The following is a 288,358-nucleotide window of genomic DNA, read 5'->3' as shown; positions in this document are numbered from 1 at the left end:
ACACCAGCCTCCTTTGGCTGAGTTGGGCAGTGTTGTACAGAACAGTCTCAACACATAAACAAGGCAATTTTCTTTATGATATATTGCTTCAGTGTGCTGATAAAAATAGGACATGTCTCATTTTGCGCAATGCATTTCAATGCACTATGATGAATTGCAACATGCTGCGGTGCATAGAGTTAACTGTAGGATAACGTGATCTAACAATGAACTCCTATCGAACTGGAACATTGGAAATTTTTCATTCAATCAGCTGCTGCAGCCAATTGGTAGCAGCGCTGAAAAGTGTATTCTGACAGCAGAGGAGACTCTGCTGTCAGAATACAATAGCACAGCAGGGAGGATTCTTCAATCCACCTTGTTTGTATGGATGGGGAAATCTGTAAAAAAAATTTTTATCAGCCCACTAATCCAAGAAAATTACCCATCTATGCCCAGCCTAAATAGTATTTCTTAACATTTTCAGCTACTTCAGTCTTGACACCAGAGGGAGAGACATAGGGAGAAAATGGCACCAAAACTGTATAAAAATGTAACAACTGTTTAGCATTATTCTAGCCACAAAGCATAATGTAATTTCATGGATGAACTCAAACACTGACACAAGTTTACATTCTACATGTCTAGGGCAGCCAAGTTCTTTTTCCTGGTTCAGCCTGGCTCAGCTATGACATGCTATTTAAGAGCCCCCACACAGGTACTATTTTTTATTCTTCCATATGTGCCTGATTTTTGGAGCCATGGGAACCTCATGAGTATTGTATTTATTACACAGACTTGTAGCTTTTCTGTACACATGTTATGCGGTTGGGTTAGATAGTATAGGTTAAGTGCTATGCTTGTCAATGAGGTTACTATGCAAGAATTCTGTTGTGTGGATCGAAAAATCTCTCCTATTTCACTTAGCTGAGATGATGTTCTGAAATATTTAAAGTTGAACTCTGGGATAAGCAAATTTTGTCTCAATACAAGAGTCATTTCTATTCTTGTTTGATTCTTGGTGTGGTTTGTGTATCTCTCCAAGATCTGTACAATAATCCAGTGTGAAACTGTTCCTCCTGTGCAGGAACTTCCTGTCATAAAGACCAGTCACTGCTGCTCTCTCTCAGTGACAGGTCTTGTCTCCTCCCCTCCTTTAGTTATCTTCAGACAGCCTGTAGTGAGTGGGGCCAGCTGGGTCCCACCCAGAGTTCTGCTATCTGTATAGACCAGTGGTCGGCAAGCCGCGGCTCGCGAGCCACATGCGGCTCTTTACCCACTCTAATGCGGCTCTTCTGTGTGCCGGGCGCCTGCTCCCCTCCCTCCTCTCGGTCGGCCGCTCCCCTGCCTCCTCTCGGTTGGCAGCCCCAAAAGTCCGCGCGGACCTTTTAATCCGGCCCGCGGATGTGGCTGTCAGGATGTGTGTAGGCGGGGCAGCGTGCCGAACGTGAGGGGAGGGGAGCTAGGCTCCTCTCACAGTCCGCCCTGAAGACCCGAACGGCGCGGGAAGACAGCGAGAGGAACGCAAAAGGTAAGTGAATTGACACGGGGGACTTGGCTTACTAGAAGGGGGGGGGAATAGTACTGTGGGGGATGAAATACTATATGAGGGATGAATTACTATATGAGGGATGAAATACTATATGAGGGATGAAATACTATATGAGGGATGAAATACTATATGGGGGGATGAAATACTATATGGGGGATGAATTACTATATGAGGGATGAAATACTATATGAGGGATGAAATACTATATGAGGGATGAAATACTATATGGGGGGATGAAATACTATATGGGGGATGAAATACTATATGGGGGATGAATTACTATGGGGGATGAATTACTATATGGGGGGATGAAATACTATATGAGGGATGAATTACTATATGAGGGATGAAATACTATATGGGGGGATGAAATACTATATGAGGGATGAAATACTATATGAGGGATGAAATACTATATGAGGGATGAATTACTATATGAGGGATGAATTACTATATGGGGGGATGAAATACTATATGAGGGATGAATTACTATATGGGGGGATGAAATACTATATGAGGGGATGAAATACTATATGAGGGATGAAATACTATATGAGGGATGAATTACTATATGAGGGATGAAATACTATATGGGGGGATGAAATACTATATGAGGGATGAAATACTATACGAGGGATGAAATACTATACGGGGGATGAATTACTATACGGGGGATGAATTACTATATGGGGGATGAATTACTATATGGGGGATGAATTACTATATGGGGGATGAATTACACTATGGGGGATGAATTACTATATGGGAGATGTATTTTCAGTTTTAAAAATGTGGCTCTCAAAATAAATTTCAATCATGGTTTTGGCGAGATTTGGCTCAGTTGAAAAAAAAGGTTGCCCACCACTGGTATAGACTATGTCAGGCTGTACAGCACAGTGATGATGTCACTGATACCTTTTCATGGTAATAATTTGTGGGGATGTGCAGTGTGGTGCGGACAGTGAACACACACTCCAGTTGTAGCAAAATTTAAAAACTTGCGGACAATGAACACACACTCCAGTTGTAGCAAAATTTAAAAACTTTTATTAAGTAGATTGCCAACATAACAAACACCCTAGCAAGAGAGTGCCATTAGGAGAAAAACTCAAAGTTCAATGTAGTTACAGATGTGGTTGAGGGGAGGTACTGACAGCATCTGTTCAGAGGACAAAGTGTGGCCTGGCCAATCCAGTCCCAAGAGGGGAGACTTCTGAATATGGGCAAGTCTCTAGCCTTTCCTTCCTCATCAGGAACCTTTCCCCACTGCTAGTTGCTGTCCCTGACAAGTGTGGTCCTTCTCCCTACACTATCCACTTGCAGAAAGCGCAGCATACCTCAGGGGCAAGGGTTTAAATAGACCTTGCTGACCCAAGATGGCTGCCAAGGGTCACATGGCCCTGGCATAGCCAACCAGAACACTGCTCCATTTGACCCAGGAAACCAAAGTAAAAACAAGTTTCCTTTGGACTTCCTTACCAGGCTGTGATACCACTTGAGTCTAGTGCCACCTACAGTGGAGAAAACAGACTGCACCTGCCTACAAACTGGGTTTGCAAAGGCATTTGGTGCACACAAATTGGATTGATATTCTTTGTGGCTATTGCGGAATAATGTTAAATGAAAGTTTTTGTGCCTAGAGTTCAACTTTGAAACCTACAAATATCATTTACTGTATATCTTTTTTATATGAGAATTTGAATTGGCACTAAGAAAAGCTAGAGCTTTAGTCTCTACTGAACTTTTTCTCTCTCTTTTTCATTGTTTGTATTTGATATTAGAACCACATGTGCTTGAGGTGAAGAATCCACAGGACACACATTATCTGCAACTGAGCTGCCTGGCATTTAATTTACAAAGAGGGACTAACCAGTCTCACTTGCAAAAATACCTAGTTATCGGTGTCTTCCATCTCTCTACTAGAGAAAGATGTTGCAATCACAATATCTTAACTTCAGAGGATCAGCACACTCTGTGAGTAAACTGTGGATTATATACAAACCTGTATGGGGAAACGTTTTCATACAACGGCTGTGTCAGTTACAAATCAGGAAGTGTAGACAAAACATGACTAGGGTACCACAGATGTCTACATACCATAGGAAATTTGTTACCACAAATACCCCCCAACTTACTCTATCAACAAAAGACAAACCACACCAATGTGGAGAAAATTTGGCCATATTAGCCAGTTATTAACAAATAACCAAAAATAAAATTCCTAAAAACAGAAAACAATTGTCATAATCCAGTAACGATAACATAAGGTTGCCAATCTTGAAAGGCACAAAGAACCCTCCTCTCCACAGACACCTTCTTGCTAAAACTTCCCAGGTAATCCACCATTCACTGGGATCCAACAGAGGACGCCATAACATACAGTGAGGAAGAGAAGTATTTGAACACCCTGCGATTTTGCAAGTTCTCCCACTTAGAAATCATGGAGGGGTCTGAAATTCACATTGTAGGTGCATTCCCACTCAGAGACAGAATTGAAAAAAAAATTCAGGAAATCACATTGTATGATTTGTAAAGAATTTATTTGTCTTGCACTGCTGAACATAAGTATTTGAACACCTAAGAAACAGCAAGAATTCTGGCTCTCAAAGACCTGTTACTGTTCCTTTAAAAAGTCCACTTCTGCTCCACTCATTAATCTAACTTAGTAGCACCTGTCTGAGCTCTTTAAAGACACCTGTCCACCCCACAGTCAGTCAGACGCCAACTACTACCACGGGCAAGACCAAAGAACTGTCAAAAGACACCAGAGACAAAATTGTGGATCTCCACAAGGCTGGAAAGGGCTACGGGGCATTTGCCATGCTGCTTGGTGAAAATAGATCAACTGTTGGAGCAATTGTTAGAAAATGGAAGAGGCTAAAGACGACTGTCACCCTCCCTCGGACTGGGGCTCCATGCAAGATTTCACCTTATGGGGTATCACTGATGATAAGAAAGGTGAGGAATCAGTCCAGAACTACAAGGGAGGAGCTGGTCAATGACATAAAGAGAGCTGGGACCACAGTTTCAAAGGTAACTGTCGGTAGAACACTACGCCGTCATGGTTTCAAATCATGCATTGCACAGAAGGTTCCCCTGCTCAAGTCATCACATGTCCAGGCCCGTCTGAAGTTTGCCAGTGACCATCTGGATGATCCAAAGGAGGCATGGGAGAAAGTCATGTGGTCAGATGAGATCAAAGTAGAACTTTTTGGTCTAAACTTCACTCGTCGTGTTTGGAGGAAAAAGAAGGATGAGTTGCATCCCAAGAACACCATCCCTACTGTGAAGCATGGGGGTGGTAACATCATGCTTTGGGGGTCCTTTTCTGCGAAGGGGACAAGGCGACTGCACTCTATTAAGGAGAGGATGAATGGGGCCATTTATTGTGAGATTTTGAGTAACAACCTCCTTCCCTCAGTCAGAGCATTGAAGATGGGTCATGGCTGGGTCTTCCAACATGTCAACAACCCGAAGCACACAGCCAGGATAACCAAGTAGTGGCTCCTTAAGAAGCATATCATGGTTCTGAAGTGGCCTAGCCAGTCTCCAGACCTAAATCCAATAGAACATCTTTGGAGGGAGCTGAAACTCTGTGTTGCTCAGCAACAGCCCCGAAACCTGACAGATCTAGAGGAGATTTGTGTGGAGGAGTGGGCCAAAATCCCTGTTGCAGTGTGTGCAAACCTGGTCAAGAACTACAGGAAACGTTTGACCTCTGTAATTGCAAACAAAGGCTTCTGTACCAAATATTAACACTGATTTTCTCAGGTGTTCAAATACTTATGTTCAGCAGTGCAAGACAAATAAATTCTTTAAAAATCATACAATGTTATTTCCTGAATTTTTTTTTTAATTCTGTCTCTCAGAGTGGGAATGCCCCTACTATGTGAATTTCAGACCCCTCCATGATATCTAAGTGGGAGAACTTGCAAAATCGCAGGGTGTTCAAATACTTCTGTTCCTCACTGTAGATGGCTTCCTACTATAAACTGTTCCAAAATGTTAGTGCCTATGAAGACCCCAATCGCCAAGGCCTATGAATCCACAGTAAACTGATCCAACACAGGGCGAGAAGATTCTTTCATATCTATTGCACCAAGTGATTTGCTGCCTTTTGGATCTCCCCCCCCGTATATTGGCCCCACCTCCATTGTGGCTAATAAAGGTAGGGGACCACCTTCCCTGCTTCAGCTAGTTTTAACCCTAGCCTTCTTTGTTTTCCCTGTTCCCCTAGTCATGCAGCAATTCACGTATATATATTTTGTTTTGCAAACAGAAGCGTACCTCTCCGTATTCCAATCCTCTTAATTTCCCATTGAGATCTGCTTTTGCCCCGTTGTGATATATGCCATGCAATCTCTCCCTTCTATGATCTTCCACTGTGCTAAAACTAAATTCCAAAAAGAAAAACTAATATAGTGTAGTATTTTTATACTCAAACATAGCTTACGCAACTATGTGTAAAACACGATATGTGTACCACTCTTCTAAATACTCTTACCCTCTGCGGGTGAAAAATTGTGCATTTCACTATCAAAATGTGACCAAATCCACAACATGTGAAACCATCCTTTATCAACCACCAATGTGTCAAACCACAGCAACGCGTTTGATCCCTTCTCCTTCAGTCATGCACCTTACCCTGCATGTCTTGTAAATAGCCTTTGTACAATCCAAATATTAATGTGACCAATCACCTCCTTGCTTCTTCACAAATTCTCAGTAACCATGTGGAATAAGCATACTCCCATAGTGAGACATTGCTTAAAATCCAGTATAATGACGTCAAAATTGTGCTTACATGTGTTTTGGAATACAAGCAGTTTGGTTTTCCAATGCTCAAAATGGCCACCGCTGCACTTCTGGTTGCGTCTAACGTCACATCCGACTGACGCATTTCGTCATTAGATCGACTTCCTCATAGGCAATCAGCCCTGTCCTGCCCCAACCTGGCCACTTCTGTCTACAACAGTTCACTGTCATTCACCGTGGACACCATGGCCCCCCTCACTACACACAGCATTAGGCCCTGACCGGTACAGCCATAACAAACAGACAATACCAGATGCCTTAAAAAACGTAGCTGTGCTCTTGAGCATTTATGGCATAAAACTAAGACCCAGCAAGACTTCGACAAATATAAATCTGCCCTTCAAAAATACAATTACTGTCTCCACACTGCCAAACAGACCTATTTTATCACTCTCATTAGCACCCTCTGAAGCAGTCCCCGTCAACACTTTCCTACCTTTAACTCTGTACTTTGTCCTTCATTACCTCCACCCACTAACTCACTCACTGCCCAGGAGTTCGCTAATCACTTCTAAAATAAGATTGATGCAATTTTTGACGAGATCTCCATGATACAGATATCTCCCTCACCCTACACTCCTTGTCCACCTGCACAATCCATACTTCCCTTGTTTAACCCAGCTACTATAGAGGAGTTGGTAAACTTTTTTCTAAACCAATGATACCACAAAGCTCCTAATTCACTCCCTGGTTATCTTTCGCCTCCACTACTGCAGCTCCCTCTTCATTGGCTTACCTTTACATAGGCTATTCCCCCTCCAGTCCATCATGAATGCTGCTGCCAGTTTCATCCACCATACCAACCATTCAGTGTCTGCTACCCCTCTCTGCCAAAACTTCCACTGGCTTCCATTCACCCAACGAATAAAATTCAAAATGATAACAACAACTTACAAAGCCATCCACAACTCCCAGCCCCCAGCTACATCACCAGCCTGGTCTCAAAATATCAACCACACCACTCTCTTTGATCCTCCCAAGACCTTCTGTTCTCTATTTCCTGTGTCGCCTCCTCCCATGCTCGCCTCCAGGACTTCTCCCGAGTTTCTCCCATCCTATGGAACTCCCTACCTCAATCTGTCTGGCTATATCCTAATCTATCCACATTTAGACAATTGTCAGGGCAGGAGCTGAGGAACGGACAGGCAGGCCTAACAATGTAACGCACTGGCTGACGACAACCACCACCCACAGACCGAAGTCCCTCAGGGCGCGGAGTCTAAGTCCCAGGCTGCCCTTCACCAGGGCCCCTGATGGTGGGGATGGACTTGACGCAGCCAGGAACCAGGTCGCGGCCCCCGAGACACCTCAGCTGCGGTAATGGCCGCCGTCAATGGCGTGTAGCTGGTGGAAGAGACAAAAGAGTAGTCAGACAAGCCGGGGTCAACAACAACAGGACAAAACGGTCACAGATCACGAGCCGGGTTCAGCAACAGAGGGTCAGATCAAAGGAGAATACAAAGAATAGTCAAGTCACAAGCCGAATCAGAATACCAGGAGAGTCACAAGAGTCAGAACAGAGTAATAGCAACACAAAGACACAAGACACAAGTGCAAAGAGCATGTGCGGGCCACAGGCTTATATGTCATTAGCCACACCCCTCTGGGGGATGGACCACAGAAACCTGAAGGCATAAAAGGATTCCCATCATGCACAGCAGAATCCAAGATGGACGCCAGCACATGGAGTAACATAACCTCAGGGAAAAGGTAGGACCTTGACAACAATGCCTAAAAACCTTTCTGTTTAACCCCTTGACGCCGACGTAACACAAATATGCGGCCTCACGGACCTGGGCTTTTTTCCGTGGGGCCGCATATTTGCGTACCTGTCTTTGTGTTGGGAGCGCGCCCCTCAGCGCGCTCCCAGCACCGAGACCGCAGTGTCACTGAGAGCACCGGGTCCCGTTCTAACGATCGGGACCCGGGACTCCCGGTCCCTGGTCACATGATCGCTGTGATAGCCTCTGATTGGCTATCACAGTGATCAGTCACTGTGCAGCCCAGCCCCCTTGTTTTTTTTTTCTCTCTCTCTATGAATGGAGAAGAGAGATACATTGTATCTCTCTAACTCCTGTCAGAGAGAAGAAAAAAAAAAGTTTGTAAAAAAAAAAAAAAAGATAAATAAATATTAAAAAAATAAAAGAAAAAAGAAAAAAAAATACCTAGATCAAGGTTTGATCTAGTTCAGTGCCAGGGTTAGTGTTTAGGTCAGGGTCAAGGTCAAAGGTCAGGGTCAAAGGTCAAGATTTAAAAAAAATTGGTATCAGTGTCAGTTAGTGTTAATGTCAGTGTCAGTTAGTGTTAGTGTGTTTTAGGTAAAAAAAAAAAAAAAAACCACAAAAACAAAATGCGCACTATGGTTTCTGGGCTGTACTACGGGTACAAACAACAAATAACATACACATATATGGTATCGCTGCGATCGTCAAGAGCTGGAGAATTTATTTTGGGTTGCTCTTTGGTGGTAGGTTATGGTCATAACAAGAAACACATAGCTAAATAAAAAAAAATGATTTTTTTTTTACTATTTTGGGCCAGTTTTCCTTTGATAATAAAAAAAAAATCAGGAGATATCCATTACCATTTACCACCAAATGAAAGCCCAATTTGTCCTGAAAAAATCAAGGTATAATCCACCTGGATGTGCAAAGTAGTTGTGATGATATGTACGGTTTTGCTATCACATGTCAACGGTGCAGAATTGTGCTTAGGCCTTTAGATTTGTTTTACCCTTAGGCGTGAAGGGGTTAAAGAAGCCTATCCTGCTTCTAACTAGTAAACTGCCTTTTATTTCCTCCATCAGCTCATCCCCCACAGCTATTACCTTTTGTATCACTCAACCCTTCCTCTTAGATTGCAGGTTCTAACAAGCAGGGCCCTCTGTTTCCTCTTATACCAAATTGTATTGTAACTGCAAGGTCTGCCTTCATTTTGTAAAGCGCTGCGCAAACTTTCAGCGCTATATAAATCCTGAATAATAATATACCCGTTTTGACTAATGTCTACATAAAAATGGCATAGAACCCATTTGCTAAAGGTAAACTGTTTTTTTACATTTTACAGATATACAGTACATATGAACAAGACCACTTGTCACCATATGACAAGGTCACTTGCCATACAAGTCAATCACATAAAGTGGACGATCCGCAGTAGTCACAAATGAAAACATGTACAGCAGCTCACAGCCATCTCCCTACAGTCTCTCCTATGTCCAGGGTCATATGTACTCTCTGTAGACACCTCCTAGCTGGGTAAACCTCTCCTAGGAACCCTCCGGGGAAGCAACCTCATACACGGATCTCCAGCCTGACCTAAAAGGCCTTTTACAATCTGCCCTAGCCTCCACCTCCATAATAGACAGAATGACTACTTCCGGCTCCTTCTGCATACAGATCCACTCAACCTGGCCTCCTGCCCTGTCCAGGGCACACGTGTGTTGGTTACATTCTCACAGATGTGTGGGGGATAAGGCTCCCATGCCTCAAATCTGTCCCTTCCCCATCTAGCTTATATATGGGTGCTTACTCATCCCCATGACATCACATGTGGGAGGGCTGTACCTAAAAAAGGACTAACACCTAGTGTCACTACCTGTTGTACCAGACATTATTCTGGTACAGAGCCACTTAGTGGCGAAGTGGCTAACTGCACCTGCCTACAAATACAATAACGGTTACCTGGCAGGATTGCCCAGTTCGGTTTGAACTAGGATCTGAACATGCCTGGGCTCATCCCCAATGCTAATAAATGGCCTACTGATTTTATAGGAGAAGTCTGGGGTATTTTAAAAAAAAACTAAATCTATGCTCACTTCCATACTGCAGCATTGGTCTGATGCTGCAGCTGCCCCCGTTGGCTCTAAGCGATCACATGACCACTCATTGCTCTTCTTGGAGTGGAGAGCAGTGACTGTCAATTAGCTGGAGAGGGGATATGGGCAGCTGGCTTCAGCTCTCAGCCATGCGCTGACATCCGGAGCCACCTGTCAATCAGGCAGCTGGGGGAATTCCAACAATATGGTCAGGATCCTTCTAGAGCCTGGAGTGGCTCTGTGATGTCAGCTGACAGCAGGCTTTAGTTTGCTGCCGGGGCGGACTGACCATTTGGAAACTCGGGCACTGCCCGAGGGCCCGGGGTCAGTAGGGGGCCCCATGAGATGCCCCTTGTACCTTTTTCATAGGCTTTTTTGAGTTTGGGCAAGGACACAGGGGCCCCATGATCTCCTATTGCCCGGGGGCCCCATGAGTTCTCAGTCCACCCCTGGTGGACTGTAGTTCACGGGAGAGCAAAAACAAGTGCACTCCTGTAACCTAGAAGAGGAGTATGGCCAGAAAAGCTTTGTCCATACTTTTCTTTTAAGAGCACAGGGCTCTGCACCTTTCTCGCACATTTATGTGACAACACTCGGGCCTGGCAAATGGCCATACAGGTAGTGAGTACTTTTTTGAGTGCAACTCGATGTGTGCCACGTTTACCAAAACTAGAAGCTTTAGGTATTTCCTAGGGATACAGTGGCAATGCAGGGTATTTGGGGAATGTGGTGAAGGTAATTGCTGAATTCTGATTGTGCTTGCTTTAACATATTACTATGCATAATACAGTGGGTATAGAAATGAACCACAACCCCCCCCCCCCCTTTTAAATTATCACATTTTGTTGCTTTGCAGCCTGAAATGAAGACAGACACAGTTTTTGTTTTATCCAGCTGTATTTACTCAGTGCAACTTATAACATCCAAGTGAACTGAAGTCAGACTTCATCAGTGATGATTTATGTGTCATGTTTTGGGTTTTTTCACTGTAACTTAAATCATTTTGCAGAGATCTGTTTTCATTTTGACAAGCAAGTATATTTTTCTGTTGATCGGTGTTAAATAAATTTAAAAAAATACACTGTAATTGAAGGTTTTATAACTACATGAAAATTTCCAAGCAGGTGAATATTTGTTGTATTGTAGGGAATTACATTATTATAGTAAATCATACATCTCTATTATTATTCAGGGCCATTGCTGAGGACCAGTATTACTGTCACACTTTTGCCAATATTGGAATGTCTATAAGATGTGATGTCATTCACTACTCTCCAGTCAACATTGCAGCAACCGTAGGAGGTTCCAATAAGCAACTGTGGAAAAATTAGCTCAAGGTAATGCTTCCAAAAACTCATCCACTTGCTAAGTTTTTAGGATTTCCCCTAGTCACATTCATTAAAATAATGTTTCACAAAACAACATATGGGTTACCCTTGCAGGGGTTTTTCATAATTTTTCTACAACAAATGAGTGCTCAGCAGCCTTCTGGCTTTAATTTACAGAGCCACTGCTCTGGCCCCAATCCTCAGGCTGTCGTTTGATCCTCCAGATAGTACTTATGTAGTGTCACCCCCTTGAGAACCACTGGGTTTGGGTCCCCCTTATGTCCTGCAAAGCCAGGCAACACACATTTTCCAACTTTCATTCCGAGTTAGTAACCAATCCATGGGCTTGATTTTGTTGTTTTATTTGGGGGATGAACAACTTGGATAAGGTCTAATGGTATATGGTTAGCCCAACTTGACTAGGACAATAACTCTGAGGACAAACTTCACAAAATGTAGGATCCTGGACTTTCTACTTTCTCCAGAGTGACAACAGTCTCTTCTTGGATCAGTAATACAGTCTTTGTGAGGAGCACTTGGTACCCTCTAAATGAACCTTTTCAGACCCCAGCTAGAACTACCCACCCACTTGGCTTTCTTTTGAAGAACATACGAAAGCAAGAGATTCCAAAACAGGCTTGCAGCACTGTCCCAGGGAAAACTGGCTAAGTATAGCACCTAGCAGCCCTCTCTCCTGTAGGCCCTGTGGGTGTAGAGGTACTCACACTGTCCTTGTGTCCTGCAGATCTGGATGAACTGCTTTCAGGCTTTTGCTGGGCTGGTTCCCTTCCAGGCTATGTATGCTGCCCCTCCTTGGTGGACTGTAAGGCAGTGGAGCTCCCTCTGCTAGCTTCCTTATGATCTCCATCCTGGAGGCAGAGCTCCCCTCCTCCAGGGTCCCCTCCCAGACTGACAGCAACACTCCTAAGTACTCCATTTTCCACCTGACTCCCCTGCTGGCCAGGCTCTCTCATATATATTGGCCAGTCTGCCATACTGTCAGGCCTCCTGTCTGGTATTGGTCAGACTCCCATGAATATGCAGATTAGCTGCTCCTGGATTCCATTCACTGGCTTAGAGAAACCTCTCTAAGCTTCTAGAGCAGCGGGAGGTACCAGAGGACTAACATGTAGAGTCATCCAGACTGGCATGAAGTAAACCCTCTTACTCACACCCAGGCTTCTAGCAAGCCTCTAACTACTCTAACAAACTATGTATATTAGAGAGCACTACACTCATGATCACTGAGGCTCCTGTATACACACACAGCATTGCTCCCAGCTGTACTGACCCACATCCTGACTCCTGAGCTCCAGCCACTCTGAGCCATAGTCACTCCCAAACTGAATAGAATTGTGCTCAGCTGTACAATTAGTGGGAGCTGGTTGCTCACAAAATGTAAGTCTAGGGTTGGAGATATAATTTCTCCCAACTCTTTATGATGCCTCCAAACTCCAGTACCCAAAAAAGGATTTACCAAGCACTGAGAAAAACAGAGGTGGTTGCTGCCCCTTGGGCAAGCTGCTTCATGCTGGGTTATTGCATATCCGAAGATTTATGGATGCAGTTTTGACTGGAAATCATAGCTGCCCCATGTTGCTTTGCTGAATGGCAATGGCAGCCCATCTTTCTATATTGGAATTGTGAAATCCGTTTGTGGAGATACATCTTGCAAGATTCCTGACAAATATACTACCCTTTAAGGCTTCAGCTGAGGTTTTTTGTCTCTTCTGACAATGAGTTTGGTAACCTGATGAGTATATACCCACTCTGACTAAGTCTATTTTAGTTGGAGATTTTCCTTGTGGCTTCCTCCAGCTGGTCCTACTTGGTATTCCAGTGCCAGGGAATTACTTATGTGTTTGCTGTGCACGGATATATAAGTTACCACTGCTACCTTCTTTAGACTCCTGAAGAAGTAGAAATGAGAAACGCGTTGACCCATGATGACTGATTTCCACATTTGTGCATAAGGCAATTAGTTATGTACTTGAATCAATTCTGAACATACAGTATATGTAGTGTAGTTGGTTTCAAAGATGTGCAACAAGCACAAGATTATTTTTATTGACCTATAAAATGCTTTATTTGTAATAAAATTCATTTTTTATGTATTATACTATGTGCTCCTTGTCATGCCAGTAAAGTCTGACACAATGTTTTTCCAGATGGCCTGATAAAAACAACAACTTTGTTTTCTGTGTAATTGAAAAATGTCAAAGTCCCTCACTCTGTATGTGTGAGAACCCAAGGTGACATTTAAACCTTTTATGATCCTACGATCCAGTCTTACCTGCAAAACTTCACTCTAACTGCCATTCTGACATGGCATCTTATCATGCAGCTTACATTGTACAAAAAAGCAGGCTATAGGACTGACAATTTTTTTTACCTACTATGATAAAGATTCATTGATTTTTCTATAGTTATTTGGTTAGCTTTGCGTGAAATTTGCACCAAAAAAAATGTAGCACTCTCTATTGTGCTACTAGAATAGTGCAGTGTACCATAGGTAAAATCATTGTGTATGACTCATGGTAGTTGTTTGAGTCTGTGATTGAGGCTGGATTATTGCAAGTCAGCTGGATGATTCAACAGGTTGTGGCTCTATCGCCTTCTCTTGACTCTGGAGGACCACAGAACCTTCCAGAAGTCCGTAAGCAGGAAGGCCTAATCTGCATATTCATAGGGGCCTGGCCAATCCCAGGTTAGGAGACCCTGGTAGAGTGGTGGACTGGTTTATAAATATGGGAGAGTCAGGCTGCAGTTGGGTGGAAGATGGAATGCTGAGGGGACTGCTGGTGCCTAGGAAGGGTCCTCTAGGCCTGGCGGAGCGTGGCATCCAGGCTTGGCTCAGGCTGGCTTGGGAGGACACATTCAACGGAGAGCGTGAATGGGATCAAGGCCTGGAGCAGCAGGTAGCAAAGACAACAGAGTGAGTACAACAGCACACTCTGGGATCTACACAGGGAAAGATTGCCACATGTAGCAAGCTTTCTAAGGAAAACACTGGGCTCAATCCTTAATCCTTATCCCGGGAGATCTTCCAAGAAGCCAGGAGCACTGGTAGTGCTTGCAGGCTGTGGAGCTGGGAGCAGCTCTATAGGGGTAGAGAAGATGTCTCTGCATGTAGCTAAGTAAAGTGATTTCTGACTGGCTGCTAGTTCCTCACCCGTACAGGGCAGCTGCTACTGATCGGCAGCGACTAACAGCTTTCAGGAAAAGAACAGTCCAGGATCTGCCATTGTACATAGGAAATAAGTGTCCCCCTTTTATTGATTCAAGCCAACCGGACATCCCTAATAAAATAACAACCAAGCTCATGGACTGGTCACTGCTTTTGGATGCAAGTCTGTGTGAAAGGAATACCTGTTGCAGACTGTGCAGAGGGAGGCTTAGGGATACAGGATGGAAAATTATTCTCATCTTGTCATTAATGATAGATGTTATCAAGGTGAACAGATGCAGAAAATGGAAGAGGGGAGCGTAACGTTACTGTGACACCTGCATAAAATCGGCCTCATCACTATTACAAATGGTCAGAACACTGGACAATTTTCATGAAACCGGTTCAAATTTTGAATGGGCCCTGAGTGCATCTACAGAAGATCATTACACATTTATGATTGTTGCCAAAGGTTGAAACTGCATTGCCTCATATGAAAAAATGGCCTATCTATAGCCAGGAATAAGATTTTGTTGCTTGAAGCACAAACATAGAACCCACAGTACGTACATAGAGCTGAGTGAGCCATTATAGGAGAAACTGTGTGTGGTAGTCAAACCATTGAGGCGTTTTGTCACTTAACAATGTATTATCCATTGCAGCTGTGATGCTCATTTGTGTTTTTGTAGCTTCTCATACCCACATTCTTATTGTACACTATGAATACATGTTCTGTACCTAAATAGAATGTAGATAATTGCATATATTAGTTGAAAGCAGATACAGTATATATACCTGCAGATTTGAGAGCCAGATCAAGATAAAATGACAAAATTGAGATAATAACTAGTTGGATATTCCTGTTGTACAATGTAGACACCAGATCACAATCCCATCGACCTGGATGTTGGTCCTGTACTGTGTAACAAAGGGGTCTTTTTCTATGTAACCGCTTGTACGGAAATGACAGGCAATCTTACATTTCACCAGGTAAAAATGTAATCTAATCCCTCGGAGGATAATTTATCTAATGTCAGTGCTATTGAAATGAATCATTGCCAAGCTGCTAAATTGCCTGATATTTATGTACAGTGTTACTGCGCCATATGTTTCTATCTCCAAAGTTGGCAGTAAAAAATTAACTCGTGAGATTTCCGGGTGGCAGACTTTTACCAATGGAGAGTTATGCTGACCACATCTCTTACTGACATTGACTGCAACTTCATGAAAGGGCTTTCCTACCACATGCATCAGAAGCAGATCAGGCAAAACAGTGTAATAGTTTATCATTTTTTAACTTTTCGCTGTACTATACTGCATTGTCTTAAAAGTGTAATAAAATATCAAAACAGAGTTCACAAAGAGACTTCAAAAGACTTCAAAACCACAACCCCCACATTCCCAAAACCTGTTCCCATCCATTTATCCACAATTATGTACAAAATATTTAAAATATAGACTATGGGTATATTTTGGAAATTGTCTAGCATTAGGGCAGCATGCAAGCTCTTGAATAGGAAGCAAATTGAAAGAGCTCTGCAGTGTTTGCCTTTTTTTAACATATTTGCTGCCAACAGCAGAAGGCAGAGGAGGAATAAAAGGATGAAGAAGGTTGAGATGCTGGTGGTGAGGAGGAGGAGGGCTGGGGTGCTGGCAATCAGGAGGAGGGCTGGGGTACTGGCAGGGGTGAAGAGAAGAATTGGGGTGCTAGTGGTGAGGAGGAATAGAGTTGGGGTGCTGGCAGGAAGGAGGAAAAGTGATGAATTGCTGTTCTTGGGAAGGAGTGTTGGGATGCTGGTGGTGAAAAGGAGGGGTGTTGAGGTTTAGTTGGGAAGAAGGAAATTAGCGGAAGGTGTCGAGGGGGATGTTTCACCCCTCTCTAGTACTATGAGAAAATCTACTGCCATCACCCCAGAGGGAGCACTAATTGTCCTACTGTGGTGCAAAGATCCCCTAAACTGTAGTCATAGCTGTAGCGGGGAAACCTATGAGCAAAGACTGGCCTCCTGAGCCCAGATGGGCTTTGGCTGTGATACATGTTGCTAACATAAGCAAAGCTGCCTTTTGTTTTTAGTACATCCCCATAAACATTGTGTGCACTAAAGCACCACACATTTATCCCCCCTGCTGCCATAGCTGCCATTAAATTGAACAAATCCTGTTTAGCAGGGCTAAAGTGAAAGGCATAGGTTTTGCGTGTGGAGGTTGAAGTTTTCTTTAAACAGTATTTTGTATTTACCAATTATCAGTTATTTATTGTCATTTATTTATGTGTTTGTTTATTCACTTTGTTGAGCCGGCCATACATGAATTCAATATTGTATGATTCTGCAGGGACCGGCTGAGATTCAATTCATGTATGGGCAGGCTGATTGTACCCAAGACATTACATTGATAGATTTGGGTACAACCAGCCTATTGAATTTTTCTATATGTGATTACTGCTGGCAGCTATAGCCACTAGCAGTAATCATTGTGATCTTCCTGCCAGAAAGGCATGCTCCCCATGCCAGCAGAACACAATAGTACTACAGGAGGCATTCCCCCTTCAACACTTACTGTGTTGATGGGGGAAGGGAGCAATTTTCTTTCCTTCCACCTGTGGTTTAAGGAATGAAAATCGGATTATCTATGGACTGCCTTGGGCTGTCCCTGCCCTGCTGAAGCAAACACAGGGAGGGAAAGGCAGCAAATTAAGCATTACTGTATTTCAAAACAGGAAGTCCTAGGCCTAAATACCTCCATGTTCTTTTGAAAAAAGTTTTGAAGGGGATGGAAGTCTCACTCAACGAACCCAAAGAAAACAAGTTATAATAATTAACACATACAAGTGAAAAGGTTTCCTTTACTGAAGCCATCAAATCAAAGTATTTATCCAGTACTGGATTCACAAAGAATGTTGTAAGGTGAATCAATAAAATTCCAAATGTGGATGAAATTTGAGGAATGTGGGGCAATCAAAAAGACAAATAAAGAACCTGAAAGATCAGCTGAGGAGGAAAGTGTTAAAAAGCAGCAACATTGAAGAGTAAAATGTACCTGTCCATAGTCAGCCTTGTAGGTAAGACTAGAGAGAGGATTGTCTACAATGGGTTAAAAAAGCGAATTGTGAAGTTCAAAGAAAAGCAGATTGTCATGAATATTATGGATAGTGGATATTTCCATGTTGGAGAGGATGTGAGCATCAAAATGACACAGAGTGTAAGCACACGTCCCAGATCTTCACCAGAGCACCCTGAAAGGAGTGATGGACTTTACTGGTGGATGTATCAGGTTGCAGCCCTAAGACACACCTGTGCAGATTGCAGTTGAATAGAACCAGAGCAGGGGCGGACTGACAACTCATGGGGCCCCCGGGCAATAGGGGATCATGGGGCGCCTGTGTCCTTGCCCAAACTCAAAAAAGCCTATGAAAAAGGTACCAGGGGTATCTCATGGGGCCGCCTACTGACCCTGGGCCCTCGGGCAGTGCCCGAGTTTCCAAATGGTCAGTCCGCCCCTGAACCAGAGCATGGTCCACAGTGAACAGGAAATATCAGAAACAAGGATAGGCAAAAGTCAGGGCAGGCAGCGAACAAGTGTAGCGATACAAGCTGAAGTCAGTAAACAAACATGGAATGCAGGAACTAACATGGACCTGGGCTGGGAAATAAACAAAATCCTAAGGTAACAGCAAAAAAGATTAATAAGTTTGGCTGGGCTTCATCCTGTAGGTGCAATCAGAAATTGAATTCTGGTGATGCCCATACCTCCCAGCCCTGGAACAAAGCATGCTAGAGCAAGGAAGGGGAGATCACATGTTAGCATAACCAAAAGAAAGAAAGGGCAGTGACTTGAGATAGTGCTGGGAGCCAAACACTGGTCGAGGCCCAGTCATGTTCCCTGCACTACTATTTCTTTGTGTTTATTATAGATTAGCATTTTTTTCAATTATTAGTTTTATTTTTTTCATGTAAGGCCATCCCTGCCATGTTAACACAAACAATCAAATCTGCTAAATTGAAAGCAGGACAGCGTTTTCTGGCTGCAGCAGACATGTATACCTGTGGAATGATCTTGCTATAGTTCTGCATGATGAGCAAAAATACTGTATTCAGCTCAAACCAAATTAAACTCTTGATCAAAAGGGGATAAATGTGGAAGCCAAAGCAAAGGATCTTCTACACTGCTCAAAAAAATGAAAGGAACACTTTTTAATCAGAGTATAGCATCAAGTCAGTTAAACTCCTGGGATATTGATCTGGTCAGTTAAGTAGCAGAGGGGGTTGTTAATCAGTTTCAGCTGCTTTGGTGTTAATTAAATTAACAACAGGTGCACTAGATGGGCAACAATGAGATGACCCCCAAAACAGTAATTGTTTTACAGGTGGAGGCCACTGACATTTTTTTCCTTACTCATCTTTTCTGACTGTTTTTCACTAGTTTTGCATTTGGCTAGGGTCAGTGTCACTACTGGTAGCATGAGGCGACACCTGGACCCTACAAAGGTTGCACAGGCAGTCCAACTCCTCCAGGATGGCACATCAATACGTTCCATTGCCAGATGGTTTGCTGTGTCTCCCATCAGAGTCTCAAGAGCATGGGGGAGATTCCAGGAGACAGGCAGTTACTCTAGGAGAGCTGGACAGGCCCATAGAAGGTCCTTAACCCATCAGCAGGACCGGTATCTGCTCCTTTGTGCAAGGAGGATGAACAGGATGAGCACTGCCAGCGCCCTACAAAAAGACCTTCAGCAGGCCACTGGTGTGAATGTCTCTGACCAAACAATCAGAAACAAGAGGGGGGCCTGAAGGCCCACCGTCTTTTATTGGACCCTGTGCTCACTGCCCAGCACCATAGAGCTTGACTGGCTTTTTCCATTGAACACCAGAATTAGCAGCTGGCCGCTGGCGCCCTGTTATTTTCACATATGAGAGCAGGTTCACCCTGAGCACGTGACAAACGTTAAAGGGTCTGAAGAAGCCGTGGAGAACGTTATGCTGCCTGTAACATCCTTCCACATGTTGTGGGTCAGTGATGGTCTGGGGAAGTATATTCATGGAGGGACGCACAGACCTCAACAGGCTAGACAATGGCACCCTGATTGCCATTAGGTATCGGGATGAAATCCTTGGACTCATTGTCAGACCCTACACTGGTGCAGTGGGTCCTGGGTTCCTCTTGGTGCATGACAATGTCCGGCCTCATGTGGCGAGAGTATGCAGGCAGTTCCTGGAGGATGAAGGAATTGACACCATTGAATGGCCCCCACGCTCGCCTGACCTAAATCCAATAGAACACCTCTGAGATATGTTTCGGCCCATCCGACGCCACCAGGTTGTACCTCAGACTGTTCGGGAGCCCAGTGATACCCTGATCCAGATCTGGGAGGAAATACTCCAGGACACCATCCGTTGTCTCATTAGGCGCATACCCCAACATTATCAGGCATGCATACAAGCACGTGGGGGGCATACAAACCACTGAGTACCATTTTGAGTTGCTGCAATGAAATTTCAGCAAAATGGACTAGCCTGCTGCATAATTTTTTCACTTTGATTTTCGGGGTGTCTTTGAATTCAGTCCTCTGTAGGTTTATAATTTTCATTTCCATCAAACGATGGGGCATCCTTACGTTCCTAACACATTACCTAGTGCATATCAGTATAGATATCCAGCATGATATTTTTCCCCATTGAGATCTGATGTATTTTCAAAGTGTTACTTTAATTTTTTTGAGCAGTGTAGTTCCAGAAACACAAAGCCACTTTCCTTTCTTGTCTAATAGTTTGTACAGTTAAAGCAGAATTCCAAAGGTTCAAAGCATAGGCAGCTTTTGCCATAATGTGTAAGTAAGAACTGCCAATAAGTTCTTGCATTGATGAGCGTTGTGGTGCGTTGGGCAGCCCAAATAAGATGACTGGACTGCAAAGCATGAACAGTGGGTGCTGATGTGTTTTCAAAGTGTTCCTTTAATTGTTTTTGAGCAGTATATTTAGCTTACTTTGTTGTGACAATTGCATGGAGGCCATGCAGATCAAAGCTTGGCAATATTTTCTGATTGCCAAAGCAGGCATTGCCCCCTTGCCTGACAAAGATAAAGAGTTTGATGAGAATGCAACAGCTGACTTTGTTTAAACAATCCAGTGTTTGTGACAGAATTTTGCTGAGGAAGGGTAAAGAAAAAAAAAATTCTTCTGTTTATGCAGAACCTTGTGTAATGCCACGTGCACACTATAAGAATATTGTACGAAAAATTTCATACAAAGACCGATCGTCCGATAATCGTATCGTTAGTATACAGCTTTCGAGAGCCGATCACGCCAATTTGTGCGACAATATCCAAAGGGACAAGCGCAAACATTTTTCTTGTACCATACTAGATCGTATGATTTTCGTTTAATCGGTACAGTAGTCGTCCGAAAATACAATACAATACATGACATCACTTTCGAAATTCTTTTCTTTCATAGGAGAATTTTCATATCTTTAATAACCTTTGCACTTTTGATGTGAGACTAGCAGGTGAAAAAAAAATGGGCGATCATTCGTCCAATATTCTCATCATGTGTACGGGGCTTTAGGCTTATGGTCTCATTCACGCAGCAAAAAGTGGGAAGTTAGGCCCACATTTAGGTTCAGACCTTTTAGGTTCACACTGCCTCCTGTGTGAACCTAATCTAAGTGTGTTTAGACAGCTACAGAATAACTTACTGTTTTTTGAACCGTTTAAAAAATAGTTATATAATTTTACATCTTGTTCTGTTAAGTCACTTTTTAGGTGGTCACTGACTTTTTTTTATTTACCTATTAGTAATGGCATAAAAAGTTTCTAAATTAAAAAAAAATAAATTACAGAATTATAAAATTGCAGAGAAAACAGCAGAGTAAAATTGGCCATCAGCAGAACCATATTAACCACTTGCCTACTGAGTACGTTTACCCCCTTCCTGCCCAGGCCACTTTTCAGATTTCAGTTCCATCACACTTTGAATGACAATTGCACAGTATTGCAGTTTCACTCTAAGTTGCTGATAGCCGCCATTACTAGTATTTAAAAACAAACAAAATTCCAGTATATGTCCCATAGTTTGTAAACGCTATAACCTTTGCGCAAACTAATGAATATATGCTTATTGGGATTTTTATTTTAACAAAGAAATGTAGCAAAATACATTTTGGCCTACATTTATGAAGAAATTAGATTTTTTTATTATTTTTATTGGATATGTTTTATAGTAGAAAATAAAAATAATAAGTTTTTTTCAAAATTAACGCAAAAAATAAAAACTGCAGAGGTGATCAATTACCACCAAAATAAAGGTCTATTTGTGGGAAAAAAAAGGACATACATTTCATTTGGGTACAGTGTTGCATGACTGCTCAATTGTCAGTTAAAGTAATGCAGTGTAAAAAATGGCCTGGTCAGGAAGGGGGGTAAATCTTCCGGAGGACAAGTGGTTTTTAAAACATACATTCAGCCAGTTATAACTGCAGAGAGTGCATGTGGAGAAGCCAGAAAGAAGTTGCAGGACACACATCAACAGCAATAACATGCACAAATCTATACCTAAACCTACCCCCACATTTTTAGAAATGCACAACACTGCTGGTCCTGCATTATATGTGATGAGAGCTTGTCACCGGTTGAGCAGTGAAGAAAGTAGGCTTCGGAGTACCAGTTTTACAGTACGGAAGAAGCCTGCAGAAGTAATTAATAAGGTTAGTATTTCACCTTATTCATCAACCCCCAGATAGAACAAGCAGTACTGAAGGGGGAGAGTGAGGGTACTGTGTGGTAAATAACTAGTGTGGGTAAATTATATAGCAGCCAAGAGTGGGGCTTTAAAGTTGTGTAAAAAATATGTATAATATTTTATTGGGCCTGATGAATGAAGCTTAAATAGGATGAAAGGAAAGCTTTACTTTGAGAAATGTTGAGACCTCCACTACTCCCCGACCATGTAAGCAAGAGGGCAGGGATAGTTTAAAAACTAAAAAACAGGGTAGGGCTTCTCTCCCATAATTCATACCATACTAGGCCCTTCAGGTCTAGAATGAATTCTAGGAGGGATCCCACAAAAAAAAGAAAAAACAAATTGAGGTTCCCCCAAATTCTATCACATTTTATACCAGGGTCAAGGATTTGGATGACTTGTACAAGGAAACCCCACACAAAAAATGTGTGAGGTCCCCCCCCCCCCATGCATCTGTCCCCGAAACTTCACTCCCACACACCTGAATGACAGCTGTTATAAACAAAGGGGGGGTCTCCTGGGTGATGTAATTGACTATATATGGACATGACCCTTATATGGTCAATGATGTCACTGGCTGTCACCCACTGGACCTGTCATTTGGCAGGAGTAAAGTGATGGAAGCAGATGAGTGTCAGTGGTCAGCGGGTTTCTTTCCATTCGGTGGGACGAGAGGTGTTAGACATCGTGATTGACATGGATCTACATCTCTGGACAATGTGACAGATGTACATCATGGGACTTTTTTTGTTTTAGACAATATATATATATTTGTGAATGAGTAGGGGTTCTATGTACATCTTAGTCATTAACAAAGCAGGGCCAGTAAGCCTGCAGACCCCCACAACCACAAGGTTGTCCCTCCATGTTGAGGGCATGTGGCTTGGTATTGTCTAGATGATGTCCCCCCTTTCCTGGCCTGCCAGGCAGCATGCTCAGATATGGTTCTGGTATTTCTGGGGGGTCCTCATACTTATTTTTATTTTTTCATGGGATTCATACTTAAAATTCTGGCAGAGGGTTTGGTATATAATTTTTTGGGGGGCTCATGACATTGTCACTATGTGGGGTCCCCCTTAAAATTCATACCACACCTCTCTGCTGTCTTCCATAGATGTTTAGGCAAATATGAATCTATGGTAGAGGTACGCCAACTTTTGTAGATTTTGTTAGGATACAATATTTCTTCCCTCCGGCTCCCTCCTCTCCTTTGGACCTTCCCACCCCACTGTAACGTTTACATTGTCATCTTGATTTTCTACTTCCTTTTTCTGCATGTCGCTTGTGTTACTTGAGGTGTTGCTTTCACAGCAAGGATTAATGGGCTTCTGCAAAGAAGTCTCTTGGTGCGCTTTGCTAATAACACATTTCATGCTTTTATGAAAAAAAGTCCCTTCATTTTGCATACTCAGATGTGTCACATGCTGTATGAATTGCTGTATTGTGCAATACTATTTATACATAACTTTCTCTACTCATATTCTCCTGTTACTGTAATTGTTATATTCTCTTATAAAACCTAAATAAAGAATTTACAAAAAAAACATCATACCAGATCTGAATGGCCTAGTATGAATTAGGAAGGGAACTCTATGCCCAGGGGCGGACTGACCATTGGGGAACTCGGGCGCTGCCCGAGGGCCCGGGGTCAGTAGGGGGCCCCATGAGATGTCCCTGGCACCTTTTATAGGCTTTTTTGGGTGTGGTTTGTGTGTGGGTGAGGACACAGGGGCCCCATGATCCTGGGTGCCCCATGAGTTGTCAGTCAGCCCCTGCCTATGCCTATTTTGTTCTGTGGGGGTTCCCCATTAACATCTATGAAACCCCAATTTAGCAAAAGGGTCTGGTGTAAATAAAGGGAATCCGTGGTCGCTTTGTAAATGTCAATGTTGCTGTAGTAGGTTGTTTATATCGTACAGTTGAGCCACTTCTCAGCCAGGTTCAGATCATCTCACTAGCATGTTATTTAATTCAATTTTGCATTTTTATTGTTTCACTTTAAGCACTACTAAGGCCTCATGCACACTGGACATTTTGCTATCTCTCCTAGACGCCTTTCCTCCTGGCATTGGTGTTTTGGCAGCAATAAAATGCTTGGTGCCTGTAAACGTGTGTAACGTGCAGGGGCGGACTGACAACTCATGGGGCCCCGGGCAATAGGGGATCATGGGGCCCCTGTGTCCTTGCCCTAACTCAAAAAAGCCTATGAAAAAGGTACCTGGGGCATCTCATGGGGCCCCCTACTGACCCCGGGCCCTCGGGCAGTGCCCGAGTTTCCAAATGGTCAGTCCACCTGGTAACGTGTTCAGGCGTGTCAAGTGTTCGGGCATGAATTAATATCATTGGCCAGAATAATAATTTATTTAATTTATTAAACTTAACGAACGCTCAAGCGCTAAATGCATCTGGCGCTTAGGCACGCTTACACACGTTTAGGTGCATTTCCAGGTGTTACGTTTTTTTTCTGCCAAAATGTTGCTGCTTCTGGATTCTCTGGCAGTGGGATTTTTTTTTTTCCTTTAAACGCTCCTGACTCTAAACTCATCTAAAGGCCTATGTAAGCATGAACACATAGGCTAACATGCAGGAGTGTTTAGAGGCAGAAAAAAATGCCAGATGGAGGAGCAGCAGAAAAAATGTCAAGTGTGCATGAGGCCTTAAATTATTATTATTATACAGGATTTATATAGCTCCAACAGTTTGCACAGCGCTGTACAATTTAAAGGGAGACAGTACAATTACAATACGGTTCAGTGCAGAAGGAATAGGAGGGCCTTTCTCATGGAGCTTACATTCTAAATTGCTACTCCCTGTAAAATGGAATTAAAAAAAAAAAAAAAATAATGCTTTGGTACAGTCCCCACTACATCCTCCCTCCTATGTTTTATTTTTGACAATCCCTTGTCTATTAACCAAGAAAATGGCCAGAACTGTATTTTTTTTTTTAACATTCAGTTCCCATTAACTTCGTTGGGGTTCAGATTTGGCACCCGAACGTTAGTTTCACCCAATCTGCCCCGAACTGAACCCAGGTATGTTCAGTCAATCACTATTTATAAATATACTAATGCAAGGAATGGCTACGATGTGAAAGCCAATCACATTTCACCTTACAACAGTAAGACTAAAGAAAAATCGAATGTTGTTTGAGCTTATAGCTTCTTGGCTTATTAAAATATATATAGCGTGGCTGAGCGGAGGTATTTGAGTGTATACAGTATGTCCAGACATTAAATAAACCTACAGCTGACCTAAGTTCACTAGTGTAAAAGCTTATAAAATATTTATATGTTCTTAATGTACCTGTTAACAGTCTTCCCAGGGAAACAGAAACCTATACAAAGCATATGTCTGTAACAAAGTAAAAATATATTAATGTCGTTTTTTTTTTTAAAGCTCTGTGAAGCCGGAGGCTTATTGACAGGCGCAAATTAAAATATTTACTCTTTAACATCTTTCTGTGTTCTAGACGTGCACTTCATTAGTCGCTTTCTAGAAAAGCACGCAGTCATCTGGTGAGTTTAAAGTGTGAGTTCTCATATAAAAGGAAATATGGTCATAACTGATTGGAGTAATAAAATCCTGAAACCAAATAACATCTCATAATTCATTACACAGAATATATTACATTTCATTACATCAGTACAGGACTTAGTAGTAAATTCTCTTGATGGTCATAAAACTTAGAGGTGTTGTCATCCTGCAAAATGCTGGGGGGAGTTTTACTATCCAGGAGTGCAAAGTCCTCCTAGGTAGTCAGATACAATTTGACCCTACTGCCATCTACTGCCAAGTAATGATATTACCTAAAGTGTATTTCAAGTATGGGGAAAAGTAAGGGCTAGTTCACACCACAAAAACACACTCCTGATTTGTTCCGGATGCTTTTCTGCATGCAAGTTTTTTACGTATTTTCGATGCATTCCCGTGCATTTTTGATGTGTTTCCAGATGCGTGCCAGATGCTTTTTCTTTTCCTGTTTTTGTTTTCACTGTCCTGGGTTCTGGTGCATTTGTGATGCGTGTAGATGCACTTTTTTATCCATTTTACTGTGTTCCATGCATGCAAAATGCAGCACATTCTATGTTTTATCTGTAACTGGAATGCAATGGAACTGCAAGCAATAGTGTGAACTATGCCATTTAAAAACATGTAACCTACTTTCTATGCATTTTAGATGCAGTAAAAAAAAAGCACTGGAACGCATGTGGTGTGAACTAGCCCTAAAACCAGTTTTTCTCAACCTTTCTGTCCAAGAGGAATCCTTGAAAAAATGTTCAGTTCTCAAGGAACCCCTACTAAAACCAACTTATTGGAGGTTGGTGGAGGAATACCCCTTACATTGGTGATCAGTGGAAAGAATACCCTCCTTATAGCGGTGGTCAGAATGCAATGCTACCCACACAGACAGGTAAAATGATCTTTGGGTTCATTCAGCTAGCTCTGTCAAGTGGAGTTGGCTCTGGAGTTTTGAGGGGCACCATCAAATGGGAGGTCAATCAGTTCCAGCTCAAGGAACCCCTAGCAGCCTCTGGAGGAACCCTAAAGCACTCCTAGATTGTAAGCTCTAACGAACAGGGCCCTCTGTTTCCTCTGTAACTGTAATCTCTACCTTCATTTTGTAAAGCGCTATGCAAACTGTTGGCGCTATATAAATCCTGTATAATAATAATAATTATTATAATAAAAAAGCATATTTTTATAGCTATGTTTTTTTTAGTTTTGTGTGGCATGGGAAAGAGTTAGATCAGCATTTCTCAACCTTTCTCTTCCAGAGGAACCCTTGAAAAAATATTCAGCTCTTAGGGGATCCATACTAAACCAATTTATTGAAGGTTAGTGGAAGAATTCCCCTTACATTGGTGGCCAGTGGAAAGAACAACCTTCTTTACAGTGGTGATCAGAATGCAACCCTCACAGACAGCTAAAAAGATCATTGGGTTCATGCAGCTGGCTTTGCCAAGTGGGATTGGCCCTGGAACTATGGAGGCACCATCAAATGGGAGGTCATTCAGTCACATCTTAAGGAACCCCTAACAACCTTTGGAGGAACATAGAACCTTGGTTGAGAATGGCTGGGTTAGACTCTCACATATTCATTGCTGTCTATTTCATCATCCGAGAAATTAACCCATTTTATTTTTATACATCTATTATCACCAAGACAGAAAGTTTGCAGAAACCCAAAATGTTGTTGTTGTCACCAGAACAAAAGGTAAGTGGACATTTTTTAAAGTGGCCACCTGTTCCAGAGACAACCATCCAAGGACTCATTCATACAGGCAAATGAGGACAGAGAGGGTGCTATGTACAGATAAGGTTAACCCTGCTTCTGGATACAGCAGCATTTTGTGCTATTAGCTTGGCCAGAAACACCTGCACAAACCGTCTGCATCTAGGGTTGCTTAGAGTCCCTAATCACATGTAATTGCTCGGATGAGTGTTTACATTCAACAGTGGCAGCACTGGCCATTGATTTGTACAGGGTATAAATCTGACCAAGCCACTACTGGACACAGCTGATTTTCTTGAGAGTGTTCACACAATAATTTGTGTGAATATTCACTTCAATTATCTTATCATGTGGATGAGTCCTTAGACAGATGTTCCTTGAACAGGTGGCTTCATTAAAAGAATTCCCCTTACTATTTGTTCTGATAGAGTAATTACAAAGGACAGGGGAGCACTCATGTCTGGAGTAAAAATGATTTAACCTCTGCATATGGAAAGACTTCTTCACAGTACGAGCTGTGAATATGTGGGATAGATCCACTCAGGAACTAGTTCTAGCCAGCTCAGTTGCTTGCTTGAAAAAAAAAACTGGATGCATTCCTGAATGCGCAAAATTAGGGTTGCATGGGTACCAGTACAGGTGCCGATACTAAGCATTTGCATGAGTATTGGTACTCGTGCAAATGCTCTGATACCTGAAACCGATACCTTCAGGCTCAGTTCTGTCAGCTGTCAGCAGGATTACTCCGCTGACAGCTGAAATGTAAATTGAAAAAAAAGCTGGCAACTGCAAGTCCTTAACAAAGGATGACTCATTCAGAAGTGTAAAACAAAGGTGAAGTGTAAACAAGTCCTGGTAATTGGAGCTCTCAAAAAAAAGCAGCCTGACAATGTTTATCAACAACTTTGCTCAGAAAGATAAAAAGAAACATTTTTTTCATTTTGTATCTTTCTGTTTATTCTTCTACAGATCAAAGGGATGAACTTCATCTCAAGATGAAGTCAATTAAAGGCAACCTTTCAAGTAAATACAATTAAATTTTCTTCTGTTTAACCCCTTATTAACCCTTAATTTACTCTAATCATCCCTAATTAACTCCTTGGTCACCTCCATTTAATTATTATTTTCCTGCTGATTTTTTTTTTTGTTCATTTCTATTTTATAAACTATAAATAATAAAACATTTTTTTGTTTTTGTTTGCTTTGTTTGTTAATATTTTTACACCTTTAACATATATTTACACATTTTACATTAATTTATTTTAATTGTACATAACTTTTCAATGCTTTGTATAAGAATCATTATTTTAGTGTCAATTTAAACTGGACAAATTCCAGAATAAAATGTGCACTTTTTATGTGCAGTAACACTATTTATTTTTAAATTAACACTACTTACAAAAAAAGTGCAGTTTGTTTAGTTTTGTTACATTTAATTGTCTAGGGATTGTGAACAAAATATCATTGTTGGAAGACAATATTCATGAAAAGAAAACCTAGTTTGTCATTAAAAAACAATATGAAAAATGTTTTAGCTATACATACATTTTAAAGTGTAAATGCATTTTTTAATTAAAATAATAAACATATTTTAGTTACCTGCTTCCTCTTCTGGGAACCCCCACTGGCACTGTCCGCTCCTCCTCTTCTGTGTTTGCTCCCATAGCAAACTCTTGCTATGGGGTCAGACGTGATGGCTTGCTACCGAGCAGGGCTGTGTGCATCCATAGACACACACAGTGTGCCTCAACCCCATCCCCTTGCAGTCCCTCACAGGATTTAATAGACAGCAGCAGAAGCCAATGGCTCCCACTTCTGCTCCTGTGCCTGTAAGCGAGAGAGAGAGAGAGAAGACAAGCACTGTTGCAGATGGGAACAGCACTGGATCGATACTGGACTCAAGTATTTGGGGGGGGGGGTGCTGATTATGGGGGTATTTACCTTAATGCGGAGAATGGATTAAAGTAAGAGAAACCTTATGCCTTTAGAACACTTTAAAGCAGATGGCAAGCCTATATATGCATCATTGGGCAGTGAAAATGAACCTCCCATTGGAAACTCAATCCTTACTTACAGCCAAAAACAATTAAAAAAAAGACCAAACTGGATGGACCACTTGATCTTTTTCTGCTGTCATTCTTCTATGTTTTCAAAATAATAGCTAATAAACTTAAGGTATAAAAGGTATAGCGAGCGCTACAAAAATGTCTTCATAAGCCGCTAGAACACCAAAAAAAGGTAACCAACCAACCTTTCAATAAACAATAGAAAAAAGAGAGGGATCGGTGCAGCGCTTGAATCAGAAAAGATAAAATAAGTACTCAATAGAAATGTCCTAAGAGTATATGCAAAGGCAGAAAAAGAGAAAAAGCGAAAATGAAATACAATAGTACGCAGTGCGCTATTCAGTTAATAATGATAAAGCACACAATAGTCCAAGTTCCCATGTCAATTGCTGTGAGGGATAAATAGAGTGTTGTGCAATTCGGAGGTAAAGATCCTTGAAACAATTAGATTGTGCACTCACCAGAAGTGCGTATAAAATACGCATGTAGAGAGATATATATAATCTTCAAAACATCTCGGTCATCAAGGTTCTGGTCAGGTCGCACTCTACATCATCCTGTCTCACCGTAATCAACAGTTACCAGAGTTCATCAAACAGTATGGGCGTCAGAGTTCTCCTTGGTCCAACCAGGCACTGTGGGAGGTGGTGCTCTCAAAGAGAGCCCAATAAGGGACGCCACATAGTGTGATGTTGTTTGACACAAGTTTATTGTCAAGATAAAGTAAAATAAAAGGTGTTACTGACCATAAAATAGTTGGCCACATGGTCAGTAACACCTTTTATTTTACTTTATCATGACAATAAACTTGTGTCAAACAACATCACACTATGTGGCGTCCCTTATTGGGCTCTCTTTGAGAGCACCACCTCCCACAGTGCCTGGTTGGGCCAAGGAGAACTCTGACGCCCATACTGTTTGATGAACCCTGGTAACTGTTGATTATGGTGAGACAGAGGATGATGTAGAGTGCGACCTGACCAGAACCTTGATGACCGAGATGTTTTGAAGATTATATATATCTCTCTACATGCGTATTTTATACGCACTTCTGGTGAGTGCGCAATCTAATTGTTTCAAGGATCTTTACTCCGAATTGCACAACACTCTATTTATCCCTCACAGCAATTGACATGGGAACTTGGACTATTGTGTGCTTTATCATTATTAACTGAATTGCGCACTGCGTACTATTGTATTTCATTTTCGCTTTTTCTCTTTCTGCCTTTGCATATACGCTTAGGATATTTCTATTGAGTACTTATTTTATGTTTTCTGATTCAAGCGCTGCACCGATCCCTCTCTTTTTTCTAATAGCCAATAAACGCCATGAAAAAAATTAATGGTTCTTACAAAAAAAAAAAAAGGTGACTACCTCATCGCCTCCTTTTCCCCTCTATAGTAGGAAGCAATAGCAGTGTAACATCACATACCATAGTATGACACTGAAGTATATCCCAAACTACACTACCCAGTGAGCATTGCACTGCCTCTCAATACCTTAGGCAAAGGGAGGCTGATGTTACAAATCACTTTTTATTTGAAGTGTGGACAGGAGCTTGGGAACTATGCACTGGGAGGGAGATGATGGCAGGAGGTGCGGGACTAGATGTGAGGTGCCCACAATTCTGTGCTGTTGAGGAAAGAGGCTGTGACATCACACAGCTTAGTAGTCTAGTGGCAGCAGCTAAGTGGAGAGGGTGACAACCCTGAAGGGAACTGCAATGGCAGCATGCACAGTTGTCAACTGAAATGGGAGTCTCTCTCTCAGAAGTTATACTGGCAAGGAAAAATATACTTCCAAAGTAATGGGCAAAATGAAAAGCACTTACTTCTTCAAAATGCAGTGCTTTCTACTTAAAGTGTTACTAAACACAGGACCCTGCATTCACTCTATCTTGTCTCCCACAGTACACACAGCATGGAAGTGCAATTATATTAATAAATATAAACTGCTAAATACCTTTTCTCACCAGCAGTATATAGCATTCTTGTGACTTCTACCAGTGTTCAGCAGAGCACTGGTTAATGCTTGTAGGATGAGTTTTCTTTCTGCTCTAGGAGGATGCAGAACCCCTGACCTCTGTCTGGACAGTGCTGATTGGCCCCTGTGCTGATTCCAGGCACCCTCTCAAGAAAAAAAAAACAACCTCTCTAGCAATACACACCAAACTGAGCATGTGCAGAGTGACTCTACACGATATGTCTTAACAGGAGATAAGAGGGGGACACTGGAAGAAGGGAAGGATCAGCAAAGTCAGGATCAAACAGCCTTTTTACATAATGCAGAGGATTAAACCCTTAGGTTCCACAAGCATGCTCTACTGCTAAACTGTGGGGTCAGTAACACTTTAATGTAACTTTTTTTTAAAAATTTGCCTGTGCATACACTTTAAACTAAACCTTTTTCTGTTCCCCAAGCATATGAACAAAGTGGCACTTTAAGAAAAGTTTCCTTCACCAGAACTATGCAGATGCTTGAAAATGGACTAATCTCTAATTTCTAATGTAATTAAAATATCAGTTTTATTATTACAAAAATGTATAAAATAAAGAACACATATGTTTCCTGTTTTTTTAATTTTAAATTTTTGGATTTGTAAATATTGCTACATGCACTCTTCATCTACAGTGAAGGAAATAATTATCAAACTATCACGAAGCAGCTTGGTAAGAAGGTGACAACAGTTGGTGCAATCATTCGCAAATGGAAGAAACACAAAACAACTGTCAGTCTCCCTAGGTCTGATGCACCATGCAAGATCTCATCTTGTGGAGTGTCAATGAACATGAGAACAGTGAGGAATCATCCCAGAAATACAGGTGAGGATCTTGTCAATGATCTCCAGGCAGCTGGGACCACAGTCACCAAGAAAACAATTGGTAACACACTACGCCGACAAGGATTGAAATCCTGCAGTGCCCTCAAGGTCCCTCTGCTCAAGAAAGCACATGTCCAGGCCCGTCTGAAGTTTGCCACTGAACATCTGAATGATGCAGAGCAGGACTGGTTGAAAGTGTTGTGGTCAGATGAGACCAAAATGGAGCTTTTTGGCATCAACTCAACTTCCAGTGTTTGGAGCAGGAGGAATGCTGCCTATGACCCCAAGAACACCATCCCAACTGTCAAACATGGTGGTGGAAACATTCTGCTTTGGGGGTGTTTTCTGCTAAGGGGACAAGACAACTGCACCGCATCAAAGGGACAATGGGCGGGTAATGTACCATCAGATCTTGGGTGAGAACCTTCTTCCCTCAGCCAGGGCATTGAAAATGAATCGTGGATGGGTGTTCCCATGACAATGACCCAAAACACATGGCTAAGGCAACAAAGGAGCGGCTCAAGAAGAAGCACATTAAGGTCCTGGAGTGACCTAGCCAGTCTCCAGACCTTAATCCGATTGAAAATCTGTGGCAGGAGCTGAAAGTTTGAGTTGCCAAACGTCAGCCACCAAACCTTAATGACTTGGAGAGGATCTGCCAAGAGGAGTGGGCCAAAATCCCTCCTGAGATGTGTGCAAACCTGGTGGCCAACTACAGGAAACGTCTGACCTCTGTGATTGGCAACAAGGGATTTGCCACCAAGTACTAAGTTATGTTTTGTGAAGGGGATCAAATACTTATTTCCCCATGAACATGCAAATCAGTGCAGAATTTGTTAGACATGCATTTCTTTTGAATTTTTTGTTGCTATTCTGTCTCTCAGTGTTACACTACACCTACCATTCGATTTTTAGACTGACCATTTCTTTGTGAGTGGGCAAACGTTCAAAATTGGAAGGGGATCAAATACTTATTTCCTTCACTGTATAGTCTCCTCTGTCTAGTGGCTCTTTTATATACAAGTCCTCGTACTACTTGGGAACAGATTTGTACATTGATTATTGGACTACTCTTTTTGTCTCTTTGGAAACACTTTGTTGAGGCTTTCTTTCTTGTCATGCCTTTATTTATTTGTTTGAAAATGAATGAAGTCTTAGCTACCATTCACACCGATGTGACTTTCCATGTGATTTGACAGTTCAAATCACATGACAAGTAGCATCCAATAATCAGTTCAAATCACATGAAAAGTATCATCCAATAATTGGCAATGGAACCATTCTAATCAGTGATTTGAAAAGTAGTTCCTGCACTACTTTTGGCTGTTTTGGGTACGACTTGCATAGGGATCTGTGCATGAAGTCGCACCGACATCTGACTTTGAAAGTCGTATTCAGTGTGAATCCAGGCTAAATCTTTAAAAGAAAGAGCACAATAAAAAAGCCATGCTTGTTTAAAAACAAATCTTGCATAGAAATGTCTATAGAGTAATAAAAGTCCCTCTAAGTATGAAAAGCCCCCTTAATATCCCAGAGTGGAAAATGTCCCAATACATGTATACAATCGGTGGTAAGAATGTAGAAAAAAACATTAATTTATTTATTTCAGGTACTTATACAGCGCCGTCAATTTACACAGCGCTTTACACATATATTTTGTACATTCACATCAGTCCCTAACCCTCAAGGGGTGTACAATCTAAGGTCCCTAACTCACATTCATATATACACATACTAGGGCCAATTTAGACAGGATCCAATTAACCTACCAGCATGTCTTTGGAGTGTGGGAGGAAACCGGAGTACCCGGAGGAAACCCACGCAGACACAGGGAGAACATGCAAACTCCAGGCAGGTGGTGCTGTGGGTAGGATTCAAACCAACGACCCTAGTACTGCCAGGCGGAAGTGCTAACCATTTAGCCACTGTGCTGCCCTATTTCAAAAGGTAAGTCTAGTACACTGGGATGTTCAAGGGGCTGTAACCTCAACACATTTACTGGGCACCCTGCTTCATCAGGAGGATAAAAGGAGACTAATAGTTCTGCAATCAAATACTAAAAACATTATATACAAGTAAGGCAAAGCAAGAATACATAAGAATTTCTGCAACCCAAGACATACAGTATAAATAAGTAATATATGCTACCTGTGCTATTGAGCAAAATGTGTTGAGGTTCCAGCACCCCTGAACATCTCAGTGTACCATACTTACCTTTTGAAGTTTATTTTCTACATAGTTACACAGTTAGTCTGGTTGAAAAAAGATAAAAGTCTATCCAGTTCAACCATTAAAAAAAAAAAAAGCTATAATCCTATACCCACAGTTGATCCAGAGGAGGACAAAAAAAACCAGCAAAGCATGATCAAATTTGATCCTGCAGGGAAAAAAATTCCTTCCTAATCCCACGAGAGGCAATCAGATATTCCCTGGATCAACTTTACCTATAAATGTTAGTATTCAGTTATATTCTGTGTATCTAAGAAAGAATCCAGGCTCTTACTGTGAAGAAACCTTTCCGTGTTTGGAGATTAAATTTAGTTCAGACGTAAAGAATGCCCCCTTGTCCTCTGTGATGACCTCAGGGTGAACAGCTCTACTCCAAGTTCACTATATGAACCACTGATGTATTTATACATGTTGATCATATCCCCCCTTAATTTCCTCTTCTCAAGAGAGAATAAATTCAGTTCCTCTAATCTTTCCTCATAGCTGAGCTCCTCCATGCCTCTTATCAGTTTGGTTGCCCTTCTCTGTACTTTCTCCAGTTCCCCAATGTTCTTTTTGTGAATTGGTGCCCAAAACTGAACTGCATATTCCAGATGAGGTGTTACTAATGATTTGTACCGGGGTAATATGATATCTCTCTCTCTGAAGTCTATACCTCTTTTAATACAAGAGAGGATTTTGCTCGCTTTAGAAACCGCCAGTCTTACCAAAGATTGTATAAATGTGTTGGAAAATTTTCCACTCTGGGCCATCAAGGGGGCTTTTCATACTTGTAGGGATCTTAATTACTCTATAGATATTTCTGTGTAGGATATGTTTTTAAACATGCAAACACAAAAAAAAATGCACTACCATTAATGAAACAAAAAAAATCATAAAAAAGTAAATAAATATGTTTTGTTGCTGCTAAACCACTTTCATGTGTTCCTACATCCAAGAATTGGTATATCAAAAGTGCAGTGCAACAATTAAAATATCTGTGCAATCACAAAAATATAATTAAGACGATGAATAAATAATAATGCTTAAAAACAGCAGGAAAAAAGTGTCTGTAATTTTTTGAGTCTTTATATAACTAGCAATGTCAAAAACATGCAAAACAGATTTTTTATAAACAATATCCTAAATAGAGTCCTTATATCAACCAGAGAACAGTATTTCCTTCCTAGTATAAAGTGCAAACTTGCTTGCGCACTTCACAAAAAAGTGCCGTGTGTACTTCACCAAAGTGCACCTTTAATTCAAACCATTTACTTCAATATCTTACCCACACTCTGTTACCCTAGGTTCACACCTATGCGTTTTCGGCAGCGTTTTGCATAGACACAGTACAGTCCATTTAACATGATTTCCTATGGGACAGGTTCACATCTCTGCATTTTCACCTGGTGAGTTTTTTGGAAAGGATCAGGGACTTTTTTGAACGCAAAACATTATGTTTTTGGTTCTATAGACCTCATTGGGAATGCTGCAGAACAGCATGTATTGCATTTTTTGCCATGTTTTTGATGCATTTTGCATTCTGTGTTTAAAATCTGCCTAGCAACAAAAAAATTAAAAAAAAAAAAAAAATTGCATAATGCATCAAAAACACTGCAAAAATGCAAGTACCAAAATGCAATGAAAAACACAATACAGAACGCACAAAATGCACTCTCACTTTGCCATTTAACCCATGTAGGTATGCACTGCAGGAGTCCACCAAATTTACCAACAACTGGACAGCAATCTTCCTTCCACCTCCACTGCTGCTCAGGCAACACTCACCCAAAAAAAAATACCTTTCATGGTGTAATATTTCCACAAACATCACGTTTTGTTATGTAACTAAAATAGAATAGTACCCACAAGAAAGGTGCACTTAAATCCAGTGCACATAGTAACATTGCCTCTTTTAGTATAAAAACATTGCCTCCTTAAGGATTAGCATCAGCTCCTCAGATCTACATACAGATTGCTTAGTTTTGGTTCCAGGCATGATGATGTCATGTAGCCGCACCCTGATGTGTTTCGTCACGTGATCAATGACTTTCTCAGGGAAAAGGGATTTAAAAGGAGCATACATTCCACCATGATAATTATGCTACCAATATTAGTGTGTGCTGTAAATTGCCTCCAGCATTGTCCATGTGTCTTCTTTATGAAGGCTGCCAATTTGCTGAAGCCCAGAACCCCTGAGCAGCAGTAAATCGTTATGCTGTCAGGATATAAGCCTGTAATGCCTCTGATTTTCAGCACAATGCTTAAAAATTGAGAGCAACTGAGCATGTGCAGAGCAGGGTGAGACAGTGTATTACTGGATTTTAAACAGTATGGGCACTTTATATTTAATGTTTTACATAACTATACCTGCACAAAGGGCCAGCCTGAACTGATCTAGCAGGACTTATTTTCCTGACTAAAGCTCCACTTTAACCACTTGAAGACCACCTCATATCAGTTTTACTGCTACAGGGCGGCCCTCCTGTGCAAAATCGCGTTTATATATACGTAAATTTTGCACTTCTGCCTTACGGGGCGCGTCCACTGCTGTGAAATGTCACAGCAGAAGCCAATCTGCAAGTCCTGGCACCCACAGATCATAGGGCAGAGAGGAACAACAGAGCTCTGCCTATGTTTACAGAGCTCTGTTCTGACAGGGGGGAGTGATCGATTGTGTGTCAGAGCAGAGCTGGGAACACGATCCATCACTTCCGCTTGTACCAGCACCACCTAGTGTACATCAAGCACATAGCTAGGCCCACACTTAACCCTTTGATCAACCTAGATGTTAACCCCTTCCCAACCAGTGTCATTAGTACAGTGATCAGTATATTTTTAGCACTGATCGCTGTATTAGTGTCACTGATTCCCACAAAGTGTCATTTAGTGTAAAAATGTAAACTATACAAAAAACAACTATCCCAAAATAGTTAAAACCAGAATTGACCAATATACTAAAAACTTACCTCTGAAGCAGCCGGTGGGACTGGTGAAATCGTTCAGGATTCCAGCTTTTCTTCTATGTTGACGCCTGTTTGGATGCCTCTCCCTCCCTACTCCTCCATTTAAGATGATACCATGGGGTGCCTTTTTGACACATCCTTAAGACAGCATCATCATAGAGCATTATCTAGATATCCTGAATTCCTATTGGATGGTTAAGTATAATTTTGCTTCATTATTGGACACTCATTATTTGGGACTTTCTTGTCACTTGTGGTCTCCAAAATAGGAATTTATCCAGCCTTACTTCATATGTTGAAAAAGCTATTTTCTCTTTCCATATTTAAACTGCCTATGGAGTCTTCCAGCATTTTTTGCCAGCTGGTGGCTACCTGGACTGGTTCATTAATGATAGTGAATCTATCTATATAAGGATTTTATCACCATATGTCAAGCCTTTAAGTAAATGGAAAGATATGCCGAGCTCCTAATTTTCCCCCCAGCCTGCGCCCCCCCCCCCCTCTCCATCACGACCAACAACGCCACCATCAGTCCCACCCCGCAAGCCAAAGTCCTAGGTGTCACTCTAGATTCAAACCTGTCCTTCCAACCCCATGTTCAATCGTTAGCAAGCTCATGCAGGCTCCACTCCGTAACATCTCCAAAATACGTACGTTCCTAACCCCAGACACTACTAAACAACTCGTTCACTCCCTCATTATCTCACACCTGGACTACTGCAACTCCCTCCTCACCGGCCTACCTCATCACAGACTATCCTCGCTTCAGTCAATCCTGAACTCAGCGGCCAGACTCATCCAGCTTACCAACCGCTCCTCTTCTGCCACCCCCCTCTGTCTTTCCCTCCACTGGCTCCTGATTGCCCAACGCATCAAATTCAAACTACTAACATTGACGTACAAAGCTGTTCATAACGCTGCCCCAAACTACCTCACCGACCTGATACCCAAATACCACCCAACCCGTAATCTTCGCTCCTCACAAGACCTCCTACTTTGTAGCTCCCTGGTCTCCACCTCCCATGTCCGACTGCACGACTTCTCCAGGACTTCCCCCTTCCTCTGGAACTCACTACCCCAATCCATCAGACTGTCACCTACCCTCCTCACCTTTAGGCGCACCCTGAAAACCCATCTCTTCAGAGAAGCCTACCCCACCCTCACCTAACTGCCGATCTCCTCCACTCCTCCTACCACTCCATCCCCCACAGCCACTTCCTCCTGTGCCATTATCCCCTCCCTCCTAGATTGTAAGCTCAAACGAGCAGGGCCCTCGAACCCCTCGTGTATTGTTTTGTTACTGTACTGTCTCATTTACTGTCCCCCACTATAATGTACAGCGCTGAGCAAACCTTTTGGCGCTATATAAATACTGTATAATAATAATAATATGCAATATTACTGCTGTTGGCTCCTTTGTTTGACCATTAAACCAACTTTGGGATATTTCCATATGATCCAGTATAATGATGGTTGATATATGTCATAAATAGAAGGATTTAACACTTCATCTTAACACTTCATCCAAAGTGCAACAGAGACTCTGATTGTACATCTGATCATTGTCTGGATGGACTTAATAATATCCCCATGGAGGAGGAGGTTCACCTAAAAGATTTAGCTCCATACCATATACTACTATATATATGAATATTAGGGTTTGCTTTGTACATGTGCCCTTTACTGGGAGGTGAAGCTTCACATTTTTCCCACAGCTGCCTAGGGAATATTTTTAACATATTGGCCAATTATGGTTTTAACTATTTTGGGATAGCTGTTTTTTGTATTGTTTAGGTTTTTCAATAAAGTATTTCTATTTTGGTATTGGTGTGTGTTCAGCCACTCACTGGTATTTCATTTCTTTTCAAGGTTGTATAATAATGTTCACTTATCGAGGTTGAACTCAAGTTTGGTTTTTATGGTTTTTCTTCTGACATGTGTGCACCGACTGCTCACTCATTTCTGTTTATATTTTTTTTTGTTTAATGCCCTTGTGGGATATATACCCAAGAAATCTTGATTTATATGAGTGTACAATTATAGTATTTTGCTAAGTCAATATAATTAGCACTTCTATATAAGATTAACATCATTTTCTTTTTTATCTTGAGGGACACATTTTATTATATTTTTTTTTATTCTAGTGTGAAAATATCGCAGTATCACCTTAAGTCGCTGATCGCCATCATTGCTAGTATAAAAAAAAATAAAACAAACTCCACTATATGTCTCATAGTTTGTAGATGCTATAACTTTTGTGCAAACTAATCAATATATGCTTATTGGGATATTTTTCTACCAAAAATATGTAGCAGAACACATTTTGGCCTAAATTTATGAAGAAACTAGATTTTATACATTTTTTATTGGATATGTTTTATAGCAGAAAATAAAAAATATATTTTTTTTTTTCAAAATTGTTGATTGTTTATAACGCAAAAAGTAAAAACTGCAGAGGAGATAAAATACCACCAAAAGAAAGCTCTATTTGTGGGGAAAAAGGAACATAACCTTTATCTGGGTACAGCGTTGCATGACTGTGCAATTGTCAGTTAAAATAATGCAGCACCATATTGTAAAAAATGGCCTGGTCAGGAAGGGGGGTAAATCTTCCGAAGCTGAAGTGGTTTGCCTCTATTCTACACTTCTCATGTGAAACTGATCTTTGACAGCCTGTAGCTGCTATGGGTTCAGGCAAAAGTTGGTTTTCCCATAAAATGCAGTTCCATTTGACAGTAATTCCTTATTCACAAAATCCCTGCACTAAAAACTTCCCTCAGCTGTAGGGAATTGATTTGTAATTTGCAATGAGGTCCACAGGACATGCTATAAACAATAATTAAAAAATCATCCTACGTGTGGTTTCTACCTTTGTTTTAGTTCTCATTTAAAGAGAATATGTTACAAGAGAAAACAGTTGTGTTTAAATCCTCCAGTGTGAGAAATGAATAAACATTTGTGCCACTTCTCTGTCGGTATGGCCCCTTTCAGTACACTGTTCCAGATTCAGAAAAGCCCTACTTTCAGTTTCAGTAGCTTTACCAAAACATGCAACAGATTCAGGCAGTTCTTATTGTGGCATCACTGAATTAAAAAAGAATTACCTCCAATTTGTAATTAAGGAAACTGGAGGTTTTTAAGACCACCTCTAAATTGGCGTACAGAGACAGGAAGAGTGCCTGTCTCTGTTTGCTGTTTAGCAGAGTGGCTTATTTGCAGCTGCTACCTCCTCTCCTCCCCATCTGTCACTCATTGTTAACCCCTTCAAGCTGAGTTCACACAAATATGCGGCCTCACAGAACTGGGCTTTTTTCTGTGGGGCCACATATTTGCATACCTGTCTTTGTGCTGGGAGCGCGCCGCACAGCAAGCTCCCAGCACAAAGACCGGGGTGTCACTGAGAGCCGTGGTTCCCATTCCAATGATCAGGACCCGGGACTCCCGATTTTGGGTCACATGATCGCTCTTGATAGCCTCTGATTGGCTATCACAGTGATCAGTCACTGTGAAGCCCGCCCCCCTGTTTTTTTTGCTCTCTGAATGGAGGAGAGAGATCTCTCCTTGCAGAGAGTAACAAAAAAACAACTGTTTGTAAAAAAAAAAAGTAAATTAATAAACATTAAAAAAGCAAAAGAAAAAATAAAGAAAAAATACCTAGATCAAAGTTTGATCTAGCTTAGTGCCAGGGTTAGTGTTTGGGTCAAGGTCAGGGTCAAAGGTCAAGGTCAAATGTCAGGGTCAAAGGACAGGATTTTTTTAAAATTGGTATCAGTGTCAGTTAGTGTCAGTGTGTTTTAGGTAAAAAAAAAAAATCCGCAGTGAGTGGATTCTAGCCAATAGCAGGCTGTCTACAGGCTATGAATCCGCTCACTGTCTGCTGTTAATCACAAGGGGAGTGGACCTGATGGGGAAATAGTGTTTGTGAATTTCCATCAGCCTTTGCCCAGTCTACCTTAAAGAAATGTGCTGATCTGGAGAAATTTAGCTCATATCCATAATTACCTATATGAGGGATTGCATTCAAATGTAGGACCAAGGACCCATGGATTTTAGGACCTAGTCTAGGATTACAGATAGTACTGATAGTACAACTTCCCTTCCCTAATCCCCCCCCTTTTAATCTAACCTATCTCCCCGACCTCATTCAGGTGCATACTTGCTCCCTGCTCCCATTTACATCTAAACTCCTCGAGCGCCTCGTCTACACCCGCCTATGCTCTCACCTCAACAACCTCCTCGATCCCCTACAGTCTGGCTTCCATCCCCTACACTCCACCGAAACCACCTTACTCAATCTCTCCAATGACCTTCTAACCGCCAAAGCTAATGGCCACTATTCAGTGCTCCTGCTCCTTGACCTCTCTGCGGCCTTCGACACAGTTGACCACCCCCTCCTCCTCAAAATACTACACTCCCTCGGCCTCAGAGATTCTGCTCTCTCCTGGCTCTCATCCTACCTGTAACAACGCTCTTTCAGCGTTACCTATAATGCTACCACCTCCCCCTCACTCCCCCTCTCTGTTGGGGTCCCTCAAGGCTCTGTCCTTGGGCCCCTTCTCTTCTCCATCTACACCTCCTCCCTTGGCCAACTCATACACTCTCACGGCTTCAACTGCCACCTCTATGCCAACGACACACAAATCTATCTCTCAACCCCCCACCTCACCCCCTCGGTCTCTGCCCGAATCACACACCTACTGAGCGACATATCAGATTGGATGTCGCTCCACATCCTTAAACTGAATCTCTCCAAAACCGAGTTTCTTGTCTTTCCCCCAGCCCGGACACCACCCCCCATTGACTTCTCCATCACATCCAACAACGCCAATATCAAACCCGCCCTGCGGGCCAGAGTACTTGGTGTCATTCTGGACTCCAACCTATCCTTCCAGCCCCAAGTCCAATCTTTAACAAACTCGTGCAGACTCCACCTCTGCAACATCGCCAAAATCTGCACGTTCCTAACCCCAGAAACCACTAAACAGCTCATCCACTCCCTCATCGTATCACAACTTGACTACTGCAACTCCCTCCTCACTGGCCTGCCTCGCCGCTGGCTATCCCCGCTTCAGTCGATCCTGAATACGGCTGCCAGACTCATTCACCTTTCCAACCGCTCCGTTTCCGCCACCCCCCTCTGCCAATCCCTAAACTGGCTTCCGATTGCGCAACGGATCAAATTTAAAATCCTAACACTGACGTACAAAGCTGTCCACCATACTGCCCCGAACTACATCATCGACCTAATATCCAAGTACCACCCAGCACGCACACTCCGCTCCTCACAAGACCTCCTTCTCTCTAGTTCCCTGGTCTCCTCCTCCCATGCCCGCCTCCAGGACTTCTCCAGGGTGTCACCCATCCTCTGGAACTCCCTTCCCCAACCCATCAGATTATCACCTACTCTCCTCTCCTTTAGGCGCACCCTGAAAACCCATCTCTTCAGGGAAGCCTACCCCCTGCTAACTTGACCGACCTCCTCCACTCTTCCTACCACTCCATCCCCCACAGCTATCTCCTCCTGTACCACTATCCCGTCCCTTCTAGATTGTTAGCTCGAAAGAGCAGGGCCCTCGATCCCCTCATGTTTTGCATTGTATTGGTATTGTTCTGTCACATGTTCTGTCCCCCTTTGTAATGTACAGCGCTGAGCGAACTATTGGCGCTTTATAAATACTGTATAATAATAATAATACTTACCTTGATGACAAAAGTAACTCTTCATAGTAGAGCATTCGTACTTGTCAAAATAATCACAAAAAAAATGTTCTCAGGCTAATTATTCTACAGAGTAGAGCAGTAATAAACCCAAAAGCAAACCTTATTATACTGCAGCTTACCAATTCTTAGATGTGATGGCTGCATTAGTTTTCCTTTATTTTCAGCTGATGATCTGGCCAGTAAGTTTGTTGTTTTTCAACAGAACAAGCTGTTCTGCAGATGTAGCAGTTACAAGGATGAGACAAAGCATTTACCAGTGATAGGGTGCTTACAATGATCAGCTTTTATTTATGTAAAACATTTATCCCAAAAAGAAGAAAACCTGATTGCTGTAACTGCTTAAAAAGTGTGTACTGGGGTGCAGCTTTAGAAAAATCTGCTAGTATATCCAACACTCACTCCCCCCAGATTAACAATGCTGCTGTCTGAAAGTGCTCCCTGTGCTCCTTCATCCAGAGTGCAGGCATTCTGTTACAGGAGATATGTTACTGGACAGATCACCAGGTGAAAATAGAGGGGGAAAAGCCTAAAAAAATGAAAATGAATGCAGTCACCACATCTAATGACAGGTAAGCTGCACTATATTGCATTTATGGTTTGGGGTTTAAAGGATAAGCTCACCCTTCATAACATGTTCCATGTTACACCCATATTCAGGATGTTATGATCAGAGCGCCCCCCCCGCTTCCCCCTGATCCACATTGTGACAGTTAGCGGGGGACGTTCTCCCCGCTAGCTGTAACAATTTAAAAACAAAATTCAGTGAATGGGAAAACAACAAGTTCCGTCAGGCTTTGCGGCTCTCGGCTTGTAGTTTTCAATGAACTACCATGGCCAGGGGTGTATTTACCACAAGGCAAACAAGGCATTTGCCTAGAGCAGCATTTTTCAGGGGGGGCAGCACTGCCCCCAGAAGAAAGGACAGAAGAAGGGACACATACGGCATGGGGACCAGGTAGGATCCAAGAGAGTGGGGGGGGGGATGTGTGCTAGTGGAAGGCTCCTTCAGGTGGGGGGGCAGAGGTGTTGTTGGTCAATGTCAGGCTCTCACTGTGGGGGGTGTCTGATCTTTGTGTTGTCTAGGGCAGCACAAAACCTCAATACACCACTGACCTTGGTTCTCAATTATCTACCATAGTGCCATGATAATTAATTTAGCCTTCCTATCAGTACGTATCTGCATGCCTGTACAGGATGTACGAACAAGCAGATATGCTGACAGGTCAGGGTGAGACCTGCATGGCACCAGCTATCTGCTGATCACTGGTGCAATACAAACAAAAAATAATAAATGCACATTTTTTTACCTGCAAAAAAATGTGCATTTATTATTTTTTGTTAAAAGGTGAACTTATCCTTTAATATGCTTTAAATGTTATTTGTTATAAAAGACAAAGCAGTTTGGAGAAATACCATATTATGGCCACTAGATGGAGCCGAGGAGCACATAAAATAAGTATGTATTTCCTATGATCATTATCTCCATCTAGTGGCCATAATGTGGTATTTTTCTGAACCACTCCATTCAACCTGTAGAAGAATAGGATAACATTCTATATTAGAGTATCAGTGAGCAGGCATGAGTATCGGTGAAGGTTTTGGATGCAAGGATGTAAGTACCAGAAGATTACCTTAGATTGTACGCTCCTTGAGGGTTAGGGACTGATGTGAATGTACAATATATATGTAAAGTGCTACGTAAATTGACAGCACTATATAAGTAACTGAAATAAATAAATAAATGCCGTCACCATTAGGGGTAAGCATGCACCTGGATGGGGGTTCTAGGCTTGATTAGGTTAGGGGGTGAGGAAGGCTGGACTAGGTAGTTTGTAAAAGTGAAGTTACCCTTTAAATGTGGCAAAGGTCATACTAGTTGCACAAATCTAGCTAAAATCTGAGAAACAGTAAACATCATGTAAAGCTGTACTCTATGTTTCAGAGTATAATACTCATACTAAGAATAATTTGCTGCCCCCCGGTCGCCAACGACTAATCTTCAGGAATCAAATCCTATTAGTTTTTTAGACGTTCTCTCTTCCGTTTTCCCAGCCTGGTCAGTCCAGCGGGATGCTGTGACACATATCCCTAGGACATTTTCCCGACTTACTTGCCTGAATGTGAAAACTTTCACATTGGTTCCCACACACGGCCATATAATTTGACATTCATGGTAAGAGGTGCTGCTGATTTTCCTAATTAAGGAATAATAGCTGTGACCTATCCTCAGTTCTGACTCACAAAGAAGCCAATGCCCAGCTTCACTGTGCTGTGGATTACAGTGTGTTCACATTCAGAGGAAGCTTCTCCTATAATCTGATCAGCAGGGTTCTATTATGTGCTGGTCACCTACTGCTCTTCTCTAATATTGTCTATATTGGATTTCTCCTTCAACTGGATCAGGGGGGCTGCACCCCTCACACCGCTGGAGGAAACTGCTGCGGAATTTATTTCATGAAAACATTCCACTTCACAGGCTAATAATTCACCGCTATGATATTGGTAAGCAACACATCTGATCTGACCATCATTTGTGACAAATGAGAACTGCAGAAGCTAAGTATAGATGCAAACCTGTAGCACCCCCAGAAAACCTCCTGCCCTGTGACACTTTCTGACAGGCCTTACTCACATGGGTGTACCTAAGCGTACATTCATGTGCATCCCTATCCATTATGTAATCCCATAATTCAGGGGTCTCCAAACTTTCCAAAAAAAAGGGGCCAGTTTACTGTCCTTCAAACTTTAGGAGGGCCAGACTGTGGCCAGTGGGAGTAGAAAGTGTCTTGGTGTCAGTGGGGGTAAACAGTGCCCCATCATTGGTGTCACTGGGATGCATAGTGCCCCATCATTGGTATCAGTAGAAGGGACAGTACTCCATCATTGGTGTCAGTGGGAGGAATAGTGCTCCATCATTGGTAACAGTGGAAGGAATAGTGCCTGCCCCATTGTTTGTGTCAGTGGGAGGAATAGTGCCCCATTGTTGGTGTCAGTGGGAGGAATAGTGCCCCATCATTGGTGTCAGTGGGAGGAATAGTGCCCCATCATTGGTATCAGTGGGAGGAATAGTACCCGATCATTGGTGTCAGTGGGAGGAATAGCGCTCTATCATTGGTAACAGTGGAAGGAATAGTGCTCTATCATTGGTAACAGAGGAAGGAATAGTGCTCTATCATTGGTATCAGTGGAAGGAATAGTGCTCTATCATTGGTAACAGAGGAAGGAATAGTGCTCTATCATTGGTAACAGAGGAAGGAATAGTGCTCTATCATTGGTATCAGTGGGAGGAATAGTGCCCCATTGTTGGTGTCAGTGGGAGGAATAGTGCCCCATCATTGGTATCAGTAGAAGGAATAGTACCCCATCATTGGTGTCAGTGGGAGGAATAGCGCTCTATCATTGGTAACAGTGGAAGGAATAGTGCTCTATCATTGGTAACAGTGGAAGGAATAGTGCCTGCCCCTTTGTTCGTGTCAGTGGGAGGAACAGTGGCGTCCTGAGGCAGGTGCGGGGGTGCGCACCACACCGGGTGACACCTACCGCACGGGGTGACACTGGACCCACTCAACGAACAGGTAAGTACAGCAAGCCGACGATACCCGCAGGATGGATCGGATATGTGGATTGGGGAGCATAATGGATCGGACTCCTCTAAGGTAATAGGGTTGAGAAAGGCTGCTCTATATCCTGCCACTATTGTCCTTTGTACACCTCTACTTATGCTGACACCAGACTGCCAGTTCAAATATGTCTATTTAAAAAAGTTTCCCAAAATCTATTATCCAATGAATGTGACAGATCGGAACAATTTATGAAAACATGGGCCTCCTGGTCAATGTTTCGATGCTTACCTGAATTCAAGGCCTTGAGTAGTTTCCTCCAACTATGTGTATGCCATGATGATGGAGCATTCTGACCTTCCCCACCCATACCCTTTTCCACTCCCTCTATATCTATCAGTTCCTTCCTTCTAAAAACTTTCACCCCTTACAATTTCCCTTCCACCTATCTACCTACTGTTTTACACCTTACCAGCTTCCTTGCTTATTTACTTTGTGGACTATATATAGTGTGGCTCTCTAAACTTACACCCAAAATGAGTTTCTTAGCATTAACTTCAAGATTAGTAACTGCGATCCCTAAGGGGTCTATAAGGTGAATCAGACTGGTCTATCCCTTTATGTCAAGCAACAATGTATAACAATCTCTGATACATGCTTGTTTTTCATGTTCATGTCATTGGTGTATACCAATGGTCTCCAAGCTGTGGCCCTTTGCTTGCCTTTATCCAGTCCTTGGTGCACTTTCTCTCCTACTGATATGAGGCATCATTCCTTCCACTGACACCAATGATGAGGGAAGTTTTTCTTCCACTAACACTATTGATGGGGCACTTTTTCTTCCACTGACACCAATGATGTGGCACTATTCCTCCCACTAACATCAGCAATGAGACAATATTCATTCCACTGACACTATTGAAAGGGCACTTTTTCTTCCACTGACACCAATGATGTTGCACTATTCCTCCCACTAACATCAGCGATGAGACAATATTCATTCCATTGACATTATTGAAAGGGCACTTTTTCTTCCACTGACACCAATGATGTGGCACTATTCCTCCCACTAACATCAGCGATGAGGCAATATTCATTCCACTGACACCAACGATGGGGTAGTATGCCTCCCACTGACACTAAAGATGGGGCACTATTCCTCCCACTAATACCAGTGATGAGGCACTATTCCTCCCACTGACACCAACAATTGGGCACTATTCATTCCACTGACCACAACAATAGGGCACTTTTCCTTACACTATTAGCAATGATCGGGCACTGTTTCCCCTCTCACTGACCACACGCGATATTTAATTTTTCTACCCCCACTGATAAAGCCAAAGGCATTTTTTACTCCCACTGACGCTGCGACATTTTCTACTCCCGCTGGCCACAATCCAGCCCCCTAAAGTCTGAAGGACATTAAACTGGCCCTTAGTTTAGAAAGCTTGGAGACCCCTGGTGTATACAGAATGTTAGTGAATCATTGGTACTGCATAGTATCAAGCCCACACTCTGAATATCTTCTGTATTAATTCTTCAAGTACTGTACATTTCAAATTGCAATAAAATTAGATTGAGCTAAAAAAAATGTTCCCTTTAATTGCAGGTTAGAGAAGATTGGGTGTAAAATTTGTGCTACTTACCATAGCATTAGGGAAGGCCCACGAGGCAATCTCTTGTCACACCCTCAGAGGGCGCCACCTGAAAAAAAAATTCCCCTTTGGTAATGAAAGGCCTGGTCCTGGATGGACTGACCCTTTAAAAACCAAAACCTTCTCTTGTTCCCTGTTTTATGATGTGGAGGATTTCACACCTGTAGTGTATATGAAAGCCTCCAAGCTTATGCCTGGAACTCAATGTAATAAATTGCATTACTGAATGCTTTATGTGGAGTTTCTGGCTGCAGCTTCACAGATTTTGTTCAACAGCTTTCACCTGCATTCTGAATGCAAGAGCTTGGTTATCTTCAGAGAGACATCTATCTGAGATATTTAGACTCACCTGTCACTTTTAATAGGGCTGTTCCATGATCTAAATGAGCAAATGAGGTGCACGCTGTCAGAGCTTCTACAATGTGATCTATGATTAACACGTTTTTCTTTCTAGCCTATCTCTCCTGCTCTCCAGAGAAGTGCTTATAATTCAGTTTCTGGCTGGCTGGGTTGCAGGAACACATCATTCTCTGAAGAAATGGGTGTCTACAGCGGCCTATGAAGTAGGTGGGGATGTGAGGGGGAGACAGATGACAAGCATATGGATCTGGTGTGGGTTTAGCACTTGTAAGACTCATCCATCCCAAAGGCAACATTCAGCCACAGGAAACTATAAAGCACAGCAAATGAGGCAATCACAGATAAATATTTCTCTCTTAACAGCCATTCTATAATTTTATATTGTGATATATGATTATTATATAGCCTGGAATGACCACTTGAATGAGACAATGGCCGTCTTAACTCATGCAATCAGAATTAAAGTACTATTTTGTTGTAGTTACACTGTTTTGGCTGCCCACCTTTCATCACATCAGGGACACTTTATTCTCCAAGCGATCCAGGGCAAGACCTGAGAACTGACTTCAACTGATTTGTAGGAATACACTGCTATCCGTCAACTCAGTCTCCAAGACAAAGGGAGGGTGTGCTATTGGAGGCATACCAGGTTTATTAGCACATTCCTGCACATGTAAAATGAATATCAAAATATCACTCATAACAAACAAAAGTTTCTGATTCCTCCAGCTCCCCCCCCCCCCCCCCTCGGTACTCCATTTAAAACCAAATAAAGCTTTGGGGCTCTAAACATATTTTAAAAATCACATTTAAAAAAAAAAAACATTGCCTTCTCCTTTGACTCCAATGCAGTTTACATATGCAGCACGCTCCTAGTTAGAGTAGGCCAAATTTAGTTTAGCATCACTGTAATCAGTAGAGCCGGGTTTGATTGCACTGTGCTGTTCAGGGTCTCACAGGCTGATGTTATGCTACTTCCACCTGTCTTCTGAATATTTAAAGTACAGAGGGAGAGAGAGCAGGGCAAGCAGTCTAAATATTTATGGATCTCTGACCAATCCCTGGGGAGGTGTGCATAGAAGGTGGAGAGAAAACCCATAAATGTTCTGAGGCCTGGGAGCCCAAGGCAGAGTTCCAGGGTCCAGCCTGCTAAGAGAGACCCCTGTGCTGGGGGTTCTGTTCCTGGGGCAGAAAGAGAGAGAGATTGGAAGGAGAAGCCTCAGGAGTCCTTTGAACATTTCAAGGTCCCAGCTAGGCTTAGCTGGGGGGCCTACCAAAGAGAGGGAGAGAGCAAGTGAGAGTGTGGGTCAGAATTTGGTTAGGAGCCAGGAAGACAAGAGTGAGGAAACTTCTACCTAATGAGCTGTGCAGTACAGCCAAATGTTGTGCATTATCGCCTAATTGTTTCCATTGTATCCAGGAGCTGTGCAATACAGCCAGGAGTTCTACAAGTTCAGCTAAGAGACAGTACAGTGCAGCCCAAGGTTGTGCAATACAGCCAGCATTTTGTACAGAGCAGCGAGAAGCCTAGCAGTCCTCAATATCTACTTGTTCTAAGGTGCGGGGTATCCCATGCTCCCATCCCTATCCAAGTTCAAGTTCCTGTTCGCAATAAAAACCCAAAAAGCAACTCCTAGACTGATTTTTGAGCCATGAGAAGAATGTTGAAAATGGGCTGTGCGTGCTGTGAGTGGGGGAAATAGGCCCAATTACCAGTAGGGTAGCACCATACAAGAAAGGCAGCATTTTGCCAAATTTTTATTTTTGCCAAAATTTGTGAAAATTAAAACTTGGGCTGGATTCACACTGTTTCATGCAGAGTGTATAGTAAAACGTACGTAGGTGGTGTGAATGAGCCCATAGAGTATTAGAAAGTAAGTAATAGGTCCACCTGCGCTGCTAAGCCTACAATATATAAAGAAACAGCTGCCAACATCCAATCCTCACCTTTTAAATGGACATATGGGTATACAAGATAATCAATAGTGATGCAGCGCTGATATAATTAACAATAGAGTGGATTCTAACCGTGAGAAGAAAGTGAATTCGGTGTTATACAGCCCGCACAAACACGGCACACAGTAATTCCCTCTATAACATATAATTGCTGTTTGTAGATATAGATGCAGTCCACAGTATATATAGATGAATAAATAAGTTCTTAGAGGACACACATGCTTCTGTGCTGGTGCAAAGTGGTAGGTGACAATCCTTAAATGGCTAGCATGCCCGCTCACCTTCCCCCTGCGACCCACAGGGGCCAAAAAGCCTGCCGGGTCACACCTTGACCCTATGCGTTATCTCCAGGTGCAAACACACTCTTCACTCTCCAGTACTCTCTCCTTCACCATCTGCTATTCCCCCTGAATAGGTACCGCTGTACGTGTATTCAAAAAGCTCATGGGATGGTGATAGTCATGGAACAAAAACACAAAGATCCTCCATAGTGTAACACTGTATATCACGTTTATTCCTTAAAAAACCAAGTCACAACTCACATTTCAGCAGATGAAAAATCGCTTGTGACACCTCTCATGGGTGTACTGAGGCACTCTGGTGTAGCAAGATGGCGCCAACCCGGAAGTGCGTCACCACGTCACTACGTCACATCTACGCGTTACGCCACGCCCCTCGTAGCTTCGTCAGGATAGTGTCATGGTCATTTCCCCTGGTATTTATAGCGGGATCTTGTTGTCCATTTGTTAGTGATTATGCCAATCATCACGGCCATTTTGTCGAAGTCGCGATATTAAGAGACATTATACCGCAGCCATTTTCTTATAGTTTCCCATTTCTATACTATGATTACTTAGTTCACTGCCGTAACCCAACGTGACTGCTAAATGGAATAACCCTTAAGATGTTAATTATCGTATTCTAACCGGTAAAAGGTCCTTATTATAGTCATATATGCCCAAAATAATATCTTTATTAATAATAGATTTATTCAATCTACTCTTTGCCTTGGTATGTGATGCTGCTATTCCTTGGTGATAAACCAAATATAACTGTCGTAACTGTTTGGTCTGAAAAAATACATAAAATAACAATTTTATTACTATATTATAAAAAATGAAGTCTTTTTACTAAAAAAGCGTAAAAACGCACGACGATAAAAACCGAAATTACCAGACTGACACAGTATGCCCATGAGGGATGTTCTTATCAGAACATGACAATATAAGATAAAAACAATTAAAAATCACTGATGAAACAGTTCAGATCAAATTCCACATTCAACCCTTTAGGGGCTTGGGTTTGTAGAACATATATCCACTTTGACTCCATTTTACTCAATGTGCGGACCTTGTGGCTCCCACGCCAATGTTTTTTGTATCTTTCTATACCCCAAAATTGTAGTTCTGCTGGATCTTTATTGTGGCATATTGCAAAGTGTTTGGATACACTATGTTTGGGGAAGCCCTTTCTTATGTTCTGAACGTGTTCCCTTATCCGCTTCCAGAGAGGTCTTTTGGTGCGTCCAATGTATTGAAATCCACATTTGCACTGTAATCCATATACAACCCCCTCCGTTTTGCATGTTATGAAGTCTTTGATCTTGAACTCTTCTCCACTAATCATTGATTTAAAATTAAACCTTTTCCTATTCAGCCCTTTTACAGCTTTACATGCATAACATTTTTTGCAAGGAAAAAATCCATTTGTATCTAAAAACGTAACCTTTTTCTTTTTAACAGGGGGATTCACTATATTTTTCACTACTTTATCTCCTACATTAGGTGCCTTTCTATATACGAATCTTGGTTGCTGTGATATTATTTTGTTCAATGTATGATCCATTTTTAAAATAGGCCAATGCCTTTTAAAAATTTGCTCCACCTTTCTGTATTGGCTGTTAAAATCCAGGATCAACATAGGTTCATCTGTAAAGGTCCGGTCCTTAACCCTATCCTCCAAGAGTATATGCCTATCCATATTGGCCACCTCCCTAATCTGGGCTTTAATACGTTCCTCTTTATACCCTTTCACTGTAAATCTTTTTTCCATGATATTAGCCTGTTGTTGGTAGTCTTCTTCATGTGTGCAATTGCGTCTCAACCTAATAAACTGACCCTTAGGGATATTCAAAAGCCAGGGTGGGTAATGACAACTGTCCAAAGGTATGTATCCATTACGGTCCACTTCTTTATAAAAGTTACGTGTATAAACATTTAATTCCCTAATGGAAATGTCCAAATCCAAATATTGGATGTTTTCTACATTATGGATCCACGTAAAGCTAATGTTTTTATTATTGTTGTTGAGTGTACCTAGAAATTCCAATAAATCAGATTCATTTCCTTCCCATATCATAAAGATATCGTCTATATATCTTTTATAGACTATCAGTTGTGTAGGGCTTTGTCCATATATACTCTCTTCCTCCCACTGGGCCATAAATAAGTTAGCCACACTAGGGGCAAACCTCGCCCCCATGGCTACACCCTTAGTTTGTTTGTAGAACTTATCACCATGCCAAAAGTAATTGTGTGTAAGACAATACTGTAGGGCTTCTAGAATATATTTCCGTTGTTTCCACTTCAATTGACTATATTCTCTAAGGCCCCAGCTCACTGCTGATAGTGCCTCCTCATGGTCAATAATTGTATATAAAGATGAAACATCTCCACTTACTAATATTCTATTCTGCCCTGGTTTTAATTTATCCAAGGTTTGGATTAAATGTTTGGTGTCACGCAGATATGATTTCGTATTCTTTACCAGTGGTTGTAAGTGGATATCCAGGTACTGACCCATCCTTGCCATAATGGACTGTATTCCACTCACTATAGGTCTTCCTGGTGGATTTACCATATCCTTATGGATTTTTGGCAATGTGTATATTATTGGTATTCTACAAGCTTCCGGGATAAGGTATTTCGCTTCTTTCTTATTAAGGATACTTAATTCTTCTCCATTTTTCACTATCTTTTCTAGCTCTCTTTTATATTGGAATGTAGGATCTTTACTCAACACCATATATGTAGTAGAGTCAGCTAGCTGTTTACCAAGTTCTTCCAAATAATACTCCTTTGACAGGATGACAATACCTCCACCCTTATCGGCTGGTCTGATAATAATGTCGTCTCTTTTGGACAATCTATTCAGTCCTATTTTCAATCCCACATTATCCCGTGTTTTAGGTAAGTGTAGTTTCTCTAGGTCCGCATTGACCAATCTCTTAAACACCTCAATCTGATTATTATTGTTAATGTGAGGGTTGAATAGTGATTTATTCCTTAGCTGTGTATGCATACTAGGGCCACCAATGGTATTAGTACTCAATTTCTTTCTGGTTTGATCTAAAAAGTATTTCTTAATATTTAGCTTTCTTATAAATTTCTGTATGTCAATAAAAATACTGAATTTGTCAGCAGGTTTAGGCGGGGCAAATTTTAAACCTTTGTCCAATACTTGAAGTTCTTCTGAAGTTAGGATCTTTTCACTCAGGTTAAAAATTCCTTCCCCTAATACTCTCTTTTTCTTTTGTGTTTTGAACCCTGCTCTGCATCCCCTCCTCTTCCTGGGCTTCTCCCTCTGTCTGGTCTCGGGCTCCTCTCCATTTGGCCTCTCTCTAAAAAATCTCTCTGGTTGTACTCATCACGAATGGGATCGTATCTATTAGATAATGGTATGGGACTTCGCCTATCATCTCTAGGGGGATACCATCTCTCATATTCTTGTCTCGGGCTTCGCTGGTACTGATAATGGTCACCTCTCCCTTGATAGGGACGGAAATTTCCCCCATTTTGATGGTTCCAACCTGTATGGTGGTTGTTATATGGTTTATAGGGGGGTTTTCCTTTTCCCCTCCCTCCTTGTGGTCTAAAGTTATGTGTCCCTTTCATACCAGGTTTCCATTTCTGCTGTGGAGTGCGAAACTTAGGTGTAGAGTGATTCTGATATTTATTCTGATATGGCACCCTCGGGGGTTCCATATGTATCACTACTGGATCTTTGTTTCTCTCTGTTCTATATTCCTTTATTGGAGTGCTATTGGTAAAGCTTACTTCTACATCTTTAGATGTAATTTGCCACTTGAAGGCTTGATCATTTTTATAATCATTGAGGTCCCTCTTATACTTCTTAGATTTTCTAGTTTTAACTTCTACATCCACCATTTCTAAATCTTTATTTAATCTTTTGGTGAGATTGATTACCTCTATAGATTCTTTATGCTCTTCAAGTTGATTCTTAATTTCTCCTATTTGTGTATCCAAATGTCTCATCTTTTTTTGCTTTCTTTTTAATAAAAATCTAACTAACTCCAAACTCTTTTCTTGAAAAAAACCATACCACTCTTCTATTGATTCTGGGTCTGTCAGCCCGTCATTGATGGGAACATCCCACCTTAGACGTCTTGGTACTAAACCATCCTTAAGGTATTTTTCATGTGTTAGTATGTCCCACCACACCGAAACTTTTTTCTCCATCAAATGACCTAATTTCCTGAAAATGGAGTCAAAGCTATTTTTAGGGACATTATTGGTACTAAAAACATCCTCTATATTCACAGTTCTATTCTCCAAAAAATTAAATACTTCCATAGCTGCTGCAGGAGGGAGTAAGGTATTATAAGTAAAAGAAAGTAAGTAATAGGTCCACCTGCGCTGCTAAGCCTACAATATATAAAGAAACAGCTGCCAACATCCAATCCTCACCTTTTAAATGGACATATGGGTATACAAGATAATCAATAGTGATGCAGCGCTGATATAATTAACAATAGAGTGGATTCTAACCGTGAGAAGAAAGTGAATTCGGTGTTATACAGCCCGCACAAACACGGCACACAGTAATTCCCTCTATAACATATAATTGCTGTTTGTAGATATAGATGCAGTCCACAGTATATATAGATGAATAAATAAGTTCTTAGAGGACACACATGCTTCTGTGCTGGTGCAAAGTGGTAGGTGACAATCCTTAAATGGCTAGCATGCCCGCTCACCTTCCCCCTGCGACCCACAGGGGCCAAAAAGCCTGCCGGGTCACACCTTGACCCTATGCGTTATCTCCAGGTGCAAACACACTCTTCACTCTCCAGTACTCTCTTCTTCACCATCTGCTATTCCCCCTGAATAGGTACCGCTGTACGTGTATTCAAAAAGCTCATGGGATGGTGATAGTCATGGAACAAAAACACAAAGATCCTCCATAGTGTAACACTGTATATCACGTTTATTCCTTAAAAAACCAAGTCACAACTCACATTTCAGCAGATGAAAAATCGCTTGTGACACCTCTCATGGGTGTACTGAGGCACTCTGGTGTAGCAAGATGGCGCCAACCCGGAAGTGCGTCACCACGTCACTACGTCACATCTACGCGTTACGCCACGCCCCTCGTAGCTTCGTCAGGATAGTGTCATGGTCATTTCCCCATAGAGTATTGCTTTCATACTAAATTTCAACGCCTTGATGTGAACCAGACACTTAGGAAAGAATAGATTTTCAACTTGATAGATTGAGGGTGTGCAACTGGGAGGTATACTGGATTTATTAGAAAAGTACCATACTACATGTGAAACAAATGCCAATGTATCACCCCATACAAACAATATGTATATTTATAATTTTGTCAATGGGAAAAAAGATAACACAGAGGAAATATTTTCACAATCTGGCAATGACATGGATATAGAGGGATAGTTTAGACAATTAAAGCACACGTTAGATAGACAAATCAGAACTTGGTGGGACAGCACCACATTAGAGCAATATACCAAGGATGGCATTACACCTAGGAGCCTCAGGTGGGACAGTGCTCCCAATGATGGATTAGATGAGAAAAAAATAGAGAATGATTGGCTAGTTTTCTTTAACAAAAGTGAAGAAAAATTGCTACAACTCATAATTTCCAGAAGGAAAATAAAATTTAAAATATTAGACAATAAGATACAAGAGATAACTAGGTTTGTAGTAGAAAATACAGAATACAAGGAGAGAATACAAAATATACAAGGACATATTACTAAAGTGGACAAAGATACACAAAAGAAAAAAGTAAAAAAAGTATCACAGACATGTCAAGGATACAAACAAGGATTAAAATATAGATGGCAAGAAGAGAGAAAGGGAGAGCAGGTGAATTCCAGAAAATCCACGGAAGAGAGACAGATTATACCACATAACTATAATTCTAATCTCAAAACCCCTACACAGAGATAAGGATAATGGGGAGAGACAAAACAGAATAATTTATTGTACTCCAACTAACAATTATGAAACCCCTGAGTATAATATACCATTACAGAACAGGTATGAACTTCTGAAACAGGAGGAAGTATCTCATACACCTTACACTCTACCATGTTTCAGGAGCAACCCAGTACCAGGAAGAAGGTGCAATGGCCTCCCGCCCAGGGAATACAATCACCAAAGAGGGGGTTTTTAAATAGGAGGGTACAGAGGTCACCCATGGAGAGGCAATATGAGATCAAGGGGCAGGGGAGGTTACTATGGACCCCCACAACATTCGAGATGCGCACAGAACAGATATCCAACACAACAGGAATATACATAGGGAGATGGAAGAATAAATATAGAGAATGCAGAGGGGGCCAGAGCAAAAAGAAAGATAGAGAACTAGGTTTAGGTATATTTATAAGTTATAGGTGGGTGATGTTTACTGTAGTGGAAAAAACAGGTGTTAGAATTGGGATTAAAATATGCCCCACCCAAAAATATCAAAAGGTTTAAGGCATACATAGACCTACATAACTTTATTAGGAAGTTGAATATTAAAAAATATTTTGCCAATAAAACAAACAAGAAAGTTTGGAAACCCAATATCAACATAGTGGATTGAGAAATCAATCACTACAGTTGCAAGAAAAAGTATGTGAACCCCTTGGGATTACGTGGAGTTTTGCATGAATTGGGCATAAAATGTGCTCTGAACGTCATCTAAGTCACAACAATAGAAGAACACAGTCTGCTGAACATAATACTACACAAACATTAGATGTTGCCATGGTTTAATTGCACATAACATGTACCTCATGCAGCATTCTGCACTGTGCTCTTGCAGTCATTTTTACAGGGCGACCACACCTAGGGAGAGTAGCAACAGTGCTAAACTTTCTCCATTTGTAGACAGTCTGTCTTACCATGGACACATGAACATCAAGGCTTTTGGAGATACTTTTGTAACCCTTTCCAGCTTCATGCAAGTCAACAATTCTTGATCGTAGGTCTTCTGAGAGCTCTTTTCTGCGAGGCATGGTTCACATCAGACAGTGCTTCTTGAAACCAGTAAACCCAAAAGAGGTGTGTGTTTTTTAAGGGCAGGACAATGTCAGCAACACATCCAATATCATCACACTGATTGGAGTCAAGGTTGGCTCACTCCTGGCTCCAATTAGCTCTGGGAGAAGTCATTAAGCTAGGGCCTCACATACGTTTTCCTCCCTGCACTGTGAATGTTTACATGTTATGTGCAATTAAACCATGGCAACATCTAATGTTTGTGTAGTATTATGTTCAGCAGACTATGTTCTTCTATTGTTGTGACTTAGATGACATTCAGAGCACATTTTATGCCCAATTCATGCAAAACTCCACGTAATCCCAAGGGGTTCACATACTTTTTCTTGCAACTGTATTAAACTCCAAGTCTAGCAACAACCAATGTTTAGAGAAGAAACTGAGAATAGCAATATAGAATATCGATATAGAACCCATCAGAGGTAATAAAAAGATAAGACAGGGATTGGAGGAGTTAGAAAGAAGGAAAAATATAGTCATCAGACCCACGGACAAAGGGGGGGGAAGAGTTATCTTAAATAAACATGACTACTCAAGGGAACTCAACAGATTAATAATGGACAAGGATACATACAAGACACTTTAAGGGGATCCTGGAAATAAATTAAAAGTCAAACTAATAAAATTAGTGAAAAAGGCACAGAAGGAGGAAATCTTGGATAAAATGGAAGCAAATTACTTAATACCAGAGGTACACAAAACACCAATAATATATCAAATTCCTAAAATACAGAAACATCCCCCAATCCCCCCCGCTTCCCAGCAGACCAATTGTTAATGGAATTGATTCAGTTTTCTCTAAGATGAGAATATTTGGATCATTTCCTGCAACCCATAGCTCAGGGCTATCCATCATACAGTGAGGAACAGAAGTATTTGAACACCCTGCGATTTTGCAAGTTCTCCCACTTAGAAATCATGGAGGGGTCTGAAATTCACATTGTAGGTGCATTCCCACTCTGAGAGACAGAATTTAAAAAAAAATTCAGGAAATCACATTGTATGATTTTTAAAGAATTTATTTGTCTTGCACTGCTGAACATAAGTATTTGAACACCTAAGAAACAGCAAGAATTCTGGCTCTCAAAGACCTGTTACTGTGCCTTTAAAAAGTCCACCTCTACTCCACTCATTAATCTAACACCTGTCCGAGATCTTTAAAGACACCTGTCCACCCTACAGTCAGTCAGACGCCAACTACTACCATGGGCAAGACCAAAGAGCTGTCAAAAGACACCAGAGACAAAATTGTGGACCTCCACAAGGCTGGAAAGGGCTACGGGGCAATTGCCAAGCAGCTTGGTGAACATAGATCAACTGTTGGAGCAATTGTTAGAAAATGGAAGAGGCTAAAGACGACTGTCAGTCTCCCTCGGACTGGGGCTCCATGCAAGATCTCACCTTGAGGGGTATCACTGATGATAAGAAAGGTGAGGAATCAGCCCAGAACTACAAGGGAGGAGCTGGTCAATGACATGAAGAGAACTGGGACCACAGTTTCAAAGGTCACTGTCAGTAGAACACTACGCCATCATGGTTTCAAATCATGCATTGCACAGAAGGTTCCCCTGCTCAAGTCATCACATGTCCAGGCCCGTCTGAAGTTTGCCAATGACCATCTGGATGATCCAGAGGAGGCATGGGAGAAAGTCATGTGGTCAGATGAGACCAAAGTAGAACTTTTTGGTCTAAACTTCACTCGTCGTGTTTGGAGGAAAAAGAAGGATGAGTTGCATCCCAAGAACACCATCCCTACTGTGAAGCATGGGGGTGGTAACATCATGCTTTGGGGGTGCTTTTCTGCAAAGGGGACAGGACGACTGCACTGTATTAAGGAGAGGATGAATGGGGCCATTTATTGTGAGATTTTGAGCAACAACCTCCTTCCCTCAGTTAGAGCATTGAAGAAGGGTCGTGGCTGGGTCTTCCAACATGACAATGACCCGAAGCACACAGCCAGGATAACCAAGGAGTGGCTCCGTAAGAAGCATATCAAGGTTCTGGAGTGGCCTAGCCAGTCTCCAGACCTAAATCCAATAGAACATCTTTGGAGGGAGCTGAAACTCCGTGTTGCTCAGCAACAGCCCCAAAACCTGACAGATCTAGAGGAGATCTGTGTGGAGGAGTGGGCCAAAATCCCTGTTGCAGTGTGTGCAAACCTGGTCAAGAACTACAGGAAACGTTTGACCTCTGTAATTGCAAAAAAAGGCTTCTGTACCAAATATTAACACTGATTTTCTCAGGTGTTCAAATACTTATGTTCAGCAGTGCAAGACAAATAAATTCTTTAAAAATCATACAATGTGATTTCCTGCATTTTTTTTTAATTGTGTCTCTCAGAGTGGGAATGCCCCTACAATGTGAATTTCAGACCCCTCCATGATTTCTAAGTGGGAGAACTTGCAAAATCGCAGGGTGTTCAAATACTTCTGTTCCTCACTGTATATAAAGGACAGCAAAGAACTCCTCAATTTATTGAGAACGAAAAGGCTAACTGACAATTGTATATTAGCTAGTATTGATGTAGATTCATTATACACCAATATTAAACAGAAGGATCCTTTAAATGCTGTACAATGAGCCCTCAAAGAGAAAACCACCCTAAAAAACAAGCATATAGCATTTATGATAAACGCATTACAATTGGCAATAAAAGGTAACTATTTCTGGTTTAATCATTGTTTCTACTCGCCAAAGGGGAGAAGCTATTGGGGCTAAATATGCACCCACAGTAGCTAATATATTCATGAGCAAGTGAGAGGCTGAAAGAATATATAAAGCGCCAAGAAATGAACTATTAATCTATAAGAGATATATTGATGACATATTCTTATTATGGGAGGGGTCAAAATAATCACTGATAAAGTTTCTAACCGAAATGAACATAATTAGGTATGGAATCACATTTTCAGCTACTCATGATAACAAAAATGTCAACTATTTGGACTTAGAGATATTCACCCAGGGAGAATATATTAATACACGTGCATCGTACATATTTCTAGGAGCCAGATAGGAATGGCTACATCCCTATTAATAGTGGACATCATCCAAAATGGTTGGGGGGGGGGGGGCATACCAAAAGGCCAAATTATTAAAAGGAACTGTGACCAAGAACAGAATTTTGAGGAACAAGCAAATACATTAGTAGAAACATTTTTGGAAAAAGGCTACAAAAGAAACATGTTGGAAAGAATTAAAGGGGAAGTAAGAAATATGAATAGAAAAGACTTATTCAAAACAAAACAAAAGAAAGAAAGATGATAATGGGATCACATTCTGTACGGAATACAACAGACAGTAGAAACAGATGGATGGAAAAAGCGATAAAAAAAACACTGGCCAATTCTTAAAAAAAGATAAGGTTTTATCTAGAATATTGCCTAAACAACCTAAATTTGTCTACAGTAGACCTCCAAATTTGAAAAACAAACTAGCTAAAAATATACCTGACCCTCCTATGAAGAAGATAACCTTTTTCGACTGAGTTATTTTTTTTAGATGTGGAAAATGTTTAACACGCAGAACCTGTAAAAGACATTCAAGGAAAACTACACAATTTCAGTCTAATGCCACTGGGAAAAGATATGAGATTAATATTTTCGTAACATGCAGCAGTATGAATGTCACTTACTTACTGGAGTGTGAGTGCAGGCTGCAGTACGTAGAAAGAACTATGAGAGAACGTAGAACAAGGCTAAGGGAACATGTCAATAACATCAAGAAGGGGTTCTGCCAGCATAGCTTGTCAAATCATTGTAGGATCCATCACAATAGGGACCCAAATAAATTAAAATTTTGTGGCATAGATAAAGATGAAAAACATTTGAGAGAGACAAATATGAAACGGGCTATTTCTCAAAATGAATCCCAACGGATTCCTCAGCTCGGAACTTAAATGTAGATATTGGTGTTAACTGTTTTATTTCTCATTTTTAATGTGAATCAATCATTTAAATGATTTTGATATTTGATAGTAAGACATGTATGCCAGATGTAGGGAGAGTGACAGTAAAAGTAGGTTTAATTGTATAGCTTACTCACAATATGCAATTTCACCACAAGGGAGAACAAGTAAGCAGAGGGAAAGGATAATAATATGCTGTTTAAATGTGTATTTTATTTAGGTTTTTATGTAAATTTATAATTGGATGTAATCTATATGCTATTTATTTTGTATAACTTGTTATTTACATTATTCTGTGTTTAACTTGATTTAAGTGTTGGAGATGCAAGATGGGCATAGGATAGAGATGTCTATGGCAATATATACACCCCTTTTGTGGTATTCAAGCTAGTGGAGTAAGGAAGGGGAAAGTACATCATACGGTGTAGTGGGTGGAGTAGGAGGAGATCTTGCATATAATGAACCACCAGCTACCATGGACTCTAGCCTTAGAGAATGCCCAGTGGGAGGGGCAAAACGTGTCAGTTGGGAGTCATTGGTGGCATTGTATCTGGTCGGTGGAACGCATGCCGGTGCGCTACTTCTGGTCCGGCGTTTGCATGCTTGAAAATCTGTCATTACATGTGAGTGGAACACAATTTTGTTTTTAATTACAATAAACGGTATTTCACTATGTGGGCCCCCTTTTCTCTCTATCACACAACCATATGAGTAGTTTATAACTGTGAATGTGAATTTGGCAACAGGGGATCGGAAAAAAGGACTGGACCCCAAGGAGGACTACAAATCCGAGATGAACCTATTTAAGCACACAAGCGCGATACTCTTGTATATAATAAGAGTCCACGTGAGTTGGTGAGTAAGTGGGACCACCGGAGGAGAGCACCAAGGATTTTTGCACTGTATGAAGAAATATTGTACGTTGGCACACAAAGAGACTGTATTAATTTAAACTAATGTATTATTTATTCAAACAATATTTATTATCATGGTGCACTTTTAACCTCTTGCCGTCCGCCTGCTGTTTATAAACGGCAGGGCGGTGGCAGTCCAAGGTCGGGTTGCCGTTCCTAAACGGCACCCGCCTTTTCTAGCTGTGCGCGCTCCCTAGGAGCGCGCACCACCGCGATTCGGTGTCCGCTGTGTCCTTCGGACACAGTGAAACACCGATCGTCGGACGGGACCTCTGTACGAGGTCCCGGTCATGTGATCACTGATTGGCGAATCAGTGATCACATGCAAAGTAGTAAGCAAGATGTCACTTGTGACATCATTGCTTACTACGTGTGAAATCTGTGAATGATCACAGAGGTCACATGGTACAAGGCTATTCACAACAGCCTTGTACCATGTGACAAGCTGTGACCAATCACAGCTCACTCAGTAGTTATCAATGACTGCAAGAATGCAGACAGAGAGAAAGAGAAATGATTGCTTTTACATCCTATATGGGTGTAAAAGCAATCAGTGTAAAAAAAAAAAAAAAAAATCTTCATCACCCCCCACAAGTAGTACAGTGTCACCATGGTGACACTGTACTGCTAGGGTGACAGTATGTAAAAATAAAAAATAAAAATAAAAAATAATATAAAAAAAAATAAAATAAAAATGTAAAAAAAAATGTTTAAAAATTATAATGTTTGGTTATAAACTAATTTGGATTTTTTTTTTTTACTAAAAAAATAACGGAATAAATTTTGGCCAAGATTTAGGATGAAATATTATTTATTTGCAAAATTTTATTAAAAAAAACACTTTTTTTCAAAATTTTTGGACTTTTTCATTTACATAGTAAAAAAAATAAAAATCCCAGCGGTGAATAAATACCACCAAAATAAAGCTTTATCTGTCTCAAAAAAATGGTAAAAAATTCATATGGGTACAGTATTGCATGACCGCGCAATTGTCATTCAAAGTGTGATAGCGCTGAAAGCTGAAAATTGCCCTGGACAGGAAGGGGGTAAAAGTGTCCGGACAGGAAGTGGTTAAGAATATTGTGATATAGAACACATTGCATGAATTTATTGATATGTATATTATGAGGTATTAACACGTTTAATTGGGCAGCGCTGCTTTTCTGTAACATTAGATCTAAAGGTCAGTACCTTCACAGAAGCAGCAGCTACATATATTAGCACATTTTGTGGTGTAGTTATTATTTATGAGGTTACATCACATACAAGGAGTATCCAAGTGCGGGTTTATAAGTCATTTTATTTTCCATACAAGCAAACGTTTATAAAATCTCACCACACCATCCAAAATCAAATAAATCTTTATGGCCCTAAAAATATTTTAAAAACCAAAACACATATGGTGACAGCGCAAATAATAAAGAATAAAATGTAAAACTATTATATATATGTCCCAAATTAAAGTCCAGTGTTACAAAAAATGTGAAAAAATGTGAAAAAATGAAAAAAATAAAACAATTTCATACATTTTCCAACGTGCTTACATCATCAGTGGTGAATTAGTTCCCCCACATTCACCAGATAAAGTGGATTCTCAAGCTGATAAGGCTTTGAGAATCAAAACAGGCTTAAAGGTGGCGTGTAGTTTCCTCAGATGTTTATCCCTTTATCGATTTCTTACTGAATCTCCTTCCAAAAACGATTCCACATAGGGTGATATAAAATATAAAAGAAAATGCCGATAGTGTAATACTGTATGAGGCTCAGAAAAAAAATGATGTGAGCACGCTGGAACATTTGTGAAATCACATTTTTTGGGACACTGGATTTTAATTTGGGACTTTTTTTGGACTTATATAATTTTACATTTTATTCTTTATTATATGCGCTGTGTCACCTTATGAGTCTTGTTTGATGTTTTGTCATTTTTTGAACAGCAGCATTTATTTTGATTGATTGTTATTTCTTTGGCACAAGGTTTCAATTTAATATTTTAAAAACCACCTTATCATTGTCTTCTCCATATTTCACTAAAAAAGGCAACAGTTCACTGAAATATGAATTTTGCTAAAATTCTGGGGAAATTAAAACACGTAGGCAGGACTACTGTGTATGCAACATATGGTAACACGCACATGCAGGTGTGAATGAGCCCATAGAGCTTCCTTCACATTAAACTGCAGTGCATTGATGTGAAACAGAAACAGGCAAGAATGGGATTCCAGCTTAATAGATGGATGTTTACTACTGGAGACATAACAGATTTTTTGCAAAGTGCCACAAGTGAAATAAAGTCCAGGGTATCACCCCATACAAACAAACAAATGTTTTTAACACCTCACCATTCCTTCCAAAACTAATCAAAATGTTATGCTCTTAAAAAAAAGAAAAAACTATAAACCACCTTAATGTTACATTCTGCATCTACTTTAATGCATTTTCACACAAAAAAAAATATTTTTACCAAAATTTTTTTCCATGCAAACCTTCAGGGGACATCAGAGGACACTTACCAAATGTACAAACTGATAATTTGTTTCATTCTTTTGGTCATTTCTGGACATTTGTTGCTGAATTTAGTAAGGGAACCCAACGGGGGAAGCATGACTCTTTTCAACAGGAGATGTTGAGAAGAGTCAGAGGACTTTAAAGTGGAACTTCACCTGAAAAGAGATCAGAAGCTCATTAAACATTTGTTACCCAGGATAAGACACTATGTTTCTTTTTTCCCTTCTCTGTATGTATCGGTTATGGAGGAATAAGCCAAGCAACTAGAGGAGAAAGTCCTTATTGAGAAAAGCTGTGTTGAGGAGAAAAGAGAGGAGGAAGGAGAGAGAGGTTCATGTCATGAACATTGACTTACTACGCAGATTAGATTGAACTACATTACTATCTCAATTCGTATGAACTGAACTATTATTCACTTATATAAATTTTCTTTCAGTTTATTTTTTATTTTTTATATATTTTATATATTTTTTATATTTTTTTATATTTTTTCATTTTTTCACTTTTTATTAGTTTTGTATGCACGCAGTTTTTTATGCACTGATTTACAAATATTATTAGAATTTTTTGATTCACTTTAATCATGGATTTAAGTATTATGCAATTATGGATTCAAGCATTATGGTTATAGATTATTATTGAATTATTGGTGATACACAATATTTATTCATAATTTATTTAGAGCACTTATATAGTTTGGAGCGCGGTACAATATAGATATAGGTAATTAACATCCATACACCTAGAGAGGGTGTAAACAGTACCTGGCGATCTAAAAATCTAATAAGCACGTTAATTGATTTATTGGTTCACTTCATTCAATATCTAATATTATTTTTAAACACGGAATTAATTGCTGTATTAGTTAGAAAACTTCTAGTGGCTCACAAGTATTTAATTAATTTGAAGTTTTCGCTTTTCCTCCTCACTTTTGGATGTTTTTTTTTTCTTGGAGCAGGTAACTATCTCTGATGGGTACCCACTCCACCTCTGCGCAGATTGCCTACGTGATCAAGGCAGAAGTTCAGACCCCCACCTTGCCTGCAAACCTCCTGGGACATGTCCGAGGTCCCAGGAGGCTGCAGGTCCTTTAAGAAAGTGCAGTTCTATGCAGTGGGATGCCGGCTGTGAAGCACGAATGAGTCACAGCTGGCTTCTCACATCCAAAATGGCAGTTTATTTGTAGCTGTTGACTTTTAATTTTTTTTCATGATGGAGTGCCTCTTCAATATACACTGCTCAAAAAAATTAAAGGAACACTTTTTAATCAGAGTATAGCATCAAGTCAATTAAACTTCTTGGATATTTGGTGTTAATGAAATTAACAACAGGTGCACTAGATGGGCAACAATGAGACAACACCCAAAACAGGAATGGTTTTACAGGTGGAGGCCACTGACATTTTTTTCCCTACTCATCTTTTCTGACTGTTTTTCATTGGTTTTGCATTTGTCTAGGGTCAGTGTCTTTACTGGTAGCATGAGGCAATACCTAAAGGTTGCACAGCCAGTCCAACTCCTCCAGGATGGCAGATCAATACGTGCCATTGACAGAAGGTCAGCACAGTCTCAAGAGCATGGAGGAGATTCCAGGAGACAGGCAGTTACTCTAGGAGAGCTGGACAGGCCCGTAGAAGGTCCTTAACATATCAGCAGGACCAGTATCTGCTCCTTTGTGCAAGGAGAAACTGGAGGATCACTGCCAGAGCCCTACAAAATGATCTCCAGCAGGCCACTGGTGTGAATGTCTCTGACCAAACAATCAGAAACAGACTTCATGAGGGTGGCCTGAGGGCCCAACGTCCTCTAGTGGGCCCTGTGATCACTGCCCGCCACCATAGAGCTTGATTGGCCATTGAACACCAGAATTGGCAGGTCAGCCACTGGTAGCTTTGTGCTTTTCACAGATGAGAGCAGGTTCACCCTGAGCACAAGGGTCTGGAGAAGTCGTGGAGAACATTATGCTGCCTGTAACATCATTCAGCATGACCGTTTTGATGGTGGGTCAGTGATGGTCTGGGGAGGCTTATCCATGGAGGGATGCACAGACCTCTACAGGCTAGACAATGGCACCCTGACTACCATTAGGTATCGGGATGAAATCCTTGGAGCCATTGTCAGACCCTACGCTGGTGCAGTGGGTCCTGGGTTCCTCCTGGTGCATGACAATGCCAGGCCTCATGTGGCAAGAGTATGTAGGCAGTTCCTGGAAGATGAAGGAATTGATACTATTGAATGGCCCCCACGCTCGCCTGACCTAAATCCAATAGAACACCTCTGGGATATCATGTTTCGGTCCATCTGATGCCGCCAGGTTGCATCTCAGACTGTCCAGGAGCTCAGTTCCAGATCTGGGAAGAAATACCTCAGGACACCATCATTCTGCTCATTAAGAGCATGCCACGACATTGTCAGGCATGCATACAAGCAGGTGGGGGCCATACAAACTACTGAGTACCATTTTGAGTTGCTGCAATGAAATTTCAGCAAAATGGACTAGCCTGCTGCATCATTTTTTCACTTTGATTTTCGGGGGAATTCAGTCCTCTGTAAGTTGATCATTTTCATTTCCATCAAAGGATGGGGCATTCTTAGGTTCCTAACACATTACCCGGTCCATATCAGTATAGATATCCCACATGATATTTTTCCCCATTGAGATCTGATGTATTTTCAAAGTGTTACTTTAATTTTTTTGAGCAGTGTAGTTCCAGAAACACAAAGCCACTTTCCTTTCTTTTCTAATAGTTTGTACAGTTAAAGCAGAATTCCAAAGGTTCAAAGCATAGGCAGCTTTTGCAATAATGTGTAAGTAAGAACTGCCAATAAGTTCTTGCATTGATGAGCGTTGTGGTGCGTTGGGCAGCCCAAATAAGATGACTGGACTGCAAAGCATGAACAGTGGGTGCTGTTTGCATTGTGTTGTAAAACTTAAGAATCATTGTCAGGTCAGTATATATACTGTAAACCTTTTCTAGAGTAGGATTTATGGATTGATACAATACAACTAGACACCTTATGATGGGGTATAGGGTAAAGGGAACCAAACAAGTTGCTGTTTAATTAGTGAGAAACACAATGTAAAACACAATGAGAAAAAACGGGTTTGTTTGCCATATAAGGAATGATATGTTCGGCTTTCCTCACTATCCTAAAGTGAGGAATTTTAGGGCTTGCTTCCTTACTTCACAGCCCATGGTGTCAAGGTTCTGCTACACCCTCTCTCCCTCCCTTTGGACTCAGAGGAGAATGTTGTAGAGAGCAATGTAGAAGAGTGAATAGAACTACTGTCATCACCATATCAAGGATACCTGGGAATGTAATGGGTATGTACAGTCATGGCCGAAATTGTTGGCACCCTTGATATTTTTCCTGAAAATCAAGTATTTCACACAAAAAAGGTATTGCATTAACACATGTTTTGCTATACACATGTTTATTCCCTTTGTATGTATTGGAACAAATATAAAACAGAGGCAGAAAAGCAAATATGACATAATGTCACACAAAACCCCAAAAATGGGCTGGACAAAAGTATTGGCACCCTTAACTTAATATTTGGTTGCACACCCTTTGGAAAACATAACTGAAATCAGTCGCTTCCTATAACCATCAATAAGCTTCTGACACCTCTCACCCGGAATTTTGGACCACTCTTCCTTTGCAAACAGCTCCAGGTCTCTCTTATTGGAAGGACACCTTTTCCCAACAGCAATTTTAAGATCTCTCCACAGGTGTTCAATGGGATTTAGATCTGGGCTCATTGCTGGCCACTTCAGAACTCTCCAGCGCTTCTTTGCCATCCATTTCTGAGTGCTTTTTGACGTATGTTTGGGGTCATTGTCCTGCTGGAAGACCCAGGATCTTGGACGCAAACCCAGCTTTCTGACACTGGGCCCTACAGTGCGACCCAAAATCCTTTGGTAATCCTCAGATTTCATGATGCCTTGCACACAGTCAAGGCACCCAGTGCCAGAGGCAGCAAAACAACCCCAAAACATCATTGAACCTCCACCATATTTTACCGTAGGTACTGTGTTTTGTTCTTTGTAGGCCTCATTCCGTTTTCGGTAAACAGTAGAATGATGTGCTTTACCGAAAAGCTCTATCTTGGTCTCATCTGTCCACAAGACGTTTTCCCAGAAGGCTTTTGGCTTACTCAAGTACATTTTGGCAAACTGTAGTCTTGCTTTTTTATGTCTCTGTGTCAGCAGTGGGGTCCTCCTGGGTCTCCTGCCATAGCGTTTCATTTCATTTAAATGTCGACGGATAGTTCGCGCTGACACTGATGCTCCCTGAGCCTGCAGGACAGCTTGAATGTCTTTGGAACATGTTTGGGGCTGCTTATCCACCATCCGGACTATTCTGCGTTGCAATCTTTCATCAATTTTCCTCATCCGTCCACGACCAGGGAGATTAGCTACAGTGCCATGGGTTGCAAACTTCTTGATAATGTTGCGCACTGTGGACAAAGGCAAATCTAGTTCTCTGGAGATGGACTTGTAACCTTGAGATTGTTGATATTTTGCCACAATTTTGGTTCTCAGGTCCTCAGACAGTTCTCGTCTCCTCTTTCTGTTGTCCATGCTTAGTGTGGCACAGACAGACACACAATGCAAAGGTTAAGTGAACGTCTCTCCTTTTTATCTGCTTTCAGGTGTGATTTCTATATTGCCCACACCTGTTACTTGCCCCAGGTGAGTTTACAGGAGCATCACATGCTTGTAACATTCTTATTTATCCGCAGTTGTGAAAGGGTGCCAATACTTTTGTCCAGCCCATTTTTGGAGGTTTGTGTGACATTATGTCGAATTTGCTTTCTTTCCTCCCTTTTTTTGTTTTGTCCCAATACACACAAAGGGAATAAACATGTGTATAGCAAAACATGTGTTAATGCAATACGTTTCGTGAGAAATACATGATTTCCTGGAGAAATATCAAGGGTGCCAACAATTTCGGCCATGACTGTATATACCAGCCCTGTCTGGTAGGGGAGGAGACCTGATTTTTTTCTGCTGTGGTTAAGTAACACATACAGGTCTTGTTCCCCCCTTCAGCCTGGGACTGGGCAGTGAAAAGAGAACCAGTAGGCTGATGAGTCCATTTCTCTATTACTCTGCTCTTTCCAATCAGCATGCTCAATGTACTGCAGTGCTAATTAGATTCCCTCTGCAGCTTCTTCCTCTCCCAGTCTAAGCTCTGCTGTACAGGAACTGTAAGTGGTTGATGCCAAGCTAAATTCAGAATTTGATCAGATTTTATTTAAATACATTTAAAGAAGCATTAATTTTTGTTTGGAATTCAGCCTTAATATCATATTGTAAATTTTTTAAATATGTTAAACTGGTTTATTGCAACATTATAACAGTACTAGACATGATTTCAACTCTCTCCGTCTGTAACAGTTCACCAATTTTCCCCCACATTTAGCACTTTATTTCGCAAATTCCCCAAGCTTCTTTACTACTATTTAGATTTCTGCATTTTCTATACCCACCAAAGGCCCTACAATTCTCATACAGATATACTGTATATATACAAGAGTTCTTCAAAAAGCTTCCGTGTATATATATATATATATATATATATATATATATATATATGTAGCCAAAAGCATTGGGACACCCTTCCAAATCATTGGATTCTGGTGTTCTAATCATCTCCATGGCCACAGGTGTATAAAATCAAGCACATAGGCATGCAGACTGCTTCTACAAACATTTGTGAAAGAATGGGTCGCTCTCAGGAGCTCAGTGAATTAAACTGTGGTACCGTGGTAGGTTGCCACCTGTGCAATATGTCCATCTACGAAATTTCCTTGATAATAAATATTCCACGGTCAAATGTGATGGCCTTGGACCTTTTGTCTCTTGGGTAATTTTACAATAAAGCATTGCAGGAGCATGAGAAATGACTGATGTAATTTCACTAAGCTAAAGGAACAGAGTCACAAGATATTAGACTACTTATAGCAAGATAAAAACTTGTTTGTGGGATTGAACGTGTTTATGACATCTAGTAATGTCACATTAGAAGATAAGAACCTGTTTAAAGATGTCTACTTGCTTGAGAACTCAGAAATTTTTAAGTTTAGGGTAGATGAGAATACATTTAGGGTAGATAAGAAGCTGATCTGAAGTAAAAGTGTTACTTTTTAGATAACTATGTTGATTCAATATGGTGGCTGGGCGTGACGCTGTTATCCTCATGGAACCTTTCTGCTAACTCCTCCTAGAGTGGGTGTGGTGCCCGCCCACTTCAGGAAAGCTGCCAGGAAAATGGTGTAAAAGCTGGGAGTTTAAATGGGATTGATTGGGACCCTCCTAGTGACAGAGGATGCTCTGACACTGGGACTCTTGCCAAGGCTATATGGGCTCATTGATTGGTCGAGTTTAAGGCTTCCCTGTGACCTCCTGTGCAGTATTGTTCTGATGGAATCTGTTCCTTCCCACCTTCACATAGTATTGGTAATGTATTAATTCTATGTTGTGATGCTGTCAAATGATGCGTCTATTTCATGCTGTAATGCTCACATTATTATTGGAGTGTGTTATTGTGCAGATTGTGATGACTATAAGAAATATCCTCCTGTGTGTCATGTGATAATAAAAGTGGAGATTTTGGCAGTGAAAGAATATTGCAGTTGGATTCAGTTATTTCTTGGAGCGCCGGGTGAATGCTATGATGTGCCAGAGCAGGTGTTCATTTGGCCTTCGGATTAGCACAACATCAATACATAGAGAGCTTCATGGAATGGGTTTCCATGGCAGAGCATCTGCATCCAAGCCTTACATCACCAAGCGCAATGCAAAGCATCGGATGTAGTGGTGTAAAGCACGCCGCCACTGAACGCTAGAGTAGTAGAGACGTGTTCTCTGGAGTGACGAATCATGCTTCTCTGTCTTGCAATCCGATGGACGTGTCTGGGATTGGATGGTACTTGCCTGACTGCATTGTGCCAAATTTAAAGTTTGGTGGAGGGGGAATTATGGTGTGAGGTTGTTTTTCAGGGGTTGGGCTGAAGGAAACTCTGAAGGTTCAGCATATCAAGACATTTTGGACAATTTTATGCTCCTGACTTTGCGGGAACAGTTTGGGGATGGCCCTTTCCGGTCCCAACATGATTGCACACCAGTGCACAAAGCAAGGTCCAAAAAGACATGGATGAGTGAGTTTGGGGTGGAGGAACTCATTCCATGAAGCTTTCTACGTACTCAAAGTTTGGAAGTCTTTAGCTATGGACTCTGCAGACAGTTGGCAACTTCTGCGCACTATGCGCTGACCCTGCTTTGTCATTTTATGTGGTCTACCACCTCGTGGCTGAGTTGCTCTTGTTCCCAGTTGCTTCCACTTTGTTATAATACCACTAACAGTGGACCATGGAATACTTAGCAGCAAGGAAATTTCACGGATGGACTTATTGCACAGGTGGCAACCTATCATGATACCACGCTTGAATTCACTGAGCTCCTGAGAGCGACCCATTTTCTCACAAATGTTTGTAGAAGCAGTCTGCATGCCTAGGTGCTTGATTTTATGCGTTCAAAGGAGTTGTCCATACAAGTGAAACAGGCCTTTGTAAGTCTTCAAAAACTAAACAAATCCATAAGACAGATAGAATAAAGTATTGACCAAGTCACCATTTTTCTCAGTAAATATATTTCTAAAGGTGATATTGACATATTAACATGAAATGTTCACCACATGTTGATAACAACCCATGCAATCCATACATACAAAGAAATCAAAACAAATAAGTTCAGAAATTAAGTTGTGTGTAATAAAATGGAATAACACAGTGAAAAAGTATTGAACATGCTAAATGAAATTAATTTAACATGATACGTCATACAAAATCCTTTGTTGATAATGACAGCTTCAAGATGCCTCCTGTATGGAGAAACTAGTCTCATGCATTGCTCAGGTGTGATTTTGGTCAGTCCTTCCACACAGTCTTCAAATCTTGAAGGTTCCGTGGGCCTCTTCTATGAACTCTGATCTTTAGTTCTTTGCATAGATTTTCTATTGGATTCAAGTCAGGTGATTGGCTGGGCCATTCTAGCAGCTTTATTTTCTTTCTGTGAAACCAATTAAAGAGTTTATTTGGCTTGGTGTTTGGGATCATTGTCTTACTGAAATGTCCACCCTCATTTTATCTTCCATTTCATTTCATTTCATCCTGGTAGATGGCAGCAGATTTTTATCAAGAATGTCTTGGTACATTTTTCCATTCATCTTTCCTTCAACGAAATGAAGTTTGCCAGTACCGTAAGCTGATAAACAGCCCCACACCCTGATGTTCCCACCTCCAAACTTCACTGTTGGTATGGTGTTTTTGGGGTGATGTGCAGTGCCATGTGACCTCCAAACATCATGTGTATTATGGCATTCAAAGAGTTCAATTTTGGTCTCATCTGACCAGACTATGTTCTCCCAGTATTTCACAGGCTTATCTAAATGTTGTGCAGCAAATTTTAAACAAGCTTCACCATGCTTTTTCTTCAGCAACAGAGTCTTGCATGGTGAGCGTGCATACAGGCCATGGCAGTTGAGTGCATTGCTTATTGTTGTCTTTGACACAATTGTACTTGCTAATTCCAGCTCTTTCTGAAGCTCTCTATAAGTGGTCCTTGGCTCTTGGGCAACTCTTCTGATAATTCTTTTCACTCCTCTTGACAGAAATCTTCTGAGAAGCACCTGGTCGTGGCCTGTTTATAGTGAAATTATGTTCTTTCCACTTGTGGATTATGGCCCCAACAGTGCTCACTGGAACATTCAGAAGTTTAGAAATCCTTCTGTAAACAATGCTATCAGTATGTTTTGCAACAATAAGGTTGCAAAGGTCTTGAGAGAGCCCTTTGCTTTTATCCATCATGAGATGTTTTCTGTGTGACACCTTGGTAATGAGACACATTTTTATAGGCCATCAGTTGAGACTGAATCAAGTTGATATTAATTTGCACTGACAAGGGGCAGGACTACTTTCTAAATACTGATATATTTCAGCTTATGTCTTGGCTTTCCATGCCTTTTTGCACCTCCCTTTCTTCATGTGTTCCATAATTCTTTCCTGTGTCATTCTATTTTATTACACATAACTTAATTTCTGAACTTATTTGTTTTGGTTTCTCTGTATGTACAGATTGAATAGGTTGTTACTGACACGTTGTGAGAATTTCATGTCAGTAGCACATTTAGAAATATATTTACCGAAAAAAATGGTGACGTATTCAATACTTATTTTACCAACTGTATATATACACATATAAAGTGGATATAGAAAAGAATCACCCACCCCCTTTTAAAATAGTCACATTTTGTTGCTTTGCAGCCTGAAATGAAGACAGAAACAGTTTGTTTTATCCAGCTGTATTTATTTAGTGCAACTTATAACATCCAAGTGAAAGATAGAACACCGACATGTCAGATAAAAAAAAAATCAAAAGCAGAATCACAGAGTTGGAAAAAGGATCACCCCCCTCCTAAAAATGACTTGTAAACTCAATCAGGTGTAGCTAATCACCTTCTCAATGGTATACAAAGCCAATTGACTTTTAACTGTCATCGGCTGTGGGCTTTTTGATTAGCTCAGCATAAAAAGAGCTTTCCTGGAGCATTTCAGTCCCTGGTAGTGCAACTGAAGGAATCAATCAACTGTGGGTGGCAGGGCACTGTCACAGATCTCTGGGATAAAGTTGTGAACAGGCACAAGTCAAATGATGGATACAAAAAAATTTAAAAGGCTTTATCAATGCCTAGAAGCACAGTGAAGTCGGTTGTTGATAAGTGGAAGGTATTTGGTACAACACAGACCCTCCATGGATCAGGATGTCGCTCCAAACTGGATGAAAGAGGCAGGAGGAAACTGTTCAAAGAAGCTATCGAGAGGCCTGAAGCAGTTGCAGGAATTTATAACAAAGGGTGATCATTGCGTGCATGTTACGATATTACAAATTTCTCCAATTGCAAGAAAAAAAGCCCTCAAGAAAGGCCACATGCAGTCATGACTGAGCTTTGCCAAAACGCACCTTGAAGATTCTGAGGCCACATAGAAAAAGGTGTTCTGATCAGATGAGACTAAAATTTAATTATTTGTCTTCAACATTAAACGATATGTATGATGGAAATCCAAATTAGCTCATCATCCAAATAATTCCATTCCTACAGTAAAGCATGGAGGTGGTTATACCGTTATGGGATGTTTCTCTGCAGCAGGGACTGGAGCACTTGTCCAGATAGAAGGAAAACTGGATGGGGAAAAATACTGTCAAATTCTTCAGGAACATCTGCTGCCCTCTGCCACAAAGTTGTCAATGGGAAGAAGGTTTTCCTTCCAATATGACAATAACCAAAAGCACACAGCAAAAATGACCTCAGTGGTTGGAGGAAAAAAAGGTGAATGTCCTTGCATGGCCTAGTCAGAGCCCAGACTTAAACCCCATTGAAAATTTGTGGAAGGACTTGAAGACTGAAGTCCATAAACAGTCACCATAAAATTTAATTGAACTTGAGCAGTTCTGCAAAAAGTGTGCAAATATTGCAAAGTCTAGATGTGCAGAATTATTAGAGACATATCCCAACAAACTAAAGGCTGGAATTAAAGCAAAAGGTGGTTCAACAAAATACTGACAAAAGGGGGTGATCCTTTTTCCAACTCACTGATTCCATTTTTGAATTTAGGTTTATTTTTTTCTGACATGTTGGTGTTATATCTTTCACTTGGAAGTTGCACTGAGTAAATACAGCTGGATAAAACAAAAACGTGTCTTCATTTCAGGCTACAAAGCAACAAAATGTAATTATTTTAAAAGGGGTTCTTTTCTATTCCCGCTGTGTGAATTATACAGTTGTGGCCAAAATTATTCAACCCCCACTGAAATTGAGTGTTTTGGCCAGTTTGACATTGCTTTTGATCATTCAGTCATCTTGCTTACATTTACATTAAAGAGGCACTTGTAGGTCAGACAAATATAACATAACAGTTATAATGAAATAACCACAAATGTCTTTTCTGTGCTCACAGCATTATCAGTTTTATTCAACCCCCAAGTGACATTCAATCTTAGTACTTAGTACAGCATCCTTTTACAGTTATAACAGCTTTTAAACGTGAAGCATAGCTTGACACAAGTGTCTTGCAGCGATCTACGGGTATCTTCGCCCATTCTTCATGGGCAAAGGCCTCCAGTTCAGTCACATTCTTAGGCTTGCGCACTGCAACTGCTTTCTTTAAGTCCCACCAGAGGTTCTCAATCGGATTTAAGTCTGGTGACTGCGATGGCCACTCCAAAATGTTCCAGCCTTTCCTCTGCAACCATGCTCTAGTGGACTTGGAGGTATGCTTGGGATCATTGTCCTGTTGAAAGGTCCAACGTCTCCCAAGCCTCAGGTGTGTGACGGACTGCATCACGTTTCCATCCAATATCTCCTGGTACTGAAGAGAATTCATGGTACCTTGCACACGCTGAAGCTTCCCTGTACCTGCAGAAGCAAAACAGCCCCAAAGCATGATTGACCCTCCACCATGCTTCACAGTAGGCAAGGTGTTCTTTTCATCATAGGCCTTGTTCTTCCTCCTCCAAACATAGCGTTGATCCATGGGCCCAAACAGTTCTAATTTTGTTTCATCAGTCCACAGAACACTATCCCACAACTTTTGTGGTTTGTCCACATGGCTTTTGGCATACTGCAGTCGACTCTTCTTATTCTTTGGAGACAGCAAGGGGGTACGCCTGGGAGTTCTGGCACGGAGGCCTTCATTACGCAGTGTGCGTCTTATTGTCTGGGCTGAAACTTCTGTACCCACATCTGACAAATCTTTTCTCAGTTCCTCAGCAGTCACACGGGGACTTCTCTCCACTCTACGCTTCAGGTAGCGCACAGCAGTCGAAGTCAGCATCTTCTTTCTGCCACGACCAGGTAGCGTTTCAACAGTGCCCTTTGCCTTGAATTTGCGAATGATGCTTCCTAAGGTGTCTCTTGGTATGTTTAACATCTTTGCAATCTTCTTATAGCCATTGCCCTTCCTGTGAAGAGAAATCACCTCTTCTCTTGTCTTCCTGGACCATTCTCTTGCCTTCACCATGTTTGTAACCACACCAGTAAATGTCTAGAAGGAGCTGAGTATCACAGTCATTTTAAAGCTGCCTAATTGGTGCTTATTATGCTTGATTGCTGCTCGGTGACATCCACAGGTGTTTTCAATACCTGATGGAAAGCACCTGTATGAACCTCTGTTCTTCAGAGTGGTAGTCTTTAAGGGGTTGAATAATTGTGGCAATGAAGAAACCACATAAGAACCATTTACTACTGTATTACATAAACAATTGATGTCATTTTAGTTGCATTTGGGTAGTTACAACGTCCTTGTAGGATTTGATTCTGAATACAATTCCAAATGTACACTATAGTCCCTAAACCCCTTTACAGCATTGGGGGTTGAATAATTTTGGCCACAACTGTATATTATACATACACACATACATACACGCACACCAGCCATAATTTTATGACCACCCACCTAATATTGAGTAGGTCCCCTTTTTGCCGCTAAAACAATCCTAACCCCTAAAGACATGGACTCCACTAGACCTCTGAAGGTATGTTGTGGTATCTGGCAAGCCTTCAGTAGCAGATACTTTAAGTCATGTAAGTTGCAAGGTAGGGCCTCAATGGATCAGACTTGTTTTTCCAACACATCCCACAAAAGCTTGATTGGATTGAGATCTGGAGAATTTGGAGGAGGCCAAGTCAAACCCCAAAAACTCGTTGTTTTGTTCAAACTATTCTTGAATTCATCAGACCAGGCCACCTTCTTCCATTTCTCAGTGGTTCTGATGCTCAAATGAGGCTGCGGCTACACAGCTCCGTATGTAACAAACTGTGACGCACTGTGTGTTTTGGCACCTTTCTATAGGAAGCACTAACTTTTTCAGCAATTTGAGCTACAGTAGCTATTCTAATGGATTGGACTATATGAGCCAGCCTTAGCTCCCCACATGCATCAATGAGCCTTACCCACGCATGACACTGTCGCCAGTTTTCTTTCCTTGAACCACTTTTTTTTTTTTATCCTGACCACTGCAGCCTGGGAACAACCCACAAGAGCTGCGGTTTTAGAGTTGCTCTGACCCAGCCATCTAGCCATTACAATTTGGCTCTTGTCAAAGTCACTCAAATCCTTACGCTTGCCCATTTTTTCTGCTTTTCACATATCAACTCCAGGAACAACATGTACACTTGCTGCCATTATATCCCACCCCATCCCAAACTGTACTAGCAGATTCTTTCAGTTATGTAAGCAGTGAGGTTGGATCTCCATGGATCAGGCTCATTTTTTCCAACAAATCCCTAAGAAGTCAACACCGCAGACTCGATGTGTTTCTCAAACCATTTTTGTAGTGTGGCAGGGTGTATTATTCTGCCGAAAAGGCCACTGCCATCAGGGAATACTGTTTCCATGAAGTGTTGTACTTGGTCAGCAACAATTTTTTAGGTAGGCAGTACATGTCAAGTGAAATCTGTATGAATGGCAGGACGAGAGGTTTCCCAGCAGAACAATTCCCAAAGCATCAAAACTACTTCCACTGGCTTGCCTTCTTCCCATACTGCATTCTGGTGCCATCTCTTCCCTAGGAAGTGGTGCACATGCACTCCACATGATATAAAAGAAAATGTGATTCATCAGAGCAGGCCACCTTCAACTGCTCCATTCTGATGCTCCCATGCCCATTGTATGTGCTTTTGGCTGTGAACACGAGTCAGCATGGGCACCCTGACCAGTCTTCAGCTATGCTGGTCAGTAAAAATCTAGTGCCAGACTGTCCACATCTGTGCGCCAAGGTCCCATAGACTTTATTTGGTTGTACCCATACTGCAGGAGTAGTGTTCCATTCAAATCGGTGGGGTGTTTGTACACAAGTGATGGCAGCCTGCCACTAGATTTTGTTATTGACAGGACAGGTGTAGAACTACAGCGGATGAGATAAACAGTTGTGCTTTATTGAGGGAGTATGGGGGACATGTTCTTGTGGATGTGTGGGTAATAAGACATTTGTTCACCTGCTCCACTCCACTCCACAAAAGCCTTTTCATTTATCAACCAGAGAAAAAAACAAACAAACAAAAAAAAAACAACACAACAAAAAAACTTACAAACAAATTTCAAATTCTCATTTGAAACATTTATTGTTGGTCAGCTCTAGAAATAAAGATCAGTAAGTAAGATCAAAAATTGATCCAGAAGATTGGTGAAAGCCACACATTTTTACATAAATACAAACAAAATGTCTGTAAAAGAATGAAGAGTGGTAGTCTCCTCATTTCTTGTTCCATTCTTCCTTCTCTTTTCTTTCACGAATCACTTCATTTAGGTATGGCTCCAAGTAGCGGACATCCTGAAAAAACAAAATTATAGTCATGCAATGTTTTAATTATTAAATAGCTGTCAAAACTAACATTCCTCGTCAGAACTGGTGGTTATTAGGCTAAAAGTATCCATACGAAGCCGGCTTGTTGTATACATCAGGCAGATAAATGGGCTCATATGTTGTACATTGTGCACACAACTGTCACTCTTAGAAATCAATCAGGCTTAAAAAAAAAGAAAAAGAAAAAAAGCTGATGCAATTGGGCCTTAATTATTAGCAGTGAAGCAAAAGAAGAGTTGTTGCAAACGGCAACCAGCAAGGCTTGATCTCTCAAATGCTATCATGGCTAACGGGTAAAAGCTGAACTGAGGGCCCATGCAGATGGTTGCAATCCAAGCAGACATGTGGAGGCATTCAGTGTGAAAGACACCAATGCACTTTACAGTAGCAAACGCACAGCAAGATAACGTACGTGTGTTGCATTAAAAAAAGTGCAGGTTTGATTTTTTGTACATTAAGATGCGCTACGAAGCTCAGTCAAAAAGAATGAGCTGAATTAAAGCAGAACACCTTAATGTGCAGCAACGTGTTGAGTTAAGGGAATGCATAATATGAAGGGGGCCTTAGGCTAGATTCACACTATAGCGACTCTACGAGCTGCGGTCTGCATGGACACAGTAGCCCATTCATTTAAATGGGCTGCTGTGCCTCCTGAAATGCATGAATTCCAGCGCCATTCTAGAAATCACAGCTGCATGGGAACCGCACGTGTAGTTCAGGTTCCCAGCGCAAAAGTGATTTTCAGCGCGTGCGGCATGCCATTAGGATTAATTACATCTGCACACATTTCCTGTGTTTTTCTGTGTGGGTGGTTGCGGCTGCGGGAAGAGGTGCGAGACCTGCAGCAGCAATCACCTGCACAGATGTGAACCTAGCCTTACTGCCCTTTTCAGAATTATGCCTCTAATCATACATAATTTATACAGTTTGTTTGAGGTTCCTTCCAAGGGCCCCCCACACAAGGAGCTCTCACTATAATGCATAGCATACCTTTATAATATGGCACACCGCTGCCACCATCTTCCCCAAAGCTTCTTCTGGGTCCAAAGGCTCTTCTCTTCTCAAGTGGTCACTGGCAGCCACTGACCTTGTAACTTATAAGTTACATGTCCCTAACACTCTGCCCTACCCTCAGCATGTAGAGAATTCTTCTGGGACTTACATACACAAAAATTAATTGAGAGGAGCACTGTGCACATTGCATGTCTCTTTTGCTGAAAAAGCGAAGTCTTTGTAATTTTTTTACAGAGATACTTTAGTTTTATTTTAAAGGTCTTCCTGGTTGGGCTGCATGACCTTTTACAAAGCACCTGTTATTCAGAATACAGTCATTTTTGTGGTTACATTTGTGCACAAATTCAGTATTGTATTGTTTATTTATTGTATATTTTGAAAGCCAGCATTTTCAGTCTACTGAATTTGACAGTGTATAGTATTGTCACTCCATACACTCTGCTTACAACCAATGTACAAGAAAGAAGGAATCATCTACCTGTGTTGAAAAAGAAAGTGGATATAGCTAGGAGGAGATATATTTCTAGAAACACCAATATGATATTTACACTTTAGATGGCCATGGGTCAGTGGAAAAAAAAAAAAAAAAAAGGTGGCAACGAAGCTTAACAAATATTTTTTTGTTTGATAACTTACAGGAATCTCCTAGGAACTTTTTTCAAAAATGGACATTCAATATAAAATACACAAAAAAAAAAACAAACAAAAAACCCCACACTTTACAAGAGTACAAAAACCACAACAAATTCTCCAGAATTCCTACTAAATGAAACATCTAGACTTAGTTGAACACTACTGAGTACAAAGTTGAGATACGTATGTGAACAATTCTGCCAGATTATTTAATCCAGGCCCCCCTTCCATACATTGCATGGGACAGGATTGGCACACAGCCTGAGACTGGGCACTATTATTTTATTCACCAGCATTTAAATCACTATAGGGCACAGCAGTAACATAGAGACCGAAAAAAAGCTCTATGGGGACACAAGCATCAGATACAGAAGTGCTGGATGTAAAGATTCTGCTGGTGGCTTTACTCTCCAAGGAAAGGAACTTTCCAAGAACAGAAGGTGGGACTAGTAGTGTATTAGAAAGACCCTGTCGTCAGTGCATTTCAACATAAATCTTCTCAAAAGGATAAGATTTACATTTAATATTTATGAGACTGCTGCAGAGCACTGCCATCTTACAGTAGATGTGATGTCAACAAATACACCAAACTTTCCCATTTATAAAATGTTTACGCCAGAAGAGCCAGATTCATACCTCTTCATATTTCGTCCACTGTTCTTTGGGCAAGATGACCTTTTTCAGATCAAGATCCAGAGCTCTCTTGATGCGGAACACTCTGTTGTCATACTCTGTGGGTGGTAACCTCTTAACAGCCTCTTTCACATCGTCGTTCTCATACAAAATGTCATCATGCATTAGGCCTATTGTAAGTAATAAACAAAAACATGAACCTGATTTTAAATGTAGAAGATGGCAAAGACTGCAACCCACTCTTTCAAACAAAGTCTTTAGACAGAGGCTGTGTATGTTGAACACCTGGGGGTCAGGTACAAACATGTCCTTCAGAAGAAATATATATTGGGAGGACAGAGAAGTCAAAAACGCACTGCATAAAATACTTCGGTCTACCAGACAGATCTACTACAAACTGGTATACTTTACCACTATAATTTAGAACTTTAGCCAACTTCTTATAAAAAAAAAAAAAAAGGGAAGAAGAAAGAAGAAGAAATGCTCCTTTGAACATTTTATATGATTTGACTATCCACCTTAGTCCAAAACCACAGCTGTTAATCCTGCCTGCCTCGCACTGGCCAGTAGCAGGATGAGCGCAGTTACTTTAGCATTGAAATGATACAGTTTTGGGGTGCCCTCCCTACACCACTGTGACCAATGTAACCTAAATGGTGCTTGTAGTTGCCACAGCAAAAGCTAAGGGAGCATTTTTCTGAGGTACACTCACAGCTGTATGTTTACATTAAAATGTACTCATTTATGGCAAAAAGTAATTTTTCTTTATATTTTCATTTACAACCACTTTAAGTATGGACTCAAAACCAGCATGTGTGACTCAAAGCCACTGATCAGACCCAACTGGATGGACGTCCAGCACTCTCTCCTCTTCAGATCAGAGACTCTCATATGGCCTTCCTATGGACGTCGATAACATTCATATAACGATCTCAGATGGCAAGGGCATGTATAAAAACATTTCCATTCACAGGAGAAGTTGATGGAGAGATCATGGCTCAGTCGGTGCTGTGCTTGGGGTCTGTGCTGTACTGCCCAGCACTGTTTACTACTAGGTTTCTAAAGATGAACTTAGCCTTTTGGAGTTTTCAATATAAAAAAAGAAAATACATGCTTACATCAAAACATACATTAACCGCTTCCCACCTGCCCTATAGCAGAAATACTGCTACAGGGCGGCATGGGTGCGCAACATCGCGTATATATGCCAGCTCAGGCACACTGCTGTGGATGGCTGTGCCATCCAAAGCAGTGTGCTCACAGTGAAGCACACTGACACCGCCCCCTAGTTAAGCACTCCCAGCACACTATTAACCCTTTGATTGCCCCTCATGTAACCCCTTCCTGCCCAGTGTCATTAGTACAGTGTCAGGGCTATTTTTTTTTTTTTTTAGCACTGATCACTGTAGTGGTGTCATTGGGGATGTCAGCGACACCAAGTCAGTTCCCCCGCAGTGTCAGAACGTCCGCCACAGTCCCGCTATAAGTCTCTGATCGCCACCATTCCTAGTAAAAAAAAACAAAAACCACAAAACGCAGTATATATATACCACCATTTGTAAACGCTATAACTTTCACGTAAACCACTTAATTTACATGTATTGTGATTTTTTTTTAGCAAAGACATGTAGCACAATACATTTTGGCCTAAATTTATGACTAAATTTGATCTTTAAAATTTTGTTACTGGATATGTTTAATAGCAAAAAGTCAAAAATAGTTTTTTTTCTCAAAATTGTCGTTTTTTTTAAATAGCGCAAAAAACAAAAAAAAAACAAAAAACCGCACAGGCGATCAAATACCACCAAGAGAAAGCTCAATTTGTGGGGAAAAAAAAAGGATGTAAATTTAATTTGGGTGCAGCGTTGCATGACCGTGCAATTGTCGTTAAAGTAAATCAGCACCGTAATGCAAAAAATGAACTGGTCAGGAAGGGGGGTAAATCCGAGGGCAAGTGGTTAACCAGTGTTGTAAAGTAGAAAAAGGGAAGCTGGCTGAAGAAAATGCAGACCGTTTTCATACAAAGCACCCTATCTCTGTCTAATAGAAATAGATTACACAGGTGCTTAGACAAACTTGGAAGGTGCATGAAAAGCCCCACAACATTAATGACACTTAAAAACATATGATATTACCTAGTTTATTAAATCCAGCAAGATTGTAGTACCACTTGCTTATGGTGCTCATCATTCGACGCGAGACTAAAACTGAGGAAAAAGCACAAACAGATTAATATCAGTTGCTCCACACATCTCTTGAGAATTATGTGTAAATATGGTTTACAACAGAGTTGCCGAGCAGCAGTCCTCAACCCAAGTGTGGTCTGTAGAATCACCTAAAGATTCAGCAACAATTATGTGGTGCAAGAATCTTCATCACTGGATATAAATTGAATGTATACATTGAAAGAGACAGTCAGTCACTTTTTACATTTCCCACAACAGGTCCAGTATACAAAGTAGAGAGTTTATATTTTCCCTTTGAGCAGCCAATACTCGCTGTCTGCAGGAGCTCTGCTGGCTCAACTATCTTCAGCATTCGGAACATCCAGGTATATCAGATGCCTGGTCCACTGCTGGGCACTGTGGTTCCCTCTTCAGACGCCTACATCACAAGACATAGTAGGGGCAAAAGGAAGGAACCACAACACGTCAGAATAGCAGGAATGCGCTACATTCAGAAGTATTAGACACCAACAGCAGCGCGAGATCGGCAATTCAGCAAAGCTTTAACAAAGCTGTAAAACGAATGGCCAGCTGTTACCATTTACCTCATTATATTACTTTGAAATTTACTGAAATGCCAGAAAATGACAATTCATTCTTTTTAATGCACTGCAGTGCATTGTAATGTATCATCATGCTGTGCCATGCAAAAATGCAGCAGGTTCTAATTTTTTCAGCACATCTCTTTGCAGCGTGGTGGTGTGGGCTAAACTAATAGAATATGAGGCCAACTGCCTTGTCTATACACTTGGCAAAGCTGCTCAATATAGGACCCTTAAAGCCTAACCACATTTAATGTCACTGTAAACTAGTGGTGCACTGAAATGAAAATTCAGAATGCACGTGGCTAAAAACCGAAATGTCTGCGTATGTGGGGGTGGAGAGGCTCAAATGTTTTTTTTTCGTATTTTTTTTTTTTTTTTAACTTTAATGTGTAGTTTTATCTATTTTTTAACTTTCAATTTTATTGCTATCACATAGGGGACCGATAGACCCCTCTGTGATAGCATATGAGCAACAGATCCTTTTAGTAGGGGGGAGGCAATTTGTGCAAGTAGGGGGCAGAAGAGGAGAAGGGTATATAGTGAGGGAGCAGTGTATACACTCAGGCTCCCCCTATATGTCACTGCTGGTTTTTAAATGTAATTACCAACTTTTTTTCCCTTCACATAGCTCCAAGAATGAGCTGCCATTCTCTTCTCCGCTAAAAGAAACTAAGCGGTGGAGTCACTGAGTGACCCCGCCCCTTAGTTTTCCTTAGTGGCAGAGAGAATGACAGCTCATTTTTGGAGCTATAGTGAAGGGAAAAAAAGCTGGTTCTCACTCCAGACAGACACACAGTGTAAATCAGACAGAGCTGTTCCCTTTATGATGTGCCTTTTATTTATTGATCATTTATGAGTATAATATTATTTACATTCGTTAAACATTTTTTAAGGTAATGCACTAGGCCAGTGCGCCCTCTGTTTGTTTTTCTCTATTCAGTACTTTGGACTCCCCCGGTCCTTTGAGGGCAGCAAGGTGTGCATATCCCAAGAATATCGATATGTGGTTCTAATGACATTGAGTCCATCCCCAAGCGCAGGAGTTACTGGGTTTTCCACTTCTACACTGCTATAAGAAAAAAAAAAAACAAAACAAAAAAACAGTAATTGCATTTAAAAACAATCCAGGTAGGGCAGACTTCATCCAGGTTAACTATTTCTCATTGGAACAATCCAGGTTTTTAAATGTAATTACGGGCTTTTTTTCCCCTTCACTATAACTCTGAGAAGGAGCTGTCATTCTCTCGTCCGCTAAAGGAAACTAATGGACGGGGTCACCCAGTGACTATGTGGGATGTCCTAAATCAATAAAAATCTGAGGGGTAGGTAACACCATAATAACCACCATTATCAATCCCAAAGGACCTACTCAGCAGTTTGTAATACGCTGTGGCCAAAGGCAGAAACCTTCATGGCACTGACATCCACCTGGCAGAACCTGGTGAATGTATGAACCGAGGACCATGTAGCGACCTTCCACACCTGAGCAACTGATGACAGGTAGGCCAAAATACCCCCACACTCCTGGTGGGCTCTTATCCTTCAAACCATAGGCTTCAATAATTAACTGGCAAATCCAATGAGAAATAGTTAACCTGGATGAAGTCTGCCCTTCCTGGGCCCTTCTGCCAGCACAACCATGATTCTTGACCTGTGACAACAAACTCAAGTAAATCCTGGCCACCCGAACTACGAGTATGCAGCGATCTTTCCTCTGCTGACTGTGGACTAGGGAAAAAAAAAAAAAATGCAAGACACTGTCCTGATTCAATGAAAACTAGAAACCACTCAAGGCAAGAAGATGAAGAAGATGGATGAGGATGCAACATCACCTTATCATGATGCAAGACCAAGAACAAATCCTTACATGAAAGAGGCCAGCTCTGACACTCTTTTTCCCCAAAAGTGACAGCATCCAAAGAAGCTACCTTGCAAGTCAAAAGACTGAGTTTCTTAAATTGGTTCAAACAGTGGCTTCTGCAAGGACAACCAAGACAAAGTCTCAAGGACAGCCTGACAGACGGGACCGTCCATGTTACACTTGCACTAAGTACGAATCAAGGAGTGAGAAACAACAGTCTCCGGAAAAATGGACAGAGCCGAAATCTGACCCTTAAATGGCATTTAGGGCAATTTCATTTCCCTTCCCGATTGGAAAAAGGATAAAAAAATCTTCCAATCCCACAGGTGCAAATTCCTGGCTTTACAGCAGGCATATAAGATTTCCAGGTCCTGTAATGGAAACTCCTTGAAGCCGGCTTGCTGGCGGTCAACATTTCAGAGAACTCTGAACTCAAGACCCCCCCAATCCTTCCAGACCTGGGCTTCAATAGTCAAGCCTTCAGTCCTAGCAATGGTAAAGCAGGATACATTATTGGACCCAAGACAATAGGTCTGGGTGGACTGGAAGATTCCAAGGAGCATCTACTGTCAGATTCACTATGTTGGTGTTCCAAGCCCTTCCTGGGCTAGGCCAGACTACCACTATTACCTCCTCCCAGATCGTGGAAAAAAGATACGGCAATAATTGAATTGAGGGAAGGTATAGAGTAATAAGAATTGGTCCCTAAGGTGTTAGCAGTGCATCAACCCCTAATACCAGTGGGCTGCACATCCTGGACACAACCTGTCAAACTTGTTGTAGAACCTGAAAGTCTGTAGATCCACATCAAATGCCGGCAAATTGCCGAGAACATCTCGGGATGCAGGGGCCACCCTCCTGGTAATAGCCACTGTCAACTGGGGAAAAACTGTCTGCCAGTTTTCTGTACCTGGAACATGTATTGCAAAGACGGAAAATGCTATTCTACCCCGGACAGAATGTGGTTCACCTTTTCCCAATCCCGACTCTTGGGGGGTTTATTTACTAAAGCTGGAGAGTCCAAAATCAGACTCCCTTCTGCATAGAAACCAATCAGCTTCTAACCTAAGCTTGTTCAATGAAGCTTTGGCAATGAAACCTGGAAGCTGATTGGTTTCTATGCAGAAGTGAGTCTGATTTTGGACTCTCCAGCTTTAGTAAATAAACCCCATGGTGTCATCCTGGTGGTTGATGTTTGCCACTGCTGTGGTATTGTCAATCCGAACCCTGACCACAAACCTGTGCAACTGGTTCATCAAATAATCCAGAGCAAGGCTTACTGCCCGAAGCGCCAAGATATTGATTGGCAGTATTTTCTCCTGTGGAGAGCAAGTCCCCTGAAATGTAACCACCTCCAGACTGGCATCAATGGTTACTATCTTCCAGATCCCTGGAAGGAAAATTACCCTCTCTCCAGATTCCAAACAACCACCAATTGGGACCCTGAAATACCCTGGGGACAAAGCCCTCTGGCAATCCAAAGCAAGAACCTGCATGAACCAGGCAGACAGAATGTTCTTCTACAAAAGATTTGGAGTGCAAGCACACGTAGGAAACTGCTTCAATGTAGATACCATTTCCTCATGCAGAGACGTACCGAAGGATACCTTCTGCTTCTTAACTGCCGCCCACCATATAGTTAAATGACGGACTTAAGGCGGGTCTCTCGTTCTGGGAGGACGTCATATGACGTCCTCCCATTCTAACAGCGCATGCGCAGCTCCGGGAGCGTGCAGCGTGGCGATCTGCGGATCACCGATCAACGGAAAGAGCCGAAGATGTCGGCTCAGTCATGTGATCAGCTGTGTCCAATCACAGCTGATCACATGTAAATAGCGAAATGCTGCCGGTTATCAGCATTTCTCTCCTCACGAGCTGTCATGCTGACACCTCGAGTGAGAGCCGTTAATCGGCATCCCTCAGAGGTGACATGTACACTGATCATCAGGGCACTGATGATCTGTGTAGCCCCAGCAGTGCTACCTGTCATTGTCCATCAGTGCCAGCTGTCAGTGCTCATCCATGCCACCTGCCCGTGCCCATCAATGCCACATTTCAGTGCCTACCAGTGCACATCAATGCCACATATCAGTGCCCATCTGAGCTGCCTTTGTGTCACCCATCAGTGCCAGTCAGTGCCGCCTAACAGTGCCATATATAAGTGCTGCCTTTCAGTGCCCATCAGTGATGCCTGTCAATGCTTACCAGTGCCACCTATCAGTAGCCAACAGTGCAGCCTATCAGTGCCCATCAGTGCAGCCTCATTAGCGCACATCAGTGAAGGAGAAAATTAACTTATTTACAAAATTGTATAACAAAAACTAAGAAAAAACTTTTTCTTCAAAATTTTCAGTGGTTTTTGGTTTGTTTAAGAAAAAATAAAAAACCCTGAGGTGATTAAATACCACCAAAAAAAAGCTCTGTCTGTCACACAAAAATGATACAAATTTCATATGGGTACAGTGTTGCATGACCGCGCAATTGTCATTCAAAGTGCAACAGCACTGAAAGCTGGAAATTGGCCTGGGCAGGAAGGGGGTATACGTGCCTGGTAGGCTAGTGGTTAAATTCTGCTTTAAACTTGGAACTGACTGCTCTCGGAGCAAAGAGATCATTGATGTATCCTGGAATTGACACCCCGTGTCCTCAGCAAGCCCAGCACCAGGGTTAGGAGCTTTGTGAACACTCGGGAGGCTGTGGCCAGGTTATGGGACAGGAAGTGACGGGAAATCTCCCCAATGGGACACAGGTGGCAAAAATAAACCAACAGGGATTACAATCCTCCTTTACTCCATCCAAAATGAAAACGTTTTGCCTGTAGGTCAATTTAATAGATTATCTGGATTTAGGATGGATAGAACTTTTGATGGATAATTTCCATTGATGGCAACACTACAGTGTGTGTCACATTGACTGAGAATTGCAGTCGCTGGTGTGCCATTCCTCCTATAACAAGTCACTTCAGGCCTGGCCACCCCTGGGGTGCTGACTACATATTCTATACACACAGCTAGGGGCAGGCCATCCCCTGCAGGGGCTCCAGGCACACCACCCCTCTCCAATGTACAGACAGTAGGGGGCAGAGGGCTGACTGTCCCCGGGTCACCTGGAGGACACAGCTCTCCCCGCCTCTCTATGGAGCTCACAGCCCCCCGCATCGTCCTCACCATGTGCCCCCCACTACACTGAACCCCGTCCCCCGTCTGTCACCCACACCAGCCACCCCGTACTCCCGATACACCACATGACATATCCTATGTCCTTACCCGGTGCCGTGGCCGCCATCTTTCCAAGCCTTCAGCTGCAAACTGACGTCATCAGCCGCAGCCGGGCGCAAGGAGATAGGGCAGTGTGGGCGGAAGTAAAGCCTGCTGCTTGTCATGTCACTTTTGACCTTCCTCATTCTGTTACTGTGCACACTCCACCTGACAGAGTTCTGTAGTGTACAGGAATGGCATGGCTGGTGCTGAGGAGGAAAGCAGTGATAGAATATGCAGAGACCAGAATGTGAGCTAAAAAAGGAGGAAGAGGAAAAGAAAGGAAAAAAACCCTACATTTTCCAATTTTATGTTTCTGTCTGTACATTCAATTTATAGTTGCTTATAAAATATATTTTTTGTATGATTACTTCTTTTTTTGGTTTACAAAATCCATATACTTTATTGTAAAACGGATCCCAGATTGTCTATTTCAAACAGAACTTCGCTACATCTGAGCACCACAAATTAAAAACACAATTTAATTCATTTTTAATACTCAGCGCAAACTCCCCCGTCCATCCATGTCTCCATGCTTTATTTTGCTGAGAAACCGCTTTGAAAAAAAAACTCTCCCTAGCATGTCCAGCTGCAGTCATCTTGAGGAAGGGCAGATGATTCATGTCACATTTACTTCCTGTAATCCATCTACCCTTAGCTCAGGCATGCAGGCAGGAGGACATGCTTAGCTGGGAAAACACACCCTCCCCTCCTGAAGACTCCTGGGATGTATGACATCATTTGCCTAGGCCAGAAACCAGGAAGTAACTGAAGAAATATAAAAAATATAGTTTAAAACAAGTACATTTAATATACCTTCCTATGTATTTATTAATGCTAGTGAGGATTAACCGCTTCCTGTCTGCCCTATAGCAGAAATGCTGCTACAGAGAGGCACGGGTATGCAAAATCACACACATATATATATGTGTGTGATTTTGTGTTTCTGGGCAGGGGGAGCACGAGAGCTGCACGCACACCCTACCTGCACCGCCGCTTGGGGTCACGGCTGTCAATCACCAGGTCCTGGTCAGTGATTACTTGCCAGTGCCCGGTGATTTCCAAGGATCTCCAACAGGGAGTAGAACTGTTTTGTTTACTAACAGTTCTCCCTGTCAGCTCAGGCGCACTACAGTCCATTTAACATGGTTCCCTATGGGGCATGTTCACATCTATGCTTTATTGAGCTGTTGCATTTTTGGAAAGGGTCAGAGACTTTTTTAAAAGCAAAAAGCAGCATCTTTGCTACAATAAAGTAGCTGCTGAAATGCATGGTAGAGCATTTGTGCTGCGTTTTGCATTTTTATTAGTGGTGCACCAAAATGAAAATTCTGGTGCCGAAACCGAAAATTCAGCATGCACTTGGCCGAAAGCCAAAACCGAAACTGAAATGGACAGTTTTTAAAAATTAAAATATTTTTCAAACGCAATTTTTTTGGAAAAAATACACTTAAATGATTAAAAAAAAACCCACAATATATATGCCAATTTGTTTGTAAAATATGAAAGATGATGTTATGCCGAGTAAATAGATACCCAACATGTCATGCTTTAAAATTGTACACACTCGTGGAATGGTGTCAAACTACGGTACTTAAAAATCTACATGGGTGATGTTTTTTAAAATGTCTACAGGTTACCAGTTTAAAGTTACAGAGGAGTTCTAGTGCGAGAATTATTGCTCTTGCTCTGACGTCCATGGCGATATCTCACGTGTGTGATTTGAATACCATTTACATATGTGGGTGTGGCCTACGTATGCGTTCACCACTATGTGTGAGCACGGGAGGGACGGGGGCATTTTAAACTTTTTTTTTTTATTATTTCATTTTTTTTTCCTTTAAAAAAAAAAATTTTAATCACTTTTATTCCTATCACAAGGAATGCATGCATCCCTTGTGATAGAAATATGTAGTAACAGGTCCTCTTTATAGAGATATGGGATCAATAACCCCACATCCCTCCTCTACAATGTAAAGCATTAGATCAAAAAAGCATTGATCTAGTGCTTTAAAAAGAAAAAAAGGCCTTGTTTACAAGGCGCCGGAACCGGAAGTGACGTCGCTCCGGTCCTCCAAGGACATAGAGATGAGTGGAGGCCATCTTTCCTTCACTTATCTCTATGCCCAGTGCCGGATAGTTCGATGGTTTCTCAGATAAGGTTGAGAACCACCGAGCAGCGGCTAGCAGAGGGGGGTGGCGACGGCGGCGGAGGGAGGCAAGGGGAGGGGTTATTTTCAGCACCTCTATTGGTGCTTATTTTCATATCGGCCAAAATGTTTCAGCCACCAAAATGTCGGTGCATCCCTAATTTTTATTTTTCCCAGCAATAAAAAAAATTCCACTTTAACAAAAAAAAAAAAAAAGCTGAACAAAACGCAAAATGTGGTAAAACTGTTTCAAAAACACATGTACTAGATTGTAAGCTCGAAAGAGCAGTGCCCTCGAACCCCTCGTGTATTGTGTATCTATTTTTTTGAACAGTCTAATATTCACTTTTCTTCAATTTTTTTAGAGGAACAACCCAAATTTGATATATTTTTCTTCATGTTTGATTTGGAATAGAATGTGTAGTGTTTCCAATGCATTTGTGTGTATGTAAATAAAAGCTATTAGAAGGATTTTGAGCTTTATTCACTTTTTTCAACACACTGCTATTATTTTGAACACAACTGTATGTGAACCAAGCCTAAACCACATCCATACTGCATGCACAGTCTTTGCCATGTACTCTTTTGATTTGTATTGTAGTTGTACTGTCTGCCCTTATGTTGTACAGCGCCGTGTAAATTGTTGGCACTATATAAATCCTATATTATAATAATGGATAGTTGTGCTCAAGAGTTTGCATACCCTGGCAGAAATGTGACACTTTGGCATTGATACTGAAAATATGACTGATCATGCCAAAGAACTGTCTTTTATTTAAGAATATTGATCATATGAAGCCATTTATTATCACAAAGATGTTTGGTTCCTTTTTAACCACTTGCCTACTGGGCACTTTCACCCCCTTCCTGCCCAGGCCAATTTTCAGCTTTTAGCACTGTTGCACTTTGAATGACAATTGTGTGGTCATGCAACACTATACCCATTTGAAATTTTTATCATTTTTTCACACACATAGAGCTTTCTTTTGGTGGTATTTAATCACCACTTGGGTTTTATTTTTTGCACTATAAAGAAAATAAAAAGCAAAGCATTTGAAAAAAAAATGTTTTCTTTGTTTCTATTATAAAATTTAGCAAACTGATGTGTATTGATGAGGCTGCATGGATAGGCAGCACTGATGGGCACTGATGAGGTGGGACTGATATGTAGCACTGATGAGGCAGCTCTGATGAGGAGGCACTGATGATGCATTGATATGCAGCAATGATGGGCACTGATAGGTGGTACTGATGGGCACTAATGAGGCAGCTCTGATGAGGAGGCACTGATGATGCATTGATATGCAGTAATGATGGCACTGACTGATAGCAATAACTGGAGGCACTGACTGGCGGCACTGCTGGGACGCCCTCCCAGAACTGGGCAACTGTGCTGTAGCCGTTTTTTGGCTATAGCACGGTTGGGAAGCAGTTAAATAATTATACAGAAATCGCCCAAATGGCCCTGATCAAAAGTTTCCATACCCTGGAATGTTTGGTCTTTGTACAGACATGCAAGGTGACACACACAGGTTAAAGGAGAAGTTCACCTTTCACACCCATATTCATATAACATGTTATTAATAAACCGACCTCCACTCCTTCGCTATGACAGCTAGGGGAGGTCTTCTCCACCCACTAGCTGTCAAAATTTAAAAAAAAAATCGTTTATGAATGAGAAACTACAAGTCCCATCAGCCTTAGTGGCTGTCAGCATGTAGTTCTCAATGAACTACCATAGCACTGTGGAGCACCATGGTAGTTCATTGATCCTTCCTGTCAGTATAACTGCTTGCTCATACATCCCATATGGCAAGCAGAGAACTGCTGATCATTGGTGCAATGCTTTCCATGCTCCTGCAACAAAAAATAATAAATGTACATTTTTTTACCTGCAAAAAAATTAGCACTTATTATTTTTCAGCAAAAGGTGAACTTATCCTTTAAAATGGCAATTAAAGGTTAATTTCCCACATCTGTGGCTTTTTAAATTGCAATTAGTGTCTGTGTAAATAGTCAATGAGTTTGTTAGCTCTCACCTGAGCAAGCTAGATACTGAGCCATGGGGATCAGAAAAGAACTGTCAAAAGACCTGCATAACAAAGTAATGGAACTTTATAAAGATGGACAAGGATATAAAAAGGTATCCAAAGCCTTGAACATGCCAGTCAGTACTGTTCAATCACTTATTAAGAAGTGGAAAATTCGGGGATCTCTTGATAGCAAGTCAATCAGGCTATCACAGCGATCAGGTGACCTGGAATTGGGAGTTCCGGATCCCGATCATTAGAACGGTACACAGGGCTCTCAGTGACACCCCGGTCTTTGTGCTGGGAGTGTGCTGCACTGTGCGCTCCCAGCAAAAAGACATGTATGAAAAATAGCGGCCCCACGGAAAAAAGCCCAGTGAGGCCTCTAATTTGCATGTGGTCGGCGTCAAGGGGTTAATTGTGCTCAAACTGTTAAACGGAATGCATATTTTACATCTGTTTTCATGCACGTTTCATGAGATTTACATGTTGCAGATTCCTGCGCAGAACAAATCTGTATGTGCTCCTAGTGTTGTGGTGTGAACAGGGCACATACAGAACAATTGTTTTCGTTTTGTCCTTGCAGAATGCGTGCAGAAAAACTAATGTCTCTGCACCATGAGCCCCCAAGTGCTATTGGCCATAATGTGCTCGTGTGCATACCATATTAGCTCATTATGGCAGACTTATGAAGGCCAGATTGGTCGAATTCTGAACAAATTTTCTTTAGAAAATCATAAATTTCATGCATTTTATAATCTGATGGTGCCACCATTGATATCGAAATTGGACCAAACAAGCCTTTAATTCCATCTCATGTTGCTACAGAAAAGAATTTCCGTGGCCAAGAATTGTCTTTTCTTTCCAGGTCACTGTTCATGCTCATTTCTTTTTCAAAATACATTCCTTGCACGATTCTCCCATCATTGATTAGAAATTTGTTCATTTTTCAAAACATTTTGTGTGGTGATAACAGCCTGTCTATGGGAGAGCATACAGTAGCTAGCCACTGCCGACCGCCATGCTCACTGTACACATTGTCCCAGACAGACAGGTATAATGCTTGGACATGTATGCCAGCACACTAAAGATCTCCTCATCCAGTTTCCCCGTGCATGGGTGTAGCTCAGCTTCGTCATGTCCTGTAGTTTGCCCTGATGTGTTTTATCCCTCAGACCTTTCACCATTTTTGTTGACTGTTTCTGGACTTGTTCTTATATCTTTTTCTAAATCAGATCTCCAGAACTGCACACAGTTTTCTATATGAGGTCCAACTAAAGATCTCTATAGTGGAATCAGGACCTGCTGGTGATCCCTCTAGTGAGAAGTTCTTTATTGTGGAATCAAGACCTCATTCCTCATGTTGGTGATCCTTCTAATGAGAAGATCTCTATAGTGGAATCAGGTCCTTCTTCCTGCTGGTGATCCCTTTAGTGCTAAGGTCTACACTATATTGCCAAAAGTATTTGGACGTCTGCCTTTACACACACATGAACTTTAATGGCATCCCAGTCTTAGTCTGTAGGGTTCAATATTGAGTTGGCCCACCCTTTGGAGCTATAACAGCTTCAACTCTTCTGGGAAGGCTGTCCACAAGGTTTAGGAATGTGTCTATGGAAATGATTGACCATTCTTCCATAAGTGCATCTATGAGGTCAGGCACTGATGTCGGACGAGAAGGCCTGGCTTGCAGTCTCCCACTCTAATTCATCCCAAAGGTGTTCTGTCGGGTTGAGGTCAGGACTCCGCGCAGCCCACTCAAAGTTCCTCCACCCCAAACTTGCTCATCCATGTCTTTATGGACCTTGCTTTGTGCACTGGTGTGCAGTCATGTTGGGACAGGAAGGGGTCATCCCCAAACTGTTCCCACAAAGTTGGGAGCATGAAATTGTCCAAAATATCTTGGTATGCTGATTCCTTAAGAGTTCCCTTCCCTGGAACTAAGGGACCAAGTCCAACCCCTGCAAAACAACCCCACCCCACAATCCCCCCTCCACCAAACTTTACACTTAGATTAGCACAACAACAGTACGTAAAGAGATTCATTGAATGGCCGAGCAGTTGCACCAAGTCTTACATCACCAAGTGCAATGCAAAGTGTTGGATGCAGTGGTGTAAAGCAGGCCACCACTGGACTCTGTCTGGCAATCCGATGGACGTGTCTGGGTTTGACGGTTGCCAGGAGAATGGTACTTGCCTGACTGCATTGTGCAAAGTGTTAAATTTGGTTCTTTTTTCTTTCCCCATTGCCTGGCCACACTAAGTGAGAATCTTTCTTTTAAGGTTTCCATGTACCTGCTAAGTTGATTTCCCCTCCATCCCAAAGACATGATAGGAAGTTAGAGGGTAACACCTTTGACTGCTTTCACTGGATTAGGTTCCCTCACAAGGACATTTCCTCCATGCCCCGGATTCCAGTGACAGTCGACAAATTCTGAATTTTCCCTTTCTGTCTTGGAGACATCTGTAACTTCCCAGCAGATACATTTACAGCTGTAATAAACAAACAGAAGCTCCAACCCTTCCCCGCTCCTTACAAAACTAGAAAGACACACATTAACACCCTTCTGTCCGTTTCCATGCAATTTATTATACAGTATGTAACATAAATATTACCTATTTACAAAGTATAGACTTATGTAAGTGAAATCAAACATGTTTATTCTAAAAAAAAAAAAAATACAGAATCCTGTGTCAGTATCACAGTATACATAAATGATAATAAATTCACATAAAACATTTTATGACATATCTTTCTGTACATCTACATAGATTTACGGAACCTATCAAAGTCCTGTATAGAGGCCTTGGCAACTTCTCCACAGAAAATATCATCAGGCACGACTGCCACTTTATCTAAGGAGACATAGTTGGGTTGTGCTGAGTCATAAATTGCTCTTCCCAGAAAAGAGAGAAACATGTGTCTTTCCTTTATTTTCAACAGGCTGGAATTGAAAATCTGAAAAGAAGAAAGGGAGAAAGTCAACGTATTTCAATTCATTATTTTTTTTTAAACATTTGATTTTATCATGGTTTTAGTATTGCAGATTTACAGAAAATAAAACAAAAACCATAAAAAGACAACATAAATTTGCTTCCGTTATCCAAACGTGTGGTGCTCCACTTATAAAGCCTAACTCCACAAACAATGTCCCTTTAAACCAGCAGTTCTCAACCTGTGGGTCGCAACCCCTTTGGGGGTCGAATGATCCTTTCACAGGGGTCGCCTAACACTATCGGAAAAAACACATTTCTGATGGTCTTAGGAATCGAGACACCGCTCCTCTATCCGTCTCCAGGTGGGTCCGCCCACATGCAGATACGCCCACATACGAGTACCCGGCATGATGATATCATCGCGCCAACCCCGTCACATACACCCCGTACAAATACAGGTGTATGTGACAGGGTTGGTGCCATAATGTACTTATGTGGACCAGTCACACGTGTAAAGAGCATCTACAGTGTAGAAAGCAGCTGCTGTGTTGAAAGCAGCTACTCTGTTAAAAGCAGCTACAGTGTTGAAAGCAGCAGTATTGGAGGTAAAACGACACTTCATTAATTATTACTAGGTAAATGTAAAATCATGTAACATATTGTTTTTGTGATTAATTACTGTGATTAATTACTATGTTCAATTTGTAACAATGAAAATGCATCCTGCATATCAGATATTTACATTACGATTCATAATAGTAGCAAAATTACAGTTATGAAGTAGCAATGAAAATAATTTTATGGTTGGGGGTCACCACAACATGAGGAACTGTATTAAAGGGTTGCGGCATTAGGAAGGTTGAGAACCATTGCTCTAGAGGAGTAAAATCATGTAACATATTGTTTTTGTGATTAATTACTATGCTTTAATTACCGTATTTGCCGGCGTATAAGACGACTGGGCGTATAAGACGACCCCCCTACTTTTCCTGCTAAAATGTAGTGTTTGGGCTATACTCGCCGTATAAGACTACCCCTCTTCCAATGCACACCAGTGGGAGGAATAGTGCCCCATCATTGATGTCAGTGGGAGGAATAGTGCCCCATTATTGGTGTCAGTGGGAGGAATAGTGCCCCATCATTGGTATCAGTGGAAGGAATAGTGCCCCATCATTGGTATCAGTGGGAGGAATAGTGCCCCATCATTGGTATCAGTGGGAGGAATAGTGCCCCGTCATTGGTATCAGTGGGAGGAATAGTGCCCCATCATTGGTATCAGTGGGGGGAATAGGTGCCCCATCATTGGTATCAGTGGCAGGAATGGTGCCCCATCATTGGTATCAGTGGCAGGAATAGTGCCCCATCATTGGTGTCAGTGGGAGGAATAGTGCCCCATCATTAATGTCAGTGGGAGGAATGGTGTCCCATCATTGGTGTCAGTGAGGGGTGGAATAGTGCCCCATCATTGGTGTCAATGGGGGGTGGAATAGTGCCCCATCATTGGTGTCAGTGGGGGGGAGGAATAGTGCCCCATCGTTGGTGTCAGTGGGAGGAATAGTGCCCCATCGTTGGTATCAGTGGGAGGAATAGTGCCCCATCATTGGTATCAGTGACACCAATGATGGGGCACTATTCCTCCCACTGAGACTTGCTGACCCTGTTCTCGTATGGTGCTGCTGCAGCCAGCATATGTGGTTGCAGCAGCACCTCTACACAGCACACTTACCTGCTGCTCCGGCACTCAATTTTCGCGGGGCCGCTCGGCTCCGCCCCCTCGCCGGTGATTGGCCGCCTGTGTGCCTTTCCTGAGCTACAGTTCTGGCGGCCAATCACCGGTGAGGAGGCGGAGCCGAGCAGCCGCACGAACATCCAGTGGCCGAACTGAAGGAGACGCCGCGCTTCCTGGACCGGATCGTCGTGGGACTGGATCCAGGTAAGAGACATCAGCCCCTGCAAACCCCTGTACTTAATGCCGCAGCCCCCCTAACATGTGTACCGGCGTATAAGACGACCCCGACTTTTGAGAAGATTTTCAAGGGTCAAAAAGTCGTCTTATACGCCGGCAAATACGGTATGTTCAATTTGTAACAATGAAAATACATCCTGCATATCAGATATTTACATTGCAATTCATAATAGTAGCAAAATTACAGTTATGAAGTAGCAACGAAAATAATTTTATGGTTGGGGGTCACCACAACATGAGGAACTGTATTAAAGAGTCGTGGCATTAGGAAGGTTGAGAACCACTGCTTTAAACAGTTCATCTCTTTAAACAGCTTCCTTTGATTGACTGAGGCAGAGATCATGATGTCATCCCTCAGCCAATCAGAAAAAGCCGTGCATTCATTCATAGAATACAAAGATTCCTGTGAATGGCTATGTATCGCTCAGCCCAACTCGGTTTTGCTCTGGGAGTCTCATCAGACTGCCAAAAACAGTGCTGTATACTGTAGCTGAGGCTACATACAGGTAATACAGCGTGTCCAGCAAATGCACAAATTAGTGCAGTAATTTGGGTCAGCTTGGTCCAAATAAACTTTAGAGGGACATTAAACATGGAGTTAGGCTTTAAATTATCCCAAGAGATTTTTGAGAACATTTTCACCTTTCACTGGGTGCACAGTTCCCCAAGAGCATTAGGCCCCATTCACTATGATGTGCATTGCAAATATGTGACGCTATGCACATAGGGCGGCCCATTAATTTTACACAAAAAAACCCGGCAAACAAAACTCGTGCAACTTTTTGAGCGTTGCACATTTTTTTGTACTGCATGTTTTGCATTTGCTGCATCAAAAAACTTTAGGGGTGCAATTAAAAATGAATGTCACCACAACCCAGACACATGGTTTTTGTGTGTTACAAATTTTGTGCACATTCACAAGATTCTTTACTGTGAATGCAGCCTAAAGCCTAGTACACATGATCAGAAAAGTGGACCAAAAATACCGCTTTCGAAGCAATCGTACAATAAGCTGATCATTAGTACACAGCTTTCGTCTGAAATTATTGGAAGGGACAAGCATGAAAGTTTTTCTTGTACGATACAAGACTGTACAATTTTCATTTAAACAGTACAGTTTTAGCTCGAAAATACAATACAAATACAGTGCCTTGAAAAAGTATTCATACCCCTTGAAATTTTCCACATTTTGTCATGTTACAACCAAAAATGTAAATGTATTTTATTGGGATTTTATGTGATAGACCAACACAAAGTGGCACATAATTGTGAAGTGGAAGGAAAATTATAAACTGTTTTCAAAATTTTTTACAAATAAATGTGAAAAGTGTGACGTGCATTTGCATTCAGCCCCCCTGGAGTCAATACTTTGTAGAACCACCTTTTTCTGCATTTACAGCTACAAGTCTTTTTGGGGATGTCTCTACCAGCTTTGCACCTCTAGAGAGTGAAATTTTTGCCCATTATTCTTTGCAAAATAGCTCAAGCTCCATCAGATTGGATGGAGACAGACTGTGAACAGCAATTTTCAAGTCTTGCCACAGATTCTCAATTGGATTTAGGTTTGGACTTTGACTGGGCCATTCTAACACATGAATATGCTTTGATCTAAACCATTCCATTGTAGCTCTGGCTGTATGTTTCGGGTCGTTGTCCTGCTGAAAGGTGAACCTCCGTCCCAGTCTCAGTCTTTTGCAGACTCTAACAGATTTTCTTCTAAGAAAGCCCTGTATTTGATTTGGTTCCATCCATCCTTTCCATCGACTCTGACAAGCTTCCCTGTCCCTGCTGAAGAAAAGCATCCCTACAACATGATGCTGCCACCACCACGGTTCACGGTGGGGATGGTGTGTTCAGGGTAATGTGCAGTGTTAGTTTTCTGTCACTCATAGCGTTTTGCTTTTAGGCCAAAAAGTTCAATCTTGGTTTCATCTGACCAGAGCACCTTCTTTTACGTTTGCTGTGTCCCCCACATGCCTTCTCACAAACTGCAAATGAGATTTCTTATGGCTTTCTTTCAACAATGGGTTTCTTCTTGCCATTCTTCCATAAAGGCCAGATTTGTGGAGTGCACGACTAATAGTTGTCCTGTAGACAGATTCTCCCACCTGAGCAGTGGATCTCTGCAGCTCCTACAGAGTTACCATGGGCCTTTTGGCTGCTTCTCTGATTTAATGCTCTCCTTGCCCGGCCTGTCAGTTTAGGTGGACGGCCATGTCTTGGTAGGTTTGCAGTTGTGCCATACTCTTTCCATTTTCGGATGATGGATTGAACAGTACTCCCTGAGATGTTCAAAGCTTGGGATATTGTGTTATAACCTAACCCTGTGTTAAACTTTTCCACAACTTTATCTCTGACCTGTCTGGTGTGTTCCTTGGCCTTCATGATGCTGTTTGTTCACTAATGTTCTCTAACAAACCATTGAGGGCTTCACAGAACAGCTGTATTTATACTGAGATTAAATTACACACAGGTGGACTCTATTTACTAATTAGGTGACTTCTGAAGGCAATTGATTTCACTAGATTTTAATTATAGGTAGCAGAGTAAAGGGGGCTGAATACAAATGCACACTTTTTAGATATTTATTTGTAAAAAATTTTGAAAACAGTTTATCATTTTCCTTCCACTTCACAATTATGTGCCACTTTGTTTTGGTCTACCACATAAAATCCCAATAAAATACATTTACTTTTTTGGTCGTAACATGACAAAATGTGGAAAATTTCAAGGGGTATGAATACTTTTTCAAGGCACTGTACATTACAATACCTGACATCGCTTCCGAATTTTTATTCTGTCCTACGGGCATTTACGTAACTTTAGTAACCTTTTCATTATCGATGAGACTAGCATGCAAAAAAAACAAACAAACAAACAAACAAAAAAAACGGACGATCATTCGCTCGATATTCTCATCGTGTGTGTCTGAAAACGTCTTACAGGACACCATGGTTACTTCAAATGTCACAATCTAAGCTAAAGTTAAATGAAGTACATTGCAATTCTCATTTGTTAAAAAAATATATTGCTATAAAAAAACTTGCAAAGAGAAGAGTATACATTTAGGAAACATGCTGGAAAAAGCTCTTTATATAGTGACTGCTGAGCTATAATAATGTCAAAAACATAGGAGGGGGACAGTTATCTTTTCTGCTACACAACAAGGCTAAACAACACAGGGAGACAGATTGTGAGACTTATTTGCTACAAGGTTACAGCTTGGAGTCATGAAAAAAAACAAAACTGGCATTCAGGAAGCAGCACGATTGCTTCTGAAATGCCTGATAGCGGCTGCTTAGCCACACACTGAAATGCGATCAGAGAATGAACAAGTGCAGACGTAGCCGAACATAATTTTTGTTTTTATGAGCCTCCCATTTAACATAGGGGAATGGTTACTAAAAATGGTGCACACAGAATCTGGTGCAGATGTGCAGAGAAACCAATCAGCTTCCAGGTTTTATTGCCAAAGCTTAACTGAACAACCCAAGTCAGATGCTGAATGGTACTATTCAGAATGCACCAGTTTTAGTACATCTCCCCCATAGTTTTACTAGCTTATGACCCTGCCAGCAGATCTGTTATTTTTCCACTTCCTGTAATACGGTGACATTGTTCTGCAGTGAAATGGCATTGTCATGCCATGAGTAGAGTAGTCTCAGATGAACATTTTGTTTTCAATGGACTTTAAAGCAGAACTCAACCACTCCCAAATTACCTCCATGCCCTGTTCCGTATTGCCTTTTTAAAAAAAAGGGCTGCGAACGTGTGCCACCGGTCTCTTCCAGGCATTTGGGAGCTGACAGAGATTGGTGGTGCATTTCCACATGTGCACACACTGCAGCAACTGTACCTATGCACAGACATCAGCTAGGCATGTGCACAAATTGCGGCTTACAAACACACTGCCACCTGGGATAGACGTGATGTAGCAATCCCAGGAGGCAGTGGGGTCCAGGCTGGAAACCTGTAAGTGAAGAAAATTTCACCAAAAAATAGGAAGAATGCTAAAAAAAAACATTTTGTAGCATTTGTGGAAGGTGGTGGGGGGCTGGCAAGTAAAACAATGTTTTTTAGGTGAATTTAGTTTCGCTTTAAAGCAGAATTATGGCCAAAGCTCTTTTGGCCATACTTCTCCTATGAATCACAGGTGTGCATTTAGTTCTGCACTCCAGTGATCCATATTCAACCAACAGCAGGCTAAAGTCCACTGTCGGCTGACTATACTGAGCCAGTTCAGACTTTGGAAAGATCCCAGGTTTAAAGTCAGAATTCACCCAGATGCCAGGACCGGCAGCTGCCTCAGCCTCTCTGCACACTGAAGACTGAGAAAGTAGCGATCAGTGGTCTTTGATCACTCAGTTCTCAGTCTTAGAGGCGGCAGGGGACAGATGTGACACTGAACTGATGCTGTATCCTCCTAGATGAGTATGTAGGTTTAGTTTTCTTTATATGTTTTTTTTTTTTAAATCCAAATAAAATGCACACATTAAAGCTCAATTCCAGGTAAAATTTTTATTTTTTAACAGGTCATAAAATCTTCAATAAACTATTGATTTATTTTTTGATCAGTCTTTCCTAGTAGGAATAATCGATCTATAGTCAACAGAACAATAGATCGATATGCTACATATGGGGAAGTGGAATTCAAATAGATAGTTGGAAGATATGATTGTAGATTATCCAGCAAATATCTGTTTCTACCAGGCAGCCTCATAATCCTATCAATCAAAATACACTTCTCAAAAAATTTAAAGGAACACTTTTTAATCTGAGTATTGCATCAAGTCAAATAAACTCCTGGGATATTGATCTGGTCAGTTAAGTAGCAGAGGGGGTTGTTAATCAATTTCAGCTGGTTTGGTGTCGATGAAATTAACAAGAGGTGCACTAGATGGGCAACAATGAGATGACCCCCAAAACAGGAATGGTTTTACAGGTGCAAAACCTTCAGGAAGATGCCGCCGGACAAAACGTACGTCGAAACGTGATTCCGTCACTTCCGGGTTCCGGGGACATGACGTCTGGCCCTGCAAGAGTGAGGCTTGGAATGCACGTTGGTCATTTTTGAAATTTCTCAGACTGTACATACTGGTGCCGATTTACTAGGCACTGCCACATGTGAGTGCATACCTGTTTTATATACGTATCACATTAATAAATGCTACACTTAGAACGCTTACATTTCTTTGGTTTAGTTGAGTGGCTTGGCGATATTCCTCATAAGGCAATGAAAACCTGATACAGAGTACCCAGTCCTTTGGAGAGTTTACTGGTAACTCTAAATACCATGTCCCTGGGCTTGTCCTATGGAGAGCCGGTGAAGGAGAGGAACACCCTAGGATAGCCAGAGGTGGACGTTCCAGCATATATAAAAAATGCGCTTTTGACCGCCTGTCACTTGAGCCTGAGCTCCCGATCCCCAGCTGCACTGTACGTCGGCACTGGGACCCGTCACACCGCTCAGCAAAGTGAAAGCAAAGGGAAGGAAAGTGTCTTCTGCGCTTTCTGCTTCCCCCTAGAGTGCAATACTCAGGTGTGTGATGGAAGCTAAGGTACTGTAACTGTTCATAGGGCTGTATACATGTACCTGTGTGTGTGTACGTGTGTATATGTGTCTGTACGTGTGTGTGTGTGTACATACGTGTGTGTCTGTGTTTGTTTTTATATGTGTGTATATGTATTTTACTTTTTATCTCGACCCCTGTCCTATCAGAACTGCTTTTTTAGGACTTGTTCGTAACGGCAGCAAGGACTGCTGCTCCTCTGAAAAGCAACCCATGCTCAGATCGTTTTTCAGAGGCATTTGACAGGTGGTAAAGAGGCAATATGTTGCATCCTCACCACCTGGTTTAACCCCCTAAAAAGCAGCATCAATCACCACACCACAACTGTGTTGCAGGGTGGTTGTAGTTCAACTCCATTCACCTGGAAGTATACTTCCAGCTGTGGCAACAGCATGTGTATACCCCCAGCTGCTGTTTCTGCAGGTAAAGGGGGGAGCAGTTGGGGGTGGTAAAAGCAGCTCAATTGCATGGTTTTACCACCCTCCAACCCCACAAGTGAACAGGCCCTTGGTTCACACCTGTGTGGCTGTGTGTAGGGCAACCCATTCAATTCAATGTGCTGCCTTACCCGCAGAAATGCAGGGAAAGTCATCTCAGACCTTAGTTTTAAAATTGCACCACACCAAAAACACCCCGCGTTTGCCAATGTATGGGGGTACCCCTAAAGAGCAGAGCATTAGTCTGCGTGTCAGGAATGAGCGCGATTTTGCGTGTGTTCCGCGACACACAGTAACATGAAACAAGTCCTGGACAGGGGCGCCTCGCGACTGAAAATACTTTTCAATGGCACCCCGACTGGAAAAAGGTTGAGAAACACTGATCTACAGTACTGACAGGTCCAACAGGCAATGAAAGGATCTTACATGGAGGATCTCATACATTAAAAAACTGCTGTGTTGAAGTTAGTGATAGACTGCATGATATTTAATTTGGAATTCTGCCCACAGTTACACCATAAAAGGAATGCTATTTGGAAGAAGCTGATAAAGTTCTAAAACATGAATATTACAAAAATAAAAGTGAATATACCTGTGGGAACTTTGTGATCATGTTGTGGGGAATCCCCATAGTGTTGTGCACATAATCAAATGTTTCTGTAAGTCTTTTCTTGTTTGCTGTAAGCACTTTGGGAACTCTCAAAACAACATGCTGGATTTCATTTTTGCGGAACCCGAATTCTATTTCGAACACCTACTGAGTAAAAACAGAGTAAGACGGTTTTTCAAACAATTTAATACAATTCCCAAGTAAAACCTTTGTAACTCAAAGAAAAATGCAGTGATGAAGAACCGTGCACACTGCACAGGAACAGGGGGTCTTGGATTGCCAAAACAAAGTACTTTTGTCATCCCACCACTAGAGGACAGCTTAACTATCAAAAAGGAGAAGTTCACCTTTTTACCAAAAATAATAAAATGCACATTTTTTTGCATGAGCATTTTATTTTATTTTTTTTTTGCAGTAGCCTGAAAACTATTGTACCGGCTATCAGCAGATTGCTGTTCCTATGCAGATCTTTCAGTATATTTTATTTATTACAGGTACTTATATAGCGCAGTCAATTTATGCAGCGCTTTACATTTATATTGTACATTTACATCAGTCCCTAACCCTCAAGGGGTGTACAATCTGAGGTCCCTAACTCACATTCATACATACACATACTGGGGCCAATTTAGACAGGAGCCAATTAACCTACCAGCATGTCTTTGGAGCGTGGGAGGAAGCCGGAGTACCCAGAGGAAACCCACACAGGCACAGGGAGAACATGCAAACTCCAGGCAGGTGGTGCCATGGTTGGGATTCAAACCAACAACCCTAGTACTGCCAGGCAGAGATGCTAACCATTTAGCCACTGTGCTACACCCAATATCTGCTTGCCTGTATGGGATGTGGAGCACCCTGGTAGTGCACTGAGAGCTACTAGCCAACAGCCACTAAGGCTGTTGGGACTTGTAGTTTATCATTCAGAAAGTAAAGTGAATGAGTGATGCAGCTGGAGCCCCACACGACCACGTTTTTTTTAAATACGACAGCTAATGGGGGGAAGACAAGATCCCCCGCTAGCTGGAAAAGCTAGGGAGCGTGGGCCAGTGCATTCATAACATGTTAAATTACAGCCTGAATATGGGTGTAACATGTAACATATCATGAAAGGTGAACGTATCCATTAACGTGGTAGTAAACTCTCCTATGGTTCGTTTCCACATCCAAAACACACTGCATGGTGTTACTGCTACCTGTTTTTTGTTTTTTGTAACATTAACTTAACGTTGGACAGAAATTTTACATTGTGGGACTGCAACGCAACTGTGAACCAAGTGTTTGCTTCACAGCTGCACTACAACCCCTTTGATCTCAATGGGTGATGCTGACTATCAATCTTTGCAGCTTGAGTCAAAAATACTGCAGGCGCAAAGCAAGTACATTTTTGTTACTTAACCACTTGCCTACCAGGCACTTATACCCCCTTATTTACCAGGCCAATTTTCAGCTTTCAGCGCTGCCGCACTTTGATTGACAATTGCGTGGTCATGCAACATTGTACCCATATGACATTTTGATCATTTTTTTCTCACAAATAGAGCTTTCTTTTGGTGGTATTTAATCGCCACTGAGCATTTTACTTTTTGCGCTATAAATAAAAAAAGTGCAAAAAATTTGAAAAAAAAAAAGTTTCTTTGTTTCTATTATAAAATTTTTCAAACAGGTAATTTTTCTCCTTCACTGATGTGCGTTGATGAGGCAGCACTGATGGGCACTGATAGGCAGCACTGATGGGCACTGATAGGCAGCACTAAAGGGCACTGATAGGCAGCACTAATGAGGTGGCACGGATAGGCGGCACTGATAGACAGCACTAATAAGGTGTCACGGATAGGCGGCACTAATATGCAGCACTGATAGGTGACACTGATGATGGGTACTGATAGACGGCACTGACTGGCATCACTGCTGGGCACTGACTGACGGCACTGAGTGGCACAACCGCTGGGCACTGACTGGTGGCACTGACTGGCAGCACTGCTGGGCTGCACTGGTGGGTGGCACTGGTGGGCGGCACTGGTGGGTGGGCACAGGTGGGCAGGCACAGGTGGATGGCACTGCTGGGCACAGGTAGGTGGCACTTCTGGGCACAGGTGTGTGACACTGCAGAGTGGCACAGGTGGGTGCACTGCTGGGCACAGGTGGGTGATCTGCTGGGCACAGGTGGGCGGAGCTAGTGGGCGCACTGCTGGGCACAGGTGGGCAGAACTTGCGGGTGGCACTGCTGGGCACCGATCATCAGGGCACTGATCATCAGTGCCCTGATGATCGGTGCCGATCCCCGCTCTGACAACTGCCGGTTCTCGGCAGTACTTTCCTCACGATCTGACAGCGTGAGGAAAGTGCAGCCGAGAACCGGCACTTGCATTTCCCTCTGATCAGCGTGTCATTGGACACCGCTGATCACGTGGTAAAAGGCCGCTGTGATTGGCCTTTTACCACATCACGTGAGCAGCTGTGTCCGTAGAACACAGCGATCACGGAGATCGCCGGGTGCGCGCCCCCTGGGGCGCGCAGGAGAGCGCGTTCTGGGAGGATGTCATATGACGTCCACCCCGAACTGGCCGGCCGCAGTGCAGCCGTCATTCGGCTATCTGCGGTCGGCAACTAGTTAAATTTAAGGGAAAACTATAACGGCATTTTACTTTCATTGTTAATATTGTTATAGTATTCTTGGATGTTTTCTAAAACTGACATAAAATAGGTATTTTACATATAAACATGTATTACCTTACAGCGGAGCTCCAGCTGAAAAAATAAATAAATAAAAGTCAGCAGCTACAAAAACTGTAGCTGCTGACTCTTAAAATACAGACACTTACCTGTCCGTCGGTCCAGCGGTGTACTCACCACGGCTGGTTTCACTGGCCGTCTTCTCTCCATGGCGCCGGCATCTTTAGTGTGGGCACCCGGCCGTGACAGCTTGCAGCTTCACAGCCGGGTGCCCACTGCGCATGCGTGAGAAGTGCTGCACTTTGTGAATGGCCCCGTAGTCTTCCGGAACCTGTCACGCGTCCCAGAAGACTACAGGGAGGGAGGGAGGACACAACTTCCGCTTCTGATCACATAGGCGATCGCAGAGGAAGTGGGAGCGGGTACCTGTCAAATCCTTAATCGGAAGCGGGGGACAAAGCATTAAAGCGGAACTTCCCTTTTTGGGTGCAGCTCAGTTTTAAGCATCTCCCCTTAAACTTACATCATAGTTTCTTTCTCAGAAAATAGGTGCAGGAACCCAACCATGACCCCCCCAAATCATATTAAATAGTAGGTGTGGTCAAATTTCACTAAAAGTGGGAGGGTCTTAAAGGGGCATTAAATTCCAGGAGTGCCTCCCATCTTCTCCCCCCTTCTTAAAAGCTCCACCATTGTCCACGTCTTACTTTTGTTGCTGTATTAAGCTGAAGCACCCAGTCGGCTCTAGTACCTCCCTGCCCACTGTAGGTGGCTCCTCCTCTCTCACTTGCAGGGAGATCCTCCAGTGGGGGTTTCGGCACCTGCACTGCACCCTGGGCACCTGCCTCTCCCTTGTCGTCATCCTGCACTCAGTGGGAGAGGCTCAGGAGATCAAATAAATGGGAGCCATTGGGAGACAAGCTGTCACTTGTAAACACAGAAGTCGTACTTCTTTGTATACTAGTGGCAGTGGTGAGCATGGAGCAGAGAGTTTCAGCTGAAAAAAAACATGTCTTACACTATAAAAATTATATAAAGAAACACTATACATTCCCTTTTAAAGTATACTTTTGTTTCAGGTACCCTACTTGAAAGCACTGCCAATACTGTTACTATACAGGGTGGTCATTACCAGCAATTGATTAAGTGGATAAAAAGATAGTCACACAGGTACCATCATCCAACAAGAACATTGTATGCCCAGACCAAACTAAAACAGGTGTACCAGAAATGAAAAAACAAAAAAACAAAACATCAACCTTCAAATTCTCCTTAATTGGCTCGAGACTTCCTGTGAGCATTCTGGGGAGGCGTGTTACCATATCGCGGGTCTATAATAAAAAAATGAAAATAGATTAAAAATGAAGGGAAAAAAAAAACCCACACACATTTATATCTAACTAAATAGACAGTTATTAGTGCAACAATGTAGATCTAAAGCCAAACTTTTTGTTTTAGGTTTTTTAAATAAAATGTATTCCTATTTAACCTCCTATTAACCCTTAGTTAACACCCAACTCTGGGCCCCACTGCAAGGGTTAACAGCTTGTTTTGTCCAGGGGAGAAGAGAAACAGCTTTACTTACCTGATCCTCCACTCCTCCAGCAGCCGGCGCTGCCCAATGATCTGGCAGTGGACTGCCTTTTAGTGTCCTTATGTCCAGAGCAGGGTTATGGGCCCTGCTCTGGTCTTGAATATGGACTGCGGGGGTGAGAAGCTGTGGGGACTGGTCTAGCTGTGGTGAGAGCAGCAGAGGATCGGGTATGTTTATTTCCTTAAAATTTTCCCTAAATATAAATGAGAAATTAACCCTTGCTGGCCGGGCACAGCCCCACTACAAGGGATATTCCCCCCCAAAATTGGGCATTAACCCTAGCCAGCCCTAATTAACTCCTTCCTCCCTTAAGCTATATTTTTTATTTCTATTTTTTACAATTTTCCACCTTCATTCTCTTTGTTTTAAATGACAGATTAATAGATTTATGGAATTTATAAATTACAGAATAAAAACGTATACTTATAGTTCTTTTTAAACGAACAGTGGTCAAAATAAAAAAATAAAACTCCTTTTATCCTCTTTTTGTTTAAAGATTCCAAAGGTATTAAAATCATTTTTGCCAAAAGAGTGTCTAGCTCATAAAAAAGGTACATTTTAATACGTTATCTTAGGCACTAACAAAGTTATCCCTAAAAAAAACAGGAGTGTACAAGAGCTGAAGTGGTTAACATTCAGAATAGTGATGACTACACGGCCTGATGTTTTTTTGGGCAGAATATCTCCTGAGAACTAGCACACGGTGGCGCTCCATGCCTGAAGTGCATAACAAGGGGAGGAAAATCAAATATCAGGAGTGTGTTAAGCTGACCCATGCTTACGTTCTCTGCGCTGAGCCCCAGCTGATTTTGGAAGAAGCCAAGCCGATTGTCCAACCTATCCACCGAAAAGTTCAGCAGATAAGGGGCTCTGGAGACCATCTGAGCTATGGCTTGCTGGCTGAATTTTCTTGAGCGCAGGTAAGCCACCCTATAGGAAAAAGATCAGATATAATGAGGACTTGTCCCACCTACGGAGACAGACACACGTGCGAAATGTGCAGCATGTCCTATCTGTCAGCGAGGAACCAAAAAAGTTATTTTTAAACAGTATGATTCAGCACAGCCAACTTGTCCACACGGTGAAAATTAACCCAATGTCTACAGTAAGAGAGGACAAAGCAGAACACCATCAGATTGGCTCTATGCCAAACACTTGTATCTCTTCATTGAAACATTTCAAGGTCTCATTCACACAGGTGTAATCAAATACAGTAATACCTTGGTTTACAAACGCCTCGGTTAACGTAATTTTTGGTTTATGATTGAAAATCCATTGAAAATAATGCCTCGGTTTAGTACGAAGTGTATGTTAGTGCTGATTTTTAAATGCAATTGCCGTCTTTTTTTTTTCCTTCACTATAACTCACAGGATTAGCTGTCACTTTCCCTGGAGTTAACAGAAACTTTGTTTCTTTTAAGAAACTAAAAGGACACATTGTTTCTTTTAACTCCAGGAAATAAACTAAAAGAAAACTTTCTTTCTTTTAGCTGGAGAGAAGTGACAGCTGAATTTCTGAGTTATAGTGAAGAAAAACAAAACAGCGGTATCTACATTTAACAAACCGGCACCATAATAAAAAAAAATGGCGTGGGGTCCCCCCTCCCATCCATACCAAGCCCTTCGGGTCTGGTATGGATTTTGAGGGGAACTCCCCCCCAAAAATAGCGTGGGGGTCCCCACCAAAAATCAATACCAGACCCTTATCAGAGCATGCAGCCCAGCAGATCGAGAAAGGGGGGGGCGTGTGCCCCCCCGAACCACAACAGGCCACATGCCCTCAACATGGCGGGGTCAATGATGTCACATGGGGTGGGGTCACTCAGGTGATGTCCCAGGCTGGCCCCGCCCGTTACATATATAATGTAACTGTCAAATCACCGGAGCAGGCAGACAGCTGGAAGCCATCTTCGGAAGCAGAGCCTTTTTTTTTTTTCTTTTTTCGGGTTGGCGACGGGCATCATGATTGATGTTGGATCTACTGCGGGGGACATTCTTTTAGTTTTTTTTTTAATAAGGGACTTGCCAAAGACTGTGTCCTGTCTTTTTTCACATTACACTTTTTGTTTTTTGTGAATGTGTAGGGGTACCATGTACCCCATACTCATTCACATGGGGAGGGATCTGGGGGGCTTCCAGATTCCGGTAAGCCCCCTGCCCGCAGATGAGGCCTTTGTCCCCATTAAAATGGGGACAAGGTGCTTTGGGGTGAGGAGCCCCCCCCTGCTCCATAGCACCCCCCATGTTGAGGGCATGTGACCTGCCATGGTTCAGGAGGGGGGGGGCGCTTGCTCATCATCCCCCCCCCCCCCCTTTTTTGACCTGCCGGGCTGCATTCCATCATAAAGGTCTGGTATGGGTTTTGGGGGGGACCCCCTCACCATTTTTTTTTTAATTTTGGAGTGGGAGTTCCCCTCAAAATCCATACCAGACCCGAAGGGCTTGGTATGGATGGGAGGGTGGACCCCACGCCATTTTTCAAAATTATTTTTTTAATTGCTGGCAATTTTTTTTACATTCAGCTGTCAGTGGGGAACCCGATGACAGCTGAAACATTAACACAATGTTGTCACTACTAAGATACCGCATGACTTGATAAAATAACTCATGCAGTATTTTAGTAGCGTTTACTTTTTTCTGACCTCCGAAACGGATTAATTGGTTTTCAATGCATTCCTATGGGAAACAGTGTTTCGGTTTACAAATGTTTTGCTATAAGAAAAGTCCTGCAGAACAAATTAAATTCATAAACCAAGGTATTACTGTACTCATATAAACACTGGATCATGCTGCCAGAAATATCCAGTGTAAAATGGCATGTAAGGTGCACACCTTTATGCACATACAGCAATTGGAATTATGTCAATCCATTTTATTACACATAACTAAATTTCTGAACTTATTTGTTTTAGTTTCTTTGTATGTTAGGATTGCATGGGTTGTTACCGATATGTGGTGAAAATTGCATGTCAATAGCACCTTTAGAAATATATTTACCTAGAAAAATGGTGACATGTTAAATGCTTATTTTACGCGCTGTATACTCCGTAAAGTAACTGGCCTAAGGTGATATACGGAGATGAAACAAATCCAACTATATGAGTTGTACCCGTTTATCTGCAGGTTATCTTTGCTACATCTGTTCAAAGTGCTGAATTAATAACCTTGTCTGAGCTGTGGCACTCATTTTTGCACTCAGGTGTATCTCCAAAAATGGACTGCTAGCACAAATAAAGCCTGTGATACTAAGCTTCAAAAGACAAATTGATAGTGCAGTGCTAAACTATAAATAATGATAATCATATGACAAACAATAAAAAGTGCCCAAAAAAAATATAATACATCCAAAAGAAATATGAGAGAGTCCCCACAACAATCCAATTTAATGATAAATAAAGTCCTGTGCAAGTGCAAAAAAAAAATGTCAAATTCAAAGTATATAAAATCTTCCCAACAATCCCACAAAAGGCTCAGGACCCAGAACATGAATCTGCTCCAATCCACCCGTGGTACAACCAGAGAAATCAGCTGCTTACCAGAAAAGACATGACCATTACCTATCCAGCAAATGGGCAATCTGCACTTGTGGACCCAACTATGGCCACCCTCTGGCCAATGGATCACTTCTGCTCCAAACACTTAGGCTGCAAAATCACTCAAAAGACAAATGGAAGCACCTCCATAGTGTTAATCCCAGTAAACATTCATTTATAAAAACAGCTTAAAACACTTACAATGTGACCAAGCTGAGATTGGCCATACAGCATATACTGTATACAGAGTTTACTTTGGTGTTCCTATGGGTATAGTTCGGTCCCACTCCTCTAATCATTCTCAGTGCATGATGACGTCACTCCCTTAGGCCCCTTGATTTGAATAATGACACTAACTACTCTATCTGGAGTTTGCATGATCTCCCTGTGCCTACATGGGTTTCCTCCAGGTACTCCAGTTTCCTCCCACACTCCAAAGACATGCTGGCAGGCTAAAGTGGTACTACAGACAGAAGGTTTTTTTGCCTTCATGCATCCTATGTAAGGAAGTGAAAAAACTTCTGTATGCAGCACCCCCTCACACTTATCTGAGCCTGATCTTGATCAAGCGATGTGCATGAGAGCTAAGGCTCTCTCCCTCCTCATTAGCTCAGAGACAGCAGCAGGAGAGTTGGCTCTTGCTTCTGTCAATCACAGCTAGGGAGAAGGAAGCGAGGGGCGGGGCAAACAACCCTCTGTGTGTTTATGGACACACAGAGCCAGCTAGGGAGCGAGCAAGCACACACGAGTGCCCCCATAGCAAGCAGGTTGCTATGAGGACACTCGGCAGAGGTGAGGAGCTAGGAGCGCCGGTGGGAGACCCAAGAAGAGGAGGAAAGGGGCTGCTCTATATAAAACCATTACATAGAGCAGGTAAGTATAATATTTAAAATAAAAAATGTTCCTTTACAATCACTTTAATTGGCTCCTGTCTAAATTATCTCTAGTATGTGTATTGACAAGACAAAGCACAACAGGGTGCACTCTCCTCATGCACTACCGTGGTATCAACCGCTTTGTTATAAAAAAAAAAAGTGACAATACTCACAAAAAAATGACATGCTCACAAAAGGACCATGAAAACAGACATGGTGAATCAGTCCTAGGTAGCAGGGTCCTGTAGAACAGGTTACCAGTTGTAAGAGCTGACACGTTTCTGGAGACGCACTCCCTTCCTCAGAGCCAAGTCATTACAACTGGTAACCTGTTCTACAGGACCCCCGCTACCTAGGACTGATTCACTTGGTTACATGTCTGTTTTCATGGTCCTCTTGTGAGTATGCACTTGTCATTTTTTTTTCATTATAATAAAGCAGTTGATACCACGGTAATGCATGAGGAGAGTGCGTCCTGTTGTGATTTTTCTTGTCAGTGCTAAGATTTCCCCATCTTCAGAGAGCTGCACCTCAACTAGTGACAGTTACCATGAGATTCTGCGAAGCATGAAGAATTGAGCGCTGGTGGTCTTTTGACTTTTACTTAGATTCTAGTATGTGTATGTGAGTTAAGAACCTTAGCCTGAAAGCTCCTTGAGGGCAGGAACTGATGTGAGTGTACAGTACAATATAAAAATGTGAAGCGCTGCGTAAATTGCCGGCACTTTATAAATACCTGTAATAAATAAATCAACATTTGGAGGATGCAATTGTATCTCACCTCGAAATCTCATAATCTGATCAATCAAAATATGATCAATATAATGAACAAAGCACCTTAGTCCTGCCAAGTGATTCAACGATGAAACCAAATCTAAATCTAGTCTAAATCGATCAGAAGGGAAGTTATGCCTGTTTGATTGTTTGCCGATTGGATCATTTTGATTGACTCATACATCGATCGGATAATAATATCAAAGCATAAGGGATGTTGTCTTGTGATTGTACAATCGTATCTGAATGCGTGACAAAAATATTTCAAAAACTATTCAAGAACTATTGCTTCAGTTTGGTTTCAGTGCATCTCATCTACTCTCTGATGCTTATGTCAGTTCCCCTGTACAGTTCCCCATTCAGTATCCTCTGTACAAGACGCACCCGTCTCTGTACAGCAATGAAGACACTCCATTATCAATGTCGTACTTTATCATGAGAACTCCCCTAAGGGGAAGCAGGTATACCTGTGTTTTCATGGCCTACACACCCTGTGATAACACTGTTATGCAACACCTGTGTGGAATCTGTGTACAACAAGGCCTTGTGTGTAAAATTTGGCAGCGGCATCTCTGTATTGAATGGGGAACTACATGGGAAAAGCACCAGCTGTGCTGAGTCGGGTGGAGACCTTTTACAAGAGCTGGCAGAAAGGAGACAAGTTAGACGAATAGAAACTGGAGACGACGAACAATGCCAGCTCCACATTTTCCACAGGTATGTTTACCGACTTTCGTTGTCTACGTACTACTAAAGGTGAGAGAAATACAAAGGCTGCTGCTGCAGAGATCGCTTCCTGAAAATGCTAGTTTGCCTGACAGCCATGCTGGTTTCGGTTTTCACTATTATGAGTCCTGGAACATGTACAAGCAGATACCGACCCCTGACTTTCACCCAGAACAAGGATGGAGGTCAGGAAAGTCAAAGTACTGAAGCCAGAGGACCAGAATAACTGCACGTTTACAGGGTAGTCACTGGTGGCAGCCCCCATAATCCTCTGATGAAATGTTTCCCATGAAAATGAACCTGTACTCCAGTAAACCCAGCTTAAAGTGTATGCATACCGTAACAAACAACTTGTCTACAGTTGTGCTCACATGTTTGCATACCCTGGCAGAAAACATTACATTTTGGCATTGATATTGAAAATATGGCTGATCATGCCAAAAAAAAAAATGTCTTTTATTTAAGGATAGTGATCATATGAAGCCATTTCTTATAGTTGTTTGGCTCCTTTTTAAATCATAATAACAGGAATCACCCAAATGGCCATGATCAAAAGTTTCCATATCCTGGAATGTTTTGCCTTGGTACAGACACACAAGGTGACACACACGGGTTAAAATGGCAATTAAAGGTTAATTTCCCACATCTGTGGCTTTTTAATTGCAATTTAATTTAATTGTGTATATAATCAATGAGTTTGTTAACTCCCATGTAGATGCGCTGAGCAGGCTTGATACTGAGCCATAGGGAGCAGAAAAGAACTGCCAAAAGACCGGAGTAACAAGGTAATGAAACTTGAGACAGATGGAAAAGGATATAAAAAGATATCCAAAACCTTTAATATGCCAGTCAGTACTGTTCAATCACTTATTACAGGGGTGGGCAACGGTGGCCCTCCAGCTGTTGTAGAACTACAAGTTCGATGAGGCATTGCAAAACTGGCAGTTACAAGCATGACTCCCAAAGGCAGAGGCATGATGGGACTTGTAATTCACCAACAGCTGGAGGGCCAAAGTTGCCCACCCCTGACTTATTACATAGTACAAAGTTTGGGTATCTCTTGAAACTAGGGATGCACCAAAATGCCGGTGGCCGAAACGTTTCGGCTGAAAACACCACTTTCGGCTGTCGGCCGAAATTAAAAAAAAAAACACTGATACGGGTGCCGAAAAAACCCCGCCGCCACACATCTCTATGCCCTTGGAGGACCGGAGCGATGTCACTTCTGGTTCCAGGTCATTTTTTTTTTTTTTTTTATTTAAAGCGCTAGATCAATGCTTTTTTTGATGTAATGCTTTACATTGCAGAGGAGAGATATGGGGTCTTACTGACCCCATGTCTCTCCATAAAGAGGACCTGTCACTAATTATTTCTATCACAAAAGATGCATGCATTTGTGATCAGAATAAAAGTATTTAAATTTTTTTTTTTAAAAGGAACAATGCAAAAAAAAAACAAAAAAAAAAAAACTTTAAATACATTTTTTAAAAAAAGTTTAAAGTGTCCCTGTGCCCCCGTGCGCACGTAGTGGTGAACACATACGCAGGCCATGCATATGTAAATGGTGTTCAAAGCACACGCGTGAGGTATCACCTCGAACATCAGAGCAACAGCAATAATTCTCGCACTAGACCTCCTCTGTAACTTTCCACTGCTAACCTGTAGATATTTTTAAAGCATCACCCATGGTGATTTTTAAGTACCGCAGTTTCACGCCATTCCCCAAGCGTGCACAATTTTAAAGAGTGACATGTTGGGTATCTATTTACTCGCCGTAACATCCTCTTACATATTTTACCAAACAATTGGGGTATTTATTGTTTTTTTTAATCAGTGTATTTTTTTCCAAAAAATGTATATTCATTTTTAAAAACTGTACATTTCGGTTTCGGGTTTCGGCCAAGTGCATTTTGAATTTTTGTTTTCGGCACCAGAATTTTCATTTTGGTGCACCACTACTTGAAACCAAGCAAAGATCAGGTAGACCAAGAAAGATTGCAGCCACAACTGCCAGAAGAATTGTTCATAATACAAAGAAAAATCCACAGTTAACCTTTTTTTTTTTTCCAAGAGAAAAACAGGCTGCTCTGGAAAAAGACAGTGTGGTTGTTTCAAGCAGCATAATATGACAATACTTGAAGATACAATACTTGTGGCATTGGCGCAGTAAAGGCTTCTGACGACTCAACCATGCAGCTCATTTTTGTTCAAGTATCAAAACTCAGTAAGCTCTGACATGACTCTTACTAGCAGCGCATGTAGTGAATGATGAAAGTGAGGCTTCCCACCAGTTGGTGTCTTATTACACAGCAGAAGCAAAAGAATCTTACATCACTTCTGCTTTCAATGCGAAACATGTCACTTTTACACCTGCAAATCATGCAGTGTTTCCATAGTTTTGTCCAATCCCTGTAAATAAAGCCTGAAAAACTAAACTTATGCAGCAACCAACTAAGAACTGGTAAGCTGCGATATATTATTATTTTTTTATTTATATATACTTTAACGTGAACCTGTGCTCATTTTAAAAGCTTAGAAGTAAAAGCCTTGCCTAGAGGTAGACACTACATGATGTCCGCTATTACCAGAAAAGCAGCTTTTGTGTCCCTCTCCAACTTACTTTTACAGGAAGCCTACTGCGGCCTGGCTGCCGCTGACTTTGTGGCCCGACAACTGTTATTCTCCATTGTGCAGTGAGAAATCAAAATTGGCCATCAAAAGCACTTTCAGTGGACAGGAGAAAGGCGTTTGGTAGAACTCAGCCATTAATTCAGGGGTATCTATATGCACTATATTGCCAAAAGCATTGGGACACCCCTCCTAATCATTGGATTCAGGTGTTCAATCACTTCCGTAGCCACAGGTGTATAAAATCAAGCACCTAGGCATGCACACTGCTTCTACAAACATTTGTGAAAGAATGGGTCGCTCTCAGAAGCACAGTGAATTCAAGTATGGTACTGTGATAGGAGGCCAACTGTGCAATAAGTCCATCCATGAAATTTCCTTGCTACTAAATATTCCACGGTCAACTGTTAGTGGCATTATAACAAAGTGGAAGCAACTGGGAAGAACAGCAACTCAGCCACGAAGTGGTAAGCCATGTAAAATGACAGAGCGGGGTCAGTGCATGCTCAAGTGCACAATGCGCAGAAGTCGCCAACTGTCTGTCAATAGCGAAAGACCTCCATATTTCGTATGGACTTTAGATTAGCAAAACAACAGTGCGTAGAGAGCTTCATGGAATGGGTTTTCATGGTCAAGCATCTGCATCCAAGCCTTACATCACCAAGTGCAATGCAAAGCGTCGGATGCAGTGGTGTAAAGCACGCTGCCACTGGACTCTACAGCAGTGGAGACATTTTCTCTGGAGTGATGAATCACGCTTCTCTGTCTGGCAATCTGATTGATGTGTCTGGGTTTGGCGGTTGCCAGGAGAACGGTACTTGCCTGACTGCATTGTGCCAAATGTAAAGTTTGGTGGAGGGGGGATTATGGTGTGGGGTTGTTATTTAGGGGTTGGGCTTGGCCCCTTAGTTCCAGTAAAGGGAACTCTAAAGGCGGCAGCATACCAAGACATTTTGGACAATTTCATGCTCCCAACTTTGTGGGAACAGTTTGGGGATGGCCCCTTCCTGTTCCAACATGACTGCGCACCAGTGCACAAAAGCAAGGTGCACAAAAGCAAGGTACACAAAGATATGGATGAGTGAGTTTGGGTTGGAGAAACTTGATTGGCATGTACATATTCCTGACCTCAACCTGATAGAACACCTTTTGGGATGAATTAGAGCAGAGACTGCGAGCCAGGCCTTCTCGTCTGAGATCAGTGCCTGACCTGACCTCACAAATGAGCTTCTGGAAGAATGGTCAAACATTCCCATAGACACACTCCTAAACCTTGTGGACAGCCTTCCAAGAAGATTTAAGCTGTTATAGCTCCAAAGGGTGGACCAACTCAATATTGAACCCTACGGACTAAGACTGGGATGTCATTAAAGTTCATGTGCGTGTAAAGGCAGGCGTTCCAATACTTTCGGCAATTTAGTGTACATACGATCCTAGGAGGGAACGAAACATCCAAGAGCAGCCCAACTGTCACCTGCCACTCACCGATATGGCCTCCGTAGGATCCTCCATGCAGCCAAACCTCTCCCCACCTGTGTGATCTGTGGGTTGGGGACTTCTGCCCTGGACAGTTCTTTAGTAAACTAAAAGCCATCTATATAGGGTTCAAGTCTGGTTTAAGCCCAGATGAGGTTTACTTTAACATAGAGCAGAGAGAAAAGTTTTGTTGACACTTAAAGAATAAATCAGTCAATGCCCTCAAGTGCAAACTGTTACTCATCTGTGGCCCACCTTGCCTTTTGCATCCTACTTGTTCTGCTGGCTGGCACTGCAGGTTATCTGCTAAAGGTTGGAACTACAGTCTGCAGTATGCATCAAAGACATTATCAGCTCGTGATGAAAGAAGAAGGCTAACAATGATGATGCAAGAGTCACCTGGATCTTTTTTTTTTAGATCTAAATTGTCACCTGCCAACCCAGACCACCACATGGAAAGAACAACCCAGTTCCCCTGCAGCCCACAGCACAGCCCCCGCCACTGACCCAACAAGAGACAGAGACCAGGTTACAACACGAGCAAACTCAAATACAGATCATGCCTCGCTCGCTCACCCACTGCCCTATCACCCACCGCACAAGACCGGCCCCCAACTGGCCAAGGACTGGCACCATGAAAAACCATTGCACACAGCAGGTGACTGACATGTTTGTAAAGGTTGCAATTTTTATTTCTAATAACAATCACTTTAAGGTAAAACATGTCTTGTCTTTAGAATCACCCCACAGGACCGGACACTAACATGATCATTTGTCTTTGAAGAGCAATGAGGGAGCTGTGAGATTTCTAAATATAATGGTGTAGCAATTATTTTGGGGTTTCCATCTCTGGTAGAGCAGACAATATGGAAATGAGGATCTCCTGACACCTGACAGTGTATGTACTTTTGCTGGACTGTGTGTGTCAGGATGGCTGGCAGCTGCTTGGAGAAACATGACAGTGCGCATAGAAGCCTGGCTTCTGTAAAATTTGGCATCACAGTTTTCCTGTACTCATAACACACATGCCAATATCTGCTCCACATTTGGACAGTTATTAAGATAAGACAGATCTAAACCCTACAATACAATTTAGTTGCTGCTGTTCCTAAACGAATGAAAGAAAAACCTCCCCTAGGCCACCACGTACTGCAACACACTGTTTTCATACATTGAGGTGCGTTGTGTTAGGCAATCCATTTACACTGAATGCACCAAGATTTACAGCACCTTTGAAACATTGTGGCTGGTTCACACATCTAAGAGACCTCCACAATCCAGCAACATGAGTGTTAATGCCCACCAGGATCAGTGCTGGAATAAACTCTGCGGATGCCCCCCTAGGCAGTCAAAACTTTGGGGCCCCCCCCTCACAGGTTTCTGTAGGTTTCTCGTGTGTGCACTCTAGTTGTCATGCACTGCCCGGCGGGATCTCTAGTGACCCACTTAACAGGGATTCCCCAGGACGCGGAGTCTAAGCCCCAGTCTGCCTTTTCACCAGAGCCCCTGATGGTGGGGATGGACTTGGCGCAAGACTGAGACCAGGTCGTGGTCCCTGAGTGCACCCAACTGTGGTAGAGGGGTCCCGCTGAGGGTATGTGCCAGGGGTGAGCCTGACGTGAAGAGGCTGACAGGTCCTGGACCCGTGCGGGATGGATGACAATCAGGAGTATGCGTGGTCAGGCAAGCCGGGTCGGTAACGGTGGAGGCAGATCGGTACAGAGCAGTAGGCGAAGAGTAAACGGGTCACGAGCCAAGGTTCAGCAACAGGAGGTCCAACAACATAGGGGTAGGCAGAGGAGTAGTCAGGGACAAGCCAGGGATCAGAGCAGGAGACTGTCAACAGGAATCAGGACAGGAAGGGCGGGCAACTAGGAACTTCACTTCAGAAACAGATACACAGGAACTAGACCTTGTGGCAATCTGATCACCGCCTGGCTAGTTTAAATAGCACACCCTGCACCGTCATTGGTGCCAGGTGCGCGAGTGCGCATGCGCGGCCGCAATTGCCGCCGCAGGCGCCCAGGTCCTAGTGCCTGCACATTGGTGCGCCTAGACAATCTGCGCACGCGCAGAATCGTGCGCCGCGGCGAGCCCTGCAATCCTTGACACTAGTGGACTAATATTGAGCTAAGTAGTGTGCAAGTTGGCTGCTAGATGGAGATGACCAGCACTACTGTACATTACACATAACATAGGCAGCACACAAACTGACATTTGAAAGGAGATGAGCTTTTAAGAGACAAACTGTAATGTGAACCTGATGTCTATGCTTTATGTATTTTAAGTTATTACACTAATACAGTATTTTTTCTATAGAGTCTTTAATGTAAAGTTTTCCTTTCTTTGAGTTGAATGTTTTTTCTATCTTTTGTAAAGAATTTAATAAAGCTTTACCGTAGCTTGTTTAAACATAAAATCGTAGTATTTTGTTCAGTTGTTGCGGGGCCCTTAAACAGTGTGGGGCCTATAAGCCGGTGCCTACTCTTCCTATTTGGTAATCCAGCACTAACCAAGATACTCCACACTAACTGTTCTGTGAAGGATCCAGTTAAAGCTGTATTAAAAAAAAAAAAGTCGAGCATTTCTGGTGCGAGTCCTTGGAGATCGGGAAGACAGTTCTGAAAAGCTATTATCTACGACAGTGGTCTCCAAACTGCAGCACTTTGCTTGCCTTTATCCGGCCCTCGGGGCACATTTCCTCTCACTGATGCAAGACACTATTCCTCCCGCTGACACCAACAATGGGGCATATTTCCTGTTACTGACATTAACAGCGGGGCACTATTTCTCCCACTGACACCAACGATGGGGTCCTACTCCTTCCACTGACACCAACAATGGTGCACTATTCCTCCACCTAATGCCAAAAGATGCACCATTTACTCCCACTGACCCCAGGACAATTTCTGCTCTCAATGGCCACAGTCCAGCCCCCCTAAATTCTCAAGAACAGTAAACTGGCCCTTTGTTTAGAAAATTTGGAGAACCCTGATCTATGACATACCAGAGTTCTATTCGGTTGAGATGTTCCTATACAAGGTTACCCATTCTTTGGCAAGTGTGAAATTTTTAAAGACAGGGGTGAATACTTTAAGTGGTAAAATGAAACCTGAAATTCAGCAGGACCTCATTAGTCAACAGAGATCTTTGAATTGCTTTTTTTTTTTTTTTTTTTTTTTTTATAGATAACAACCTGGATGAGATAGACAACAAACAACTAAAGATAATGACCTAATGACTCCTTCCTTTCATCATATGACAACAATGTCCAAAATGGAATCAGAGAGAAGGCAAGTTATATCTATATTATTATTATTATTGAAAACAACTTTTTTTTAGTTTTGGACAGTTTTTATTGCAGTCTGCGTCACTGCTGGGGAGATTCACCCCTCTGTTTGTGTTGGTGATCACTGCCACTAAGATGGCAAACTGATCCTAAGTCCAAAAATTGTCACCACAGCAGAGCTGAGGGGAAATCCTCCAACACCTGCTACAGTGATTACTCTAATTCTGTTCACTTTGTAGAGATTTCTAAATTTCCTGTTTCATTTCAATGATAGGAAGTAAACGCTCACTAGCACAACACAGGCAGCAAATAAACAAATAAACAGTTGCAAAGCTTCTGAGATATGAATACAAAAAAAAGAAAGACTTGTTTTTTTATTATTGTGCCTTTTTTTTCCCCCAAAAGGTGGACTCTGCCCTTAAAAAGAAAACGAATACAAGCATCTCAAGCAAGGATTAGTCAGCTACAATATAATATATCCTCTCCACAGTCTGAGAATTAGAAAGGATTATTAAGTGGACTAAAGCCGGTCATATACAGATCAAAATTTGGCTGCTTCTGCAGGGACCAGCTGCATTTTGATCCATGTATGGTCAGGGTGGTTGGACACAAGTCAGGCTCCATGCACACTAGCATTTTTCTTTTGCTCAAAAAACACTGGATAAAAAACACTGGTAATAGTGTTTTTTAGTAGCGTTTAGGAGTGTTAGCGGTTTATTTGCATTTTTACAGTACCTGTAGGAAGAAAAAATTAAAAAGCTGTTAGGAGCATTTTAGTAGCGTTTTTTTTTTCTGCCAGAAAATTGCTCCCATAAACTCTACAAAAACAATTTTTTTCTGCTCCTAAATGCTGAAGCTTGAAAAACGGTACGAGCCTAAAATAGTGTGCATGGACACAGGATAGCACTAGTTAGCTTCTAGGAGCAGAAAACAAAAAATTCTGATAACAGCTTCTAGGAGCTTAAAAAATGGAGCCTGAATCTATCGATCAATTTCTGTAAAAGCAGCCTGTTGGAAAAATTTCCCTTGATCAGTACTGCTGGCTTCAGCTGGCGGTGCTGATCAGTGCAGTCTGACAGCGGAGAAGTCTCCATATGGTCAGAATACAATAGCACGGCGCATTGAGTGTATAGATGGGGGAATCGAGTCATTTTCTTTCATTCAACCCACTGGTTAATTGAAAAAAAAAAAAAGGCTCAGGTATAGCCTGCTTAATTCTCTTTTAAATGCAAAAACAGTAATTTCTCCTACATCATGGAAAATGCCAGCAGCAGGAATTCACATTAGGCAAGTACATGTGTAAACAACAAGCAGATGCAGCCTACCTTTATAAATGGCTGGGATTGGCAATTAGAGCCATAGTACAAATACACCATAAGGCTCCATACACACTGGGAGTTTTAATAACACTGGTAACATTAGCTGTGTAAAGTCACGTTGAAAACATGTATATCAGTGTTTTTTTAACGTTTTTGTATTAGCGTTTAGTGGCGTTTTTTAGTTTTTTTTTTTTACCAAAAAAAACAAAACAAAAAAAAAACAACCAAAAACGCTGGTTTGCCGCGATTTACCGCTTTTTTGCAGCTAAAAAACTGCTCTAGAAACCCACTAGCTCTGGGTTTTTTCCAGCCAAAAAATGCCCCTGCCAAAAAATTACTATTATTATACAGTATTTATATAGCGCCAGACGGTTTGCTCAGCGCTGTACATTATAGTGGGGGACAGAACATGAGACAGTACAATACACAAGGGGATCGAGGGCCCTGCTCTTCGAGCTTACAATCTAGGAGGGAGGGGCTAGTGGTACAGGAGGAAATGGCTGTGGGGGATGGAGTGGTAGGAGTGGAGGAGGAGATCGGCTGTTAAGTGAGGGTGCGGTAGGTTTCCCTGAAAAGATGGGTTTTCAAGGTGCGCCTAAAGGTTAGGAGGGTAGGTGACAGTCTGATGGATTAGGGTAGTGAGTTCCAGAGGATGGGGGAAGTCCTGGAGAAGTCCTGCAGTCGGGCATGGGAGGAGGAGACCAGGGAGCTAGAAAGTAGGAGGTCTTGTGAGCAGCGAAGATTACGGGTTGGGTGGTATTTGGGTATCAGGTCGGTGAGGTAGTTTGGGGCAGCGTTATGGATGGCTTTGTATGTCAGTGTTAGTATTTTGAATTTAATGCGCTGGGCAATCGGAAGCCAGTGGAGGGAATGACAGAGGGGCGTGGAAGAAGCAGAGCATGGACACATAGGATAACACGCTGGAGGGTTTACTGGCTGTAGAAAAAAAACCTGTCAAAACCAAAAACAGCAGCTGTAAAAATGAAATCAGAGTCCTCAGGCAGAGGGGAATAATGGAACACTGCATGTCTTTAGCACCAAGGTTAACTGATAAAGCAATTCCAGAAATTTACATGGGACTTTCCATTGAATTCAATTCAAGCATCTACTAGCTGTGTGCACATGTATTTGTGTTTCACTAACTCAGCGATGAATGAATAAACTGCATGAGAATGAAAACAACACATTAACAAAATAGTTCTAATTTCGAAATAACAAGAAGGAACACAAAGATAGGTGCTCAGTATTGGTGACTAATTACATGAAAACTAGGACCCTGATGAAATTGGCAACTCTTTGTTTAAAGCCCAACTTCCTCTTCTCGTCTGGTGCTGACAATGAGCTGTCCTTACTGCTACAAAGAATGGCACTCACCTGACATTTACCCACTTGCCCTCCAGAGGATTTACCCCCCTTCCTGATCAGACCACTTTTTGCGACACAGCGCTGCATTACTTTAACTGACAATTGAACGGTCATGCAACACTGTACAAAAATGAAATTTACGTCCTTTTTTTTCTTCCACAAATAGAGCTTTCTTTCGGTGGTATTTGATCGCCTCTGCAATTTTTATTTTTTGTGCTATAAACAAAAAAAAGACTGACAAGTTTGAAAAAAAAACCCCAATATTTTTGACTTTTTGCTATAAAACATATCTAGTAAAAAAAAAAATTTAAAAATCTAATTTCGTCATAAATTTAGGCCAAAATGTATTCTGCTACAGGTCTGCTAAAAAAAAAGAAAATCCCAATACGTGTAAATTAATTGGTTTACGTGAAAGTTATAGCGTTTACAAATGGTGGTATATATACACTGGATTTTTTATATATTTTTTTTTAATACCAGTAATGGCAGTGATCAGCGACTTATAGCAGGACTGCAGCTGGCATTCTGACACTGGGTGGGAATTGGCTGCCACCCCAATGACACTAATACAGTGATCAGTGCTAATAAAAAGCACCAACACTGTACTAATGACACTGGGCAATAAGGGATTAACATCTGGGGTGATCAAAGGGTTAACTGTGTGCTGTTTTACTAGGGAAACTTGCTGTTGTGTAGAGAAATACACAGCAGCATGTTATTGCTGGCAGAAGAGAGACCTGTATTGTTTACACACAGTTCTCGCACCTGTCATTGTTTCCTGGCAGAGAATCTCTGGCAGGGACCCAGTGACTGACATCTGTAGCTGCTAATGGTGACGTGGGTAGGGCAGTGTGCGCCCCCTACTTGGAAATGCAAATCACGTATATATACGTGATTTTGCGCAGCCCTGCCACCCTGTAGCAGTACTTCTGCTATAGGGCAGAGGGGAAAGCGGTTAAAGTGATTCTAAAGGCTTAGATATTTAAAAAACAAAAACACATACTTACCTGCTGTGTGCAGTGGCTTTGTGGATTACCCTGTATGTCAGCTGCTTATTTGATCTGTTTGCGCTCACTTACCTACCTTTGATATCTGTGCCATTTATACCTCGTTATTAAGTTGAGCAGCAATATTTCTGCATATGATGGATATCTTTGAAATGAGGTCTAATAGAACAGCGATTGCTGATGATGTCTTTACTCAGGATACGGTTGATAATGATCTACATGGTATCTTTCTCCATTTGGCTAATCTCGCTACATCAGAGATTAGAACCATATGGGATATTACTCTCCTTGAGAAGTATATCAAGGAGGGATTAGTACCCAGATCCCTGAGATGGGATATTCCCCCGGAAAATGGGGATATTAATTGTGAAACCGAATGGTTCAATTTTTTTAACAAAATGGGCTTAGAATTATTAGGATTTCTGGTAGCCCGTAAGAAGAAAAAACTATCTCACTTGGATAATGAAATCAATTCAACACGCGAGAAATTGCGACCCCATATGAACAAAGAGGAATATAAAACCGAGTCAGACCGGGTTAAACAGCTTTTGGAAAAAACCGAAAGGGAACAGAAAAGTAAAAAGAGGAAAAAGTATAATAGGGACTTAATGGATTATAAAAATAATAATGTATTTGGTTGGCAGGATGCCAGTGGCACTGATAAAGACGTGGCTTCTGTTCCTAACCATGAAGTCCCTAGGGGATCTGGACTACGACCTCCTTATCCTCATAAGAATACTGGTAATACCTCTAGGCCCGCTTCCTCAATGCCCAAATCGGCTAAGCGTGGTCCTTATAGAGACGAGTATAACGTCTCGACGTACAATAGATATAATGATCTTTATGACTACGATGATGAGGAAATAGGGAATAGGGATATGAGGTTACACCCCTTGGATCAATACCCTAGGACAGGAACTCAACAATTCCCGTATTCTGGAGGGTGGGAACAACCACCCAGACAACGGAGGGTCTCATGGAGAGACTCGCAGGATGGGTATTATAATCCAAATTATGATAGATGCAACAATAGGGGGAGTAATCAGCCTTACTGGAGACCCCCTGAACCAAGGAATCAGGGGGGGCCCCCTATGAATCCGAACAGGGGAAGGAACTATGGTAATCAGTACCCATATAATCCACCGCACAATGGGAATGGGAATCAAAATATGCGAAACCCTACTCCCCAGGCTAATATGGGACCTGCTCTCCGCAACCCCCAACCCAATCATTTTTTAGGTGGAAATGCAACGCGGAAAAGAAGTACGCGTACAGAGGAAAGCGAGGAGGGAAAAGAGTCAACAGACCACAAAAAGAGGAAAATGTGATAGCTAAAGGCATTTTTAACTTAAGTAAAGTAACTCTTAATAATGATGAGCTGAATTTACTGAACAAGGGTCTAAAATTTGCACCAAAGAGAAAATTAGATAAATTTAGCACATATGTGGACATACACAAATTTACACGTCGTTTATCGATTAAAAGATATTTTTTAAATACGCCTTCTGTACACAACGCTTCCGGTAATGGGAATGATGATGTTAGACATTCCAATTTACGGAATGCTTCACTGTTTAATCCCCCAGCACAATCACATATTAATACTTTTAAAAGTATGGTTTTAAAGGATTTGGATAATATTAAAGTTAAGAATTTACGGAATCAGCATAAAATTAATGACAGCATTAAATCTCTGTTGGCTAATAAGGATTTAGTGGTCAGACCCGCTGATAAGGGGGGAGGCGTGGTCATTTTAGATAAGGCAGACTATATGAAACAGGTACATCTGTTGTTGGATGACAGGGACACATATCAAGTGTTACCTAAGAATCCAATGTTGCCTTATAAAAAAGAATTGAAAGCTATTATTAAACGAGGTTTTGAAAATAATATAATAACTAAAAAAGAAAAAGCATATTTATGCCCAGCAGCCCCGCGGCTTCCTGTAATGTACTGCCTCCCGAAAATACATAAAAATTCAAGTTGTCCCCCCGGTAGACCCATTATTAGTGGTATAGGGTCATTGAACTCCCGCATAGGGGAATATGTTGATATGTTTCTTCAACCTTTGGTTAGATCCACACCAGCATTCTTACGTGATACGAAGCAATTATTAATAGATCTTAAAGATTTTAATATCAATGAGAAAACTTATCTAGTTACTGCAGACGTTTCTGCTTTATATAGTAACATAAAGCATAGAGATGGAATGGATGCGGTCCAGTTCTATCTAGACACTGTTTCTGATATTCCCAGACGGCAAAAAGAGTTCATTCTGGAACTTCTGGACTTTGCTATGCATAAAAACTTCTTTTGGTTTAACCATACTTTTTACCTACAGGTCATGGGTGTAGCGATGGGGGCGAGGTTTGCCCCTAGCCTGGCCAATTTGTTTATGGCCAGGTGGGAGGAGGACTTAGTGTATTCACGTGACTGGCCTCCCCTTTTATTTTACCGGCGCTACATCGATGACCTGTTTCTTTTATGGCAGGGGGATGAGCTTTCTTTAAACAATTTTTTTACTACTTTGAACTATAATGACCTAAATATTAAGTTATCATATGAATATGATCTTAAAGAAATTAACTTTTTAGACCTTGTTTTAATTAATAGTGGTACTAAGGTTGTGACCAGGACGTATTTTAAAAGTACGGACAGGAATGGGTATATACCCACTGATAGCTGTCATCATCCGACCTGGCTGAATAATGTTCCTAGGGGACAATTCCTCAGGTTAAGGAGGAATTGTACCACCTTGCCAGATTATCACTATCAATCAGGGTTACTCAAAGCCAGATTTGTGGAGAAAGGTTACAACTCTCACATTTTGGATCAAACTGCCAATGAGATTGGCTTATTGGATAGGGAGGATCTGCTCACTATGGAGAAAAGAGTAAGACCGGACAAATTTTGCCCCTTTGTTACGGACTTCTCTATTCAATTTAGAGAAGTCACCAGAATCATTAAGAAGAATTGGGCTGTCCTTAGGAATGACCCTATATTGGGTGATTCTCTACCTGAATTCCCTGAGATCACTTTCAGGAAGGCACCTCCACTCAGGCTTTTGGTAGCCCCTAATGTAGTCGACCAACCAAGGAATATGACCTCACCATTCGGGCTTAAAGGGTTCTTCCCGTGTAATAAATGTATCGCCTGTAGATATAATGGGGTACATAAAACTAAAATCAAGGAGTTTGGTTCTAGCATTACCGGTAAAAGATATGCCATACATCAAACTATCACATGCAATACTACACATACAGTATATCTTTTACAATGTCCCTGTAAGCTCCAGTATGTGGGTAGAACTACCAGACGTCTGAGGGATCGACTCAGGGAGCATTACAATAAAATAAAAAAGGGCTTTGAGCACCATTCATTATCAAAGCATTATAAAGATTGTCATGCTAAAGACCCTTCATCTCTGAAATGTACAGCTATAGATGTGATAGATCAGCATTGGAGGGGGGGGCACAAGAGGAGAGCAGTGTCCCGTCTTGAGACGAAGTGGATTGTAGAGCTCAAGTCCCTTCAACCCAGAGGCCTGAACGTAGACCTAGACATCAACTGTTATATTGACAATAGTTGATTTCTGTTTGAGGAGGTTTATAGTGTTTTCCGTTTTAACGTTTTTTATGGCTTTAGACTTTTATCCTGTCCACTGTGCTATTTTTATTAGGGTTTTAATCTAATTTTAATTTTTTCACTAATATATGTGCTATTTCCGGTTTCTGCACCTTTGAGTGTTAGCTTTTGTATATCGAACAATAAGTATGTCAATATCAATAATACCGTATATTTATAATCTCTTTACATGATATTACATGATTGCCAGTAACGCTTGACCGTTTGTCAGGAATATGTGACACTTATTTCTGATAATAGCACATATAAGTGATTTTAATGTGTTATGATTATAGTGTTTCATTTAAGACTCTCCATGTTATTTCTGGGGAACAATAATTAATGGATCAGTGTAAGGACTCTAATTATATATGATCCATCAGTGTGCATGTGTATATTTAACATATGCTGTCCTTTTAAATTTTATGGTTTTAGATTCATTCCATTGATATATGTTATTGATTCCACTGATATATGTTGTTTTGTGATGACTTTGATATATTTCCCTGGTGATCTAGTGTATTTAGATCGAGTTTACATTAATAAATAGCTGCTGCTCTGGTCTCCGCTTCTATGGAGTACAAGAGCAGCCGTCCAGACCCGCCTTAACCCTGCCTATGTGTGGGCAGACTTTAACATTGGGCCTCAGTGTCCATGTTGATGATGCGCTCGCGCATGCGCAGTCGTTACAAGTTAGCGTGTGACGTCATTCGCGCATGCGCAGTATCCCGGAGCGGCGCGTGGTGCGTAATGCGCATGCGCGACCGCGGCATTTTTAAATCGGCGTCTAGGGGCAGGATTCACCCCTTTGAAAACGAGCTTTAGCTCGAAACATGTTAGGGGATCCACCCTATTGACGCCTTTGTTACTAAGAGATCCACTAGCCACCAGGGAACTACCTCACCTGACCTGGATGAGTATATTTCTGTTTATACTCACTATACTCTATGGCTATGTATTTGTGATACCACTGACCACCAGGGTTCTATTGATTGAACTTTGATCTGTATGCGCTGCATGTTGAGTGCACCACTGACCATCAGGGAGCTGATTGATGTGGGCCTGGATTTTTATTATATTATATCAATGTGAGTCCTGGCTGCTTGGTCTTTGTTTTATGTTCTTAAATAAACGTACTTTACTATTAGCGCTTTCTTGCCTCCCGGCTCGTTTTTAATGAGCTTATGCAAGGTGGCGTTTTTGGATTTGAAAGCCAGAAGGGGCCTGGATAGCGTTGTACCTGTGACCCGGATGTCCATACATGGCCAGATGGTGCCCAGGATACGGTTGACCAGACCATGATGCCCGGTTGCTGTTAATTACATACAATGCTCATATTGTGTGTACTTGTGGTAAGCGCACAACCTCACTAATTTCTCGTATTGCATCGTTTATGATCTGGAACATCATTTGGATCATTTCCATCTTTTCAGGCTGGAATATATGAACTATTATATGAACTGCTGTATTGGTACTTCATATCATAAACAGTCCCGTGTTTATTATCTGTCCTCTAGCGCTGCATACCCCATTTATAGCTTTTGCACAGAGCAGCCCGGATCTTCCTCTTCTCGGATCCCCTGCTGGCGCTCCGGGCCCCTCCCTCCTGTCGGGTGCCCCCACAGTAAGCAGCTTGCTATGCAGGCACCCGATGCTCCGTGTGTCCATTCACACGGAGCTGTAGTTCGGCCCCACCCCCCTCTCTTCTCATTGGCTGTGACTGACAGCAGTTGGAGCCAATGGCTCTCGCTGCTGCCTCAGTCAATGAGGAGAGAGAGTCCCAGGATAGCTGAGACTCCAGTGCACATCGCTGGATTGAGAGGGGGCTTAGGTGAATATTAGAGGGGGGGCTGGGGGGATGCTGCACAGAGAAAGTTTTTTAGAATGCTTGAAGGTAAAAATCTTCAGCCTTTAGAACCACTTTAAGTGCAGATATGCGCAACCGGATTATGCGCCCAGGTTGGCATGATGATGCACCCCTAGGGGCTAACAGTCATTTAACTAAAAAAAGAGCAACGTCTAGTGAACCAGCAAATTTCTGTGAAGGGGAGGGCAATGCCAAATTAAGGGTGGGTACTGCAATGAAAAGCAATTTTTTTTTGTTCCAAGCGGAGATGGGTTTTAAAGCTGAACTCCAGGATAATTAAATACTATGAAATGATTGTCATATGTTTTCTTCCTTGAATCTTGGTGTGCTCCAGATCTGTGCAATAATCCAGTAAAAAATGTGTCTGTGCAGGAGCTTCCTGTATTAAAGACCAGTCACTGGTGCTCCCTCTTCTTTTGCCTGGTCTTGTCTCCACCCCCTCCAAAAGTGGTGAGGCCTAATGGCCCACCACCCCCCAGCTCTGTTTTCTGCACAGTACACTACAGTGATGATATCACAGCTTTTTTTACAAGGTAATATCTGTTTTTGCAAAGGCATTTGGTGCACACAAACTTATCCGCTTTGTGTCAAGTGAAGAGTATATTTAAATCAGGGGTGTCCGTCCAACCTGTACCCCAGGATGGCTATGAATGTGGCCCAACACAAAATTGTAAGCTTACCTAAAATGTTGATTTTTTAAAAATTACTTAAAAAAATGTGTTTACACTTTGCAAACACATGCGGCTGAAGAAAACTTTTTCAGTGTCTCTTTACTGGACTTTAAAGCGGAGTTCCACTCAAAAGCAGAAGCTCTACTTATTTGCCTCCTCCACCCCTCTACTGCCATATTTGGCACCTTTTGTGGGGAAGGGGGAGTGGGTACCTGGTTCTGAAAGGTACCCGCTCCCACTTCCGGCTCACGGAAAGGTCCCAATCTCCTCTTTCCCGATCATGTGACCGCCGTGACGGAGTGTCACGGCGGTCACATGACCCTAAACCCTGCCCCTCCTCCTAGCTTCTAAAACCCTTAAAGGGCCAGGAGGTGCTGGCGCCAAGGGGTTAATATGTTTTATCTTCCCAAAGAAAAATCTCCCACTCCTCACAATCACACCTCATTCATGCCATCCGTTTTCAGCAGCAACTTTATTTAGGAGCAATTATTTTCAAGGATGAATTATACGAAGCAGAACCAAAATATCTGATAAGCACCTTGAGAATTCATTGAGAATTGCTACTACATCCATCCAACCAGATGTTGATGCGTAAGTTTATCAAAAACAGTGTCAAATATCGCACTAGTTTTATGTTGTCCTCTTTTACTTTCATAATAAAAAATATTTAAAGTTTTATTACTCAGGTGCATTATCTATATCAGTGATCGCTAACTTGTGATCTGCCCAACTTTTTCTGCTCAACAGCTATCTTTATTGTTAGTGTATTTTATGTGTGGCCCAAGACAATTCCTCTTCTTTCAGTGTGGCCCAGGAAAGTCAAAAGTTTGGACACCCCTGATTTAAATGAAAGATTTTTGTGCCCGGAGTGCAGCTTTAATTATTATAAAGTTCAAGGGGAATTGGATTAATCTAGAGGCAGAAAACCCCACTTAGAGAATGAAAGGCACCACAATCAAGCACACAGGTGTCTGATGATAGGGACTCACATGTCAAAAACAAATAAGTGGGTGGAAATATTCTGTAACCTGCAGATGCCTTAAAGTGGTTGTAGAGGCTGAAGGTTTTTTACCTTCATGCATTGTATGCATGAAGGTAAAACACCTTCAATGTGCAGTCCAACCCCCCTCAGCCCCCCCCCCAATATTTACCTGAGCCTGATCTCAATCCAGCGATGTACATGAGAGCCTTGGCTCTCCCGGGTCTCTCTATCCTCACTGGCTAAGACTCAGCATTGTAGAAGCCAGTGTCAATCATGGCCAGTGAGGAGGGAGCAGGGGGTGTGGTATGTCACGGTACCACACTTGAATCTACTGAGCGCCGGAGAGCGACCCATTCTTTCACAAGTGTTTGTAGAAGCAGTCTGCATGCCTAGGTGCTTGATTTTATACACATGTGGCCATGGAGGTGATTGGAACACCTGAATCCAATGATTTGGAGGGCTGGCCCAATACTTTTGGCAATATAGTGTACCTGAAGCAGCCCCCAGTCATGCTTGAATGCTGGGCTATTCTAAAAAGCAAAACGTCCAGAAAGCATCTGAGTTTGCTACTATGCCCTGCCCCTCACATATTTCTATTGGTCCTTGATTGTAATGTGAAACCTCACTGTCCAATATCAACATGCAAGAGGTGGGATAAGGGAGAAAAATATGACACTACCAACAAGTGCCAAAGTTGTGCCTGTCAAACCAGCCTGACAGTTGTGGCAGTAAGGTGGGGAAGCAGTAGTTCACCATACAAAGTCTTTCTTAATGCGAATTTCAAGTATATCTAATCCTAAAAATGAAATGTCCTTTTCACTGCTTACAGGTCCTTAATGTGGTGGCTGCATTAGCTTATGTTTTTTTTAGCCTAAGAACACCACTTTCAGCAAGTACAGAAAAAGCCTGTTGATCCTGCCAAAAATGCCATATCCTTGTCACCTCCTGCAAGCTGAAAATAAAGCACAAACAACCTTACCTTCCTTGTGTAAACTACTAATCACATCAATCCATCGTGTAATGGGGATAAACAGAGGCAGAAATGTTTGAAGTCCAGCCTGTGTTACCACCGTGGCTGCCATCATAGATACAGTGGAGAAATGAATGTAGACACAGAAGGACCATTTTTTGGGTTTAGATATGCTTTAGGATACCACATGAAGCACACAGGGTATGCTTTATTTTCAGGGGATCAGCTGACTCACAGACTTGTGATGTGGGAAGGAGCAGTAAAGCACAAGCACTGTGTAGCACTACAAAGCAGTAAGTGTTGTCCTCACGTTATTAACACACTAAGTACTGTACATGTCTCATTACAAACCTTATGGAAGGTCAAACACCAATGCACCCGGATAAAAATATTTGCAAATAAATTTAATCAAGCTCACCTCTTTACAGATTTACCAAAAAAAAAATAAAATAAATAAAAGTCTGTACATCCCCTCTAACATTGAAGGCATATTCCACCTTCAATAAATAAATGCACCTGTATTGAAAAAAAAAATGCATGTATTTATTTTTCTTCATTGCAGCCTGCAAAGCACTGCAACGGAGATCAGTGGATTGCGGGTGCAATTCACAGGCTCCTGCAGACTATTCCTCCAGCCCTAGTTCTGTACTGAGGAACGGACCTTTAAGCTAATGAGCTGGAGAAAGTATTAATGGACTACAAAGTGTGGTGACGTCACTGCGCCTGGTGCTCTATTAAGGACTACAACTCCTTCTGCTGCAGTGGCAGATGGAACTTGTAGTCTCACCATTCTCAGATCTCTGTTAATAGTTGATGCCGCTGTGTGGGCGAAGCCACATACAGCCCAATCAAATTTAAAATTACACAGAAGGCTGTGGAGGATTACCTATTATTAAGGGTCCATGTGTTAGTGATCCTGAAGGCCTTTTGACCCTGTGCGGGTCGCAAGTAGGGGGTGAGCGGGCAATTCAGCCATTTTTGGATATCTCTGCACATTTATCAGCACTTTTTTTTTTTACTTCAAGAATTGCTGTGGACTTTATATATGGTTTTTTGTATATTGTCAGGTGTTTTACACCTCACGGGACTTTATATATTTATTCATGTTTATTTGCATGATCAGTTCTTAGTTTATGTGTTTATTGGGATGCACGTGTGTTTTGTGTTATATGGTGGGAACTGATTTTTAGTTCCGGTGGGAGGTTTTTAAGCACATTGAGTCCTGTTGTGACTTACTTGTTTGATTTGGAGCACTTATTCATTTATGTGTGAAGAATTTTTATGGTAGTAGCGCTGCATCATTTGTGTCTCATTTATATTTTTTGTCTATGGGTATATGACTGTATGTAGCAGCTTTACCTTTGTTGGTAGGTATTAGTTTTTAGGTAGGAGCGCAGGAGTTTGTCACACTGTGGGGATAAGGACCCCATGATTCAGGTTAGTGTGGGGCGGGGGGGGGGGGGGGCGGGGAATGGCACCATAAATATGCATGTAACATGAAAAATGTTGTGAAAGGTGAACTTTGCCTATATGGAATGGAGACATTTGCGCTTAGATGTGGGAGACCCCCTGTGATTTGCTGCGGATAGGAAGCCCATTTAAAAACAAACAACATGGGATGACAGCTATTTAGGATACTCACATGTAACTGCTCACGAAGCGATTACCTGCGATTGATTGGCCCAGGATGCAGACTGTTTGCATCCATGGCTGACCATTCGCAGGAAATTGATTCATGAGCAATTATATGCAAGCAGATGTGAATAATTGCGGGGCTGTCAGTCCCCATGGTTTTCAATGGGGTTTCCCATCTGCAGCTAATCGCAGAGAACCCCCACTGGGCCTCCCACATCTAAACGCAAATAGCTCCATTCGCAAGTGTGAATGGAGCCTAAAGCTGAACCCTAGTGAAGGGAGCAGCAGTTGCTCTGTGCAGGTATGGCTGACCTCTCAATTTGCCTTTCTGCAGTGTGGCAGGTTCATCATCCGTATCAATTTCATCTTCTCTGCTGTTTTTTCCACGTATAATGACTTTCTGCTTCAGGCGTTGGGTGGCCAAAGATGAGTAGAAAACGAGCAAAAATTCAAACATTCTTTCAATCTAACATTCAATGGTCCAATCACTGTATCCAAAAATTTCCAGCAAACTTCAACATTTTTCCAATTGATTTCTACTACTAACCCCACTACTCATGCAAATTTCACTAAAATCTTTTTTTTTTTCCCCGAGCGGCTGATCTACAAACTATTAGAAAATTGTTCATTTGAAAAACATTTTTCAACATGTTCATTTGTTCATTTTTGATCTTGAAATGGAAATCGCCTGCCGCAGAAAGCACACTAACCATATGAAAATTGAATGTTCAGTCTATTTGTTCAATTTTCTATGCATCTATTGCCAGCTTAAGTACGTACACTGCACTACACATACATTGCAGGCAGTATACAAAAAACATTTCTAGGAGACAAGTAAAGGATTTTCTTTTTTTTGTAACTGGCAGAAGAGGCATGCAAAGTGTGTTGGCACTGGACTGATCCACAATAGCAGATATGCGCTTATCTTCAAGACATTTTTTGCCCAAAATTAGCAATTCATGGATTAAATTGTTCTTGCTGTCTATTAATATAAAACCTTTTCTCTGTTTTCCAGACATTTTCTTATGAGCTTTTGAAGTTCTTTGCTTGTCAGTCTCTTCCTATCTTAATTAGCAGAATAAAGAGATGCAGGGATGAGAGAAGCTATTATAAGACTGTCTTATACAAACCATCAGATCATATCAGATATTCTGAAAGCAGGCTGTGATGATTACTATAGTGTGTGCATAACAACCAGAGCCAGATTTCTGCATAGCCAACATAGGCTGTGGCCTAGGTCTGTAGAGCTATCAGGGGCAGTACATAGTTATCCACATATGCTGCCAATTGTCATAGCCATTTTCCCATGTATAATCCATTTCCAGACTATCAGCTGATCAGATCCTCATTGCTGCTGCCTCTGCACAACTTGTATATTTTGCTTGTAAAACATACAACATATTGTGTGCTTATACATTATATGACAAAAAGTATGTAGACACTCGATCATCACACGTATAGGAGTTTATAAGTCATCCAAACCATGGGCTTTAAGGGGTTGGCCCCCTTCCTAACAATAGTAGCCTCCACTTTTCTGATCATGTCTGTGGCAATTTGTGCCTAGCCAGCCAAAAAAGAGACTGCATAAAGTAAGCAGATGTTGAACGAGAAGACCTCAATTGGTTTTCCAGTTTATCCCAAGGTATTCAAATAGGGTTAACGTGGTTGTAGACCCTTTGTTATACCCAGTGAAGTGACTGGCCTCAGGTGATATACAGAGATGAAGCAAATCCTCCTACATAAGTTGTACCTGTTTATTTGAGGTCTTCTCTTTGCTACAGCTGTTCAATTTCCAGAATGTATACAGCTTGCCTGAGCTTTCAGAAAGCAGGGGACATGGAGCTGAAGTTACACTGTGCAGAGCTCAGTGAGGAGTACTGAGAGATGATTAGAGGAAAGGGACACGTTCCCCCCCCCCCCTTCCAAACAGCACACAGGAACAAAGCTGAGGCTGACAATCACAAGCTGTGTGCTGGAGCTTCCTCCCCCCCCCCCCACCTTATTACCTCTTGGTGTCAGGAAAATTTGTCAGAAGTGACTCATGCAGACAGCAGAATAAAGATGTAGCAAAGAGAAATAACACTTAGTGCTTCAAATTGAGATAGTGTACACTATAGAGCAAACTTTCTCAATCTTTTCATCACAGAAGAAACTTTGAAATATATTTCTGGTCTCAGGGAGCTCCTGCTAAAATTTATTACATCTACAACTCATGATGGTCAGTGGGAAGAATGCTCCTTACACTTGTGGACGTTGAGAAGAATTAGCCCCTTTACAGATAGCTAAAAAGATCAATGGTGTCAGTGGGAACTTATATGAGAGGCAGAAATTGCTGATTGCTTAAGAAGCCGCTTTGCAACCTCTGGAGGAACCCTAGAATTCCATGGAGTCTTGGTTGAGAAACTCTATCATAGGTGGATATGATTTGTTCATGTTTCGTGTCAGAGGTTCACATCCACTGCTCTGTGCAGTTTACTCATATTCTTCCACACCAAAACATGACTTTTTGGAGCTGGATTTAAATATCTATTGTAAAATGTAAAAGGACAATTTTACATCCTGAGAGAGCTGGACAAGCCTGGGTTGACAGAAGCCAGATTGGCGTCTACATTTGTTCCGTTTTTTCCTTTCTCTGTCCTTTCCTCCCTTTCTTAGAGATTTTTTCTTCTTTCCCCTCTTTCTTTGAGTTTCACTTCCATACATGGTATATGACCATGTGTGTTTGTCTGTGCTCACCTGTGGGCGTCATCTGCTATTCCCTGTGTTTTATGTCCTTCCCTTTCATCACTTCCTGGGCCGCCTCCTAGCTGGCTTGTCTATTTAAGACATGCTCAGTCTGTCCCACTTTGCCTGAGCAATGTGTTGTTGTTGGAGCTCCCTTGTGTTTCTACTGAGAATCCTTTATAGTCTGTCTGTTTACCGACCCCGGCTTCGTTCCTGACATTGCTAGTTTTCCGCCTGTCCTGACCTCAGCTCGCCTACTGGATTCCCTGTGTCTACTCCCGTTGTACTCTGCTCCCGCTAGCGGTCTCCTCTACCTCAGCTGGGTGTACCTGGGGGCAGCGACCTGGTCCCAGCCTGCTGCAAGTCCATCCCCACCATCAGGGGCTCTGGTGAAAAAGCAGGCTGGGGCTTAGACTCCGCACCCTGGGGAACCCCAAGTTGTGGATCAAAGAGCTCACTACCACAGGTGCTGACATTCCCACCCTCTCTGAGTCAGACATTGCCACTGTGCACATTCATGACCATGATGTTTCTTTACTTTTGTGATTACTGCTTTAAAATGTTGTTTCCATTATGGGCAGCTGCAGCCCTCTTATGTACAATGCTGACTGAGGATATTTCTATGCTATTTTGTGACCTCTTCTGGTTGTAAAAAATGATTCGGTAAAAAAGGGCAATTTACATACTTTTGACCATATGGTGCATCTCAATCCTTCCCTAGATAGTGGTACCTTTTCTGAAGATTATCAAGGTCTTTACTAAGTATGAATGGGTTCTTGGTCAACAGAGGCCCCAATTTACTGTCTTCTACGCCCACATCTTTCAGGAAAAAAAGGAATTTGCGGATATCCTTTTCAAAGTCTAACTTCAGAAGAAATGTTCCAACTTTGGGGCGCTCTTCAAGTTTTGATAGATCCACACCTGTTGCAAATAAAAAAGGGTTTGTCTATTAACATTGGCACACTAAATTAGAGTTTCTCAAACTTTTTTCAGGCAAGGCACCCTTTAAAATTCTGCACAATTTTGAGGCACCCCATTCTAAAATGAAAAACTAAACTAATAGTTTTACATAAAGCTGAAACATGTGGGACACCCAACATTAGAGGCGATTTATTCTTCCAAAGCAAATATACCTTTGCACACTGATACTGACTAGTGTTCCAATGTTTCACTCCTCTTCCAGTTTCTCTCTCTCACTTAGCTAATGTGACCCTAGTGCTGACTGAGAGGGGCAAGCAAGGATGATGTGCAGGCGCCCGACATCTTTAACAACTGATGACATCACTGATTGCCAAGATGCTAGGAACAAGAAGGTTGTAATGGTGCACAATGAAAACCTGTAGGCTTGTGTAACTAAAAGGCAGTCTTGACCCTCCTGCTGGCTTGTATGCACATTTTGGTAAATTTTTAGGCATTTTGCCAAGGCACCCCTGAAGACAAGTAAAGGCTCCCTGGTTGAAAAAGGCTGCACTAAATATTGCATGAAGGAATTTCTTCTGAAGCTCATCTACGAAAAGGTGAAGAACAATGCACCAAATTAGACTAATATTGAGATTCAAAGAACATGGATGGATCTTCAATTCCCAAAGGAAATCAAACAGAGGTTTTAGGGATGAAAGAAAAATCTAGCCCATACTAAATGAACCTTATACAAAAGAAATTCAGATTGATCCTCCATTGCCGAACAAATAACAAGTCCCTCATTGCAAATAAAACCTAAACATTTATATAGAAAAAGTTCACAAAAAGGGGCCTGCATTTTTAACAAAAAAATATAAACATATTGACTGCATCAAAGCACCAAAAGTTTAAAGCCTCCCTATGTTATGTAGTTTTAAAAAGATTATTGTGTGAACCTTACAAAACCAACCAGACTGAGCATTTACTTTTGTTAAAGACTAGCTCTATACAACTCTATCAAATGAGATCAAGTAAATCCAATGAAAGCTTAGGTAAAAGTGTTTCCTTGGTCTTTTGGATGCTCTTCCATGCTCATCCAGACATGAGAGTTCCTAAATCTAAGCGACCGTACCAAAATGTTAGGAGCCAGTAGCAACGTGGCTGTGTCTGCTATATCAATCTGTGCAGACTTAAAGTGGAAATAAAGCCCAATTTGTAAGTTGTACCTACAGGTAAGCCTAAATTAAGGCTTAATTGTAGGTACAGTGAATATCTCCTAAAGAGATATTTACACAGCATGCAGCCAGTGATGTCACACTGTGCCGTCCCTTCAGAGCTCCGTGCTGCAGCCGAGGGCTCCCACGTGCATGCACGGGAGTTAAGTCATTGCGGCTCTGGTCAGTCATACTGCCAGAACCTGCAAACCCAGGTGAAGATGGCGGCGCCAGGGAGCCGTGACATCGCAGCGCTGGAGTGATCCGTGTACAGGCAAGTCTGCATAATGTACTAGCATGTGGTGCATACTAGTACATTATAACCCAAACCTGCAGGGGGCCCATTATTTTGTTTCAGTTTTTCGGGAGGTTTACTACCACTTTAAAATTAAAATATAAATAGGCGCTACATTTGCCCAAACAAACTTCATATAGTGCAATAAGTTTACAAAAACCTGAGGGTTATCTCAATTTTGGTCCATGCAAAAAATTATAGCCTACAGCACCTGGTATTCACAGGCGGTCGCCCATCCAGGTACTAACCAGGTCTGACACAGCTTAGCTTCAAGATCAGACAAGATTGGGTGCATTCAGGGTGATGTGGCCGTGGGTGGCTAAGAGATATTGTAACCCCTCCATATAGCAATTCAACCAATAGTGGACATGTGAAGTAAATAATAAAAAACCATGAACATAATGACAACTCTTGTAACTGGCCCAAAATAGGGTAATAGAAAATTCTAAAGAGGGTAAAAAAAAAAAATCAAAAAATGTGAAAAAAAATAAAGTAAAAAAAATATAAAAATATATAACAAATAAAACGGACTGTGATCTTCACCATGTGTTCATAACCATGAAGTGTAGATGCCTCACTCACCAGATCCTTTGACCCCAGTTATGGTGGTCAAATGCGCCTTTGGTTATATAGGGAACCACCCTTTCTTGTTGGATTCTCCATTTTTCTTGCTCTAAAACTCCATGGGTTATAGCCAGATATAAGCCACTTTAAGCTGGGCATAGATGGCTAGCTTTTCTTTACAATGAAAGAAAAAAAAAAAACGGATTCCTCCATCAACATAACTGAGAAGGATGCCCGCTGGGACACTGTATTCCAGGGGTGTCCAAACTTTTTTGGAAGAGTGCCAGATTTGATGAAGTGAACATGTGCGAGGGCCGACCATTTTGCCCGACATTCTGATGAACCATTAACATTAAATGCAAATGAACTATTTTATGCAAAAGTTTATTGAAAACGGCATAATTTTCATTTTGTGACTTGGATGACAAATCTAAACAGGTGTTAAATCACTCTGCCAGCACAGGGAGAAGGAAAGCCCAAATCTCGCGAGATCTCGGAGGTCGCGAGATTTGGGCTTTGTTTCTCCTTGCACTGTCTGATGACATCAAGTGATCCTGAGCACCAATCCATTATAGCCCAAATTGATACCGTATTTTTCGCTCCATAAGACGCACCTGACCATAAGACGCACCTAGGTTTTAGAGGCGAAAAACAGGAAAAAAAAATTCTGAACCAATGGACTGCAGACATAGTACAGGAGATGACCAGAGACTGCGGACACAGTACAGGAGATGACCAGAGACTGCAGACATAGTACAGGAGATGACCAGAGACTGCAGACACAGTACAGGAGATGACCAGAGACTGCAGACATAGTACAGGAGATGACCAGAGACTGCAGACACAGTACAGGAGATGACCAGAGACTGCGGACACAGTACAGGAGATGACCAGAGACTGCGGACATAGTACAGGAGATGACCAGAGACTGCGGACATAGTACAGGAGATGACCAGAGACTGCGGACACAGTACAGGAGATGGCCAGAGACTGCGGACATAGTACAGGAGATGGCCAGAGACTGCAGACATAGTACAGGAGATGACCAGAGACTGCGGACACAGTACAGGAGATGACCAGAGACTGCGGACACAGTACAGGAGATGACCAGAGACTGCGGACACAGTACAGGAGATGACCAGAGACTGCGGACACAGTACAGGAGATGACCAGAGACTGCGGACACAGTACAGGAGATGGCCAGAGACTGCGGACACAGTACAGGAGATGGCCAGAGACTGCGGACACAGTACAGGAGATGACCAGAGACTGCGGACACAGTACAGGAGATGACCAGAGACTGCGGACACAGTACAGGAGATGACCAGAGACTGCGGACACAGTACAGGAGATGACCAGAGACTGCGGACACAGTACAGGAGATGACCAGAGACTGCGGACACAGTACAGGAGATGACCAGAGACTGCGGACACAGTACAGGAGATGGCCAGAGACTGCGGACACAGTACAGGAGATGACCAGAGACTGCGGACACAGTACAGGAGATGACCAGAGACTGCAGACACAGTACAGGAGATGACCAGAGACTGCGGACACAGTACAGGAGATGACCAGAGACTGCGGACACAGTACAGGAGATGACCAGAGACTGCGGACACAGTACAGGAGATGACCAGAGACTGCGGACACAGTACAGGAGATGACCAGAGACTGCGGACACAGTACAGAAGATGACCAGAGACTGCGGACACAGTACAGGAGATGACCAGAGACTGCGGACACAGTACAGGAGATGACCAGAGACTGCGGACACAGTACAGGGGATGACCAGAGTCTGCGGACACAGTACAGGAGATGACCAGAGACTGCGGACACAGTACAGGAGATGACCAGAGACTGCGGACACAGTACAGGAGATGACCAGAGACTGCGGACACAGTACAGGAGATGACCAGAGACTGCGGACACAGTACAGGGGATGACCAGAGTCTGCGGACACAGTACAGGAGATGACCAGAGACTGCGGACACAGTACAGGAGATGACCAGAGACTGCGGACACAGTACAGGAGATGACCAGAGACTGCGGACATAGTACAGGAGATGACCAGAGACTGCAGACATAGTACAAGGGATGACCAGAGTCTGCGGACACAGTACAGGGGATGACCAGAGTCTGCGGACACAGTACAGGGGATGACCAGAGACTGCGGACACAGTACAGGAGATGACCAGAGACTGCGGACACAGTACAGGAGATGACCAGAGGCTGCGGACATAGTACAGGAGATGATCAGAGACTGCGGACATAGTACAGGAGATGACCAGAGACTGCGGACACAGTGCAGGGGATGACCAGAGTCTGCGGACATAGTACAGGAGATGACCAGAGACTGCGGACACAGTACAGGGGATGACCAGAGTCTGCGGACACAGTACAGGAGATGACCAGAGACTGCGGACACAGTACAGGAGATGACCAGAGACTGCGGACACAGTACAGGAGATGACCAGAGACTGCGGACACAGTACAGGAGATGACCAGAGACTGCGGACACAGTACAGGAGATGACCAGAGACTGCGGACATAGTACAGGGGATGACCAGAGTCTGCGGACACAGTACAGGGATGACCAGAGACTGCGGACACAGTACAGGGGATGACCAGAGACTGCGGACACAGTACAGGAGATGACCAGAGTCTGCGGACATAGTACAGGAGGTGACCAGAGTCTGCGGACACAGTACAGGAGATGACCAGAGACTGCGGACACAGTACAGGAGATGACCAGAGACTGCGGACACAGTACAGGAGATGACCAGAGACTGCGGACACAGTACAGGAGATGACCAGAGACTGCGGACATAGTACAGGGGATGACCAGAGTCTGCGGACACAGTACAGGGATGACCAGAGACTGCGGACACAGTACAGGGGATGACCAGAGACTGCGGACACAGTACAGGAGATGACCAGAGTCTGCGGACATAGTACAGGAGGTGACCAGAGTCTGCGGACACAGTACAGGAGATGACCAGAGACTGCGGACACAGTACAGGAGATGACCAGAGACTGCGGACATAGTAAATAATGGTAAATGGTAGCCCCAGTAGTAATTCCCTGCGCACCACCTGGGATCACTCGGCCCACGTTCCGGACCCCACAGATGAGCTGCCCAATATATAACTTACGGCCCTCCACTAGTGATTCTGCGAACGCCACTGAGGACTCCAGGGATCTGTCGAGCGGGAATTGACGTCATCAGCCGGCACACAGAGAAGGAAAGCAGAAATCTCACGAGATCTCGGACGTCGCGAGATTTGGGCTCTCCTTCCTGCACCAGCTGATGATGTCAAGAGATCGCTGGAGTCCTCAGTAGCTTTCAGGGAATCACTACCGGGGGCCGTAAGTTATGTATTTGGGTAGCTCACCTGTGGGGCCGTTTCAGTCCGGAACGCGGGCCGCAATTGGCCCGCGGGCCGGACTTTGGACATGCCTGCTGTATTCTGACGGTGGAACTGTCTGCTGTCAGAATACAGGCATTGGCTGAATGAATGAATGAACATGAATTGCACAGAGTGACCCCAAACCTCCTATTCTGGTGTCCCCCGCTAACGCTCTTCTGTGTCTAGCCCCATAGCAAGTGCTTCCTATGGGAGATGTGCAAACTCACTCCTGAACCAGGCTCTGTGTCCATAGACACAATGAGAGAGATTTACTAAAGCAGGTTCACCTCAGGATCTCATGCACTTGTGCATGGTAGCCAATTAGCTTCTAACATCAGCTTGTTCAATTAAACTTTAGCAAAAAAACCTGGAAGATGATTGATTTCCATGCAGAAGTGCACAAGATTCTGAGTGAACCAGCTTTAGTAAATAAACCCCAATGCGTGGTTCAGCCCTGCCCCCTCTTCACAGAATATGACTGACAGCAGCAGAAGCCAATGGCTCCCACTGCTGCCTTTGTGCCTGTGAGGAGAGAAAGAGAGCAGCGATGCTGCTTTCAGGCCCAGCACTGGATTGAAAGAGGAGCAAGTAGGTATTGGGAGGTGGGAGTCAAAAAGGAGCGGACACTGGAAGGTTATTTACATTAATAATGCATTCTATGGTAAAAAAAAAGAGCTATTCTAAAAAGGTAAAAAAAAAATCTTAAAGCATATGCAAACCTGCTGTACCATGTCCTTGTAAGACAAAGTACCCTGTTGTTTTTGATTGCTTCCTTTGTGTGAAATCCCTGGTGTTCCTGCCAGTCCCTCTGCTTTTCTATTAAAAACTGACAACACTAAGCATGAGAGCACAGCGTGGTCAGTTCTCTAGCTATGCTGGGAACTCAGCTTGCTCTCCTTTAATGATCAGACTTGATTCTCCCACACCCAACAGCCTTTTACTGAGAGACTCAGTGTCCTGTTGTTTCTCCTTACCCAACTCTTATGCAGCTGAGAAAAGAGGGAAAGTGATCTCTTATAAAAAAAGAGGGAAAAAAAAAAAGGTATTTATAGTGGTTTTTTTGTTTTTACACACAAATGTTGTGCCTTTCATTTCTATTTTAAACTGAATGGGTTGTTTTACAAGATGAGGGTTTACATATACTTTAAGCCTTTAGAACCACTTTAAACTTTTCTGCAGTGATGTTGTCCAGCTGCTAGAATATGAGATTTGTGGTGAACATTCTGTAACAGGAAGCATTTATTGTGGGTAGAAAGCTGGCTGTACATTGATGAAGTCTGTAATAGCGGCTGTCTAGCTAAGCTTTGTCCTTTTCTAGGTTATATTACAATTGCAAGTTCCAGTGCCTATTATCCTGGCAGGGATAGCAGACTGTGATGTCCTAGAAGCAGCTTATGCTCTTCAATTCTCCTACAAATTTCACTGCACACACACACACACCATAGAATCTCTGTTGCTCTGACCTAAATAGACACAAAATTCACTCTGCTTGCCCATTCAACCAATTGTATAACATCATGTTCCACCCAATACTGCTACACAAAACCCAAATCAGTTACAGGTCACAGTAAAGGAACTGGATCATTTTGGCTCCAGTCTTGGACAGGAAGACCAGATGCCTTTAGAGCACTCAAGACAAAGTACAGATCTGAAAAGGGTGAGATAGTTAGGGGTTAAGTTGTGGGGAGGAAATTAAACCCTGGACCCTGCATTCACTATATCTGGTCTCCCACAGTACACACAACATGGAAATGCAATTAAGTTAGGAAATATAAACTGCTAAATACCTTTTCTCATCAGCAGTATATAGCAGTCTTGTGACTTCTATCAGTGTCCAGCCGAGCACTAACTAAAGCTTGTAGGAGGAGTTTTCTTTCTGCTCTAGGAGGATGCAAAATCCCTGACCTCTGTCTGGACAGTGCTGATTGGCCCTGTGCTGATCACATGCACTCTCCCAAGAAAAAAAAAAACCTCTCTAGCTATATGCCCCAAACTTAGCATGTGCAAAATGCCTATGGTTCAGTCTGTCTTATTAGGAGATAAAAGGTGGTCGCTTAAAAAGGGGAGGAACAAAGAGGAAAGGATCAAACTGCCTTTTTACACAATGCAGAGGATTAACCCCTTAGCTTCCACAGTGAGTATAACAAGCATGCTTTACTGCATATACAGACTGATTTTACTGTTGTGGGTTTAGTAACACTTTAAGGTATGTATCAGGATCCAAGGATGGGTTAAGGTATAAAGATGAGTTCCAGGTATGAATATTTTTACATGCATATACCATACTTGGCCAGTTCCCCTAGAAGCTGGAAAACCACTGTAGTAGGCACTGCCGCTCCAGTGACCTTCACTAGCTTCCCGGTCCTGTGCCAAGTGGCTGCCCTGCTGCTTACTGAACATAGGAGGTCGCCCACTCGGCACTCATTTTCGCAATAAATGCAAAGTGTTCTCTGACTGGACGAGGTGGAGATCATTATGTCACGGCCACACCTCTACACCTCATCCAATCAGAGAATGCTTTGCATTCATTCAGAAAATGCACACAATTATCTGAACGGCATCTACTCCGACCTCATGTATTTATAATACAGCAAAGCAGCTGCTCAGCAAGGGACCTGGGAGCTAGAAGAGATCACTATAGTAGAGGGGTCTACCACAGTAATTTCCAGCTTCCAAGGGGGGATGATCAAGCAGGTATGGCATATACATAGTTACATTGGCCCCAGCTGGAAAAATAACCATGCTTAGAGTTAATCTTCAATCTGAACACTGAAATCATTAATACAGCCTTACATGAATTTCTTACATGCAAGCAAGGTAAGTCATTTAAAGCAGTAGTAAACCCCAAACCAAAAATGTAAAACTTTGCATCTTAACAGTCATTAAATGTGGTGGCAGCATTAGTTTTCTTCTTTAGGCTTTTTCCTTCTGTTTTCCTCTGGTGATCTGGCCAGTAAAACACCTCCTGTACTAGGGTGCCCTCACTCTGGATGAAGGACACCTTTGGACAGCAGCATTGTCAGTCTGGGGGAGGGGAGTGTTAAATGCAGTAACAGACTTAGATACACTAACAAATTGAAGACAAATTCCAATAACATTTGATAAGCAGTTACAGCAAACAGTTTTGTACCTTTTGGGATAAGAGACTCATGTACACTGATGTTCAGGAGCTGGTCAGCGTTTTTTACAGCAGCCCCTGAATAATTTTTTCCTATATGTCCATGTACACATAGTCATTTACAGGCAGTTCAGTTTACAGTCTTTTTTTTGAACTTGCGTTCAGGAGTAGATTATACCACCATTTCAAACGCCAAATGCTTGTAAACGTGGTTAACCGCGCTTATAAGCGTTTGTGTTTAGAAGCGTTTTTTAACTGTTCCATATCCAGATGCTGTCCAGAGCCTTTTTTCATAATCAGAATGGCATGCAAAGCGTTTTCCATGTATTCAAATGGACCCGGTACACCACCGCAGTCAGTTCCAATGAAGTCATGACGCACGTGACGCAACGCGTCGGAACGCCATTCCCAGTACGAGATTACGTCACTTCCGGTCACGTGGGGACGTTTTGTCCGGACGTAGCGGCCATATTGGTTTCCCTCCCTGTATGAGAATACACCCATGATGTGAGGTGGAAAAGCGTTGTATTCAAAGATTACATGTGAGTGGGAAAGTTTGTTATGCCATATTACTTTTAATAAACGGTGTTACACTATGGGAAGTTTTTGTTTGTGTCCTATATGACGTGGTGAGAGGAGGTGGAGTGGAAGTCCTGAGGTTCCTGGCTGAGTTGTCTGGAGAAAGGATTGCCTTTAAGGAGAGTCTTTTGCCCTTTGGCCCTGTGTGGGTCGAGGAGGGGAGGTGAGCAGGCATTGCTGCCGTTGGAGGATTCCTTTCTTGAGCACTAGAAGTGAAGATCACAGAGTGTTTCACATTTTTGCATGGACTATTTGAGTTTATTCTGAAACACTGAGTTTATTTATATATTTTTTCTTCACTGATTTAAGAAGCGATTTATTTTATTTTATTCTATTTTTATTTTTGTTATAGGGTTTATCACAAGCCATATGTATTATAGAATTTATTGCAGAATCACTATATATTTTTTTGATTTTTTAGGTTTGTCACAAGTATCACGATTTGTCACATTTTTCATGAATTAGTATTATTATGATAATCGTTTCCATCACTGTTATTTGAGTATTTATTATGAATTTTATATTTGTTATTTTTTATCACAGATCTATTAAGAGGTAATAATATATTGGTATATATGAGAAGTGTTTATGAATTTTTGCCACTAATTGATTTAGTTTATAATGTTTTTTATCACTTATAATATCAATTAGTTTAAGTTCAGTGGGTATTTATGGTATGAGGGTATATTAGTTTTTTAGATAATTTGGGAGCGCTTCACTATTTAATGCACGGTATTTATTACTTATTGGTTGAGGTTGAGTGATTGCAGCTAGTAGATAGGGACTTACCCATACTAAGCGCAGGAGGATATTCCCCCTTATCATCTCAACACATACTACTCTCTCTATTCCTGTCAAAATGTCTGAAATAGTTAATTTTTTACTGTTTTTCAGTGCATCCTGGACATTTGGGAGTGTCTCCTGATGTTATCTTTAAAAATGCTTCTAAGCGCAAGCGCTCATAAACGCGGTATTCAAACACGGCTAAACGTCCTTTTTTAACCTACGTTTTCCAGCAGTCAATTTCCATCGTTCAGAAGTGTTTTCCAAACGCCCCGTGTACATGGAGCCTATAAGTTTGACAAATAAATAAAAGCTGAGCATTGTAAGCACGTTTGTCTCAACCTAACTGCTACATCTGCAGGACAGCTTATTCTGTTATTGGCTGGATCACCAGGTGGAAAAAAAAAAGAAAACCTAATAAAGAAAACTAATGTAGCCATCACATCAGAAATGATGAGCCACGATGTAATAAATGTTTGCTTTTTGATTTTATACCACTTTAATTTGGATTGCTATTAGCCTAGTCCCTGAAGAACAGAGCTCAAAGAAGGGAAGGGAAAAGCAGCACAAGGAGCCAATCAGGCATCCTGCAGTGCAAACGGTATGCTGATAAGAGGAGAGAGCAGAGTGACAGAGACCTGAAATGATGTCCATACCATAGTGTCTCCTCTCCTTCCTGCAGTGCTGCTCCTGACCATCTGCCCCTCCTCACTACAATAATAATATCACTGTGGCAATGGTGTACACTTTAGAACAATTTAGAACTTAGGTGCAAGTGCTTAGACATTTTACAGCATGCTACTAGACATTAATAGATCACATATCACTTTTAACCACTTGCCTACCGGGCACTTATACCCCCAGGCCAATTTTCAGCTTTCAGCGCTGTCGCACTTTGATTGACAATTGCGCGGTTATGCAAGATTGTACCCATATGAAATTTTATCATTTTTTTCTCACAAATAGAGCTTTCTTTTGGTGGCATTTACTCATCGCTGGGTGTTTTACTTTTTGCGCTATAAACAAAAAAAATGCAAAAATGTGAAAAAAAACAAAGTTTCTTTGTTTCTATTATAAAATTTTGCAAACAGGTAATTTTTCTCCTTCACTGATGTGCGTTGATGAGGCAGCACTGATAGGCAGCACTGAAGGGCACTGATAGGCAGCACTGATGGGAAGCACTAATGAGGTGGCACGGATAGGCGGCACTGATAGGTGGCACTGATGATGGGTACTGATAGACAGCACTGATAGGTGGCACTGACTGGCATCACTGCTGGGCACTGACTGGCGGCACTGCTAGGTATTGACTGGTGGCACGGTTAGGCATTGACTGGCGCAACTGCTGGGCACTGACTGGCAGCACTGACTGGCAGCACTGCTGGGCTGCACTGGTGGGTGGCACTGGTGGGTGGCACTGGTGGGCACACGTAGGTGGCACTTCTGGGTGGCACTGCTGGGCACAGGTGTGTGGCACTACTGGGTGGCACTGTTGGGAACAGGTGGTTGCACTGCTGGGCACAAGTGGGAGGAACTGGTGGGTGGCACTGCTGGGCACCGATCATCAGTGCCCTGATGATCGGTGCCGATCCCTGCTCCAACAACTGCCGGTTCTCTGCAGTACTTTCCTCACGATCTGACAGCGTAAGGAAAGTGCAGCCGAGAACCGGCAATTGCATTTCCCTGTGATCAGCATGTCATTGGACAAGGCTGATCACATGGTAAAAGGCCGCTGTGATTGGCCTTTTACCACATCACGTGATCAGCTGTGTCCGTAGGACACAGTGACCACTGAGTTCGCCGGGGGCGCGCAGGAGAGCGCGTTCTGGGAGGACGTCATATGAGCCCTCCCAGAACTGGCTGGCCGCAGTGTAGCCGTCATTCGGCTATCTGCGGTCGGCAACTGGTTAAAGTGGTTTGGCTTGAATGGCGCAACAACACATAGATTGATTTCTCTTGTTCGACCTGCAGAATTGAGTGAGGGAAATCTAACATGTATGGTCAGCTTTAATTCCCCACCACTGGGTTTACATCAAGGGCAAATTACAGGTTCACATTTAAAGTCACAAGTCAATTAAGGTAGGACTTTGGTCAAAGTTAACAGGCACTGTCATCACACGGTGGGATGGGAGGAAGGAGGGGGGGTTCCTACTTCACGATAAAGCTGGTATCTGAATACTGACAGCTGGCATCAATATAAAAAAGAGCTAAACTCACAGACCTTTTTAAAAGCAGGAACATGTTTTTACTGAATAATAACTGGAGCCGATAGCTTTGTCCAGCTTTCCACACACTACTGGACACTCTGATCCAGACCTCTCAAATGCTGGCCTTGCGTGAATCAATTTTTCCTTCATATGATTGTTCAAGTAGATTGTTGTAATTGATGGGGGGGGGGGGCTGAAAAAGTGGTTTGCTTTATATGATCACTTTTCATGAGTATATTGGAAAAAGAAAACAAAAAATAAAGTGTAAAGCAGGGTATAGAAGTTCAGTTTTTTGGGTTGAAGGACAAAAACAAACACACAAACAAAAAAAAACCCCCACAACTGACAGATCCCAGCATCAACACTAATGCTGCAACACAAAAGATAGTAGACTGGACCCAGGGGTGTATTTACCACAAGGCATTTGCCTAGGGCGGCATTTTTCGGGGGGGCAGCACTGCCCCTCGGAAGAAGGGACACACACGGCATGGGGACCTGGTGGGTTCCGAGAGAGGCTGCGAGTTTCATGACAGTGTATGCACAGCGCATCTCTCGTTCACAGGGATGTCTGGAGCTGTTAAAGTGTCTCTCTCTCTCTCCATGGGGGATGGTGACTGGTGTATCGGGGGCAGTTGTAGTAGAAGGCTCTCTTGGGTGGGAGGCAGGGGTGTTGTTGGTCAATATCAGGCTCTCTCTGTAGGGGGGCGCCGATTTTTGTGTTGCCTAGGGTAGCACAAAACCTAAATGCACCACTGACTGGACCTATGCAGGGGTATGGGAGCTCACTCATGTGATGGTGGGGTGATGGTGGAGTTGAGCGGTAAAAGCTAGAAGTGTCTTAGCAACATCCTAGGAGCAAGGCAGCACAGGAGGATGCCACCTCTGGAACTTTTGTGGCCAGGCTTTGAGAGGTACATAAATGGCCTATACCTACAGCAAATACATTATCCTACTTTAGTCAAAGTTTGTTTTTATCTGTAGGTGCTACTTACATGCTTAGGCGGTTTTTTAGTAAAGGTGAACTAACGCTTTAAATTTATCAGATTTCTGAATCCCCAAAATCGCCTCTAAGAAATCAAAATTGCACTGAAAAACCTAATTATTTCAATATTCTGATTAAGTGTAGCAAAGTGGAACCATACTTACCTTAGATCCAGCGATGTGGTGTTCTGGGGCTCCCCTCTGGGATGACATCATCTTACGCATGTGCGGGGGTTTAGTCAGATACAGCATTGCCGAATTTGCACAGTGAGCTGCGCATGCGCTGTTCACTGTACAGGGTGAACAAGCAGGTAAAGTGGGTACAGAAAACAAATTACCCCTCTTTAAAATAATCACATTTTGTTGCTTTGCAGCCTGAAATGAAGACAGACACAGTTTTTGTTTTATCCAGCTGTATTTACTCAGTTCAACGTATAACATCTAAGTGAAAGTTAGAACACCAACATGTCAGAAAAAAAAAAAATTCAAAACACAGAATCACTGAGTTGGAAAAAGGATCATCCCCTCCTAAAAATGACTTGTAATCCTCAATCAGGCGTAGCTAATCACCTTCTCAATGGCACACAAAGCCATTTGACTTCCAACTGTGATCAGCATGAAAAAAAATGCTTTCCTGGAGCATGTCAGTCCCTGGTAGTGCAACTGAAGCAAATAATCAACTATGGGTGGCAAGGTACTGTCAAAAGATCTCCAGGATAAAGTGGTGGACAGGCACAAGTCAGGAGATGGATACAAAAAAATGCCTAGAATCGCAATGAAGTCCATTATTAACCTCTTGCCGTCCGCCTGCTGTTTATAAACGGCAGGGCGGTGGCAGTCCAAGGTCGGGTTGCCGTTCCTAAACGGCACCCGCCTTTTCTAGCTGTGCGCGCTCCCTAGGAGCGCGCACCACCGCGATCCGGTGTCCGCTGTGTCCTCCGGACACAGTGAAACACCGATCGTCGGACGGGACCTCTGTACGAGGTCCCGGTCATGTGATCACTGATTGGCGAATCAGTGATCACATGCAAAGTAGTAAGCAAGATGTCACTTGTGACATCATTGCTTACTACGTGTGAAATCTGTGAATGATCACAGAGGTCACATAGTACAAGGCTATTCACAACAGCCTTGTACCATGTGACAAGCTGTGACCAATCACAGCTCACTCAGTATTTCTCAATGACTGCAAGAATGCAGACAGAGAGAAAGAGAAATGATTGCTTTTACATCCTATATGGGTGTAAAAGCAATCAGTGTAAAAAAAAAAAAAAAAATCTTCATCACCCCCCACAAGTAGTACAGTGTCACCATGGTGACACTGTACTGCTAGGGTGAAAGTATGTAAAAATAAAAAATAAAAATAAAAAATAATATAAAAAAAAATAAAATAAAAATGTAAAAAAAAATGTTTAAAAATTATAATGTTTGGTTATAAACTAATTTGGATTTTTTTTTTTACTAAAAAAATAACGGAATAAATTTTGGCCAAGATTTAGGATGAAATATTATTTATTTGCAAAATTTTATAAAAAAAAACTTTTTTTCAAAATTTTTGGACATTTTCATTTACATAGTAAAAAAAATAAAAATCCCAGCGGTGAATAAATACCACCAAAATAAAGCTTTATCTGTCTCAAAAAAATGGTAAAAAATTCATATGGGTACAGTATTGCATGACCGCGCAATTGTCATTCAAAGTGTGATAGCGCTGAAAGCTGAAAATTGCCCTGGACAGGAAGGGGGTAAAAGTGTCCGGACAGGAAGTGGTTAATAAGTGTTTGGTACAACCCAAACCCTCCCTAGATCAGGACGTAGCTCCAAACTGGATGCAAGAGCCAAGAGAAAACTGGTCAGAGAGGCTACTAAGAGGCCAACAGCAACTTTGAAAAAGTTGTGGGAATTTATGACATTTGAGTGGTCATTCTGTGCATATGACAACAATATCACAAATTCTCCACAAATGTGGCTTGTATGGGAGGGTTGCAAAAAAAAACCCACTCCTCAAGAAATGCCACAAACAGTCACGACTGACCTTTGCCAAAATACACTTTGAAGATTCTGAAGCCACATGAAAAAAAGGTGTTCTGGTCAGATGAGACTAAAATTTAATTATTTGGCCTCAACACCAAATGATATGTCTGCAAGAAATCCAATCCAACTCACCATCAAAAAAACACCATTCCTACAGTAAAGCATGGAGATGGTAATACCCTGTTATGAGGGCTTCTCTGCAGCAGGGACTGGAGCACTTGTCAGCATAGAAGAACAAATGGTTGGGGCAAAATACTGTCAAATTCTTGAGAACAATCTGCCAGAAAGTTGTCAATGGGAACAAGGTTTACCTTCCAACATGACAATGACCCAAAGCACACAGCAAAAATGAGCACACAGTGATTGGAGGAGAAATAGGTGAATGTTCTTGCATGGCCTAGTCAGAGCCCAGACTTAAACCCCATTGAAAATCTGTGGAAAGACTTGAAGACTGCAGTCCACAGACGGTCACCATCAAATTTCACTGAACTTGAGCAGTTCTGCAAAAAAGAGTGGGCAAATATTGCAAAGTCTAGATGTGCAAAGTTAAAGACATATCCCAACAGACTAAAGGCTGGAATTAAAGCAAAAAGATGGTTCAACAAAATACTGACACAAGGTGGAGACACTTTTTCCAACTCACCGATTCTGTTTTTCAATTTATGTTTATTTTTTTCTTACATGTTGGTGTTCTACCGTTCACTTTGATGTTATAAGATGCATTGAGTAAATACAGCTGGCTAAAACAAAAAATGTGCCGTCTTCATTTCAGGCTGCAAAGCAACTAAATGCGATTATTTTAAAGGGGGTGAGTCTTTTCTATACCCACTGTAAGTAACTTTATTTTTTTTCCCATAATAATTTTTATTAAAGGTCGTACATCAATAGTACATGAATCATGACAAATGTTGAAATAGCAACAGAATACAAGAAAACCAGTATAGCACAGGTACAGAAGTATCATACCGAAACAAAATAAAAAGAGTATCATTCCCTCGTAAGGCACCCCGACACCACATTGATAGTTCCGAATGAACAGGTGGAATGTCCAAGGTTCCAAGAGAATAGACCCGTTCACCTTCTTTGTAGAAGGGTACACAGGGCTGCATAGTTGCCAAGAGTCCAGAACCTCTCTCTAACAAAAGCTCCACAACAACACTGGTATCGTAAGTCAGAGGTAGTTGAAAAAGCAATGATTAATTAGTTTTGTGGTATGGAGTAGACTACGCATATGGTTACATTCCATAGGATTTATATATAAAGAAGTTATGTGGATTCGCCTATCTACAAAACAGGTTCAGGGGGGCATTCCGTCTATAATGGTAAAATACTTATCCTAACCAAAGTTCCATTCTGGACATATAGCCACTATAAGACTTCTTGAGAAACTTCCTCGTCCACTCATACAAGCTGAGGTGATTGGTTACCAATAAACATAATACTACAATAAGTTAACCATATAAAAAGAAACAAACGGTGTATCGGGTGCAAAGGGAAGACAGCTCCAACCAGTTTGCTTTCTGTAGTCATCAAGCTTAGCAATCAGAACAAGAAGAATAGTGAAAGAGAAAATCGGAGCGCAAGAGAAAAGAAAAGCAGATAGAGAAGTGGGGAGAGAGAAAAAGAAAGAAAAAAAGGGAGGGGGTGTAGGCGGGAGGTTAAGACCTTCAGATGGAGTAAAACAAACACAGCACTGGGATATCTATTGTCTTCAACAAACTAAGGTAATGTAGTTGGGGTTCGCTTCAATTCTCCAGGAGACCAAGACTTCCGGGAGGCTGAGAACACGATGCAAGCTATCATACAAAGAAATTGCGGTAATCATCTGAATGTTTATAATGTATCCAGCAGGTTCACGTCTTATAATAAGATGAGTATCTATTATGAGCTGTGGCGATCAACTCCTCCATCTCGGCCGTCCTGTTAATCCTCAAAAACCATTCTTTCAGAGAAGGCACTGTGGTTTGTTTCCAGTAGGGAGGTATGCACATCCTGGGTGCTGATATCATGTGCATAGCAAGTGACTTGTGATATTGCTGACCCAAGGAGAGTGAGCAGTGGAGTAGGTATTGAAAAGGGGTAAAATACAACTGGTATGAGGTGACCTGTACAATGACAGCATGCACCCTCTGCCAGTACAATTGCAACTCAGAAAATTCCCACCAAATATGCAGCATCAAACCTGATGCCTGATTGCATCTCCAACAACGATCTGAGATTGCAGGATATATCTTATGCAGAAGGTGAGGGGTTCAGTACCAACGTGCAAAGATTTTGGATTTATGCTCCTGCAGACAGGGAGCCATTCAAGTCCCCTTCCCATTTGTGTAGGTGTCTAATATTAGTGTCAGGTGTAGCTTGTGTCAGGTGAATATAAATCAATGAGATCAAATGTTGTCGAGAGCCTTTGGAAAGACAAAGTGTCTCAAAAAAGGTGAGTTGTCTGCCGCACATCGAGTGGTATGACGCTCCAAACAAAAAATGTCTGATCTGTAAATAGGACCACCACTGAAAGGGTGGTGGAGAGTCTTTGTTAGCTAAGTCCACTCCTGATCGAAATTTGCCCTTCTGAAAAAAATCTCCAGCCCTGATATATGAGGTGGCGAGACATGTCCTACGGAAGGAGGGCTGTAGGCTCGGGGGAAAACAGGATTGTCTATAAGAGGAGTCATCGGGCTCGTTATGGAAGACACTCTCTGGTCCCTACAGACCCGACGAAAGCACGAGAGTGTTGCTCCTATGAGTGGGTGAGCCGCCAGATGCTTTGTACCGGCTGATGCGGGTAGCCAAGGTATGGACAATAGCAATGCAGCTGCTACCTTTTGGCTCTAGACCAACCCAATCCTTCATCTGTGCATGTATGTGCCAGTCCACCAGCCTGGTGAGCAGGCAGGCCCTATGGTATGACCAAAGGTCTGACACTCCCAACCCCCCCCCCCCCCCCCCCGGCTTTTTAGTTGGCATAGCTGTGTCAAGCTCATCCTTGGGGTGCCGTCCTTCCAAATTAAACTGGAGAACAGTAGCTGTATCGTCCAGAAAAAGGTCTGAGGGAGAGTGATGGAAATGGCCTGCATAAGATATAGACAGCAAGGTAGTATTAAATATAGAAAGGATCCCCCTGCGCTCCACAGAACCTTTAACCTAAAGTCAGCTGCTATCACCTTTTCCTTATACCTTAAGATATGTGCAAACAAAATATATATATTGTGATGAAGCGCTCAACTTATATAGTGTATACAAATCCTTCTTACATCAATAATATTGTGAAAATTTCCAAAATAAATACTTAATTCCCTCTTAAATTCTAACAACCTATACAGATAACTAGTGCAAAATTCACACACACAAATTATAAGCCCCCTAGTGGAAAACCGTGATAATTATATTACAAATGATAACACTTTATCTGTGCAAAGTGATAAGTATATCCAATTACATGAAATAAATCAAATGAAACAGTCCAAAAAACTTGTGATGCCACACTGTGCAAAATAATAATAAGTGTTCAATACACAGTGATTATAACTTCACTCCATGCTGCAAATGTGCTCTTCGTGATACTCTGATGTGACTCCCCTGGATTTAGCCAAAATGCCCCCTCACCTTCCACATTCGACCCTTGCGGGTCACAAAGCCTTAAATATATAATATCTCAGCCAGGTTTTCATGCTCCACTGACTCCACCGACTCAATTAAGATCCTCCTCCAAGCAATGAATTCCTCTCAGATCACTTTCCTCACAAATGGACTCATAAACACAGGACGTATATGCAAAAACAAAGACAGACCTCCATAGTGCAACACTGTTTTTAATGCACTTTAAGATTTAAAACGAATAGACACTCACATATCCTCCAACAGAGAAAAGCAGTTTCCCATGTGCTATGGGTGTACCAAGGTGTACAAAGATGGCGTCCGAACCTGGAACCTGAAGTACGTCACCCCTTGACCGGAAATGCGTCCACGCGTTGCGCCACGATCACGTGGCTTCTTCAGGATCATGAAGGTCGACGCATTTCCGGTCAAGGGGTGACGTGGTTCCGGGTTCGGACGCCATCTTTGTACACCTTGGTACACCCATAGCACATGGGAAACTGCTTTTCTCTGTTGGAGGATATGTGAGTGTCTATTCGTTTTAAATCTTAAAGTGCATTAAAAACAGTATTGCACTATGGAGATCTGTCTTTGTTTTTGCATATACGTCCTGTGTTTATGAGTCCATTTGTGAGGAAAGTGATCTGAGAGGAATTCATTGCTTGGAGGAGGATCTTAATTGAGTCGGTGGAGTCAGTGGAGCATGAAAACCTGGCTGAGATATTATATATTTAAGGCTTTGTGACCCGCAAGGGTCGAATGTGGAAGGTGAGGGGGCATTTTGGCTAAATCCAGGGGAGTCACATCAGAGTATCACGAAGAGCACATTTGCAGCATGGAGTGAAGTTATAATCACTGTGTATTGAACACTTATTATTATTTTGCACAGTGTGGCATCACAAGTTTTTTGGACTGTTTCATTTGATTTATTTCATGTAATTGGATATACTTATCACTTTGCACAGATAAAGTGTTATCATTTGTAATATAATTATCACGGTTTTCCACTAGGGGACTTATAATTTGTGTGTGTGAATTTTGCACTAGTGATCTGTATAGGTTGTTAGAATTTAAGAGGGAATTAAGTATTTATTTTGGAAATTTTCACAATATTATTGATGTAAGAAGGATTTGTATACACTATATAAGTTGAGCGCTTCATCACAATATATATATTTTGTTTGCACATAGCAAGGTAGTATGGTCATTTTTATCGATGCCGCTCTACCAAACCAGGACAGATGGAGGCTATTCCAATGAACCAAGTCATCTTCAATTTTGTGAAGCACAGACTGGAAATTGAGAGAGAATAAATCCAAGAGAGATGAGGGCAAAAAAATCTCTAAATAGGCGATTCCCTTGGGCTGCCAAGCAAATAGGAATTCACGTTGACAATGGGCAACTGTCTCCTTCGGGAGCGTGATATTGAGAGCATGAGATTTCCTGAGGTTTAATTTAAAATTAGATAACAACTGGCATTCCTGTATAGCCTTCAATAAAGCAGGAAGAGTTGTTAATGGGCGTGAAAGGAATAGGAGAATATAGTCCACAAAAGCAGCTACTTTGTAAACATGCAAATCAATTGCTAAAATGGCTATGTCTGAATCTGCCCTAATCTGCCTCAGAAAGGGTTCCAATGCCATAACAAAGATAATGAGAGACAAGGGGCAGCCCTGTCTGTTCCATTCGCAATCAAAAAGGCATTGGACAGTAACCGATTGACTTTCACTGAGGCAGATAGGTTGGAATATAAAGGAGCCAATGAAGGTCTTCATTCTAGACCCCAACCCTGCATTTGATAGCACTGCCGCCATATAATCCCAAGATACTCTATCAAATATTTTCTCGGCGTCCATTGAGAGAAAGAACCCAGGGGAAAAAGAAGAAGTCAACCAATGGTGTATGTCCAAAGCCTTAATCATATTGTCATGACCTTCCCTGCCTGGGATGAAACCCACTTGATCCAAAAGACACCCATGACTTAAGGTAAGGCAGTAGACCATTTGCTAGAACTTTTGTGAACAGTTTCACATCCACATTTAGCAGGGAAATTGGGTGTTAGTTTTGGACTCATGTTGGATCCCTTCCTGGTTTTGGTATGACAGTAATGTGCACGTCCAAAAGTTGAGTTGGGGGTGGTAAATTCTTTTCCAATGAGTTGAATGCCTGAAGAAAGTGGGGAGGAAGCACATCTTGAAAAGTTTTATAAAATAGAAGGTGGGCAGGCCCTCCGGTCCTGGACTTTTCATTGGCTTCATGTTTCTAAGTGCCATAAGCACCTTCTCAGTCGAGATCAACTTGTAGATGGATTTCACTAGAGTAGAGGTTAAAGGAGGAATGCCATATTGGTGGAGGAATGTCTGTATTGCATTGGAGCGTTCAGCAGAAGACCTCTGTAGGTCTCCTGGCGACAATAAATTATACAGGTTTTCGTAGTATTGAACAAACTGAGATGCAATAGCCTCTGTAGAAGGGTGAGACTTGCCCGACTAATCCTTAATTGAGTGAACGGTCATGTCATTTTTGGCTTTCTAAAGTGCCCTGGCCAGATAATGACCGTTTTAATTGGCATGCTCATAACATAGTTTCGAGTGAAGAGTAAATTTCCTGCGTATGTGACTACCCAATTTCTCCAATATGAACTGTCGGGCTTGGGACAGGGCTTCCAGCGCAATCACAGCCCGTTTTCATTTATGCTTAATTTCCAGGAGTGTGAATTTGAGCTATGAGCCTATCTACCAAGGCCTGCCTAGCTTTTTTTAATTTTTGTGGAAAGTGCAATAAAATGTCCCAGCATGACGCATTTATGTGCTAGCCACTGCATCATCGAGGATGTGTCAGGGGTGTCATTTAGAGTGAAAAACTCTCGTAGGCTTTCCTGAAATTGGGTTACGAGAGATGGATCACCCAGCAATATAGGATTCAAGTGCGGGGAGGGAAAAAAGGGGGAGAAAGCCATCCTACCTCCTCCTCACAATATTATAGATCTAGAGAAAGTAAAACAGCCATGGATGCACATACTGTATACAAAATACAATCAACATAAACAAGGAAATGAGGTAGATGTCCAACTTGTCAAGGCTTAAAATGTATGCCACCCCCCCGAATCATGGATGAAAGACCACCATGCGATAGGCCCCGGAAGACCTCCATATACCAGATCTGGATCCGCGAGTACTCACAGAGGCCAAAAACGTATGTATCTGGAATCATCATGATACACTTAGATATACTATATGCAAGCGAACTTGAGAGCGACTCTCCCTTAGGTGGAAGATGAATGTAAGATAGGGATATCAGCATAAAACCTGGTGCGACTCGGATGCCTCAATCAGGCGACTTCGATGGTAAGGGGTCAGAAATCCTTATAGCTAGCATCAAAAACTCATCTATCATACAGCCAAGTAATACTTTATTACATTCAGTTACAAGAATTGGCAGAAATTGAACAGAATAAATTAGGGAAGGGCCTGACATGATGTAGCCAGCATTCACACACAGTTGTGAATGGTTTGTGTCAAGTTTAGTATGTTATATATGTTAAAGGAGACCACTCACCAAGCATTACTAGTTTCTGTAGAGTTTCAGAATGATCCACATAATCTCGAAGTGTGTAGGAGGAAGGAGGGATTGGAGCAATTTTGACACCTTCATCTTCTGGGATTGCATCCAATTGAGACCAAAGTGGATCATCATCCAGCCCTTGAAAATGACAAAATAACGAGTAAGCAACAGAGGCATTCAATCGACCAATTTCCTACAATAACATATGAAGCAGCTAAACCCCAGGCAGATATAAAAACCACACGTTTATACAGTTATGTATTTATAACAAAAATTGAATTTGAATTGGTAAAGCAAGTAGTGCAACTTTAGTATCAGCCTCTTGTAGTTTCCAATAAGTGATTGGGAAACGGAGGGTGACATTCTAAGAGCCTATCAGACTGCTGTATGCACATGTTCGCAGGGAACATGCTGACAGGAGGAAAGCAAACATTGAACAGCTGTACAGAACTAAGAACCTATGGACAGTCTATACCAGTTATTCTCATCTTTAAGTGTTTGTAAAGGCTGAAGGTTTTTTTTATCTTCATACATTATGTGCATGAAGGTAAAAAACCTTCTCTGTGCAGCAGCCCCCTCAGTGCCCCCACTAATACTCACCTTAGCCTTCTCTCGATCCAGTGATGTGCACTGGAGTCTTGGCTGCTCTGTGGGTTTGGGCAGCTCTGTGCAAAACCATTGCACACAGCAGGTAAGTATAGCCATGTTTGTTATTTTTAGAAAAACAAATTTAAGCCTTTAGTATCACTTTAAAGTGATTCTAAAGGCTTAAATTTTAGTTTTTTACAAAAATATCAAACAGGTCTATACTTACCTGCTGTGTGCAATGGTTTTGCACAGAGCTGCCCAAACCCACAGAACAGCCAAGACTATTAGGTATTAGGGGGGCTGGGGGGATGCTACACACAGAAGGTCTTATACCTCATGCATAGAATGCATGGAGGTAAAAAACCTTGAGCCTTTACAACCTCCTAAGGCATCTAGGGCTTTCTTGAGCTGTAGCCGACTGACCTCCTATTTGAATGTGCCCACAGGGCCAAAGCCACTTGGCAGAGCCAGCAGCATGACACCAATAATCTTTTTAGCTTCTATAAAGGTGTCATTCTGACCATCCATAGAAGAGCTTCATTCTTCCTGACCACTAATGTAAGGGGCATTTTCCCTATTAACGCCCAATGAATTTGATTTAGTAGTGGTTCTCCAGAACTTGAAAAATATTTTAGAGGTTCCTCTGGGATTACAAGGTTGAGAAAGGCCGGTCTACACATGTGCATTATAGCTGTATTTAGGGATTTGCCTAGAGGTCAGTTTTAAAGTGAACCTGTCAAGTACATCAGCATGTTCAAATAGAATACCGCTTTGAAGGCACCTGGTGGCTTTGATAATTTCACAATCAATTTCTTAACATCTGAACAACTTTTTCTGTTTCAAAAATTATAGTGATTTTCAAATCACGGTATAAAACCAGAAACACATAAGCAAAGGTAACAGAGGAATCAGCATGCATACAATGGTGAGATATACTAGTGCTTTGTCCAGAACCTACTGATTGTCCAGCTATGGGGACAGCATGATATAATTACTCATAATGGTCCGCTGATGAGGTATATAGGGAAGAATGTTTTCAGGGAGAGAATGAGGGGGAAGAACTATAAAGGGAGAGGGAAGATAGAAGGCCTAAGGGAGTGGATGGGGTGAATGAAACAAGGCGTTCTCTCCACAAGTTTATTACTTCAAGTGGAACTTCACTCTCTCAAAACACTGAATTTTTTTTACTCATGCTGCTAGCATTAATAAATAGACATGAAAGTATATCATATTTTGCTTGTTTAAACTTTTTTTTTTGTAACATTTTCCCAGTTTCTTCCTGGTTTCCATGCCTAGGCAAACAATGTCATGCAACACAGGAATCTTCAGGAGGGGAGGTGGGGTTTTCCCAGCTAAGCACACCACCCTGCCTGCATGCCTGAGCTAAGGGCAGATGGATTCCAGGAAGCAAATGCTACATGAATCATCTGCCCTTACTCAAGATGGCCATGGCCAGAAATGCTAGAAGGTGTTTTTAAAAATTGATTTCTCAGCAAAATAAAGCATGGAGACATGAATGGATGGGCAAGTTTGCTTTCAATATTAAAAATAAATTAAATAGCGTTTTTGGTTTATAGTGCAAAGATGCAGTGAAGTTCCGCTTAAAATTAAGTTGAGAAACTATAGGTAACTAAGACTGCATGGATTTAGGGAAATCTTGCCGATTCTTTTTTTTTTTTTTTAACAGCCACTGCTGGCCACTGAGGCATCTGGCATTGAACTGAAGACGCATTAAGTGAAAAGGGCAGAAATGGCAGCCTACATATTGCTCTCATGACACATTCTCCCAATAAGTATTTTTTTTTCTTTAAATGGATCGTGATATAACTATTAAGTGGGGTGGTTTTCTGGAATCCCCCTATTTGTTGTCTGCTATAATTAGTATATATCTATCTAATCTTTGACAATATTGATGGACGTGCTATACTGCAATATTAGCTATAATAACAAACACAATTCTCAAAGCAAGGTCTTATTTATTTACAAAGGAAGCAAAACACTAACCGAGAAATCTAAACCAATATTACAGAGTATATAGGAATAAAAGTAAAAATGATACGTTAAGTAAGTTCATTCTTAAAGCTGAGTATCTTTTAGCTGGATCCCAGGTAGGAAAGGTGAACAAAGAGGCAGAAGCATGGCCAAACCTGTGTTTAACCACTTCAAGTCCGGACACTTTTACCCCCTTCCTGTCCTGGCCAATTTTCAGCTTTCAGTGCTATCACACTTTGAATGACAATTGCGCGGTTATGCAACACTGTTCCCATATGAATTTTTTTAGCATTTTTTTGAGACAGATAAAGCTTTATTTTGGTGGTAATTATTCAACACTGGGAATTTTAGGTTTTTTTGCTATCTAAATGAAAAAGTCCAAAATTTTGAAAAAAAGTGTTTTTCTTATAAAATTTTGCAAATAAATAATATTTTATCATAAATCTTGGCCAAAATGTATTCCGTTATCTTTTTAGTAAAAACAAAAATAACCCAAATTAGTTTATAACCAAGAATTATAATTTTTAAACTTTTTTTTACATTTTTATTTTTTTTTATATTATTATTTATGTGGGTTTTTTTTTAACATACTGTCACCCTAGCAGTACAGTTTCACCATGGCGACACTGTACTACTTGTGGGGGGTGATGACATTTTTTTTTTTTTTTACACAGATTGCTTTTACACCTATAAAGGCTGTAAAAGCAATCATTTCTCCTTCTCTCTGGCTGCATTCTTGCAGCCATTGAGAACTACTGTGTGAGCTGTGATTGGTCACAGCTTGTCACATGGTACAAGGCTGTTGTGAATAGCCTTGTACCATGAGACCTCTGTGATCACAGATTTCACACGTAGTAAGCAATGATGTCAGAAGTGACATCTTGCTTACTACTCTGCATGTGATCACTGATTGGCCAATCAGTGATCACATGATCAGGACCTTGCACAGAGGTCCCGTCCGACGATTGGTGTTCCACTGTGTCCGGAGGACAGCGGGCACCAGATCGCGGTGCTGCACGCTCCCAGGGAGCGCGCACAAGCAGGGGGCAGGGAGGCCGTTTATAAACGGCCACCCGACCCTGCACTGCCACCGTCCGGCCGTTTATATATAACGGCCGGACGGGAGGTGGTTAAAAACCCTCTCAAGCACCACACACATACACCCTTGATCTGCCTGGTGTAGTCCTCCATCCAATCAGCAAACGTCCATAACTCATAAGGGGCTGTCCTCGCTATTCATTAGGAAGTGTAGAATTACTCCAACCATCCTCCCGGAAGTATGTCATCTCCACCAGGGGGCACTGCTATATTGTCAACAATACTTGGACCCAGGTCAATCACAACTGGCTTCTTCCTTCTGGCTAGAAGCCATGTAATCTGTCCTTTTAATATTCGTGTCACCAGGGATTCTGGGATGAGGCTCTCTTACCTCCATGCTCCACCGCTAGGGGGTATGTTTGAACTCCCAGGACAAGGATTTTGATATGCAACCTTTTGTTATACACACCCTGTTGTAAATACTTGCTTCCCTTGACACAGGCAGTAAGAATCCATAACTGTCTGAAATAAAAAACATGTTGCCTTCCAACAGAACGTATGAACATTGCCTATAAATATTTCCATTTGCAGTGAGTAGATGGAGCTCTTGGCTTCTTTTTAACTTTTTCCAGTTTTTCCTTAAAGTGGAACTTCATTGTTTGGGAAAAGGTACCTATTTCTGACAGGTACCTGCTCCCAGGTAAGCAAAAAAGGAAGTTCACCCCCCCAGCCTCCTGGAACATGTCATAAGCCCCAGGAGGATGTGGAACCATTGAGAGCCACAGTACATCCTGTGCATGCGCAGTGGGGAGCCAACTGTTAAAAAAGCTGGCTTCCCAAAGTTAAGATGGTGATCCTGGGATCCCAAAGACTAGCAAAGAATCGGCCTGGGTGAAGACAGCACTGGATCCCTGTGCTGGTAGGTGTCTTTTTATTAAAAACCAACAGCTACAGTATTTGTAGCTGCTGATTTTTAATTTTTGCAAACAACAGTGAAGATCCTCTTTAACTCCTGTTGAATATACTGTAAATTTAAAACAAAACTGAACAAAAACCATTTAATTACACCTAACCATCATGTATGTGAGTGCCGCGTCTTCCAATCAAAAACAAAAGATTTCATTCATCCTAGTAATGGCACTATTGATCTTCAGCAACTAGCACCCTGTCACAGTGAAGATGTACAATGTTTGGAAAAAGTGCTAATGCGGCAGTTAATAAATCACACCTCCTTCCTACTAGGTTTCACCTTTTTATATAGGTGAGCACAAATGGCTTGCAGCTGAGATGCTTTTGAATTGCTTCTGCATTTACCCTCCCCTGTTTGGGGTAGAGAGCATACCCAATGCTCATGTACACAAATGTAAGGTGTTGCAACAGAGTTAGAGCCTAATCACACTTGTCCATTTTGATGACGTAAAAGGCTTGCATTTGCTGCATACAAATGCATATCAGTGGAAATCCTATTATTTCACTATACAGCTGGTTCATATCTATGCGCTGCAGTTTAGTATGAAAGACAAAAATAAACTCTAATGTCCCATTCACATCTACAAATGAGCATTACCATGCAAAGCTGCATGCACATGAACAGTGCAAATCCAGCCTCATAGATCTGAACTGCCACGACACATAGCAGCAAATGATTTTAAGGCTACATTCACACATGTGAATGTGCCCACCAATGATTACATGTGAGAAACCCCAGCGGGTGTTCCCGGCTATTAACTGCGGGAGGCAGCCTCATTGAAAACAATCAGACGATGCCAGCTCCCGCAGCCACTTACCTGCAATCACTCATGCAGGAATTACTTGCAGGTGTTTGGCCCTGGGCGCAGACAGTCTTCATCCAGGGCCGAACACTTGCAGGCAGTCGCTGTATGAGTGATTGCATGCAAGCGGCTGAAATTAGCTTTCAATGGGGCTGCCTACCGCAGCTAATCGCAGGGAGCCCCCGCTGGGGTTTCTTGCATGTAATCATTGGTGGGTACATCTGCAAATGTAAATGTGGCCTAACTGCTCCTCTCAGGACCACTTGAGTTGGTAAATTCCTTCAAAGTATTTTAAAGAGGTATTTCCATGACAAAGGCCAAATATTTCTCCGTACATCATTTGTAGTCATTTACAACAAAGGATGCCTGTGGAGATGACAGCTTTCAGAGCCAGATTAGACCTTGTATACCTTCTAAAAATGTATCCATATCCTCTCGGGGTATAACTGCAGACTCCTGTTGTTCTTGGCTGGTTGATGGCTGATTGTTCTCAGAGCGAATGACTTTTAGACTGTCCTCTGAAACGTAGCGGGAACAGCCTGCTCTCAGCAGCCAACATTTCCTTGCTGGGTTTTGCATTGTAAAGACACTCCGATAAAAGTGATGTACTGAAATGGCTTCATTTCTCCTGGGGAGACAGCAAGCTAATGCCACAGACTCACGCGTTCCCTTCGGGAAACCTCCATAATGGCGAAGTGCTAAAAGCAGACATCTAGCATTTCTCTGGCACCCGGGCAGTGTCATCTTTCTGTGTCACAACCCTGGAAAATGAAAACAATATTCATGCTGTTATTGCTCTACTTTACATCCAATACTGCACCACCATTACACAAAGGCTGTCATCATCACCCACAAGGGAAACATTTTTTTTTCTGTTTGTCTCTTAAATTTATATTATACATTTTTTTTTTTAAATTCAAAAGACAAAACAATACAATACAATGTAGCAGGGTGGATTTGATTTAAATAAAGCTGATTTAAATCACAATTTAAATCACTAGTGAAAAAGATAGATTTAAATCATAATTTTTAAAGAGCAACTATCATCTCTGTCCTGCAGCAGCTCCTCCTCTGACCCGCTGTTGACTCACCGATAGTCCCATTCAATTTAATGGGACGGCTGGTGATGCCATAGTTACACAACAAGGTGAAGGAAGTGGCAGCAGCAGCAGGTGAGTAGATTCCCAAGCACAGGCGCTGCCATGATGGATCTAAAATGACAGGTGCTCTTTAAATGTAAGGAATCCGATTCATTCTTGCTGGTAGTTAGAATCTTTAACCCCTTGGCGCCGGCGCCTCCCAGCCCTTTGAGGGTTTCAGAAGCCGGGAGGCGGGGCAGAGTTTTAGGGTCATGTGACCACCATGATTCGCCATCACATGATTGGGAAAGGTCCCGATCGAAAGAGGAGATCGGGACCTTTCTGTGAGTACCGGACATGTGTGCTGGGAGCGCATAGGGCGCGCGTTCTCAGCACATATGTTTTTCTTAATTGCACACAAATGTTCGGCCGCTCGGCGTCTAGGCCCATACACTGGGAGGCCACACATTTGGCGTGAAGAGGTTAATATTTGGAAACCAAATGAAGATTTCCTTTTTAGAATAATACGCTGGCAGGTTAGTAAAACAGCGATATCAGAACCGATTTTAGGTTAATAGGTTAATCACACATAGTTGGAGAACGACTCAAATTCTTTTATTTCATGTTTTTTCTCATGGTTACTGTGAAATTGTGCGAATGCATCAGTGCAGTGCATGTTATCTCAGCTTGCAGAGCTTGGATTCATTGAATGAGTTTACCAAAAATGTGAATATTGGAGAATATACAGCCTCATGCTACATAAATAAACCCCATTTCATGCTGAATAAACTAAATTATTAATGTACCTTAAATAGAAAACTATCTTTAGATATATTTTTACTCCAAAAGTATTTTATTAAAATAAATTTGATAAAAAAATTTTTTTTAAATCTTTAATTTTTATCCACCCTGCAATGTAGGCACAGGCATGACTCAAAGTCAATTAGAGATAATATATCAAAAGTAAATACAGAGTTCAAGTAATGCAAAATAAAGTTAATCATAGAGAGTGCCTAAACAACAGAACATTAATTTCCCAAACAGTGACAGATAGGGAGGAAAACATTTTTAAAGGGAAGGTATAGTGGTCTTGTATGATTTTATTTATTATGATGAAGACTTTAAAAATACATTTATCTATCTTTAAATACACACACAAACATTTTTTTTAACACACACACAAATATTGGCACCCCTGCATTTCTGTCAGATAATGCACCACTTTGTCCAGAAAATTGTTGTGATTACAAATGTTTAGGCATTCTCATGTTTATGTCTTTTGTTTGCATGCTATAACACAAAAAAGTGGAGAAACAAAAAGCCAAATCTGACACATTCCATGCAAAACGCCAAAAATGGAATGGACAAAATTATTGGCACCCCCAATTTAATATTTGATAGCACACCCCTTGGAAAAAATAATTGAAATCAATGGCTTACTGTAACCATCAATGAATTTCTTACACCTATCTACTGGAATTTTTTCTTCTTTCACCAACTGCTCCAGTTTTCTCAGATTGGAAGGGTCCTTTTCCCAACTGCTGTTTTGAGATCTCTCCACAGGTGCTCTATGGGATTGAGATCTGAACTCATTGTTGGCCAGTTTAGTACTCTCCAGTGCTTTGCCTGAAAGCATTTCTGAGTGCTTTGGGTCATTGTCCTGCTGTATAACCCATGACCTCTGACAGAGACCCAACTTTCTGACACTGGGCCCTACATTGCACCCCAGAATTCTTTGGTATTCTTCAATGTTATAATGTCATACACACAGTCAAGACATCCAGTGCCCGAAGCAGCAAAGCAACCCCAAAGCATCAGTGAAACTCCACCATGTTTGACTGTAGGGACTGGATTCTTTTCAATAAAGGCCTCATTTCTTTTTCTGAAAACAGTAGAATGATGGTCTTTACCAAAAAGCTGGAATTTTGTTTCCTCTGTCCACAGCACATTCTCAGAAAAGTTTTGGCAAATTCCAATCTGGCTTTTTATGTTTCTGTGTCAGGAGTGGGGTCCTCCTACCATAGTGTCCCTTTTTATTCAGATGGTGACGTATAGTGTGAGCTGACACAGTTGTACCCTGTGCCTAAAGGTTAGCTTGAGTTTGTCTGAAAGTTGATCGAGGTTCTTTATCCACCATTTGAACAATCTTTCGTTGCAATCTTTGATCAATTTTGCTCTTTCGTCCACGACCAGAGAGATTAGCTACAGTGCCATGGGCTGTAAACTTCTTGACAATGTTGTGCACAGTGGACACAGGAACATTAAGATCTCCAGCGATGGACTTGTAACCTTGAGATTGTCCATGCTTTTCCACAATTTATGTTCTCAAATTCTCAGACAGTGCTTTGCTGTTCTTTCTCTTCTCCATTCTCGATGTGGCACACAACAGGGACAAGCCGAATTTTGATCCATGTACAGTGTTCAGCATAAAGGAGTACACTTCAACAGATTTGTCAGAAAATCTTTACTTTCCTTTCAGAATCAACATTTTCTTTGAGACACTATACTACAAAATACTCCCACAAATGCCGGCCATTGATTGCAAACAAGATTTGTTACTTTGCACACAAAGTATTTTTCCTAATAAATTATTCAATACCATGTTGCAAAAATGAATACACCTCAATGAAAGTCTTAGGAGCAAAGCTAAATTTTAGGCAACAAAATCCTAATTAACAAGAATTCAACTACAGGTGAGCCTACTTATTCATTTAACAGGTGTCCAGCAGACAGTTGATTATAAAAGGACCACATGGAAGAGAAATGTCACAAGGCCTGAGAAAGAAAATAATTTCTTTACACAAAAAAGGTGAAGGCTACAAGAAGATCAGCAAAGCTTTACTTATCAGTCAGAATACTGTAGAAAAAGTGATAAAAAATGTAACAAAGATGGAACTGCAACCAACTCACAGAGATGTCCAGGCTGTCCACAGAAGTTAACGCCTCGACAGAAGCCTCTTCTGATGAGCAAGGTTGAAGAAAATTGCCATGCAAGTTCACTGCAGTTAGCTAAAGAACTAGAAAGCCAAACTGGGGTGATTGTTTCTCGTGACACAATACAACATACACTGCACAAGAATACCATGTATGGGTGCCGACCACAAAGGAAGCCTCTCCTAAAGCCCATGCACAAAAAAAAAACGCCTAGAATTTGCCAGGGCCTGTACTGAAAACGAAGAAGACTACCAGGACTCTATGCTCTGAAGTGATGAAACCAAGATAAATGTTTTTGGAACTGGTGGCTTCAAAACTGTATGGTGTCGCAAAGGTGAGGAGTACAAAGAAAAAAGCATGGTGCCTACAGTGAAACATAGTGGTGGCAGTGTCCTTCTGTGGGGCTGCATGAGTGCTGCTGGTGTCAGGGAGCTGCATTTCATTGATGGTCTCATGAATTTGCAGATGTACTGCTCTATATTGAAAGAGAAGCCATCACTCCGTGCCCTTGGTTATCGTACACTTTTCCAACATGACAATGATCCAAAACACACATCTAAAGTCACTGTTGCATTTCTGAAGAAGAACAGGGTGAAAGTGATTCAGTGGCCACGTATGTCTCCTGATCTGAACCCAATCGAACACCTATGGGGAATTCTGAAGAGATAAGTTGAGCATCACTCTCCATCCAGCATCCAGACTCTAAAAAAGGTTGTTCTTGAAGAATGGAAAAAGATAGATGTTGCAATATGTCGCCAACTTGTTCATTCCATGCCTAGAAGACTTGGTGCTGTCTTTAGAAATCATAGAGGTCATACAAAATACTAGATGGAGTAGTTTTTGTTGTGGGGTGTATTCATTTTTGCATCAACTAATTTGAGTAAAACTGAAGATTTTGTAATCTAAGTAATATTATTAACCTTATTTTCATGTAATGAGCTAAACAAACGTTCTATAAACTCAGTTATATCAAAATTTTGAAAATTGCTCGTGTTCATTCAGATATTGGTTAAAATCTTACTTTTCAAAAGGGGCGTATTCATTTATGCTGAGCACTGTATGGGCTAAGCTGGTTGTACAACCAATCTGTTTTTTCCCAAACAATCAGTGCCATTGGCTATAGCCAGCAACACTGATCACTGTGTTCTGCCAACGGGGAAGACTCCCCACCGGCAGAATACAATAGCTCAAAAATCTTGTATAGCCTGACTTAAGTCAGCCATAGACGATGGTTTGAATCTTGGCTGGTTCAGCAAGAACTGGTCAAGATTCAGACCATGTATGGGCAGGCTGAATGTACCCAAGTGATCGATCAAACTACCAGCCTGCCGGATTTCACTTGCCATGTTTGCAAGCGGCTGTTATAGCCAGTAGCAATAATCACTTGTTGCTCCCCCTGCACACTGGGAGAACACAATGGCTCCACTAGAGAGGGATTCCCCTGTCAACACTAACTGTGTTGATGGGAGCATTGAGGGAATTTCTTTCCTGCAACCAATGGTTTCAAAAAAGAAAATCGCTCCATCTATGGCCGGCCTTAGACAAGGGAACCTAAAAGTAAACAGTTTCTATTGTGCTGCTCTTAAACAGGTAGCTTGATGGGGTGTACACACCTACTTTGACCATAATGCTTTGCTTCACTGCCAAAAATTATAAAGCCTGGCAGGAATTTCCACCACCAAATGCAACCAATTCAAGTGAATGGTACCACACTGCAACCATCCTGCAACGACATCTAATGCAGCATTTACAGGGTTAAAAACAAGCCGTGAGGACCCTACCTGGTACTGCTGTCAAATGCCTCTGATCCACCATGGATCGCTTTTCAGAAATACAGCAATGATAGCCGCACATTTACGCTCATTGTCCCTCCCTACGCATTACATCATCATGCATCATGAGTGCACAGGGTGGAACACAGAGACCCTGTTGAAGGAAAGGCTTTATGTTCTAACTGGAAGAGACTACTGCCTCGTGAGAGTTTGCTTGGATGTGTAATTGATTTAGAAGATACAGAGAGGACTAGGAGTTTATTTACTGAATGGAAATCATATGTATTCCCAACCATGGCACCACCTGCCTGGAGTTTGCATGTTCTTCCTGTGTCTGCGTGGGTTTCCTCCGGTACTCCGGTTTCCTCCCACACTCCAAACACATGCTGGTAGGTGAATTGGCTCCTGTCTAAATTGGCCCTAGTATGTGTATGTATGAATGTGAGAGATTGTACGCTCCTTGAGGGTTAGGGACTGATGTGAATGTACTATATGTATGTAAAGCGCTGCATAAAATGATGGCACTATATAAGTACCAGAAATAAATAAATATGTAAGTAAAAGCACCCATAGCTACATAGATTATTTCAAATATATCAATGATAATTGCCATTTAAGTAAAATGTCAACAACGTTTCTCACAGGATTATTAGAACAGATGTCAGCTGTTATCATCTACCACCCCATAAACATAATTAATGCCATCATTAGGTTCCCAGCACTTTTAAACATTTATCAGTAAATTTTGCTTAAGGGAAACCCCATTATAAACCAACTTGCAATCTCATTGTTAGTTAAAAGTGCTTTGCTTAGAATATAACTGCACTTCACAAATAGCTGTCTTATTGCAAATACATTGCTTTAATTAAATTAAATTTACAATATAGCTGATTATACCCTGGTCACAATAGGTTGCGACTTGCCATGTGCTTTGCCATGCGAGTTGCAAATCGCATTGCAAGTCGCACCCTATTGCCTGTAATTAATGCGGTCATATCGGTGCGATTCCAACTTGGTCAGAGTCGCACTGATTTCTAAAGTAGTGCATGCACTATTTCAGGTGCAACTTGCATAGACATCTGTGTCTTGCAAGCCGCAACTCAAGTCGGAATGGAATCCAACTTGGAAACTGCGCAACTTTCAGTGAAACTGCACAATTTAAAAGTTGGATCGGTGTGACTGGGGTCTTAAGGCCACTAAGGAAAGGTAGCAGCTTTGACCCCCCCCTCCGGTTGCGATCAACAATTCCAACACCAATTGTAACATTTGTTGTTGAGTTTTTCCTTTTCATTTGATTATGTCCTTTGTGAAACTACAGATTCCACTGTACCCTGTTATGGGCTTACGGAGTTTCACAATGATGAAAGCTGGCCAAACACTGTGCGGTGTACTGGGCAAAATATGTTAAAGGGGGGGGGGGGGGCTCTGTAGGACCCATCCTGACAAAAAAAGAAAAAAAAATCAAAAGGAGCTGGCTGGAAAACGGTAAGCCGTACAGTGGATGCATGCAATCTGCGGTTAGTCAGTGGTGATTGTCAAAATACAATAGACTGGCAGAGGGATTTATCCATTAGCATGGATGGGGAAACCTGTTAGATATTTTTTTATTCAGCCTGCAGTGAAAAAAACAACAACACAAAAACACAAGGCTACATTCACATGGCCAGATAGCAGAGGACAGGGGATGCCGCTGGTAAGAATCAGTAGATTCCTGCGGGTGGTTGAAAAAGCTGCCTGCACACACTGGGGGAGATTTACTAAAGCTAGGTTCACATCTGTATGGGTGGTGCCGCTGCGGATCCGCACAAAAATCCGTGCAGCCCCACCACCCACACAGAAGAATGCAAACCTGCGGGCGGGGGCCATTAATTCTAATGGCACGCCGCCTGCACTGGAAATTACAAACATACTGCGAACCAAGGTTCCCGTGCGGGCTACGTTTTCAGAAGTACAGGGACTTCTTCCCTGCGTGTCCCGGAGCACGGGAGTCCAATGGAAATGAATGGGCTCTTGTGCCCGCACAAAACGCGGCCCGCAGGAACGCGGATATGTGAACCAGAGGTAAAACTGAAGTACTCAGAAGCTGATTGGCTACCATGCTGCATCAGTTTCTAACTTTAGCTTGTTCCATTAAGCTTTGACAGGCGCAAAGACAATACTGCATTTACTACTACTAGGGAGACTTTCCATCCCTTCCTGTCAGAACAGACAAAAACACAGTACAGTGGGAAATGATTAGATGTTCTCACAATGTTTTTATAGCTTTTTTTGCCTTCCTGTCCCCGTGACATGAATTGCCACAGGGAAAGGAACAGATAATGAGGGAAACTCTCCCCGTGGGACCACAGACAGAACTTGTAAATTGTACCTGGAGTTGGGTGTAAACATTAAGATTTAGGCTAGGTTTAGATTCATCTAGACTGCCACACCTCTGAAGTGTTCTGCTTTCGGGCTGCTTTTCAGAGCCATTGGACAGGCAGTGAAGGGGTGATGTGATACCTCCTTCAAACCCAAATAATTGCAGCATCAACTGCATTGCACGCGGTTTTGAGTGTTTGGGGCATTTCCTCATTCGTTTGAACGCAACAGTAAGTTTTTGAAGCATGAGACGTCATGACGCTGCTCATAAGCCGACTGTCTGAGAAATCACCTCGCCGGCAAATATGGGGGAGCGGTGGCCAAGTGTCAGCCCAGTTGCTTACATAGGAGGAAAAGAAGAGACACCTCTCTCACCACCTGTGCAGTCCCATGTGTAGAGGATGGCCTCAGCCAGCATGGCCTCAGACGCATTTCGCCCCGCCCATCGAGACTTAATCACAGGAGTCCATTCGTCTGTGCTCAAGCCCCCCGTGGGCGGGGCGAAACGCATCAGAGGGCATGGCCGGTGCGACGGTTGAGCCCATCCTCTACACACGGGACTGCACAGGTGGTGAGAGCGGTGTCTCTTCTTTTCCTCCTATGTAAGCGACAGGAGTAAGTTTTTGCCGCAGACGCGAAGCATTGAAAACGCAGCATGTGAACACCCTTATTCGCTGCCTTTGCAGCTTAAGAATGGGAGGGACCCTAAAAAAACTGCCCATACTCATGTTTTAAAATGCCTCCAACCACAAATCTATATGAGCCCTTAAAGCAGGGGTGCCAAACCTGTGGCCCTCAGAGCCCTCTAATGTGGCCCTTGACCTCAAATCAGGAAAGTGCACACCCAGGGTAGGCAACTCATTGATCATTGCATGCCAACGCGCCATCCCAGATCATCAGACTGCATCGAGACGGTGCCGAAGGCAGAGGAAGTAGGCAGCTGCAAAGATAGCGGGAGCACCGGATCCTGTCCCAGGCAGAGTGATAGCAAATGCACTACCTTTCTAGCAGCCTGGATAGTGATGCCAGCAGCAATTGCAAGAGGAAAAGGTCAGTGTATTATGCAGTGGGCCTAATAGTTTTTGCAATGGGCATATTAGCACCTATAAAGGGTTTAATAACTATTAAGCTGCTTTCACACTGATCCATAGGTGCAGCGTTGTGCACCTGCGGCTTTCCCGTGGGTTAGCTGCACTTAGCCATAGACTTCTACTAAATACTGTGTTTGGTGAGCTTTCAGAAAGTGCAACACACATCATATAGTAAAAGTCTATGACAAACTGCAGCTAACCCACAGGAAAGCTGCAACCACAGTGCGAGTAAACAACAATACATCACTGTGAAAACAGCCTTATAGGAACAGTAAGGGCTTGTTTGCATTTGGGGGGCAGTAAAACTCCATAGTTGAGACGTGTTTTTAACCACACGTCCCCAACCTCTGTTGCAGTACCAGGGTTAGCAATAGCCCCATGCTCCAGGGGGCCCATGTGGCCTCCCTGTAACATTCTGTTTTACACTTGGCCAGAAGGGGCGACATATACAGGAACCATTTCTCTCCATTTTCCTCCTGAAACTTCTGAAAGCTGGCTTCTCCTCCTCTTCCTCCCTCCGGCATTCAGTGGCTGCAGGAGGTAAATGCCAATTATGCTATTTAAAATAAAAAATGTGAAATTCTGAACCATTTCATTTTATTGTGGCCCGCGACTGGTTGCCAAATCACTTAAGTGGCCCTCGCTCTTCAAAAGGTTGAGCACCCCTGCCTTAAAGCCCAACTTCAGCTAAAACATTTTTTTAGTTTTGTGTGGAATAAAGAAGGGTCAGACCTGCTTGATTTTTAACAGAAGCCTGTTTTCCTATGGGGTAGATTTACACTCACTTCCTATCTAGTAATAGTGGGCTAAAAGGACAGGAAATTACAGGAAATCTCTTTAATGAGACACAGACAAATAATTTTTTTTTAAAGTATAAGACCCTGGTGAGCCACATTCTCCTTAAAACGGAGTCCCAGCTGATTTAAAAAAACAAATAAAAGTCAGCAGCTACAAAAACTGTAGCTGATGATTTTTAAAACTACAGACACTTACCTGTCCCTCGGTCCAGCGGTGTTCTCACCACAGCTGGTTTCACTGGCCATCTTCTCTCCCTGGCGCCGGCATCTTCAGTGTGGGCACCCGGCTGTGACAGCTTGAGGCTTCACAGCCAGGTGCCCACTTCGCATGCATGAGAAACGCTGCGCTTTGTGAATGGTCCCTTAGTCTTCTGTGACCTGTCACGTGTCCCCAAAGACTACTGGGAGGGAGGGGGGAGGACAACTTCCACTTCTGATCGCCTTAGGCGATCGCTGCGGAAGTGGGAGCGGGTACCTGTCAAATTCGGGTACCCGCTCCCCAAAGGTGCCAATCTGTAATGGGGAGCAGGGGACAAAGCATTAAAGTGGTACTTCTCCTTTTGGGTGGAGCTCCGCTTTAAATGTTGTAGGGAAGGGTTAGAACCTCCCAATTTTCAATGGGTCCCATTTCCCTAGGGGGGAGATTTACTATCATTTCCTGTCTATTAATATGGGGCCAAAAGGAAAGAAAAAAAAAAAAGTAGAAGAACTTGGTGAGCCCCATTGCCCCTCGTTTCTTCTCTTTGGATCCCAGGGATAACAAACTGAAAAATCTCCCTGATTTGGTCACAGACAATAAAAACCTGACGTAGGTGCTATCATTTCTCCATTACCTGGCGCTGGGAGAAACATATAGACTATAAAAACAGTGAAAGGCTTATTTTAAAAAGAATTCTAACCTTAAATAGTCATCAAGGAAAGAAAGCGTTCCTTACTATTCCACTGAGCAATGTGCACTCACACTGTAGTTAGGACACTCTATATATGAAAGCTGTAAATACATTCAGCTGTTGCCAATCACTGTTTTGTTGTACAAAATTCTCACAGGAGAATAGGTCAGCATTTTACACAAGTAAAGAGGATTGTTGCCTTTTTCTAGTATTTAATGTATCCCGGGCGTTTAAGGTACATAGTATCAAAGCACATTGTAAGAGCTGCACATAGATATTTGGCTACGTTGTTCTACTCTAATGCAGCAATGAACATAGGTTGTCATGCAGACCCACAGCATAGATCGATGCAATCTAGGTGACTAAAACTGCACACTTTATAGTTGTACAGTACTTCAAAGAAAGTGATCAGGCTATGAACATTTCGATCAGCGGATTGCTGGTGCCATGCAGGTCTCCTGCAGACCTGTCAGTATATCTGCTTGTCTATATGGGAACTGGTAATATGTTCCTAAAGGTGAACTAATCCTTTAACCTCTTCACACCGACAGTATCTAAATATGCGGCCTCTTGGCAGCTGGGCCTTGACGCCGAGCAGCCACATATTTGCGAACCATTTGTAAACAAACGTGTTGAGAGAGTGTACCTTGCGTGCTCCCAGCACGTGTCGGCGTCCCACGGATAGGTCCCTATCTCTCCTTGTGAAAGGGACCTTTCCGATCATGTGACAGCCAATCATGGCGGTCACATGACCCATAACCCTGCCCCACCTCTCAATATCAGAAACCCTTTAAAGGGCTGGGAGGCACCGGCGTGAAGGGGTTAAGGCACCACTGTATCGCTTGTTAGGCTCTAGTGACACTTGAGCAGCTTCAATTGTGCGTTTTGGGCAGTAAAAATCGCATATAAGAGTCCATTTAAAATTCTTGCCACACCAAAATGCCTGGTATAATTAAAAACTAACTAAATAAATAATAATTAAAAAAAAACTTTAATAAAATGCTTTTGGAGTAAAAATCTATCTAAAGATAGCTTTCTATTTAACCACTTCAAGTCTGGACACTTTAATCCCCTTCCTTTCCAGGCCAATTTTCAGCTTTCAGTGCTATCACACTTTAAATGACAATTGCGCGGTCATGCAACACTGTACCCATATGAATTTTTTAGCATTTTGTTAAGACAGATAAAACTATATTTAGGTGGTATTTATTCACCACTGGGATTTTTTTTTTTTTGCTATATATAAATGAAAAAGTCCAAACATTTTGAAAAAGAAAGTGTTTTTCTTATAAAATGTTGCAAATAAATAATCTTTCTTCATAAATCTTGGCCAAAATGTATTCATCTATCTTTTTTAGTAAAAAAAAAATAACCCAAAATTAGTTTATAACCAAAAATTATAGTTTTTCTACATTTTTTTATATATTATTATTTATGGTTTTTTTTTAACATACCATCACCCTATAAGTACAGTGTCACCATAGGGACACTGTACGACTTGTGGGGAATGATGAATTTTTTTTTTCTTTTTTTACACAGATTGCTTTTACACCCATAAAGGCTGTAAAGGCAATCATTTCCTTTTCTCTCTGTCTGCATTCTTGCAGCTATTGAGAAATACTGTGCGAGCTGTGATTGGTCACATGGTACAAAGCTGTTGTGAATAGCCTTGTACCATGTGACCTCTGTGATCATTCAGAGATTTCACAAGTAGTAAGCAATGATGTCAGGAAGTGACATCTTGTTTACTACTATCGTGTGATCACTGATTGGCCAATCAGAGATCACATGAATCGGGACCTCACACAGAGGTCCCGTACAGCGATCGGTGCATGCACAGGCAGTGAATGCGGGAGCCATTTTTAAACGGCGACCCACTTCGGCACTGCTCTCGTCCGGCCATTTATGTACATGGGCTGGACGAGAAGTGGTTAAGATACATTAATCATTTAGTTTGTTCAGCATGAAATGGAGCTTAGTTATGTAGCATGAGGCTGTATATTCTGCAATATTTACATTTTTGGTAAACTCATTCAATGAATCCAAGCTCTGCAAGCTGAGATAACATGCACTGCATTGATCCATTCACACAATTTCACAGTAACCATGAGAAAAAAAAGGTGAATTAAAAGAATTTGAGTAGTTCTCCAACTATGTGTGATTAACCTATTAACCTAAAATCGGTTCTGATATCGCTGTTTTACTAACCTGCCAGCTGATTATTCTAAAAAGGAAATCTTCATTTGATTTGCAAATATTAAGATTCTAACTACCAGCAAGAATGAGTCAGATTCCTTACATTTAATTAAAGAGCACCTGTCATTTTAGATCCATCATGGCAGTGCTTGTTAGCAGGCATCCACTCACCTGCTGCCACCACGTCCCTCACCTTGTTGTGTTATTGCCGCATCACCAGCCGTCCCATAAAAGTGAATGGGACTGTCAGAGAGTCAACAACGGGTCAGAGGAGGAGCCGCTGCGGGACAGAGATGAAAGTTGCTCTTTAAAAATTATGATTTAAATCGATCCTTTTCACTAGTGATTTAAATCAAATCCACCCTGATTGTTACCATGCATTTTGGTGCACGATTTTGCATGTGCACTACCAAGGTGCTTTGGGGTGACAATAGGGATTAATAGCACCACTACACGCCTGCAAAAGGGATGCACTTTTATTTGCACAGGAGCACAACATACAAATGTGATCCTAGCCTTACACTTTCCTTGCCACCAGCAGAAGCATGCCTAGCTGACTGCAATAAATACAGAGGTGACATCTGCAACCGATCAGCAGGCAGAGCCTGTCTCCCCAACTGCACTGTAATATAGAGGGGTCACGCTGTAATAGACAGTTACTGTTGTACATTATAGTGCAGTTGGAGAGACACACTACCGCTGCCAACCTCCATTTCTGCCTGCTGATGGATTGCAGAGATATTTCAATGCATTCAGGATGAGAGATCCAAGTCCCCTCATTGCCCCCTCCAACACATCGTTCTCCCAGTCAGTATATAGTCAATCCTGATACATCTGACAGCAGATCCCCTCCTTCCATTCAGCACTGATAACAAAACTATCAATTTAGTTGTCACTTTTGCCCTTTGTGCCACCTATCCACAACTCTCTTCATTCTTCACTTTTAGGCCTCAAGTACACTAGAACTTATATTTTACTGGTAGAAGAAAAAAAATGCATGTAAAGAGAGGGATGTTTATTCATTTCATTGGACAGAGTACTTGAAATTGAAATGAATAGATGCCTTAGCACTGAATGCGGTTAATGCAAAGGTGCATTTACACGCGTTTTTGCCACATTTGGCATTTTTTTGCCCAAAATGTTCAGAAGAATTGCGTTCAGGAGCGGGGCGTCCAACTGCCCCTAAACTCTGCTGCTACTAAACTGCATGAACACACAGGCTTTTATTGAGTTGAGTTCAGGGGCTTTAGCAAAAAAATGCCAAAAGCTGCTGAACTCACGTATAGGAGCAGCACTGTGCATGAAGCCTTACTCTCTCTCCCATGCTATATATATGCATCATTCCAGCCACGCTCTGTCCTGCACAGGATGGTATTGCTCCTGGTCCCCAAGAAGGCAGAGTAAATAGTCCTGACAGCAAAGGAATAATTAAAATGAAGCCATGGGTGCAAGTACACAGCATCAAGTGCCGTCTGCACCAGTAGGCTGTCTTTGTGTTTTCATTGTTTGGTGCAACCTTGTGAACTGCCTTATAGAACTGCCACTTATTGCAGAGTAAGGGGGCTCAACGTATGATCTTACACATAGGCCCAATACATTCAGAAAATACCCGACTTTGGATCCTATTGCTGATGGTAGGGAAGGTATCCATCAAGCCGTGTGTAAAGGAAGCATGTCTTGTGTGTGCAAGCCAAGCTGGACTGGAGAGCAATGAGGTGCCAATTCATGTGAATGCTTTGCCCTTACATGCTAAGGCAAAGAGACTGTGCATTTTGCAAGTGCAGCTGCTGACTTCCATCATCACACATACATACACACATCTATTATTATACAGGATTTATACAGCGCCGACAGTTTGCTCAGTGCTTTACATTATGGTGGGAGACAGTACACGAGACAGTACAGTAACAATACAATTCAATTCAATACAAGAGGGATTAGAGGGCCCTGCTCCTTGGAGCCTACAATCTAGGAGGGAGGGGATAGTGGTACAAGAGGTAATAACTGTGGGGGATGAAATGGTTGGAAGAGTAGAGGATTTCAGTGTTAGCTGAGGGTGGGGTAGGCCTCCCTGAAGAGATAGGTTTTCAGAGTGCGCCTAAAGGTGAGCAGAGTGGGCGATAGTCTGATGGATTGGGGTAGGGAGTTCCTGAGGATGGGGGAAGTCCTGGAGACGAGCATGGGAGGAGGAGACAAGGGAGCTAGAGAGTAGGAGGTCTTGTGAGGAGCAGAGAGTACGGTTTGGGTGATATTTGGAGACAAGATCGGTGATGTAGTTTGGGGCAGTATTATGAACGGCTTTATATGTCAGTGTTAGCGTTTTGAATATTATCCATTGGGCAATTGGAAGCCAGTGGAGGGATTGGCAGAGAGGGGTGGCAGATACAGAACGGTTAGTAAGGTGGAGGAGTCTGGATAGACTGAAGCGGGGATAGCCTGCGGTGAGGTAAGCCGTTGAGGAAGGAGTAGTTGAGGCGTGATATAATAAGGATTTGAATGAGTTGGTTAGTGGTTTCTGGGGTTAGGAACCGATGTATCTTGGAGATGTTGCGGAGGTGAAGTCTGCATGAGTTTGTCAGAGATTGGACCTAGGGCTGGAAGGACAGATTGGAGTCTAGGATGACACCTAGTACTCTGGCTTGGGAGGTGGGACTGATGATAGTGTTGTTGGTCTTGATGGAGAAGTCGGGGGGGGGGGGCGCGCGGGCTGGGGGGGAATACTAGGAGCTCACTTTTGGAAAGATCGAGTTTGAGGAAGTGGAGTGACATGCATGCCGATATGTCACTTAGTAGGCTTGTGATACGAGCGGAGACTGAATGGGTGAGGTGAGGGGTAGAGAGATAGATTTGTGTGTCATCAGTATAGAGATGGTAGTTGAAGTCATGGGAGTTTATCAATTGGCCAAGGGAGGAGGTATAGATGGAGAAGAGAAGGAGTCCGAGGACAGAACCTTGAGGGACCCCAACAGAGAGAAGGAGTGGGGGGGAGGTGGTAGCATTATAGGTAACACTGAAGGAGCGCTGTGATAGATAGGAAGAGAGCCAGGAGAGAGCTGAGTCTCTGAGGCCAAGAGAGTGTCATTTTTTAAGGAGGAGGGGGTGGTCAATCGTGTCAAAAGCCGCAGAGAGATCGAGGAGTAGGAGTACTGTATAGTGGCCATTGGTTTTGGCGGTTAGCAGGTTGTTGGTGAGTTTGAGTAGGGCAGTTTATTATACAGGATTTTATAGCGCCAACAGTTTGCTCAGCTCTTTACATTATAGTGTATATGGTATATATATATATTGTGACAGTATGAACGGCGAGGTGATCTATGGACGCTATGTGTCACCTCGCATGCGATCATACTTGGGAGTTTAGGGTGAAATCCACTCCGGGTTTTCTGGGCCACTATGGCAGAGGTGGTTCCAGACCTGATTTTGTGGTCCACTGATGACCACCAACAGGTGCTATAAATAAGGCAGGGCTGGAGCAAGGAGCTGCTTGTGGCCTGGGACTCAGAGAGCCATTCCTGAGAGAGCTGTGCATGAAAATGTGTGTTATACAAACAAGGAGAAAGGTTTGCTTATTTTTTTGTTGGTGACAGGGAGAAGCCCTTCACCAGTGAGAGAGGAAAAGTTCTGTGTTTAGTTAGTGCCTGGATGGCAAGGGTTTGTTTTTCTGTTTTGTTTGTTTTGATATTTTGCAAACCTTTTGAATAAAACTGATGACCAGTCAGATATTAAAGAAAGCCTGCTGTACGGTCCACCTTTTTCCCAAGGAAGGTGATCCCCCACCTGAGCTAACCCCACTATATATATATTATACATACACACACTGCTGAGCATAAATGAGTACACCCCATCAGATTTGTCAGAGAAACTTTACTTTCCTTTCAGAATTTTCTATGGATACTATACTACAAAATACTCCCACAAATGCAGGCCATTGATTGAAAACAAGATTTGTTAATGTGCACACACACAAAAAAAAAGTATTTTTCCTAACAAATTCATTCAAGACCTTGTTGCAAAAATGAATACACCCCAATGAAAGTCTTAGGCTGGCCATACATTATATAATTTTCTTGAGATTTTTGCTTTAGATTTACCAAAAAACATATAATACAAGGTCAAACATAAACAACACTTTCAATTGTATCCAGTTAGGCAGGCCCTTGCACTACATAGTTGAAGGTAAATCTAAAAGAAATTGGACAGAAAATTGTATAGTGTATGGCCAGCCTTAGGAGCAAAGCTAAATTTTAGACAACAAAATCCTAATTAACAAGAATTCAACTACAGGCGAGTCTAATTATTCATGAAACAGGTGTCCAGAAGAATACTGTAGCAAAAGTGATACAAAAATGTAAGAAATATGGAACTGCAACCATCTCACAGAGACGTCCACGGAAGTTAACACCTCAACAGGAGCGTCTTCTGATGAGAAGAGTTGAAGAAAATTGTCATGAAAGTTCACTGCAGTTAGCTGAAGAAGTAGAAACTGGGGTAATTGTTTCCTGTAGCACAATACAGCATACACTGCAGAGGAATGGCATGTATGGTTGTCATCAAGGAAGCCTCTCCTAAAGCCTGCCTAGAATTTGCCAGGACCCATGTGGAAAAAGAAGACTGCTAGAACTCTGTACTCTGGAGTGATGAGACCAAGATAAATGTTTTTTGGGACACATGGCTTCAAAACTGTATGGCGTTGCAAAGGTGAGGAATACAAAGAAAAATGCATGGTGCCTACAGTGAAACATGGTGGTGGCAGTGTCCTTCTGTGGGGCTGCATGAGTGCTGCTGGTATCAGGGAGCTGCACTTCATTGATGGTATCATGAATTCACAGATGTACTGCTCTATACTGAAAGAGAAGATGCTACCGTCACTGAAAGTGATTCAGTGGTCAAGTATGTCTCCTGATCTGAACCCAATTGAACACCTATGGGAGTTATGAAGAGACAAGTTGAGCATCACTCTCCATCCAGCATCCAGGCTTTAAAAGAGGTCGTTCTTGAAGAATGGAAAAAGATCAATGTTGCAATATGTCGCCAACTTGTTCATTCCATACCTAGAAGACTTGTTGCTGTCCATGAAGGTTATACAAAATACTAGATGGAGTAGTTTTTGTTGTGGGGTGTATTCATTTTTGCATCAACTAATTTGGGTAAAACTGAAGATTTTGTAATCTAAGTTATATTATTAACCTTATTTTCATGTAATGAGTTAAACAAACGTTCTTCTGTTCATTGAATTCTTGATTAAAGTCTTAATTTTCAAAAGGGGCGTACTCATTCATGCTGAGTACTGTGTATGTATGTATATATATATATATATATATACAGTCATGGCCGAAATTGTTGGCACCCTTGATATTTCTCCAGGAAATCATGTATTTCTCACGAAACGTATTGCATTAACACATGTTTTGCTATACACATGTTTATTCCCTTTGTGTGTATTGGGACAAAACAAAAAAAGGGAGGAAAGAAAGCAAATTCGACATAATGTCACACAAACCTCCAAAAATGGGCTGGACAAAAGTATTGGCACCCTTTCACAACTGCGGATAAATAAGAATGTTACAAGCATGTGATGCTCCTGTAAACTCACCTGGGGCAAGTAACAGGTGTGGGCAATATAGAAATCACACCTGAAAGCAGATAAAAAGGAGAGACGTTCACTTAACCTTTGCATTGTGTGTCTGTCTGTGCCACACTAAGCATGGACAACAGAAAGAGGAGACGAGAACTGTCTGAGGACCTGAGAACCAAAATTGTGGCAAAATATCAACAATCTCAAGGTTACAAGTCCATCTCCAGAGAACTAGATTTGCCTTTGTCCACAGTGCGCAACATTATCAAGAAGTTTGCAACCCATGGCACTGTAGCTAATCTCCCTGGTCGTGGACGGATGAGGAAAATTGATGAAAGATTGCAACGCAGAATAGTCCGGATGGTGGATAAGCAGCCCCAAACATGTTCCAAAGACATTCAAGCTGTCCTGCAGGCTCAGGGAGCATCAGTGTCAGCGCGAACTATCCGTCGACATTTAAATGAAATGAAACGCTATGGCAGGAGACCCAGGAGGACCCCACTGCTGACACAGAGACATAAAAAAGCAAGACTACAGTTTGCCAAAATGTACTTGAGTAAGCCAAAAGCCTTCTGGGAAAACGTCTTGTGGACAGATGAGACCAAGATAGAGCTTTTCGGTAAAGCACATCATTCTACTGTTTACCGAAAACGGAATGAGGCCTACAAAGAACAAAACACAGTACCTACGGTAAAATATGGTGGAGGTTCAATGATGTTTTGGGGTTGTTTTGCTGCCTCTGGCACTGGGTGCCTTGACTGTGTGCAAGGCATCATGAAATCTGAGGATTACCAAAGGATTTTGGGTCGCACTGTAGGGCCCAGTGTCAGAAAGCTGGGTTTGCGTCCAAGATCCTGGGTCTTCCAGCAGGACAATGACCCCAAACATACGTCAAAAAGCACTCAGAAATGGATGGCAAAGAAGCGCTGGAGAGTTCTGAAGTGGCCAGCAATGAGCCCAGATCTAAATCCCATTGAACACCTGTGGAGAGATCTTAAAATTGCTGTTGGGAAAAGGTGTCCTTCCAATAAGAGAGACCTGGAGCTGTTTGCAAAGGAAGAGTGGTCCAAAATTCCGGGTGAGAGGTGTCAGAAGCTTATTGATGGTTATAGGAAGCGACTGATTTCAGTTATGTTTTCCAAAGGGTGTGCAACCAAATATTAAGTTAAGGGTGCCAATACTTTTGTCCAGCCCATTTTTGGGGTTTTGTGTGACATTATGTCATATTTGCTTTTCTGCCTCTGTTTTATATTTGTTCCAATACATACAAAGGGAATAAACATGTGTATAGCAAAACATGTGTTAATGCAATACCTTTTTTGTGTGAAATACTTGATTTTCAGGAAAAATATCAAGGGTGCCAACAATTTCGGCCATGACTGTATATATATATATATATATTTTTTTTTTTTTTTTTAATTAAAACTTTAGAGTTTAATTTCTTAAAATTGATCTTTGAGGATAATGTTACTGTGACTTTGTAACTTGTGGCACTGTATTTTGTGGGTACAAGGACTATGGCATATGTGTGTACTGTATAATGGGAGTATTCTCAGAATCTCATTAACCACTTCCTGCCAAATGACATATGGGTACATCACGGCACTTTGAGTGGTTATACCAGGGCTAGGGCTGCAGTTGCAGGCATGTCCTCGGTATCTTTTTTTAGAGCAGGCAAAGCTGTACAATGTAAAAGCTATCCCAGCAGCAAATTAGCCACTGGATTGCTTTTACAGGTGACAGGAGGTACCCACAAACCCCCCCCCCTTCCTACCAGTACATCTCCGGGCTCTCCCATGCAAGCAGGGAGCCCAGCACTGAAGCTGGCGGTTTTATTGGCTGATCAGGGATCAGAACGTCCCCAAGCATCTCTATGGTCTCAGAGACCGAAAGCAACAAACATTTTGTCACTTTTGGATTGGGATCCAGTCTTGGTTTTATCAGATGCTTTTAAATTGGTTGTTAAGGCTCGAGGTTTTTTATTTTCATGCATTCTATACATGAAGGTGAAAAACCTTCTGTGTGCAGCATCCCCCCAAATACTTACCTGAGCCCCATCATGATCCAGCGATATGCATGAGAGCTACGGCTATCCGGGGAACGCCCGTTCGGTGTGCAACAAGCTTACCGCCATCCACGACCTCTTTGTTTCCCGCTCCCTCAACCTCCTGGCGATCACGGAAACCTGGATCCAGCCCACTGACTCTACCTCCCCTGCTGCACTCTCCTATGGAGGTCTCACCTGGACCCACTCACCCAGGCCTAACGGTCGTAAAGGTGGTGGGGTTGGTCTGCTCCTGTCACCGCAGAGCACCTTCCGAGTCCTCCCAAACCCCCCCTCCCTATCCTTCTCCTCCTTCGAGGCCCACTGCCTCCGACTATTCTCCCCAACCCCCCTGAAGATTTCTGTGATATACCGGCCTCCTGGATCCATACCCCGCTTCCTGGATGACTTCTCCTCCTGGCTGCCCTTCTTCCTCTCCTCTGAGCTACCCACCATAATTCTTGGGGATTTTAACATCCCTGTCAACCTCGACAACCCGGACACAGCCCGTCTCCTCCACCTAACCTCCTCCTTTGCACTTGCACAGTGCATACAATCCACCACCCACTCCGACGGAAATATCCTTGATCTTGTCTTCTCCAACCGATGTGCTCCCCACAACCTCACTAACACCCCCTTCCCTCTCTCTGACCACAACCTGATCACCTTCTCTATCTCCTCGTCCTCCAACGCCTACCCCTCCAAATGTCACACTACTACCAGCCGTAACCTCCGCAACCTTAACCCTGCCTCCCTCCACTCTGCAGCTGATCAACTCCACGACCGCATCCTCCCCCTGTCCTGCCCCGACTTGGCTTTGACCGCCTACAACAATGCGCTCTCAACAGCCCTTGACTCACTAGCGCCTTTAACCACACGCAACACCAGACCCCGACCGCTCCAGCCCTGGCAGACTGATCACACCAAAACCCTCAAACGACAAAGTCGTGCCCTGGAGCGACTATGGCGCAAAACCAAATCCAAACAAGCCTTCACCCGCTACAAATCTGCCTTCCGCACCTACACCTCCTCCCTCCATGCTGCCAAACAGGCCTACTTCTTGACCCTCATCAAGGCCCTCTCCTCCAATCCTCGCCGACTCTTCTCTGCCTTCAACTCTCTACTCTCTCCACCCCCACCTCCACCCAGCACCTCACTCACTGCCCTTGAGATTGCCAATCACTTCAAAAACAAAATTGACACAATTCGCAAGGACATTGCCGCAACTCACACGCCCTCTCAACCTGTCCCCTCTCACACAGCTACCCCCTTATCCCCCCTCCCCCTCGACATAACCCGCAGGGACTTCGTCGCTGCTCAAACTCTCTCCAACCCCCTTCACCCTCACTCAGCTACCCCCTCATCACCCCTCTCCCACGGCCCCACCACTGCTCTGACCTCCTCTTCCACCCCACCCTACATTCCTCATACTGAAGCTCCCCCAACACTCCACACCTTTGACCTTACTACCATCGAGGAAGTCTCCAAGACCCTCTCTGATGCCCGCCTCACCACCTGCCCCCTCGACCCTATCCCCTCACAACTCCTACGACCTTCCTCCTCCTCCATCCTACGCTCCCTCACCCACATCTTCAATCTCTCCCTCTCCTCAGGCACTTTCCCCTCCCCTCTGAAACATGCACACATCACCCCCATACTTAAAAAGCCCTCCCTGGACCCCAATGACCCGAACAACCTCAGACCCATCTCCCTGCTCCCATTTACATCTAAACTCCTCGAGCGCCTAGTCTACACCCGCCTATGCTCTCACCTCAACGACAACAACCTCCTCGATCCCCTACAGTCCGGCTTCCGTCCCCTACACTCCACCGAAACTGCCTTACTCAAACTCTCCAACGACCTGCTAACCGCCAAAGCTAATGGACACTATTCAGTGCTCCTACTCCTTGACCTCTCTGCGGCCTTCGACACAGTCGACCACCCCCTCCTCCTCAAAAAACTACACTCCCTCGGCCTCAGAGATTCTGCTCTCTCCTGGATCTCATCCTACCTGTCACAACGCTCTTTCAGCGTTACCTATAATGCTACCACCTCCCTCTCACTCCCCCTCTCTGTTGGGGTCCCTCAAGGCTCTGTCCTCGGGCCCCTTCTCTTCTCCATCTATACCTCCTCCCTTGGCCAACTCATACACTCTCACGGCTTCAACTACCACCTCTATGCCGACGACACACAAATCTATCTCTCAACCCCCCACCTCACCCCCTTGGTCTCAGCCCGAATCACACACCTACTGAGCGACATATCAGACTGGATGTCGCTCCACTTCCTTAAATTGAACCTCTCCAAAACCCAGTTTCTTGTCTTCCCCCCAGCCCGGACACCACCCCCCATTGATTTCTCCGTCACATCCAACAACGCTACCATCAAACCCGCCCTGCAGGCCAGAGTACTGGGTGTCATTCTGGACTCCAACCTATCCTTCCAGCCCCAAGTCCAATCTTTAACAAACTCGTGCAGACTCCACCTCCGCAACATCGCCAAAATCCGCACGTTCCTAACCCCAGAAACCACTAAACAGCTCATCCACTCCCTCATCATATCACGACTCGACTACTGCAACTCCCTCCTCACTGGCCTGCCTCGCCGCTGGCTATCCCCTCTTCAGTCCATCCTGAACACGGCTGCCAGACTCATTCACCTTTCCAACCGCTCTGTCTCCGCCACCCCCCTCTGCCAATCCCTCCACTGGCTTCCGATTGCGCAACGGATCAAATTCAAAATCCTAACGCTGACGTACAAAGCTGTCCACCATACTGCCCCGAACTACATCACTGACCTAATATCCAAGTACCGCCCAGCACGCACACTCCGCTCCTCACAAGACCTCCTTCTCTCTAGTTCCCTGGTCTCCTCCTCCCATGCCCGCCTCCAGGACTTCTCCAGGGTGTCACCCATCCTCTGGAACTCCCTGCCCCAACCCATCAGATTATCACCTACTCTCCTCTCCTTTAGGCGCACCCTGAAAACCCATCTCTTCAGGGAAGCCTACCCCACCCCCTGCTAACTTGCCTCCCTCCTCCGCTCTTCCTACCACTCCATCCCCCACAGCTATCTCCTCCTGTGCCACCACCCCCTCCCTCCTAGATTGTAAGCTCGAAAGAGCAGGGCCCTCGATCCCCTCATGTTTTGCATTGTATTGGTATTGTTCTGTCACATGTTCTGTCTCCCTTTGTAATGTACAGCGCTGAGCGAACTATTGGCGCTTTATAAATACTGTATAATAATAATAATAATAATAATTATTGGATGAGACAGCAGTGGGAGCCATTGTCAATCACAGCCAGTGAGCCAATGAGGAGAGAGAAGTGGCAGGGCCGATCCACGGCTCTGTGTGAATGGACACGCATCATAAGGGACATTTATGTTTCTTGTGGTAGCAATAAAAGTGATCAAAAGAAATAAAATGTAAAAGAGAGTGTTAAAATAAAAATTGAAAAAAAAAATTTACGTGCTCCCATCCCACCATGCTTGTGCACAAAGTCGAACACATGCGTCGGTGCAAATGTCAGGTATCACTGCGAATGCCTGATCAACAGCAATAATTCCAGCACCAGACTTCCTGTGTGACACTAAACTGGTAACCTGTAAAGTCATTTAAAGCGTTGCTTATGGATAATATAATGTACATAGTTTGCTGCTGCTCCACATGCATGCACAATTTTAAAGTGTGACATGTTTGGTATCCATTTTCTCGGCATAAAACCATCTTTTATATTTTACTAAGAAATTTGGTATTATATTGTGCTTTTGTGCATTAAAATTCAATAAAGTGTATTTTTTTCAACTTGCATTTGAAAAATACTGCGCAAATACTGTGTGACATAAATTGCAACAACAACCATTTTATTATAATGTTTGGGGGTTCTAAGTAATTTTCTAGCAAAAACATTTTTACATGTAAATAAAGTAACAAAATAGTCCTAGTCCAAACTGTTCATCACGCCCAATCATTCAGATCAATGAACTTATGTTGTAATGTGCTACATTTTATCACTGCAGTCATGTGTCAATCCTTATTACATTCTAAAGTTGGGAGGTATGAATCGTGATGTCTAGCACACTTCCCCCAGCCAGCTATGTAGGTCCAAACAAAATCACCCAAGGTGACCATTCATGCTTAGGGATGTGCTGGCCAGCAAAGTACATATTGCTGTCCCCTGGCATCTATGGCCATCTCAAAACTAATTTGAAATGACATCTTAGCAGAAAAAAAAAGAAGGAAGAGCACTTAACAGGAAGTGTAGTCTTTGCAAAGTGTTCACAGATACAGATCAGCTTGACGTTAATCATTTCTTTACTTTGTGTTAACGGATTATGGACCTTGTCACTAAGCATGGTTTGTGATTACTTCCAGTATGTACATGGGGACATGTGTGTTCATGACATGCTCATACTACACAATGCTCGCGCTTTACTGCTCCTTTTCACAATGCAAGTCCATTTAGTAAAGTGACTTTCACCATTCTCTGGTAATAAATCAACTATTATCATTGAAAGTAGAATTGCAGGCATTTCCTAAGGCCCCTTTCACACAGGTGGAATTCCCTTTGGCACCTTATGTGCCTGAAATTGTCACCTGCAGTATACACTTAGGATATAAGGGGGGGGGGCAACATAAAGTATAAACACAGAATATAGAGGGATCAGTATACACATTATACAGACCACAAATACAGGATCTCACCTACACTGAGATCCATAGACAGCTTTGATCACTGCTGGGAGGGTTACAGGACTACTCGTTGCTCATCACACCAGTACACAGCCCGTGGTGTCACCTACGCACAGTACACAGCCCGTGGTGTCACCTACGCACAGTGCACAGCCCGCGGCGTCACCTACGCACAGTGCACAGCCCGCGGCGTCACCTACACACAGTACACAGCCCGTGGTGTCACCTACGCACTGTACACAGCCCCACAGTGTCACGTACACACAGTCACCTACGCACAGTACACAGCCCGTGGCGTCACCTACGCACAGTACACAGCCCGCGGCGTCACCTACCCACAGTGCACAGCCCGCGGCGTCACCTACGCACAGTGCACAGCCCGCGGCATCACCTACGCACAGTGCACAGCCCGCGGCGTCACCTACGCACAGTGCACAGCCCGCGGCGTCACCTACGCACAGTACACAGCCCGCGGCGTCACCTACGCAGTGCACAGCCCGTGGCGTCACCTACGCACTGTATACAGCCCGCGGCGTCACCTACGCACAGTGCACAGCACGCGGCGTCACCTACGCACAGTGCACAGCCCGCGGCATCACCTACGCACAGTGCACAGCCCGTGGCGTCACCTACGCACAGTACACAGCCCACATAGGGGGTTATTTACTAAAACTTCATGGTGTAAAATCTGGTGCAGCTCTGCATAGAGACCAATCAGCTTCCAGGTTTTATTGTCAAAGCTTAACTGAACAAGCTGAAGTTAGAAGCTGATTGGCTGTCATGCACAGCTGCACCAGATTTAGCAGATCTCCCCCACAATGTCACCCACACACTCTTGTCATTGTAGGGGACACACACACCAGTGTATCGGTCAGTAGAGGGCGATGTCGGTACACGCACCCTCGGTGACGGTCGGTCCCCCGTGTGTCGGTCAGTAGAAGGGTCCCGGTCCCCTGGAGGTGTCTCGGTCGGTATATTAGGCTTCCGGTCCCCCCGGCGATGATCGGACACACGGCTCCGTACAACCCACGTGGGTACCAAGCAGAGTAAAGCACTTCCTCCTCCGCCGAGTCCATTCCACACTGCTGGGGGGGTTCCCCTCGGCTCTCTGTACACCAAGCTGACATAGAAGGGTTGTGTTCTCCAGTCTATAGGAGTAGATCGTCCTCCAGGTCCAGTATAGGTGGTTCGGTTGCGAAGGGTGGCATTATCTCCTGTCTGTTGGTGTCATATAGGATTTGTCTCCCCCCGCCGGTGTCGGGATGGTGCAGTCCGGGCGGTGAGGGTGTCAGTGGCTGCTTCCTGGGCCGGGAGGGGAGTCGGGGCTCCGGCGGGGACATGGCGTCTGCTTTGCGCTCCAGGACTTTGAGCAAAGATGATGTGAACTATAAACTGCATTTCAGGATGATCAACGAGCAGCAAGTGGAGGACATCACCATCGACTTCTTCTACAAGCCGCACACCATCACCCTGCTCACCTTCACCACCATCAGCCTCATGTACTTCGCCTTCACCAGGTAAGAGATGCCGCCTGGAGCCCACCTCTGCGCTGCCTTTCACAGCTTCCCACTGCTGGGCTGCCACCTGCCTGCCTTCATTCATCCCTACTGTGGGCTGCCGCCTGCCTTCATTCATCCCTACTGTGGGCTGCCGCCTGCCTTCATTTATCCCTACTGTGGGCTGCCGCCTGCCTTCATTTATCCCTACTGTGGGCTGCCGCCTGCCTTCATTTATCCCTACTGTGGGCTGCCGCCTGCCTTCATTCATCCCTACTGTGGGCTGCCGCCTGCCTTCATCCCTACTGTGGGCTGCCGCCTGCCTTCATCCCTACTGTGGGCTGCCGCCTGCCTGCCTTCATCCCTACTGTGGGCTGTTGCTTCCCTTCATTCATTCCTACTCTGAGCTACCGCCTGCCTGCCTGCCTTCATCCCTACTCTGGGCTGCCGCCTGCCTGCCTTCATCCCTACTCTGGGTTGCCGCCTGCCTGCCTTCATCCCTACTCTGGGTTGCCGCCTGCCTACCTTCATCCCTACTCTGGGCTGCCGCCTGCCTTCATTCATCCATCCCTGCTGTGGGCTGCCGCCTGCCTTCATTCATCCATCCCTACTGTGGGCTGCCACCTGCCTTCATTCATTCCTACTCTGGGCTACCGCCTGCCTTCATTCATTCCTATTCTGGGCTGCCGCCTGCCTGCCTTCATTCCTACTCTGGGCTGCCGCCTGCCTGCCTTCATTCATTTCTACTTTGGGCTGCCGCCTGCCTTCATCCCTACTCTGGGCTGCCGCCTGCCTTCATCCCTACTCTGGGCTGCCGCCTGCCTTCATCCCTACTCTGGGCTGCCGCCTGCCTTCATCCCTACTCTGGGCTGCCGCCTGCCTTCATCCCTACTCTGGGCTGCCGCCTGCCTTCATCCCTACTCTGGGCTACCGCCTGCCTTCATCCCTACTCTGGGCTACCGCCTGCCTTCATCCCTACTCTGGGCTACCGCCTGCCTTCATCCCTACTCTGGGCTACCGCCTGCCTTCATCCCTACTCTGGGCTACCGCCTGCCTTCATCTCTACTCTGGGCAGCTGCCGCCTGCCTTCATCTCTACTCTGGGCAGCTGCCGCCTGCCTTCATCTCTACTCTGGGCAGCTGCCGCCTGCCTTCATCCCTACTCTGGGCAGCTGCCGCCTGCCTTCATCTCTACTCTGGGCAGCTGCCGCCTGCCTTCATCTCTACTCTGGGCAGCTGCCGCCTGCCTTCATCTCTACTCTGGGCAGCTGCCGCCTGCCTTCATCTCTACTCTGGGCAGCTGCCGCCTGCCTTCATCTCTACTCTGGGCAGCTGCCGCCTGCCTTCATCTCTACTCTGGGCAGCTGCCGCCTGCCCGGATCTCTAATCTGGGCAGCTGCCGCCTGCCCGGATCTCTAATCTGGGCTGCTGCCGCTGGCTGCCTGCCCGGATCTCTAATCTTGGCTGCTGGGTGCCTGCCTAGATTTGCACTGTGAGCTGCTGCTGGCCTAGATTTGCACTGTGAGCTGCTGCTGTCTGCCTGGATCTGCACTCTGGGCTGCTGGTTCCTTGATCTGCACCCTGGGCTGCTCCTGCCTATGCGCTGAGGCTCAGTGCTGATGCTGCCAAGATGTTTGTGCACTCATATGCCAAAATGTACTGAGTCACAATCCAGCAGCTAGTATACAGATAAGGACCTCTGACAACATTTCACTATATTATGGCTCGGTAGTCACACAGTATGGGTGGACAGATGATTTGGCTTTAGTAGTAGACTTGTCCTCTGTGCACACACCAGCATCCACTACTATTGTCTACGCTGTGAGTAATAGGCAGACCTTGAGGGGTCATACAAGTCCTAGATTCTCAGTGCTGGGACCAGTAAGTCTGATGTATTACTACACTGACTGCAATAAACGCCACACTGATGACCTGCCATGTGATACAGAGCATTGCACTTAGCTGTCACTATTTTCTCTGCAGCATTAAATGATCTCATAGAATCTCTTATACATGATCATTTCAAAGTTCATTTATGTAGAAGAAAAATGTTTGTCGTGCTATGTATGAAGAAAGATCAATCCTGCAGGAGCAGACTAAGTCAATGTGTCATAAATATGTGTTATGTTAAAGGATAAGTTCACCTTTTGGACAAAAATAATAAATGCACATGTTTTTGTAGGTAAAAAATGTGCATTTATTATTTTTGTCCAAAGGAGCCTGGAAAGCATTGCACCAGCGATCAGTAGATCAGTGATGCCATGCAGGTCTCCTGCAGACCTGTCAGAATATCTGCTTGCTGTACGGGATGTACGATCAAGCAGATATTCTGACGGGAAGCTTCAATGAATTACCACGGCGCTCCACAGCACTATGGTAGTTATTATTATTATACAGGATTTATATAGCGCCAACAGTTTGCTCAGCGCTTTACAATATAACGGGAGACAGTACAATACAAGACAATAGTTCATTGAAAACTACAAGCCCACAGCTGCTAAAGCTGGGACTTGCCGTTTTTTCATTCATGGAAGTCTGTGAATGAATGACGCGACCATGTGGGTGGAGCCTAGCACGGCTATGCTGATTTTAAATCTGACGGATAGTGCGGGAAGCGTCTTCTCGTACTATCTGTCACAGGGAGGTGGGGCGGCGGGCGCATCTGTGACTATGGGAACATGTTGCATATTCCACCCTAAAAACAAGTGGAACATGTACTGGGTGGATTTGATTTAAATCACTAGTGAAAAGGCTCGATTTTAAATCATAATTTTTAAAGCGCAACTGTCATCTCTGTCCCGCAGCGGCTCCTCCTCTGACCCGCTGTTGACTCACCGACAGTCCCATTCGCTTTAATGGGACGGCTGGTGATGCGGCAATGACACAACGAGGTGAGGGACATGGCAGCAGCAGGTGAGTGGATGCCCCCACACACGCGCTGCCATGATGGATCTAAAATGACAGGTACTCTTTAAATGTAAGGACTCCGACTCATTCTTGCTGATAGTTAGAATGTTTAATATTTGCGAACCAAATGAAGATTTCCTTTTTAGAATGTCAGGTTTGTAAAACACTGATATCAGAACCAATTTTAGGTTAATAGGTTAATCACACACAGTTGGAGAACGACTCAAATTCTTTTATTTCATGTTTTTTCTCATGGTTACTGTGAAATTGTGTGAATGCATCAATGCAGTGCATGTTATCTCAGCTTGCAGAGCTTGGATTCGTTGAATGAGTTTACCAAAAATGTGAATATTGCAGAATATACAGCCTCATGCTACATAACTGAGCTCCATTTCATGCTGAATAAATATAATTATTAATGCATCTTAAATAGAAAACTATCTTTACATAGATTTTTACTCCAAAAGCATTTTATTAAAATAAATTTGATAAATATAAAAAAAATCCGGTTTAAATAAATAATCCAATTTTTTTTTTTATCCACTCTGAACGTGTAACATGTTCTCAAAGGTGAACTTATCCTTTGGGCTACATTCACACTAGCTTTGTCAGCAGGCGTCAGACAGGCGTTTGGGAAGCGTTTTTTTAAGCTTCTCAAACGCCTCTGAAAATTCTGCACATGGCAGCGCACAGTGCTGTTCACATGGAAGCGTTAGTGTCGCGGCAAAACGGACGCCTCTGGTCGAGTCAGGAGGAGTTGAAGCCTCCCATTCAAGTTTATGGTGCCGCTCCGCAAATGCCTAACTAGCGTTTGCAGTGCGGTTGCAACGCTGTTGTAAGGCGTTTGCGGAGCGTTAATACCATTTAAACTTCATTATAGGCATTTGTGGTGCGGTTTTAACGCTTGGCAAATGCCTATCAACCGCCTCAAAACCGCACATAGGGCGTTTTGGGAGTGTGAAAAACGCTTCACAAACACCTCTCTAACGCCTGTCAAACACTATAGGGGTGTTTGGTAAGAGTAAGAAATAAAGTCAAGTGTGAACGAGCCCTAAATGTAAGTGAAACATGTAGATGAGGAGTGTGTCTGTCTGATGCAGCTGTGCATTCACTTTTGTGGAACATCAGACCATGTGCTCAGTGGAAGAGGAAGTAAGGTATTAGACCGTGATCCATTACTAACTAGGTAGGTATAGGCCATTTACATTCTTCATAAAGCTCAACGTTTGAGAGCTCGCTCCTGTGGCGGTGAACAGTAACAGCTGGGAGTGTCTTAGCAACGTCCTAGCAACTAGGCAGGGTAGGAGGATGCCATCTTCGGGAGTTTTCCAGTCAGGCTTCTGGAGGTATGTAAATGGCCTACACCTATAGCAAGGGTAATAACCTTGGTCATAGCTGCACAGTTTGTTTTTTTATCTGCAAATGCCCCTTACCTGCATAGGCATCTTTTATTTTTATTTTATTTTTTTATGATAGAGGTGAATTAGCCCTTTAAAATGGATCTTCAGTCCCCAAATATGACACAGCTCTTTGCATTCCCTCCCTCTTCCACTACAATAATATTTTGTTTTTTTACTTTTTTTGTCCGGCCACATTAAGTTGCCCTTTCCCCCCAAAGGTGAGAATGACAACCCCTGTTACATCTGGCTCCTAGGATACCACATCACATATCCCAGGAGGCTACAGGAGTAGGGACTCACAGCAGCCAGTGGGTGGACCTGTTGGGGATCATAAGAGGATGGCTGTCTGAACCCAGAAAAGGCAGCTGGCTTCCAATGGCTGGAGAAGGACCTAGATGGCGGCACAGGACCTGGGCTGCTGCACCTGAACTGCGATCACAGCAGGATGAGTATCTGAATCGAGGGCAATGCTGCATGACAGGTAAGTGTGGATTTAAAAATAAAAACAGGAGGATGAAGGAAGTTCTTTTTAACTACTTGCCCTGCTGAGGATTTACACCCCCCCCTTCCTGATCAGGCCATATTTTGCGTTACGGTGCTGCGTTACTGACAGTTACGTGGAAATTAATTGGTTTACGTGAAAGTTATAGTGTTTACAAAATACATAAAGGCAATTTTTTTATTTTTACTAGCAATGGCGGCGATCAGCGACTTGCAGCGGACATTCTGACACTGGGGGAAACTCACTTGGTGTCACTGACATTCCCAGTGACACCAATACAGTGATCGGTGCTAAAAAAAAAAGCACTGACACTGTACTAATGGCACTGGGCAGGAAGGGGTTAACATGAGGGGTGATCAAAGGGTTAACTGTGTGTAGGGAGTGTTTGACTAGGGTGTTTGTGTGCTTCACTGTAAGCATCCTGCTTTGGACGGCTGTGCTGTCCAAAGCAGTGTGCCCGAGCTGACAGGGAGGAGAACTGTTAGTAAACAAAACCATTCTCCTGCCCGTTGGAGATCCTCGGTAATCACGGGGCGCCACTGAGTAATCACCAGCCGGGACACCAGCCGGGTGATTGACAGCCGCGGCCGTGAATGGCGCGCTTGACCCCTATCCGTAAATGCAAAAGCATATATATATATATATATATATATATATATATATATATATACTGTACGTGATTGTGCGCACCCATGCCACCCTGTAGCGGTATTTCTGCTATAAGGCGTCGGGAAGCGGTAAAAGAGACCCTGTCACCAGAATGTCAACAGAGATTTCCCGTAAGATTTTATGTGCATTTAATGTATTTTGGGCATCTCATTTACCTGAAAAAAACCTTCCTTGTGTAGATCTCCAATAACTGCAAGACTGACGATGGGTTCTGCCATCTTGGATGTGGTTTCAGCACTCTATAGTAGTGGTTCTCAACCTGTGGAACCTCAGGACCCACCTTTGTCCTTGGTCATTAAGTCGCGACCTAAAAAATAATGTATTCCACAAAACGACTTGTTCAGTATTCTACAATGTATTAGCACTTTTTAAACCGTAAACAAACAGCTTCCTTTCAAGATAAATAGTGCAGTAATGACAGTGCTGGTGAAAATGAATGTGTTGTAGATGTAAAAACCCAATAAAATAAATTGTAATTGAAACATAGGAAATTCATTACAACTAATGGGAAAACTGGGGATGCTTCTTGCTCTTGATATAAGTGTCCGAAAGTCTAAGGTGATGGTTGACAAAGCAACTTTGAGGTCGTGTTCAATGTTCATTCTGTTCCGGCTGGCCGCAATAATACAAATATTAAGGCCGGCCGTAGTTGTGCTCCCAACCATCTTAACATTTATATTTGTGTAGTTGGCGCTTTTTATTAGGCTATTTTGTCAGGTCACCGGATACTTTATTGGGGCATTAGAGAGGCCTGGGGGGTGCGTGTATGCCCCTGATCACGACCCACTACTTGAGGAACATGGCTTTATAGTATGCGCCTTCACTCCTTCTCTAACGGCTACATAAAGGGCTATGGAGGAGCTGGGCCAGCATAGTTATTGGGCACTCCCAGAAGAACAGAGGACTGGCATACAAGAAAGGAGAAGGTTGTGCTTGGTCTCTTGAAATCTGCAAAAGCAGCCAGCAGACTGAAAAAGTATAACTAAGGAAAACTTTTTTTTTTTGCCTTTTTGTTACACTTTAGGCCGGTTCACACCATAGAATTGCAGTCCAGATGCGTTCTGGATATGTTTATGCGTGCGCATTTTTTTTTACGCTTTTCGGTGCATTTTTTATGCATTCTAGTGCCTTTTTTCCCCCTTTCTTTCTTCATCTTAAATAGGGACGTGTGCATTCCAGTGCATTTTTTTAATGCATTTTTCCGCATTTCAGTACAGTTCAGTGCAGAAAAAATGAAGCATGTTCTACTTTTTTTTTTTTTTTTTTTTCTGCACTGGAACTGACTGCACTGGTGTAAACTGTCATTGGAACCCATATAACCTACTGTTTATATGTTTTTGGGAAAAAAAAAAACAAAGCACTGGACTAAAGCCTGGTGTGAACCAGCCCTTAAGTTCATTTTGATGATCGCTTTACATGTGCTGGCCATTTTTTTGCCGTTTCCGATTCTGTATTGAAAGGTAAAGGATGGATTTCTGTTCCAAAGTCTCTTTAAGGCTAGGTTCACATATGTGCGGATCCGCACAAAAATCCGTGCAGCCGCACCACCCGCGCAGAGGAATACGGACCTGCGGGCAGATGCCATTCGTTCTAATGGCACGCCGCTCACACTGGAAAATGCAACCATACTGGAAACCGAGGTTCCGGGCGGGCTGCATTTTCAGAAGTGCAGGGACTTCTTTTCTGCGTGTCACGGGCACGGGAGTCTATTGAAATGAATGGGCTCTCGTGCCCGTGCAAAACGCAGCCCACACGGCTGCATATATGTGAACCGGGGGTAAGCCCAGATTCACGCTGTTGCCTTACGGCAGCGTGCGTTTTGCTAACTGGTGCGCTGAGTTGCCATTTACATTCGTGTTGCCAAGCTCAATAAGGCTACATTCAGACAGATGATTAGCACACCCTGCGATTTCCAGCAGCAAGAATCTACGGAATGACGGGTATGTGCGAATAGCTGCACCGCTCATCCCATAGCTGCACCGCTCATCCCATACAGTACAAGGCAATGACAGGCTGACAGCGGCTGCAGCTATTTGTGCTCGCACAGCCAGCAATTACCTGCGATGATAATGGCTGGATGTAGACAGAATGCATCCAGCCAAGATCGCTGCGGGCGATCATCCCTCCATTGCATATGAGCTGAGCGGCAACTATTCACACATATCTATCTTTCCAGACACAGGAATCCGCAGATTGTAGCTGGAAATCGCAGGGTGTGCTAATTGCTGTGTGAATGTCGCCCTACATGTGGCAATGTATAGCCATGCGTTGTCACACTGTGCTACTAAAAATAAATAGTCCATGTATGTTTTTGTTGTTAGGCAGCCCATTCAATGAACACAACACATGGTCGTGACAGCACCAGTGTGAACCCAGCCTAAAGCTATGTATAAAATGTTCTTGGGAGGGGTTCATGAAGAATAATAGGAAGGTTGACATTTTCCCTTTTTCTGCTGCTCTAGGCGCTCTGTAGTGTCGGTCATGTGCCAAAAATACTGAGGGCTGGGACATATGATGCCTGCTAAAGAATACATCATGTAATGTCTAGGCCTTTGATCACATGACCATCACTGAAGACCATCGACACCAGCATTTTCTAGATTCTAGAGACATTAATGTAGTTCACATCTTACATTTGAATGTAGGTCTGCTGTAAGAGCACCCAATCATTTTAATTGTTAGTGTATTTTTAGCACCTCATGATTGGGATTTTTTCCATGCAGCAGTGAGGAAACGGTCAGGAGAGTTTGCAGGAGCTCTGGAAGGGGACATTGCTTAGAGGGTAACCAGAAATTATTATTATTATCCTGAAAGCAGTATTAAACACAAGAGCAGACCTGTATTATATTGCAAGGTACCTTTTCTTAGATGTGGTGGCTGCATTGGTTTTCTTTCTTAGGCTTTGTTTCCTTTATTTTCATCTGTCTATCCAGCCAGTAAGTCCTTTTTTTTTTGTTTTTTTTGTTAACAGAACAAGCTGTCCTGCAAATGTAGCAGTTAGTGTTTAGACAAACCATTTACCACTGACAGGGGTACTTAGAGTGGTCAGCTTTTAGTTATTCATGTAAAACCTTAAAGGGTTACTAAATCCAGGAGCCTGCATTCACTATATCGATCCCCCACAGTACACAGGACATGGAAATACAATTACTTCAGTAAATATAAACGGCTAAATACCTTTTCTCAACAGCAGTATATAGCAGTCTTGTGACATCTATCAGTGTCCAGCAGAGCACTGGTTAAAGCTTGTAGGAGGAGTTTTCATTCTCCTCTGATTGTCCTATGAGGCTGCATAACCGCCGACCCTCTGTCTGGACAGTGCTGATTGGCCCTGTGCTGATCACTTGGTAAAAAAAGGTCTCTAGCAATACACACCAAACTGAGCATGTGCAGCTTGCCCCCAAGGCTCTCTTCTATCAGCAGATAGATTGGGGACAGAAGAAGGGGAAAATCAGAGAAGACTGGATCAAACAGCCTTTTTACACAATGCAGATGATTAGCCCTTTAGGTTCCACAGTGAGTATAACAAGCATGCTTTACTGCATATACAGACTGATTTTACTGTTGTGGGTTTAGTAACACTTTAATCCTAAAGGAATAAATTGTTGTGGTAACCTCATTTGTAACTGAAGTGTGAGCTGGGGCTTGGCTTCAATTTGGTAGTGTATTTAAACCTGCTAGTTCACCTAACACTCTCCCCCCCCCCCCCCCAGACTGACAGTGCTGCTGTCCATAGGTGCCCTTATTGCCAGATCAGGTGAAAACAGGGACACAAGGCCTCTTTTAGAAAACTAATGCAGCCAACATACCTAATAAATGGTAAGCGTCAATATGTTTATGGTTTGGGGTTTAATACCGCTTTAAAGGAAAAGTCAGCTCAGAAAGGCTTTTATTGTTAAGCAGGGCCAGACTTGCACAATACCTGACTGAACTCCAGTCTACTACCCAGCCTGGTCCATTGGTGTACTGTTCTACTGGAAGTCCATTCATCCACTGTAGGAAGTCAGAGTTTTCACCCTGGGATCACATATGTTCAGGGTCGGGTATAGTGTGATTAGTAAAGGAATTTGCCATGGTGTGAGAGAACCACAACTCAGCGGTGGGCTTTTAGCGACTACTGGTCGCATGTCTAAAGGAGCCCTAAGGCCTCATTCAGTTGAACGTACTTAAAGTAAAACTACATGGTCTCTAAGCACCACAAACCAAAATCTTTATTTAATTCATTTTTAATATTTAAAACTAACTCCGCCATCCATCCATGTCTCCAGGCTCCTGGCCATCTTGAGTAAGGGCAGATGATTCTTGTAGCAATTACTTTGTTGAATCCATCTGCCCTTAGCTCAGGCATGCAGGCAGGAGGGTGTGCTTGGCTGATAAAACCCCTCCCTCCTGGGATGTATTTGCCTAGGCCTGGAAACCAGGGAATAACTGAAGAAGTGTTAAAAACAAGTAAATACACACAATTTCCAAAATTTTGATATAACTGAGTTTATAGAACATTTGTTTAGCTCATTACATGAAAGTAAGGTTAATAATATAACTTGGATTACAAAATCTTCATTTTTACTCAAATTAGTTGATGCAAAAATGAATACACCCCACAACAAAAACTACTCCATCTAGTATTTTGTATGACCTCCATGATTTGTAAGAACACCATCAAGTCTTCTAGGCATGGAATGAACAAGTTGGTGGCATATTGCAACATTTATCTTTTTCCGTTCTTCAAGAACCACCTCTTTTAGAGCCTGGATGCTGGATGGAGAGTGATGCTCAACTTGTCTCTTCAGAATTCCCCATAGGTGTTCAATTGGGTTCAGATCAGGAGACATACTTGGCCACTGAATCACTTTCACCCTGTTCTTCTTCAGAAATGCAACAGTGGCCTTAGATGTGTGTTTTGGATCATTGTCATGTTGGAAAAGTGCATGATGACCAAGGGCACGGAGTGATGGTAACATCTTCTCTTTCAATATAGAACAGTACATCTGTGAATTCATGATACCATCAATGAAATGAAGCTCCCCGACACCAGCAGCACTCATACAGCCCCACAGAAGGACACGGCCAGCACCATGTTTCACTGTGGGCATCGTGCATTTTTCTTTGTACTCCTCACCTTTGCAATGCTATACAGTTTTGAAGCCATCAGTTCCAAAAACCTTTATCTTGGTCTCATCACTCCAGAGTACAGAGTCCTGGTAGTCTTCTTTTTCTGCACGGGCCCTGGCAAATTCTTGGCAGGCTTTTATGTGCATGGGCTTTAGGAGAGGCTTCCTTGACAAAACCCATGCATGCCATTCCTCTGCAGTGTACGCCATATTGTGTCACAGAAAACAATCACCCCAGTTTGGCTTTCTACCTCTTTAGCTAACTGCAGTGAACTTGCATGGCAATTTTCTTCAACTCTTATCAGAAGATGCTCTTGTCGAGGTGTAAACTTCCGTGGATGGCCTAGATGTCTATATGAGATGGTTGCAGTTCCATTTTTGTTAACTTTTTCTATCACTTTCTCTACAGTATTCTGACTGATAAGTAAAGCTTTGCTGATATTCTTGTAGCCTTCACCTTCTTTGTGTAAAGAAATTATTTTCTTTCTCGGGGCTTGTGACACTTTTTTTCTTCCATGTGGTGCCATTGTTGACAGCATGAAACAGGAAAGGGTTTTCTTTGTTACGTAACGCCCTTTTATAATCAACTGTCTGCTGGACACCTGTTTAATGAGTAATTAGACTCAACTGTAGCTGAATTCTTGTTAATTAGAATTTTGTTGTCTAAAATGTATGTTTGCTCTGAAGACTTTCATTGGGGTGTATTCACTTTTGCAACATGGTCTTGAATGAATTTGTTAGGAAAATACTTTGTGTGTGGAGACGCTGCATTGTTGCATCAGATGGAGTCTTAATACTGTGACTGGTGATGGCAGAATGAGCTTCATAATGTTACATCAGATGGGGGCAGGGACAAGTAAAGGACACCCCTCACCCTCCCTTTGTATGCAGGCTGTCATTAGATTCCTCCTTGGGGGGGTTTCCCCAGACGTTGGCTGGGTTAGCTCTGTCATTGCCTTCCACATGGTGTTCTCAGTTCTGGCTGGATGATGACAGCCATCTGGTCAGCTGGAGAAGAGACTCTGTTCAGTCCTCCTTGCTGGTCTACTCAATGTGTGCTCTCTGTATTGCTAAGATACACGCACGGACTTTGCACTTGCTCTTGTTGTGGCATATCATTTAGGGGATCTTAAAGCGGAACTTCGCTGCATCTCATCTAAGCAGCATAAACCAAAAACGCAGTTTAATTCGCTTTTAATATTCAAAACAAACTTGCCATCCATCCATATCTCCATACTTTTATTTTGCTGAGAAATCACTGTGAAAAACACACACTAGCATTTCTGGCCATGGCCATCTTGAATAAGGGCAGATGATTCATGTAGCATTTACTTATTGGAATCCATCTGCCCTTAGCTCAGGCATGCAGGTAGGAACTTGTGCTTGGCTGGGAAAGCTTCTCCTCCTGTCCTGAAGACTCCAGGAAGTAACTGAAGAAATGTTAAAAAAAAGTAAATCTGATATACCTTCCTATCTATTTATTAATGCTAGCAGCATAAGGATTACAAATATTCAGTGTTGACTGAGAGAGTGAATCTTCACTTTAAAGCGGAATTTCAGGCACACTGGTAAAAAATATAAGTCCGCAGCTACAAAAACTGTAGCTGCTGGCTTTCAAAAACAGCCACTTACCTGTCCCTGGATCCCGCGGTGTCTTTCCCGCAGCCCGTTTCACCGGCCGTCCTGTGTTCCCAGCACCGGCATCTTCAGTGTGCAGCCTCACAGATGGATGCCCACTGCGTACCATGCTTTCTGAATGGTCCCATAGTCTCCTGGGACATGTGACAGGTCCAAGAAGAGGGGGGGGATAACCTCCACTTTTGATCGCTGAAAAGGCGATCGCAGCGGAAGTGAGAGCGCGTTCCTGTCAATTTTTGGTACCCGCTCTAAACACCCCCCCCCCCCCCCTTGCTGTGTGCATGAAAATACACAGCAAATCATTACATGGCAGGATTGCAACATGTATGACCAGCTTAAAGCAAAGCTCCACCCAAAAGGGAAAGTTTAAAGACTGGTCCCCCGCTCCCCAAAGGTGCCAATCCTTAAGGGGACAAGTCTTTAGAGCGGAATTTTCCCTTTTGGGTGGAGATCTGCTTTAACCACTTGAGCCCCAGAGGATTTACCCCCCTTAATGACCAGGCCTTTTTTTGCTGTTTGGCGCTGCACTAATTCAAATGATAATTGCGCGGTCATGCAATGCTGTACCCAAACAAAATTTACGTCCTTTTTTTCACACAAATAGAGCTTTCTTTTGGTGGTATTTGATCACCTGTGCGCTTTTTATTTTTTGCGCTATAAACAAAAAAACCACGAAAATTTTGAAAAAAAACAATATTTTCTACTTTCAGCTATAAAAAATATATCGTAAACTCAAAGTTAGTCATAAATTTAAGCCAAAATGTATTCTGCTACATGTTTTTGGTAAAAAAAATCCCAATAAGTGTATATTGATTGCTTTGTGTGAAAGTTATAGCGTCTACAAACTATGGTATAGATACTGTAATTTATGCCTTTCTTTGCTATACAGCGCTGCACTAACTCAAATGATAATTGCGCGGTCATGCAATGCTGCACCCATTCAAAGTTAGTCATAAATTTAAGCCAAAATGTATTCTGCTACATGTTTTTGGTAAAAAAAATCCCGTGCATTAGCGGGCAAACTGGCGCTATCTAGGAGGGGCGCTAACACTATCGGAAGTCACCAGTGACACTAATACAGTGATCAGTAAAAATCTGTTCACTGTAATCAATGACACTGGTGACAGGGCAGTGAAGGGGTTAACTGGGGGGGGGAGGGGGGCGATCAAGGGGTTAAACGGGATTACTGGTGTACTGGCGGGCAATCTGGCGCTATCTGGGAGGGGCGCTAACTCTATCGGAAGTCGCCAGCGACACTGATACAGTGATCAGTAAAAATTGGTTCACTGATCAGTGCCACTGGGTGACGGGGCAGTGAAGGGGTTAACTGGAGGGGGGGGGATCAAGGGGTTAAACGGGATTACTGGTGTACTGGCGGGCAATCTGGCGCTATCTGGGAGGGGCGCTAACTCTATCGGAAGTCGCCAGCGACACTGATCAGTAAAAATCGCTTCACTGATCAGTAACACTGGTGACAGGGCAGTGAAGGGTTAACTGGAGGGGGGGGGGGCGATCAGGGGGTTAAATGTGTCCTAGAGTGTTCTAACTGTAGTGTAGTGCTTGTGTACTCACTTTTTGGATGTCTTCTTCTCTGTCTGGAATGGAATGTGTCCAGGCCGAGAAGAATGACAGCATATCCTGCCCTGTGTGTATGTCAACACAGGACAGGATAGGACAGGGACCGATCATGTGATTTCAGCCAGAAATCACTGGCTGAAATCTAATGATTGATCCCTCCTGGATCAAATAGTGTCACCCGCGGGTCGGCGGGAGCGCGCCCCCTGCCGGCGAAAGTGTCGGGAGCGCGGAACCCGTTTTTAAACGTGGTTTTGCGCTCCACTGCCGCCCTGCACACGTCTATACACAGTCGCAGGGCGGCAAGCGGTTAACACCTTCCCGCCTGGCCTATAGCAGGTTGACGGCTGGGCGGGACACTCGGCGTTGTGATTGTGCGTCACACGGGGCCACGCAGTGGCGCAATCTGTCACCGGCTGTGTCATCATCATCATTTTTGGATGCCGTATCACTACACCAGCCAGTTACCAGTGTCATGTGACCACTGTGACCAATCACAGCCGATCAAATGTCATTTGTATACAATGGATTGCTTTCCGTCATGCCATCCATTGTGTACAATTGTGTTGTTAGCTGTGACTGGTCAAGGCAGTCACATGATACAGACAGGGCCAATCGCAGCCATCGTGCAACTTCACTGATTTCAAAGTCGGATGACATGCCGATTTCAGGTGCGATTTGTAAGACATCTGACACGGATGTCTATGCAAACTGCACCAAAAATAGTGCATGTATTACTTAAGAAATCGGTGCGGCTCTGACCAAGTCAGAACCGCACCAATATGACCGCTCTAATTACAGACAATAGGGTGCAACTTGGCATGCGCTTTGCAAGTCGCATGGCATACCAATCACATGCCAATTCGCATCCACTGTGACCGGGACTTAGGGCTCATGTACACTGCAGCTGATAAACTCACGTTTAGGATCTGTTCAGCGGTTTTTTTCAGCAGCCCCTGAACTCACCCTAATGTTTTCCTATGTGTTCGTGTACACATCTTCGTTTTTTTTTTTTGAATGCAGAAAACTTGCGTTCAGCAGACAATTTTATCAGCGTTTCAAACGCAAAACGCTTCTAAAGGCGTTTCAGTTCCCGATGCTGTCCAGAGCCTTTTTTCATCATGAAAAATGCATGCAAAGCGTTTTCAAGGTACTCAAATGGACAAAACACTGAACATAGGAGGTTCCTACCAAGCTTGTCACACATTGTAATGACCAATTCAGACCTCTCCCACCCTTGGAAACAGAAGATATGTTAATGACCATTCACACCTCAAATTCCTCATGAAGACCAGGAGGCCTTAATGACTCACTGCACCAGACACCTTTCCCACCCTTGGAAACAAAAGAAATGTTAATGAGCAACTCACACCTAGCTAATGTCAACACATACTGCTGTCTCTGCTTCTACTCTCTGTATTTCTCTGAAACAGTCTGAAATAGTTAATAATTTACCACGTTTCAGTGCATTCTGGGCATTTGGGAGGTTCTCCTGTGCTTATCTTTAACCACTAGCCTACAGGGCACTTGCCCAGGTCAATTTCCAGCTTTCAGCACTGTCGCACTTTGAATGACAATTGCGCTGTCATGCAACGCTGTACCCATATGAAATTTTTATCATTTTTTTGAGACAGAGCTTTATTTCGGTGGTATTTAATCACCTCTGTCACATGGCCGAGAACAAAGGACAACACACCAATACGCAATACTAGGACATTCACATTCACACCCTTAACAGGCACAGGGTGAATTAAACCTAATGAGGGGAACATGAGCTGACACAGAGGTCCCCCCACCCCCAAAAGTCACTCCCGTCACATATAACAATGTACTTTATATAATAAAGTTGTACTTTTCGGTATAAATGTTGTGGTAGTGTAGATTGTTTTCCTTATCCGAGAATAAGAAGCTTAAAATCTTTGGTTGCACTGGCGGGCAGAAAGCCTTATAATCTTCAGAAATATGTCACTGGCTGATAAGCAGATTTTTTTTTCACCTTTTTATGAATCTTTTTGGTTCTGGAAATGTTTGACAAGACGTGTTGGGTTAATTTTAGTATCTCCTGTTGTAGTGGAACAATCACTAACACTTCTTCGAGTACATAGGCTGCATTCACACTGGAGTATTCTGTGAATGCACGCCAAAGTACATGTTTTTGCACACGTTCACGGCACGTGCAAAAAGTACATGTCATGCATGCAGTGCAATTCACTGTAAATGGCACCCTGACCATGGCAACTAGGTGTGCATTTTCAAAATGTGCACAGCTTAACGCCCAAAAAGGATTTTTATAGTGCCAACAGTTTGCCCTGCACTTTACAACATAAAGTAAGACAGTGCGATTACAATACAGTTCAGTACAGAAGGAATAGGAGGGACTTGCTCAGGGAGCTTACAATCTAAAGGGAGAGGGAAGTGGTACAAAAGTTAATAGTTGTGGGGTACAATCTGATGGAGGTGGCCTAAGTGGAGTTCTTAGCTGGAGGTAGGGTTGGCTTCCTTGAATAAATGATTTTCCAGGTTTGCCTAAAGGTGGACCGCGTAGGAGCTAACCTGACACACTTGGGTAGGGAGTTCCAGAGGATGGGAGTAGTTCTGGAGAAGTCCTTGGAGCAAACATGGGAGGAGATAACAAGGGAGATAGAGAACAAGATGTTTTGGGAGGAACAGAGAGAACAACTTGGGCAATATCTCCAGATGAGGTTGGTGATGCAGAGGGTTGGCAGTGTTGTGGATGGGTTTGTATGTTGTGTTTAGTACTTTGAATTTTACAAGGGCTGCCCTAGGCATGTGGTGTGAGTGCGCAAAAACGTGCATTCATGAGACGCTGGGTGTGAACCTAGCCTTCGTGAATCCTCTAAGTCATGGTGATTGTATAGTTGGTATTCACAAATACAAAGTCGACATTGGCACAGCATTCAGAATTGGAGCATCTGGGCCCCAAGCTAACTAAGAAAATTAGGATCGTTCAGTGGCTAGCGATGGTCTGTATATGATCGGGGTCACCAGATATCTGAGACTTAGGGGGGTATTTACTAAATCTGCATGGTGCACAATCTGGTGCACCATGCAATCAGCTTCCAGGTTTTATTGTCAAAGCTTAATTGAACAAGTTGACATTAGAAGCTGGTTGGCGTCCATGCATAGTTGCAGCAGGTTCTCTGTGCTCCAGTTTTAGGCTCAGTTCACACTAGTCCGACTCCCAGTGCGACTTTGGAGTGTGACTTTGATGCAGTTTTCATGCAACTTTACACTGTCTGGCACCCAAGTCACATTAAAATACTGCAGGAACCTTTTTATAGTCGCTGCGACTTTAAGTAGCATAGAATGGAATGGGTGCCGTTGAAATCAATGGATTGTGACTGTGTCCAAAGTCACATAAGTTGCACTAGTTTTAACAGATCTTTAGTAAAACTTCCCCTTAGCTGGCTATACATTTACTAGAATTGTATTCATTTTTGTTTTAAGCGTGATTATTAGATTTTCTAATTGATAAGTGGCTAAATGGTTAGAACTTCCACCTGGCAGTGCTAAGCTTGTTGGTTCGAATCTCAGTCACTGCATCACCTGCCTGGAGTTTGCATGTCCTCTCTGTCCCTGCGTGGGTTTCCTCCCACACTCCAAAGACATGCTGGTAGGTTAATTGGATCCTGTTTTAAAATTGGCCCTAGTATGTGTATGTATGAATGTAAGTTAGGGACCTTAGATTGTACGCCCTTTAAGGGTTAGGGACTGATGTGATTGTAAAATATATATGTAAAGCGCTGTGTAAATTGACAGCAGTATATAAGTACCTGAAATAAAAAATAAATAGATAGTGGAGTCTAGTCGGCATTTGTTTTTGACTGCAGTGATGAAAAGAATTTGAAGAAGGATGGAAAATTTTTCTCGTAAGATCACATTTCTAACGGTATATGTGGTCTATGGTAAAGTCCATTTCACTCTAAAGTTGAATACTGAAAGAAATATTTTTTTGAAGTACTTTACAACAAGTCAAGTCATCAGATATACTGATGAGAATTTTCCTTCTAATGTTTGAACAAAAATCTAGTGTATGACTAGCTTTACACCCCCCCTCACGAAAACCAACAAAAATCGGTATGGACCGATGTTAACAGAACCTGTTAGTCCAATATAGGTTATTATTTGGCTATGGAGTAGTGAGACTGCAAATAGTCTGCATATTTACTATGGTGGTGTATAATGTGGCCTGTTCGTTACAATGGGAGAGCAAACAAGGTATAATCTTCTGTTCCAAGACATTGACTGAATCATAACTGCAGCTTGGCACTGCTTGCTATCATTAAATTAAAGGAGAAGTTTGGAAATAAATCAAAACAAGCACAATTCTCGCCTCCCTACTGTAGCATCACTGTGAAGTTACAGCTCTCACCGCAGCTCTAATCCCAAGAATTGAGCAATCCCATATCTGCCAGGTCTCTCAGTCCGCTCTGGGTAGAGAGCGGTGACTGTCAGTCACCACTCTCTGCTCTGCCCCTCCAGTGCTCACTGGAGCGCCAGGCTGTTGGACAGCTTAACTTTACAAAGTAGTTTTCTGAAAGGTCTCAATTACTTACTGTTCCACCAGCTCTGTACACACTAACCTACTTTTCCATTTGGAAGAACAAACAATAATATGAGCACAATGTTGTAGAAGTATTTAACCACATGCTTTTCTTTGTGTTGCAGGGAGAACACAAGCCAAGAGGACAATATTTGGAAAGGCATCCTTTCAGTCATTTTCTTCTTTCTAATCATCAGTGTCTTAGCTTTTCCTAATGGTAAGGCATTTATCTATTCCAAAATGAAAGCCAGGCTCTGGTTGTAGATTGTTGTGCGATGCCTATAAACCTCCAGCCAACAGCGTAAAAATACAAAAATGGCAGGAAACAAGTTAAAGCTGAACTCCTGACAAACAGCTGAATATGCAGGTAAAAACCTATATAGGAGCTGTTTTATTTGCCAAAGGATTTTTGCTTGTGTCCATCCAGTCCTGAGATTTTCACAGCTCCACAGCACAGCCAGGTGAATGTCTCCACTTACAGTTAGTGTTAGTAAACCCACAACAGTAAAATCGGTCTGTATATGCAGTAAAGCATGCTTGTTATACTCACTGTCGAGCCTAAGGGGTTAATCCTCCACATTGTGTAAAAAGGCTGTTTGATCCAGTCTTCTCTGACCCTCCCCTTCTTCCACAGTCCCCAATCCATCTGCTAAAAATAAAAAGCCCTAGGAGGCACTCTGCACATGCTCAGTTTGGTTTGTATTGCTAGAGTTGTTTTTGTTTTGTTTTTTTGGGAGGGTGCATGTGATCAGCACAGGGCCAATCCGCACTGTCCAGGCAGAGGTCAGGGGTTCTGCATCCTCCTTGAGCAGAACGAAAATTCCTCCTAAAAGCTTTAACATGTGGTCAGCTGGACACTGATAGACTTCACAGGACTGCTATATACTGCTGATTAGAAAAGGTATTTAGCAGTTTATATTTACTGAGGTAATTGTGTTTCCATGTTGTGTGTACTGTGGGGGACCGATATAGTGAATGCAGGGTCCGGGTTTAGTAACACTTTAAACAGTATATTGGTGTGCTGTCTCCACGCCCAGTTTTCTGACTGGACATTAAAGTCCAGATGTCATCTCTGTACTCACTGTGCTATCTCCTCCTATCCTTGTCAACCAGTTTGCATGCAGCATACCCAAATGGTTCATAGTCCTCTCTGATCTTTTTTTTTCAGAGGAAATGCAGGGGAATGCAGTTCTGGTACCTCCAGCACTACATGTATGTAATTGCAAGGGGTTCTGAAGTGTGCTGGGGCATCTAATGTCACTGAAGAGGATCTATTATTAATGGGGGTCAGTTGTTGCTGGAGGAAGCTGGGGGGGTCCTTTGCTGCTGGCTGTGGAAGATCTATTTTTCTGCTTTTCTTGTTATTTAACAAATTTCATACAAATTATTTAGCACCACAAAATTATACATTATTCTGTATTCTCTATATGGAACGGTACTGGGAGATGGGTAGGGGTAGAACCATGTGATGGTGCTCGAAGGTGGGTGGGGGAGGCGGAGACCACGCACCATATGCTTTGAGACATGGATTCCACTAGACCTTTGAGATCTGGAGAATTTGGAGGCAAAGTCAACTCCTTTAAACTCATCGTGTTCCTCCAACCATTCTTAAAATCAGCCCAGGCCACCTTTTTCCTTTGCTCCATGGTCCAGTTCTGATGCTCATTGCCTATTGTAGGCACTTTTGGCTATGGACACGGGTCAACATGGGAACCCTGACTAATCTGTGGCTACGCAGTCCCATACACAACAAGCTGCAATGCTCTGTGTGTTCTGACACCTTTCTATCAGAACTAGCATTACATTTTTCAGCAATTTGATCTACAGTAAATATTGTATTGGATCAGACTACACGGGCCAGCCTTCATTCCTCAAGAGCATCGACAAGCCTTGGCTACCCACCCAGTTTTCCTTCTTGGACCATTCTTGGTTGGTCCTGACCGCTGCAGACCAGGAACATCACATAAGAGCTGTCGTTTTGGAGATGATCTGATCCAGTTGTCCAGCCATTACAATTTGGCCCTTGTCAAAGTCGCTCAAATCCTTACTCTTGTCCCTTTTCTACTTTCAACACATCAACGTCATGAACAAGGAGCCAGTCAGTTGTGCTACCATGCATGAAGCATGCTCAATGGTGTATTTTGCTTTTGTGCTGCTCTAGGCAACACAAAAATTTACCCCCCCCCCTCCCCCTCCAGCAAAGAAGAGAGAGAGGGAAGGGGGAAAAGTGAGAGGGGGGGGTGAGAGAGAGGGGGGTGAGAGGGGGGGGGGTGAGAGAGAGGGGGGTGAGAGAGAGGGGGGGTGGGAGAGAGGGGGGGGTGAGGGAGAGAGGTGGGGAAGTTAGGGGGGGGGGGTAAGGGGGGAGTGAGAGAGGGGGGGCGAGAGGGGGAGGGAAAAGTGAGAGAGGGGGAGTGAGGGGGAGGGAAAGTGTGAGAGGGGGAGGGAAAAGTGAGAGAGGGGGGTGAGAGAGGGAGGGGGGAGTGAGAGAGGGGGGAGTGAGAGAGTGAAGGGGGGGAGGGGAAAACGGTGAGAGAGTGAGAGGGGGAGAGAGAGGGGGAAAAAGAGAGAGGGGGAAAAAGTGAGATGGTGAGGGGGGGAGTGAGAGCGAGAGAGAAAGGGGGGAAAAAAAGAGAGGGGGGGAGTGAGAGATAGAAAGAGCTGGAGAGAGATTGATTGTACGATTGTTCCCCTCACCTGGCAGTCATAGAGAAGGATAAGCTGCCAGGATGCACTTCTCCAGCTGCAGCCTCTTGTTAAACTCTTGTCATAGGAGCTGTGCTGTGCCCAGATGTCTGCTCTCTGGCTCCTTGGTGATGGGGGGGGAAAAAAATCACCGATCACCCAGGGGGAGAGGAGGGCAAGTGACAGGTGGGCGGTTGTCAGCAGGAAGGGGAAGCGGCACCGCCCCCCTTAAAAATGCCGCCCTAGGCAAACGCCTTGTTTGCATTGTGGTAAATACGCCCCTGAGCATGCTGTTACCAGGAGAGAACAGAGTGACAGAATTTAGCTTGCCAGTATTCTACTTCTCCTTTTACTGTCCAGATTGGGGATGAGACCCTCGGCAGAGAAAGATCAGGTCCCTTCCCTGCTTGAATGGGCAGTGTGACAGGTATGTGTAAACCTCAGAAATAGATGGACAAAAATGCAAACCCTTTGGCAGGTAAAACAGATACCTTTTTATATGTATTTTATTTTAGCAGTTTTCCTGGAGTTTGGTTTTACCTAGTCATTGCTTTAGCTGCTGACCATAAGTGAAGAAAGGGGAATTCTGTACAAAACCAGTATACTGTACTTCCCCCTCTAATGCACACACATGATATATTTCACTTCCCATAAATACATATAAACTGCTATTCTGTTATATTCTATTATGTCTTTTGACTTGATTTGTATTGTTGTAGGTCCCTTTACAAGGCCACACCCTGCACTATGGAGGATGGTGTTTGGTAAGTGAACATTATTGTTTCTTTGGATCCGCACGTTCCTAACTCCAGAAACCACTAAACAGCTCATCCACTCCCTCATCATATCGCGACTCGACTACTGCAACTCCCTCCTCACTGGCCTGCCTCGCCGCTGGCTATCCCCGCTTCAGTCCATCCTGAATACGGCTGCCAGACTCATTCACCTTTCCAACCGCTCCGTTTCCGCCACCCCCCTCTGCCAATCCCTCCACTGGCTTCCGATTGCGCAACGGATCAAATTCAAAATCCTAACACTGACGTACAAAGCTGTCCACCATACTGCCCCGAACTACATCACTGACCTAATATCCAAGTACCGCCCAGCACGCACACTCCGCTCCTCACAAGACCTCCTTCTCTCTAGTTCCCTGGTCTCCTCCTCCCATGCCCGCCTCCAGGACTTCTCCAGGGTGTCACCCATCCTCTGGAACTCCCTGCCCCAACCCATCAGATTATCACCTACTCTCCTCTCCTTTAGGCGCACCCTGAAAACCCATCTCTTCAGGGAAGCCTACCCCGCCCCCTGCTAACTTGCCGACCTCCTCCACTCTTCCTACCACTCCATCCCCCACAGCTATCTCCTCCTGTGCCACCATCCCCTCCCTCCTAGATTGTAAGCTTGAAAGAGCAGGGCCCTCGATCCCCTCATGTTTTGCATTGTATTGGTATTGTTCTGTCACATGTTCTGTCCCCCTTTGTAATGTACAGCGCTGAGCGAACTATTGGCGCTTTATAAATACTGAATAATAATAATAATAATAATAATAGGCCCAGTATATTCTTACCATATGTAGTGTAACAACACTGGGATTTGTGTATTCCTAAAGTGATTCCTCAGCAATTTGAATGTAAGCAGCTGTACGGGGGATTCAGGAGGTAAGTTTTTTTCGCCACTTTAAAGATCCGATGCTGCATCTGTGCCCCACTGGCTCTATGGCTGGGAACTGAACGAACAGGCAGTGCTGATCACTCAGTTCTCCTTTACAGTCTGAGCAGAGAGTGGTGGCTGTGTGCTCTGCCAATCCCCCACCACCACCCCCAGGTCAGAGGAGTGCAGAACGAACTGCACTTCTGTAATCTCCAGGAGAAGTACAGGAAAACGATTTTTGGCCGTACTTCTCCTTTAAGTTCACAAAGAAGAACTGAACACTGGAAGCCATTCCCAAAATTAGGCTGGAAGAGGGCAAAGGACTACTCACCCACATTGCCTGTTGTCTCCCTGCTGCTGATCTTTTCCCCATTACTGAATTACCACTCTTTCTTCTGCACCGAGTCTCTCTGTGGGGCAGCCATCTTGGTAGAGGCAGGATTTCTCTTCCTTGTGGCAGAGCCTTCAGCAAAGAGAACAGTGATCAGTACAGTACTGACCTCACCAATACTCACTACACATTTCCTGAGACTTGAGTACAGTGCCTTAGATCTCACACTGCATATATACAGACATGAGGCAGTAGGCCCAGGTGTGTCTAGGCACACTCATACTAGGAAGTACAGGGTACGGACATTTCTAGATGTGTCCTTTTTAACAGTAAATCTTCACTTTTTGAGTTCAGTTCCACTTTAGGGCCTTGTTCACACTGGCACTATCTGACCTGTGTTTCAATGCATTTAGAGGACATTTGCAGATGCGTGTAATTGTTTTTTTAATTCATGCTGTGTATTTACCTGCATTTAAAGCAGTATTAAACCCAGAAGAAAACATTTATTATATTGCAGCTTACCAATTCTTAGATGTGATGGTTGCATTAGTTTTCTTTTTTAGGCTTTCTTCCTTCTATTTTCATCTGGTGATCTGGCCAGTAGGGCTTTTGTTTTTCAACAGGACAAGCTCTCCCCAGTTAAGAGGGCTGAGACAAAGCATTTACCACTGATATGGGTGCCTACAATGATCCGCTTTTATTTATGTATGTAACACCTTTATCCGAAAAGGAAAAAAAAACTGTTTGCTGTAACTGCTTATAAAGTGTGAGCTCGAGCTTTGCCGATGTTCTAGCAGATTTAGTGTATCTCAGTCTGCTAGTACATCTGACACTCCCCAGACTAACAATGCTGCTGTCCAAAGGTGTCCCCTGTGCTCCCTCATCCAGAGTGACAATCTAATACAGGAGGTGTGTTACTGGCCAGATCCCCAGGTGAAAATAGACGGGGGAAAGCCTAAAAAAGAAAACTAATGCAGCCACCACATCTAAGGATTGGTAAACTGCAATCTATTAGATTTTGGTTTGGGGTTTAAACTTTAATGGTGGTCAGTTTATCTGTGTTTAAAGAAAGCGTGTGTCCAGATTCCAATTAGAAATGCTCTTAAAGCGGCTGTACAGCTGGAACTTCGAAATGCAGGAAAAAAGTAATCTGTCCTCCTATTCCTTCTCTATTTATTTATTTCAGGTACTTATATAATGCTGTCAATTTATGCAGCGCTTTACATATATATTGTACATTCACATCAGTCCCTAACCCTGAAGGGGTGTACAATCCAAGGTCCCCAACTCACATTCATACATACACATACTAGGGTCAATTTAGACAGGATTGAACTGTATTGTAATTGTACTGTACCCCTTTATAATGTAAAGTGGTGTGCAGACTGTTGGGGCTATAGAAATCCTGTATAATAATAAACCACAGCTCTGTGTGTGGCTACATGTGAACCCACCATTAGTTTTTAAATGGGCCGACCTTCTGCTTCTGATTGCATAACCTGGTCATTCTAGCAGCAAGAACCCGCCAATGTTTGCAGCCAGGGGCGAACTGACAACTCATGGGGTCCCCGGGCAATAGGGGATCATGGGGCCCCTGTGTCCTTGTCCAAACTCAAAAAAGCCTATGAAAAAGGTACCAGGGGCATCTCATGGGGCCCCCTACTGACCACGGGCCCTCGGGCAGTGCCTGAGTTTCCAAATGGTCAGTCCGCCCCTGTTTGCAGAAGATATCTGGCTGCATAAAAGAGGCCTTATAATGGCTACAGCAGGTGTAAATACCTGGAAGAACATAGAGATCTCGCCATCACAAGAGATACAGTATATGAAGGTTACATCAAAATTGAACATATCTCTTATGTGGGCAGTGATTTCTCATCTCTATTAATGTGAGTGGAAATGGTGGGGGGGGCATAGCCGGTAATACTTGACAGAGCTTCTAATCCTTCCCCACTTCACCATACTCATTACAATCTCACCATAGACGCAATTTTAGAATTACCAAAACTATGCAATAGGAGGCTGTACCTAATCTATCCAATCAATCTGTATCTGATCGCTATAGATACACAGTTGGTAGATTTAAAGGAGATTGTATAACCAGATTGTAATGTGTATGGTGAGCTTTACATTTACCAAGGGCAAGGGCCTGTCTGATTACATGTAGAATGATTGGATGGATTAAGTAGGTCCTCATATTACATATATTTGGTAAAACTAAAATTGATTGTACAAAGATTGTATGGTCAGATTGTAACATGTATGGTTACCCTTAGATCCACCGTTAGATATGCAGTGCCTGGTTTGATACAGATACAATAGATTGTGTAATCATTCCTGCCCATCCCTGGCAACCTTTTTAACTGGGTTTTTATGCCCATGGGTGGGACGGACTGCATGATCATGTGCCCACTATGTTTTGCTGTCAGAGTGATCACATGATCGGGAACTACTGATCATTACTAGAGCTGAATATGACCGCTCAGTCACTGTGCTGTTAGTGTGCGTTTAGTGCAACCTCGGCACAGAAACCTCAGCCGTCCATAGACACACATGTGCAGGATGTGGGCGTTAAAGCCAACCCCTTTTGCCACTGCACATATGCATTTACATGGGTGGCAAGAGGCAGAGCAGGACTGACAACTCATGGGGCCCCCGGGCAATAGGGGATCATGGGGCCCCTGTGTCCTTGCCCTAACTCAAAAGAGCCTATGAAAAAGGTACCAGGGGCATCTCATGGGGCCCCCTACTGACCCCGGGCCCTCAGGCAGTGCCTGAGTTTCCAAATGGTCAGTTCGCCCCTGGCAAGAGGTTAAATTTGTCCCCATATTATATAGTTTTGGTAAATCTAAGGAAAGTTGTAAAATCAGATTATATGGTGTAGGACCAGCCTAAAGGAAAAAAGGGTTTTGCTGTTCCTAGAGCTGAGCCTTAATATTCAGTGGAATCCCGTAGAACTTTTTCTGACAAGCAAACAATGTACTTTACAAGCTGATCCAAACATTCCTTCACCGAGGAATGACATCTTCCTTCATACCTCGTTTGCAGCGTCCTGAAGTGACACCCGAATCTTTGCCTTTTCATGAATATTTTAGAGATGAGGGACTCATTTATCAAGGCATGCCAAACTGTCATTGTTTGCTGCTGACTCTCCAGTTCCTAGGTAACCTCCTGATGGCACATGTGAATGTTAAACATCTGATTAGAGGCGGTGTATGCACCAGAGCCCCGCTGGCTCCCCGCTTCCCATTCTCACCCTGAGATCTGTCACCATCCACATCACAGATCCAGCCACTGTGTCTTCAGCTCTGCCGCAAACATTTTATTTCTCAGATTTGTTTTCTGTTTCTGCTCGATACTTATTAGCTCTTCAAACTGAAAAGAGGTTTTTTTTTTGCATAAGTATTTACTCCCTTTTGGACTTTTCTAGATTTTGTTTTCTTGCAGTCTGGATTAAATGAATTTAAGGCCTCATCACATAGGCATACTTAAAGCAGTATTAAACCCAAAGCCATAAATGGAATGTATTGCAGCTTACCAACCCTTTTATGTAGTGACTGCATTAGTTTTCTTTAGGCTTTTTCCCCCTCTTTTCACCTGGTATCAGACCAGTAACACACCTCCTGTATTAAAGTGCCTCCACTCTGGATGAATGATTACAGGCGGCACCTTTGGACAGCAACATTGTCAGTCTGGGGGAAGGGGAGTGTAAGATGTACTAGCAGATTTAGATACACTAACAGACTGAAGCCAAATTCCAGCTCACACTTTCCTTTTTATGATAAAGGTTTTACATAAATAAAAGCTGATCGTTGTAAGCACCCCTGTCACAGGTAAATGGTTTGTCCCATCCCTGTAAACTGATACATCTATAAGAGAGCTTGTTCTTTTGAAAAACAACAGACCTACTGGCCAGATCACCAGGTGAAAGTAGAGGAAAGAAAGCCTATAAAAGAAAATGAATGCAGCCTCCAAATCCAAGAATTGGTAAGCTGCAATATAATGTTTGCTTTTGGGATAATACCACTTTAACAACTTGTCCTCCAGAAGATTTACCCCCCTTCCTGACCAGGCCATTTTTTTGCATTACGGCACTGCGTTACTTTAACTGACAACTGCGCGGTCATGCAATGCTGCACCCAAATAAAATGTACGTCCTTTTTTCCCCACAAATAGAGCTTCCTTTTAGTGGTGTTTGATCACCTCTCCGCTAAACAATAAAAACACTGACAATTTTGAAAAAAAAAATATTTTTTTTATTTTCTGCTATAAAGCATATCCATTTAAAAATCAAATGTCTTCATAAATTTAGTCCAAAATGAATTCTGCTACATATTTTTGGTAAAAAATCCCAATAATTGTATATTGATTGCTTTGCGCAAAAGTTATAGCGTCTTTGTGTACACTAGGTGGTACCTTTACTATGGGAAGCGATAGATCATGTTCTCAGCTCTACAGAGACACACGATTCATGACTCTTCCCCCCCCCCCCCCCCCAGCAACAGAACTGTAAACATAGACACAGCTCTGTTTTTCCTCACTGACCTATGGTCTGCAGTTGCCAGCAAGCAACTTCTCACTGGGACTTTTATAGATCATTTTGTGCTGTGACATTTCACAGCAGAAGCGATCCTCTGGCAGCTCGTGCCCCCGTGTGGCGGAAGTGCAAAATCACATATACACTGTATTGCCAAAAGTATGGGGCCAGCCCTCCAAATCATTGGATTCAGGTTTTCCAATCACCTCCATGGCCAAAAGACATTTTGGACAATTTCATGCTCCCAACTTTGTGGGAACAGTTTGGGGATGACCCGTTCCTGTACCAACATGACTGCGCACCAGTGCACAAAGCAAGGTCCATAAAGACATGGATGAGCGAGTTTGGGGTGGAGGAACCTGACTGGCCTGCACAGTGTCCTGACCTCAACCTGATAGAACACCTTTGGGACGAATTAGAGCGGAGACTGTGAGGCAGGCCATCTTGTCTGACATCAGTGCCTGACCTCACAAATGTGCTTCTGGAAGAATGGTCAAACATTCCCATAGACACACTCCTAAACCTTGTGGACAGCCTTCCCAGAAGAGTTGAAGCTGTTATAGCTGCAAAGGGTGAGCCAACTCAATATTGGACCCTACAGACTAAGACTGGGATGCCATTAAAGTTCATGTGCGTGTAAAGGCAGGAGTCCCAATATTTGTGTCAATATAGTGTATATACATGATTTTGCACAGGAATGTCACCCTGGAGCAGTAAAAGTGGTATAGGGCGGATGTGAAGTGGTTAGGCATACATCTGTGTGAAAGGCCTTATTTGCCCACCTGGGACGCACAAGTGTTCCTTGCATCTGTTTGCAGGCAGTCACATTCATGTCTAGTGGGATGCAGTAGCTGTACAGACACAGCCACCTACCTTCTCTCTGCAGCAATATTGTGTAAAAAGGTTGCTTTCCTCCTCTTCTGGCAGTCCCCGCCAGTTCTTTTGACTCCTTTCTCCAACAGGTGCTTCCTGTAGCAACCTGGGTGCTAAGGAGGCAGCAAGGAGGCACCTGTGCATGCGCTCTCCCATTGGATCCCTAGCCAGGCTGTATGCATCTATTACCACAAACACGGTGTCACATTCCCTTTTACTCATCACAAGGGTTTAACTGACAGCAGCAGGAACCTATGGCTTCCCGCCTGTCAGATTCTCCGCTGAGACCAGGAATTGAGGCGAGCAGTGCTGGCGCTGAGACAGTGCTGGAGAGGTGACATGGAGCCAGGTAAGTGTTTATGGATGGGTGGTTGGACAGGTAGTGGGGATTTTTTCACCTTAATGTAGAGAATGTCTTAAAGTAAAAACAAAAAAAGTCTAGTATCACCTTAATGTCATGTCTTCTAAAGGGGTGTCTTCAGTGACCTGTTGTAGTGGCATTAAATAAATCCTAACTTGATAAAGTATTTTGTTTTTCTAAACTCCAACATTGCACACAATAATTGTCATGTTTGTCATTGTCTTCCAGGCCTCAGTGTCCTCTATTTCCTGTTTTTGGTATTTTTGCTCTTCCTGAACTTCGAGCAGGTCAAAGCTGTCATGTATTGGCTGGACCCTAATCTGCGCTATGCCACAAGGGAAGCCGACGTCATGGTAATCACATCTACCTTTCCTTATTTTACAGCTTAAAAAGACAAATTGCAAATGTCATTTCAGTGACGGGGAAACTGCTGGGGAGGATTTTCTGTAATTGTTGTTTGATAAACAGAAAGTTTAGTCTGTTTTCAGCGTGCAGCTCATTTTTGTGTAATTTTAAAACTTTCACTTTGTCCTATATTTGCACTTCCATATTTTTGTTAATGCATTAAAGGTAGAGATTTTATCATTTAAATTATGTGTAAAGCCTTACCTTGTAAAACAACCCATTCAGTGTAAAATGAAAGGCAAAGCTTTAGTTTATAGATTTAAGAAAACATTATAAATACAGACCAGGCGTACCTCGGTTTATGAATTTAATGTGTTCTCTGGGACGTTTCATATTGCAAACAATTTGTAAACCGAAACGCAGTTTCCCATAGGAATGCATTGAAAACCAATTAATCCGTTCCGGAGGTCAGATAAAAGTAAAAAAAAAAAAAAAAGTATTTTATCTGTTCAAAACTGCACTTTAAAGGCATAAATACTGTACAGGGACATGATTAAACATTTTCAGAATAGCTCCAAAACTCGATGCAAACACTGCTCCAACTCCTCCACACTCAACGCCACGTGCTACCCACAGATTCCAGCATGCAAGGGGCCGGCGCTATAAACATCCTGGGGAAACTTGCTTCGTATTGCAAAAAAAAAATTGTAAATGCATTGAAAACCAATTAATCCATTCTGGAGGTCAGAAAAAGGTTTAAAAAAAATCTGTTCAAAACTCTTTATAAAGTGCACTTTAAAGGCACTGGGCCGGCGCTATACACCTCCCAGGAGCAATGCATCCTGGGGAAACTTGCTTCGTATTGCGAAAAAAATTAGTAAACCGAGGCACTATTTTGAATGGATATTCATTCTCGTAAACCAAAAATTATGTCAAACAAGCCGTTCGTAAACTGAAGTAAGCCTAGTACATGTTTTTTTCCTTTTTTACAAGCGATCACATACGCTGTGTCCTCAGCTGCATAGAGAGGTGGGGGAGAAGAAACAGCAGAACATTGTTCTTCCCAGTGAATTGTTGGGGGGGGGGGGGGGGTGACCTTACAAGTCTGATTATTGGAGGGGAGCAGGCATTTCCAGAACAGCTAGGTTTTAATAGGAGAGCAGAGGGACTGGTAGGGTAACACCAGGGATTTCACACAAAGGAAGCAATAAAAAGAGAACAGGATACTTTTTTGTACAAGTATATGGTACAGCAGGCACATATAATAGTTTGCTTGAACCTAGCTGGTCCTTAAAAACGGTTTCCTTTTTAACACACACAGAGGCTGTCAGCGCTGTATGAACTGTATGTAGTGTAGAAGGCAACAAGGATACGTTATGGGGGGTCATTCTTTTCATTCCTTTTGAGAGGTTAGCAGTTTCCCCTGCGTTTCTTTAGTTTGTTATTGGTCCCTGGAGTCTGGAGACTTTAAGAGTTTATGGGAGGAATGAGTCTCCAACCTCTCACCCCGGGAGCCGAAGGGTTAATGGCCTTATCTGAGAGGAGACTATAACTATATTCCCTTTGCACACATTCCTGGAAGTATGGCTCATTAATGGAGGGTGCTGTAGCACTACCAGCTGGGACTGGAACCATCATAAGCAAACATACATATTCACCAGCACACCACGGATCTCCAATTTGGTCCAAAAAAGGTGTTTATTCCAAAAAGATCACATCACAAAGGAAAGTGCAACGTTTCGGAGCCACGCAGGACCCCTTCGTCGGGCATGTGATGAGAGGAGAGGTGCGTTAAGGGCATAACCCTCACCTAGCAGGGGGGATGTGTGACACGTGGCTGAAAAACAGTATTTGAGCTAAACTGCTGAGCCATTTTGCTGGAGTTGCTATGCGCTGTGTTTGACTCTCGGAGAAAGGCGAGGACACAGCCTGGAGTGACCTATTCTGTGGATGGCGGTAAGCCCCGAAGATTATTTTGGGTTAAGGACTGTGTTTTTGTTTTGTTTTTTTCGTCAGCTGCAGACTTATGTATGATCCCCTGTAGAGGCTGAAGGACTATGTTCCCGCCGTTGGGACAGTTTTATTTCTTTTTGCTGCCAGAAAGCTGTTTTTGTTATCATTATATGGAAAAATAAAGACAGACCTTGATTTTTACATGGCATCAGTGTGAGCATAATCCCCCAGAATATCACAGCAGCCTCATCTACATCCACTTCAAGACTGCAAAACATATATATATATATACGCTGCGGTGTGCCGTGACCATGGCTGTAGCTGTCAGCCAATAACACCGGTATTGTTTTTTTTCTGCCGGAATTTCTCTTTCTGCTAAAAGTGGTCTGAGTGGCTGAATAGCCGCTGGATTGCTTTTATAAGCAGCAGAAAGTATCGTTTTCCCCCCACTTGTGCGCAGAGGTGACCGCATACATAGGTTGTGCATGTATATTAAGGCTAGGTGCTCATCTGTGCGGATGGTGCCGCTGTGGATCCGCACGAAAATCCATGCAACCGCACCACCCGCACAGAGGAATGCGGACCCGCGGGCGGGTGCCATTAGTTCTAATGGCGCGTCACCCACACTGGAAAACGCACATGTACTGGGAACCGAGGTTCCCGTGTGGGCTACGTTTTCAGAAGAAGTGCAGGGACTCCTTCTCTGCGTGTCATGGGGCACGGGAGTACATTCAAATGAATGGGCTCTCATGCCCGCGCAAAACTCGGCCGCATATATGAGAACCAGGGCTAAGTCCCCGGTCATATTGGATGCAAATTGGCATGTGATTGGCATGCCATTTGACTTGCAAATTGCATGCCAAGTCGCACCATATATGTGAACCAGGGCATAAACCGTGTTCACACCACACATGTGAGGTATGACCCCGAACGTTATAGTGAGAACAAAAATACTAGCTCTAAACCTGCTTTGTAACTCTAAACTGGTAACCTGTAAAAAAATTTTAAAGCGCTGCCTATGGAGATTTTTAATTATCATAGTTTGTCTCCTTTCCTCGAACGTGTGCAATTTTAGAGTGTGACATGTTTGGTATCTATTTACTCAGCATAACATCATTCTTTATATTGTAACAAAACAAAATGTAAATGTCATTAAATTGCATTTAAAAGAAAAAAAAAAAGTTTACACAAAAGTGTCAGAAAAGGCCTGGTCTTAATGTGGATATACAGCGCTGTGTTCCAGCAGTGAGATGGGAATCCCATCACACTCCAGATACGAAATTGAGTCGAAGCCTTATATTCCTGCAGATAATTCAAACCTTCCTATGGATGGTTTAGCAGCATTTAGCCCAACTCAATTTGGTTTCAGCAACTAGACAGGAAGTCTCCATGTCGCTGTCGAAACAGAGTCCTGCACTGTATGCAGCTGATGCTACAAATAATATATACAACACTCAAAGCAGCTGCCTCTGTTAGTAAAGGAGATGGTTTGCTTGGGGAAGACATGCGGCTCACTCCCAAGCGTGGCTGTGTGCATCCATAGACACAGACATCCTGCTGTCTGCTCACAGGATTTGATTGACAGTGACAGGAGCCAATAGCTCCCGCTGCTGCCTTTGTATCCTGTGAGGAGAGTAACAGAGACCAGCACTGCTGCAGACAGGCATAGCGCTGGATTGAGATGGAACTTGTGTATGGATAACTATATAGGTGGGTGGGGGCGCGTTACTACTACATTTTTTTTTACCCTTCCGCCACCTGTAGAAATGATCGAGTAGCTCCATAGCCACTCTATTTTACAGGTAAAGTTTTGTTACCAGTATGAGGCCTTATCCAAGTATAACCAGTAAAAGTAAAGGATGCCATATGACGCCCTACAGGCAAGAAGTGATTAAAGCTGAACTCCAGTCACTTATAAAATGTGTCAATTACTATGGGTTAATTCCAATGGGGTGCTTGCCCCACCTCATGGATTTATTTCTTTAATTTACAGCAAATAATTTTCTGATCCACTGTCTATAGAACCCTGAGTCTTTTCACTAATCAGTTGTTATCTTACATTTTTTTTAATTAAAAAAAATATTCCGTTTCATTGTTGTTATCCTCTTGCTTGCAGGAATATGCAGTGAATTGCCACGTAATCACCTGGGAACGGATACTCAGTCATTTTGACATATTTGCGTTTGGTCATTTCTGGGGCTGGGCCATGAAGGCTTTACTTATCCGCAGCTATGGCCTGTGCTGGACAATTAGCATCACTTGGGAGCTGACAGAGGTATATGTCTGCATGGGTACATTACTAATATGTTATAATATACAACTGTAGAATTTTTAATAGGAAAAAAAACACAGACAACCTAATTACAGTCAATTGACAATTTTATTTTGTATTGCAAAGTCTTATAAAATGATGTCATCAAGTCTGCTGCAAGCTAGAGGAAACATTTCCTTAACCTCTTCCCCCCCGGCCTCAGCATCGCTTTAACCACTTCAATACTGAGCACTTTTACCCCCTTCCTGGCCAGGCCAATTTTCAGGATTGCGCGGTCCTGCAACACTGTACCCGTATTACATTTTTATCACACAAATAGAGCTTTCTTTTGGTGGTATTTAGTCACCACTGGGCTTTTTATTTTTTGTTAAACAAAATTGCCAAAAATTAAAAAAAAAAATAGTTTTTTCTTGGTTTCTTTTCTAAAATTTTGCAAATAATTTTTGTTAAAAATTTAGGCCAAAATCTATTCTGCCTAATTTCTTTGAAAATAACCCAAATTCATATTTATTATTCAGTCTGTAGGAAAGTTACAGAGTCCATAAACCTAGCGGATATATATCTGAAAATTGTAAAATGAAAAAATTATAAAAATAGCGTGTGTGTGGATATATGTATATATAATGTATTTTATTTTTTTTTCTTTGGGTGACAGTATATTAAAGAATATTTTATTTTTCAATTTTTTTTTTTTTATTTACACACTGTGACCAGAGCAATACAGTGTTACCACAGTGATACCGTACTACTCTGGGGAGGTGAAGAGGATTTTTTTTTTTTTTCACACTATGATTGCTTATAGCAGTGAATTTCCCTGCTATAAGCAAACATTTTTACTGATTTTTTTACACTGGCCGGTCACAAAATGAAAAAGGTAACCGGGGGTTGAAACTCTGCAAATTTGATGACCTTTTACACAAGCAGGTCACAGGGTATCAGGCAGGTTGTGAGAGTAAGGAATATTTACTTCGACTGATCGCAGGGTGAGGGGTAGCAGAGGGACTGATCGGTGTGAGAGTGATGGACTTTTACTGTGGCTGGTCATAGGGCGAGGGGTAGCGGAGGGACCGATCAGTGTGAGAGTGATGGACTTTTACTGTGGCTGGTCATAGGGCGAGGGGTAGCAGAGGGACCGATCAATGTGAGAGTGATGGACTTTTACTGTGGCTGGTCATAGGACGAGGGGTAGCAGAGGGACCGATCAGTGTGAGAGTGATGGACTTTTACTGTGGCTGGTCATAGAGCGAGCGGTAGCAGAGGGACCGATCCGTGTGAGAGTGATGGACTTTTACTGTGGCTGCTCACTGGGTGAGTGGTTGCAGAGTGTCCAATCAGTGTGAGAGTGATGGATTTTTACTCGGGCTGGTCACAGACCGAGAGTGGGAAGAGGAACTCGGCTATGTGGATGATGAATTTTGATTCTGGCTGGTCACAGATAACATTTTTCATACTCATGCTGAAAAAAAAGACACTTGCATATCCAAGCTGAACCACTGGACAAGATCTATAAATTAAACACCTGCATGCACAGAACCCCAAACCTGCAGACAGCAGCAGAAGACAGAGCTGTGTGAGATGTACACACAGCCAAGTACATAGTGGCTACTGCATAGACATTGTGATTTTACATGATTAGGTTGACTCTGAGCCAGCATCTAATCCCAGAAATAGATGTTGACCTGAATAGTATCTGAGCCAGGGTAGTTTGGTCCATTTGGTGAGAAAAGAAGGCGGCTTTTTATAAGTAACACTGTAATCTTTTTGACAGATAATAAATACCTGCAAGTGATACACTTTTATGCATGCATGTATTTATCAGGAACACATAGTTCAGATACAAGGTCCAATTATTTGAATTTGTCGTCTTCGTATAAATATGGTTGTTTGACCTGGACCATGCGAGGCAGGACTGGAAATACCACCTCCTCTCAGCTCTGTGACCTGAAGAGACCCTGTGGAGAGAACATCATCCTCCCTGTAAAGTTTCCACAGTGTACAAAGCAGCAGGAGACTGTTAATGGTCCAACACAGATATATTTTTGCCTTTTTATGTGTGTCTCTAAAGTTATTTTTTTGTTGCTCTCTTTATCAATTCGTCATGCTATTTCATCTTCCCCCTTAGCTCTTTTTTATGCACCTTCTTCCTAACTTTGCTGAGTGCTGGTGGGACCAAGTCATTCTGGACATCCTTTTATGCAATGGAGGTGGCATCCTCCTTGGCATGGTGGTCTGCCGCTTCTTGGAGATGAGGACTTACCACTGGGCAAGTTTCAAGTAGGTCCCCTAATGCTTTAATGGTTATGCATTTTATCAGTATCTTATGCTCACCCTTTCAGAGTCCCAGCTGATCAGCTGTTTACCGTTCAGAAATGTATAGTGTAGTAGGAGATTTTGCAATGATGGTCTTTTTTGACATAACACATCTGCTTAGAAGCAGAAGATTTTCCCAAAAGGTCTGGGGACCTCCAAGCATAGAGGATTTAATTTTGCAGCTGATCAGCAGAGTCTTGAGTAATGCTAATCAGTAGCAGTGGGCTAGCCAGAAGGTTTTATATCTAAAGTGTTTTGTTTTTTTTTTTAAAGCTTTTTTTTTTTTTTTTGATAGAGTAGCAAGGTGTCTGCTCCTCCCATTAGGGAGATTTACTTTTCTATTTGTCCTGCTGACCACTGTTACAGGTCACCAAAACAGGAGTAGAGGGAAAATCTTTCTTGTTCCAGGGACAAAGGTCTAAGGGTGATTTCACAGGGATCCAGCACCACCCTCACCAAGGCTGGCTGTTTGCCAGTCTTTGGGTCCTCGGCATCTTTACTAAGGGAAGCTGGCTGTGACTTTGTGTGGCTTCACAGCTGGCTTCCCACTGTGCATGTGCTGTGATTTGTTAATGGTCCCACAGCCTCCTGGGACTTATGACGTGTCCCAGAAGGTTGTGGATGGGGGTAACTTATGCTTGGGCCACCTAGGATAAAATTGCCCCCCCCCCAAAAAAAAAACCAAAAAACTCTAAAAGTGGGAGGTGGGGAGGAGGTGTTAAAGCAGAACTTCCCTTTAGAGGTAAAGTTCCACTTTAACCAACTTATCCCAGGTTTTGACCAGTACACATTTCTTCTCTGGTCCTGTAGGGGTTGATAGACTTTTTTTGTTTGTCTTCTGTAACAAAACGTTTTAATTTTGTTTACTTCTTTCTCTAAAGTTTGTTTTTAACCATTGTACAGAGACATTCACACGACTACAGGAAAAATCAAGAGAGCCGTGCTTCAGTTCACTCCAGCAAGCTGGATCTACGTGCGATGGTTTGACCCTAAATCTTCATTTCAGAGAGTTGCTGGAGTATATCTCTTTATGATTATTTGGCAGGTAAGTTGTACACCATGATTTACGTTGCTGCAAACCTAAACATATCCAAATATTCCTTTTCTACAATCATAGATGAGATGTTTTGCATTGCATTGACCTTGTTAAAACATTTTACATTTTTTAGTGGAAGTGCTACCCTCCACTTGTTATCCTATTTTCTGCAGAATATCAGTATGATGTTAAACTGCTATTTCTTGATTGTCTACAGGCTTTTCTGAACCCTAAGAAATTAGATGGTTGTACTATTTTGGTGCAGTATACTTTATATAGCCATAAGTGTGGACTCTGCTCCAATAATTTGAAGTCCGATGCACAAAGCGAGCTCCATAAAGAAATAGTATGATGAGTTTACTGTGGAGGAACTCAAGTGGCCTGAACAAAGCCCTGACTTTTGAACAACGTTTTGGCATGAATTCTAATGCTGATTCAGGTCTTTGCTTCAAGCATCAGTACCTGACCTCACAGATGAACTTTTGAATGAATAGCCACAAATTTCCACAGACTTGCCGAAAAATCTTTTGATATGCCTTTCCAGAAGAGTGAAGGCTGTATAGACCCTAAGAGGGGAGGACGGTGGGACCAACTCCATATTAATGGCCATGGTTTGGGAATGGGATGTCCAACAAGCTCTCATAGATGTGATGGTCAGGTCAAGACACCTATAGTTCGATTTTTATGCCCCCTTTTTTTTCTCTCAAGCACTTTTCTCTTGCATATCACTCTCTACCTGTGCCTACCTTATTAGAAAACTTCCAATAACATGGGACTCCTGGTGATCAGTCCTAAGGCCCTGTATCCTCCATTGAGCAGACGCAAAGAAACGTAACATGATATTTACAAGCAGTAGCACATATAAAGTTAAATAATAAGTACAATAAGTTGTACTTCTCCCAAACCTTTTATTTTTTTTCTACTTTTCAGTGTGCATCATATTGTACTTATGCATTTGGATCCCCAGGGAGTAGGCAGACCCTGTTTAGCCTTTGCACCTATATCCGGTCATAAGGCTCTAAGCAAGCCTTGTGTGGTACTTCTGCTAGTTCTTTTACAAACAAGACCTGTTTGCAAACCCAGTCACTAAATTTGATATAAGCTTTGACATAATTAAACTTTAAGTTGTCAGTGTTTTTTTATACTACTGCTTTTATTGAAGCACATGATCCTACCATGAAGGTCATTGTTCAGGAACTTCCTATAATAGGGTAACAATAGTGCTTCTACATTGTTATCCTGTCACATCAGCCCCTGGCGTAGACTATATGCAGCTACGTCAATGCACATTACACAGGCAATATCCACTATCCAGAGCAATTAAGTGCAATACTGGAGCAAGTGCATGAAGACAAGAAATGGCTGAAAGAGGCTGGAGGAGATCAGCAGCACGGAGTAGAATAAAGAGGATGAAAAATAGGTAAAAACTGTATTTTATGACAACAAAAAATCATTGCAGTTATTTATGATACACCGTTCATAATAAATGTCATCCAATTAGGGCAGGCATCCACTTTAAAGTTGTAGTAAAGTCTGTATTTAAACATGTGCCTACAGGTAAGCTTACAATCAAGCTGACCTGTATGTACAATACATATCTTCTAAACTTGCACCGTTTAGGAGATATTCACATTGGCAATAGCTAATGATGTCACCCATGCATGCGCAGTGACACTGTACATTCAGGGCATACAGTATACTTGTGCAACGCAGAGTGCTGTGCAGCGGCTCCCACCCACATGTACGGAAATGATGTCGTCACGGCCATTCAACAGCTGGAGCCCGCGAACCCGGAAGGAAGACTGGGTGAAGATGGAAGCGCCGGGGGAGCTGTGACAGTGCTGCACTGGAGGGCTCCATTTGCAGGCGTGCCTGTCATAATGTGCAATAATGCAGTGCATACCAACACATTATGTCCAAAGCCTGCAGGAGACCCATTGATCTTTCTTTTTTAGTAACAAAAATATTAATAGTGCCGCGCTCCTATTACTATATATAATATAATATATAATATATAAATATAAATACAATCTACTCTCTTACAATAATTATATAAATTGAAACCTCAACAAAATCCATAGATCACTATACTTAGTGGGTGAAAGATAATATATAATCACTGTGACTAGTGAATCAAAAAAATGTTATAAAAGAACCTTAATAAATGTGAGTATCTTTCACCCACTAAGTATAGTGATCTATGGATTTTGTTGAGGTTTCAATTTATATAATTATTGGAAGAGAGTAGATTGTATTTATATTTATATATTATATTATATATAGTAATAGGAGCGCGGCACTATTAATATTTTTGTTACTGTATTAACACTAGTAAGTGAGTCTGTGTGAGTGCCAGCGCACCTAGCGCATGACACTAGTAGAAAGTTATTAATTATCTATTATTCACTGAAGACCTCATTTATAATAGCTCACAAGTATTTATTATTTATAGCACGATCTTTCTTTTTTGGTGGTTTACTACCACTTTAATCACTGTAAAAAGCTTAAAACGTTAGAAACTGGACACAACGATAGCACTGTTTCTGTGACGTTTGACCTTTTTGTCCTTTGATTACTTACAGTATACATTTTGTTTAGTGCTATAATTAAAAATGAATATTTCTTTTCTTTCCTAGCTGACTGAACTTAATACCTTCTTCTTGAAACATATCTTCGTATTCCAAGCAAGTCACGCACTGAGCTGGTGCAGAATTCTCTTCATTGGCATCATTACAGCACCTACTGTCAGGTAATATGGCACTGCAATTTAAAACATGATTATGCTTAAAAAGACCCTTTCACTAATTCATACTTCTTGATTTGTAAACACCTTTAAAAACAGATACTTGTGGCAGTCACCACTTGCTCTCTGATGGACTAATTTATCCTAACATGTTAACAGGGATCTGACACTTCGGGAAGTGTCAGATCTTACCATGCATTCCTTCCCCAGTTACCTTGCTCTTAGATTTATTTCAGAAAGCCTCCCGCTGAAATTGAAAGTGAGCTGCAAATAAAATCTTTTATATGGCCTCAAGAATTAGAAGGCACTGCCTAGCACTCTTACCTTCCAGTTCAGCTCTCCCTGGCCTCCTAGCTTCAAAGCCTCATGTGACTCCACAGTTAGTGCTAACCCCTGAGATGGGGACTTTTCCCTCACAGGTTCTCTTGCAGATTGTAAAGTGTAGGAATGGAGTTGTTGTTGGCTAGAACTACAATTCCATTCCTGCACTTTGCATTGTTCCTCTACCTTCCTTATGTATCTACACCCTGTTCCACATTATTATGCAAATGATATTTTTCTCATTTACCTAAATGATGTAAATAACAGTCAGCATAATTCTCATGTTATCAACTATTAAGAGTACAATTCAAATTTTATTGAACAAACCTCTTAATGATAACAGTATTTTTTTAAACATAAAAAACTTACAATTCACTGTTCCAAATTATTACGCACAGTAAGTTTCAAAACACTTTAGAGGTTGTAAAGAACTGAAAATTGTAATTTGTTGTTTTTGCAGCATATTTACTGAAATCAAAAGCTATTTCAATCAAACTTTTAACAACATTTTACTCAGGTCACGTTACATTTTAACATAGGACCCCTTATTTGATAGCAGCTTCACAAGTCTTGCATCCATTGAACTTGTGAGTTTTTGGACAGTTTCTGCATGAATTTATTTACAAGATGTCAGAATAGCCTCCCAGAGCTGCTGTTTGGATGTAAACTGCCCCCCACCCTCATAGATCTTTTGCTTGAGGACGCTCCAAAGGTTCTCAATAGGATTGAGGTCAGGGTAGGATGGAGGTATTCTTTGCAGCATGAGATGGTGCATTGTCATGCATGAAGATGATTTTATTACGGAAAGCATAGTTCTTCCTTCTGTACCAGGGAAGAAAGTGGTCAATCATAAACTCCACATACTTTGCAGAGGTCATTTTTACACCTTCGGGGACCCTAAAGGGGCCGACCAGCTCTGTTCCCATGATTCCGGCCCAAAACATGACTCCACCACCGCCTGGCTGACTTCGCAGCCTTGTTGGAACAGGGTGGCCATCCACCAACCATCCACTACTCCATCCATCTGGACCATCCAGGGTTGCACGGCACTCATCAGTGAACAGGACTGTTTGAAAATTAGTCTTGTATTTTTTTGCCCAATGCAGCCATTTCTGATTGTGAGCATTGGTTAGTGGTGGCCGAATAGAAGGTTTACAGTATGCACAGTTGCAAGACTCTGGAGGACTCTACACCGTGATGTACGTGGGACTCCAGAGGCACCAGCAGCTTTAAATATCTGTTTGCTGCTATGTAATGGTATTTTAGCAGCTGCTCTCTTGATCCGATGCATGGATCTGGCAGAAATCTTCCTCAATGTGCCTTTATCTGTACGAACCCGTCTGTGCTCTGAATCAACCACAAATCTCTTAATAGTGCGATGATCACACTTAAGTTTTCGTGAAATATCTAATGTTTTCATACCTCGTCCAAGGCATTGAACTATTTCACTCTTTTCGGAGCAGAGAGATGCTTTTTCTTCCCCATATTGCTTGAAAATGGTGCTCTGCTTATTACTGTGGAACACCCTCCTTTAGTAGTTTTTCCTTACATTGGGCTCACCTGCCAATCTAATTATCACAGGTGTCAGAGATTGTTTTCAGTGATCAAAAGAGCCCTGAGACACAATGCCATCCATGAGTTAAACTGAAAAACAAAATATTTTAATATTTGTGACACTTAAATAGAATTTGCATAATAATTTGGAACAGGGTGTAAGGAACAGGGATAATATATGGGCACACCTTTTGTATGAATATTATATACAAGTGGATCAGATATTGTTTTTGCGGAGAAAGCATTTTTGCACAAATATCCTATGCACTGTGAATTAATTTTACTGTGAACACTAAATATATTCAAGATTTATGTAACCTATTTAGGTTTTAGTGTTTCTTGTAGGACATCCCGGCATTGTGCCATTTGGTGTTCATAATATTATATTAAAGTTTACACAGTTGCTGTGAGAGGCGTTCAAGTCAAACCTGGACTTTTGAGTTTATATCATAAAAAAACAAATTTTACGGAGTGGAAACTGCATTTATTTTTCAACATACTTGCTTGTTACATTTATACACTTATCCCAGCGTTTAATGCCTGGAAAGCTTCGATATAGAAAGATTTGTCAGTACGCCTGAAATCTGAGAACAGCCTGATTCAGTTCATCATCAGTGCTGAACTGCTGACCCCCGAGGAAATCTTTTAGGGGTCCAGACAGGTGGAAATCAGTCAGAGCGAGGTCTGAGTTGTAAAGGAGATGTGGCAATACCTCCCAGGTGAGTTGCTGTAATGTGCCGTGAGCAGTATGAGCTTGTGCATTGTTTTCGGGAAACAGGACGCCCTCCGTGATTAAACCAGGCTGTTTTTTTCTGCAGACACATATGTACATCTCTCAGCACACAACAGTAATATTCACTGTTGATAGTGGCATCCTGGGGTAGAAAATCCACATGAAATGCCACATTTGTCCCAGAAAACACTTGCCATTACTTAACCCGCAGACGCAATTGTTTGAAATTTTTTTTGGTGTTGGTGAGTCCACATGCTTCCACTGCTTTGTTGCTCATTTTTATTCCGGAGTGAAATGATGTGCCCAGGTTTCGTTACATGTAATGATGTGATCCAGAAAACCATGGCCTTCCCTGTCAAAACGCTCCTTCAACTCTTCTGTGAGGGTCAAAAGTAGAAAGGTACCTTGGTACCTAGCATACGCTAACTTTTCAAAAATGTGGGTTTTACGCCTTCATTCACAAAAAACTTCATCACCACACGCTGTTCCATGCACACACTAACACTGTTGTCTGCCATCTTGGTTAACGGTCTCTGGACTGGAATGCAACATGTGTGCTGCCTATCAGTAATAGGACACACTACTGTGTGTAGTACGGCCACGCTAGCATCCCTTTTTATTCCTGTAAAATTAAAAGTCCAGGTTTGACTTGAATTCTCATCGTATTAGGAATTATTTTTCTTTAATATAGAATGCTTGCCAGGCTGCCAACTGTGCTGACAGAATGTGGATACTATTATTACCATTCTTCCCATTTTAATGCTGATCTTATGTCAACCATACCCTTTGATGAACAGACCTGGAACAAGTATACAAATCGGGAGTCATGACTTTCTTAACTGGATACTTGTTCCAGTGCATTGACTCAGAAAGTATTGCAGCCAGAACTAGGCAACTAGTGTCAGCGATGGAAGTTTCATATTTTGCTAAGTATAGGTTTCCTTTTACTTGAGCTTTTTTCCTTTTACCAATAATTACATGATTTGGTAATGCTGTTTTGGTTCTTGATTCATATGAAGATTATTATGCTTATAATCTTTTCTCCTTTTTTCATTTTATAGGCAGTATTATGCATATCTTACAGACACACAGTGCAAAAGAGTTGGCACTCAATGCTGGGTGTTTGGGTGAGTAAATATCAAGATCTTAACTTTTGGTTTCCATTTGCAGTGACTCCCTTTGTTATGTTGTAGGAACTGCTTTTATAATGAACTTGCGCAATGGAATTTTTCCTCCCATTCCCTTCCAAGAAAAAAATTAGATTGATTAGGAAAAAATTAAGTTATCCCGGCAGAAAAAATTAAAAAAAGCAGTTTTTGCTGTAATACTCTTCTTCAGTCTGGAGATGTCCACTCCACCGCTAGGTGGCACACTCCTTCAAGGCTGAATGACAGGTAGTGTCATTTAACTTCCTTAGAGCTCAGGCAATTGTGGCCCTGCGCCCTGGTGATGCATCCTCATGCCAGCATCTGCTTACTACTACTACTACTACTTGCGTACTACTGCACATAAAAAGGCATGAGCACCATTGAGTGCATTACTAAGGACCGTCCACCACTGTCCAGGGAAAATTGGGGGAGGAAGTAGCTGCGATGTCATCACACCAGCCAGAAGTCCATTGTAATAATGGTATGATAAGTATTAGGGGAAGGTTAAAGTGGTTCTAAAGGCTGAAGGATTTTTACCTTCATGCATTCTATGCATGAAAGTAAAAAAAGCCTTCATTGTGCAGCCCCCTCCTCATAATGCTTACCTGAGCCGATTCCAATCCAGCGATGTGCACGACAGCAGCAGCTCTCCCAGGTCTCTCTCTCCTCATTAGCTGAAACACAGCAGCGGGAGCCTTTGACTCCTGCTCCTGTCAATCACAGCCAGTGAGAAGGGAGTGGAGGGTGGGGCCAAGCCACGCTCTGTGTCTTAAGGACACACAGAGGTGGATCAGGAGTGAGCACACACACGAGTGCTCCCAGAGCAAGCAGCTTGCTTTGGGGACACTCAGCAGGGAGGAGGAGGCAGGAGAGTCAGCGGGGGACCCAAGAAGAGGAAGATTAGGGCTGCTGTTTGCAAAGCCATAGAACAGGTAAGTCTGACATGTTTGTTAAAAAAAAAAAAAATGTGGACCTTTTTAGAATGATTTTAAATGTTTCAGGGATTATAATAAGTTTTAGGTATGAATGAAGATAAGGATAAATGTTAGGGTCAATATTGGAATTTCAAAAGAGAAACAAGGAGGCTGTCAGTGATGGCAATACAAGTTACCTGCCTGACACTCTGACCCGTCTGCTTTTTATATTTTGTCCTTGATCTGGAACATATAGATTAGTGTTACTGATTACTCTCCAGCTTTGCTCCCCACATTGAATATTCACCAATTCTTTGTTCTTTCCTGAAGTTCTTTCAACTGCAATGTTGTATGTTAGTTGCAGAAAATGTAATTTTCAGCTTCTGTTGGTAGAAACCTCAGAGCTTAAGCTTCGTACACACGATGAGAATATCGGACAAAAAATACTACTTTTGGAGTGATCGTCCGATTAATCTGATTGTAAGTTCACTTTCGAGAGCTGATCACAACAGTTAATGCGAAAACATCCAAAGGGAAAAGCATGAAAATCTTTCTCGTAAGACAACAGAATGAACGATTTTCATGTAACCAGTATAGTATTTGTCCGTAGAAAAATTGGGTGACCAAGACTGCACATGCTCAGAAATGAAATAATACATTACAATACAATACATTACATCAGGGCTTGAAATTTCCACTTACCTGCTCGCCAATGGCGAGCGGAAATTATGGTGGAGGCGAGTGTGTCCCCTAGGGGCCGTCTTGCTGAGCAGGCTCGGAGCTCAGGCCGGATCTGTCATTGGCACTGGGAGCCGTCAGACTGCTCAATAGCTGAGCGCAGTGAAAGCAAATCAAGGAGTGTGTGCTGTGCTCTCTGCCTCCCCCTAGAGTGCAGTACCGGATCTGTGAGTGAACAACGAAGTACTGCAACTTTTTATTGGGGGGGGGGGTCTGTGTATGCATGTACAATTGTACATGTGTCTGTGTGTATGTACATGTGTCTGTGCGTGTGTTATTTATGTGTTTGTACATGTATCTGTGTGTATGCGTGTCTATACGTGTGTGTGTGTGTGTGTGTACATGTCTCTGTGTGTGTGTGTGTGTGTATGTACGTGTGTGTGTGTACAGGTGTCTCTGTTTGTGTGTGTTTGTTGGTGGCGAGTAACCCTAAGGCCTGGCTAGTAGCTCAGGACTTGAAATTTTAAGCCCTGCATTACATCACTTCCAAAGTTGTTTTCTGTCTTACGAGAATTTTTGTAACTCTAGCAACCTATTCATTTTCGCTATGAGACCAGCATGCAAAAAAATGTACGATCATTCGTCCGATATTCTCATTGTGTGTAGCAGGCTTTATTTTGTCTTCAGCTGGCCATAGATGGATTGAAATTCAACCAATTTAGCAGGAACCGGTTGAATTTTGATCTTGTGTGTGTGTCTGTTTTACAGAAGTCGATTGTTACATCCACTTCTGTTGAACAGGAATGTTTGAAGACTTCTGTCGATCTGTGGCTGCAGCCACTGATAAGTGTATTGTGACAGCAGAGAATTTCTGTCAGAATACAGTGAGGTGGGTGAAAGAATCTCTCTCTCCGAGACATTTATGTGGATGGAGGAATCCTTTTTTTTTTTTTTTTTGAAGAAAAAGGAAAAAAAATTCCCATCTTTGGCTAGCTTTAGTGTATTTACATGCTCCAGACCTTCCACAGCCTCTTTGCTGTTCATTGTAAATCCTTACACCATGTTGCAGTAATTTTTTTTTTTTTTTTTACATTTACACCAATCAGCCATACCTTTATGACTACCAACAGGTTAAGTGAATAACATTGGTTATCTTGTTACGATGACATCTGAAAGTCAGTGGGATATGTTAGGCAGCAAATAATAATGTTCCTGAGGTTGATGTGTCTAAAGCAGAAACAATGTGCTTTGTAGTTTGTTGTATGTTTGTGTATGGGGCTGCATAGCCACAGATCTGTCAGGGTGCCCATGCTGACTCGTGTCCACAGGCAGAAGTGCCTACAATGGGCATGTGAGCATCAGAACATTATGGAGCAATGGAAGAAGGTAGCTTTATTTTTTTTTTTTTTTAATATCGTGGATGGCCAGGTACGTGTGCGTTCTAAGATAGTATATAGCAAATGCACCACATTCCAAATTAAAATTATACAAATTAAAAATTAGGACTGTGGGAATTTTAGGTGACAGAGAAAAGTCTTCACATATATAAATAAAAATGAATTTGCTTTATTATACAAACTTCAATATTCATAAAATACACCATAAAAATCACTAGTGGTGTCCATCATTGCCAGAACAAGTGATAGAAGCTAATTATTCAGTCTTCAAGAACCAAAAATCTCTGTTTATTGTGCAAAGTTTGCTGGAAAGTGTGTACAACAGTGTATAGAGGGTCCATTCAGAAATTTTAGTGTTAACATGTGGTCACACCCCTTTAGCACTTGACGGGATATATATATATATATATATATATATATATATATATATATATATATATATATATATATATATATATACTATTTGGATTTGAGCAAAGGTATAACTTCTTTCTATTGCATAGTGCAGGTTAGTGATCAGACCTGAATCTATAGTTCTCCTACAATTTGTGTTTATTTGCCCCATACAGGTACTATATCCACTGGAGCATTTGCATTTTGCAGAGCAGAGTAGGGACTGGCCAGAGATGGGTTACTTTGATGCTGTTGGCCAGCCTAAACATGTATTGAAATGTATGTGAGCTAAAAATCTGTTTTTTGCAGCTAAAAAGGGTGTATAGCAGTGTGCAGAGAGTTTGTCCCGAGTTATTAGTGTTAACATGTGGTCACACTTCTTTAGCATTTGATAGATTATTTATATGCATAAGCTATTTGGATTTGAGCATAGGTTTGTTATTTTTATTAGAAAAAAAAACACAGGATTCACACGAATGCAAAGAGCTGGACCCTGAACTGTTAGTTTTGAGCGGAGAAAACTATTTTTACAGCTTTCTCGGATTGGGCTCCAGAGTTTGGAGATTTCAAAGTGCTTTGAGAGGGTACAACCCGGTGTCCAGGTCTTGCAGGAGACCAGCAGGCTGTAATTGCAAATTCGCACAGCCTTTATAATGACAGGCTTGGGCGCAGGGTTGCCATCTGGAGGCAGTTCAGTGCTGCTGTTAGGAGACAGATGTGCTCTATTCAAGAGACAGCACTCTATACTGGAGGTGTGAATCTAGGTGGTTAAGTGAATCTGGGAGACTGAGAGAGCCAGTCTAGGCAAGTCTAGGGTACAGAGAGAATCTGAAGGGCTCAAAGGAGTGAGAGAACCCTGGGGTGCCAGGATATCTTCTATTGAGAGACCAGTGTGTGGGCCTGTGTAGCAGGGTGCTGCCACTAAAAGGCTGAGAGAGCCCAGAGAGATGGGTAAGACAGTCTGAGGGAGCAGTGAAAACAGCAGCAGTGCTGCTGAAGATGGACCAAGTGGCTTGGCATTTTACATTATCTGTTTTGCTGGTGAAAATCCCCTGCATGGGCAATTGTTCTGTTTCAAACTTCTCTTTAAGTTTAATAAAAGTGGGCTGGCAAGCCTTAAAGCAGGGGTGCTCAACCTATGATCCATGTTGACCTCAAACGAGGGAAGCGCATGCCCAGGGTTGGCCGCAGAGTGATACCAAGTGTACTTCACCTAGGATCTTTCTAGCAGCCTGGGGAGCAATGCCAGTAGAAGTTAGAAGAGGAAAAGAAGGTCTATGAATTAAACAACACATTCACTGAACTTTTGCAATGAGAATATTATTGCCTATAAAAGGTTTATCAGCTATTGGGCTGATTTCACACTGATCCGTGGGTGCAGCGGGGTGCAGCGCAGTGCACCTGCAGTTTTCCCATGAATTAGCTGCACTGAGCCATAAACGTCTATTATATCCTGTGGGTTTGGTGTGCTTTCAGAGAGTGCACCACACTCGCAAGATGTAGTGGAAGTGTATGGCAAAGTGCAGCTAACCCACAGGAAAGCCAGAGATGCATTGTTCTCTACCCATAGTGCATCAGTGCGAAAGTAGCATTACAGGGGGCTCAGGGCAGTAAGTGCTTGTTTATGAATGCAGTTTGGGGGGAGGTGAAACCCCATAGTTAAGACATGTTTTTACCACACACCCCCAAACCACTGGTGTTTCAATGGTGACATCTGTCACATTCTGTTTTACTTGACAGGAGGGGTGGTGGGAGCAGAATATATAGGAACTGTTCTTTTCCCATTTTCTTCCTGCAAATGCTGAAAGCTGGCTTCTCCTCTTCTCCCTCCCACCATAATTCAGCAGATGCAGGAGGAAAATGTTCATTATGCTATTCAATAAAAAAAAATTAGAAAATTTGAACCATTTATTTTTTTTCTTGGCCTGTGACTGGTTACCAAGTCATTTCAGTGGCCCTCGCTCTTCAAAAGGTTCAGCACCCTTGCCATAAAGGATAAGTTCACCTTTGGGAACATGTTCCCCATTCCACCCATTTTTAGGGTGCAACATGTAACTTGTTCCCACTCCTGCAGTTCTCTTCCCTCCCCGATTCTTCCTCCGCCCATGAAAGTGAGGGATCTTCAGTGATCTTCTCCCCACACCCGCTGCCACAATTTGAAAAGAGCAGAATTCTATGAATGATTACCTACAGGTTCCGTCAGCCTTTGCGGCTGACGGCTTGTAGTACTCAATGAACTGTGAGGGTGTAGGTGAAATGAAATCTCTTGTAGTTCATTGAGCTTCCGGGACTGAAGTAACTGCCTTCCCGTATCGGAGGTACGGACAGACAGCTACACTGATGGTCTGCAGGAGCCTAACATTGCACCCTCGATCTGCTGATCGTGGTAGTAATGCTTTACAGGCTCCAAAGAAAAAAAAAATGGAAAATACGTTTTGTTTTTGTTTTTGTTTTTTTTTAACCTGCAAAAAAATATGCATTTATTTTTTTTTAAAAGGTGAACTTTAAAACCAGTGTAGACTGGTGTGGACTTATTACTACTACTGGATTTTTCTATCATGTGGCTGACTGAAATGAAATCAGACCCTCTGTAATAATTGGCAGGCATGTGATCTAGGCTGGGAGCTAGATATAGCTGTTTTTTTACTTATGGCAACAAAAAGGTAAATTTCCATTGATAATACTGATGTGTTTTGGTACTGCTGATATGTCCTTGTTGATTCATGTCAAGTGTAACTCTTAATGGTCACTCTACTCTAATCTTCAGTACGGGGACTTCAGCAGATCCTATTGAATGCTCAGATAGTGCTAATTGGAATCCTAACTTTAAAGGGAACATATTCCTTCTATATTACAAGATCTGCAGCCAGCCAATATCACACCATGTTCAAAATGTGGTTTGAGTTTAGAGACCAGCATGAAGAATTACCAAGACAATGCATATCATTGACCCAAGTTTTTTTTCCTGCAGTGCCATTGCGTTTCTTGAAGCAATAGTATGTATAAAGTTTGGACAGGACCTTTTCTCCAAAACTCATCTGCTGTATGTGGTACTTTGGCTTCTCTGTGTGGTAAGTGAATGTTTTTTAACTTTATACAGAACCTGTTTCCTGTATAGATTATGAACTCCGCTTATTTCCAGGACAAGGAAAGCCTGGAAGTCAGGGCTGTAGAAATATACTGTGTGACAAACAAGTTCAGCAATAACTTAAAGGGACCCTAGAATCCTAAAGAAAATAGTACTGCTGTAAAGGAAGTGGGCAAGGAAAAGTAGCACTGCATATACTTAGAGAAGTATGAAGGCTACTATTGCTGCCTGTTATCGGAAAATACTAGTTTCCTGGCCACCATGATTCAGTGGCTTTATTTTCATGGAACGAGTGAAAAAAGAGCTCTGATTCAGTCCTGACATTACTTAATGCATGCTTATTTCTGAGTCAGTGGTCCAAACTATTGAATCCAGAAACAGCAAGGCAACTTTTTTTTTTTTTTCAGAAATGGTAGGCTTTTTATTGCTTTTCTTTTCTTCAGTAATAAAAGGGTAAGTTCACATTGCATAATAAAATCTGCCTTTTGCTGTTGTCTTGCTGTTGTTTCAGGTATCACCCGCTTGTGTAAGCAGGTGATACCTGAAACTTTCACTACGTGGTCGTGCTGACCAATACCCTCTCACCATTGCAAGCCTCATGATGCTGCACAGTCTCTGCAACTGTGTAGGAAAGTTTTCAAATGCTTGGACCTATATACTGGTGATGGGAGACGGTCATCACAGCATCTAAGTGCAGTGGGGACTGGACAGGGTGGGAAAAATATTGTAAGTTAGTTCACCTTTTTCATTTTGTGTGAAAAGGTGAACTAACTTTTAAGGTATTTCCTACACATGACATTAAGACCTTTCCTCTGGACCAATTAAGCCCAACCCCCTTTCTCCTCTGTGACACTAAAGTCATTTTATAGCTTATCAGGGACTTTCTGAATGACAAATCAGCCTGTCAAGCCCAGGTCTTCCATAGGCTAAAACTGCAGTGCTAACAGGAAAACAATATATGACTACAAGGGACCTTAGCAGCTAAGTCCACCTTTTTATAAAAAAAATAAATAATAATCAATGCACATTTTTTGCTGGTAAAATTTTTTTTCTTTTTTTTTCTTTTAGGAGCCTGTAAAGCATTGCACCCATGATCAGCAGATAGCGAGTGCAATGTCAGGCTCCTGCGGACTCTCAATACACGGTCTGTCAATTTCTGAAGTCCAGGAAGATCAATGAACTACGAGAGCACTCACCAGCACCCACACAGTTTATTGAGAACCTTAAGTCATTTGCCACAGTGGCAGATGGAACTTGTAGTCCATTCATTCACAGAACTCTGTGAATGAATGACACAGCTTTGTGGGCAGAGCCCTGCACGGGCACACTGTATTTTAATTGTGACAGTGGGTTCAGGGAGAAGATTCCCCGTCTGCTGTCACAATGGAAGGTCGGTGTGCCAGCAGGTGCTTTAGTAACATGTTGTATGTTACACCATGATTATGGGTATAACATCTAACATGTTCCTAAAGGTGAACTTATTCTTTAAACATGACACTTTCAAAACATAATAAGCCTTCATCATTGGATGAACCAAGTCCAGTGTCTACTGCTTGCTCTCTCCTTTATTGCAGGACCCCAATGTTTGTCTCATAAGTAAAGGTGAAATACCATGCAGCAAGTAGTTTATCAAAAAACTGCTAATGCAATCCAATAGACCCTGAGACTGTGCTAAAATCTTTTTTGTCATTTCCCTGCAACCTTCCTCTCAGCAAGTGTTTGAGTAAGGCTACAAATGTAGTGAAAGGGTAGTGCTGAGGACTTCCTGCCTGGTGTTTACAGCTACCTTTTGATGCTCTGATCACAGCTTCCCCTAATAATTCTGCTACTATTGAGTATGAAAAACAGTTGCCATATCACTTGCCTTCCCACAGTGCATTGTTTGAGGCTTAAACAACAAATCACTAGCCCCCAATGTTGTCACACTTGGGGATTTGCTTTGCCATTTAGTGGGCAATACCTGGGGATTTGAGCAGCTTCAGTGAATGTACAGTTAGACAGTAGGTGTGTGGGGGTAACCAGTGCCGGGACAGGGTGATCCAGGGCAAAGATGCCAAATGGCTTCTGAATACAGGAGCACACAGCCTGCATCACCTCCCGGCTGTCTCCTCCTGTCCGTGTCACTCCCAGCGCTGGACTGACTGTAGTAATGATGCTGCTGTCACTACTCCTGTCAGACTTGTAACAGAAGGAAAGAGCTCCCATTCCTACAGTAAACCATTGCATATAAAGTGCTTTTCTGTGTGACCTTACAGGTCCCCTAGAGTGTATTTTTGTGTATGTGAATAGGCATAGCTCTTATTAAAACATATTGCTGTATTCCTGTGCCCATTGCAGGCGATTACTACGTTCCTTTGCCTGTATGGAATGGTGTGGTATGCGGATCATTGTGGACAAAGACAGAAGGTATGAATTTTCCCTAACAGTACAGAGATCTGCCTTTTTCTTCTACTGGGAAAACTATATAAAAAGGGATCTGAACTTGCTGATTTCTCCTTCTCCTCCTGAAGACATTTCTATATTTGACATTCCTCCTATAAGAGAGAATAGTAGTGCAGATGTGGGTAGAATTGTCAGCCTGAACAGACACTGCAGTTGGCATATATTTTAATGTGACACGGTGCACGGGTTGAATGTGCCAAATCTGTCATGTAGAGCCCTGGACGTTCATTTATAATTACAAACAACAAATGCTACAAGTGTCATAGCTCCTGATTTTGTGTCTTCACCCTTATTAACCCAAGGGTGATCACACATTATGTAATTGTACAATGGAATGACTAATGCCATGGTTTAGCTGGTCCACTGCTCTGATAGCCTTTCTGTTTTTCTTGCAGACTTATTCAGAGTGTGATGACAGCACATATAACACAGACATTCCCTGGCAGCATGCAGAAAAAGTCGGTAAGTTATAGATGGTGGTTAAGAAAACACGTGTGCTGTTTTGGCACAATAATAGAATTCTTGGATTTTCTTCAGTCAATAGCTTGTTCAAGCGTTTGTGGCAGGATCTTTTCACTTAATGATCCTGGTGCATTTAAACACCAAAAATATCGATTAAGGTTGGCAAGACAAGAATAGTACCTGTTGCTTCAAGCTTTTTCTCTACATGAGCTGGAAGCACCCTGAAGGGTCCTGGACCCCATGTAAGCATGTGTTGGGACTTTTCTGAATTGAGAGGGAACTTGTTGAACGGTGGTATCTATACCCACTAGATCAGCCAGTGACTTACCTTAAAGTGGAACTTTACTCATTTAATAAAAAAGAATGTTCTATAGCAAGGAACATACATTCCACATTAATAATTATGCCATTGGCTCCCACTGCTGTCAATCACAGCCAGTGAGCCAATGAGGAGAGAGATGGGACCGAGCTATGGCTCTGTATGTGAATAGACATGCAGAGCAGCAGTTCGGGATTGAGCCTGCTTGGGTGCCCCCATAGCAAGCTGCTTGCTCTGGGGGCACTCTGCAGGAGGGGGAGGGGCAAGGAGTGCTGGTGGGGGACCCAAGAAGAAGTATTGGGGCTGCTCTGTGCAAAATGTGCAAAACCATTGCACAGAGCAGGTATGTATAAGATTGTTTTTTTTTTTTAATTGCCTTTAATGTCACTTTAAATGTTAAATCCAATTAAATTGGGGTTCTCATCAGGCATGTGTGTTGAGTAATAAATGACAACAGTGCTATGTGCATAAAGTTGTGTACTGATATTCTTGTGTTTTCACAGCTTATTCCTGCATGTGCAGTGGCAAAACCTGTTTTTGCCACTGCACGTGCACACAGATGCCCCGAAAAACTCAATAATCCCCAGAATCCCCACCACAATCCCCACAGCTCCCCACCACAATCCCCACAGCCCACAAATAAAACACTACCGAAGGGCATTGAGAAAAACATGTAACTCTTAACCAAAATGTAAACACCGAGCAAACTTTGTTGGAACATCATCCTTCATAACCCATTTTTTAACACAATCCCTTTTTTTTAAGCAGCAGAAGTGCCCCAGAAACACAGCGAGGGACCCACATACTCCAGAAGAAAGAACCGCAGAGGAAAAGTAACAAATGGTCTTAGTAAAAAATAAGTGATACAGTGACAGTAAGCCTTAGCACAGATCTGGGGGTTTATCCTGGTTCTGAAAATGAATATATTTTGGGTGCGTCCAGACCAAGAAAGTAGAGAAGGCTCTAGGATGGAAACCAATCATTGGCAAGATGATTCTTAATCAAGTTGAGTGTTAAAGATGCAAGACTTTTTTTTTTCCCATATCATTAGCCTTTCTTGCCAATGTGACATTGGTGTCTATTGGAACTTTGGATCACCTGTCATAGGCACCAAGGATGTCCCACAACAGCCAACCAACTGTACTACATAACCACGAGGGTAATTGCTGCCTGTGGCCTCCAGACTTTTACTTTTTCATATGCTGCTTGACTTCAACAACGCTTCTCTCTTGCCTCCTGCTTAAACTGATTATTGCAAACGCTTCTACTCCTCAAGCCTGGTTGTGTTATTATGTGTTGTGTGGTATTAGAGATTTTCCATTTATTCTCACTTGTTAAATATATATATGTATATGTGCTGGGTTCATGAACTTGAAAACACTACCAATTGCGTTAAGCTTCTAATTGTTTTGATTTTAGGTGTATAATGTAAAAGACCCAATCACCTGTTTAGTCCTCCAGCACTGTTTTAGATGATGGAACCTACCATGGCCTACCTTGCACAGGGTTGTTCCACTTCAAGGGGGGTGCTGGTTGTGCATATGTAGTCTGTTGGGCTTGTTTAGTAGCAGCTCTGAGAGAGATGATCTGAAAAAATGCAGAAAGCCATAACAGAAAATGTAGACAGCCATAACCAACTCATAGCCTGCAATCATCTTTAATAGTGAAAACAAATCTGCATTTTATGATGTACTGATTTGGAGGTGTTTATAGGATATGAAATTTTATATTCCCCTCTGCAATCATATTTCATATTGATGATTTTTTTAAAACTTTTATTACAAACATCCTCTAGTGGTTACACTGTATGCTAGATAGTGCAGCTAGGACCCTTGCTGAACAGCAGCTACAAGAAAATCACTTGCCAGTTAAACCTTAGAATTGCCTGACCTTAATGTATAGACTGATATCCATATGGGAGGGGAAGTAAAAGACACAAGTGTCTTACAAACAAGAAATAGAATATATTTTATGAACCTCAGCAAATGCTGCCAAGATGTAAGTTAATATCAGATTTATATGTTTATCTTAGAATACAGAAAACTGTTTTTAAAAGACAAAAGGTACATTAAGTTCCAGAATTTGAATTGCATAATTGTTAGGAGCACCGGGGTAATCTATAGTGGCCATAGACGTGAGATGGACAGTGTAGATATTGAGAATAATTTGTTCAAGCATATACATTTTAATAATGCAATCATAACCTTTTGTTTGCTTAAATGTCCTCTGAAATAATCCTTGGACATGCCTTAAAATTTTGGGCAATTAATGTTTTTTGAAAGCTGAATTCTGAAATATCTTTGAAAGCCATGCAACAGCGAACATAAAACAGAATCATTAAAGGATGAGTTCACCTTTGGGAATGTGTTACATGTTACACCTGTTTTTAGGGTGGAACATGTAACATGTTCCCATAGCCACAGCCAGCAACCAGCCGCCCCTCCCTCTGACAGACTTCTGCTTGTACGATCTGTCAAATTTGATAACCGCGCAGCCGTGTGGGGCTCCGCCCACACGGACACATCATTCACGGATTTCCGTGAATGAATGAACTGCAAGTCCTGACACCTTTAGCGGCTGTGGGCTTGTAGTTTTCATTGAACTCCACGGTGTGGAGCCCCATGGTAGTTCCTTTAAAGCTTCCTGTCAAAATATCTGCTTGGTTGTACATCCCGTACGGCAAGCAGATATTCGGACAGGTCTGCAGGAGACCTGCATGGCATCAGTGATCTACTGATTGATAGTGCAGTACTTTCCAGGCTCCTGTAGACACAAATAATAAATGCACTTTTTTTTTTACCTGCAAAAAATGTGCATTTATTATTTTTGTCTAAAAGTTGAACTTATCCTTTAAACCCTTGATTTTTAAGACTATGATCTTTTGTAATGTTCTTTCTGTTTGTTAGTCCCCAGACATAGTATGACCATTGATTTGTACTTGAGCTTTCCGAATCTCCTGGTCTGACGATCATTGAAGGGCCCTCCACCCAATTATAGACTTAGTGGATGTAGAGTTAGACCATCTGATCATTCCTTATACCTCTCAGGGACTTTGCTGTGGCTGTTCCTGGGTCCAAACACCTGTGTACACATTTGGGTGGGTGAACTCTTTGCACATATTTAAAAAGCAGTTAATCTGTTATTCAGTAAACATTTGCAGCAGGTGGTGAATCTTTCTGGTGCATGCCTTTTAAATGGCAGTGATTTGATTCACCACCAGTGAATGTTTGGTGAAAATCATTCACTGCCTTATAAATATGACCCAGTAAATCTTAAACAAAAAATGATCCTATCTTGTCTTTGGACAAATTTAGCCCTGGTTCAAACTGGTGGGACTTCAGGTGCAACATGTGATTTATAAGTCGCATCTAATGTATTTCTATGGCACTGTCTTAATCGGTGTGATTTGAAGTAGCACGATTTCATAAATAGTTCCTTCCTTACTTTTTTCTGATTTCATTACGTCTTGCAATGACTTCTATTAAATGAAGTCGCAAGCCACAGTGAAATTGGAGGTACAAATCGCACTGATCTGCAGCTTTGAAATCAATACTTGAAGTATCGCAATTTCGGAGTTGCATTCAGTGTGAACCAGGGCTCACTCTGCTCTTCTTCGCTATATTTATCAATATATTTAAATATTGCAATATCCGCATGTCCTACCTCCAGCATTGTCACAAACAAGCATTGAAACAAAGCTGATGGACCCAAAACTTTCATTATTTTGTATTGTGTGGATTATCACGTTTCAAAAGAATTGCAGGAAAAAGATAAACTGTTTTATGCCAAACATAAAAGATATCGGGATTGTGTGCCATTTAGAGCTGAACTCCACTCAGATATATACTGCATTAAAAAAAAATCGCCTATTTTATAAATTCATTAAAAATCATTAAAGTAGAATTGCAGACTAAACCTAACTAGTCTTAAAAATGCTCTCTCCCCAACACCTAACACCTATTTTGACTAACCTGTGCAAGAAAGATGTATATATTTGCCTATTTTTAGTCATCTCTGGTTCGGTCATGCAATCAAATCCCCTTTGTCAATCAGTAGTGGCTGCAGGGGAGAGGAGGGAGCACAGACAACAGATGGGCCATTGGAGCCTATGGTTGATGTCACCGCTCCAGACATTCCCAGCTGCTGTCGAGTGCTCTCTCCTCTCCCCTACGACTGCTGCTAGCTGACACAAGGGATCATGTGATTGGACTGGAGGGGGCAGAATATGAATAAGTATATACATCTTTCTTACACAGGTTAGTCTGGAATATTGCTTTAAAGTGGAACTTTAAGTAAGAAAAAAAAATGTTTAAGAACCGGAATGATTTAAATGCAAAAGAGACATACTCCATCTCTTTTGCATTAAAGTTCCTTACCTGCCTGTGTGCTGCTGTACAGTGACTGGTGGAGAGCTCTGAGACAGCACAGTATTGGAATGAAGGTTAGTATAGTTCTGTACAGTGACTGGTGGAGAGCTCTGGGACAGCACAGTATTGGAATGAAGGTAAGTATAGTTCTGTACAGCGACTGGTGGAGAGCTCCGGGACAGCACAGTACTGGAATAAAGGTAAGTATAGTGCTGTACAGCGACTGGTGGAGATCTCCGGGACAGCACAGTACTGGAATGAAGGTAAGTATAGTTCTGTACAGTGACTGGTGGAGAGCTCCGGGACAGCACAGTACTGGAATGAAGGTAAGTATAGTTCTGTACAGCGACTGGTGGAGAGCTCCGGGACAGCACAGTATTGGAATGAAGGTAAGTATAGTTCTGTACAGGGAATGCTGGAGAGCTCTGGGACAGCACAGTATTGGAATGAAGGTAAGTATAGTTCTGTACAGGGAATGCTGGAGAGCTCTGGGACAGCACAGTACTGGAATGAAGGTAAGTATAGTTCTGTACAGGGAATGCTGGAGAGCTCTGGGACAGCACAGTATTGGAATGAAGGCAAGTATACTTCCACTTTAAGTGTATGTGCTTGCTTCCATTTATTTTTTATCTGTTTGTACAGCACTTAAACTGTGAAAATGCTTAAAGGGGAAGAGCACAGGGGTGACCTCATCTACTCCGTTCCCTGTGCTTTCAATAGGTATGAGGGGAGGTCCTTTTACCATGCGGCATTGCTTAAAGGGAACCTGTTGTCATGTCTGTGTCACATGCGCATTCTAATTCCAGGTGATTAAATCACCAAAATGAGCATGCTCCTTCAAAAACAAGTCAGAGATGGCAGCATCCCTTTGTTCCTTTTTACTGTAGTAGGGAAAATGAGGTCACTGACCTGGCTGTGCTGTCTGGCAGGAATGGCTAGATTGGAAATCACAGAACTGGCCAAACAGAATGATAAATTCTTTGGCAGTTCAAACAATTCAGTTGTGTATTTCCTCGGTATGTAGCTGTTTCCCTAGCACTGAGTTTTTGGATTCTCGTTGTGGCTTTCTGCATCCTCCTGGCTCTTTGCTGCTTCTCCTTACTAAATAGGCCTATGCATATACTCAGAATGCAGGCTGCATGTGCTTTTTTTTTTTGTTAATTAAATGCTTTTCTGCATTGACTGTTTCATAACAAAGTGAACACAAAGCACAGCTAGGTAAAAGAAAAGCTTCCTCTATTTTTTGCTAGTCTGTATTGTTTCAAAAACAATCGTTATAGTGTACTAGAGGTTATACCTCTCATGATAGTATTATGAGGCATTTCTCCAAGGGTGTGTGACGTGCAATGACTATCAAAGTGCGGTAACTAATAGCAACCATGTTTCAGGTTGTACTAAAATACAGTAAACCGTAATCAGATGGATTGCTGGGGGGATACTGCATATTGGGCTTGATTTACTAAAACTGGAGAGCAAAATCTGGTGCAGCTGTGCATGGTAACCAATCAGCTTCCAGGTATTATTATCAAAGCTTAGAATAAGTTCACACCTATGCAGTTTGCGTTTGATCCGTTTCTGCAGTGTGGTTTGCGTTTTTGCACATGCGTTTTTGTTTTTCTTGTTGCTAGGCAGATTAAAACGCATTAAAAACACTCTACATGCTTTTCTGCAGCGTCTCCATTGAAGTCTTTTAAACACAAAACGTTGCGTTTTTGGTTCTATAAACGTCCCTGACCCTTTCCAAAAAAAACGCACCAGGTGAAAACACGGAGATGTGAACCTGTCCCATAGGAAATCATGTTAAATGGACTACTGTGCGTTTCTGCAAAATCGCTGCGGAAAACATAAGTGTGAACCTAGATTTAATGAAAAAGCTGAAGTTAATAGCTGATTGGCTACCATGCACAGATTTTTGCACTCCCCAGTTTTAGTAAATGACCCCCTGTGTCTTTGCAAATTTTGTTACCATCTTGAGGTGGAACTGAAATTAAACGTTTACTCCACCACCCTCATCCTCCCCACCACCAATAATATTTAAAAGACTTCAGTGCACAAATCAGTACATACTCAGGTCTACATTGAGGTTTAAGCAGCCAGCTAGCATGTAGGCCAGCAGTTGTCAACTTACAAGGTATGGGGGTCCTCATTCTGTATAAGTAATGCTACATAAAACTGCCAGAGAATGCAAACTTATTAGAAGAGACGGTCAGAGAGTTTTGGTTAAAGACTGAATACACACTAAAGGAGAAGGTGAGAAACTAAATACACGTTAATCTGGCAATACACTGCTGGATGTTTTTTTTTTTGTTCAGCCTGTAGGTTAACTCCTCCATCCACCTAACAGTGTGGATGGAGGAATCTTACTGCAGGCTATTTTATTCTGACAGCCACTGCCCACAGCTGTCGGAATACCCAAACAGCAGCTGCATGTGTTTTGATACTGCTGCTGTTTGGCTGACAATTTCACATGGCTCCTTCAATTTTTAAATAGAAGTATGTCAGGCAAGAGTGGACAGATGAGATCACCCACTTAGTAAATTTTGGACATTCCATCAGAACCCAGCTAAAATTCAAACTATGTATGGCCAGTTTCACATTCAACTGCTAGAGATCACTTCTACCATAAGCTCTTTACAAACGCCCCTGGTACTCACTGCTGGGGTCCAAGGATCACTTGACAGGCAGCAAAGGGGCGCATTAGGGCCTTAGGCTAGAGCTTGGGCACAAGGGACCTTGTGGTACCCTGCCCAACCAGACAGGAGGAATAGATTTCAAAACTGTTCATAACTCATCTGATCTGAGGTCTCTACTTTTCATTGCTAGTGTGGTGGGGAGAGCAAAAGGGGCAAAAAATCAGTTCCACTTAAAATATGCCTTTATGTATCTACTTATATTTTGGTTGTTTATGGCCATATTATTGTGTTTTTTTTTTTTTATAAACAGTATATTATGTACGTGTTAATGCATTTGTGCTGGTCAGTTATCATTTCTGCCAACGCCTGTGAGCAGGTTGGTAGAAGAACTCATGACAAATGCCACAATACTCCAAAAAGCTGTAATAGAATCTCGAGTGACCTATTTAGCACACTTTTCGGTGGACTAATAATTGCTGTTTTCAGTAATCAGAGAGAGACGGCGCTTGTACCAGCTACTTTTTGCCTACAAGAGTATTCTGAACATCACTGAGGTACAAAATAAACTATTAATGGAAAATAAGTTGTGTTTTTTGTATTTAGTGTGTTCTGTCAGTATGGCATTAAAAACCTCAGGGCTGGTTTACACCCTTGAAACGCAGTCTGGATGCATTGCTGCATACGTGTTTTGGACACGTTCCGGTGCATTTTTGATGCATTCAATTGCATTTTGTTCAACCCTCTATGTTTCTCCGCCTTAAATAGGGACAGGATCATTCTAGTGTGTTTTTGTTGCGTTTACCTCTTTCCAGTACACTTCATTGCAGAAAAAAATGTAGCATGTTCTACTTTTTTTTTTTTTTTCTGGAACTGGATTGCATTGCAGCTGACTGCACTGGTGTGAACTATGCCATTGGAAACCATAGAACCTACTATCCATCAGTTTTGATGCAGAAAAAAATGCATTTGACTGCATGTGATATAAACCAACTCTAATCAGTGAATTTTAGTTTCTACCATCAGGTTTTCAAATACAGTGTTGTACTGCATGGTATGAAAATATGGCAGAAACTATAGGCACTCACTCCAGTGGCAGCTGCATATTATTGGACCAGGTTCCTGATGGTGACAACAGCAGATCATATCTGCATGAACAGCTCTTGGTAATCACTATGTAACAGGGTGACAATGCAAGAGAACAATTGGGAAACGAGTGCTGTCACTCTATTACACAGGAAGTGTTTTCATGGTAGAATACCATGATACCAAATATTATTTTATAGTATATGTAAATGATCTTTTTTGATAGATTGGCAAAGGTTAGACCCTCTGTCAAGTTTTTATTTCTTCACGTGTCATGCCTCTTTCACATAGGAGTACTTTACTGTACACCCATGTAGGACTGTGCTTATCCACACGGGGATTCACAGGTATTCCTTGCCTCCCCATGCAGGCAATCCCTGGGACACAGTCGCTGTGACCCAATATGTGAACAAGACCTTAACTGGAATTTTTCACCACTCTTGTTGTCCTGGTGACCATTGTCACCAAGACATATAAATTAGGGGGAAATTCCAAATTTTAGCATTGTCATCAAAGCAAAATATAAGAGTGTGTCATCCAATAGAGCTGAATGTACTGATGACAACAGTCTGAGAGATTTCCCTCACTTTGGAGAGATTTCCTCCCATTTCCCCGAAATGAAGGGAAATCAGATATAGCAAAAAATAACCTGATAGGTTTTCTGACTTTCCTGCACTCTATCCAAAACAAAATAATTTTAGGCTATGCGTACACTTTAATAAAAACGGCAAATTTAAAAAGACTGAAAATGACCTTCTATGTCCCATTAATATGGTGAAGCTTAGATGAGAATTAGAAGCTCAGGTTTTACATATACCTTCATCTTTCTATAAAGCTTGAAATAATTTTGTGTGTTGTAATACATCAATGATAGTTTGTTCTTCTAGAAATCTGTGTTTGCTGCTGTATACAATACAAATACACTGCTCAAAATAATTAAAGGAACACTTTGAAAACACATCAGATCTCAATGGGGAAAAATCTCATGCTGGATAGCTATACTGATATAGACTGAGTAATGTGTTAGGAATGTAAGGATGCCCCATCGTTTGATGGAAATGAAAATTATCAACCTACAGAGGACTGAATTCAAAGACACCCGAAAATCAAAGTGAAAAAATTATGCAGCAGGCTAGTCCATTTTGCTGACATTTCTTTGCAGCAACTCAAAATGGTACGCAGTAGTTTGTATGACCCCCACGTGCTTGTATGCATGCTTGACAACATCGGAGTATGCTTGTAATGAGATGACGGATGGTGTCCTGGGGTATTTCCTCCCAGATCTGGACCAGGGCATCACTGAGCTCCTGGACAGTCTGAGGTGCAGCCTGGTGGTGTTGGATGGGCCGAAACATGATATCCCAGAGGTGTTCTATTGGATTTAGGTCAGGCGAGCGTGGGGGCCATTCATTGGTGCCAATTCCTTCATCCTCCAGGAACTGCTTGCATACTTTCACCCCATGAGGCCAGGCATTGTTGTGCACCAGGAGGAACCCAGGACCCACTACACCAGCGTAGGGTCTGACAATGGGTCCAAGGGTTTCATCCCCATACCTAATGGCAGTCAGGGTGCCATTGTCTAGGCTGTAGAGGTCTGTATGTCCCTCCATGGATATGCCTCCGCAGACCATCACTGACCCACCACCAAAACGGTCATGCTGAATGATGTTACAGACAGCATAATGTTCTTCACGGCTTCTCCAGACCCTTTCACGTCTGTCACATGTGCTCAGGGTGAACTTGCTCTCATCTGTGAAAAGCACAGGGCACCAGTGGCGGACCTGCCAATTCTGGTGTTCAATGGTAAATGCCAATCGAGCGCTATGGTGCCGGGCAGTGAGAACAGGGCCTGCTAGAGGACATTGGGCCCTCAGGCCACCCTCATGAGGTCTGTTTCTGATTGGTCAGAGACATTCACACCAGTGGCCTGCTGGAGGTCATTTTGTAGGGCTCTGGCAGTGCTCATCCTGTTCCTTACAAAGGAGCAGATATCGGTGTTGCTGATGGTTTAAGGACCTTCTATGTCCCTGTCCAGCTCTCCTAGAGTAACTGCCTGTCTGCTGGAATCTCCTCCATGCTCTTGAGACTGTGCTGGGAGACACAGCAAACCTTCTGGCAATGACACGTATTGATATGCCATCCTGGAGGAGTTGGACTGTCTGTGTAACCTCTGTAGGGTTCAGGTATCGCTTCATGCTACCAGTAGTGACAATGACCCTAGCCAAATGCAAAACTAGTGAAAAACAGTCAGAAAAGATGAACAGAAAAAAAATGTCAGTGGCCTCCACCTGTAAAACCAGTGTTGTGGGAGTTGTCCCATTGTTGCCCATCTAGTGCACCTGTTGTTACACCAAAGCAGCTGAAACTGATTAACAACCACCTCTGCTACTTAACTGACCAGATCAATATCCCAGGAGTTTGATTTGATGCTATACTCTGATTAAAAAGTGTTCCTTTAATTTTTTTGAGCAGTGAATTTACTAAGATAATTGCATTTCCATGTTGTGTGTACTATGGGAGACCAGATATAGTGAATGCAGGGTCCTGGGAGACCAGATATAGTGAATGCAGGATCTTGGGAGACCAGATATAGTGAATGCAGGGTCCTGGGAGACCAGATATAGTGAATGCAGGGTCCTGGGAGACCAGATATAGTGAATGCAGGGTCCTGGGAGACCAGATATAGTGAATGCAGGGTCCTGGGAGACCAGATATAGTGAATGCAGCATCCTGGGAGACCAGATATAGTGAATGCAGCATCCTGGGAGACCAGATATAGTGAATGCAGCATCCTGGGAGACCAGATATAGTGAATGCAGGGTCCTGGGTTTAGTAGCACTTTAAATATAGACAAGGCTTCTTAGTGCTCAGCTGCTGCACCAAAAATGCTCACAAACAGTCAAGGCAGATCTAAAAGGAAGAAAAATGAAACTGCTTGTAAGAGTAGCCATATTTTCAAATCAAAGAGGAAAACAATTGTATCCGCCTCTCCTGATCAGACCTGAATGGCAGAGAAGCACTCTGCCAAGTTTCAGCTCACACAGTGTCCTCATCTTTCTGTAATAGAAATTGTTCATTTGGACCAGTTTGGCCCAAGTTAACTATTTAAAGTAAAGCCTGGAATTCTGCTTTATACAGGCAAAAAAATGTAAAGCGGCGATCAAACCTGCTCCACAGCCCCAGGGGACAGAGGCAAGGTGATCCGCAGAATGAGACAGATCCACAGGGCCAAAGTAAACAGCTGTCAAAAAGCTCAAAGGCTCTGTGACAGCTAGTAGCTGCTAGGGCTGAGTTCTACAGAAACCCCTATTGTCAGCACCTTTCACAGCTGAGAAGAATGATATTCAGTTAAGATACACTTGCAGGAATGAGGGCAATAACTATAGTGGAAAAATGAAGAATAAACTAGAACTAAATATCACCGTAGAACAATTATAAAAAAAGTATATAATAGAATTCAGAGAGAGGGTGTGTGTGTGGGGTAGTGTATAAACAAAAATCACATACTGTACTTAATACATTTTAAAGAATGTGGAACACATATTTATGTACTATTAGGACTTGATAAAAGTGTTTTAACTGGCCACTAGATGTCACCACATCCATATGGTTTGCTATAATGCTGCAAGAAAACAAAACAAAAACAAAAAAACCCTTAAAATTAAACAAAGTAGCAGGAAGAATGTGACACAATTTTGTCAACTGATCACTGAATGCTACTGCATTTTCAATAACAGGTGAAAATACTTCTTGTAAAAGAATATGGGCTTCGAGTTCTTCATTGGCACTTACGAAGACAAACTGTTCATTATTATATTATTATTATTATACAGGATTTATATAGCGCCAACAGTTTGCTCAGCGCTTCACAATATAACGGGAGACAATACAGCAACAATACAGTTCAATACAAGAGGGATAGGAGGGCCCTGATAGTTGAAGCTTGTTCATGTTAAAGATCCAAAATATTTCCTATTTGCAACAGCATTTTAACAGACTTTGCATAAGCCTCTTGCAGTCTGCTATACAGCAGAGGTCATACTGGAAGAAGAAGAGACTGTAAGGCTAGCTTCACATATGTGCGGGTGGTGTCGCTGCGGATTTGCACAAAAATCCGTGCAGCAGCACCACCCGCACAGAGGAATGCGGACCAGCGGGTGGGTGCCATTACTTCTAATGGCACGCCGCCCGCACTGGAAATCGCAACTGTACTGGGAACCGAGGTTCCTGTGTGGGCTGCGTCTTCAGAAAAAGTGCAGGGACTTCTTCCCTGCGTGTCCTGGGGCACGGGAGTCCATTCAAATGAATGGACTCTCGTGCACGCGCAAAACGCGGACTGCAGGAATGTGGAGATGTGAACCAGAGGTAAGGAGCCAAACTATTAATAAAAGCAAAGGCTACTGCCGCCAGGGACACTGGAGAGTATCCACATGATTCCAACCTACAGTTGTGTTCAAAATAATAGCAGTCAGACATCACTAACCTGATCATTCACTGTTTTTGGTAGAAATGATATTTCTACATGGCAAATAATTTACTAGCAGGTGTAGTAGAGTAATAGAAATCCAATAGACCCAACAGTCATGACATGCATGCTGCTGATTCTGTGTAATTGAATCACTAATTGAAAGGGGCATGTTCAAAATAATAGCAGTCTGGAGTTCTATTAGTGAGGTCATTCATTCTTTGAAAAACAGGTGGCAATTATTGCCCTTATTTAAGGAAGGAAGGCAGCAAATGTTGTACATGCTGGTTACAGTGCATTTCTCTCTGAAATTCTGAGGAAAATGGGTCGTTCCAGGCATTGTTCAGAAGAACAGCGTACCTTGATTAAAAAGTTGATTGGAGAGGGGAAAACATATAAAGAAGTGTAGAAAATGATAGGCTGCTCAGCTAAAATGATCGCAAATGCTTTAAAATGGCAACCAAAACCTGAAAGACGTGGAAGAAAGCGAAAAACTACCATTCAAATGGATAGAAGAATAGCCAAAATGGCAAGGACTCGGCCAACAATCAGCTCCAGGAAGATCAAAGAAGGTCTAAAGTTCCCTGTGAGTACTGTTACAATTAGAAGATGCCTATGTGAAGCCAAGCTATCTGCAAGAAGCCCCCGCAAAGTCCCACTGTTGAAAAATAGACGTGCTGAAGAGGTTACAATTTGCCAAAGAGCACATTGACTGGCCTAAAGGGAAATGGCGCAACATTTTGTGGACTGAGGAAAGTAAGATTGTTCTTTTTGGGTCTAGTGGCCAGAGACAGTTTGTCAGACGACCCCCAAACACTGAATTCAAGCCACAGTACACTGTGAAGACAGTGAAGCATGGTGGTGCAAGCATCATGATATGGGGATGTTTCTCATACTACGGTGTTGGGCCTATTTATCGCATACCAGGGATCATGGATCAGTTTGAATACATCAGAATACTTGAAGAGGTCATGCTGCCTGATGCTGAAGAGGAAATGCCCTTGAAATGGGTGTTCCAACAAGACAACGACCCCAAACACACCAGTAAACGTGCAACATCTTGGTTCCAGACCAACAAGATTGACGTTATGGAGTGGCCAGCCCAATCCCCGGATCTTAATCCAATAGAAAACTTGTGGGGTGACATCAAAAATACAGTTTCTAAGGCAAAACCAAGAAATAGAGAACTGTGGAATGTAGTCCAATCATCCTGGGCTGGAATACCTGTTCACAGGTGCCAGAAGTTGGTTGACTCCATGCAACACAGATGTACAGCAGTTCTCAGAAACAGTGCTTATACAACTAAATATTCATTAAGTGATTCAAAGGAAAGCAAAATCTTCAAACATTTTTCAGTTTATATAGTGAATGTTTGAGTTTGTAAAGAAGAATACAAACACTGCTATTTTTTTGAACAGTCTAATATTCACTTTTCTTCAATTTCTTTAGAGGAACAACACATTTAATATATTTTTCTTCATGTTTTGATTTGGAATAGAATGTGTAGTGTTCCCAATGCATTTGTGTGTATGGAAAGAAAAGCTATTAGAAGGAATTTCAGCTTTATTCATTCACTTTTTTCAACACACTGCTATTATTTTGAACACAACTGTACAAGCTGGGTTGTAGTACAATATCACCACAGGTCAGCTCAGGATCTACATATTTACATAATTAAAGCACAAATGTCATATCTTTTTGCAAAACAGGGAAGAATTGAAGTCTGCTTTTAAAGTGGAAGTAAAGTCTTTTTTTTTTTTTAACTTGGAGCTACAGGTAAGCTTTACTTATAAGACTTACCTGTAGATATAGTGAATATCTCCTAAACTTGTATGGTTTAGGAGATATTCATAATGCATGGAGCTGGTGATGTCACCAACGCATGTGCTCTGAAGGGACGGCATACCTGTGCCATCCCTTCAGAGCTCCGTGCCGCGGCCGAAACTCCCACGCGCATGCTCAGGAGTGAAGTCATTGTGGCCCGGCCAGTCAGACAGCTGGAGCATGTGAACCCGAATGGAAGACTAGGTGAAGGTGGAAGCCCTGTCAGTGGTGACAGTGCGCTGCTGGAGGGCTTCTTTCTAAGGTAAGTACTTCATAATGTGCTAGTATGTGTTGCATATTAGCACATTATGCCATTGTCCTGCAGCTGTTTTTTTCTTTTAAACTAACGCTTTAAATGTCATCTGTGTCTCTGCTGGGGACATTTCCACTCACTTCATGTTGGGGCAAGAAGTGATGAAAAATATCTCAGATAGGGTCCCAAACAAAATCAAAAACTTTTTTTGTGGATCTGGGAAGGGTGAGAAGCTCAGATAATATTTTTATTGATTTCTGTGCTTTCCATCCTGGTGACATCAGCTCCCTTCACTTCCTAGCCTGGTGTCACAGGGACAGAAAATGAGGGGAAATCTAATAGGGTCACAGACAGCTATTGTAACTCTTCCACATTATAGTCCAAACTAAATATAAATTGTTTTAGATCAGAACTCCAGACAAAAATAACAAGGTAATAAGGAATAGCCTGTTAAAAGATAAAATACCAGTGCAATTTAAAACTTCAAAATAGTGGCAAGATGCAGGCTTACCAATTATCCATTACCCCCTTATTGAGGAGCAGTCATAAAAAGCTTAGCTGGCATACTCAGGCATCAGTGGCGTCCGTCCATCCAATTCGCAGGGCCATCACCAAACATGGTTTCCCAAACAGTCACCTTTGGGCTCCAATGGCATGAACTGGTGGTGGCCGGGTGGCTGCAGCAAGCACTCTCCTCTCTACAGGTGTCTGTAGGCTCCTGGGATTTACACAAACTCTTTGCATCTCTGTGTAGTGCTATCCTCTTGAGGGCTGCTGAGTTGTTGGGTCCCCCTAAGCTCTGCACAGCCAGGCAGCATGCATTTTCCACATTTACATCCACAGTCAGTAAACAGTCAATGAGCTTGGTTTTTGTTGTATTATTATGGCTTAATAACTCCTTCAGGAGTGGTTCTTCCCTTCTGACAAATTGACACAGTCTTTGCAAGAAGCACTTTGTCCCCTTAAATGAACCCCCTCAAATCCCAGATAAAAATCTCCTCATCCACCTATCTGTCTTGGGAATATCTTAGGGCAAGGGATTCTGAGACACAGAAATAATGCAGTCCGAGAGAGAATTAGTTGGGTATTGCGCCTCACCGCCCTCTCTCTTCTTTGGCCCAGGAGATGTAGAAGTACTCACTGTCCTGTTCCCGTAGCTGTAAAGATTGATGCTGCTTTCAGGCCTTATGTTGGGCTGGCTTCTTTTCCTGCTGACAGGCTGTCTTTTCCCAGTGTGCTGTGGGACAGTGCAGATCTTTCTTTCCAGTTTCCAGTCTGTAGGCAGGCCCTCCTCCTCTGGGGTCCCCTCCCAGGCTCCACACCAGCAGCACTTCCTCACTCCATCTTCCACTTGACTCCCCTGCTGACCAGGCGCTCTCATATTTAAGGGCTGACCTAGCCACCATGCCAGGCCTGCTGCCTGGGGATTGGCCAGATTTCCCAAAGTATGCAGATCAGCCCCTTCTCACCCCTGCCTACTGGCTTCTAGAAACTTCTCCAAGTTAACAATGTTGTAAATAGACTCAAATCACACTATACATGTTTTACATGCTGTGGACTCACCCAGGGAATTACACACACTGGGCTGCCAGGCTAATCTCTCACAGTACACAGGAGCTTTACTGATTGGATTGCTTAAAATCGAAACTTCTCCAAGTTTCTAATATGGTGGGGAGGTATCTGAGAACTGACCTCTAGAACCCTTCAGCCTTAACCTCAAGTAACTTCGCTGACTCACTCCCAGGCTGACTTACACCCAGGTTTCTAGCAAGCCTCTAACTATACACTAAAAACCTATCTACACTGGAGGGCGTTACATCTGTGTACATAGGGACAGCACAGTTTTTGAGTGGCAGCTGAGTACTTTATTTTTACTCTTTGTTTTGTTTTTCGCATTATGAGGTGCAGTTATTCATATAGTTAGCTTTTTGTGTACATGGGATTTGCTATATTGGTTCTTTTGCAGGCTCTGCTTCCTATTTTGCAGTGCTACACAGTGGTTTTACAGCTTCTTCTCATGATGCAAGCCTAAAAGTCAAGCAACTTATTGAAAATAAGGTACTTCCTATGTGGCTGACTCAACAATGTAAAGTAGATCGTTGTCACCCCTGCAAAACACGCAAAGAAAATGGCAGAGCACGCTTGCAATACAAACTCAAATATACACTTGGTGAGAGCAAAATCTACGTTCCCTTTAAAAGGTTTTAAATAACAGTGGTGGGAAAAATCATACTTTCTAAATGACTTCAGGGCGAGCGATACAGATAATGACATTCACAGTGTCAGACTTTTCCACCCATATGACAGTTTCCTACATAAAGGGCAGACACAGCAGGACAGGTAATGAAAATACAGTATTATAAGCAGCATGAGTTATCGGATAGTAAGTGCTAACCCTCATGTCCCATTGGTGATAATGAAACCAGAGATAGTGATCCTGAGCTGCTGCTGTGGTTCTGAATAACCTTTTCACTGATTCTTCCTAGTTAGCAATGCAAATTCTCATAATGACATTATTGAGTCTAGAGATGGAGGAACACAAACAACGCACTGTGCTGGTGATATATAGCATACACATTGTATAAATATATTTGCAAACATAAATGCGAGTGTATACAGAATATATATATATATATATATATATATATATATATATACAGGGCTCTTTTTTTTTTTTTCCTCAGAGAATAGGTGCAGGCACTCCTCCCTTCCAAGTCACTCCACCCTTACCCACTGTCCCTTGGTTCTACTCCCTACCCAACTCCCAGTATTGTCCCTTTTAGAGAATACAAAGCCAAGTATTGTTTTGTAGTGCTAAATAATTTGTATGAAATATGGTAAAGATAAAAAGAAAAACAGTAAAATAGATCCCCTGCAGCCACAACAACAGACCCCCAGCAACAATAGATCAATGCAGGCTACAATCGATCTCCCAGCAGCCAGCATCAATAGACTTTACAGCAGCCAGAAACATTACACCCCTCACTTAACAGTAGATCCCTTCATGCAACAATAAATCCCCCACCAGCAACAATAGACCTCCCCAGCAACAACAGACCTCAACAGCAACCATAGATTCACCGCAGCAACAAAGGATCCCTCCTAGCAACAACAGACCCTCCAGCACACCCCAGGACCCTTGCTATTAAATATTTTCAGTGCTTGAGCTGTGTTCCCCCACGTTCTAGCTGAAGAAAAGCTCCATGTGTGTGTATGTGTATGTATATACAGTATATATATATATACACTATATTACCAAAAGTATTGGGACGCCTGTCTTTACATGCACATTAACTTTGTTGGCAGTCTTAGTCCGTAGGGTTCAATATTGAGTTGGCCCACCCTTTGCAGCTATAACAGCTTCAACTCTTCTGGGAAGGCCATCCACACGGTTTAGGAGGGTGTCTATGGGGATGTTTGATCATTCTTCCAGAAGCGCATTTGTGAGGTCAGGCACTGATGTCGGATGAGAAGGCCTGGCTCGTGTCTCCCCTCTAATTCATCCCAAAGGTGTTCTATCTGGTTGAGGTCAGGACACTGTGCAGGCCAGTCAGGTTCCTCCACCCCAAACTCACTCATCCAAGTCTTTATGGACCTTGCTTTGTGCACTGGTGCGCAGTCATGTTGGAACAGGAAGGGTCCATAAAATTGTCCAAAATTTTTTGGAATGCTGAAGCCTTAAGAGTTCCCCTCACTGGAACTAAGGGGCCAAGCCCAACCCCTGAAAAACAACCCTACACCATAATCCCCCCTCCACCAAACTTTGAATTTGGCACAATGCAGTCAGGCAAATACCGTTCTCCTGGCAACCGCCAAACCCAGACACGTCCATTGAATTGCAGACCAAGAAGCATGATTCATCACTCCAGAGAACACGTCTCCACTGCTCTAGAGTTCAGTGGTGGCATTCTTTACACCACTGCATCTGACGCTTTGCATTGCACTTGGTGATGTAAGGCTTGGATGCAGCTGCTCGGCCATGGAAACCCATTCCATGAAGCTCACTATGCACTGTTGTTGTGCTAATCTGAAGGCCACGCGAAGTTATGAGGTCTTTAGCTATTGACTCTGCAGACAGTTGGCGACTTCTGCGCACTGTGCGCTTCAGCATGCGCTGACCCCGCACTGCCGTTTTACATGTCCTACCACTTTGTGGCTGAGTTGCTGTTGTTCCCAGTTGCTTCCACTTTGTTATAAAACCACTAACAGTTGACTGTGGAAAATTTAGTAACAAGGAAATTTCATGGATGGACTTATTGCACAGGTGACAACCTATCACAGTACCACGCTTAAATTCACTGAGCTCCTGAGAGTGACCCATTCTTTCACAAATGTTTGTAGAAGCAGTCTGCATGCCTAGGTGCTTGATTTTATACATTTGTGTCCATGGAGGTGATTGGAACACCTGAATCCAATGATTTGGAGTGCTAGCCCAATACTTTTGGCAATATTGTGTGTGTGTATATATATAAAAGCTACTTGATAACCAGTAGCAAGGTGAGTACTGAGACTGTTCAATGCACGTATGGGCACCTTGCCACACCTTGTCCAGTTGGATTTTACATAATTTATTTTTCAGCAGGATGTTTAAAACTACATTAGCTTAGTGTTAAAAAAAAAAACATTTTATGATGTAGAGTAGACTTCCTGTCCAGCAAGCCACTTACGAAATCTAGTATATTTCATAGCCTCTAACGGCAGCTGTACCAGAGGTATAGACTGAGCAGCAAACTTACATACTGTAAGTGGCATATGTTGTTTTAAATAACAAAGAGGTTTATACTTACCAGCTCTGTGCAATGGAATTGGACAGAGTGGCCCCAACCTTCCTCATCTTGGGTCCCCCGTCAGCACTTCAAGCTCCTCCTTTTCTTGGTGTGTCAGCATAGAAAGCTGCTTCCTATGGTGGCACACCTGCATGCTCGATCCCAAGCTGCACTGCCTGTGTCCATTGACATACGCAGCAAGGCTCAACCCCACCCCCACTACCTCGTCACAAGATTTGACTGACAGCAGCAGGAACCAATGGCTCCCACTGCTCTCAACAAATCCTGTGAGAGAGGCAGAAAGACAGCACTGGATCGAGATTAGGTTCAGGTAAGTTTTTGGGGTGGTAAGGGGGCAATACTTTAACCTAAACATTTTATACCTTAATGCAAGGAATGCACTAAGGTAAACATTCTTTAGGCTTTAGAACTACTTTAATATATCTATTAATTAATATTAAAGTCATTGCACTCGCCTCTTCTGAGAGTGTCTAATTACTTTCTGTGATGGCCTAGCTCCTCCTCCCCTGCTTTCATCTTCTTACATGACCTTTAATGTAGCTGCGGGGGGGCTCAGTGAAGAAGGGCACAGCTCTGAGTCTGCTGGAACTGAGATTGTAAGATGACAGCCCGCCCTGCAAGCAACAGGCTCAGGATTTTTGGATGTCTACACAAGTGAGGTTTTTACAGATAAATACAATGCATATAAAATGTTAAATGCACATGTAATCTTAAGGGAAGAGTTTTGTTTAAATGAATGCTCTGGTGACAGAATCTCTTTTGGCAACACAGCCAGATCACCGTCCTGCCCCCAGCCTCTAGCTGGTCAGTAAAGGAGAAGCGGCTTACTGATGAGCTCATCCCTTTCCTCTCTCCTCCTGTCAGCATGTTCTTTGTTGTCATATTTGCATGCACCACACACCATAGGCTCCCATTGCTGCCCCACCCTCACACAGCTCTACTGTACAGGGTATAAGAGGCTGATTCCAAATTAAAATTCAGATTTTTACACTAGCTGATATTAGAAATACGTGTGTTTATAATAAATATACAGTTGCATGAGTTGGGTTGTATCTGCCTACAGTTATTCAATAAAATAGTAAGTAACAAGTGTAAGTTTATTTTTTTATAAAAAATTGTTAGAAATGTCATGATATATGTTATTATATATACATTTTTTGATCAGTGCCTTTAATTTTTTTAGAGTATGACATAACTGTGCAGGTTCCCTTTAAGACATGTCAGATTATCTCATCAGCTTGCTAAATAGGACTTTATTCTCTGCTTCAAATATTTAATTAATATCATCAGGGTATCATCAGGGCATGCATTCTTAGGAGCTTTAATGAGACATTAATATTTTTCCCAAAATAGTCTCCTTTTATCATATATAGCGGCTCTCTTCCTATGCTAATTACAAGTCGGTGCTGTGAGCTGGAACTGTACTGCGTCTTCAGGAAAACCAACAGGATCATCTGTTCAGCTCTGCAGGCAAAGGTCTGCTTACATTAAGGTGCACATGTACGCATAGCAGAGAACACTGGAAAAAATTCACAAAGTGACACATGAATAATCACAGGATTCCTGGAGTTTATTTGGAGAAGTTGGAGGATGGAAAAGTATCTATTGGTCAAAAAGACCAGTCTGTTTCCAGATGTATTTATATACAATATACAGTATATATATATTTTTTTTTTTTTGCCCCTTGATTTTTTTATTTTCACTCGTAAATGATTCAGAAAGATAATCTGCATACATACAAAATTCATTTTTTAAATGATGATTTAATTTGTTAAGGGAAAAAACCTGTGCAATCCTGCCTGGCCCTATGTGAAAAAATAATTTCCCCCTAAACCTAATAACTGGTTGTGTCACCCTTGGCTCCAACAACTGCAATCAAGAGTTTGCGATAGCTGGCAATGAGTCTTTTCCATCGCTATGGAGGAATTTTGGCCTTCTCTTCTTTGCAGAATTGTTTTGTTCAGCCACATTGGAGGGTTTTTGAGCATGAACAGACTGTTTAAGGTCATGCCACAGCATCTCAATCAGATTTAAGTCTTTGACTTTGACTAAGCCACTTCAAAAACTTTAATTTAGTTTTTTGGAGCTATTCAGAGGCAGACTTGTTGGTATGTTTTGGATCATTGTCCTGGTGCATAACCCAATTGTGCTTGAGCTCACAGACTTCAGGATTTTCTGGTAGAGCACAGAATTCATGGTTCTATCAATTATGGCAATTCGTCCAGGTCCTGAAGCTCCAAAGCAGCCCCAGACCATCACACTACCACCACCATGTTTGACTATTGGTATGATGTTATTTTTATGAAGTGCTGTGCTAATTTTACACCAGATGTAGCGGGATGCACACCTTCCAAAAAGTTAGTTTTGACTCATGAGTCCACAGAATATTTGCCCAAAAGTCTTTGGAATAATCAAGATTTTTTTTGCAAATGTGAGACAAGTTTTTGTGTTCTTTTTGGTCAGCAGAGGTTTTCGCCTTGGAACTCTCCCATGGATGCCATTTTTGCCCGGTCTCCTTCATATTGTTGAATCACTGACACTGACCTTAACTGAGGCAAGTGAGGCTTGCAGTTTTTTAGATGTTGTTCTGGGTTCTTTTGTGACCTCCTGGATTAGTCGCCGTTGTGCTCCTGGAGTGATTTTGGTAGGGTAGCCACTCCTGAGAAGATTTACCACTGTTCCAAGTTTTCTCAATTTGTAGACAATGTCTCTCGTGAAGTCTGTTGGAGTCCCAAAGCATTAGAAATGGCTTTGTAACCATTTCCAGATTGATACATGTCAATTACTTTGTTTCTAATCTGTTCTTGAATTTCTTTAGATCACGTCATGCCTGACAGCTTCTATTTAAGTGACTTCCTAATTCAACAGGTCTGGCAGTAATCAGGCCTGGGTGTGGCAAGTGAAATTTAACTCAGCTTTCCAAAAAATGTGGTTAATCTGCATGTTGTATTTACTTGGGTTATCTTTGTATGATATTAAAATTTTTTTGGATGATCTGAATCCTTTAAAGGAGAAGTACAGAAGTTCATTCTGCGCTCATGTGATCCATTTTCAGCCAAGCATCACTCAGTTGGTCCAGGCTGGGGAAAGATCCCGACTTTAAAGTCGGGATCCACTCCAGAGTCTAGAGCGGCACCTAGCTCAGCCTCTCAGCAAGCCGCTGAGAGCCTGAGCCAGCATCCCCCTTCCCTTCCATAGCTTCCATTTATGCTTCTACTATCCTGGAATTTTATGCCCTACAGAAGAAGCTTATGCCAGACATCACCCACTCTTCCAAAATCTTACGGTCATCAAAGGGTTAAAGCATCTGATCACACCAAGATCTGTGTGATCAGATGCTTTCTCAATTTTAGAATGGTGCTGTTTATATTTGGTAAAACTAAAATGATGATATGCTTGTAGCTCCCGGTTTCTTAGACTATAGAGGTGATTGGAGCCATTTCAGTCTCCGATCAGTTCTGTGGTCATCTGGCGGAACCACTGGCTGCATTTTCAGGGATGCCTCCCTTCCCGCTGCTTGTAACAGCAATTCAGTGGCTAATTAGCCCTAGGATTGCATTTCTATGAAAGTCAACCTCCAGTTGAAAAAAATGAAATGGTATAACCAAAGTCCAGTGACATACTAGTACATTGCTGGTCCATGTTGGACATATATATAACAGCAGAGAACAAGGGCATATGATGAATCAGGTCTGTGGACCAATATGACCATAATTCATTCTGTTTTGTAATGCCCATGTTGAGAGTTAGGCCCAAAAAAGTTTTAAATTAAGAAACTGTGATAGTTTTTCATGCGAATTGTCTGGCAAGAGCTGAATTTGGTGCGAATTGTCTGGCAAGAGCTGAATTTGGGCGGACAGTGATGTATTGTGTGTATAAATTGCTTTGGCCCACAATCAGTTAATACAAATCTGTGAAAAACAGCAGAGGGGCTAAACGCTAGTGCTGGCAGCAAACGGGGCTGATCCTGCTAACACTACATTTTTGGGGACACTGTACTAAGGAGGCACTAGTATAGTCCTGTTCATGATCAGTATATTGATCCATACAAACAGTATATTAGTAATGACAGTGATCAGTGTTCTACAGCATGAGTGTGATAGTGTGCAGGCAATCTAACGCTAGCTGACCCTAGCTGGGAGGGGCACTAACTGATGCTGACACTATCTGATGTCGCTAATGGCAGTAATATAGTGATCAGTGAAAAATTCTATATACTGACACTCTACTAATGGCACTGGCTGGGTGAGGGGGTGATCAAAGGGTTAAATATGCTAATCTAATGTGTGTGTGTGTGTGTGTGTAAAATGTAGTGCATTCTCTCTTCTCTCCCTGGACTGACAGGAAGGGCGCACGCACACCCGGAAATAGAAAGCGATGTAAGGAGCCGTCGCTTGCCTGCAAATTGCAGGTGGGCAGTTGCCAAGTAGTTAAAAAAAAAAATTAAAGAAATGCTCACAATATTTTATTTTTTAACATTCTTTTTCTTTTTTTTTTTTACTATTTAAAAAAAATGCTTTCATCAGAGTAATGCAATGTTACCATAGTAACATTGTACTACTCTGGGGGGGGAGATCAGGGATTTTTTTTCCTGCTTTGCAATACAGTGCTTGCTGTGAACTGTCATGAATGGATTAAGTTCTTGACAGTTCAAAATACTGTAACCTGTGATTGGCTCCAGCTGGTCACATGGTACAGGGTGCTGTGATTGGCCCATGTACCATGTGAGAGCTGTGGGCCAATCACAGCTCTCCAGGAACAGAAGCAAAGCTGTTATGAATCAGGCTGATTGTGATTATATGATTGCATAGCGATCACATGATCACTGGGTCCCAATTTCCAGGATCTGTTTCTGCTGGGCTGCAGGGGGGCTGGCCCTGTGTTGGTACAGCCACGGTGACATACATGTACGTCTTTGTACCTGTAGCTGCAGTAAAAGTATTGTGGGCGGTTGACAAGTTGATTTCCAGATGTTCCTCCCCAAAACAGATACATTGTGCATGTGAATGAATCACAGCCACACTGTCAGTTTGTGTGTAACTTACCTCCTTTAGCTGTATTTATCTGATTTCCTGCTTCTTTCCTTTGCAGTCCTGAAAGTACATCTCCCATGATCCTCTGAACCTATGTAGTTTCAGGGCGGGCTGTGGGAGTCACTTATTCCTGCTCTGGGAGTTGATGTGGGTGGGTCTTAGGGGTACTGTGGGTGTTTCTGGGTAATCATGTGGGTGGTAAAAAGGGAATAATGGAATTCTGATATCACTACCCCCAGTCCATTCCTCTCTGCAGTGAATAGTGTGCTATTTAGCAGAATATTAAAGGGGAACCCCACTAGGCTTTACAATTTTACAATGAAATCCCCTTTTATATTCATAGCAGACCCTAATCCTGGATGAGGGTCTGGTATGAATAATAAAGGGGAATACCACACTTTAGTTTTGCAGTGGAGTTGTCCTTTAGAATCATAGCAGACATTAATCCTGGATGAGGGCTGGGATATTAAAGGGGAACTTCTTCAGCTGTACATTTTAGTCAAGGAGTTCCCTATCATAACCATAGCAGACCCTAATCCTGTATGAGGGCCTGGTATGAATATTAAAGGTGAACACCACAGTTTAGTTTTATGACAGTGGCCCTTGATTTTCATAGCAAACCTCAATACTGGATGAGGTTCTGGTATGGATATGGGAGGAAAACCCCACACTTTAGTTTTGCGGTGGAGTTTCCCTTTCATAGCAGACATTATTCCTGGATAAGGGTCTGGTATGGATATAAGAGGGGAACACCATGCTTCAGTTTTGCGGTGAAGTGCCCTTTTATATTCATATTAGACACTATGACTGGATGAGGACTGTTATATTAAAGGGGAACTCTACATAATGTTTAATTTTGGAACAGAGATCCTTTTTTTAATTATAGCAGACCCTAATCCATGATGAGGATCTGGTATGAATATTGGGGGAGAAGACCACACTTTACTTTTGCGGTATAGTTTACCTTTATAATCATAGCAGACATTTATCTTCGATGAGGGTCTAGTATGGATGTAAAAGGGAACGCCAAACTTTAGTTTTGTGCAGAGTTACCCTTTATATTCATATGAGATCCTATTCCTGCATGTGGTCTGTTATGATATTAAAGGGGAACTCTACACAGCTTTTAATTTTTTCCACAGTGTTCCCTTTCATAATCATAGCAGATTATAATTCTGGATGAGGGTCTGGTATGAATATTAAGGGGGAACCTCACACTTTATTTTTACAGTTTAAAGATAAGGCTGCATTAACACCTAGCTGTATGGATTTATGGGCAAAGCGTTTTCAAATTGTGTGACAAAATGCGCAACACGCATTTGAGTACCATTCAACCATAGTGGCACCCAAATGTGATGGGATTTTGCTGTGATTGTTGCATGACAAAACATGTGGCAACAGGAAAAAATGTACATGAACAAAATCACACGAAGCTGTGGTGCAAAATGGTGCAGAAGCTCCTTTAGAGTGGCAAATGTACACAGGGCAGCCCATTCAAGTGCACAACATGCTACCATGCTATAATCATTGCAGTCCTAGGATTAATGGTTGGGAGGCAGTAAAATCTTGCTGTTGAGCCATGGTTTTACTACCCCTCAGCCACTCCTCCTTTAGCTGCAGAGGCAGTGGCCAGAGATGTACACATGCTGCAGCTTTTGTATTCCGTGGCAGGAAATATACCTCCTGTTGTGCTCGGCGGGAACTACCATATGCTGAACACAACCCATTCTAGTGAATGGAGCCACACTGCAACCGCACCACAACTGCACACAAGGTGCATGTTTGCAGTGCAGTAGTCTGGCATTTAAAAAAGATGGTGAGAAGGATAAAAAGCAGAGCTAAACCTAATATCAGGTGATCTGCAGACAAGTGAGCAACATGGTACATAGGCAGGGGCAGGGGACTGACTATTTTGAAACTCGGGCACTGCCTGAGGACCTGGGGTCAGTAGGGGGCCCCATGAGATGACCCTGGTACCTTTTTCATAGGCTTTTTTGGGTTTGGGTAAGTTTGGGCCCCGTGATCCCCTATTGCCCGGGGGTCCCATGAGTTGTCAGTCCGCCCCTGTACATAGGTATGATCTATGCTGGTGTAGATAATTCTATTCATTTCTAGTAAAAATAAAGTTGGAGCTCAGCTTTAAGAATTGGAAACACCATCGAATAAACCAGGGGTCTCCAAACTTTCTAAGCAAAGGGCCAGTCTACTGTCCTTCAGACTATAGGGTGGCTGGACTGTGGCCAGTAGAATTAGAAAATGCCCCAGCATCAGTGGGAGTAAATAATTCCTCAGGTTTGGTGGTCAGTAGGAGCATGTGGTTAGTAGAAGGAGGGATAATGCCCCATCATTGGTATTGGTAAGAGGAATAGTACCCCATCATTAGTGTTGGTGGGGGAATGGTGCCCCATCTTTGGTATTGGTGGGAGGAAAAGTATACTATCATTGGTGTCAGTGGAAGAAATAGTGCCTTATCATTGGTGTCATTGGGAAGAATAGCGCCCCATTGTTTTCAATGGAAGAAAAAAGTGCCCTATCATTGGTGTCAGTGGGAGGAATTATGCCCCACTACTGGTGTAAGTGGAAGGAACAGTGCCTCAACCTTATTGACAGTGGAAGGAATAGTGCTTCCTATCAGTGGGAGAAATAGTGACCCGAGGGCCAGATAAAGGCAAGCAAAGGGCCACATCCAGCCTGTGGGCCGCAGTTTGGGGACCACTGGAATAAACAATTGAAATGAAGGAGCACAGTGCTAATGTATGTACAAATATTAACAATTTTAGACATTCTTCCTCCAAAGTAACAAACAGCCAGAACAAATTGTCTTTTTAACAAACCCCACCAGTCTTCTGCTTAGGGCTCAGTTCACACTAGCTGACTCCAAAGTCACGCAACTTTCACTGCAACTTTAGAGTCCGGCTTTGATTCGACTTTGATGCGACTTTTTACACTCTGTGGCACTGAGGTTATATCAAAGTTGGACCAAAGTAGCGCAGGAACCTTTTCTAAAGTTGGACTGATTTGTGTTGCATCAGTTAAGATGGCTCTCATAGGATACATTGAATTTCACGGCATCCGACTTGGGGTCTCACAAGTCGCATCCTACATTGCAGCAGTGTAAACCGAGCCTTATATGACTATTACTGTGCAACTTTTAGCTTAAAGTATAACTAAAGGCCAGACTTTCTTTTAGTTCTGGATAGAAGAGAGGAGAGGGATTAGAACACCTGTCAGATTTTTATTGCTGTCTATGCCCCCATTTGGGAGATTCACCCGCTCTATTTGTCCTGTTCACCATTATCATTGAAAGTGCAAGTAAAAGAAAATCCCATATTTTGGGTTTTCCCCAGAAAAATAATAGAGGGGACATCTTCCAATACGGGCACTGGTTCTGGTGGCCTGGGGGTCCCCAAGGAATTCAAATAATTCCCTGTTTTGGCTATGGGACAGGAAGTGAAGGGAAATCTCCACCATGGGACACAGATGGGCAAAAAATCTGACAAGGGTATATTCCTCCCTTGCTCTATCCTAAATGAAAAAAAGGTTTTCCTATAGTTCTACTTTAATAAAAGCGAAGGATGTCCTGATCCATCGCTATTTGGACTTCATCTTGAGCAATAAAGTAGCTTTTTTTTTTATATATATATATATATATATATATATATATATATATATATATGTGTATACAGTATATATACTGTATATGTGCTTCTAGAAGAATGGTCAAACATTCCCATAGCAGGGGTGGACTGACCATTCGAGCACTTGGGTCAGTAGGGGGCCCCATGAGATGCCCCTGGTACCTTTTATAGGCTTTTTTGGGAGTGCTTTGAGTGTGGGCAAGGACACAGGGGCACCATGATTCCCTATTGCCCCGGGGGCTCCATGAGTTGTCAGTCCGCCCCTGTCCCATAGACACACTCCTAAACCTTGTGGACAGACTTCCCAGAAGAGTTGAACCTGTTGTAGCTGCAAAGGGTGGGCCAACTCAATATTGAACTCTAGGGAGGCCATTAAAGTTCATGTGCGTGTAAAGTTAGGCGTCCAGGAGCGGACTGACCATTTGGGAACTCGGGCATTACCCGAGGGCCCGGGGTCAGTAGGGGGCCCCATGAGATGCCCTTGGTACCTTTCATATGCCTTTTTGGGTGTGGTTTGGGTGTGGGTGAGGACACAGGGGCCCCATGGTCCCCTATTGCCCGGGGGGCCCCATGAGTTGTCATTCCGCCCCTGCAGGCGTCCCAATACTTTTGGTAATATAGTGTATATACACACACGCAGCACAGTCAGTATTCACATCCCAACGTGACTGGAATTGCAGAGCTCTGCTCATCTCTCCAGGGGTAGGAGAAGACTTGTTAGTGTCCTCATTGTGAGATTCTAGAAAATGATTGTAATTAGGGATTTGATTCAAGCTTTCTGATTATCATAACTGAAAATCAAGAAAATGAAAACTAGAAAAAAAAGGACAGAGAATTCCTCTTGATTGAAGGGGGAATATAAAATTATTATACTGAACTGAAATAAATAACTTGAAAAGTCATATTTCAGACAGCAAGTTCATATTTCTATGTCTGTGGTGCTTAAATTGATTGTAAACCTTTAATTCTTTTTTTTTTTTTTTTAATAGCACACAGGTCATACTTACCTGCTCTGTGCAATGGTTTTTCACAGAGCAGCCCCAGTCCTCCTCTTCTGGGGTCCCCTGCTGGCATTCCTGGCTCCTCCCTCCCAACAAGTACCGCCCCAGCCAGCTGCTTTCTAAGGGGTGTACCCGTATGGACTTGCTCTGGAGCCCAGCTGCCTGCATCCATAGGCACAGAGAGAAGAGGGCTTCGCTCTGCCCACTGCTCCGTTGTCATAGAATTTGATTGACAGTAGCAGGTGCCAATGACGCCTGCCGCTATCAATTTGCCCTGTGAGGAGGGAGAGAACAGAGAGAGATGCTGCTCTCATGCTCAGCGCTAGATTGAGATCAGGCTCAGGTAAGTACTAGGGGGGCTGAGGGGGATCCCGGACACAGAAGGTTTTTTTATCTTCATGCAGAAAATGCATTAAGGTAAAAAAAAACTTTAATGCTTTAGAACCACTTTCATTCTAAGCAAGTTATTTTATTTTTTGCTTTTTTTAAACAGAAATTTTACTATTAACCACTTCCTGACTGCCCTATAGCAGAACTACAGCTACAGGGCAGTGTCAAGGTCCTACCTTTTCCCTGAGGTTATGTTACTCCATGTGCTGGCGTCCATCTTGGATTCTGCTGTGCATGATGGGAATCCTTTTATGCCTTCAGGCTTCTGTGGTCCATCCCCCAGAGGGGTGTGGCTGATGACATATAAGCCTGTGGCCCGCACATGCTCTTTGCACTTGTGTCTTGTGTCTTTGTGTCGCTATTACTCTGTTCTGACTCTCGGGACTCTCCTGGTATCTGATTCGGCTTGTACTTGACTATTCTTTGTATTCTCCTTTGATCTGACCCTCTGTTGCTGAACCCGGCTCGTGACCTGTGATTCTCGTCTGCTGTACTGTACTGTTTTGTCCTGTTGTTGTTGACCCCGGCTTGTCTGACTACTCTTTTGTCTCTTCCACCAGCTACACGCCATTGACGGCGGCCATTACCGCAGCTGAGGTGTCTTGGGGGCCGCGACCTGGTTCCTGGCTGCGTCAAGTCCATCCCCACCATCAGGGGCCCTGGTGAAGGGCAGCCTGGGACTTAGACTCCGCGCCCTGAGGGACTTCGGTCTGTGGGTGGTGGTTGTCGTCAGCCAGTGCGTTACATTGTTAGGCCTGTGTGTCCGTTCCTCAGCTCCTGCCCTGACAGCTGCGCAAAATCATGTACAGTTGTGTTAAAATTAATAGCAGTCAGACATCACTAACCTGATCAATCACTGTTTTTGGTAGAAATGATATTTCTACATGGCAAATAATTTACTAGCAGGTGTAGTAGAGTAATAGAAATCCAACAGACCCACCAGTCATGACATGCATGCTGCTGATTCTGTGTAATTGAATCACTAATTGAAAGGGGCATGTTCAAAATAATAGCAGTGTGGAGTTCTATTAGTGAGGTCATTCATTCTTTGAAAAACAGGTGGCAATTATTGCCCTTATTGAAGGAAGGAAGGCAGCAAATGTTATACAGACTGGTTACAGTGCATTTCTCTCTGAAATTCTGAGGAAAATGGGTCGTTCCAGACATTGTTCAGAAGAACAGCGTACCTTGATTAAAAAGTTGATTGGAGAGGGGAAAACATATTAAGAAGTGCAGAAAATGATAGGCTGCTCAGCTAAAATGATCGCAAATGCTTTAAAATGGCAACCAAAACCTGAAAGATGTGGAAGAAAGCTGGATAGAAGAATAGCCAAAATGGCAAGGACTCAGCCAACAATCATCTCCAGGAAGATCAAAGAAGGTCTAAAGTTACCTGTGAGTACTGTTACAATTAGAAGACGCCTATGTGAAGCCAAGCTATCTGCAAGAAGCCCCCGCAAAGTCCCACTGTTGAAAAAAAGACTTGTGCTGAAGAGGTTATAATTTGCCAAAGAGCACATTGGCTGGCCTAAAGAGAAATGGCGCAACATTTTGAGGACTGATGATAGTAAGATTGTTCTTTTTGGGTCTAGTGGCCGGAGACAGTTTGTCAGACGACCCCCAAACACTGAATTCAAGCCACAGTACACTATGAAGACAGTGAAGCATGGTTGCACAAGCATCATGATATGGGGATGTTTCTCAAACTACAGTGTTGGGCCTATTTATCGCATACCAGGGATCATGGATCAGTTTGAATACATCAGAATACTTGAAGAGGTCATGCTGCCTTATGCTGAAGAGGAAATGCCCTTGAAATGGGTGTTCCAACAAGACAACGACCCCAAACACACCAGTAAACGTGCAATATCTTGGTTGCAAACCAACAAGATTGATGTTATGGAGTGGCCAGCCCAATCAAATATAAATAAAGAAGAACTGTGGAATAGAGTCCAATTATCCTGGGCTGGAATACCTGTTCACAGGTTCCAGAAGTTGGTTGACTCCATGCAACACAGATGTACAGCAGTTCTCAGAAACAGTGCTTATACAACTAAATATTCATTAAGTGATTCAAAGGAAAGCAAAATCTTCAAACATTTTTCAGTTTATATAGTGAATGTTTGAGTTTGTAAAGAAGAATACAAACACTGCTATTTTTTTGAACAGTCTAATATTCACTTTTCTTCAATTTTTTTAGAGGAACAACACAAATTTTATATATTTTTCTTCATGTTTTGATTTGGAATAGAATGTGTAGTGTTCCCAATGCATTTGTGTGTATGGAAATAAAAGCTATTAGAAGGATTTTCAGCTTTATTCACTTTTTTCAACACACTGTTATTATTTTGAACACAATTGTATATACAAAAGCCAAAAAAAAACCACAAAAGAATTATTTTAACCATTTGCCACCCGCCCTATGGCCGAATGGTGGCCGGCAAATGTCATCAGCGTTCCGGTTGGACGCCATATGGCGTCCTCCTGCACATGCTCAGATTGCGCTCCTGCAGAGCCGCGCAGCGGCGCGATCTGTCACCAGCCCTGTACCTCGGACACGGCCGATGACAGATCTGAGTATCGCCCCCCTTTGCCGGTACCATGTGACCTGCTGATACCAATCACAGCAGGTCAAATGACAGTTGTATACAATGGATGGCTTCATTCATGCCATCCATTGTATACTAGTGTCTAGCTGTGAATGGTCACAGCTAATCACATGCACATGTCATCTGTTTAGCTGAGGCCAAATCACAGCTAAGCACAAAAAAAACCCCCAAAAAAACCCCCTGAATGAATCGATGTCATTCAGGTAAATGCTTGCTTATAGCAAAGTAATTCTTTGCTATAACCAAGTTGTGTAAAAAAAAATAAAAATACTGATCACTCCCCCAATGTAGTACAATGTTACTATGGTAACATTGTACTACTTTGGTCATAGTGAAATATGAAAAAAAATCTTAAAAAAAAGAAAAACAATTTAATAAAAAATAATAATAAAAAAATATATATATTTTTTTTTTTCATACTGTCACCAGTCAGTGTCCCTGATCACCGCCATGCCATTTATATGATGATGCTGTACTGCACTGGTGACAATATGTAAAAAAAAAATAGTGAAACTAATTTTTTTAATTTTTTAATTTTCCGAAAAATGACAAAAAAAATACAACTTCAAAAAACTCGCCATGCCTCTTATGAAGTACGTCGGACTGTATACTTTGCAAAAAGGGGTCATTTGGGGGATATCTATACTGTTCTGACATTCTTGGACCTCAAGAAATTAGATTGGCTGTCAGTACTTCAGGATTGATCAATATTCAAATCTATACCATAGTTTGTGAACTCTATAACTTTCCTACAAACTAAAAAATACATCCTAATTTGGGTTATTTTCACCAAAGACATGTAGCAGAATACATCTCGGCCAAAATTTATGAAGAACAATTATTTATTTGCAAACTTTTATAACAGAAATAAAGAAAACCTGTTTTTTTTCAAAATGTTTGGTTTTTTTGTTAATTTAGCAAAAAATAAAAACCCCAGTGGTGATTAAATACCACCAAAAGAAAGCTCTAGTTGTGTGAAGAAAATGATAAAATTTTTGTTTGGGTACAATGTTGTATGACCGCAGTCATTCAAAGTGTGAGAGCGCTGAAACTGGCCTGGGCAGGAAGGTGTAAAATTGCCCGGTATTGAATTGGTTAAAGAAATAAATACAGATCAAAATCTGAATTTAACCCTTTAGGGGTTAATGTATCCAAACGATGAATCCATTGAACCTCTCGTTGTCTAAGTTGTAATTCCCTGGTACCTCCACGTCTATTTCTAGGAATTCCATCAATGACCATAAATCTGAGTTGAGAAACCATATGACTCTTTTCTACAAAATGTCTCACTAGCAGTAACTTAGTGAGTTTTTCTCTAATAAGAGTATTTATGTCTAGCTAGTCTATCCTTTACCTTTTGGGCGGTCTCTCTAATATATAACAAACCACATGGACATTTTATTATATAAACCACAAATTATGACTAACAGGTATAGTGTTCCTTGATGGATATATTGTAACCTAAATGAGGATGAGAGAAAGATTTTCCCTTTATCATATTGTTACATTGTATACAACTGAGGATGGATAAGAGCCAAAGTTATGAGGACCCAAAAAGGTTAAAGGAAATAAAGGTGGATTATATTGATCTTATCTTACTAACTTATCATGTAATGTCCTTCCCCACCGATAAGAAGGTAATGGAGGGAGATTAAATTCTGGTATGGAGGAATAATTAGTACTCAAAATTGACCAATGTTTTTTAATTATATTTAAAACCCGATTTGAGTAGGGATGAAAATGAGAGATGAAAGGCAGTCTGTGGGAATTAAACCATCTGTTTTTCTGTCGAGACAAAGTATCCCTTTCTTTTTTAACTATATCAGTGGGATAACCCCGTACACAGAGCCTGTCTTCCATCTCTCATGGAGTCTAATCTCCCTAACCTGTGGGTCACTGACAATCCTAGAAACACAGGTTAATTGGCTATGGGGTATAGATTTGAAAACCCCAGGGGGATGAAAACTACAAAACAACAACTGGTTACGATCTGTAGGCTTAATGTATAAATCACTAACAATATGCTCATTACATGTTCTCAAAAGAGTATCCAAAAAAGAAATTTCCGTTGTGCTCATTAACATATTAAATTTAAGTCCTGCTATTAAACAATTCAGATAAGTTTTAAACAAGGATAAGGATTCTAAGTCACCCGTCCATACTGCAAAGACCTCATCAATAAATCTGAACTAACAAACAATATCTTGTAAAAAAATCACAATGATATATAAACGCATTCTCTACCATATCCATAAATGCATTCGCATATGGAGGAGTGAAATTAGAACCCATAGCTGCCCTGATGAGCTGTAAATAATAATTCTCCTTAAATAAAAAGGAATTGTCCTCCAAAACAATTGTCAAAAGTTGCAATAGGAAGGAAATTTGCAAAGAATCATAACTTTTTGTAGGAAACAACAAACGTCTGCAGGTTTCTATACCCAGTTTATGTGGGATTGCTGTATATAAATTTGCTACATCCCAAGTGACCAATATTGAATCAGGGGGTAAAATAAGATGTTGAATTTTATTCAAAAAATCTTGAGTTTCTCGTACATAAGAACGGGTGTTCAAAATCAAGGGAGTCAAACATTTATCCAAATATTTAGCTAAAGGAGTAGTAGCTGATTGAGTACTTGACACAATTTGCCATCCTGGAGGGTTTAAAGAATCCTTATGTATTTTAGGAAGGACATATATAATAGGTGTTACAGGATATTCTGAAGTTAAATACATTTTAGTATCATTATCAATAATACCTTATTTATTTGAGTGACAATCTTGTTAATCCTCTCCTGTACACGAAATATAGGATTACTATCCAACAGACAATAAGTATTGGTATCTGCCAACTGTCTAAGAATCTCCTGTGTCCATAATAACAATAGAACCTCCTTTGTCGGCTGGTTTGATAGTGATATCCAGCTGATCCAACAAGAAGGTAAGAACGGCCATTTCCTCCTGATTTAAATTGTGAGGTATATACTCCCTTTTAGAACTATCATGAATAAATATATATGTGCTTTTTATAATAGGTATTTATGTCTACATTCCACATCTTTAATGTGGGGACGTTTCTTCCTTACAGAATTTTCACTCTTAAACCACCACCCTTATTAGAAGATGTTCATCTGATGTGCATTCGATTTGTGGTTAATTACATAATTGATTCCAATTATGATGTATGTATAATGTGTAATTGTTTTAATTTAGCCACATTGGTTTTTGAACATGAACGGCCTCTTTAAGGTCATGCCACAGCATCTCAATCGGATTTAAGTCCGGACTTTGGCTAGTCCACTCCATAACTTTAATTTTGTTTTTTGTTTTTTTTAGCCATTTAGCTGTAGACTTGCTGGTGGACGTGCACAGCCAGGCAGGTTTGGACAGCTTTTTCCCTTAATAAATAAATCATCATTTAAAAACTGCAATTTGTATTTACTTGGGTTATCTTTGTGTAATGTTAAAATATGTTTAATGTTCTGAACCCTTTAAGTGTGACAAATATGTACAAGTACAGTTTACCACTATCTCTCCAAAAAAGACAGAAACTGTCCTTACAGATGTAGAGGACAAAGCAGAAGAGAATAATGTGATGTCCAAAAATGTTAATAGGAACCGAACCCCTGAAAAGAAAAAGCATGCCTTAAAAATGTGGACCTTCAGTGAAGACGGTGGAATATCTCCAAATATTTGAGCCAACCTGCCCCTACAGACTTACAGGGTTAAAGCTAATGATCCCCCTGTGGTCTTCTAATTCAACAAGCTGTAGATCAAAAACATTAAAAGAGAAGTAGGGTTTTTTTTCTCTAACTAGGTGGATGCAGCATTGATCCGATGCTGCATTTGTCTCCTGTCAGCTCTGAGGGTGACAACTGAGCGATCAGACACCACTGATCGCTCAATTCCCCCTGCTGCTCTGAGCAGAGTGGTGACTGTCAGTCAGAGCTTCTGCTCTGCCCCTCTAGCAATCACTGGAGTGCTGGGCTGTGGAGGGGGTGGGAACGCCTGGCTCAGGCTCTCAGCGGATTGCTGCGTGCCGGTCCAGGCTCCTCGGTGGATGCCGACCATATGGTTGCGATTCCCAGCCTGGACCGGCAAAGTGACATCAGTCAACAGCGGTCTTTAGCCCCCTGTCTCCTGAATACGAGTCACAGGAGTGCACTCCTGTGATCCACAGGAGAAGTACAGCCAAACAAGTTTTGGCTGTGCTTCTTCTTTAAATATAGATGAACATCCCCATACAAAGAAGCCAACATTTTGCCCTTGTCCTGACCTAGGGATCTTACCCCATAAGTAGATATAGAATTGCACATGCCGTGGCATCCCCCTGACACAACAAATGGTCAAATATGCTCCTTACTAACCAGGGGTGGACTGACAACTCATGGGGCCCCTGGGCAATAGGGGATCATGGGGCCCCTGTGTCCTTGCCCAAACTCAAAAAAGCCTATGAAAAAGGTACCAGGGGCATCTCATGGGGCCCCCTACTGACCCCGGCCCTCGGGCAGTGCCCGAGTTTCCAAATGGTCAGTCCGCCCCTGATACTAACTTCTCTGGAACTTCTTTTTGTATTGCAAAAATAACTGCAGCTTTGTTTTTGGCCCTGGATATCTGATTTACAGGACTTTACACTAGGTGGTGCTCTCTGTGTAGCTAATTCATTTTGTGCAGCCACATATTGCTTCCTGTGCAGAAAAAAAATGACACAGAAACCATAAATGGCTCCAGCCTCAGTCAGCTGTTTTCCATATGCATACCTCTACATTATTTTTTTTTTTTTTTTTGCTCAAGGATAATATCCAATTTTTTCCTTAAAGAAAAACTATTCTGCTAGGAAAGGAATTTAAAGTCCAAAGGAAATGTTTGTTTTCATAACGTAGATATATTGGCTTCTTGAAACAATAAATTCTAGACATGATACAATTACAGTGTAATAATATTTAGCTTGAGTGCTGGAGCAAGACTACAGTTTGAATTCTGTAAAGGTTTCCACCAAAGAAATACTCTAGATCTGCGGTTATATTTCATTATTTCTATAAGCCTTTTACGAAAAAAAATGTTGTCAATAGCACATTTCAAGCCAAAGCTGTCATAACGGGTAATTCATAAGTGATTTATGTAACAATTTAAAAGCAAAAAAGAATCTCCAGTATCACCGAGATTGAATGTCAGGTGCATATCCAAAACAAATTACAGGGAATTCAAAAGTAGGAAAAAAGCTAGCAGAGCACAACCTGGTAGAAATTTTTTTTTTAAACTGACAATTTGTATATGCAATTAACAATTTTTAATAAAGTTTTCCAAAAACACAACACCTTGCTCCACCACACACAGGTACTGTGCAAAAGGCCATTCAAATGCATATGGCTACAGTGGAAGAGAAATGGCAACTATGACACTATAACACTGCTGATCACTCTGTTCTCCCTGCCGCTCTGAGCAGAGAGCAGTGACTGTCAGCCATCACTGTCTGCTCTGCCCCCCACCCCAGCACTCACTGGAGTGCTGCGCTATGGAGGAGGCAGGAGAGGTTGGCTCAGAGATGCTGAGCCAGGTACCGGTCCAGGCTCTCAAGTGGATCCTGACCAGGGGTGGACTGACCATTTGGAAACTCGGGCACTGCCTGAGGACCCAGGGTCAGTAGGGGGCCCCATGAGATGACCCTGGTACCTTTTTCATAGGCTTTTTTGAGTTTGGGCAAGGACACAGGGGCCCCATGATCCCTATTGCCCGGGGGCCTAATGAGTTGTCAGTCTGTTGTCAGAAGACCGAACACTGAAAGAATATTCTGCTCAGCAAATCAGTCTGTGCTATTATGTCTCAGAGAGCAAGGGAGTTCAAATTACACATCTTCTAAACCAGTGTTTCTCAACCTTTTTTCAGTCAAGGCACCCTTTAAAATTATGGACAGTCTTGAGGCACCCATTCTAAACATTTTTAGTTACACACAGTGTGGATACATATTGGACTTTATTTGGGTTGCACTACGCTAATTTGTTTTGGATTTTTGGAAAGTGCTGTGAATCTACTTAAGTGTATAGCTTGCAGCTTATGTAGTATAAGACAGTTTTTTTTATTATTTAATTTGTATTTATTGTATTTTTTTGTTTTGTTGCGCTGATTGATTTATTTGTTTAAACTTTTGAGCACAACTGTCTGTGCCGGACTAACTTTTTAGCATTTTTGGAGAGGGTAGAGGGGAGCAGGCCCATAAGGAATAGTTTAAGAATAAGAGGAACATGCATGTCAAGCAGCTGCTGCAACAGGTGAGCGTACTGAGCTCCAGTATGGAATTATATGTTATATGCTAATATATATGAATGAGGGAGCCATATTGAAAACTGACAAATTTTTATTAGTTTTCACAGGGAATTGAAACAAACATACAGCATGAATACCAAGGTTTCCAAATATATAGTAACACAAAGTATCATGTTAACAAAATTAAGGGAAAATATGCCACTCAATATTTTGGAGTTAATGGCAAATTTAGCCTTTGGTGAACTAAATTCATTAGCAACCATGAAGGTAGAGCTGTAAGCCTTCAACAAGTACTCAGCTTCGTGGGGATAAGCCCAACCAGGTTGTAAACAGAAAATAAAAGAGCACAGAAAAGAAAGGGAAACATAAGCAAGAAAGAAAATAAAAGAAAAGGGTGGGTAGGGAAAAAACACATCGAACTAACTGTTGATAAATGTAAAGTTATGCACTTGGGGGCTAAGAATATGCATGCATCATACATACAAGGGGGGGTACAACTGGGGAAATCAATGCTGGAGAAGGATCTGGAAGTTCTGGTAGATCACAAGCTTAATAATGGCATGCAATGCCAAGCTGCGGTTTCTAAAGCGAGCAAAATCCTCTCTTGTATTAAAAGAGGTATAGACTCCAGAGAGAGAGATATCATATTACCCCTGTACAAATCATTAGTAATACCTCATCTGGAATATGCAGTTCAGTTTTGGGCACAAATTCACAAAAAGAACATTGGGGAACTGGAGAAAGTACAGAGAAGGGCAACCAAACTGATAAGAGGCATGGAGGAGCTCAGCTATGAGGAAAGATTAGAGGAACTGAATTTATTCTCTCTTGATGCTTGGTTTGAAGTTCAGCAAGTTGTCTTCACCACGTCTAGATGCCTAAATGCATTGGTTGCTACCATGTGATTGTCTGATTATCAATTTGTGTTATCAAGCAATTGAACAGGTGTACCTAATAATGTGGCCGGTGAGTGTATATAAATTTATAACAGGTGTTTTAGATGCAGGATCTTTGGCTATACCTTTAAAAAAAGTATTACACCAGTTTAAAAAAACCTGATGAATAATTTACAGATAACTTGCTTTGGTTGTGCAAAAAAAGACTGAAATGCTATGTGGTTCAAAATAAACATTTTCTTTACCGTAATTCCCCCGCAAAAAAATGTGTAAATCAACATAGAAAATAAAATGCAGACAGAGGAAGGAATGCAGAAAAGCTGTGTTTTCATTAAACCAAGATGACAGGTAGAAAGGGAACAGCACAGGGTGTATGCCACTTCAAACATTTACCTATAACTAGATGTACCTATATTTTTCTTCTGTCACACATCTGACTGGATATACAATAAGAGTTCAGGACTTTAGTACAGAGAGCACAGGAAAATCTTCTGATTAAATGGATGCGCTGACCTTGTTTCACGTTTTGCTAATGACTCATTAAAGCATCTTTTCCATAGCTGCATTCACACTGTTGGAACAAATGCTTTCCTTCTAAAGGGTAAAAAATGTGCATAATGGCCATGTGATTAAAAGTTAAAACATATTATGTATTGTACATGTCCATTTTCTAAAGCGTAATTGAACTGAGTGGAATAATAACAAGTGGATCAAATGGTAACAAATTAAAATGATCACAGATTTTAGGTTGTACTCCGGTCATGCCCCCTCTTCTTTATACTTCTTGTGTTTGATCAACTGCTGAAAAAATCATGATGTAAACCTGTGATTAAAAAAAAAAAAAGCGTAAGACAAAACTGGCATACAATCATAGGTTCCATAAGCCTGACCCACCAGAGCCCCTCACAACTCCCAGACCTTCTATGTACTGTACATTCTGGCTCAAAGGAATGTACCCATTCCCTCTGACAGGTCATACCACCTGGGCTTCTCAATAGGTCACTCAAGAACCAGTAATTGCATTATATGTGACCGTGCCATGGAG

The 288,358-nt window shown here is 42.4% G+C and overlaps 3 protein-coding genes and 1 long non-coding RNA gene across 9 annotated transcripts; 2 read left to right on the top strand and 2 right to left on the bottom strand.

The window, feature by feature from the left end:
• Nucleotides 1-79,752: 79,752 nt before the first annotated feature.
• Nucleotides 79,753-90,277, bottom strand: UQCRB (ubiquinol-cytochrome c reductase binding protein). Its single transcript, XM_089666654.1, has 4 exons — nt 90,191-90,277; nt 84,429-84,500; nt 82,297-82,463; nt 79,753-79,980 (listed from the first exon to the last, which is right to left on the bottom strand). The coding sequence occupies exons 1-4, from the start codon at nt 90,207-90,209 to the stop codon at nt 79,903-79,905; spliced, it is 336 nt and encodes a 111-aa protein (XP_089522780.1). The 5' UTR covers nt 90,210-90,277; the 3' UTR covers nt 79,753-79,902.
• A 6,649-nt stretch (nt 90,278-96,926) lies between these two features.
• MTERF3 (mitochondrial transcription termination factor 3) lies at nt 96,927-194,796 on the bottom strand. Of its 4 annotated transcripts, none has more exons than XM_089666641.1 (8): nt 194,531-194,775; nt 168,655-169,005; nt 162,849-162,992; nt 140,345-140,534; nt 110,931-111,078; nt 109,814-109,885; nt 105,864-106,025; nt 96,927-97,320 (listed from the first exon to the last, which is right to left on the bottom strand). In XM_089666641.1, the coding sequence occupies exons 2-8, from the start codon at nt 168,986-168,988 to the stop codon at nt 97,126-97,128; spliced, it is 1,245 nt and encodes a 414-aa protein (XP_089522767.1). In that variant the 5' UTR covers nt 168,989-169,005; nt 194,531-194,775; the 3' UTR covers nt 96,927-97,125. The 4 variants fall into 4 exon arrangements, with proteins under 4 accessions (XP_089522767.1, XP_089522766.1, XP_089522768.1 ...); XM_089666640.1 differs by having other exon boundaries at nt 194,571-194,772; XM_089666642.1 differs by lacking the exon at nt 194,531-194,775 and adding an exon at nt 193,683-193,704.
• LOC149470131 (uncharacterized) lies at nt 110,829-150,826 on the top strand. Its single transcript, XR_016310586.1, has 3 exons — nt 110,829-111,068; nt 123,349-123,453; nt 150,586-150,826. It is a non-coding gene; the product is annotated as an uncharacterized LOC149470131 (long non-coding RNA).
• On the top strand, nt 194,534-255,653 carry PTDSS1 (phosphatidylserine synthase 1). Of its 3 annotated transcripts, XM_089666639.1 has the most exons (14): nt 194,534-194,700; nt 195,074-195,187; nt 213,657-213,748; nt 216,933-216,977; nt 224,191-224,315; nt 228,377-228,535; nt 230,655-230,806; nt 231,746-231,887; nt 234,515-234,627; nt 238,291-238,356; nt 244,731-244,830; nt 247,185-247,253; nt 247,685-247,751; nt 248,836-255,653. In XM_089666639.1, exons 2-14 carry the CDS (start codon nt 195,075-195,077, stop codon nt 248,928-248,930), a joined length of 1,338 nt encoding a protein of 445 aa, XP_089522765.1. In that variant the 5' UTR covers nt 194,534-194,700; nt 195,074; the 3' UTR covers nt 248,931-255,653. The 3 variants fall into 3 exon arrangements, with proteins under 3 accessions (XP_089522765.1, XP_089522763.1, XP_089522764.1); XM_089666637.1 differs by lacking the exon at nt 194,534-194,700 and having other exon boundaries at nt 194,799-195,187; XM_089666638.1 differs by lacking the exon at nt 194,534-194,700 and having other exon boundaries at nt 194,801-195,187; nt 248,839-255,653.
• Nucleotides 255,654-288,358: the final 32,705 nt, after the last annotated feature.

Source organism: Staurois parvus, unplaced genomic scaffold (assembly GCF_062004578.1).
Source record: "Staurois parvus isolate SC_StPar_1 unplaced genomic scaffold, SC_StPar_1.0 ptg000052l, whole genome shotgun sequence".
In the NCBI taxonomy this organism is placed as follows: domain Eukaryota; kingdom Metazoa; phylum Chordata; class Amphibia; order Anura; family Ranidae; genus Staurois; species Staurois parvus.
The sequence above is the reverse complement of the archived record's forward strand: the minus strand, read 5'-3'. Positions and strand labels throughout refer to the sequence as shown.

Bases quoted from the DNA above. Each gene is read 5' to 3' on its own strand.
- PTDSS1 (XM_089666637.1), top strand. From the start codon at position 195,009: ATGGCGTCTGCTTTGCGCTCCAGGACTTTGAGCAAAGATGATGTGAAC. The intron at 216,978-224,190 runs GTAAGTGAACAT...ATTGTCTTCCAG, and splicing joins ACTATGGAGGATGGTGTTTG to GCCTCAGTGTCCTCTATTTC. The intron at 244,831-247,184 runs GTAAGTGAATGT...TGCCCATTGCAG, and splicing joins TACTTTGGCTTCTCTGTGTG to GCGATTACTACGTTCCTTTG.
- UQCRB (XM_089666654.1), bottom strand. The intron at 82,464-84,428 runs GTAATATCATAT...TACTTACAATAG, and splicing joins TGCTGGATTTAATAAACTAG to GCCTAATGCATGATGACATT. The intron at 79,981-82,296 runs GTATGAATCTGG...TTGTTTTTTCAG, and splicing joins AGTGGACGAAATATGAAGAG to GATGTCCGCTACTTGGAGCC.
- MTERF3 (XM_089666641.1), bottom strand. From the start codon at position 168,988: ATGACACTGCCCGGGTGCCAGAGAAATGCTAGATGTCTGCTTTTAGCA. The intron at 162,993-168,654 runs GTATACAAGGTC...GTCATTTTCAAG, and splicing joins TATGGATACATTTTTAGAAG to GGCTGGATGATGATCCACTT. The intron at 111,079-140,344 runs GTACCACTATCT...TTTTTCCTATAG, and splicing joins CTTGATAATCTTCAGAAAAG to GGTGGCTTACCTGCGCTCAA.